Raw genomic sequence first — 288,358 nt, 5'->3', positions numbered from 1 at the left:
CAGACTGACTGAACGGTCGAGACCCGAAACGTCACCTATTCCTTCGCTCTGTAGATGCGGCCTCACCCGCTGAGTTTTCTCCAGCACTTTTGTCTACCTTCGATTTTTCCAGCATCTGCAGTTCTTTCTTGGCCAAAGAAAACTTGCTTTTTACAGAGTTGGATACAATCAGCCAATGGGAACATGAGGAGAACACAAAGGGCTGGAGACATTCAACGGGTCAGGCAGCACCTCCAGCGAACATGGATGAGTGACTGATTCAGAGAATCTGTCTGAAGAAAGATCCCGATCTGAATGTTTTCCAAAGATGCTGCCTGACCCGCTGAGGCACTGTGTGCCTTTTCTTGTCTACCAGTATCTGCAGGTTCTTGTATCTACTAATGGAAACATAATGTTCCATAATCCACATCAAGTCCCTTCCGCCCTTTACTGCTGTACTTGCTGCCTACACTGGGTCCTGTGTGTGTGTGTGTGTGTGTGTGTGCGCGCGCGCTTGTGTGTGTGTTCATAAGTTATAGGAGCAGAATTAGGCCATTCGGCCCATCAAGTCTATTCCGCCATTCAATCATGACTGATCTATCTTTCCCTCTCAACCTCATTCTCCTCCCCATAACCTCTGACACCCTTACTAATCAAGAATCTGTCAATCTTCTCATCTCCTTTCTAGAGGTGCGTCATTTTACTCTGATGCTGTGGCCTCTGGTCCTAGACTCCCACTGGTGGAAGCATCCTCTCCTCATTCACTTTATCCAGGTGTGTGTGTGTGTGTGTGTGTGTGTGATGCCTCAATCTTTAAAAATCATCCTCATTGTTCCTCTTTGGTCTTGCTTCCCACCCCATTGCTATTGCCTGTAAAATCATCATGTTCCAAGCCTACCATCTTTCTCTGCCAATTGACAGGCCTGCCTACAGTCCTGGAGACGCTTGGATCTGGAATTCGCCCTGTCCTTTCCTACTTTGAGCTGCTCCTTGCAAGCTGACCTAACTACAAGTCACCCTCCCCAATTCTTCCTTCCAGGTGGTTTAGCATCACATCTTTTTTTGATGGTTGTCGGTGAAGCCCTTTGGGATATGTAAAGGCACTTTATGAACGAAAGTTGTTGTTGTTGTCGAAAGGTTCATGAGCGTTGAGAATCCATTCATGTGCTGAAGGATGTGGTGAGAGCTGCAGAGATTCCCAGTGTCTCAGCAACTTCTCCGCAATGCTTCAGGTTCATTGATGTGTGTGACTAGCAACGGCTTTGGAGGTCTTTATTTATGAGTCGTCTTGAGAGAGATAGAGAGAGAGAGAGAATTGAGAGTCCTGCCTCTGTTTGTATGACTTACTCCTTTTAACCTTGTTCCTGCTTCCTTTAAGAATTACATTGTTTCACTTTGGGACATATGACAAAAAAAAACCCTCTTGACTCTTGATGAATTATAGAGCTTTTTAAAAAATCAAAAAAAATCATTACTCTAAATACATTTTTGGAGTTCTCTATTTTTAATGTCCAAAATGACATTTTTATTTCAGATGCATCCACCACTTCAAACAAAAAAAGGGCACTTTCTAAACATGTCCACAGGAGTATAAAACCCACTGCTACATGCTTACACATACATGTACACACGCAGTTAGCAGGCACACGTACACAGGTGCACGCTTAAATGCACAGCGTAAGTAGATGACATCCAAGTCGAAGGATGTGGGTAAAGTGGATGACCTGTGCACCTTGCAGTCACAGTGGGGCCGTTTTGGTGCACTAGGGGATGTTAAGAATTGTTAAATATAATTCTAGAAATGCTAATATATAGATTTGGTTACTCTGCAAGGAGGAACAGTAACTGTGAGTGTAGGAGATTTGCTTTTGTGACCCTGTGCGGTGGGAGGCACAGTTGGCTGTTGGAGTTGTCATTGTTTTGTTTTTAAATTTGCGGTGGAGTACTCTTGGATTAAATTTGCCGTTATCTCCTTATTGGCAAATAGTTTTGTTGTGGCCTGAATGGCATTGTGGCCTGTGACTTGCTCAAGTGAAGATTAGCCAGGGGAATACATATGTGCCTGAATCAAGGAGTTCTGTATCCTTCAAACCTAAAGTAGCCTTTCATTTTGTTTCCTCTGTCTGCAAGTACCTTCTGCATAAACAAATGTTTATTTTTGTGTGTGTCAGCTCACATTTATAAAATAACTCATTGAATTTAACGTGCTTATTTTCTGTGTTGTAATGTGTATGAAATGGTATTGTGGCTTTAATTGATTTAAACAATGCTCAGTGATTAGTTTTGATATCACCTACAGCTGGCAAATTTGATAGAAATTTCTTTTTTTCCCCCCTTTATCGCTTTATCTCATGTTCCCTGAAAAATAGTGAGTTGTTGCTGTTACTGTCAAAACTTTACACGCCATTGCCCCAGCCAACATTTTGTATCCCTGAATCACGTTTCTCTAAAAGAGACATAATCTGGTCAATCTTGTGTTGCTGCCTGTGTGCATACTGGCTTCCGTGCGGCATTACAAAAGTGACAGCCCTTCATTGGCCTTAAAGTACCTTGGAATAAACTGAAAGGGACGTGAAAGATGCTATAGAAATGCAAGCCACTTTAAAAACTTCCGCAAGGATGGGTTATTTTCAGTAACTAATCGCAGCACTGCCTTCAAATGTTTTGCAATCAGTGTTTTATCCTTTGTTCCTGAAACACTATTTTGCTCAAATCCAGCAAATGAGTTAGTCGTTTTTTTTAAACAAGCACTTGCCACGTACCTCCTTGCAAAGCACGTCCCTATCAATCTTTCAGAGTGACCCCAAGAAAACTTACAAAGAAGGAGATTATGCCAAACTTGCGAGCTGTATTATGTTTTGTATTGTTGTTAATGTGCAGGTACCGGTACCTTATTTTTGGTTATAACTGTTTAAAAAATGTTGGCTTTGATGTAAACTCATCTTTACTATGGATAGTTATATGAAATTTATAGGGTTTTGTGTGCAGAAAAATCTTTTACAGGTGCTTTGTATAAAGGATGTATCTTAGCTTTCTTGGTACCAATGTGTGATAACCTAATTATCCATGACAGTTAAAGTGCAATTATTTGATCATCACTAGGAAACACAACTTTGTGTGTCCTTTACAGCAAATGTTTGACACATTTTAAGGCCTTCCTAATTAAAGTGGTAGACATTTTGTAGCTTTCTAGAAACTTTGTATTTGTATTCATACAGTATAAATCAACAATAAAAAAAAAAAAGAAACTACCTTAATGCTCTGCCTTTTCTTGTCAAGGTGGGCTTGGATCTGCTGCAGAGTGGGTCGTTGCAGTCAGTGCTTTTCTTGTGATGTTACAGCGTATCGGTACCTAGGTAGACAAAAGTGCTGGAGAAACTCAGCGGGTGCAGCAGCATCTATTACCTACTATTACCTAGATTGTGCTTGGGTAATCGCTCAAACAGAGAACAGCACCGCACAGGAACAGGCTCTTCAGCACAAACTCTGTACCGAACATGATGTCGTGTTTAACTAATCTCTGCCTGCACGTGATCCATAGCCCTCCATTCCCTGCATTAAACGTCACTATCAGCCCTGCTTCCACCACCACACCTGGCAGCATATTCCAGGCACCTATTACCCCATCACCTGTCCCCTGCATAAGGTCATAGATGATAGTAGAATTAGGCCAGTCGGCCCATCAAGTCTACTCTGCCATTCAGTCATGACTGATCTATTTCTCCATCCTAACCCCATTCTTCCCATAATCTCTGACACCCGCACACCTCCTTTAAACTTTCCTCCGCTCACCTCAAAGCTTTGCCCTCTAAACTTGGACATTTCCACCCAGGAGCAAATACTCTATGACGGTCTACCCTATCTATGCCTCTCATAATTGTGTGTATATTTCTATCGGGTCTCCCTTCAACCTCTGGTGTTTCAGAGAAAACAATCCAAGTTTACTCAACCCCTTCTCATAGTTAGTACCCTCTAATCCAGACGGCATTGTGGTCAACCTCTCTGCACCCTCTCCAAAGCCTCCACACCCTTCCTGTAATGGGGCAACCGGAACTGCACGGGTAATGTAAGAGAATGAATTAGAACATTTATTTGTATAGGCTTAGAGTTCAGTTATTGTGATGCAAGTTAAAGTGCCCCTAACTTTGGGTAAATTGATGCAAAACATGGTTGCTTAATATTTCATTGATAAGCATACTGACACGTTTTGTCTACAAAAAAAAGCATTGGTTGGAATTTAATGTCTTCTGATCAATAATACTTTAACTTTGTATACAGCATAATAGTAGAACTGACTCATGAAACTTTATTTCAAAAATAAATTTTATTCATACTATAAATATAATAAGCTTGTCGGTACAATACATTCTTACAATCTGCCAACATCACCCCTATTATTTATCAGTTTATTATTGTCACATGTCATGAGGTGCAGTTAAAATCTTTATTTGTGTGCTACCCAGTCAAATCGTACTATGTACATCAGTACATCAAACCATACACAGGTACACCCAGTAGTGCTAAGTGTAAAATAATATAGTTATACAGCATTATAGTGTTACAGTTACAGAGAAAATGCAGATTAAAAAAAGTGCAAGGTCTACAATGAGGTAGGTAGGGCTGCACTCGCTTTCCCGTATTACATGTACTGCGCATGAAAGGCACAGAGAACTATGCCTACCCAAGAGATCGAGCTCTTAGTTAGGCATAATTCTCCCGTGCCTTTACCATTTATTTTTTAATAATTATCATTTTATAATTTTAGTCAAGGGTAGGCAGTGCGTTCCTTGCCTACCCTGATGGCACGTGCCTGGTACGCACTGCCCGAGAATGTCAGAGAGGAAGCACTCTCACAACATTTAAAAATAAGGATTTGAATCACATGCAGAGCTGGGTGCTGGGGAGATGGGAACAGGATCTCAGTGTTACTGTGCTGTGACTCTACGTCATGGCTGTACACAATCGGGATGAGTTCAGGGGGAGCTCCATGTTACGGGGTGAGGGGAGGAGAAACGCAGCCCCTGCAAGGCACGGTGGGGAAGGAGCACATGCCGCCACTGGACACCAAGATACTGAAGCCTGTGAGACAGCTTCATGGGTGTAAAGATTAAAGAGGAATACCAACCACATTGAAGCTACTGCAATAAAGCACACACACCTCTACATCTTCGGAAGACAAAGGAAGTTTGGCATGTCTCTAATCACTAGAGCCAGGATGTTTAGGCACTAAAAATCTCTGAAATAGGCAGGCAAAAAGGCATAATAACATTTTAAAAAGGCAATTTATTGACAAAAAAAGGCATAACGAGGTTTTTATTTCCACCACCAAAATATGGTTAAAAATAATAATATAAAGGTATACTACATTAAATGACCAAAGTTGCCTGGTTGCATAATTACTAGCATTCTTTTCAAATTATCTGGTGTTAAACTATGCCGTCTGACAGACACAATATGCTTCAGTTGTGATAAACTTATTTTTACCTCAGCTGAGGTCACTGGTGCATACCCGAAACAAGCTACAGACTCTATATTCATGTCGATATCTTGTGGCATTACAACTACCTTTGAGAACTCTAGCTATGTTTTCTATTTCTTCAAGATCTTTTTTAGCTAAAATCACACTCTCACAGTTTCCTTGTATGCCTTTACCTACATCGCCAGGAACTTTACGAATATCGTCAGTTACTTTGTTGAAAACCTGCAGGTTATTCACTAATGTTTCACCACATTTCTCAAGGGAAGTGATAGCTTGTGGGAAGTTTGCAAAATTGGAAGCAATAAACACAAGATCGCGGTGGGGGGACTTTTTCTGCATGATGTCACTGACGATCCTGACTGCAGCAGATTCTTCTTCAAAACAGTTGACAATTTCTTTTATCTTTTCAAAATTTGCAGCATAGTAGAGTACAGCAGAGAGCCATGTACCCCACCTAGTCAAAACGGGCTGAGGAGGTAGCAGAATCTCGGGTGCCATGTCCTTGAACAACTGCACACGTGACGGTGCTTTGAGGAAGATTTTCTTGACATTTGAAACTAGGCGATCGACATTTGGAAACAAGCTACGTATGTGCTTGGCAATTCTATGAAGTCCTTGAGCTAAGCATGTCAAATGCAACATTTTGGGGAATAAAACTTTAAGTCACAAATGACCAAGGAACGGTGGAGCCCATAATGGCCCATTGTTGGCTGGGGAAGAGGTGATAGCGAAGGGAGACAGGGATGTGAACAGTGGAACTAGTAGGATGACTAGCGTGGCTGAGGGGAAAAAGGGGGGGGGGGGGTGGTGGCTGTAGGGGTTACTTGAAAGTAGAGAAATCAGTGTTCATACAGCTGGGTTGTAAACTGCCCACACAAAAAAAGAATGTTTGCAATTCTGTCAATATCCACCTGAGGGCAGCAGAAGCTAGCAAATAGAATCCATTATGAATGAAGCTCTCACTAGGGTCTCCTCGATATCCCGCAGCTCCGCTCTTGTTCGCCCTACCCCCATTTGTAACTAGGAGCCCGAAGAAGGGTCTCGACCCGAAACGTTGCCCACTACTTCTATCCAGAGATGTTACCTGTCCCGCTGAGTTACTCCAGCATCTTGTGCCTATCTGTGGTTCGTATTGTGCAGGGTGGTTTGAGAGACTGATGGTTGATGGGCAAGGGGCTGTTCTTGAACCTGCTGGTCATGGTTCTCGGGCTCCTGTGCCCTTTACCTGATGGCAGCAGTGAGAAGCGAGGGTGACCAGGGTGGTATGGGTCTTTGATACTGGCTGTCTTGTTGAGGCAACACCTCCTGTAGATCCTGTATGTTGGAATCGAAGCTTCCTCACTGCTAGAGGACACTTCTGCCAATTCACCATTGTCATGGCATTTTCACACACAGGGCGATACCCATTGACTCCATCTACACTTCACCCTGCTCCGGCATAATCAAGGGTGAGTCTCGCCCCCAGCCCCTTCTCCCCTCTCCCATCAGGCAAGAGGTACACAAGTGTGAAAATGTACACCTCCAGATTCAGGGACAGTTTCTGATATCAGGCAACTAAACCACAACTGTAGCGCAGTCCTGAGCTGTCATCTGCCTCACTGGAGACTCACGGATCATCATTTAATCAGACTTTGCCGGACTTTATCTTGCACTAAACGTTATCCCCTCTATCGTGTACCTGTACACTGTGGACGGCTCGGTTGTAATCACGTACAGTATTCCCCCTGTGGTGAGCGCGCAACCTCGGTACACCTGGCAAAACATTAAAGTGAATTAAACTAATGGGCAGATGACAGAAACCACAACGGGCGAGCAACAGAACGCGTGTGAGATGCTGTAGAGGGCAGCCTTGTGGCGAGTGTTGTGTTGTGTGTGTGTGCGTGAGATACATAGAGAGGGAGAGGGAGGGAGATTCCAGCAGGGGAGTCCCAGTGATGCAGTCAGTCTCACAGCTGGGACTGTAACCATCTTCCTCTACTCTGGGTCTGGATGCTGCCAGAGTGCCGGGGATATTCTTGCTGCTAGTCTTCCTGTACTCACAGAGCCGCGGGCTGCCCCATGGGTGTGGGCACGGTGCCGGGAGATGCCGCTACCCTGGACCAGGGGTCGTGGGACGCTGATACAGAGGAGGGAGTGAGCGCCGGCGGCCGCAGCTCCCGGACAGTCGAGCGCGGCGAGAGAGAGGGGAAGGACTGGCGACTCCCCGAGGCCGGGATGGAGGGAGAGGTGTGCAAGATCAGCGTGTGGGTCTGTCAGGAGGAGAAGCTGGTCTCCGGCTTGTCCAGGCGCACCAGCTGCCAGGACGTGATCGCCGCTCTGCTGGAAGAGGCGAGGCTGAGCGACCTGTTGTCCGGTGCCCCGGACACCTACTGCCTGGTGGAGAAGTGGCGAGGCTTCGAGAGGACTTTGCCCAACAAGACCAAGATGCTGAGGCTGTGGACGGCGTGGGGAGAGGAGCGGGACAATGTCACCTTCGTGCTGGAGAAGACGCGAGTGGCGCTGGGCAGGACGGGGCCGAGGAGCGCTCAGGCCAAGGTGGTGAACAGCAAGGGCAACCCGTGCAGGGTGCGGGCAGCGGCGGGGAGCAGCATGGCCATGTCCCGGGACAAGCACAGGAGAGTGGTGAGGAAGGCGTTCAGGAAGCTGGCCAAGATGAAGCGGTGCCACAAGCAGGGGAGCGGGACGCAGGGGTGGAGGAGCGGGGAGCGCATGGAGACACTGGTTCACCTGGTCCTGTCTCAGGACCACACCATCCGCCAGCAGATGCAGCGGCTGCGGGAGCTGGAGCGGGACATCGAGCGCTGCGAGGCCAGGGTTCACCAGGACAGGATGAGGGAGCACGGAGCCAACTATGTGCAGGACACGTACCTGGAGGGAGGGAGCGGCGGGGCCCCGGGGCCGCGGGGGGAAGGGGAGGAAGGGGCCGAGTGGCCGGGGGACGAGGTCCCGCTAGAGGCCGGGGGGCTCCGGGATGAGCTGGACGCCAGTGTGGGCGCCGGGCGGCGTCTGGCCGGCGAGCTGGAGACGTGCGCCCTGGAGCTGGAGCGCAGCCGGGCTGACCGCGAACTCAGGCGGGGAGAGATGGAGAGGTTGTTGCGGGAACTGCGCCAAGCGCAGCGGACCGGCCAAGACCCCCAGACCCCGGGCCAGACCCCCGCAGGCTGCCCCGCCGCCACCACCACCACCGCCACCGCCGCCGCCACCGACGACTCCGACACCGGCCTCAGCTCCATGAACAGTCTGGACTCTGACCCGACCCCAGTCTCTGAATCCCTCGTCTAGTCTAGACCCCACTCACCAAACCCGGGGAGGGGGTGGGGAGGCGGACAGATTCCGTGTTTGTGGACTGTAAATTGTCGCTGTTGGTCGGGTCAATAGATGCTGGAAATATGAACTAAAAACAGAAAATGCTGGACACAAAAACCCAGCAGGTCAGGCAGCATCTGTGGAGAGAGAGAGAGAGAGAGAGAATGCGTTAACGTTGAAGTGGTAAAGAAGGTTTCCTTGCTTGCATCCGTCAGGGCATTGAGTTTAAGAGTCAGGAAGTCATGATGCAACAATGTGGGACATTAATGAGGCTGCTTCTGGAGTACAGCGTGTCGTTCTGGTCGTCCCATTACAGGAAGGCTGCGGAGAGAGAGGTTTACTAGAATTATGCCATAATTAGAGAATATTAGTTGGACAAACTTGGATTGTTGAACCTGGATGTTGGGGGGGGGGGGGGGGGGGGGGGGGGGGGAGAGATCTGATGTAAGTATTTACAATGATGAGAGACATGGATCGGGTAGACAGTCAGATCCATTTCCCCAGGGTCCAAATGTCAAAGGCTAGAGGGCATCGCTTTAAGTTGAGAGGGTCAAAGTACAAAGGAGATGTGCAGGGCAAATGTTTTACACAGAGAGTGGTGGGTGCCTGGAACGTGCTGCCAGGGGTGGTGGTGGTGGTGGCGGAGACAGAAGGGACAGTGGCATTGAAGAGGCTTTTAGATGGGCACAGGGATAAGCAGGGAATGGAAGGGACATGGATCACGTGCAGACAGAGGAGATTAGTTAAAACTTGGCATCATGTTCAGCACGGACATCGCGGGCCGAAGGGCCTGTACTATTCCATGTTCTACGCTTCTGGTGAGAGACACTCAGCGGGTCAGGCGGCTTCTGAGGAGAGGGAGAAACAGAGTCGAGGTGGAAGACCACTGTCAGAACGTTTCTCTGCAGGAGCAATGCGGGAGAGGAACAGAGAGAATGGAACGGAGTTCTTACAGGTAGCAGTGCGGGTGGATGTGGAGTCACGTGAGTGGATGGAGTCTGCAGGTTTGTGCCTAGACTGCGATGGAGAGAAAGGGAAGAGTCAGTGGGTGATGTGTGGGGGAGAGTCTGGGACCAGAGGGCACGGAATCAGAATAAAAGGGCGCGCCTTTAGAATGGAGATGAGGAGCAATTTCTTTAGTCACAGGGTGGTGAATCTGCAGAATTCATTGCCACAGAAGGCTGCGGAGGCCAAGTCAATGGATGTTTGATTAGTACCCGTGTCAGGGTTATGGGGAGAAGGCAGGAGAATGGGGTTGTGAGGGAAAGATAGATCAGCCATGATTGAATGGCAGAGTAGACTTGATGGGCCGAATGGCCTAATTTTACTCCTGTAACATGAACTTGCGATGGACATGTGACATTGAGGGCAGGATAGGTTAATCGGCTTTGGTAAAATTGTAAATTGTCCCGAGTGTGTAGGATAGTGCAAGTGTACGGGGTGATTTCTGGTCAGCACGGACTCGGTGGGCCGAAGGGCCTGTTCCCATGCTGTATATTTAAAGTCTACAGTCTATAAATTGGCAGCAACTGTGAGCACTCTGAGGTGTGTAGGAGTGCTGGAAGCAGTCTGTATGATGCAGGGCCATGGACTGGAATGTCAGCTCTGTTTCTCCCTCCACACCTGCTCCCCAAGCCGCTGCGTGCTGCCAGCATTCCCTGTATTTATTGCACTTTGTTGTGCTCCAGGTATTTCAGCCAGAGGGAGGTGTTTGGGGTTCAGTTTAACCCTACGCCTCCCCAAGTCCCCAAGTACCCAACTAGTGGGCAGCACTCCTAGCCGTGCCTGGAGCTTGTGGCTTTCAACCCCACTCTCTCCAGAACAGGGGCATTACACTCCAGGCTTGACAGGGGTGTGTAACACTGTCCAAGGCATTGACATCAGCCACGAGCCCTCCTGCCCTCACCCAGCGACTGTGACCTTGTCTGGAGGGGAAAACTCAAAACCTCTGGTCAACAGTTTGCCCACAGACCACATCTGGCGATGATCCCGATTGTTGTGGGATCTTGCTGTGCTGAAATTAGCAGCTGTGTCTCCATTGGCCACCCGTCAAATGTCTCTCGTGGGGTGCAGGGTCTCGGACTGCCTGGAGGTCAAGGAAAGGTTCCAACGAAAAGCAAGTGTCTAAATCCTGAGATTTCGTTGCCACAACTGAACCGTTCCCCTTGTTTGTTACAATTTCTATCCATCAGACATTTTAGTTTAGTCGAGAGAAACATCGCGGAAACAGGCCCTTCAGCCCATCGAGTCCACGCTGACCAACAATCACCCGCACACTAGTTCTATCCTGCACACTAGGGACAACTAACCTACAAACCCGTATGTCTTTGAGGTGTGGGAGGAAACCGGAGCACCCGGAGAAAAACCCACGCGGTCACCGGGAGAATGTATAAACTCTGTACAGAACAGCACCTGTGGTCAGGATCTACCCCGGGTCTCTGGCGCTGTAAGGCAGCAACTCTTCCACTGTGCCACCCCCAAACATTGCGATTACTATTGAAATATTTAGCTTCCTCTCCCCTTTACTCCTTCCTCTGATGTCTTTAAATCTCTGTCCCTTTTTTGACTGCTCCAGGCCCTCATAATTTTATGCACCTCAATTAAGTTGTAGGATTATAGAAGGACACAAAGTGCTGGAGTAACTCAGCGGGTCAGACAAAATCTCTGGATGCCTTAGGTTGGGAACCTTCCTCAGACTGAGGTTTTTACAGCAAGCGTGAAATCTTTCATCTTCTTTCTTTGTTAAGTCAGCATCTGCCATTCCTTGTTTCTACAGTAGTGTCATAGGCTGTACAGCACAGATACAGGCCCTTCGGCCCACCTTGTCCATGCCGACCAAGTTGGCATACTGGGCTAGTCCCATTGTCCCATAGCCCTCTAAACCATTCCTATCCATTTATTTATATGTTCAAATATCATTTAAAATTCTAAGACTCTCCACAGCCTTCTCTATTCCAAAGAAAACTACCTTAGCCTCCCCAATCTTTCAACAGAGTTTTCCAGCCCTGGCAATCTCCTTGTGAGGCTTCTCTGCACCCTCTCCAGTTCAGATCCAGTCATGACTGGGAGTGGGACTGTGCATGGTTTTCAAGCTGTGGTCTAGCTAGTGTTGTATACAAATCCAGTGTCCCCTCCCCCTTACATGCAGGCAATGCCTCAGCTAAACGAGGAAAGTGCCCCGTGTCTGTGTTCTCAATCACGTAATGCCAACCTGTACTCTGAATTAATTACCGATCACTTGCCAGGCCTTGTCTCGCCCCCACCTTTCTTGTCCAATTTCCTCCCCTATTCTATCAGTCTGAAGAAGGATCCTGACTCAAAAGCTGTCTATCCATGTTCTACAGAAATGATGCCTGACCCGCTGAGTTACTCCACCACTTGTGTCTTTATTTTGGAAACCACCATCTACAGTTCCTTGTACATCTGACAATATCCCCCTCTTTCCCCTTCCTCCGTCCCTTTCCACCCATAGTCCACCTTCGGGTTTATTATTTCACTCCTCCTCGTCTCCTTATGTGACACTCCTTTGTCTCTTTGTCACCTCGAGCCTTTGTCACTAACTCCACCACCCAGTGTATCAATGAAACCCCCATCGGCAGTATCCACCCATCACTCTCCAGGATTTGTTCCACTCCCACCTCTTTTCCAGGTTAGTGCCGTGCAGTGTTCAAGACCCTGGTAGTTGCTGGGAAGATGCTGTTCTTGAACCAGGAGGAGACGGTTTTCAGGCTCCTGTACCTTCTTCCTGATGGTAGCAGCGAGATGAGAGCGGTCTTTAGTGATGCCCAAATCCATTTGGACTACATCTAGGCCACAGCCCTCCAACCCTCACAGAAAGTACTCATGTCAGACAGAACATTGTAAAACCACGTTCACTTTCCCTGATTAACTTTGCCTTTTCCAAGTGAATGTTTACATGCTTCCACAGAATGGATTCCCTGCACCAGAGTTGAACTAGATGGCCTGTGTTACAGGGGCAGGGGAGGGGATGATGGCATTCGTTGTAAATGGTCTGAATCACGATCGTCTGTTCTACGAAGCAGTTCTATGTATACGCCAAGAAACGCAAGTGGAAACAAATAAATTGTACATTGACTTATTTACCTTTTGTCATACAAATTTCGCGACTGTATTCATTCCCTTTTTCATATTTCTGGGTGATTTGTGAATTCTGTGAGGGTAGATTTCTGGAACCTGAGCGACATCAGCGGTTTATTAAATCTGTGAGCCCAGGCACCTGGATGCTCGCCCAGGTACAGTACGCTGCTGCATTATGTAGGGCTTGTGTCCAAGAAAACTACATTGGGATTTTCAGTAACACAAAACCACAACAAGAATTGACAAAATCTAGTTACTTTCACATTTGTGTTTAGTTACCTTTTGGTCACATAAATTCCATAAGAGTGAATTTTTAGTCTTTACCTCATATATTTTGGAAGCGATTTTGTGAATTCCACATTTGCCAATTTGTGTTACTGAGCTGATGTTATTGAGGCCGCACTTAGTGCTGCGTTCAGCTTTGGTCACCCTGTTATAGGAAAGATGCCACTGAGCTGGAAAGGGTGCAGAGATTTATGAGGATGTTGCTAGGACTAAAGGGCCTGAGCTATAGGGAGATATTGGGCAGATTAGAACTATTTCTTGTAGGGCAGGTGGCTGAGGGGTGATCTTACACAGGTTATAGCGTCATACTGCGCAGAAACAGGCCCTTTAGCACAACTTTCCCAGGCCAAGCAAAATGCCCCATCTACACTAGTCCCACCTATCTGCATTTGGCCCATGTACCTCTAAACCAGGGGTTCCCAACCTTTTTCGTCCCGTTTACCCCTGGCAACTTTAATAGCACATAACAATGTTATTTCATTTATTTATGGACAACTAATGATGAACAGATACCGGTATACCAGAACCAAACACAGTCAGTCAATGAGCAAAAATATGTACAAATCCAGAATCAACAGATTTACCCCCTGAGTAGGTGAAATTTACCCCAGGTTGGGAACCCTAGCTCTAAACCTATCCTATTCGTATACATGTCCAAATGTCTTTTAAATGTTGTTATAGTCCCCGTCTCAACTACCTCCTCAGGCAGCTCGTTCCAAACACCCACCACCCTCTGTGTGAAAAAAAGGTGTATAAAATCAAGTGGAATCGACAAGGCAAATTTAAAAAGTCTTTTTTGTAATCATGAACTAGAGGGCGTAGATTCAAGGTGAGAGGGGAAAGATTTAATAGGAACCTGAGTGACTACTTTTTCACACAGAGGATGGTGAGTATATAGAACAGATTGCCTGTGGAAGTAATTGAGGCAGGTGCAATTACAGCTTTTGGACAGTTACATAGGTGGGAAAGGCATAGAGGGGGGTGGGCCAAATGCTAGCAAGTGGGGCTTACATGGGGCATCTTGGTTGGCTTGGATGACTTGGGCTGAAGAGGCTGTTTCCGTCGTCTATGACTCCATGACTCTCTGACTGAAGTTCGGAGTACACTGAAACGGGATATTTGCCCAGGCATCTAGGTACTAGGTAGACACAGAATGCTGGACAGAATCTCAGCAGAACAGGCAGCATATCTGGAGAGAAGGAATGGGTGACGTTTCGGGTCGAGACCCTTCTTCAGACTGACTAGCCCAAGCATCTGGATACTGGCCCAATAGCTAAACCACTCTGTGACCAATCTTTCATTTTGTTATTAATCTAATGAACCCATGACAAAATGTTTATAATGTAGGATGACTGGCCAGCTGAAGACCCAGGTATATCTAAGACACCTTTTTGATCCATTTTGTCACATAACCAAACGGTGATAGGATTTATTGAGTAATTCTGGCGATCAACGGGTCTACAATAGACGCAGGCAAGTAAAATATACCAGGCTTCACAATATGACTGATGGTTTGTAAACACACTTCATTGGAATACATAAAACCAACAAGCACCTCATTCTGATTGATTTGATTTCTTTAATGGGTAATGCAACGTTCTGGGAATAAGATGTCCTTGGATTTAGTGTTTGATAAGATTAGCCTGCAACAGCGAGATCAAAGGAAGCGGCTTGCTGTCAGAGAGTGAATGGTGAGAGTTCTCAAGAGAGCTGGAATGTTAAAGCCATGGATACCATCACTGTATCGCACTGTAACTTTCTCCCGACGCTACTAGCATGAGGAATGTGAAGGGTCTGGATTAACGTTGGCACGCCTCTGACTCTGGCCGTCTATCACCGAAGGATTTGAGGTGCTTATTAAAAGACACACACAAAAAAAACAAGTGGGCAGAACAGGTTGTGGAAAGTAATGCCCCTGTCCCACTTAGGAAACCTGAACGGAAACCTCTGGAGACTTTGCGCCCCACCCAAGGTTTTCGTGCGGTTCCCGGAGGTTGCAGGTGGTTGCCGGAGGTTGCAGGTAGTGGAAGCAGATTGGGAGACTGACAACAACCTCCGGGAACCGCACGGAAACCTTGGGTGGGGCACAAAGTCTCCAGAGGTTTCCATTCAGGTTTCCTAAGTGGGACAGGGGCATAAGCAAGCGAGAACAAAGGGAGGTGCTGTCGATGCAGAAATCTCCCAGTGCCTTGTAATAGAGAAGATCTCTTTAAAAAGATTTTTAGACAGATAATTGGATAGGAAGGGTTTAGAGGGGTACGGGCCAAATGCAGGCAACTGGGACTAGCCCAGTAGGGCAGTTTGGTCAGGATGGAAGCACATAGACTCGGCCAACACACACAAGCATAAATTGTACAGACATAAATTCTACAAGATTGAAAATAAAAAGTCTGTGCATAAAAACGAGACATTAGGAAACATATGCATGATAGTGCAAGAGGTGCATGATGGGAAAGTCGCTGTTCCTGAACCTGGTAGTGTGGGAGGACTTCAGGCTTCTGTATCTACTGCCCGATGGTAGCAGTGAGAAGAAGGCACAGCCCGGATGGTATGGATCCTTGATGACAGATGCCGCCTTCTTGAGGCAGCTCCTCATGTAGATGCATTGGATGATGATACTGGGTCTAATGCTGAGGTAGGATTCTGCAGATTGCTTTAAGAACCTATATTCTTCTTCTTTTCGTGTCCATCCTGTTACAAATGTTGACCTCGCTGTCATCGTCCATCCTGTAAAGGACGCAAGCTTCCAGCGGCCATCAGTGGGAGCCGTCACTTGTCGCAATAGATGATGGTGGCAGCAGAATTAGCTCGGGACACTTCCCAGTTTCCAGCCACACGACATGGACGCTTCTGCTATGGGGCCAGAACCTAAATATTATCTTATATCTCTAATATAAAAGTTGTTGTGATATTCTGCCATGTTGGACATATAAGATTCACCTGCAGAATATAGCGATTTGGTGGTGGGTCTTGGTCCCTTTGGCCTACTGGAGGGATGGGGCGAGGGGGTTTGAAGCCAGGGAGCACAGCAGCAAATGACAAGAAGGGCAATAGAATCTTCCCCCCCCCCCCTCTCACCCTTGTTCTGTTGTCAGCACAGTGATGCAGCAGTAGAGTTGCCGCTTTACAGCGCCAGAGACCTGGGTTCTATTCTGACTTCAGGTGCTGTCTGTACCGACTTTGTTTGTCCTCCCGTGACCCACGTGGGTTTTCCCCGGGTGCTCCGGATTCCTCTCACACTCCAAACACGTGTAGGTTTTTAGGATAATTTGGCTTTAGTAAAAATTGTAAGTTGTTCCTAGAATGTAGGACGGTGCTAGTGTACAGGGTGATCATTGGTCGGCGTGGACTAGGTGGGCTGAAGGGCCTGTCTCCATGCTATATCTCTAAATATAAACTAAACTAAACTAAATGTTATTACTGTGTGTGTGTGTGGGGGGGGGGGGGGGGGGGGATCTCTCTGTGTGCAAATTGACCACTGAGCTACTGTCACAAGTCTCTTGGCCACGTCTGTAAAACCACAAGTAGATTTTGCCCGTCAGTCATCACAAGCTCATTTGTTCCGCAGCCACCAGGTGCCGAAACCTCGACTGAGAGTTGGTCTCGTGCAGGATGTTGCAACAACTTGCTACCTGCTGCCCTGATCTCAGCACGGCGCTGTGGAGAGAGCGGTGACACAAACCATGGGGGCCTCCTGCGATAACAGCCAGCACCCAGTGCAATGCGGGCCACACAGTGGGATGTTTACTGGCAGCAACTTCATTCTGCACTACTGCCTTGCTAGCTATATCACTGGATTTGTTAGACTGCCTAATTAATCAGGCTGTGTGTGCTGCAAAAAATACTGCACTACAAAATACCTCACCACACTATGGTAGAGTTGCTGCCTTACAGCAAATGCAGTACCGGGGACCCGTGTTCGATCCTGACTACGGGTGCTGGCCGCGCTGGGGTTTTTTTCCAATATCTTCGGTTTCCTCCCACACTCCAAAGACGTACAGGTTTGTAGGTTCATTGGCTTGGTATAAATGTAAATTGTCCCCAGTGTGTGTCGGATAGTGTTAATGTGAAGGGGTCGCTGGTCGGTGCGGACTCGGTGGGCCGAAGGGCCTGTTTCTGCGCTGTATCTCTAAATTAAACTAAACTACAAAATACAAATAAAAAACAAAATACATTAAAAATATAATAAACAAATAAGGTACAAAATACAAACAATATACAATAAAAGTGATTTGTTAAACTGCCTAATTAATTCAGCTGTGGGCACTATTAAAAAATTCGGGAGCTTCCATATTTCCTGGGAATGTACAAGGAGGCCATTCGGCCCATTGATTTTATGCAGCTTACAGGCCCCATTCCCCATTAGTTCTCCCTTTAACCTTTGAGATTCCCATCAACTCACCGCTCACTTGGGGCATCTTACAGACGCTAACTAACTGACCAACAAGGTTACCAAGCTCATGTTCATCTAATAGGGCGGCACCATGTTCATCATGTTCATCTGGTTTAGAGTTGCTGCCTCTCAGCGCCAGGGACCCGGGTTCAATCATGACTACGGGCGCTGTCCGCGTGGAGTTTGTACGTTCTCACTGTGATCACGTGGGTTTTCTTCGGGAGCTCCAGTTTCCTCCCACACTCAAAAGACATGCAGGTTTGTCGGTTACTTGACTTCCGTAAATTGTCACCAGTGTGCAGGATAGAACTAGTGTACAGGGTGATCGCTGGTTGGCTTGGACTCGGTGGGCCTGGTTCCACACTGTATCTCTAAGCTAAACTACACTAAACTAAATTAAATAAACATGGAAATAAGATGAGGGTATCAGCAATAGTGACCATGAGACCGGTGGATCTAAAGCTATTTCAATGACCGAGGATGTGTTTGTGCTGAGGTTCGCCAGGGTGCTATCTGGATTAGAGGACTCTTGTTCTGTGGAGAGATTGGATAGCCTGGGATTGTTTTCCCTGGAATGACAGAGGCTGAGAGGAGACGTGATGGAAGTATATAAGAAAGTGAGAGGTGTAGGAAGGGCAAATAACATGAGGACGTAGGTTTAAGATGAGAGAAAGGCATTTTAAAGGGGACTTGCGGGGAGAGGTTTTTACACAGAGAGTTGTTGATATCTGGAACTTACCCTAGGAGAGGTGGTGGAATCAGATACAATCACTATGCTTTAAAAGGCATTTACAATACAAAGACACTTACTTAAATAGGCAAAGCGAAGAAGGATACAATGCAAATGGGATAGAAGGGCAAAATGGCTGGCAAGGGCGTGATGGGCCGAAGGGCCGGCTGCAGTGCCATGTTTCTCAATGACTGTGACCCAGCTGGTTACCTAATTTTCTTCAGGGAAGGAATTCTTCGAATACAGGTCAATATGGTCAATAATTGATGCCCCCATCCCAGGCATTAGGGCAACTAAACTGCCTATTCTGGCACATGAGGAGTTAACTCCTGATCAAATGAGGTCTCAGCATTAGAGAAAGAGCCAGGGGGTGGAAGAGGAAAGCGATGAGGGAGACACCTCTTTTTCAACCGAGGTAACGTGAGACCCGGCATAAGGAGTTAAAGTGTGAGCCGTTTGTAAGCTCTAGTGGCATACGTGTAATGGGAGTTAGTGAGCTGTGTAGGTGGACACGTTATACACTGTAACCTGCTCTTGCCCACCTGCTGCCTGGTTTACAATTGTTCCAACCATTAAGTACTTGCTATCAGTGTGGTTTTAGAGGCTCACATAGGGGAAACTAAGTGCCACAAAGAGACAGGTCACCAGTTAATACTGGCATAGACTAGTTTAGGGAGAATGCACTAGAACGAGCCCTTCGACCCACTGAGTCCACGCCGACCAGTAATCTACCGCTGTAAAGGGCATGTCCCACTGTACGAGGTAATTCAAGAGTTCCCGGAGAATGTCCGTAGCGGGTCCGTAGGAGTGTGGATGTCTCGTAGCGGCTCGTACAAGTAACGGTAGGTACTCGCGAAATCCAGTAAACTCGTGACGTTTCTTCAACACTGTGAAAAATATCCACGAGTAAAAAAATAATACTCGTGATGGAAAAATGTTTTACTTTTTACTCGTATGAGCCGCTACGAGACAGCGACGAACTCCTACGGACCCGCTACGGACATTTTCCGTGTTCGAATCAGGGGGAAACTCGGGAGAAGTTTCTTGAATTACCTCGTACAGTGGGACAGGCCCTTAAGGCAGCATCTCTACCGCCCCACCACCGTGCTGCCCTGAGTGAGCAGCTAGTCCGATACCAGCACTGTTGTAGGACAACTGCACACAAGGGGACTGGGGGCAGCCACAGTGCGGGGCTCCCTCAGTACTGGCCCTCCCACAGTGTGGGGCTCCCTCACTACTGGCCCTCCCACAGTGTGGGGCTCCCTCAGTACTGGCCCTCCCACAGTGCGGGGCTCTCCAGGGTTACGTCCGTGCCCGGGTGGTTTCCACGGGATTTCCGGGACCGTTGGGCAACGCGTGGGGTTGAAGTCATCCTCAATGGGGATTGTAACATAGCAGTTCATTTAATGTTTTTGTTTGACTCGTATTATGGTGGTGGGTTTTGCTTTGTTTTATACTGTACTGTAATTATTATTATAAATAATTGATTAAATAATTTTTGGTTAAATTTTTTAAAAATTAAAGTGCAGGGCTGACTCACTGCCCCTCTCACAGTGAGGCAGTGGAAGCTGATTCAATTTGCCAAAGTCACATGGATATAAGTGGAGGCACAGTGGTGCAGAAGCCTCACAGTGCCAGAGGCCCGGGTTCAATCCTGACTGAGGGTGCTGTCTGTGCAGAGTTTGTATGTTCTCCCTGTTTCCTCCGGTTTCCTCCCACATTCCAAAGAAACACGCAGGTTTGAAGGTTAATTGGCTTCTGTAAATTGCCTCTAGTGTGTGAATTGTGAAACTGGCGTAACAGAATTAGTGTACGGGTGGTCTGCATGGACTGGGTGTATCGCTAAACTATCCAAAGTGAATACATAGGAATATTAACAGGGATTAACAGTGGTGGGTGGCTGGGATGCACTGTTGGTGGAGGCAGATAGGATGGTGGCATTTAAGAGGCTTTTAGATAGTCACATGGACATGCAGGAAACAGAGGGATATTGCTCATGTGCAGGCAGAGGAGGTTAGGTGAACGGCAAGCTGTTTGGCATGGACACTGTGAGCTGAAGGGACTGTGCCTGTGCTGTGCTGTCCTCTGTTATATGATGTGCGATCTTGCTGTGCAGACTTTCAAAGGGGCAGCACAGCCACAATGGGCTGATTGGCCTCTGTCTGAACTGCACAGTCCCTACAAGGAAGCCCACGGAGCCTGGAATGATTCTGACCTCGGGGTGTATGAGTTTCGGTGTGTTGCACTCAGCAAGTAACACACAGGCAGCTGCTACTTGGCAGTGCCACTGAGCAGTTAAACAGCGATCTCTTGGCATTGCCACCGTGCCCACACACAGGTGCAGCGGCGATTCCTGCAGGTGGTACAGCTGGTGATGATATCTTGTGTGTGGGTGTATGTGTCTGTGTATGTGTGTGTGTGTGTGTGTGTGTGAGGGTCCGTGTGTGTGCCTGTGTGTGTGTGTGTGTGCGCACATGTGTGTGCACGTGTGTATGCGTATGCATGTGAGTGTGTGTACGTGCTTGTGAGAGAAAGAGTGTGTATGTGCATAAGTATGTGTGTGGGATGTGTGTGTATGCATGCACGAGTGAGTGGGTGCGTGTTGTGTGTGAGTATATGTGGTGTGCATGTGTATGAGCGTGTATGTGGTATGTATTTGTGTGTGTGAGAGTGTTTATTTGGTGTGTGTATGTATGGGTGTGTATATGTGGTGTGTGTGTTTATGAGTGTATGCATGTGTCTCTGAGAGAGTGTGTATGTGGTGCGTGTATGTGTGTGTATATGAGTGTGAGTGTGTATATGTAGCTTGTGTGTGTGTATGAGTGTGTGCGCGTGTCTGTGCTTGTGTGTGAGAGAGTGTGTATGTGGTGCGTGTGTGTGCATGTGTCTGCTTGTGTGTGTATATGAGTGTGTATGTGGGGTGTGTATATGTGTGCATGTGTCTGTGCTTGTGTGTGTGTATGAGTGTGTATGAGTGTGTATGTGGTGTGTGTATGTGTCTGCTTGTGTGTGTGTATGAGTGTGTATGTGGTGTGTGTGTATGAGTGTGTGAGAGAGAGAGTGTGTATGTGGGGTATGTATATGAGTGTGTGCGTGTGTCTGTGCTCGCGTGTGTATATGAGTGTGTGCGTGTGTCTGTGCTCGTGTATGTATATGAGTGTGTGCGTGTGTCTGTGCTCGTGTGTCTAGGTCGGGCAGTAGGCTTCACTTTAACTTCCTTCAGCCCCAGTGCCCAGAGCAGTGCGGTGGGGCTGCAGGCGAGGTCTACACCTGCTCTGTTTCGCAAGGGCTGGTTCGAACACAATGCCAGCGAGGCAAGCCTTTGTGGAGAATGAGAGAGGAGGGAGAGATGTCAGGAATATATCACCGAGAGGGCGGATCATGCATGCAGCACCCACCGGCTAATGTGCTACAGGCCCGACTTTGTTCAATGCATAGAACATAGAACACTACAGCACAGGAACAGGCCCTGCAGCCCACAATGTCTGTGCCGAACATGATGCCAGGTTAAACTAACCTCCTCTGCCTGCACGTGATCCATATCCCTCCATTCCCTGCCTATCCATGTGCCTATCCAAGAACCTCCTACAAGCCACTATCGTACCTGCCTCCACCACTACCCCTGGCAGGGCATTCCATGCACCCAAATGGTTCAATTGTACTTGATTGTCACACATACGTACCTAGGTGCTGTTAGGTTTATTGAAGCCAATTAACCTACAATTGTACGTCTTTAGAGTGTGGGAGAAAACCGGAGCACCCGGAAAAAACCCACCTGGTCACAGGGAGAATGTACAAACTCACCCACTCACTTCAGACAGCGCCCATAGTCAGGATGGAACCCTGGACTCTGGTGTGGTAAGGCAGTAACTCTACCGCTGAGACACTGTGCCACGCCATCCTTCTTCACTATCCTATCTGTCTGTGACGCTAGACTCACTCAGATTCTGGCACTCACCTACAATCCCGGGCAATTTACAGCAATCTACCAACCCGCAGTACATTGGATGTGGCAGGAGGCCGAAGCACCTTACATCGGAGGAAACCCGAGCAGATGAAAGGAAGTGTGGAGGAGGAGGTGGAGGGGAAAGATTCAATGGGAAACTGAGGGGAACTCTTTCACACGCAGGGCGGCGGGTATGTGGAATGTACTGCCTGAGGAGGTCGTTGAGGCAGATGCTGTAACAACATTTAAATGACATTTGCACAGGTACATGGATAGGATAGGATTTAGAGAGATATGGATCTAACGCAGGCAGGTGGGACCAGTGTAGATGGGGTATCTTGGTCAGCATGGCAAATTGGGCCGAAGGGCCTATTTCCGTACTGTATGAATCTATAAAAAGGTGCTACCAACCTGGAAAGAGTACAGAGAAGATTTATGAGGATATCGCCAGGACTCGAGGGCCTGAGCTACAGTGAAAGGTTGGGCAGGCTAGGTCTTTACTCCATGTAGTGTAAGAGGCTGCACAGTGATCTTATAGAGGTGTGTAAATCAGAAGGGAATAAATACGGAAAATGCACAGTCTTTTACCCTGGATATGGGAATGAAGGGTCATTAGGTCATAAATGATAGGAGTAGAATTAGGCCTTTCGGCCCATCAAGTTTACTCCACCATTCAATCATGGCTGATCTATCTCTCCCTCCTAACCCCATTCTCTTGCCTTCTCCCCATAACCTTTGACACCTATGCTAATCAAAAATGTATCTAACTCTGCCTTAAAAATATCCACTGACTTGGCAAATAATTCCACAGATTCATCACTCTCTGACTAAAGAAATGTCTCCTCATCTCCTTCCTAAAAGAAAGCGCATTAATTCTGAAAGGTAGGGGAATCATGAGGGGAATAGATTGGGTAAATGCACACCTTTTCCCAGGGTAGGTGAATCAAGAACTAGAGGGCATAGGTTTAGGAAGAGAGGGGAAAGATTTAATGGGAACCTGGCGAAAGGGGGTTCTTTTCCACACAGATTATATGGAATGAGCTGTCAGAAGATGTAGTTGAGGCAGGTACAATGACAATATTTAAAAGATATTCGGACAGATACGTGGATAGGGAAGGTTTGGAGTGATATGGGCCAAACGCAGGCAAATGGGACTAGCTTTGCTTGTTCGATACTTTATTATCACATGTGACATGTCACAGTGAAATTCTTTGTTTTGCACACCGTACACAAGGTATGCAAAGAGTGGCCACGTATAGGGCACCGACAAAGATACAAAGTATTAATTACAGTCCCCAATGGCCCATCTTTGTTCTCAGCACCCCCTTCCCCCCCGCCGGGACCCCCCTTTGTTCTGCGCACCGCAGTCACGGTGGCGCACCGGTAGAGTTGCAGAATGCAGCGCTGGAGACCAGGGTTCAATCCCGACTATGGGCGCTGTCTGTACGGAGTTTGTACGTTCTCGCCGGGACCTGCGTGGGTTTTGCCCGAGATCTTCGGTTTCCTCCCACATTCCAAAGATGTACAGGTTTGTAGGTTGATTGGCTTGGTAAATGTAAAAATTGTCCAGTATTACAAAAATGGTCCAACTTCCAGTATAGTCCCTGGTGGACTCTTCGGAAGGTACAAGGTTCTCTTAGATAGGGCATCTTGGTCAGTATTCGCAAATTGGAATGAAGGGCCTTTTTCTATGTTGTATGACTATTGCAATTTATGAAGTTTTACTCAACAAGATGGTTGTCAGGAACGCACCCTTACCGTGAAGCAACAATCAGCAGTGTGGGCTCGAGTTAACTGCAGAGTCTGCAGTTAGATTGATGCTTTTATTGAATGGTAGTACAGGTTGGAGGGGCCGAGTGGCCTCCTCCTGTTCCTGATATCTGATAGCAACTTCCAAGGGACAGAAAGCATGGACAACCCTATCCAACCGAACCTCAGAACAAAGGCTTGGCAATTTACTCATGCTCTGCTCTGCTTTTGTTCATGTTACATTTTTACCTTTATCTTGGTCTTTATTCCTCGCCGAGACCCCATCATTTCTCACTGCGATACAGCTATTGAAATGTGCTGGAGTGCCAAAGCCCTTTTACAGCAGGGTTACATAGCTCGCATACCTACACCACACAGTGCTAGGCTGTCAGGTGATATGCCCACCACATCATAAATCAGTGAGTAATCTATTGCAGGTGGAATAGTTTTAGCAGTTCAAGTCAAGTCCACTTGAAACCAAGTAGGGTTCATTGTCAGGTGCTCAAGTACAGGTACCATGAAAATATTTCTTGTAGCAGCATCACAGGCAAATAGACTCGGACAACACACAAACAAATAATACATAAATTGCACATAAATGCTACAAGACAGTGAAAATAAGAAGTGTGTAAAAAGCAAGAATGAGGTGAAAAGCTAGATCTACCATCCATGCTTCTTATATTTTACCATGGCATAAAAGGATTGTGTGCATCTCTGGTTGCCCCATTACAGGAAAGATGTGGATGCTTTGGAGAGGATACAGATCTAAGGGAGAAGGTATGAAAAGAACCTGAGGTCTGCCATTCAGCCCATCAGGTTCCTGCCAGCCCACAGGGAAATCCCATCAGTCCAGTTTCCCTCTCTCACTGGCACAATGGCACAGTTGCTAAAGCTGCCGCCTCATAGCTCCAGTGACCTGGGTTCAATCCTCGCCTCTGGTTCTGCCTGCCTGAAGTGTAAAGGTTTTCTCTGTGACTGCTCCGTAGCCAGGATCGAACCCAGGTCCCTGGCGCTGTGAGGCAGCGACTCTACCCGCAGTGCCACTGTGCCGCCCAGCTGATTAAAAAGTCATTAAATGGAAATAACCAAAGGTTTGAGGGCTCTGTGAGAGGAAACAGGGGTAGTCGGATATCAGTGGGGTAGCAGCAGTTGGTGGCACTGGCTTTCGAGACACAGATACAAAAGATGCAAAGGCTTGAAACAAACACAAAACAAAGCAACATGTCACAGCCAAACATGGCACTGAATCTTAATCCCTCCCTTTGTGTGACTGCTTCCCACACTAAAGCAAGTGTAAGTGTGTAGTTTACCCCTTCTACATCCCTGTATCTCTAAACTAAACCAGCGTGGAGACAGGCCCTTCGCCCCACCAAGTCTGCGCTGACCAACAATCACCAATTCGCTAGTTCTATCCTACACACTAAGGACAATTTACAGAAGCCATTTAATCTACAAACCTGCACGTCTTTTGAGCGTGGGAGGAAACCGGAGCACCTGGAGAAAACCCACGTGGTCACGGGGAGAATGGACAAATGTCAGCACCCGTAGTCAGGATTGAACCGGGATCTCTACCGCTGTAAGGCAGCAACTCCACCGCTGCGCCACTGTAATCTAGAACTCCCAGGAATGCTGGCAACTACCCCGAAGGTCTTGTTTTGTAGACATTCGGTAAAATGCAAAAAGGACTTTGACGGACTGAATGCACAAGTGGTTAGCTGACATAATCCTGCAATAACTCCACAGGGCCATTCAACTGAAGAGTCGGTGATTGTAAAATATTAAGCAACCCCAGCCAGCACAGCCTCAAATGTTTATTAAAAGAATAAAGAAATTAAACTTCCAAGGGAAAAATAATAAGGCACTTGGCAAAAGCAGCAGACTAATACTATGAATGAAAATAAAGCGAGCCTTTAGCATCCTGCACGCCCCCCTGCCCCGCCACTCTCAATGCACTTAACTCCACTGCATTCACACGATCATAAGAGAAAGACTTCTGAGAAACACAATATAGGCAGCGAAAGCGGAATTTAATTACAAATTAATTTAGATTTGGCCAATGCAGCCATGAAATGTAATACGCAGTTAGTTCCCCTACCAGGCAATCTTTTGGGCAAGATCGATTCACTCTCAGACTAAGGCGGAAGACCTGCTGTGGTCGGCATGAATTCACATCCAATTGTTCAACTTTAGAGAGATCTCAGAAGACGCCTCTCAAGTTGACAGTATTTTCTCGCACATCTGAGTCAGGATGACAGGGCTGCAAGCCACAATCCACCGGCTAGATCATGAAACACAGAGCAATAAGGAGCGAATCCCCTCTCTTCCGATCTCAGGATGTTTGCTTAGAGTGGCAGAGAAGATTTAAGAGGCTGTTGCCAGGAGCTGAGGACCTGAGCTACAGGAAGAGGCCGGGCAGTTTTAGGACATTATTCCTCAGAGCACAGGGGGACTTATGGAGATGTACAAAATCATGGGGAATAGATAGGGTGAGTGCCAGGAGCCTTTTTTTCCCAGGGTTGAGAAATCAAGAACTAGAAGGTGTAAGTTTAAGATGGGAGGGGAAACCTGAAATGAGGAGCAATTTTTCCATACAGAGGATGGTGGGTTTATGGAATGAACAGCCAGAGGAAGTAGTTGAGGCAGTTAAGATAATAGCATTTAAAACCCTTTTTGGACACGTACATAGATCGGAAAGGTTTAGAGAGAGAGAATTCTCGTTGGGTCTGAAGAAGGGTCTTGACCCGAAACGTCACCCATTTCTTCTATCCATAGATGCTGCCTGTCCCACAGTTACTCCAGCATTTTGTGTCTGACTCTAAGGTTTAGAGGGATAAGGGCCAAATGCAGGTAAATGCGACTGGCTTAGATGGGGCATCTTGGTCGGCTTGGATGAGTTTGACCAAAGGGCCTGTTTCCATGCTGTATGATTTTCTGACTGTCCCTGGGGATGGAGGGTGACTCTCCTCTCCTGTCCTGTCCTGTTGTTGAGCTGCCTAATGAAACCACTACAGAACAGCAGGAGCCACCACAGGATGGGGAGAACAGAGTCAGGCACTGGATGAAGTTCAAGTTCAAGTTCAAGTGAGTTTATTGTCATGTGTCCCTGTATAGGACAATGAAATTCTTGCTTTGCTTAAGCACACAGAAAAGAGTAGGCATTTACTACAAAACAGATAAATGTGTCCATATACCATGATATAAATATATACACACATGAATAAATAAACTGGTAAAGTGCAAATAACAGAAAGTGGTTGTTAATAATCAGAGTTTTGTCCGAGCCAGGTTTAATAGCCTGATGGCTGAGGGGAAGTAGCTATTCCTGAACCAGGTTGTTGCAGTCTTCAGGCTCCTGTACCTTCTACCTGAAGGTAGCAGGGAGATGAGTGTGTGGCCAGGATGGTGTGGGTCTTTGATGATACTGCCAGCCTTTTTGAGGCAGCGACTGCGATAAATCCCCTCGATGGAAGGAAGGTCAGAGCCGATGATGGACTGGGCAGTGTTTACTACTTTTTGTAGTCTTTTCCTCTCCAGGGTGCTCAAATTGCCGAACCAAGCCACGATGCAACTGGTCAGCATGCTCTCGACTGTGCACCTGTAGAAGTTAGAGAGAGTCTTCCTTGACAATCCGACTCTCCGTAATCTTCTCAGGAAGTAGAGGCGCTGATGAGCTTTTTTGATAATTGCGTTAGTGTTCTCGGACCAGGAAAGATCTTCAGAGATGTGCACGCCCAGGAATTTGAAGTTCTTGACCCTTTCAACCATCGACCCGTTGATATAAATGGGGCTGTGGGTCCCCCTCCTACTCCTTCCAAAGTCCACAATCAGTTCCTTGGTTTTGCTGGTGTTCAGGGCCAGGTTATTGCGCTGGCACCATATGGACAGTTGCTCGATCTCTCTTCTGTACTCTGACTCATCCCCATCAGTGATACGCCCCACAATATTGGTGTTGTCAGCGAACTTGATGATGGAGTTCGCACTGTGGTTCGCTACGCAGTCATGGGTATAGAGTGAGTACAGCAGGGGGCTGAGCACGCAGCCTTGAGGTGCTCCCATGCTGATTGTTATCGAGGCTGACACATTTCCACCAATACGAACAGACTGTGGTCTGTGGACGAGGAAGTCGAGGATCCAGTTGCAGAGGGATGCGCAGAGACCCAGTTCTGAGTGATGAACTGAGTGGAGCAAGCGAAGCCCGGCTTTTGACTCTGATTAAATTGATTAAAAGACACAGCATGACAACAGGCCCTTTGGCCCACCGAATCCACCTTGACCATCGACCAACCGTTCACACTAGTTCTATGTTGTCACGCTTTCACATCCACTCCCTAGTTTAGTTTAGGAAGGAACTGCAGATGCTGGTTTGCACCCAAGATAGACACAAAATGCTGGAGTAACTCAGCGGGTCAGACAGCAAATCTGGATAGAAGGAATGGGTGACATTTTGGGTTGAGACTCTTCTTCAAACAGACCCTAGTTTAGTTTAGTTTAGTTTATTTATTATTGTCACATGTGAAAAGCTTTTTCATAGCGTGCTATCCACTCAGCGAAAAGACTGTACATGTTTACAATCAAGTGGTCCATAGTGTACAGATACAGGGTAAAGGGAATAATATTTAGTGCCAGTAAAGATCGATGAAAGATATTTGAAGGTCTCCAATGTGGTAGAAAGTATGTGTAGGAAGGAACTGCAGATGTTAGTTTAAACCAAAGATACAAAATACAAAAACTAAAGATCTAAAACATACAAATAAAACGGACTAAGATCAACAAAGAAGAATGGGACAAGGCAGGCTGTTAGCGAGGCTGCCTCTCACAGCGTCACCCGCTTGTTCAACCCGAAACATCATCTATTCCTTTTCTCCAGAGGTAGATAGTATGTCAGGACCTCTCTCTCATTGGTGATAGGATGTTTCTGTTGCCTGAAAACAGCTGGGAAGAAACTGTCTCTGTGCGTTTTCAAACTTCTGTACGTCTTGCTTGATGGGGAAGTGGACAGGATGGGGTGACAGAGGTGAGACTGGTCCTTGATTATGCTGGTGGCCTTGCCGTGCCAGCGTGAAGTGTAGATGGAGTCTAGGGGCAATTTAGAGAGGTCAATTAACCTACAAACCCGTGCGCGCCTTTGGGATGTGGGAAGAAACCTTTGCACCCAGAGGAGACCCACACAGTCACAGGGAGAACGTGCAAACTCCACACAGACAGCACTCGAGGTCAGGATCGAACCCGGGTCAATGGCGTTGCGAGGCATCGGCTCTACCAGCAGCGCCAGCATACCACCAGTGAAGTAATTCCTGTAAGGTACCACTGCATACATGTGCCTGTCTTCGTTTTGTGAATGGGCCGACAGGGTTTGATGAGAAACAGATTGACATGCGCAGAGATTCAAGGGAATGAAAGGCTTTGGTCTGAGGTTGTGGCAGCTGAAAAACTGCAGCCTTTAGAATTCCTCCCATCTGGATTTGCAAATGAGTTTGAGTAAGTCCTAAGGCCTGAAAGAGGACAACGTTTCTTTGCATTCGTCCAGTGATTTACAAATGCGTACGTTTTGCTACAGCAAGCAAGTCAGTTGGAAATCCCTCCAGGAACAATCCTTCATGTAAAAGAGGAGCCCGGTGGGAGGGGAGGCAAGTCTTTGTCACGTCTCAGCTGCCGAGGGCTCAAGAAAGACTCCGAGTCACCCTACTGTTTTGGTTTCCGCTTCGTCTCCTGAGGATCATGTATCGGACCAACATAAAGCTGGGGGAATGTTTAATAAAGGCAAGGACAGCTCAGATTGTTTTCCCAGTGACTGCCCACTGCTGACAACTGGAATGGGCTTGATCATGCTGGGAGCTTCCACTGAGATCATGGATTCACTGGGGCATTAAAAATTAAAGGCTATTATATCATTATATTATATTATATTATATTAAAGGCGTTTAAGAGGCTCGTAGGTAGGTAGGCACGTGGCTATGCAAGGAATGGAACAATATGGATCACATGCAGGTAGAGAAGTTTATCACAACATATTCAGTATGGACATTGTGGGCTGAAGGGCCTGTTCCTGTACTGTACTGTTCTATGTAGGAAGGAACTGCAGATGCTGGTGTAAACTGAACTGTACTGTTCTATGCATGTTCTGTCTATTGATAGGCAGCTGGAGAGGTCGGTGGAAGTTCAGTACATCTTATGTCTCCCTCCTCTGATTCCAATAATGTTCGCTGTGGTTATCTGGAACATGAGGACATGGTGACTACACTGGGCTGTATCACCCTGGACGAGGTCCACACTGAGTTGAGTTTTCTCCCAATCCCCACTAACCTTCTACAAGTGCACCGCGCCCAGCCGATCTTAGTTCGATTGGATATGCTGTGCTCGTTTTCCCTGGAGTGAAGCAGGCTGATCTGATAGTAGCATATAAGGGCATGGGAGGACCAGAGAGGATATAGTCTGAACCTTATACCTCTGTGGGAATGTCAACTACTAGTGGGCATAAGTTTAATGGAGATGTGCGTGACAAGTTTTGTATTGAGTGATGGATGCCTGGAGTGCGCTGCTAGGGGTGGTGGAGGAAACAGATATAACAGTTAAGAAACATAGAAAATAGGTGCAGGAGGAGGCCATTCGGCCCTTCGAGCCACCACCGCCATTCCTTGTGATCATGGCTGATCGTCCCCAATCAATAACCTGTGCCTGCCTTCTCCCCATATCCCTTGATTCCACTAGCCCCTAGAGCTCTATCTAACTCTCTCTTAAATCCATCCAGTGATTTGGCCTCCACTGCCCTCTGTAGCAGGGAATTCCACAACTTCACAACTCACTGGGTGAAAAAGTTTTTTCTCACCAGTCCTAAATGGCCTCCCCTTTATTCTAAGACTGTGGCCCCTGGTTCTGGACTCGCCCAACATTGGGAACATTTTTCCTGCATCTAGCCTGTCCAGTCCTTTTATAATTTTATATGTTTCTATAAGGCCCCGTCATCCTTCTAAACTCCAGTGAATACAAGCCTAGCCTTTTCAATCTTTCCTCATATGACAGTCCCGCCATCCCAGGGATCAATCTCGTGAACCTACGCTGCACTGCCTCAATCACAAGGATGTCCTTCCTCAAATTAGGGTGTCCTTCCTCAAATTAGGTTTAAGAGGCTTTTAGATAGGCACATGGATATGCAGAAAATGGAGGGATATGTTTCATGTGCAGACAGAGGAGATTAGTTTTAAGTTGACATCATGTTTGGCATGGACATTATGGGCCGAAGGGCCTGTTTCTGTGCCATGCAGTTTTATGGTCTCTGTTTATTGATTTACATACAATTTATAATTTTGTATTCCACGCAGCGAAGCTTTATCCGTGAGCGTTGGTCACGGGGATTACAGCTGACGCTAAGAACTACAGCTACGGTCGGTTACAGCTACAGCTGAGAAATGAATGTGTGTCAGTGGGGCTTTTCAGGAATCTCAGACCATCACAGCCCCCAGCCACCATCAACATAGACTACATCGTTGGCTCCCAGCCCAGCAACCCAGCACTAGGCTACGCCAAAATGCTAATGCGTACCTCCTAACTTTGTTCAACAGAAGGGTATGAAAGGCCAGACAGGTGATGACAGTGCTTTGGACATTAAAACAATAAGCACTGTTCAATTAACACTGTTCAATTTTAGGGTGGCAGAGTTGCTGCCCGAGACCCGGGTTTGATCCTGACTCTGGGTGCTGTCCGTACGGAATTTTTACGTTCTCCCTGTGACTGCGTGGGTTTTCCCCGGGTGCTCCAGTTTCCTCCCACATTCCAAAGGCGTACAGGTTTGTAGGTTAATTGGGTTCGGTAAAATTGTAAATTGTCCTGATATAGTGTAGGATAGTGTTAGTGTGCGGGGATCGCTGACTTGGTAGACTGAAGGGCCAGTTTCTGCGCTGTATCTCTAAACTACGCAAAAGTAAACTAAACTAAACTAACACTCCATGGAGGGTTTCTAAAGCCACACCAGTGAACCTATGACACAATGGTGATAAATTGAAGTTATGGTTAAACTGTGAATGACTTGAAGGGTCACATGAAGACGAGCTGTACAAGAGGACATAGTCTCAAAGCCCTGTCCCACTGTACGAGTTCATTCAAGTGCCCACCTGAGTTTAAATAAAAACAAACTCGTGGTAAGCACGTTGAATGAACGTAGCGGGTACGTCGGAGCTCGGGGACGTCTCTTAGCGGCTCGTAATGCTAACGGCAGGTACTCTGGAAATGCGGTAAACTCGGGAAGATTCGTGAAGATTTTTTAACATGTTGAAAAATGTCCACGAGAGCCCTGAGTACTGACGAGCGGCCATTACCGTAAATCTCCGAGTTCGAATCAGGGCAAACTCGGGAGAACTCTTGGAATGAACTCATACAGTGGGACAGGGCCTTCACAATAATTGACAAAAGAATTAGAGGGGCGAAGAGAAAACATTTTTAACTTTTGGGGAGTTGAGATCTGGAACCTCAATGGATGGTGGATTTAGATTCAACCAGTATTCTTCCAAAACACTGTGGTAGAAGAATCTCCCTCTGGGGAAAGTGGAGGATTAAATAGAGAATCGTTCCAATGGCTGTCTGTCCTCCTCCCCCCTCTTTAGGATGTCATCAAATTGGAAAGGGTGCAGATGAGATGTTAATTGGGCTGTGGACTCCAGTTAAAGGATGAGGTTGGATAGGCTGGAACTTCTTACTTTGGAGCGTTGGAGGCTGAAGGTTGACCTTATTGAGGTGCACATGATCATGAGGAGCATGGAAAAAATCAACACTCATAGTCTTTTCCCCAGCCTAGAGGATTCCAAAACTAGAGGGCTTAGGCTTAAATTAAGAGTGGTGAGAGAGGGACCTGAGGGGAGACTTTTAACTCAGTGTAGTTCGTATAGGGAATAAGCTGGCACAAGAAGCTATTGAAGTGTATACAATTACAAATTTTACAAGACCTTCAGAGAGAAATGTGAATCCGATGGGTTTAGAGTGATATGGGCCAAATCCAGGTAAGTGGTACTAGCCCAATGTGCCAACTTAGTTGGCATGGACAAGGTGGGCCGAAGGGCCTGTTTCAATGCTATACACCTCATTGACTGTGTTGCATCGTTCTTGGATTGAAGGAATGTAAATGTAAATGTATATTAATTTCTGTTTGCAATTAGAATTTCCAGACAACATCTGTTCCACATGTTGGGTTCGTGCTGTGGGCGTGAGGGCTTTCTCTTCTGGGTTCTGGGTGGCCTGAGCCAGACATTGAATTACATTTTATTCCTGTCGCAGGGAGATGGTATTGTGTGAATCCAGCGGTGGAGCTACAGCCCAATTTCCAGAAGGGAAAGGGGCAGGATTTTGTATTTGCCATCTTTGTAAAAGTCGAGGTACACATTTCCTCCTTTCCGGTCACAGTGAGACAGTGGTAGAGTTGCTGCCTTACAGCGACTGCAGAGCCAGAGACCCGGGTTCGATCCTGACTACGGACCTGCGTGGGTTTTCTCCGAGATCTTCGGTTTCCTCCCGCACTCCAAAGACGTACAGGTTAGTAGGTTAATTGGCTTGGTAAATGTGAAATTGTCCCGAGTGTGTGTGGGATAATGCTAATGTGCGGGGATCGCTGGTCGGCGTGGACCCGCTGGGCCGAAGGGCCTATTTCCGCACTAAATCTCAAAACTAAACTAAACTAAACCTGGCGATGGTGTCCAAAGTCTAACTGAATACTAGAGGCCAGTGGGGGGAGGGGGAATGGGCGATGGGGGAGGGGTGATCGTTCCCCTGTTTGCAGATGCTGTTTAACACATATGCTGAGTAGAATGGAGGATTGCATGGGAAGAGGCGTAGTCATACAGTACAGAAACATGCCCTTCAGCCAACACGTCCATACCAGCCAAGGGGCGCTCCTGCACTAGCCCCATTTGCCTGGGTTTGGCTCATATCCCTACAAACCTTTCTCATTCCATGAACCTGTCCAAACTTATGAAAAATCCAACTACTTCCTCCGACAGCTCGTCCCACATACCGGACGCACAAGGAACTGCAGATGATGGTTTACAAAAAAAAAAGACACAAAGTGCTGGAGTAACTCAGCCGGTCAGGCAGCATCTATGTAGAAGATGGATAGGTGATGTTTCAGGTCAGGACCCTTCTGCAGACTGGAAACGACACCTATCCACGTTCTCTAGAGACGCTGCCTGACCCACTGGGTTACTACAGCACCCGCTGGGTGAAAAAGTTACTCCTCAGGTCCCCATTAAATCCTCCCACTCTCACCTTAAACCTGTGCCCTTTACATTGGACTCCCCTACCACAGGATAAGGACTGAGACCATCCATTTATCCTGTCTCTCATTCTAATTCAAGCCCAGTATTATACTCATTATAATTCAAGACCAACAGCATTCTTGTAAAACTTCTCAGCACCATCTCCAGCTTAATCACATCCCTCCTACAGGATGGTGAACAGAACTGCACACTATACTCCAGGTGCGGTCTCACCAACGTCTTGTACAGCTGTAAAATGACATTCCATCTCCTCTACTCAATGTTCTATTCAATAAAGGCAAGCATGCCAAAAGTCTTCTTCACCACCCAGTCTATTTGTGTTGCCATTTTGAGTAAACTTTGTATTTGTACTGGGATATATATAATTAGAGGTGGGACTGGCTCCAATTCCTCCTATGGTTGGCGGCAGGCTCAGTAATTCTCTCTAAGATGCTGCAAAATACAGGGTTATTCAAACCAGCCACAAGAGTAATTCATGAAATAAAGGCTTACAGAGAGGAATAGCATTCTTTTTACTGTGGCTTTCCCCACAAAGGCAGACAGACTCTCTGACAAGTTCCATGCCCGCCAATACCCGTACAACATTGAGCATGGTTGTTCACAGCGTTGTTTTTACATTGCACTAGTATTTTTGTTATTAATGGATTGAGTTTCTGTTTATTATATATTATTTATGTGTATTGTAAGTTAAGGTATGTAAACTTATGAATGTGCAAACTAAAGTAATCTAAACGTATTGTGTGCACAGACCTGTAATGCTGCAGCAATTAGGAATTTAATCGTTCCGTTGCTGGTACATATGACAATTGGACACTCTTGATTCTTGACATCGAATCATAGACTTCTATAACACAGAAAGATTCCTCTCTTGGCCTTTCGCCCAACTCATCCATATCGACCAAGATGCCTTATTGTCTCATTTGCCTGTGTTTGACTGAAATCCCTCTGGACCATGTATCAGTGTCTTTTAAATGTTGTAACTGTTCCTGCCTCTACCGCTTGTTTCATGCATGCACCAGCTAACATCTGTTATTTGGAAAATGCTGGAATCTTTTATTAAGGAGGGAGCAGCCCGAGCTTCAGAACTTTAAACTATAGACTTTAGAAATAGTACGCGGAGACAAGCCCTTCGACCCACAGAGTTCCTGCTGACCAGTGATCACCCCATACACTAGCACTATCCTCCACATTAAGGACAATTAACAATTTTACCAAAGCCAATTAACCTGCATACCTGTGTGTCTTTGGGGTGTGGGAGGAAACCAGAGCACCCATAGAAAATCCACGCAGTCGCAGGGAGAACGTAGAAACTCCATACAGACATCACCCAAAGTCAAGATCGACCTGGGTCCTTGGCACTGTAAGACAGCAAATCTACCGCTGCGCCTCTGTGCCGCTCGTGAGAAAACGATATTAAAATTAAACATCGTTTCACAAAAGTAAGTTTTATATTGCAAACACAAATTACATGGAGTAACAGGTTTTATGGCCCACAAAATCTGTGCAACCATTTTGACTGCAGAGTCTGAAGAGAGTGGTGAGCTCAGCCTGGTTCATCAAGGCCTTCCCCACCACCAAAAGCATCCACAAGAGCCGCTGTCTCAAGAAGATGGTATCTATCATCAAGGATCCCCACCATCCGAGCCGTACCCTCATCACCACTACAATCGGGCAGGAGGTACAGAAGCCTGAGGTCCCACACCATCAGGTTCAGGAACAGCTACTTTCCTACTATCCGGTTCTTGAACCAAAACCAAAACAGCCCTAATCCTACCCTGGCAACTGAACAGATGAGAGGGGCTAAATTTAAAGGAGATGAGCGGGGTATGTATTTATGCAGAGAGTGTTGGGTATCTGTAATATGCTGTCAGGGTTGGTGGTGGAAGCAAATACAATAATGGTGTTTAAGATGTTTTTAGCCCATGGACGTGCAGGGAATGGCGAGATATGAATCAAGTGTAGGCAGAGGAAATTAGTATAACCTGGCGGGACAGGCAGCATCTCTGGAGAGAAGGAACGGGTGACATTTTGGGTCGAGACCCTCTACAGACTGATGTCAGGGGAGGGGGCGGTACACAGATAAAATGTGGTCGTAGGCAGTAAGACTGGTGGGAGAACTGTGAAGGGGGAGGGAGAGAGAAAGCAAGGGCTACTTGATGTTAGAGATGTCAATGTTCATACCGCTGAGGTGGAATGTGGTTTTGTAGTACTTTGACCCCATTCAGATTCAGATTCAACTTTATTGTCATTGTGCAGTGTACAGTACAGAGACAACGAAATGCAGTTGCATAGGACCTATTGGCCCCAATGACATAGATTTTAACAAGCAAAAGCAAACTGCTAGCCTTGCCAGTTGAAAACGTGTCCACATATGAGAGAGTGATGGACGGTCAAGAGGCCAGAACTGCAGGATCGTGGAGACTGCGGGCCTGAAGGACATCAGAGAGAGGGAGAGGCGAGGCTGTGAACAGCTTTGAAAATGAGGGAGTGTTTTGGCTTCAAAAATGAATCCAGTGTGGGTCAATGAACATAGAGCATATGTGGGCTTGGTGTAAGTTAGTACTGGGTAACATTATGTTTATAAAGAGGGAATATTTTAAAAGAGGTGTGAGAATGTAACTTGTAAAAATTGTATTGACAAGGCAAAGAAAATATTTGAGATTTTTAGTGTCTTTCTGCCGGTTTTTATTTTCACGTTTGATGACATATTGTTCCCTTGTTCCCACCTGCGTTTTGCATCTGTCTTAATAGATGTTAACCTGCCCTATGTCAAGTCAGACTTGACTTTCAAACACAAAGCCCAAGGTCATGAGAGAATACTCCAGATAAGTGCTTATAGTTCAAATTTCACACAATCTAAGCTGAAAATTACAGCAGCAATTTTATTCCCCCCCTCCCTCTCCTCCTCCTCGCCCCATCTGAACACCTGTCACAACCTTGCACAAGAATAAACCATTGTGCGCTTTGAAATTAAACCGCATTTAAGAATTCATTATCACCATAAAGGAGCTTTACAATAATCAAGTTAAGAGCTTGGATGGAGTTTAGTTCTTGTGAAGGTCTATCTCCAGTTATTGTTGGGAAGTTAAAGCGATCCTTCAAACTGAACTGTGCTTTAAGTAAATCACTTGTCCTTTTCAATACTGCAGTGGTCCCAAGATGCAAATGACTAATTATTATCTGTACAGGTAACTTGAGCATCCAAACAAGGACACAAACCATTGGGTGTGGTGTACCGGTCATGTTACTCAATAGATGCACCAAAAGCTGGTAGTTCACATCGGACTGTAGAAGTTACTATCAAGCAGTGCACAAGAAGATCATCTGGCCCAACTCTGTATGATTTGTTTCCGGATGGAAATGTTCTTTGGATGTGTCTACCAACAAGTTTATCTTTGTGAGATAGATTCTCTTTAGAATGATCATACAACATAAAACATTGACATTACAGCACAGGAACGGCAGAGAAAGGAGACAGAGCTGGTGGTAGAGGGGAAAATACAGACTGCTGGAGAAACTCCACAGGCCAGGCAGCATCTGTGGAGGGAAACCGATCGACAACGTTTTGGGTTGGGACTATTTTTTAGGCCTGAAGAAGGTAGTTGAGTCTGAAGGGGGGTCGTGACCCGAAACGTCACCTCTTCCTTTTCTCCAGAAATGCTGCCTAACCCACTGAGTAACGCTTTGTGTCTATCTTGAGGGTGGTAGAAGGTTGTTTATCGGACTGGAAGCCTTTACAAGGGATGTGCCACTTGAATTGTTAATTGGTGCTAGGTTGTTGTATTTATTTATATTCACAATTTGGATATGAATATAGATGGCATGGTTGGTGCTCTGTTGGCGATCCTCGGCAAAGGATTGCCCGCTCCGTGATGGTATGTCCGCACTGCGCCACGCCCGCGGCTTGAAGCTTTGGGCCGCACCACTCCACATTGTAGGCCGCAGGAGGGGATGGAGATGCGACATGGAGAAAAATTGCATCTCCGTCGAGGTAAGTGACTGAAAACAGTTTCCCCCGATTCCCCCACCCCCCACATAAAACAAACCAAGAAACACTAAATCATACTTTCAAATCTAACTTACAATAATAAAAACAGAGAGGAGACTGCTATGGTGGACTGAAGAAGACTACCTGTGATGGCAAAGGGATTTTAATCAACTGGGCCAATGTGTCGAGGAATGGCAGATGCAGAGAAATGTGAGGTGTTGCATTTTGGCAGGACCTTATTGTGGTGTAGGACAGAAAGACGTAGGGGTGCAGGTGGACAAGAATGTCAACCTGCCTCACATACCTCCTTTAAACTTCGCCCCTCTCACCTTAAAGGTAAGGAAGGAGACGAGGAGTGAAATACTAAGTTGGGCGGAGGGATGAGGATGGAAGGAGACGGGGGTAGGGGGGGGGGGGGTGAGGGGAAGGGGGGGGTTTTATAGGGAAATGGGGGACTATGGAACGGGAAATGAGACTACGGAGGAAGGGGAAAGGAGCAGCGATGTTAGGGCGGAGGGAGATGCTCGAGGGGAGGCAGAGGGGGTTAACTCTGCAGGAGCAAATTCTTTCCCAAAGCAAAGCAATAATTTTCTGTTGATAAATCTGACTTCCGGAAGCGTTGCTATCTGCCTGCTTATGCACTCAGTCGAGGAAAATGATGCCATTCATGTCAAAATAAACCACAAGAGAGCTCTGCCCGGTAACAAAGAGAATTCATTCTTTCTTCCTGATACAAATCTTCCCAGGAGTTTGGTGCCGTTCCCTGATCTGTCTCCAGACAATGGTCCAGTGCATTTAACCTGACTCCCAGCAGCATCTCGGACAAACGCAACGCTTCATCCTTCAAAGCCCTGTCGCACGGTACGAGTTAATTCCAAGAATTCTCCTGAGTTTGCCCTGATTCGAACTCGGAGATTTACGGTAATGGCCACTCGCCGGTACTCGGGGCTCTCGTGGACACTTTTCAACATGTTGAAAAATCTTCACGAGTCTTCCCGTGCTTACCTGCCGTTAGCGAGTCTTCCCGAGTGCCTGCCGTTAGCGTTTCGAACCGCTAAGAGACGTCCCCGAGCACCGACGTATCCACTACGTTCATTCTCCGTGTTTACCACGAGTTTGATTTTTTTTAAACTCGGGAGAGCTCTTGGGATGAACTCGTACCGTGGGACAGGGCTATTATTCCCAATCCAAGTTCAAAATTCACAAAGTGTTGGAGTAACTCAGCGGGTCAGGCAGCATCACTGGAGGAAAAGGATGGGTGATGTTTTAAAATAGTTATGCAAAACTATAGGACCGGCTCACAAGTTGATGTTCGATTGGGGCAAGGCTCAATCTTGCCGATAGGCATCAAACGGGGACTTGCAGAGGTTGAGAGGGAGAGGCTGTTTGAGGGTGAAGGGATGTCTGGCGAGCGTGGGGTTTTTAAACTGTGAGACAGGGAGGTTTCAATGCCAGCATGTTTCTGTTGGTGTGAAGGGCAAGAGGCATATATCAGACATGGGGCAGCTGGGATCACGTGAGTCCCTTGAAGAGTTAATAGTTCAATAGTGGTTTATTTGTCACATATGTAACTGCACAGTGAAATTCATTTTGGATTTATTACACATGCAGGTGCCGCCATGTTTTGGCGCCATTAATCAAAGTCCGGTCGGGCCGCGCGCTCAATGTACGGGAGCTGTTCCCGTGAGCCGACGTCCCTCACCTCTCCTCGCCCGGCCATCTTTGTGCCCCGGGGGTGCTTCCAGCTGCCGACCTTGAAGGCGCTGGAGACATTACCCTGGTTAAGGGATGAAGGAGGAAATTAGTTGGGCAAAATGGGGACATGTAATAGCTTTGGCCGATAAGGTAGAGGAGAATCCTGAGAGATTCTGTAAGTATATTAAGAGCAATGGGGCAAGTAGGAAATAGTAGATTCCCCTCAGGATCAAAGAGATTGTTGATGTCGATGCATAAAGATGGATAAATCTCTGGGCCTGAATAGGCGTATCCAAGGACATTTTGGAAAGCAAGGAAGGATATTGCTGGGGCCTTGGCAGAGAGTTTTGAATCTTAGTTAGCAACGAGTGAGGTATTAGGAGGTTGACCAACATTGTGCCTTTGTTTTAAGAAGGGCTGTAAAAGCCCTGTCCCACGGTACGAGTTCATTCAAGAGCTCTCCCGAGTTAAAAAAAAAACAAACTTGTGGTAAGCACGTAGAATGTACGTAGCGGGTACGTCGGAGCTCGGGGACGTCTCTTAGCGGCTCGTAACGCTAACGGCAGGTACTCGGGAAACGCGGTAAGCTCGGGAAGACTCGTGAAGATTTTTCAACATGTTGAAAATGTCCACGAGAGCCCCGAGTACCTGCGAGCGGCCATTACCGTAAATCTCCGAGTTTGAATCAGGGCAAACTCAGGAGAACTCTTGAATGAACTCGTACGGTGGGACAGGGCTAGGAACAAGCCAAGGAACTACAGACCTGTGAGCCTAACATCAGTTGTGGGAAAGTTACTGGAGGGGATTCAGATAGACAGCACTTATTTATATTTGAAATGTTAAGGATTAGAGATAATCAGCATGGGTAGAGTCCAAATATAATTGAAAATTTTGATGAGGTGAACCGTCTCATGGTGTGGCGCTCCCTCAGTGCTGCCCCTCCCACAGTGTGGCACTCCCTCAGTCCCCCCCCCCCCCCCCCCCCCCCCTCCTGCACAGCCATGTTCCTACTGAACTACAACAAAGTTTAAGCCCAATAACTTGTACTCATCATGTGTAGGAAAGAACTGCAGATGCTGGTTTAAATCGAAGGTAGACACAAAATGTTGGAGAAAGGGTCTGAAGTCCAAAGAAGGGTCTCGACCCGAAACATCACCCGTTCCTTCTCTCCAGAGATGCTGCCTGTCCCGTTGAGTTGCTCCAGTATTTTGTGTCTAACTTGTACTCATCACCTTGACATTGCATTCATGGCAACAGAGGAAGTAAACTATCTTTACTTTAATGTTTGTGAACAATGTAAATCTCCCTGAACACATCAGATGCTCGGTGCTAAGGTCATAATACAGGCTCCGCATTGTGCTTGTTTACACATACCTGGGCTCACCGCCTCCAGTGAATCACGCATGAGTGAGATACTACTTTTCTTAACTGTTTTACATGTGAACCGTATCCAAAACCTCTCTGCTTTATCATGCTGCAAGTGTCCTGGTGAAATCTCCTTCCGATGCTTGAGCCCAACAATCACAATGGTGAATACATTCCATCTGGCTTAAGTCCTCTGATTACAGAGTCATAAAATTGTACAACACGGAATCAGGCCCTTCAGCCCTCCTTGTCCATGCTGACCAGGTTTGTGAGGCAGCAACTCTATCAGCTAAAGCACTGTGCCATTTCCTTCTATCTCGTCATGGGTAGAATATTAACTTACAATGGCTTTTCTTACAGTGTTTAGTTTAGTATAGTTTAGAGATACAGCGCGGAAACAGGCCCTTTGGCCCACCGGGTCCGCGCTGACCAGCGATCCCCGCACATCAACATTCCCTACACACACTAAGGACAATTTTTACATTTATACCAAGCCAATTAGACTACAAACCTGTACTTCTTTGGAATGTGGGTAGAAACCGAAGATCTCGGAGAAAACCCACGCAGGTCACGGGGAGAACGTGCAAACTCCGTACAGACAGCACATTGAACTCGGGTCTCCGGCGCTGCAAGTGCTGTGAGGCAGTAACTCCACTGTGACTGCCCGAGCTGTCCCTCCTGTTACTCATCTACACACTGTCTCTTAATAATATCTCCAAAATGCCCAGCAATATCCAGCTGTTTATTAACACCTGACTCCACCGTTCTTTCCCATATCTCTACATTTAACTGCAGTTATACTCGCTATGGAGTCGTCTTATCACCAATTAGAGAGTGGTCTTGTGCTACCACCTTATTGGAGTCCCTCGGATTATCTTTAATCCGACTTTATCTTGCACTAAATGTTATTCCCTTAATCCTGTATCTGAACACTGTGGACAGCGTGATTGAAATCATGTATAGTCTTTCCGCTGACCGGATAGCACTCAACAAAAAAACTTTTCACTGTACCTCGGTACAAGTGACAATAAACTAAACTGAATTCATCGCCACTGATGGATGTGGTTGCCAAGTCAATTGATATTTTTAAGGCAGAGATTGACAGAATATTTATTAGTAAGGGTGTCGAGGGTTATTGGGAGAAGGCAGGAGAATGGGGTTGCGAGGGAAAGATAGATCACCCATGATGGAATGGTGGAGTAGACAAGATGGGCTGAATGGCCTAATTCTGCTCCTAGAACTCATGAACTTATAAAGGGTCAGGTAAAACTAGAAGTTTACAAAGTTCAACCATGGCTGACGTTCTAATTGCAGGCCCACGTTTTTCCCCAATCCTTTGAAAGATGTGGATTCACTGACCAAGAGTGCATTTATTGTGCTCCCCCAGTTGCCTCCTGAATTGTGAAAACAAGATAAGTGTCATTGATATATCTGGAGTCACATACAGAACAGAGCGGTACATACAGCCTGGCCGATGGTAGCTGATCTGATAGGTCTTTATGAGGGGTATGGGAGAAGTGAACGCTTACAATCTTAAGATGATGAGGGGTATGGGTGAAGTGAACATTCACAATCTTTCTCTCCAGAGTAGAGGATCATAAAACTGGATGGCATAAGCTTAAGGCAAGAGAGGAGAGATTTACGAGGAACCTTAGCGGCAACCTTTTCACTTAGAGGGTAGTCCGTATCTGTCAGATGAAGCTATAGAAGAGGATGCAATCGTGACATTTGGATAGGTAGTAAAGTTTGAGAAGGTTATGGGCCAAATGCAGGCAAATGGGACTAGTTCAGCATTACAACTTTGTCAGCATGGATAAGATGGGCCAAATGGCCTGTTTCCGTGCTGTACAACTCTATGACATCAGTAAATGCTAAATGCTTCTTTCAATACCGTGCTTTCCAAATTAGCCTTGCCAAATATGACAAGGAATCTTAGCTCAAAGTCGTTTGAAAGATGTGAGGTACATGGATTGGAAAGGTTAAGAGGAATATGGGTCAGGAACGGACAAACGGGATTAATTTAGATGGGGCATCTTGGATGGCATGGATGAGATGGGCTGAAGGGCCTGGCTCTATGAGTCTAAGAATTGCATTCTTATTTCCCTTGGTTCATCAGTGGGAGGTAGAGGCAGGTACGGAATGCAAGGCTCTGAAAGGTGCTGAGAACACTAAAAGGATTCCTGCAAGTGGAACAGATAACCTCCCGCACCTAGCGAGCACAATCCTGTTTATATTGGAGTTCTGCAACTGAGAAACGATAATAGCTTTAACAAGCTCAAGGTACGTGTCTGTGATCTTCAGCAGACGTTCAGCTTCTCTGCTTGAATCCATGTTGAAGGTTCATACGACTCTGCCCCGTAGCCCTTGAACAAAAGCAGAAATGATGGAAGAACTCGCAGTTAAACTTCAGGAAGCATGAGTCTTGAGTCTTGTAGATGGCTAGGTGGGGCATTTGGGGATGAGTTGCTTGCCCCAGGATTCCAGGCCCCTAATTTGCTCGTAGCCACATTGTGTACAGTATATGGCTATTCTAGATCAATTTCTGGTCAATGGTAACTCCCAGGATATTGGGGGATTCTGTGATGGCAATGCCATTGAATGTCAGTGTGAGATAGCAGCATTTTCTCTTGTTGGATATCGTCATTGCCTGACTTCAGTGGTGCCTATGATACTTGTCCCCCGTCAGCCCTGGCCTGGATATTGCCTAGGCCTTGCTGCATTTGCTTGCAAGCTGCTTCACTATCCGAGGAGTTGGGGACAATACTGAACATTGTGTAATCATCAGTGATTTTTTCTACTTCGAGCCTTACAATTGATGGAAGGTTTTTGATGAAATAGTTAAAAATGGTTGGGTTTGGGACACTACCGAGAAGAACTTTGCAGAGATGTCCTGTGGCTGAGATGATTGATGTCCATCCATCACAACCATCTCCCTTTGTGCTGGAGATAGACACAAAAAGCTGGAGTAACTCAGCATGACAGGCAGCATCTCTGGAGAGAAGGAAAGGGTGACGTTTTGGGTCGAGACCCTTCTTCAGACTGGTTAGGGATAAGGGAAACGAGAGATATCAACGGTGATGTGGAGAGATAAAGAATAATGAATGAAAGATATGCAAAAGAGTAACACTGATAAAGGAAACAGGCCATTGTAAGCTGTTTGTAGGGTGAAAATGAGAAGCTAGTGTGACTTGGGTGGGGGAGGGATAGAGAGAGAGGGAATGCTGAGGCTGCTTGAAGTGAGAGAAACTGGGCTGTAAAGCTGCACAAGCGAAATATGAGATGCTGTTTCTCCAATCCTTTGTGCTGGGTTTGATCCTAACCATCGGAGTTTTCCTCTTGATTCCCTTTGACTCCAGTTCAGCCTGGAATCCCTGATGCCTGATGAGCAAATGTTGCTCTGATATCAAGGGCAGTTCCTTTCACTTCACCTCTGGAGTTCAGCTCTTTTGTCCACAGGTGTAGCGAGGTCAGGAGCTGAGTGACTTTGGCAGAAGCCAAACTGAGCTTCTGTGAGTAGGTTGTAGTTGAGTAAGTGCTGCTTGATAGCACTGTTGATTGTCACTTCCATACCGTTGCCGATGATGGAGGAGATGGGGTAGGAATTGGCCTGTTTGGATTTTTCCAGGATATACATGAGCAATTTTCAACAATATCGGGTAAATTCCCGTGTTGTAGCTGTACTCGAACAGCCTGGCTAGGGCATGCCAAGTTCTGGAGCACAAGACTTCAGTACTAATCCACTTTTATTTCTTCAGTTCCCTCCGCAGATGCGTTGTGACCTGTTCATTTTCCTCCAACATCTGTAGTCTTTGTGTCTTCCATACCACTGCTGGCTCAGCACTTATGCAGTCAGGCGGGAAGCAGGCCCTTCAGCCCACCCAGCCTGTGTTGACTTTCAACCACACACTAAAAACACATGAATCCTATACTAATCTAATTGAATTTAGAAAAAAAGGCAGCCCTGACTTGTATACAGTATGTGGTGTGCAAGTCCCAATTGGCAAATATATTTAGAGGACCCAGAGGCTAAATCCATAATATACTACAGCACGTTCATGCGATTTAATTTGAATGCCAAAAGCTAGTTAAGTGAATTGGCCATGGGTTTGCACAGAAACACTTTGATCTGGTGCACGTTCTTTCAGTTCATCTGTCAGTGAGGATAGAAGACGCCACCTTAATTAACACTCTCTTCAATTGACTTCTACATCTTTACCTTGGCAACACAACTCGTGCATTATCACGATTAAATTAATTTCCCACTTTTGTGAAAGATTGCTGGTGCCATCTAATTGTGATTAAGAAATGGAGATAAAACAATCACTTGGCAATCAATGTGTTACATTGCACTGTATAACAAAACCTATTAGCAGCAGAATTAGGCGATTCAGCGTCTCTAGTCTGCTCTGCTATTTATTAAACTGCAGATGCTGGTTTACACCGAGGATAGACACAAATGCTGGAGTAACTCTGCGTGCAGGCAGCATCTCTGGATAGAAGGAATTGATGACGTTTTGGATCGAGACCCTTCTGAAGCGTCACCCATTCCTTCTCTCCAGAGATGCTGCCTGTCCCGCTGAGTTACTCCAGCATTTTGTGTCTATCCTGCACTATTTCAAGTCGAGACCCTTCTTCAGACTCAGGGGAGAGGGAGACGCAGAGTTATAGAAAGGTAAGGTGTGAAAATGAGACATCAAATGGAACGAAGTTTAAGGAAAATGTAGGAGACATCATTGTTAGCTAGGGGAAGTTGACAACAAAGCATACTAAAATACTATTTAATCAGGAGGTCTGGTCAGAGAACCAGGATGGGGGAGGGATGGAGAGAGAAGGAAAGCAAGGGTTACTTGAAGTTAGAGAAGTCAATATTCATACTGCTGGTTTGTAAGCTGCCCAAGCAAAATATGCTGTACCTTCAATTTGCATTGGGCCTCACTGACATCGCGGAGGCCTAGGACAGAAAGGCCACTGTGGGAATGGGAGGGGGAGTTAAAGTGTTTAACAACCGGGAGATCATGTATGTTTAGGCGGACAGAGCGGAGGTGTTCTGCGAAAACGATCGCCGGGCCTGTGCTTGGTCTCGCCGATGTATCGGAGTCCACACCTGGAACAGCGGATATAGTAGATGAGATTGGAGGAGGTGCAAGTAAACTTCTGCCTCACCTGAAAGGACTGTCAGGGTCCTTGGAGGAAGTCGAAGAAGGAGGTTTATGGACAGGTATTGCACCTGCTCCGGTTGCAGGGGAAAATACCTTGGCAGGTGGTGGGAAGGGTGGGAAGGGATGAGTTAACCAGGGAGTTGCAGAGGGAACGGTCTCTGCGGAAAGCGGAAAGGGGTGGAGATGGGAAGATATGGCTAGTGGTGGGATCCCGTTGGAAGTGGCGCAAATGTCGGATTATGTGCTGATGGGGTGAAAGTTGAGAACTAGGGAGACTCTGCCCCTGTTGCGACTGCTCTTGCTCCCCCTTGGGAACGGGGTACCTGGAGAAGAGAAGGTGAGAGCGATATGGGCCAAATATGGGTAAATGGGACCAGTTTAGATGGGGCACCTTGGTCGGCATGAACAAGTTGGGCTGAAGGGCCTGTTTCTGTGTTGTGTGACTTTATGACTCTAATCATTTAGTAACTGTAAATGAATGTACTCAGGTTTCCACCCTACTGTAACTGCTGCTGAACTGTTCATAATTAATGATGATTGCAAAATCAGCCCTCAGCGTCAAGCTTCAACAATTCTGGTGGAATATATTCACCCCAGGAATCCCATAGTCTCAATGGAAACATGGCATGTGGGGTGATGGGGGGGGGCTGTGTGAAACCTCTGTCTGCCTGCACTGCATGTCAACTCAGGTCTCACGGGATCCTTTCAACACCATTGGTTTGTGCTCCTGGAACTCACTACCCAGCAGCAATATTGGAGCCGTCTCGGCAGAAGGTCTGTGCTTTCACCTATCTTCACAGGAGCAAAGGGAGTTATGCAGTAAACACTGGCCTTGCCAATAACACCGTATAAAATCTAATAGTTTCCATTCTAGGTCCTCGCTCATTCTGAGATATTCATCCCCTCCCCCCCACCCCCACCCCCCTCCCCTCCCCCCATGTCTGCTTTTGTGGAGATTGAGGACCTTGAGAGGTTTTCTTGTGAGAAAAAAACCCCACAAAGTACTGAGTAATACAGTGAGTCAGGCAGCATCTGTGAAGGGAATGGATAGGAGACGTTTTGGGTCAGGACCCATCTTCAGATCCTCCACGGATGTTGCTGAGCCACTGAGTTCCTCCAGCATTTTGTGTTTTGCTCAAGATTCCAGCATCTGCCGTCTCTTGGTTTTCTTGTAATCTGTGTTGATGAGGCACCGTGCTCCTGGATTAAAAGAAGAGGTCAGAGCCCATTGAAAGGAAGTTAAATCCTTTTCTTTTTATAAATCCTGACAGTACATTTCAGTCGATGCCAGCAAGCCAGCTACAAAACAGGGTGCCTTTTACAAAATACGTCTAAAAGAGAACGTTATTTTAGGTAAGAAAGTATACAAACAAATAACAAACAAGGTCACCTAATGGAGGATTCAACATTTTTCACTTCAAGAAATTTTCTTTACTAAACTAGATGCAATTGTCCTTTATGTTCTGCAACTTACTGAAGGCCAACATGCTCAGAGGTTTGTTCTCTCAGTCCTGCCTCTCCTGCTGTTCACCCTTCGTGCCTCCCCTTTGCTGCCGTGGTACTTTGTGTGACCACGGGCACTCGGCGATCTGTCCTGCGACGGACTCGTTGCCAGGTCTTTGGGCAATTGGCCCAAGTCCTGCAGGTAACATCGGGCTATCTTTAGCATCTTGGTGAGCGTATTCTTCAACGTCTCTTGTCGTCCTGATCCGGGAAGGAAGGAAAAGAAAAGATAAGGCATTTGGTAATAGCTGTATACATTATACAGAATTTATTTCTCAGGAGCAGGCCACTCGGCCCAACTAATCCATACTAGATGTGTAGGACGGAACTGCACGTGTTGGTTTAAACCAAAGATAGACACAAAAAGCTGGAGTAACTCAGCGGGTCAGACAGCATCTCTGGAGAAAAGGAATAGGTGACATTTCAGGTCGAGACCCTTCTTCAGACTGAGTCGGTGCAGATTTCGGTGCACGTGACCACGCAGGAATAATGTTGCCGATGTTGGCGGAGTCCAGAACCAGGGGTCACAGTTTAAGAATAAGGGGTACTTCATTTAGGACTGGGATGAGGAAAAATCTTTTTCACCCAGAGTTGTGTATCTGTGGAATTCTCTGCCACAAAAGGCAGTGAAGGCCAATTCACTGGATGTGTTCAAGAGAGAGTTAGATTTAGCTCTTAGGGCTAACGCAATTAAGGGACCTGGGGAAAAAGCAGAAACAGGGTTCTGATTTTGGATGATCAGCCATGATCATATTGAATGGCGGTGCTGGCTCGAAGGCCTACGCCTGCACCAATTTTCTATGATTCTATGAAACGTCACATATTCCTTTTCTTCAGAGATGCTGCCTGCCCCGCTATGTTACTCCAGTGTCTATCTTCTTTAATGTATACTGGTGTTTACCCACTGCACAATCCTCCTCCCTTTTGGCATATCCTATTTTTTACTCCCTCCTGTCCCTCCTGAATGGTCCTTCCATAAGCCTGGACACAGTCCCGATTTTCCAACCTGCCTCATTGCGGACATTGGACTTTTTCTCTGGAACTGGTAGCTACATTGGTGAGAAACTATATTCTGCACACTGTGTACTTTTTCTCTTCGCCCAACCTATTCTACTTACGTTTGGCTTGTTTGTACTCATGCGTAGAATTATTTGATTTGGTTGGACAGCTTGCAAACAAAAACTTTTCACTGTAATGAAACTTTTCAATGCACGTGACAATAATAAACCTAAACCAAAACCATTCGTTGCCGTTGGAAGATTGAGGAAATACTATATAAACTAACTGGTATAATACGAGTGCAGAATGCAGAGTAATGGATTGAAAGACACTTATCCACAAGTCCAACCTCCGCAGTTTTGGGGACAGAGCCTTCTCCAGGGCAGCTCCCAGGCTCTGGAACTCCCTCCCCCAACTGATCCGCAATTCCGTGTCCCTCACCATCTTCCAGCCCCGCCTCAAGACCCATCTCTTCACCTCTGCCTATCCTTAGCCCCACGTCCCCCCCCCTTTTCATCTGTGCTTGAATTGCCTCATATTATGTTTTGAATTGAATTCTGTCTTTAATTTATGTACTAGTCATGTCTCTACTATTTATTTCATTCCGCTTGAATGTTTCTCTTCTACTTGCTAAATTTTTGTAATGTGTCCTTGAGACTCTTGAAAGGCGCCCATAAATAAAATCTATTATTATTATTATTAAAGGCACTCAACACTGGCATGATAGGTTGAGGGGGCATTTTAAAGTAGCATATAGGACAGTTGAATGAATAAGTAGAGGAACAGAAGTCAAAAATAAGGATGGACACAAAGTGCTGGAGTAACTCAGCGGGTCAGGCAGCATCTCAAGAGATAAGGCATAGGTGAAGTTTTGGGTCGGAACCCTTCTTCAGACTGGAAGTAAGTGGGAGAAAGACCAAGTCAACTCAGGGCCAGAAACATATAGCCTCCAGCAGAATGGTTCCCTGGTAGGACAATTGTAGGCTCAGAAAAGTGGGATCTCAAGAGGACTGTGGAACTGTTTAAAAGACTAGGGTGGAGGAAAGGGGCAAAAATGGAGAGGGGAGTGTTTGTAGAAGTTATTTAAAATGAGCGAATTCAACGTTTATTTTGCTGGGTTGTAAGTTACCCAAGTGAAAGATGAGGTGCTGTTCCTTCAATTTGTGTGTGACCTCATTCTGACAGTGGAGGAGCCCCAGGACAGAAACGTCAGTGTGGGAATGGGAAGGGAAGTTAAAATGGTTGGCAACCGGGATATTCAGTAGGCCCCGGTGAAATCCTGTACATCGTTGAGACCAAAGATTATAGTTCCTCTATAATCTTTGGTTGAGACCTAATGTGTCCATTTCGGTGACTATTTTACTGAACATTTACGAATGATCCGCTGAGGTCTACGGGTTCGCCCGTTTGCTTCACTCCCGACCTGAAACGTCACCTATCCTTTATCTCCTTTATCTGCCTGAGTTACTCCAACACTTTGTGTCTATCTTTGATATAAACCAGCATCTGAGGTTGTTTGTTTCTTCAAAAATAAGGACGCTCATCAGTTTTCCTTGTCATACGGCAGCATTCATTTGGATCCAATGACTCCAGACCAACTCACACAGCAATCCCAGTCCAGAAGAATTTTCCTAGTGAGCCTAATCTCCCACCTTTCCTTCAACTCCCCTAGACCCTACCACTCACCTACAAACCAGGAGAAATTCATGAAGACCAATTAACCTGCATGTCTGAGGGACAAAAACGGAGAACAAGGGGGGGGAAACCTCACAAAGGGAACGTGCAAACTTCATACAGGCAGAACCCTATGTTGGGATTGAGCCTGGGTTACTGGAGCTGAGAGGCAGCGGCTCTACCAGCTACACCATTGCTCTATTTGGCTTTTAAAAGCCTGATAAACAACGGATACTTTTGAGATTACTGGCTACAGCAGAGGTACAACAACTGGACTAGTTATTAGTAACATGGAGCACAGTGGATCCTTCTAGTTCATTGATTTTCCTCAGCAGAGGATACTAGCAATCCTTAGCTAGTCTAGATCTGAGCTGTGTCAAAATACGCAGGATTTGACTGAATTATTTGAGAAGGAGACTAAGGTGATTGATGAAGGTAGGACAGTGGATGATGTCTCTCTTGACCTCTCTGTCCTGTGGGAATTTGATTAACAGTAATATCTGAATACATTAGTTAAATGCCTTGGTTTAACTGCATGTTGCCCTTGTCTTTATTTAATTATATTGCCCGGCAGATAAATTTCCAACTTTGGATCCTCAGACATGCAACCCTGCTGTAACCTGGGGTAGACCTCCATACATCAGCAGGTAACATCACAGTAAATACCCATGAACAAAGAGAGACAAGGCAGAGTATTAATTACTTCTAATCCTGCATAATTGAATAATCATTTTGTTTGATGTCACCAGTGAGCTATGCTATGGCAGGAAAGTTCAGGTGAAGGCATACCAAGCATAATTCCCACACGAGCACTGAATTCCAGCCTGCAATGCTTATTGTGCCAATGACTATAATGCAGACGGAGCATTTGCTGGATGATTTGGCTCTGAGTGTTTAATCCTATAAACTGTTTCTTAGTCGTCATTACGAATGATTCGTCTGGTAACCGCTGCTAATGTTACAGAGGTAGGATTTGACACTGACTTGGTGATTGCATCTCGGACCCAGAGGATCATCATTTCAGTTTGCTTCCAAACCAAATGGGCAGCAGCTATGTTATTCATTCTGAAGGCATAAGTTCTGAATAACCCGAGTCTGAAGAAAGGTCCAGACCAGAAATGTTGTTTATGCATTCCCTCCACAGATGTACCTGACCTGCTGACTTCATAAGTTCATAATTCATAAGTGATAGGAGCAGAATTAGGCCAGTCGGCCCATCATGTCTGCTCTGCCATTCACTCATGGCTGATCTATCTCTCCCTCCTAACCCCATTCTCCTGCCTTCTCCCCATAACCCCTGACACCCTTCAACGTTTTGAGTTTTGCTCAAAACTCGGAAGTGAAACAAACTAAACTGCTCATCATTGCACAGAAATGAGGGACAAACACTATTTGGGAATTCAGATATATTGCATCAAGAAGGTGACATCTATCATCAACGATCCCCACCATCTGGGCCATGCTTTCTTCTTCTTGTTAATGTCAGGCAGGAGATATAGGAACCATTCCAGCGTCTACAGTTCCTTGTGTCTCTTTGTTATTCATTTGTTGGGCATGGGCAGCATCTATTGCCCATATTGAGGTGAGAGGAGTTTTATAAGGAACCTGAGGGGAAGGTTTTCTACACGGAGAGCGGATAATATCTGGAACACACTGCCAGGGGATGAGTCATGTACAATCGTTATGCTTAAGAGGTATTTAGACAGACACTTAAGGTCATAAGTCATGTCAGAAGTGATAGGAGCAGTATTAGACCATTTGGCCCATCAAGTCTACTCTGCCAATCAATATTGGCTGATCTATCTCTCCCTCCTAACCACATTCTCTCGCCTTCTCCCCATAACCCCCGACACCCATACTAATCAAGAATCTATCTATCTCCAGCTTAAAAATATCCATTGACTTGGCCCCCACAGCCTTTTGTGGCAAATAATTCAACACCCTCTGACTAAATAAATTATCTATATAACTAAAAGTCTTATCTTGACCACTTCCTGTCTGCGCTGTATATTGATTTTAGAAAAAACGCTACCATATATCACTATGATTTTTGGCCATTTTACTCACGGCCTCCTCCGCTGAGGCAGCCCCGAGGATTTTTCCGATCGATGAAAATTAAAAAAGTTATGAATGTTTAAAAAATCTTGAGATCAGCTGATTGGTCCTCTCGCCTGTCAATCACCATTATGAAGGTAACGCCCCTTCCGGGGGGGGGTCAGGACTATAAAACCCTGGATGCCTGGACATGAGTCAGTCACTCTGGAAGATCGCGAGGGAGAGGTGACAACTATGATTCTGCTGTGAGTCTACTGAACAGTGAGTCTACCCTTTATGTGCTTTATGTGGTTAACCCTTTATGTGGTTAACCCTTTATGTGCTTGCAATGAATGATTTGTTAGCCAGCAATGAGCTTGCAATGAATGATTAGTTAACCCTTAACGTGCTTGCAATAAATGATTTGTTAGCCCTTAATGAAATGAAATGAGTTGTTTGGCCTGCCCTGTGCTTGTGCTTTTGATTTGCCTTTGCTTTGCTTGACCTCACCTGAAATGAAAGCAAATGGATTGTATTATTGGCTGGCCCCGCCTGCCCTGTGCTTTTGCTTTGCCTTTGCTTTGCTTGAGCTCTCCTGAAATGAAAACAAATGGATTGTATTGTTGGCTGACCCCGCCTGCCCTGTGTTTTTGCTTTGCCTTTGCTTGACCTCACCTGAAATGAAAGCAAATGGTTGTATTGTTGGCTGGCCCCGCCTGCCTGTGCTTGACTTGACATGAAATGGATTGGAATGGATTGTTGGCCCTGCACTCACTGGGCTTGACTTGACCCACAACACCCATGCTAGCACTCCAGACCCCCCCCACTGGCCACCAATATTGGAATTGGTGGAGGTGGAATATTGCGTTGGGGGACCAGCCCTCCCGTGTGAACCTGGGACTCAACGGGTCCCACTTAGTCTAGTATCTAATTAAATGTATAAAGAAAATAAGGATATTGGTGCAGTGTGGATGGGGAAAAAAGTGAGCATGGATGGTGAGCTGATTGCACAATTGTGATGTGATTGCACAAGATTGCACAACCTTCACTTGATTTTGTTTTAAAACTCTGCACAAAATATTCTAATTTAAGTACAATTGAGATAATATACAGAGAAGTGTACTACCTCTTCCTGTCGATGCACTTGACCTCGAAGATCTTTTCCCAGCATCGTCTTTCAGGTTAGGTGCATTTTTCTTATCCACGTTTGTTGCCTTCTGCATAGTGGATGACTGAATAGATTGTCTGCCTGTTGATTTATCACAGGAAAACAAATATCAGCTATGGTTCAGTTGGCAGCAATCTCTTGTTTCTGAGCCAGGAGACTGCAGGTTCAAATCCCACTCCTGCAAAATATAGGTATTCGCAGTGTCTTGTTTTGCAGAGAAGATGTCAGTATGCACATAAATTAAAAATTAAGCTACATTGATCAAAATGTTTTCCCATCAACCTATCCAACATTGGGAACACTTTAAGTTGTCATACAATAACTGAGTTCTAACTTTAACAGACATGTTCTAATTCATCCACTTATGTTTTTCATTACCTAAGCATGATTAATAAAGGTATATGTCACGTTGCTGTAACACAAAATAATGACAACTTTTTTGATTTGCTGTCACGCCATACCACATACTGTCACTGAAAAAGTACTGGCATTTGGTATTGATATTGGTTTATTATTGTCATGTGTACTGAGATACAGCGAAAAACACTGCATATTATCCAGGTAAATCATATTATACATGAGTACAATCAAACCATTCAGAATATAGTGTTCTACTCTGGAATTTGTGTTTGTATTTGGAATCAGAATTTGTATACTCTGGAATTTAGAAGGATGAGAGGGGATCTTATTGAAACGTATAAGATTATTAAGGGATTGGACTGGAGCGAGTGCAGAGGGAGTGCGTATACTTCTATCATTTTCCCCTGGAGGGTATCAAAAATGGAGACATAGAGGAAGGGGTTTTTAAACAAATTTAAAGGGAACATTTTTTACTCAGAGTGGTTGATACCTGGAAGACATGCCAGAGGAGGTGGTGGAAACAGAAATATTTACCATTTTAAGAGGCATTAAGGCAGGCAAGAATACAGTTCAAATGTGGGCAAATCATATTAGTGTGAGATGGGCAAAAAGGTCAGTGTGGACCCATGCTGGGACGAAGAGCCCGTTACTGTGAATATGCCTCTGCAACATTCTACATGGTCACCACTGCAGAGACGAGTTTGCAGATACATAGGAGATTCTTCACAACACAGGCAACAACTCACGAGGAGCTGTGCTGATGCGACACACAGACAGTGCATGTGCATCAACAAGATGGTGGGGCAAACGAGCAGCTCTATGCAGGTGCAGGCTAGAAATGCATCCCCTGGTGCCTCCAAGCTGTATTCTGTACCAAGGTCAGCTGCAAGAGATGCCAGTTGGGTGGGACACTGCCATATTACCTGAGGCCCTGGATCACGGTGAGAGGTGGATCAATCAACACTTGCCGGCCTGGCCACTGCTCACAAGGTGCAGAGATGAACCCTTGGGCTTTGTACTGTGCTATTCTGTACTGTACTCTCATGTATAGTGGAGAGATATATGAATTTGGTAGCTAGAAACCAGAACGTGTTGGAAAGAGGCGCAGGAAATGCTGGAAACTCTCGAAGGGCTAGGTAGCCTCCGTGGAGAGAAAAATCAGAGTTTTCTGGACTGCGAAAGTCTGGTAAAACAGCATGTGCCAACTTGCAGAGAGCGGGTAGAGGTGGAAGGAACAAGAATTTTCTGTGAAAATACAATGAATTAACACTATAAATTAATAACTGCAATACTAGGTAATCATAATAGAGCTAAATCCAAAGTCCGTATTGTCTATGAAGTTAACTGCTCACTTAGTGTGCAGGTGTTGTTTACAGGAAAGTCAACAATGGGATGAGTGTTTCTTTTACTACTCCGCACTCAGGTAAAGGTGGGCTGCAAAGTAAACTCCTGGGAAATATGGCTCTCTTAACAGCCTTGGGGAGTGAAATGTTGAAGGTAAAAGGACATGATACTCAATGACTTCCAGAACAAAGCAACCATTATTACCAACTTACTACTGCCATCATGAAGAAGGTGCAGGAGCCTGAAAACCGTGACTTTGTGCTCACTGGTTTGGCAATATGTTTGCGATATGATTCCCATTCTTATTTTCAAATTCTTCCATGCACAACCCTCATAACCTCCTCCATTCATTCAGTCGTGAGCTGTACAGCATAGAAACAGACCTTTAGGCCCTCTTTGGCCATGCCAACCAAGTTGGTATATTGGGCTATTCCCATTTTCCTGCATTTGGCCCATTGTTCTCTAAGCCCTTCCTATCCATATGTATGTCCAAATGTCTTCCAAAAGTCATAATTGTAGTCTTCTGGGGTTGGAATGGTTCGATTACCATCGTTCCTCTGAACCTGCCCTGCACCACAGGACATTTCGCTATATTAAAGGCAACCTGCAAATTGGTGTTGTGGCACAATTAGCAGAGCCGCTGCCTCACAGGTCCAGCAAACCTGGTTCAATCCCAACCCCCGGCGCTGTCTGTTTGAAGATTGCATGTTCTCCCTGTGATCAGGTGGGCTTCCCCTAGGTGCTCCAGTTTCCATCCACAAACTAAAGATTAGGGTAGGATAATGAAAAAACGGGTAATGAAAAAAAATTGGTAGGTTAATTGGCAGCTGTAAATTCCTCCTAGCATGTGGGTTAGTGGTAGAACCTGGGGGTTGTTGAAGGGAATGTGCGGAGAATGAAATTGGATTACAGTAGGCTTAGTGGCAATGGATGGTTGATGATCAACACTGACTTGGTGGGCCAAAGGACCTGATTCCGAGTCGTATCTCTCAATGACTACATGGAATGCCAATCATTCTCCAATGCCCATTCCTCCTACAGAACATTACCAAGCCCTTCCTATTAACTGTTTATGCATGAGAATAAAATGGAGACACAAGAGACTCTAAATTACAATTAAATTGCAGATTCTGGAATTTTGACCAAAAATACAAAATGCTGGAGCAGAGTGCTGAGAATCAAACAGATTAGGCTAAGGTTACTGCACAAGTTCACTGTCTAGTTTTATCATGGATATGATCATGGAAGCTAGGGAATTCAGAAAAGAGAAAGGCGGTTTTAAAACATATCCACATTACAAAAGAGGAGTTGCGGGAGGTCGTAAAGCACATAGGGATGGATAAATCTGTGGCCTGACCAAGTGTATCCTCGGATATTGTGGGAAGCAAGGGAATAAATTACTAGGGACTTGGCAGAGATTTTTGTATCATCGTTAGCCATGGATGAGATTCTGGAAGAGTGGAAGGTGGCTAATTTTGTGCTTTTAACACAGAAACATAGAAAATAGGTGCAGTAGGCCATTCGGCCCTTCGAGCCAGCACCGTCATTCAATATAAACATGGCTAATCATCCAGAATTCAGAACAGAAACAACAGGCCCTTTGGCCTGGCAAGTCTATACTAACCTCCAAACCCCCATTTTTTTCACTATCCTACCCTAATCCATTTTATTCTCTCTAAATGTTAATGGGTTCTTTTTCTAAAGAAGCTGGCTAAATAATTCCAGCATTTTCTATTTTTTATATCACATTTTCATGTCTAAAGTTTTTTTGATAATTCTATAACTGTCTGATATTAGAGTGGAAATGTCTGCTTCCAATTTCGAAGTGTTCAGATCTGTTAATTAATTTTAAAATGCAGTGACAGGTGAATGACAAATACACGCTACTCTATACAAAAAGGCAAGAGAAGTTTCAGTTAAGATCTTTCTGTTCATTTTTTATAAAAGTACTTTGAGCAAAAAAAAAACAATGGACTCCTTTCAAGCCTTCCTTTACTAAAAATATCTGGGCCAGGGGTTAAGAGGAGGGAGTGTAGAGTCAGCAACAGCTCTCACAGGACAGGACACGTTTGGAACTTTAACACTGTCAACGTCCATTGAAATAAAAACTCTTTGAGTTTCACTTGTCCAATTCAGCATGACGGTCCTTTGTACTTTCTTATCTCCGTGTCCATGGAGTGTGGGCGTGCAGACGTTTGTGTGGTGAGGTTTTCAGAAGTGCAGACTAAACCATGGCAAGAACCTTGCGGTGGATTATGATATGAAAGAAGCGCGCATCCGCTCCCAATGTGGGCGAGTGTCAGCGATAGCGCATTACACTAACTGCCCCTCTCCTGATAAAAGCGCTACTGCCGAATGACTTCTGCTGGCTGAGAATTAGACATAGTACAGGATGGCCTGGTGTTTTGGAAACAATTCTCACTTCAAGACAATGGTGAAGGGATGTTGAGACAACTGTGACTGCCTCCAAATATTTCTATGTGGCAAGCTGAATTTTAATTCCCCGCATAATTTACTCTCAAAATAAACTGATCACAACACAAGTAATGTTTTGACAAATGTTTTGACAAATCAATCTTTACTGCTTAAAGAATTATAGGAGATACGGTTAAACTACAGGATCACTAATTCATTAGATACCATCAATCCTGCCCAATAGAAGCTGATCTCAAGGTCATTTAAAAGTGGCAGAAAATGTTTTCATACATTTGTAACCAGGATTTGGGTGTCCAAGTAAGGTTAAGTCTATCTTTTAGGTACATAGTCAAGTTCATATCTCTGGATTCGTCTGACAATGTCCGTTCTGAGCATTATGCCAAGTTAAACTTATTTCTGCCTTCATGTTATCCATATCCATCCTATTCCTGCATATCCATGATCCATGGTCTTGAATCCTATCTTTAGTCCACTTGATAATCCTTTCCAATGGATTAGTGTGGAATAGAGTACCTGTCTTGGGAATGTAGTGTTGGGTAATCAGTGTGGGCAACCAAGTGCAATTAGGGCTCACTGCTGGTGATGTTGTTCGGGAACATGAGGAAACATGTTCCTGATGTTGGGGGAAATCCAGAACTAGGGGGCCACAGTTTAAGAATTAGGGGTAGGCCATTTAGAACGGAGATGAGGAAAAACTTTTTCACCCAGAGAGTTGTGGATCTGTGGAATTCTCTTCCTCAGAAGGCCGTGGAGGCCAATTCTCTGGATGCTTTCAAGAGAGAGTTAGAAAGAGCTCTTAAAAATAGTGGAGTCAGGGGATATGGCGAGAAGGCAGGAACGGGGTACTGAAAAAAAAAAAGAAAAAAAAAGGAAATAAACAGAATAAGAGGCGGGGGGTTTCTTAAATGTGCATATTTTAATGCTAGGAGCATTGTAAGAAAGGTGGATGAGCTTAGAGTCTGGATAGACACCTGGAAGTATGATGTTGTGGCGATCAGTGAAACATGGTTGCAGAAGGGCTGTGATTGGAAACTAAATATTCCAGGATTTCGTTGCTTCAGGTGTGATAGAATTGGAGGGGCAAGAGGTGGAGGTGTTGCATTACTAGTCAGGGAAGATATTACAGCAGTGCTTTGGCAGGATGGATTGGAGGGCTCATCTAGGGAGGCTATTTGGGTGGAACTGAGAAGTGGGAAAGGGGTAGCAACACTTATAGGGGTATATTATAGACCGCCAAATGGGGATCGGGAATTGGAAGAGCAAATATGTAAGGAGATAGCAGATATTAGTAGTAAGCACAAAGTAGTGATTGTGGGAGATTTCAACTTTCCACACATAGACTGGGAAACGCATTCGGTAAATGGGCTGGATGGTTTGGAGTTTGTAAAATGTGTGCAGGATAGTTTTTTGCAGCAATACATAGAGGTACCTACTAGAGGAGGGGCAGTGTTGGACCTCCTGTTAGGAAATGAGACGGGACAGATGGCGGAGGTATGCGTTGGGGAGCACTTCGGGTCCAGTGATCACAATACCATTAGTTTCAATATAATTATGGAGAGGGTCAGAACTGGACCTAGGGTTGAGATTTTTGATTGGAGAAAGGCTAACTTTGATGAGATGCGAAATGATTTAAAAGGAGTGAACTGGGACATTTTGTTTTATGGGAAGGATGTAGAAGAGAAATGGAGGTCATTTAAAGGGGAAATTTTAAGAGTACAGAATCTTTATGTTCCTGTTCGGTTGAAAGGAAACAGTAAAAAGTGGAAAGAGCCCTGGTTTTCAAGGGAAATTGGACATCTTGTTCGGAAAAAGAGGGAGATCTACAATAATTATAGGCAACATGAAGTAAATGACGTGCTTGAGGAGTATAAGGAATGTAAAAAGAATCTTAAGAAAGAAATTAGAAAAGCTAAAAGAAGACTTGCTTTGGCAAGTAAGGTGAAAGTAAATCCAAAGGGTTTCTACAGCTATATTAATAGCAAAAAGATAACGAGGGATAAAATTGGTCCATTGGAGAGACGGAGTGGACAGCTATCTGCAGAGCCAAAAGAGATGGGGGAGATATTGAACAATTTCTTTTCTTCGGTATTCACCAAGGAGAAGGATATTGAATTATGTGAGGTAAGGGAAACTAGTAGAGTAGCTATGGATACTATGAGTTTCAAAGTAAAAGAAGTACTGACACTTTTGAAAAATATAAAAGTGGATAAGTCTCCAGGTCCTGACAGGATATTCCCTAGGACATTAGTGTAGAAATAGCCGGGGCTATGACAGAAACATTTCAAATGTCATTAGAAACGGGAATAGTCCCCGAGGATTGGCGTACTGCGCATGTTGTTCCATTGTTTAAAAAGGGTTCTAAGAGTAAACCTAGCAATTATAGGCCTGTTAGTTTGACTTCAGTGGTGGGCAAATTAATGGAAAAGATACTTAGAGATAATATATATAAGCATCTGGATAAACAGGGTCTGATTAGGAACAGTCAGCATGGATTTGTGCCTGGAAGGTCATGTTTGACTAATCTTCTTGAATTTTTTGAAGAGGTTACTAGGGAAATTGACGAGGGTAAAGCAGTGGATGTTGTCTATATGGACTTTAGTAAGGCCTTTGACAAGGTTCTCATGGAAGGTTGGTTAAGAAGGTTCAACTGTTGGGTATAAATGCAGGAGTAGCAAGATGGATTCGACAGTGGCTGAATGGGAGAAGTCAGAGGGTAATGGTGGATGGTTGTTTGTCGTGTTGGAGGCAGGTGACTAGTGGGGTGCCTCAGGGATCGGTGTTGGGTCCTTTGTTGTTTGTCATGTACATCAATGATCTGGATGAAGGTGTGGTAAATTGGATTAGTAAGTATGCAGATGATACCAAGATAGGGGGTGTTGTGGATAATGAAGAGGATTTCCAAAGTCTACAGAGTGATTTAGGCCATTTGGAAGAATGGGCTGAAAGATGGCAGATGGAGGTTAATGCTGATAAATGTGAGGTGCTACACCTTGGCAGGACAAATCAAAATAGGACGTACATGGTAAATGGTAGGGAATTGAAGAACACAGTTGAACAGAGGGATCTGGGAATAACCGTGCATAGTTCCTTGAAGGTGGAATCTCATATAGATAGGGTGGTAAAGAAAGCTTTTGGTATGCTAGCCTTTATAAATCAGAGCAGAGTATAGAAGCTGGGATGTAATGTTAACATTGTACAAGGCATTGGTGAGACCAAATCTGGAGTATGGTGTACAATTTTGGTCGCCCAATTATAGGAAGGATGTCAACAAAATAGAGAGAGTACAGAGGAGATTTACTAGAATGTTGCCTGGGTTTCAACAACTAAGTTACAGAGAAAGGTTGAATAAGTTAGGTCTTTATTCTCTGGAGCGCAGAAGGTTAAGGGGGGACATGATAGAGGTCTTTAAAATGATGAGAGGGATAGACAAAGTTGATGTGGATCAGCTTTTCCCTTTGAGAAAAGGGAAGATTCAAACAAGAGGACATGACTTCAGAATTAAGGGACAGAAGTTTAGGGGTAACATGAGGGGGAACTTCTTTACTCAGAGAGTGGTAGCGGTGTGGAATGAGCTTCCAGTGGAAGTGGTGGAGGCAGGTTCGTTGGTATCATTTAAAAATAAATTGGATAGGCATATGGATGAGAAGGGAATGGAGGGTTATGGTATGAGTGCAGGCAGGTGGGACTAAGGGAAAAAAGTTGTTCGGCACGGACTTGTAGGGCCGAGATGGCCTGTTTCCGTGCTGTAATTGTTATATGGTTATATGATTGTGGATGATCAGCCATGATCACAGTGAATGGCAGTGCTGGCTCGAAGGGCCGAATAGCCTACTCTCCTGCATCTATTGTCTATTGTCCTGGGAAAAGTCACATGTTAATCCACTTATCCTTACAATGAACAAGCAGAGGCATCACTGGTGAAAACTGGAGAAGTAGAACTGAAGAAGTTCTCAATGTGCTTTCTGAAAGATTAAATGCCTGTCTTTCAGAGGGCACATCCAGAACTTCCTCAGTAATTAGGAAATACCACTGTAGGGCTTACAAAGAACATAGAAAAGCACAGCACAGCAACAGACCCTTCGGCCCACAATGTCTGTGCTGAACTTGATGTCAAGATAAGCTAATCCCATCTGTCTGCACGTGATCCATATTCCTCCATTCCCTGCATATCCATGTGCCTATCTAAAAGCCTCTTAAACGCCACTCTCGTATCAGCCTCTGCCATCGCATTGCAGGCACCCACCACTCTGTGCCGCACACATTTCCTTTCAACTTTGCCCCGCTCACCTTAAAACAACGCTCTCTATTCTTTGACATTTCCACCCTGGGGAAAAAGGTGCTGACTGTCTACCCCTGAAACAGACTTTGTACAAATCAGCAACCATCTTTCTTATATCAAATACTTGAAAAAGTACTTCATTGGCAGCACAGCACTTTTTAACTTCCTCAGGTTGAGGAAGGAGCTGTATACATGAAAGACGACCATCGGGTTTTTTCTGACTCTGTCCCCCACAAGTCCAATGAGAGACTGGGGGAAACCACACAGCTCCCAGCTAATGTGAAATACTATAGCATCGGGAGAATGATACAGCATCGTGTTCTTGAGAAACAATAACATAACATGTACATGATTACAACAAATATAATTACTTTGGTGAAATATTATATTCTCTCAGCGTATTAACCACTGTGTTTTAGAAAGGTTCTTTTCTCATTATCCCTTGAACAAGGCATGATATCTCGCCAGCACTGAGCATGAATGCTGTTTGAATATACTTCTGTTACTACCTTACGTTGGAGTGGATGGCTTGCAGCCAAGCCCATTCATCAAAAGCACATCAAACACAGGAACAGTCATCAAATAGTTACTTTTAAGTTCCTTAGAGGAATATGTAAAGTTATTTTCATGTCTGAACCACAATTACCTGTGCCTGAGTAAGTATTGGAGGCAGAAACCTTCTTCACATTTCAAAAATACTTAGATAACTACTTGATGGGCTGCAATAAAATTGGAATTTGATTTGAATATCAAGAGGGTCTAGTCAAGAGTTTTTAATTGTCATAGGTACTGACAACAGAACAGTGAAATTCTTCTAGCTGCAGCTTAACTGAATAACAGACAGATAATATACGATAAATAATAATATTTTAAGTTAGTAATAGTAATACTGGATCTGGATGTTGTACGATGAAAAGCTCTAGGTAGAGCAACACTCAGCACTATGGTGGACGTGCTAGTCGAGATGGAGATTCTTATGGAGTCAGTGCATCTTTGTATGCGTTGATGTTTTGGAGATCTCTGATGCTGGCTGGTAGGGTATTCCAATACTGGGTTAACCATGATAGTGTAAAACTGAAATCCATAGTGCAACTAAGACACTGTCGATAGAAGATCATAGTTGCTGTGGTTTGTGTTGTGCAATATTCAAGTGCCTGGTGGTTGCTGTGAAGAAGCTGCTCGTGAACCTGAGGGTCATGGTTTTCAAGCTCCCTCTTCCCGATGGCAGCAGCGAGGTGAGAGCTTGGCCAGTGTGGTGTGGGTCTTTGGTGATATTGGCTGCCCTTTTGAGGCGTTGGCTGCTGTAGATTCCTTTGACGGTGGGGAGGTCAGTACCTGTGATGGACCAGGCAGTGTCTACCACTCTCCGTAGTCTCTTGGGCATTTGAGCTGCTGAACCAGGCTGCGATTCAGCCATTATGCTCTCTACGGTACACCTATAGAAGTTCGATAGAGTATTCGGTGAGAAACCAAATTTCCTCAATCTTCTAATATATTGACAATAGCAAATTCTCCAAAATTAAGTGACTCACTCTTTCTTTCTATCAGTATCAGAATTGGCATCATTTTGGCTCCGTTTGCATTTTTCTACTGGAAAAGTGTGCTGATTATATGACAGAGCCCTGCTACCAACATTGCATAATGTCCTTCTGACTGTCACATGAACTTATTTGGTCTCACCCTAATACAGATATTTCCTTCCTCTGTCTGAAAACTCACTTTTCTCTCTTTCCCAGTTCTAAAATATATATTGGAAATGAAATATTAACTGTTTCTTTATCTCTACGGATACTGTCCGACCTGCTGAGCTTTTCCAGCATTTTCTGTTTTCATTTCTGTTTTCCGGTATTTACAGATATTTTTTTGGTTTCCACTTGATCTACCATATAACCATATAACAATTACAGCACGGAAACAGGCCATCTCGGCCCTACAAGTCCGTGCCGAACAACTTTTTTCCCTTAGTCCCACCTGCCTGCACTCATACCATAACCCTCCATTCCCTTCTCATCCATATGCCTATCCAATTTATTTTTAAATGATACCAACGAACCTGCCGCCACCACTTCCACTGGAAGCTCATTCCACACCGCTACCACTCTCTGAGTAAAGAAGTTCCCCCTCATGTTACCCCTAAACTTCTGTCCCTTAATTCTGAAGTCATGTCCTCTTGTTTGAATCTTCCCTATTCTCAAAGGGAAAAGCTTGATCACATCAACTCTGTCTATCCCTCTCATCATTTTAAATACCTCTATCAAGTCCCCCCTTAACCTTCTGCGCTCCAGAGAATAAAGACCTAACTTATTCAACCTATCTCTGTAACTTAGTTGTTGAAACCCAGGCAACATTCTAGTAAATCTCCTCTGTACTCTCTCTATTTTCCACTATTTTCCATAATCCACATGTCAACAGACCAAAGATTGAAGGAGTTTGTGTTCCAGAGATGATGCCTGAGTTACTCCAGCACTTTGTGGGAAGAATGATCCTGACTCAAAACATCACGTATCCATGTTCTCCAGAGATGCTGCCTGACCCCGCTGGGCTACTCCGGCACTTTGTGGGAAGAAAGGTACCTAGTATCACTGGAGCTGAGACAGTGGTTCCACTAGCTGCCCCACTGTTAAATTGCCTTTTGTAGGAGTTTGCAGTATGCAGTATGCAAACTGACTGCGATGTTTCACATGAATTCATCACAGTGAAGAAGGCTGTGGTGGATGTTTATGTTAAATTCTATCGTGTGTTGTGTTTTTTTTTAATTGTATGGCTGCATGGTAACTCTTTTCACTGTACCTTAATTGGTGCATGTGACAAATAAATGTGAACCTTGGATGATGATACTGGCTGCACATCAAAATGTTTCAATATCTTTGATGAGTACTCAGGCATTTTGTGCCTGTGAAAACCAAAATCTTTTCTACTGATGTACAAGATGCATGGTTGAAAATATTTCAATGGGGGAAAAGAGAATATTATCAAAGTGATCAAAATATCAAAGAGAATATTAGATTATATTTCTTGTTCATGTTCAGTTCACAGAGTAAACAGTATACATATAGAAATAATAAATACAACAAGTGCAGAATGTTGGTAAGATTGTAGAACAGAATCCAAAGCTTCCAAAAAAATATTAAAGTACAATAACGGAATGAGGTTGAGTTAAGGGTATGTGGCAATAACTTCACAAAGGGAGTGTGACAGGGATGGATGGTCGGTTCGGGAGTCTGATTGCAGTGAGGAACAAGTTGTTCTTAGGTCTAAACGTTTGAGCTTTCAAGCTCCTGTATCATCCAGAAGGTAGAAGAAATCTGCAGGGTGGCAGACATCCTTGATGATACTTCCAGCCTTGGTAGCGCAACACACTATGAAAATGGACTGGATTGAAGGAAGTGAAGCATTTACTACTTGTGCTGCATTTACTACTTGGTGCAAGTTCAGGTTAAGTGCAGGGTAGTTGCCATACCAGGCTGCTTCCCGTCAGAATACAGCTATAGATGTTTAGGAGAATCCTCATGGACATGCCAAATCTTTTCAGACATCTAAGAAAGTAATATAATAGTGCGCTCTCTAGGATCACCGCATGAGTGTGAAGATACCAAGTTCGGTTGCTGGTTATAAGGATGTCCAAGAACTTGAAACTGTTGACCATGTCTACCATAGCTCGTGACCAGGTCAGAGTTGCGTTGGCCCCTCGTTTCCATAGGTCAATAAACAGCATTTTCAGTTAAGGATTAGGCTGTCCTGATGACATCATGACACTAGTTTTCGATATCTTTCCTTAACTTCATCTTGTCATTGTTGTTGATCCGACTGACAACAGTGGTATCATCGGAGGTAATGTTATGACCAATTCTAACTGACAGAAGCTAGTTACAGATGGAGGCTCCAAGCCCAAGGTCCCAGATCTTTTGGGATGAGCTTATTCTGTATTATGAAGTTGAAGGCTGAGCTGTTGTCAATGGATATCATTTTGACCTAGATTATGTTATAGTCAAAGTGATCCAGGGCTGAATACAGAAATGACGTCCTTTGTAGACTTAAACTTAACATGAAGTAGAAGGTGTCTAGCTGGTCTGGAATCTATCTTACCTCATCAGCCAGAAATGGCTGTGATCATAACCTTTTAAACAATTGCAGATTTCCCCTCACTCTTTTATAATACCTAAGCTGGGTACCTACAGGGGACACTCTCTCAGAAATTGGCCTGCAGGTAATTACAGTAATTTTCTTTGGAGATCTGATAAAGAGGATACATTACTATGGGCCCAAGTAAGCACTCATATTATACCTGTTCATTGGGCTTTCTACAATTCCCTACAATACCTTAAAGAAAGTAGTCACAAGGAGATAAGGTTTCAAGTACTTTATCAGAACCTGGGGGTGTAGGATCCCAGTTGCAAAGTTTATAGAATATTTAAAGTGAGAATGAAAAACCATGGCAGGTCTTTAAACGATAAAGAATAAAATGAAAATTTAAAGTTTAGTACATGAGTGCTTTCTCTTCATATTTTCTTACGATAAGCATCTTGCAAGTAAATGAGACAGTCATTAAACCTGTATTAATTTTTGAACGTAGGCTCTGCATTACATCACAAGGAACACTCTTGTTCCCCAAGCTTGAAGGTTATGAGTTTAAGTCATAAGGGCATAAGGAATAGTAGAATTAGGCCATTCGGCCCATCAAGTCTACTCCGCCTTCAATCATGGCTGATCTATCTCTCCCTCCTAACCCCATTCTCCTGCCTTCTCCCCATAACCTCTGATACCTGTACTAATCAAGAATCTATCTAACTCTATTAAAAATATCCACTGACTTGGCCGCCACAACCATGTGTGGCAAAGAATTCCACAGATTCACCACCCTCTGACTAAATACATTTCTCCTCATCTCCTTCTTAAAAGAACCTCCTTTAATTCTGAAGCTATGACCTCTAGTCCTAGACTCTCCCATAAATGGAAACATCCTCTATTCCTCTGTGTGGAATGTCCGACATTTCCAAAGTCAATACATTAAACTGTTCAAATCAGTTCCATCAACCCTTTGTTTTTTACTCAAGATTCCAACATCTGCAGTTTCTTGTGTAATAATCTAGTGTGGAATACTGTGTGGAACCAGCTTCCGTTTGGCCAACCTGCTGACCATCATTTATCTCCAGACTACCGTCCCCGCAACATATCATTGCTTTGTATTGGTATATTATTGTTACCTGTACTGAGATACAGTGAAAGACCTTGATTTCCATGCTATCAGGGCAAATCATATTATACATGAGTACAATAGGTAGAGAAAGGCAACAGAGTGCAAAATGAAGTGTTACTGCTACAGAGAAAGTGCAGTTTAAAAAAGTGCAAGGGTTGCAACGATTGGAAGATAAGGAAGACATCCTCAGCATATTAGATGTCTGTTCAAGAGTCTGATAAAAGTGGTAAACAAGCGACTCTTGAATCTGGCGATCATTCTAGGAGCTTGCCGTGTTTCCTTTGATGACACAATGATTGCACTTCCAAGATAATTCAATGTCTTTGAAGCTTGCTTTAAAATCCTAAAGCAGGTAAAGTCACCATTAAAATGCCCAACCCTTTCTTGGCAACAACGTGATTGTGGGAGTGCTGCACTGGTAGAGCTGCTGCCTTTAAGGTGAGCACAGAAAAGTCAATGAGAAATTTGGAAGGGCGGGAGAGTTTCCCTGCTGTTCTGGCCATTATCCACGCCTTAATCAAAATCAGGCGATCCATTTTTAAATCAGTGATTTCTTCAGTCAGCCATTTTGAACCCAACGTAGACAAAAGCTTCCATAGACTTTGTGAAAATTTGGCCATGATTTAAATGTATCAACATACAGTGATGATGCAGTCTTGACATTAAAACAAATTGCAAAAAATTCAGTATTTTGATCAGATCAACTGAAATTTGCAATTTTATTCAATTTTTTTTATCAATTGCTACATTAATTCCTCAGATTATAACAAAATGTAATGTGCTTTTATCAATGTCATTACATTTATCATATTATTATTAGGGCTGTGTCAAGTGATTAAAAATAATCTTTGTTAATTATGCAATTAAAATCCTTGAGTTAATTGCAGCTTTAATCACAATGGAATGCTACTATTTTGATTTGTGGTAAGGGAAAATGATTTGTCCTTCAGAGGGAGAGTGAGGGAAGCAAATGAAAACTGAAGAAGAGAATGCAGGGGCAGGAGTAGGAGCGGACAAATGGGAGTAGAAAGAGAGGAGAGGGAAGGGTAGATGGAGAGGGAAAGCGGGACAGAGGGAGGGGTAGTGAGGGAGACGCGGGATAATGGGGAAAGCTGAGGGAAGGGAAGTGGATCAGAGGCAGCGATGGGGTGCGTAACAAAGGGGTGTTGGGTGTGACAGAGGAAGGGGGTAGTCAGCGGATTACCATTCCTACACACATCCCCAAAGTACAGAAATAGCCTAATGATCCCGTGTGCAAGAGGCACCATGGTTTGGTGCAATTGTCAAAGTCCAGTCCACTCTCTAGGTATTATGAGCAATGCCCGCTCCAGGCAAGCGCCAAGCTACTGCGGGCCTCTAGCCTTCCCTTGGCCGTGCAGATCAACCTGCGAACCGACATCCCTCTCCTCGCCCGTCCACCTTTGTACATCAGAAAATCTAACATTGATGGTGACGATTGGTCCTAAAACTAACACTCCAGCCTTGATCTGATCCCTCCGCTCTGATCCAGCCTTCTGGATAAAATTGACTAATAAAATTGACTTTGACTTTCTGTGGCAAAGAATTCCACAGATTCACCATCCTATGACACCAGCCTCTATGAAATCTCATTGATCATACTTTCACAAGACATTTATGTCAGCAGCAGGTTTAGGTGTAAATAAGATTCAGTAGAACAAAGCAATATATTAGAATACATTACGATTTTAAAATAACCAGAGGAGTTTACATGGTCTGCACAATTCAATCAGGAAAGTCCAAAGGAAAGAGGAGTGATAACTTCAAAGAAGCCTGCCACTGACCTTTTATCTTCTGTTCACACTAATTCTATCTCATCCCACTTTCACACCCACTCCTTACACAATTTACAGATGACAATTAATTTATATAGCAGCGCAATTTTAGGACGTTGGAAGAAACTGGAGCACCTGGAGGAAACTCACCCAGCCACAGTGAGAACATGCAAATTGCAAACCAGCAGCACCCAAGGTCAACATGAAACCCACATCTCTGGCACTGTGAGGCAACAGCTTTACCAGATGCGCCATTGCACCGCCCCAGTTTTGAACAGTTATGGAATTGGAGGAGACCATTAAAAGAAATGAATGGACAGTCCCCCATAGGATTTTAAACCAAGATCGATAGTTTTCAAGTCAGGAACTTTCTTAATGAAACACTGTATAGATCAATGAGAGCTGAGCTAATGACTGAAGAAGATTTATCGGGAATCATGCAACATACAATGCAATGAGCTTATTGAGGGTAGGCTCAGGGAGTGTGAGCAGGAGTCCAGTGAATTAATTATGTCTGGGTTGGCAGAGGCAGAATCAGGTGATTTTATGGAAGGTGAATAGGCAATTTTAGTGATGGGATGAAAATGTGCCCTAACACTCATCTCGGGGTCAAACACCACAGCAAGTTTGTGAAAAGACTTGTTCACATTCAGAAAGTTATCAGAGAAAGGACTAAAAGCAGAAAATGCTGGTAGTGGCATCTAATGACCAGTGGCACATGCTATCATCTTGAGTAAAAAACAAACTGCTGGAAAACTCAGCTGGCCAGGCAGCACCTGGAAGGGGAAATAGAAAGATGAGGTTTACGTTTGGGATACTTCTTCATACTGACACAAAATGTCTTCTATCCATTTCTTGCTGTTAATGGGTCCCTGTCATGGACCTAACATGAAACATGAACTCTTTCTCTCTTCATAGATTCTACCCGAGCTCTTCGTTAGGTGTTTCTCGCATTTATTTCGGATTTCCAGCATTTGCCATTTAAAAAGGAATCTCTCAGAGGAATGTATTTGGTGACTAGGGAAGAGAGTTTGTGTACAGTTATGGCACCAAATCTCTGCATACATAGGATTTAATAGATATATAAAACAATTTTTGATACTGGGATAGACTGGACCAAATGGCCCCTTTCTATGCCGTAAACATCTATAATTCAAATTAAATATGCACGGAAATAGATTCTTCAACTCAACTCATCTAACCAATCAAGATACCCCAACAAAGCTATTTGCATTTGTCCAAATTTGGCCATTATCCCTCCAAATCTGTCCTATCCATATACCAGTCCAATTGTCTTGTAATTGTTGTTATTGTATCTTGGCCAGCTACTTTCTCTAGAAGCTCATTTTATATACCCACCTCCATCTGGGTGAAAACGTTGCCCCTTAGATTCCTATTAAATCTTCCCCTCACCATAAACCTATGCCCTCTAGTTCTTGATTCCCCTACCCTGGGAAAGTGACTCTGTGCATTCAATCTTTCTATTCCCTTCATGATTTTATACACCTCTATAAGATAATCTCTCAGCCTCCTGTGCTTCAACGAATAAAGGTCTAGCCTGACCAACCTCTCCCTATAGCTCAGGCCTTGTAGTTGTGGCAAAATCTTCGTAAATCTACTCTGCACCCTTTCCGTCTTAAGTATTGTGTAAGTCCATGCTGAAAGAGAGATTTAGTTAAATATTTGAAACGTAATCTTGAGATTGAAAACTTGCTGAATTTCAAAGCTGTGTCTAAGTGTCTGCATATGTTTATATAATCCATTAAAGCCTAATATTTAGTACTTGTCAATCACAGGAAGCAGATTCAAAGAGACACCAAATCATTTGCTATGACTAAGCATCAATTGGTTTGATCACAAAGTAAACACTAAAAAATGGTGAAAGTGGTAAAAAGAAGCTAATCTACTCAGGAACAGAGGAAGGTTGTTCAATTTGATCATCATCGACCTGAATCTCAACTCCATCAGTTTTACACTGACTGCCACAAAGCTGGAGAGACAGGATCCAAAGCACAGTAGACACAATGATAGTTTTTACTAAATAAAAGGTAGACAGTGCCGGAGTAACTCGGCAGGTCAGGCATCATCTTACAGGATGCAATTAGAGATGCTGCCTGAATTGCTGAGTTACTCCAGCACTTAGTGTCCCAAGCATAGTATATATGTGTAGCATTCCTTTCCCCTTTTCCTGAATAGATATTATCCCAATTCTTCTGTCAGAAAAACATAACTGCTGGCAATCCGACCAGAAGAATGAAGGAGAGTTGTATACATTGCCCGGACCATCACAAGTACTGACGTTCCACCATCAAAGAGATCTATAGGAGGCGCAGCCAATATCATAAAAAACCCACACCACACTGGCCACACACTCATTTCGATGTTACCTTTGAGAAGAAGGTACAGGATCCTGACAACCATGACCATCAGGAATAGCTTCTTCCCAGCAACCATCCACAACTGTGATCTTCTATGGACTGTCTTTGGTTATATTGCAGACTTCGGTTTGCACTATTATGGTAACTTTGTATTATTGATTATTGTATATTTATCTCTTGTGTCATAGCGTTTACGGCCTGTTATACTGCATTAATAAGAATTGCATTGTTCCATTGCTGGTACATACGGCAGTCAAACACCCTGGACTCTCTTATCTCTTGAAATCACACAGAATGATGTGAAGCGGATGGAGAAACCATTTTCAAGCCAAGGTTTGGAATTCTCTGCTTGGATGGGTGGCGCAAGCACATTTAATTGCCATCTTCAAAATGGAATTGGAAAGATATTTGTTGGAAAGAGAAAAGTAAGGCTCCAAATGAAGAACTGGAGAACAGGACTGACTAGGTTGCTTTTGCATGGGTCTAATGGGCTGAATGGTTCCCTTCCATTCTGCAACAATACTATCTGGGCAGCCCCTAAATCCCACATGATTTGGGTGAACACATCCAGCCCTACATCTGGGTTTGTTTAAATGGGCTGACAACCCAGTGTCGAACTGAATGAGAGGAGCAATGTTGGAGGTGTTGACTTTCAGATGGGTCATTTTGCCGGTGATGCTGCTGCAAGTAAGATTTTTTTAAGTCTTGGGTGGACTTTAAATATTCCACGCCGACTATTGGAAGAATTTGCCCAGTTTCCTGGGGCGAACAATCATCCCTCAACCAAAACAACCAAAGATGACCTGATTTTTCTATACAAAATTAGTGACCCATGGCGAGGTATCTAAAATAGAGGGCACGAATTTGGAGTAAGGGGTTTATAGGGTATCAACTAAATAACTTATTTGCCTCCAGAGCGAGATTGGAATCTGGAACACGCTGCCTGAAGGGGGTGGTGGATGCTGAGACCACCTCTTGCACTATCATGGCTTTGTTTCTTTTTTCTAATTTTGGTTTGCACTAATGTCTAGTTTGTGGTCTCTTCTTCTCATGACCTTGCAGAATTTTACGTGTAATTTATGCATGATTTGTTTTTGTGTTTGTCTGAGTCCATGTGCCGGTGATGCTACTGCAAGTAACATTTTTCATTGTACCCGATGAAGGGACACATGCCATACACCTTCTTCACCACCCTGTGTATATGTGTCACCACTTTCACGGAACTGTGCATTCATACCCTCAGTCACTCTGTTCAACATCACTCTCCAGGGGCTTGCCATTCAGCTTCTGTACCTCCTGCTCATTGGAGCAGTGAGAAGAGGGCATGTCCCAGAAAGTGTGGAGGCTTGATGACATATGTCACCATTTTGAGGCAGCACCGCATGTCGATGTTTTTGATAGGGAGGGCTGTGCCTGTGGTGAGTTAGCCTCAGCTGAGTTAGGGTTCAGAACTTTATTAGTAGCATTAGCCTGGATTATTTCTTTGGGATTCAGAAAGATGCACAGAATCAGTTGTCCAGGGCAGGGGAATCGAGGACCAGAGGACATAGCTTCAAGGTGAAGGGGAAAAGATTTAATAGGAATCTGAGTGGTAACTTTTTCACACAAAGGGTGGTGGGTGTATGGAACAAGCTGCCAGGGGAGGTAGATGAGGACTATCCCATCGTTTAAGAAACAGTTAGACACGTACATGGATAGGACAGGTTTAGAGGGATATGGACCAAACGCAGGCAAGTGGGAGTAGTGTAGCTGGGACATTGTTGGCCGGTGTGGGCAAGTTGGGCCGAAGGGCCTGTTTCCACACTGTATCACTCTATGACTAGTCCAGTCTAGTCTAGGTCTTCTGATTGAGATTGATACACCTCGTCACAGGACATACTGAATGTTGCTCAGGGAACAGTGGCCTAACTAACAGATTCTAAGTCTTGATTAAGGAGTTCTCTTCCCTCTCTCTCTGAATTTCTTTCATTTATTACAGTGAGAAAATTAACAGATGGTTTGAAGTGAAAGTATTTGCACCATAAATTAACATTCTATCTTAAAGAATTTAGGGTCAGTAGTGGGCTTCATAGCAATTATTAAGTGATCACAACTGAGGTCACTTAGAGTTTAACTGCTGCAGGGAATTTTGTAGATTAGATGCTTGCAACTACACAAAAAATGTTTTAAGAAAAACATTACAATATCTGCCTTTTCGTCTCCAGCAACATCACAAACACATACACTCAGACCACATACAACACCATAAATACACATAAGATTCATATTAGATTATAAGATCATGAGATAGGAGCAGAATTAGGCCATTAGGCCCATCAAGTCTATTCTGCCATTCAATCATGGCTGATCTATCTCTCCCTCCTCATAACCTCTCACACCAGTACCAATCAAGAATCTATCCATCTCTGCCTTAACTATATCCACTGACTTTGCTTTCACAGATTTCTGTGGCAAAGAATTCCACAGATTCACCACCATCTGATTAAAGAAATTCCTCCTCATCTTCTACCTAAAAGAACGCCCTTTAATTCTGAGGCTATGACCTAGACTCTCCCACTAATGGAAACATCCTCTCCACATCCATTCTATCCAAGCCTTTCACTATTCTGTACGTTTCAATGAGGTCCCCCCTCATTCTTCTAAACTCCGGCTAGAAGAGGACCAGTGCCGTCAAACGCTCATCATATGTTAACCTACGTATTATACATGCATTTTTGCTTAAAATTCTTAAAAAGAATGTTCCAAAAACAGGACACGCAATTACAAAACAAGTCCATGGTAGTGTAAGAGGTGATCCATGGTGTTCCGTTGCTGAGGTTGGTTTAAGATCCTGCGGGTTGCTTACCAGCACCAATCTGAAATCCCGGCATCCTTACTTATTAAATAATTATCTGCTTCCTTGACAAATATAATGCTCATCAATCAAATAGTGCAGCTGCCCCCCAGCACCAGTGACCCAGGTTCGATCTTGACCTTGGGTGTTGTCTGTGTAGAGGTTGTATGTTCACCCCGTGACCGAGTGGGTTTCCTCTGGGTGTTCCGGTTTCCCCCACATCCCAAAAGACATGTGTGTCGGTAGGTAAATTGGCCTCTGTCCATTGCCCCTAATGTTTGAGTTTAGTATGAGCTTAGTTTATTGTCAAGTGTACAGTGAAAAGCTTTTGTTGCGTGTAAGGAGTGGATGAGAAAGTGGAATAATGAATTGGTGTGACTTAGTGGGCTAAAGGGCCTGCGTCCATGTTCCTGTTTCGATTGATCGATCGATCAATCAATCAATCGATCAAACAATCAATCAATCAATAAATCAATCTACCAACCAACCAATCAACTGGGTTGAAATTAAGTGGGGCAACTTTTTACAAAGAGCCACTTTGTCCGTTGGTATCCTGGAACCTTGTTTATGACGAGATCTGGAAGAAAGGGGGGGGGGGGGGAGGAGGTGGATGGGAATGGGTTGGGTCTCCAAAGTACGAGAACTAGACGATGGAGAAATGGTGGAAGCTAAAGGAAAAGATTGGGTTTCTATCTGATGCAAAAGATAATAGTGTGGAGTTTTGGTTAGGAGAGTAAAACCATTCAGAAGTAAATTAAAAGGACAACATTTTCACTCTGTATCTGAAATGAGCTGCCAGAGGAAGCTAGAGAAGTGGATACAATCATGGCTTTCATTATGGTGGATAAATCCCCAGGGCCTGATTAGATCTATCCCAGGATATTAAGGGAAGCAAGGGGGACAATTGCTAGGCACCTGACAGAACTTTTTGCATCTTTGTTAGCCTCAAGTGACATACCGTAGTGGATACGGCAGTGAAAAGGCATTTGGTGTCCTTGCCTTCATGGATAAGTATACAAATTACGATATCATGTTGCAGCTGTACAAAGCAATGGGTAAGCCACATGTGGAGGATTGTATATGGTTCCAGTCGACATACCACAGGAATGATTTGGTAGATTGAGTATATGAGAGGGAGAGAGAGCACAAAAGAGATTTATCAGCTTTGCCTAAAACTAAGGCCTTTATTTATAAGGAGAAATTGGATAGTCTGGGTTTGTTCTCAATGGACTGTAGCAGGTTGAGGTGACCGTACAGAGGTTTATAAGATTGTGAGGGGCATAGGTACAGTAGATTCCTGGAGTCGTATTCTCATGGTCTGGGATTCTAAAACTTGAGTGCAATAATTTAAGGTGAGAAATTTAAAGGAGATCTTAGGGACAATACTTTCATGCAGAGAGTGGTGCTTATCTGGAATGATCTGTAAGAGGAGGTGGTGGAGGCAGATACGATGACAATGTTTAGAAAACATTTGAACTGGACTAGGGTGGGAATGGATAGAATATAGACCTATTGCATCCTAAATGGGGTTAGTGCAGGTAACCATCACGGTTGGCATGGACATGTTGGGCAAAGTGCCCGTTTCTGTGCTGTACGGCTCTATATGACTCGATTTTAGTTTAGTTTAGAGATACAGAGCTGAAACAGGCCCTTCGGCCCACTGAGTCCGCAACGACCAACAATCCCTGCACATTAACACTACTCTACACACACTGAGGACAGTTTTACACTTATACCAAGCCAATTAACCTAAAAACCTGTATGTCTTTTGAATGTGGGAGGAAACTGAAGATCTCGGAGAAAACCCACGCAGGTCACGGGAGAATGTACAAACTCCGTACAGACAACACCCGTAGTCGGGATCAAACCCGGGTCTCTGGCGCTGCAAGCACTGTAAGGCAGCAACTCTACTGCTGTGCCACCATGCTGCCCATGCCGTGCCACCGTGCCGACTCTATTTTGTAGGATGAATGTTTTTAGAGAAAGAGGAAGGGGAAAGAGTCATGCAATGATAGGAACAATGAGTTAGTGGGTGTGCCAAGAGAGTCCAACAGCAAATACACTAAATATATTTGAAATGCTCCACACATCAGTGGAAACATTGCAGAGTATTAATTTCAAAAGAGTTTTGAAACTCATGAGTACACCTACATTCTTAGTCACTATTTATGACAGTGAGCACAGACTGTTGATCTGATGTAGCAATCATCACTGACTACAGGAAATGACAATCCACCTCCACTTTCTCCCTCACACAAAAAGGAGCTTAGTAATATGGTGTCAAGCCACAACCTCTCCCTCAAAGTCAGCAAGTCAAAGGAGTTAGTTATTGATTCAAGAAACAAAATGGTCTACATGCCCCAGTCAGCATCACTGGTGTCGAAGTGGAAATAGTTGAAAACTTAAAGGTATAGTGACAGATTATTATATCATTCAAGGAATCTAAAAATCACCAAGAACCACACTGAAGTTACGGCCTCTACCGCCTCAGGAGATGAAGGAGTTTTGGCATGTCTCCAACGACTCTTCCCAACTTCTGCAGATGCATCGGGATGCAAAAACCTGGTTTGGCAACAACCTACCAAGAACACTAGAAAATGCAGAGAGTTGTGTAGAGTTGTAGCCCAGTCCATTACACAAATGAGCCTACACATCTACACTTCACGCTGCCTCAGGAAAGCAGCGACATAATTAAGGATTAGTTACACGTCAGTTACTCCTTTTTTTCTCCCTTCCCAATGAGCAATGGATACAATAGCTTGAAAGCATGTGTCACCAAATTCGGGGACAGATTTGTGGGGATATCTGACAAAACCTGAGCATCCTGAAGAAGCTCATGTGGTCACTGGGAGAACATGCAAACTCCACACAGACAACATGCAAACTCCACACAGACAGCACCCAAGGTCAGGGTTGAACCTGGGCTTCTCGCATTGTGAGGCAGCAGCTCTACTAGCTATGCCATCTGGGAGGAACCACTACCACTGATCCCCCTCTGTGATTCACGCCTCTCCTCTGCTCTACGACCATGTTCTATAGCAAGGTCCTGACTCAAAACATCACCTGCCCATTTCCCTCTGCAGATGCTGCCTGACTTGCTAAGTTGCTCCAGCACTTTGTTTTTTCACCTTCGTTACATGTTCTGTGGCTTGCTAGAAGGCACCCACCCAGGGGGCAGTTAATATTGGGCAATAAATAATGGCCATGCCAACGACACACACACATTAAGTAAATGAGTAAAAAATCCCAGTGGCAGTCTCACAGTTCAGAGCAAGAACCTTGGAACGAGGCCGAACCATTTCTTTATCATTTCAAATACCTCTACTGACTCACTCATTAATCACCTCTGTCCTAACAGAAATAGTCTTCATTTCTCATCCAAATCTGTTAAAATAATTTCAAATACATTCTGATTTACAGTTTTCAGGTATGTCTCTTGGGGCTATTTGAGTGGTTGGGGGTTTACCTGATTGACTTCTCAATGCTCGGGAATCCTGCCCAAGTTTCAACAAACAGAAACACGCTTCTCAAAAACCTACAGTAACTTCAGTTCCTCATTTCCTTTCAGACTCATTAGGGTAGATCTGGACTTTGTCCAATGAAATAAAATGGCAGAGATTAACCCCTTTGAGGACTCATTTAGAAGCTGTTCATTTTCAAGCTGTTAAAGGCAAGTGTTCCGAGGGTTGAAAGTTCAGAAACTAGAGGGCATAGGGTTAAGGTGAGAGGGGAGAGGTTTGAGAGGCAACTTTCTTTACTCAGAGGGTGGTCCGAATCTGGAATGAACTACAAGAGGAAACTGTAGAAGCGGATACAATTAGCATAATATAAAAACATTTGGACAGATATATGGATAGGAAGGGTTTAGATGGATGTGGGCCAAATGCAGGCAGATGGGACTAGTCCAAAATGCCAACTCGAATGGGCATGGGCAAGATGGGCTTATTTTTGTGCTGCACTGCTCTGTCTAGTCCAGATTTGTAGGGATGGGATGAAAATTCACTGGTTTTAGTGGGATTAACTTAAATAACTCTTTTATCAGCCAACATTGGCATAGTAGAAATATAGAAACATAGCAAATAGGTGCAGGAGTAGGCCATTCGGCCCTTCGAACCAACACCTCCATTCAATATGATCATGGCTGATTATCCAAGCCATAATAGCCTGGAATGGCCATCTTCTCTGTTTTAAATTTCCATAATGTTCTCTGTCCAATTTTATTTCCATTGTTCCCCACCATCCAATCAATGAGCCAAATGCGGGCAAAAGGGACTAGCTTAGATAGGGCATCTTGGCTGGCATTGACGAGTTGGGCCGAAGGGCCTGTTTACGTGCTTATGACTCAAACAATTTTAAAGGGAATTGAATAGCTTCTTCAGGGAGAAAAATATAGTGTAACAGGGAAAATGTTAAGCAAGAAATCATGCTAGATTCTTTACATCCTGAAATCATATATCTGGGAGGCACAATGGTGCAGCTCGTAGAGCTGCTGCCTCACAATACCAGAGACCTGAGTTTGATCCTGACCCCTAGTGCTGTTTGTGTGGAGTTCTCCGTGATTGTGTTTGTTTCTTCCAGGTGCTCCGGTTTCCACCCATGTTCCAAAGATGTATGTGTTTGTGGAATAATTGGCCTCTGCAAAATTGTGGGTCGAAGGGCCTGTCTCCACTCTGTATCTCTGAACTATCTGTATCTCCACAGATTGCTCCTGTGGGGAGCTGGCACAGGCTCGATGGGCTGAATGGACCCCTTCTGTGGTGTAAAGATTCTGTAATGCTATAGTGCAATTGGACGGGGTTATAGTGAGATTGAAACTTGGATTTTAGTCTCCCTTTCTAAGCAAAGATATATTTACCTCCAAGGTTAAATCAAAAACAGAATATTGTTGATGCTAGAAATCTGAAATAGTATCTGTAAATCAGATTTAATGTTTCAGGTTCCAATGGCTGTTCCAGTTGTTGGGTTGGATGGTGCTTGCAGCTCCAGATGTGACGTACAACAGGCTTTTAGATAGGCACATGGATATGCAGGGAATGGAGGGATAATGATCACATGTGGGCAGAGGAGATTATTTAACTTGACATCATGTTTGGCACAGACATTGTGGACCGAAGGACCTGTTCCTGTGATATGTTTCTATGCTTCATGTTACTGCAGGAGGAACTTTCTGTTCATTCAGTAATATATGTAAAGCAAGCAGTACAATCTCTCGGAGACAGTGAACAGGATGAGAATGGGTGTTGATGTTCCCATTACACATGGAAAATGAAGCTACTTTTCCCAATGATTTACCAAGGGTCAGCGTACGGATAAGAGATATGGGAGGGCCATGGTTAGAGTGTCGGGAAATACTTGAAGTACAAGAAAAGCCAATGCCTTTAAGATCACGCAGACCTTTTGGTCCTTGGCTTCCTCCATTGCCAGAGTCAGGCTACATGCAACTGGACGAACAGCACCTCATAGTCTACTTACAACCCAAAGGTATGAATATTGAATTCTACATAGAGTAATACCCCTCCCTACCCCCTTCTCTTTCCTACCACCCCCCACCAATGCACACAAATTTCTCCCACCATCTTCTCCCACCGTCCAGACCACAAACCTCGTCCATTTCTCTCTGCAGTTGCTACGTGGCCCACTGCCTACCTCCAATATTTTGTGGTTTGTTCCAGATTCCAGCATCTTCAGTTTTTCGCATCTGCCTTTACGATCTTTCTCTACCATACCCTAGCTGAAGCATCCATCCAGCATAAGAAACATTTATTATGGCTAAGATAGACACAAAATGCTGGGGTAACTCAACGGGACAGGCAGTATCTCGGGAGAGAAGGAATGGATGACATTTCCTACACATTTATTATGGCTATCTCATTTCTGGTTTTCAAACTAACTACCCATCCAGCTGCACAAATTCATAACCCTTCCCCCAAGAACACATTGTATGCCTTACCTCATCCTTTAATTGAAGGCATGGCACCATGCCAACAGAGCTCTGAAGATCAACATTGCTTCGCCCACATGTCCCTTATTCATCTGGTCATTAGCATCTTTGAGAAACTCCTGCAGGTTAAGTCATGTATCATCCCCGCTTCGCCTCTTCTTGCTGACTGGGCGTTTGGCAAGATCAACTTCACACACACACACATTATGATACAACACTTCCAATTAAAATGACTTCATTGATTTTCCTATTGTTCCAATTACAGACCTAAAAGAAAACTAGAATTTCCGGTGTCTTTCGTTGCCTCACTCTGACCCAATGTGTTTCACAGCCAGTGGACCGCGTTTTGTATGAGGTTATACAGCATGAAATCAGGCCCTTCGCCCCAGCTTGTCCATGCTGAGCAAGATGCCCCCATTTACCCTAGTCCTAGTTGCCGCTGTTTGGTCCATATCCCTCTAAACCTTTCCTGCCCATGTTCCTGTCAAAATGTGTTTTAAATGTTGTCACTGTACCTGCCTCAACCACTTACTCTGCAGCTTATTCCATATACCCACCATCCCATATGTGTGGATAAAGTTGCCCCTTACTTCACTATTAAATATATTCCCTCTAGTTCTTGATTCCCCTGCCCTTGGAAAAAGAAGACCATGCATTCCCCTCTATACACCATGAATTTATACACCTCTATAAGATCACCCCTCAGCTCCAAGGAATAAATTCCTAGACCGCCCAACCTCTCCGTATATCTCAGGCGCTTGAGTGCTGGCAACATCCTCGTGAATCTTCTCTGCACCCTTTCCAGCAAAACGTCACCGTGTACTGGTACAGAATTTATCTCTCATGCAACAACAACTTTTCACTGTACCTCGGTACACATGACAATAAACTAAACTAGATTGAACTGAACTAGGAGCAGAACTTAGAATTGCTGAAGCAACCGATCTCATGAGGGCATGGTAGCCCACAGTGATGTTACTTGGTAATAATTCATTTGCATACACCACTGATCTAGAGTGTGCGTTGAAATCCCATCATGGCAACTGGAAACATTCAATTAATTAAAATACAGTTATAGAGCTATTCAGCATGGAAAGAGGGCCTTCGGTTCAACTCGTCCAAGCTGATGGGCATCTGATTGCCTGAGCTTATCCCATTCGTCCGCAATGACCCTCTAAACCGTACCTTTCCTTTCCATGTGCTTGTTTAAATGGCTTTTAAAAGCTGTAGTTGTACTTGCCTCTATCACTTTATGTGGCATCTCATTACACATGCCCACAATCATCTGTGTGGAAAAACAAGCCCCTCAGGCCCTCTTTCGAAAAAATCTTTCCCTTTTCACCTTCAACCAATGCCGCATTATTATAGACTCCTCTACCTGGGAAAAAGACTCTGCCCCTCATGATTTTATAGTCCTCTGTCAGGTCATGAAGAAGGGTCTCGACCCAAAACGTCATCCATTCCTTCTCTCCAGAGATGCTGCCTGTCCCGCTGAGTTACTCCAGCTATTTGTGACTATCTTCGGTTTAAACCAGCATCTGCAGTTCCTTCTTACACATCCCTCAGACTCCTTCGCTCCATCCAGAGAAAACAGTCACAGTCTGTCCAATCTCCCCTGTTAACTCAAGTCCTTCTGCACTGACAATATCCTTGCAAACATTTTCAACATTCTCTCTTGGCTGACTGGGCTCTACCCTGTATCTGACCAGGCTTACACCTCATTCTCTGTATTGTCCAGGAACGACAATATTATATGGATAATAAACCTCCAAATTTCCCGCAATGCTAAGATACCGTGAATGGATCAAAAAAGTAATCACATCACAAGCCACGGAAATGTTCAAAGGTTCTTTATTAGTAACATACACCAATTGGTGTAGCGAAATGTGTATTGCCATTGCAGCACATAAAAAAGAAAACAACATAACAAGAATAAAGAAATGTAACATAAAACATAAAAACATCCCCCCACAATGGTTCCCATTATGAGGGAAGGCACAAAGTCCAGTCCCCATCACCATGTCCACCCATAGTCGGGCCTATTCAGGCCTCCGCAGTCGGGCCTTTACGGAGGCCCGATGTTCCAGGTCGTTCTCGGCGGATGGTGGTGCTCCGGCGTCGGGAGAATCCTCACAGCGACTTGGGAAACCTGGAACGGCCGCTTCCTTACCGGAGACCGCGGCTTCCGAAGCCAACAGGCCGCGCTGGATGGAGCTCCACCACTGGCGATCTCGGTAAGAGATCCCAGGCTCCCGATGTAAAGTTCAGCGCCACCGCTCGCGGCTGGCCGCTCCACAGTCCCGCAGCTCCACGATGTTCATTGGCGGTCTTCAGCTCACCGGAGTTCCAGCGCGGCGACCCGGACAAGGCATCGCCCGCTCCACTCCGCGCTGCTGCTGAAGCCGAGGTTCTGGGCGGTCCCCTCAGGAAACGCCGCTCCAGGCCCGCTGGTAGGCCGCGAGGACGGGTCGAAGGTGCAGCCCGGAGAAAAGTCGCCTCTCCGACCAGGTAGGGACCCTGAAAAGCAGTTTCCCCCCCCCTTACCCCCCCCCCCCCCACCCCACCCCCATATAAAAAAAGACTAGAACTCCGAAAAAAAACAACTCAACTAACTAAAAATAAAAGAAAGAGATGAAAAAACGGACAGCTGCAGGCTGGGCAGCCAAACCCGTACAGGACGGCGCCCCCTATGTTCCGTATATGTTGCCACATTGTCAACAATGCAAATGTTATTACACTCCAAATATAACTTAATTGGGTGCAAAGGGGGCACAAGAAACTGTGAATTCTGGAATCTTGAGCAAAACACAGTGCTGGAAGAACTCAGCAGGTCAGGCAGCATTTGTGGTGGGAATAGATAGATGGCGTTTCCGATTGGGACCCTTCTTCAGACCCACGTCCAATTTGTTGCAAAATACCACTGGTTATGAATGGTGCAAGTTCTTTCAATATTGGAAGGCGCACCATTTGAGCGCCGCACCACGTGACCACCCGGGTATAAAGCGCACATAGTTTTGAACATTTTTCACCTTGTTATCTTTGATTTTCACTGGGAAAATCCTTGCCACGGAGATTAGACTAGGTACGAATTACATCGCAAATGGCTCCCAAAGGGGGCAGGGTCCTCAGGGGCACTTGGCGCGTGACTGTCGTATTGCTAGATGATTTTCGTGCGACTGTCGCATGTCAGTCACTACCGGCCTGTCGCGTAAGGCTCTATGAAGCCAGGCAGAGATGCCTCTGGCAGGCACCAGTTTAAAGAATATAAGTGGAGGTAAGGTGATGAGGAATCCCAGGTTTGAAAGGTTAACTGTTCTCTCTCCACCGATGCTGCCTGGCTGTTGAGTGCTTCCAGCCATTTCTACCTTTGTTAAAGAGCAGAAGCGTCATCTGGTACCTGAGGACATCATCTCTTCCTCCTCTTCCTCCAACACAACACTTTGCATGCAGTCCAGCTCCCACTTATGCACCTTGGTCATCCAGAGGGCCGGGACCAGGATACTGTACCTGGAGCTGTGAGAGAAACAAAATAAAAGTGGGAGTGAATAAAGATATTGAATGAGACTTTACAATTTCTTAAAATACTGCACATGCTAGAAATAAGAAATAAAGACACAAAATTCTCTAAACACTCAATAGTCGGGCAGCATCTGCAGAGAGAGAAAATTAAAGTTAACAGTTCTGACTAACTTTCTCCATTTGAAACGTCAATCGTGTTTCTGTCTGCACAGATACTACCCGATCTTTGGTGTATTTCATGCAATTTCTTTTTTTTGTAATTGTCAAAATATAAAGGGTGCATAGAGAGGAAAGGTACAGAGGTATGGTTACCAAACGCGAGAACATGGGACTGTCTTAGATGGGGCTCCTTAGTCAATGTGGACGAGTTAGGTTGAAGGGCCTGTTTCCGTGCTGACTCTGATTCCAGAATTCTTTAACTTGCTTGCCCTATTTTTGGCCACATTTTTGATATTTTTCTCTGGAGCAATCTAGAACACAGGCCCACTATAGATAAGATTAAAGATGAGCCCCTTGAGCTGAAACCAAGAAACAATATTTTGTCTAACTGTGGAAATCTGGAGCACTTTCACAAAAGACTGCGCGGTGAAGAGAGTCAGTGCCCCTGGGTAGAGAGAAAGAGCTAACCCTTAGATCTGAAATGTTAACTCTTTCTGCAGATGCTGCCTGAACAGCTCAGGAAAACAAGAGACTGCAGAGAGTGATGAAGTCAGCTTAGTCCATCGTGGGCACAGCTCTCCCCACCATCAAGAGCATCTACATGAGGTGTTGCCTCATGAATGTAGCATCTATCATCAAAGATCTCCACCATCCTGGCCATGCCCTCTTCTCCCTTGTGGCAGGAGGTACAGAAGCCATACCACCAGGTTCAGGAACAGTTCTTTTCCTGCAACCATCTTGAACCTTCCCACACAACCCTAATCTTATCTCAGCAAAGCTGAGTAGGCTTGACTCTGTTATCTTGAACTGGAAGTGGCTAAGGGGGTGAAATTATGAAGGGCATGAATAGGGTAGATAATAGGAAGCAATTATCGAAAATGATGAGAGAATCTAGAACCAGACGACACAAGTTTAAGGTGAGAGAGTCCTGAAGCATGTTTATCATACAGAGGGTAGTAGTTGTCTGGAATGAGTTGCCAGAGAAGTGCTGGAGGCAGGTGCAATTACAACATTTAAAGGAACTTGGACAGGTACTTAGATAGGAAAGGCATAGAGGGATTCGGGCCTGTTGTGGGCAAATGGAATTAGTGCGGATAGGCAACATGGTCGGCATGGACAAAATGGGTCAAAATAGGGCTGTTTCTGTGCTGCCCCGATTCTAAGGTCAAATTGCATTCCTGAAGTTGGAAACGTGGTGGGGAACATGCCCCAATCTGCATCAATGGTGCTGAATTGGAAATTGGTTGTGGGCTTCAAGTTCAAGGTGTAAATATTATCAATAATCTGCCCTGGTCCAACCATTATGAAGCTACAATAATAAAAGCAAACCAAAACCTCTACTTCCTTTGGCATGTCTCCAATAACTCTTACCAACTTCTACATACGTAGAAAGCCGACTGTCAGGTTACATTAAACCTTGGTTTGGGAACAGCGCTGCCTAAGACGACAAAAAGAGCTGTGGACATAACCCAGTCCCTCACACAGACCAGATTCCCCACCATTAACTTCATCTGCACTGAACACTGCCTCGGGAAAGCAGCCAACGTAATCAAGGGCCTTTCTCACCCTGGTCATTCTTTCTTCTGCACCCTCTGGTGAGGCAGCAGACACAGAGCTGGAAACCCCACACCACCAGACTCAGGAACACCTTCCCCTCTGTTATCAGGCTTCTACACGGTCCTTCTATAAGCTAGGTTACTGTTCGATTCGCCACTACCCCATTGCTGGCATTGGACCTTGTCTCTGGAACTGGTGCATCAAAATGTAGACAACTATATTTTGTACTCTGTATCTTTCTCTTTGCTCCACTAGAGTTTGGCTTGATTGTAATTATGTAAAGTATTATCTGATTTAATTGGATAGCATGCAAAACAAGGCTTTTCACTGTACTCCAGTACATGTGGCAATGATACACCTAAACCTAAACATTTGATAGTACATATGTGAAACATCTTGAAATACGTTGGAAGATACTGCAGTTATGCAAGTTGGTATTGCTGACAGACATTCAGGTCATACTGATTCCAGTGAGGCAGTTATGAACGGCACAGTGTGACACCCATTAAGTAAGAAAGTCCCAACATTGTTGTGATTCACACTGAATGGTTTCCACTTCCCTCGTCAGACAATAATCGCAGCAAGGGTCAATTTAAGCTGGAACACTGGCAGAGACAAGAGGTGAGGCCATGTAAATTGTTCCTTCGACAGAACAAAGCAAGAGATGCTTGTTATTCAGATATGTGCAAGTCTCGAGTGACCTGCTGATTGCTATCGACTTGAGAAAGATGTACCCCTCGTCTCCAATTCTCTTGCTATCAAAATCCTGCTCCATTGAAAGCTTTGTGCTTGTACAGAACACGTAACAAATCTCCACCTGAGTATTATCTCCTCAAAGTGGCACAGAGTCCACTTTGTTCCGTTCGATGAAAGGTATTTTTATACATAAACCTTGAGAAAGGCCACATCAGCAGCAGTTCAGCTCTCCCACAGCAACTCATAAAATTAAAAGAGGTCGCGGCACAGGTATTCAACTGCCTTGAAAAGAAGGTGGGTTTTGCGGGTGGAATTGATGCCAGCCATACTAATCAACTGAAAATGTGGAAGACCAAGAGATCACGAAGCTGCTGTTACTAATAGATAGACAAGTCTTGGGGACTCAAGGAACTGCAGATGCTGGAATGTTGATCAGAAACGCCTTGTAGATATTACCACCTAATCCATGCAGCATTCTGGTAACCTGGTTCTGCACCTTTTCCACAGCCTTCAGATTCTTCCTGCAGTAGTGTGACCAGAACAGCATACAAAATTGCAAGTGCCAGTCAAACCAAAGTCTTAGGTAGACAAAAGTGCTGGAGAAACTCAGCGGGTGCGGCAGCATCTATGGAGCGAAGAAAATAGGCAACGTTTCGGGCCGAAACGTTGCCTATTTCCTTCGCTCCATAGATGCTGCCGCACCCGCTGAGTTTCTCCAGCACTTTTGTCTACCTTCGATTTTCCAGCATCTGCAGTTCCTTCTTAAACCAAAGTCTTATATAGCTTCATCATGACTTCCTGACTCTTATATTTAATGCTCCAACCAATGAAGGTGGGCATACCACAAGATTGGATCAATATTTCTGCCTCACTCATGATCATTAAAATTGGTGGCCTCATCATTTATTCCATTGCAGTCTGTTGATCTATCTGCCTGCAATTTCTCTGCATTGCAACAGAAACACAGGAATTGTCAGGGTCATCATTTAGATAACACTGCCATCTTAAAATTGTCGCCCGCCTATTGCGAGAAAAATATTTGTTGTCTAAGTGATTTGTAACAAACTGATATCAAGAAAGCTCCTTTACAAATGCAAATTAAATCCAGTAATAGATTTAATATTCTAATTTCCTCTTCACTTGCTGGCTGGCAGTTTAGTATTCCAATGGAAGTCATGCCAACGGAGCTATAAATTAATTCAGCCAGGGTGACACGGTTCATCTCAAGTCATCTTTCATTTCCACACGTTTTGTCCTCCGCATTTCCTGAGGAACTGGAAACATTAGAGCTATTTACAAAAAACTACCCTCATCCCGTGAGGTATGTTGGTAGCCGTTGGGGATGGCCTGACAAACCGGCGAAGAAACAATAACACCTTCCTGTCACAAAGAAATAAAACACAGACAGCTACAATTTGCTGTATCATCAAAGGACCTCAACCCGATCACTTCTGTCATGTCCTTTTCCAAGGGACCCTTTTCTGGTTCGCCTATGTACATAACTTCCTGTGTGCCGTGGGGTCGCTGGGGTGAGTGTTGGTGAAGGAGGGGGGGGGGGGAAGGGAGTAAGGGGGGTGTTGATTTGTGGGTAAGAGCTCAAACTATTGAGCTGTTATGACAATAGTTAAAGAGACACCTGGCAGCAGTGGACGCTTGCTCTGCCCCCGTCAACTCTATTGAGGGGATGATCTAATTACAGTGTTTCAGATGATTAAAGGGTTAGCTGACGCACAGCCGGGCAGATAAGACCCTTGTTATAACCCACCTGGTGTAAGTGTGTTCATTCCTGAGCACTGCATTACACAAGGTAAGCGTTAAAGGCAAGGTGTGGGTAACATGGTCTCAGATGTCCTTCTGTTAAATACAGATGAAGTGGTTACCTAATAGAGGTATTTAAGATGATTAAAAAGGAAGATAGAGTGAAACTATTTCCTCAGCAGGAGAATTTAGGAGATGCAGGTTGACCTTTAAATTAGACCTAGTTGTCCAGGAAGGGATTCTTCATAGAAAGAATAATGTAAATCACTCCCCCCACTTCCTTAACCAGGGGTGAAAATTAGGGTTATCAGTATTTTGCAGGACATGGGCACTAAAGGTTATTGGGACCAAGGAAGATAACTTCTGCCAGACACAATAACATGTTGCACTCTAATAATGACTATCTTTGGTGGCTGGTGTTCAGCTATATAGACCCATAGCTCTGGAATTTGTTTCCGAATGCCCCTGTCCTACTTAGGAAACCTGAACGGAAACCTCTGGAGACTTTGCGCCCCACCCAAGGTTTCCGCGCGGTTCCCGGAGGTTGCAGGTGGTTGCCGGAGGTTGTAAGTAGTGGAAGCAGGTAGGGAGACTGACAAAAACCTCCGGGAACCGCACGGAAACCTTGGGTGGGGCGCAAAGTCTCCAGTGGTTTCCGTTCAGGTTTCCTAAGTGTGACAGGGGCATAACCCTGTCCCCACGTTCCATCCCAATTGTCTACATACCCCTAAGATTTCCCAAAGCCTACTGTTGTGCAAATATTGTCCTGCTTGCACCTGTGAAACAGCATGAGATGTTTTAACCACGGGAAAAAGTATTGTATCAATGCAAGTCATGAAACGGTGCATGGGATAAGTGAGATAAAAATTCGGAAACAGTAAAGACACAGCCAGATGGTCACAAATCAACTCTGGAGTTTACCATTGCTATTTTTTTGCCAGTTTTCTTTAGTTTGATTAAACTCCTGAACACTTTGCATTGTAAAGATTTATAACGGTCTTAGCAGATTCCTTCACAACTGTATGTGCCCATCAGTTCTTCAATACTTTGCCGACTTCTCTCTCCATATTCCATCGTGTGCGGACGTGGCGTAGAAGGACGAGAAGCCGAAGCGGAAGCCAAATAACCGTTCGATTACTTGGCTTCCACTTCTTTGCTTCGGCTTCTCATCCTTCGACGCCACGTCCGGGTACCATATTCCATAGTCATAGAGTTGCATAGCAGAGAAACAGGTCCTTCGGGCCACCATGTCCACACTGTCCATCGTGCCAATCTACATTAATGCAGCTTTCCTGCATTTTGGATGTCCGTTGCCTATCCGACCATGGAGCAGGTAGCACGGGATTACATGGTACCCGTGGCAGGAGGGGGGGGGGGGGAACTCCCTCCGACCTGACCTGTCAAAGGGCGGATGAGCTTCTAGCGAGCCCACGGCCATGCACACTTCAGTAGAAGTTGCGATCACTGTCTAACATAGCATTGCAAGGAACGATGATATAGCACACACACCAAAATCCTATACTTCTAGCGGCGGAAGTCCGCAGGAACTGGAGGACAGAGATGTGTGGTGCGTCCGTCACCGTTCCCGTTGGAAACCAGCACCACTGTGTCGCTAATGTTTTCAATGATGATGATGATGATGATTTCCTGCATTATTCATGCCTCTCATAATTTGATAAACTTTTATAAGGTCTCCCCTCAGTCTTTGACGTTCCAGAGAAAACAATCCAAGTTTGTCCAACCTCTTCTTGTAACGACCACCCCATAATCCAGGCAATAATCCATTCTGGCAAACCTCCTGCACCCTCTCCAAAGTTGTTTTACCACTCTGTCTACTGTGTTGCTACTTTCACCCCAAGATCCCTCTGCATATCAATGGTGTTAAGATTCTTGCTATTAACTGTATACCTTCCCCTTACATTCGCATTCCCAAAGCGCAACATCGCTTACTAGCTTGGTTTAAACTCCATCTGTCGTTTCTCTGTTCATGTCTGAAGCTGATTTATATCTGGATGTACACTTTCCACAGCCTTCCTCACTGTCTGCTACTCCAGCACCTTGGTGCCATCATCTGTGGATATCCCAACATCAAACCTTATGATGGAAGGAAGTTATTGAAGAAGCAGTGGAAGATGATTGGGCCTAGGAACTGTTCCACCTCAGCATGTTGATCATTGCATAGATCATCAATGATCATTCACTGATCTTGTGAATCAATGCTGATCAACGAACCTCCAACGAAGCTAAGGTAAATCAAGAACCAACCCTCCCCCATCCCCACTTCTACTATAGTGGAGAGTTTTGAGATTCAGGCGTTCAAATCAGCAGCATATTGGCACAAATATTAGAGCCACTGCCTCACAGCAGCAGAGACCAGGATTTAATCCTGACCTCGGATGCTAATGACCTTTGTACATTTTCCATGTGACTCCATTGGTTTCCTCCAGGTATTCCAGTTTCCCCCCCCACATCCCAAATACATATGTGTTGGTATGTTAATTGACGCCCCTAGTGAACAGGTGAATGATACATTTGTTAGTAGATGAGAATATGCAAAAAAAAGAAAATAGGTTACGGTGGGATTAGTCTAACTGGGTGTTTGAGTGTCAGTGTGGATTGATTGGCCAAAGGGTCTGTTTCCATGCTATTTGTTTCTATAACTTTAACTATGATCTCAGAAATCCAAATTCCTTCTTTCTTTTGCAGAGCTGGAGGAATGACTGAACATGAATGAGAAGTGGAAACAGTGAAGAGGGAAAAGATTAAAAGCATAAGGTGCATAGATAAGGGAATACTCATGGTCTTTTTGTCAGGGAAGGGGTATCAAAAACTAGAGATGTGTTTCAGGTGAGAGGAGAAAGATTTAATAGGAATCTGTTCTTTACACAGATCACGGTGTGTATGTGGAACAAGCTGCTAGAGAAAGTTGTTAAAGCAGGCACAATAACATTTAAGCTGCATTTGGAAAGGTACATAGATGGGAAAGGTTTAGAAGGATATGCACCAGGCGTGGGCAAATGGGAATAGCTTAGATGGGCATCTTTGCTGGCATGGATAAGTTGCACTGAAAAGAGCTTGCTTCCGACTGTGTATGACCGTATGGCAGCATGACTCTTGACTTAAATAAAGAAAGCCTTGGTCAGGAAAGGGGGTTAAAATTGCAAAACACCATCCAGCTCACAAATGTTTTCCTTTTTCAGCATTGCAGGAAAGCGGCTAGCCCAGATCCGGTTGATCTTTCAGAACTGCCTCAGGCACAAAAAAAAAGAAGACTCTTAATTAATTCGTATTTTGGGCACCAAAGTTCAAATTTCCAGTGTTAGTGGGCTGTAACTATCAATACTATGACTGGACAGTTTAACCACATACTACGTCTTTGAAACTCAAGGTCACCCCCGTTGTTCTAAAGTCATACAGTCTTTGCTGACGTCAAGCACCCATTTACGTTAACCCCACACAGATGTGATTTTACTCACCAAACATGTAGTCAAGAGTGTTTAATTGTGATATGTACTGACAACAGAACAATGTTACTTGCAACAACTTAACTGGCCCGTTATACATAGATAATGTATAATAATCATTAATACAATAAATTAATAACTGTAATATTAGTGCAAAAGTCCAAACTCCTTAGTACAACCAAAGACACAGTTCATAGAAGTTCATAGTTGCTGAGGTTAGTGTTGTGTAGTGTTCAAGAGCCTGATGGATGTTTTTCTATAGATGCAGCATGGAAACAGACCCTTCAGCCTACCGAGTCTACATCAACCATTGATCACATGTTCACACTAGTTCTATGTTATCCCACTTTCTGATCCACTTCCTTCACATTAAGGGCAATTCTGAAAAAAGGTCATGACCCAAAATGTCACCTATCTATGTTTCCAGAGATGCTGCCTGACCCGCTCAGTTACTCCAGCACTTTGTGTCTTTTGTGGATCAGGATGTAGTTGGAATGGTTAGTAAATTTGAAAAAGGACACCAAAATTGGTGGAGTCATGGACAATGGTTATCTCAGATTACAACAGGATCTAGATGAACTGGGAAAGTGAATCAAGAAATTGCGAATCGAATGTAACTTAGACAAGTGTGAGGTGTTGTATTTGGTAAGTTAAACCAGGGCAGGACTTAAAACAGTAAATGGTAGAGCCTTGAAGAGTGACGGAAATTGGTGCGAGACTTTGGATTTGGAACCAGAGCTACTGCATTTGCCAATATTCCAGCTCTCTTGCCAAACGTAGTCTAGCACTCACAACTCATTAAATGATTTAGTACCATGTTAATTAAAGAGTGTTGTCTACTGGCACACTGGGAAATCTGTGTAACTATCTGTGAGATTGTTTCCTGCTGGACCAATCTTTGGTGAATTATGGGTTGATGTTTGCAATTAGTCCTATTTCAAACTGAGGCTTCATCTCCCTCTCAGGTGATCTGGGTGTCCCATGAACACCGTGTTGAAAAAGAGCAGAGAAGTTAAAGTCCTTTGGCCCAAGATCCCCATCTACGCTAGTGCTATTTGCTTGTGTTTGGCCCATATCCCTCTAAACCTGTCTTGTCTATGTACCTGTCCAAACATTTCTTAAATATTGTTGCTGTACCTGCCTCAACTATTTCCTCTGGCAACTCATGACATGTACTCACAGCCCTCGGCGTGAAAACCTTGCTCCGCCAGGTTCCTATTAAATCTTTTAATAGGAGACTCTATGCATCCACCCTTTCTAATCACCTCATGATTTTATGCAACTCTATAAGATCATCCCTCAGCCTCCTCAGCTCCAAGGTATAAAGTCCTAACCCAACCAACCTCTACCTGTCGTTCAGCCCTCGAGTCCTGGCAACCTTAGAATTCTTCTCTGCATTTTTCCCCGTTTAATAGAATTTTTTTTGTTCTCTCTAGTGTTCTAGCCAATTTGTACGCATCAACCAACATCACCGAAGAAAACACACATTATCTGCCTTTTATCTCACTGCTGTTTCCAAAAGCCCGCTGTGCACAAATTGACAGCTGTATTTTCTACATTTTAAGTGTCTTTGCTTCAAAATGATTTTGTCCTGAGGTCATAAATGATACTATAGGAATTTGTGTCTTTTCGTTAATGACCAGCCTTAATGACTGCTATTACAGATCACTCAGACCATCATTTAATGACAAATCTAGAGAAGGGTGTTTTTGACACAGTGCGATCGAGGCTCGGATTTTGAACAAGACCATATCGCACTCCCTTTCTCTGGCTGTCAGGAGCCTTAGGTGGTTCGGTTTGAAAGCTCCAACCTCATAAAAACCTGTGTCTAAACCTGTGCCCTCAGGGATCTCAAAGAAACTGAGAAGATGTAAAAAGAGGAGAGTTTGAAAGAGAGGGGTCACAAAGTAAGTCAGAACCATTCTACAGGAACAGTCACTTAAATTTGTGTTTAAACAATTGATGGCGAAATGGCTTTGTATAGGGCGCTTAATTCCTGGGCAATGAAGTTATTAAGTGATGCTCACCGGGGCAGAAAGGTGAAAGATGGAGCCAATCTGTGAAAGCACTGGGGCCTCCTTACATTGTAGGATGCCTCAAGGCACATCCCAATGTACAGGAGTATTGGCACTGTTCCCATAGCGATCTCTCCACCACTCCCCCATTAAGTAAAACCAAGAGTATATCAAGCTCCCTAATGCAAACATCCCTGAACCCTCTTGACAGCTAAGTGCAAACACCGTCCGCTATTCAATTTAATCTTTCAAAAGGCCGTGGTGTGAGATTAATGGCAGAAGGTCGTGTGGCTGCAGATGAGAAGGATGATGACTGATTGGGAGACTTCTGCAGCTTGCTCAAAAATACTGCTCCATTCAAAGAGAATCATTCGAGTTTAGTTTTAGTGCAAAACAGAATCCATTTGGATTTGGACTCACACCTTCTAAGCACCTGGTAAATCTTGGCACCTTTCCAGTGCACATGAGCAATGTAGGAGATTGAGGATGTGGCTGTGACAGTCATTAACTATCGGATTATATGCAATATTGTTAATCTTTTGCAAAATTTATATTTAAGAGGGAGTTAGATGTGGCCCTTGTTGCTAAAGGGATCAGGGGGTATGGAGAGAAGGCAGGTACAGGATACTGAGTTGGATGATCAGCCATGATCATATTGAATGGTGGTGCAGGCTCGAAGGGCAGAATGGCCTACTCCTGCACCTATTTTCTATGTTTCTAAATGTTTTAACCTGAACCAATTTCTTCTATAAACTACTACACTATAATCTTGGAAAGTGAAAGCTCAGTTCAAAACTCCCTCATGTTTAAACTGAAGAAGGGTCCTGACCCAAAACGTTATCAGTCCATTCACTCCGCAGATGCTGCCTGACCCACTGAGCACTGTGTTTCTCCTAGTGCTTCACGCAGGCAAACAGACCTGAAAATGCAAAAGGCACGCCATACTTGGGGCCAGTGGAATTGCTTAAGATTCAAAGTCTGAGATCTATCAGGTTCACTGTCGACCGTCTTAGTAGATGCATCATCCAAAAACCTCCGAGCAACTCATCTCCCTCCATCAACGTTCTACCACACACTCAGACAACAGGAGAGAAAACCAGAGTTAGAAAACACTCTGGAAACTGGAGGTTTAAAATATTGTTATACCTTCTTTCAAATAAATACCTACGCCTGAGAAACCTCACGTTATTCTATGGGAAATAATATTGCAATCTTTCCTGTAAATCCAGATATCCGGGGATTCAACCTTATTGTTTTTTTGTAACATAATTCAGGCATCAGGTTGCATATTTGATCTTCATTCATTCATAGCTATAGCGTCATAGACATAGAGTCGTATGGCGTGGAAACAGGCCCTTCGTCCAAACTCGTCTATGCCGACCATGATGCCCCATCTAAGCTAGTCACATTTGCCCAGGTTTGGACCATGTCACCTCTAAACCTATCCTATCAATGTATGACTGTTCCAGTGCCTTTTAAATGCTGTCATAACTGCATCAACTCCCTCCTCTGGAAACTCATTCCATATACCCACCATCCTCTGACTGAAAAATTTGCCTCCCACTTTAAACCTAACTCCTCTGGCTCTTGATTCCTCCAGCCTGGGGAAAAAACTGTGCATTCACTCTATCTATTCCCCTCGAGATTTTATACATCTCTATGAGATTACCTCTGAGCCTCCTGCGCTCTAAGGAATAAAGTCCTATCCTGTTCCACTGTTCTCTATAGTTCAAGCCTTTGACTCTTGACAATGTCCTTGTAAATCTTCTCCGCACTCCTTATTGCTTAATGACATGATAAAGTCGCAACATGCAAGAACATAGATGGAAATTAGAACATCGGAAACATTCTCAGAAACACTTTGCAGATCTCAGTCCCAGCAGAGCAGGTTACGTTCAACGTAGAACTGTATGGCACAGAAACAGTCCTTCCAGCCCGTGATTTCTATGCCAACCCTATGCCAAGGTCCCTCCATTTTCTGCATGTTCATGTGCCTGTTGTATTTGCCTCCACCACCACCCCTGGCAGTGATTTGCAGGCATCCATTAGTCTGTGTGTAAAAAAACTAGCCCTGCACATCTCCTTTAAACTTTCCGCTCTTACAGCTATGCCCTCTGGTGTTTGATATTTCCACCCTGGGGAAAAGGTTCTGACTGTCTACCCTATCTTTGGCTCTTATAACTTTATAACTTCTATCTGATCTCCCCCCCAACCTCTCATTATTCTCATTAGATAAATACTGAAAGTGACTTCAGGCAAGGGGTAGATATACACTTAATCATGGAATCCAAAACGTTGGTAAATAATCAACTGCTGGAGATGCTCAACAGATCAGGCAATATCTGTGGAGGAAATGGACAGAAGACATTTTGGGTCAGAACCCTTTATTAGATTGATCCAAAGCTTTAGGTTGAAATATATTACTGTCATGTGTACTGAGGTACAGTGAAACGTTTTGTCTTGCATGCTATCCAATCAAACCAGCTAATACTATGCATGAATACAATCAACCAAAACTCAAATACAACAGGTAGAGGAGCTAAGACAAAGATACGGAGTGCAGAATATAGCTCCCAGTGTTGCAGCAGAACTGTTTCAGCGACAAAGTCCATGATGACAAAATCCAATATCTACACTGAGGGAGAACAAAGAGGATTGAACTTTATTGCCTTCCATCACAGTAAGGAATGTGTAATCCACTGTGATGGATGTTTACGTCAACTTTTATGTGGTTGTGTGTCTTGTTGCTTTTCACTTAGTATGGCTGTATGGTAACTCAAATTTCACTGTACCTTAATTGGTACATGTGACAATAAACTGACCTTGAAACTTTGAGGTAGATTGGAGAATCAGACTAAACACTAGTTTATGGAAGATACACAAAAAAGCTGGAGAAACTCAGCGGGTGCAGCAGCATCTATGGAGCGAAGGAAATAGGCAACGTTTCGTGCCGAAACGTTGCCTATTTCCTTCGCTCCATAGATGCTGCTGCACCCGCTGAGTTTCTCCAGCTTTTTTGTGTACCTTCGATTTTCCAGCATCTGCAGTTCCTTCTTAAACACCTAGTTTATGGAAGGTCTATTCAGAAGCCTAATAATAGAGGGGAAGAAGCTGCTCCTGAGCTTCTGTATCTGCTGCCCGAAGGGAGCAGGGAAAGGATGGAATGACCGGGGTGGAAAAGGTCTTTGATTATGTTGGCTGCTTTCCTGAGGCAGCGTGAAGTGTAGACGGAATCAATGCTTGGGAATCTGTGTGGTGGACTAGTCCACATCCACAACTCTCTGCAATCACTGTCTGACCTGTGGTGCAGTGAGCCTTGTGCGGCAGAAGGTCCCGACGAGCCGTGGCCATACTCTGACAGCAGGCCTGGCTCGCCTGCCGCGGAACCAAGGGAGGGAAGCCGCCGACCCCTGCTCGCCCCCGAACACTGGCAACTGCGGAGAAGGTGGAGGGAGTCAGTGACTGCGGGGGACGTTGGACAAAGGGCTGGTAAGAAGGACCGGGCTACTGGAGGTGACCCCGGGGCACAAAGGTTGAAGATGGTCCAGCGAGGACAGTTCGTGGGATAACCAGATGCAACGGGCCTTCATGGCCAGCTGCAGTTGAGACTGTGAAATGGCACCAAAACGTGGTTACTATTACATATAGACTCAGTGGGCTGTTTCTATATATTATGTACTTATTAATGGCAATAATCTTCTGATCTGTATGCAAAAAAAGAATTTCACTATACCTTGGTACACATGATAATAAAGGAACCATTGAAACATTGACAGAAACGGTCTGATTAGCTGCATGGTTCCAATGTTCACTGTTTGGATTTCAGACAGCTCTGCCCCCCGTTACATATTTCGGTTCCCTTTCTTTAACAAAAAGCAAGTGACGTCTTAATAACTGCCTCTATTGAAAATTAATTACTAACATAGATGTAGAGTTGCTGCTTTGCAGCGCCAGAAACCCAAGTTCAATTCTGATGTAGGGTGTTGTCTGCATAGAGTTTGTATGTTCTTCCCATGAACAGCATTGGTTTTCTCCAGGAGCTCCGGTTTCCTCCCACACTTCATAGAAGTACAGATATGCAGATTAATTGGCTTGGTAAAATTGTAAATTGGCCTCAGTGTCAAGGGCCTATTTCCGTGCTGTATCTTTAAATTAAACTAAGCTAAACAGCCAGGAGTTAGTTTAATGAGACAACGTGTTTGGCAAAGGCATCATGGGGCAAATATTATGATACTGCAACATACAGTTCGAAGTTCTATGTACATTTTATACCCTTTAGGGAATAAATACAAAAATGACAAATTTTAAACAAAAACAGAAGAACTCAGCCAGTTCAGCAGCATCTGTGGACAGAAATCACAGTGGTGCTGCTGGTAGAGTTGCCGCTCAAAGTGCCAAAGACCTGGCTGCGATCCTGGCCTCAGTGGAGTTTGCACGTTCTTCCTATGACCCCATGTGCTTCCTCCAGGTGCTCCAGTTTCCTCCCACATACAAAAGACATGGTGGTTTGTAAGTTAATTAGCATCTGTAAATTGCTCTTAATGTGTAGGAAGTGAATGAGAAAGTGGGATAACATAGAACAAGTATGAACTGATGATTGATGGTTGGTGTGGGCTTGTTGGGTCAATTGACTGTTTCCATGCTGCACCTTTCATCAGTCAATCAAAACAATCAGTGCTTCAGGTCGAAGACCCTTCGACAGAACTGACAAAAAGTGAAAGCTAGTTGGTGTTAGTAGCAGAGAAGATGGGGGAAGGAACAAAGGGACTGTTAATAATAGGTTGAAATGGTATAAACTATTGAGTATTCATTCAAGCCCCTTTGTTGGTGGAGTCACAAGAGACTGCAGATGCTAGAATCTGGACCCAAAACAAACATCTGGAGGAACTCAGTGGGCTGAACAACATCAATGGGAAGAAACTGAATTGCCAACATTTTGGGTTAAGATGTCTTGATACAGAATCTTGATGCAAAATGTTGACAATTCATTACCACCCCCTCCCCACCCCCACAGATGCTGCTCGACCCACTGAGTTCCTCCAACAGTTTGCTTTTTTTTGCTCCTTTGTATGCGCAATGTGTTACTAATATTGTGAAGTCTGGGAAATGTTGCATCGTCTGGCTTTCTATCATTGATAAATTTTAGATGCGTTTTCTTCCTTATCCTCTCTACCCCTCCGTACAATCTGATATTAATTCACATCCCCGTTAACTTCTTGTGCTATTCATTCAATCCCTTGGTAGAATTGGAGGAGATACCCTGCTACTTGCTCCACTTTCACAGGTCGGAGATACCCTGATTCTTACCCCACCCCCCCGGCACTACACCATTATCAGCTCGCACATTCAGTAACTCAGCAAGTACCCATTTACCCTGAGCTGCAGGGGTCCGTCCAACCAACAACAGAAACCAATAGATGCCGTGCTATACAAATTGTGGCCCATTATCTTCAACTCCACTTGGGACAAAAGGGAATCCAATGCAGTCCATTAACTTCCTGTGAAATGAGTTCATTGTTCTTCACTCTTTAACCTATTAACTATCCAAAGATCCCTTTTCAGATTTTAAATCACTGGAACCATTTTGTTTTAGACTGCACAGCTAAAAGTCGATGTTCTTTGACTCCACTGCTGTAACTTGTAAGGAGAGGGCTCAAGATATCAATAAAAGTAACTTGTATTGTATTACCGACCAGCCTTTAGGGGTATTGTACACAGTCAATGCCCAGTGTAACCATTTGGTGAGAGATGGAGCAAAGAAAATAGGAACATAAAAGAACTTGTTCGATGACCTGTCCAATTGATTGATTTGATGTGAGAGTGAAGTGTAATTATGGTCGCTTTAGAAACTTAGAAATAAACCCCTGCACCCATTTTCCATTTGGTTAGTGAACTCCCCATAATGACTGATTCCCCTTCAGTTCTGATTTTTTTTTAAATTCATTCCTTTCCAATGGCCTTCATGAGTTTTTTTATTGGTGATGAGAAATGAAGAAAATTCCTAATTTCCACTACAATTCACCCCAGAATTTCACCCCAATTATATTGTTATACCCTCTTGAAAACCTTCCCATGTAGAATTGGTTGTAAGTGGAGATCTCTGTGATACAGGTTGGGATACAGATATTGGAGAGTGAACATCCATCTGCCAGTGGTAGGAGGCTGTAAGTGGAGCACTCCAACATTTTCTTCTTCTTTCACACAAAGGGTGGTGGGTGTATGGAACAAGCTACCAGAGGAGGTAGTTGAGGCAGGGATTATTCCAGCTACAGGAATGATGTTGTTATTTTGGAAAGGGTACAAATGATATTCATCGGGATGTTCGCTGGACATTTGGGCTTGAGTTATAGGGAGGGGTTGGATAGGCTGTCTTTTTTCTTTGCACATTGGAGGCTGAGGGTTGAGTAATGAGGTGTATAAGATTATTAAACAAGGATAAAGTGAATGTTCACAGTCATTTCCCAAAGGTAGAGGATTCTAAAACTAGAAGATATAGACTTAAGGTGAGAGGGGAGAGATTTAAGAGGGATTACCCAACCTCTCCCATTTAAAAGATATTCTGTTTGTCCATTGTGTACAGTAAAGTGGATGAACTCCCATTTTACCTATATGAAGACTAAAGGATTAGAGGGATATAGGCCGAACGTAAGTAAATAGCTTATATGGGGCATCTTGGCCGGCATGGACGAGTTGGGCCAAAGGGCCTGTTTCTATGGAGGAAGGTCTGCAGAAGGGTTCCAACCCAAAAGGTCAAGCATCCTTTTTCTCCAGAGATACTGCCTGATCCGTTGAGCTACTCCAGCACTTTGTGTCTATCTTTCAGTCTGTTTCTATGCTGTATGACTCAAAGATCTTCTAATCGAGCCATGTTCACATCTACTCATTCAGCAGGTCCGTATCCCACGAAGCTTCTTTACACTCGCTCTGTGTCTAGAATCCCACCAAGTTGCACATCAACAAACTTGAAAATGTCACGTTTTGTCCTCTCAGGCAAATTGTTGATACAGGTTGTGAATAGCCGGGGCCTATCCACTGATCCCTCTGGTGCCCCCCTTGAGTTCACAGCCCGAGAAGGATCTGTTTCTTCCCACTCTTTGCGATCTGTCTAATCTATGTCAGCATCCTACTCTCACCTTGACAACCTCCTGACCAGGAGCTTATTGAAATTCATCCTACGATCCCAGCTATCCACTACACAGTAATTTCCTCAAAAAACTCAAACTGATTAGTAAAGGATGATTTTCCCTTCATTAATCAATGCTGAATGCTCAACTCATTTCTAGGTGTTCTACGATTATATTCTCGATATTATATTCCAGCATTTTTCTTCTTCAGATATAGGCTGGCAGGTCAGCAACTTCAAACTTTCTCTCTCCCTCATTTTTTAAGCAGTGTGATCACACTTGCAATTGTTTAATTCCTCTGACATTTCCTTTATTCCTTATTGTAAATTCCCCTTCCACTGTCTATAGGGTATCCACATTACTAGTCTTTTCCTAGCTTACATACTTATAAAATCCCTTTTTCTTATCTGAAATATGGCATCTCTGTGAGTGTAATGGTCCCTTCGTACAGGCACCAGAAACATTGGATCTTAATTCCTCCCTTTATGTGACAATTTCCCACACTAAAGCACATCTCACTTATAAGTGTGTGGTCTCCCCATCCACATCTGTTTAACTGCTTGTTTTGAGGATGTACGAAGAACAGAGTGTGGTGGGTTCCTGGAAGCAGATAGGAGGCTTTTAAATAGGCATACGAATGTGCAGGGAATGGAGGGATATGGATCACATGCAGACAGAGGAGTTATGTTTAGCTTGGCACATGTTCAGCACAGACATTGTGGGCCAGATGTCCACATCTGTTTTATGTTTGAAATGGAAGCCTCTGGAGAAAACCCAGGCGGTTATAGAGAGAACATGCAAACTCCACACAGACAGCACCGATCCAGAAATAAACCCTGCGGCTGGAGTCATTAGCAGCAGCTCTACTTACTGCACTGATGTGCCAAAGTAAAACAATGGTAAAGCTCCATTTATTGCCCATTTCCAGGTAGCCTGACAAGTGTTTCTACTTCTCAGGACATAAAAGATCACCTAGGCAGCATGACACCAGAATCATTTATCATCCAGATTAGGCTGGACTCAGACGTTTCTTCCCTTCTGTGAGATCTTAGTGGGTTAAGTTAAAAATGGACAGGATTTATTAAATTCATTTTGCCGCTCAACTCAAGATTACTGGTCAGCAGCCAACAAACACTGCTCTCTGTGTCTGCACCTGTATTGATTCATAAAGTCAACAGCACAGAGAGAGATCCTTCGGCCCAACGTGTTCATGCCGACCAAGATGCCCCATCTAAGCTAGTCCCATTTGGTTGTTTATGGTCTCTATTCCTCTAAACTTGTTGTATCCATGTAACTGTCTGTATATCTTTTAAATGTTCATGTACCTGTCTCAGCCATTTTCTCTGACAGCTTGTTCCATGTACATACCACAGTGTTTACTGATAAGAATCAGCCCAGGTAATCTAAATCTAAAGTGTTGTACGTACACTTCAACAGGAATCCGTAGCAGAGTGGGAAGAAGGTGGGAGACATCAGACATGGCGAGAAGTCGGGGTTCCAGCAGCTGTAGAATGCACAGGCCCGTACTGAATATTGTATTGATGCCTAGGGAACCAAGAAGAACAAGGACCTTTCATTAGTAAAAATCTGAATCAGAGTCAATCAGCACCGTAGTCATACATCATAGAAACAGGCCCTTTGGTCCAACTCATCTATGCTGTCAGTGATGCCCCATCTCAGCTAGTCCTGTTTGCCCTGTCCCCTTCTATCTAAATGGATTCAAATTCCACCCATCCTTTGTCCCTCCCTACACTCTTTTGTCTTCTTTTCATGTTTCCCCTCCCCTCCCCACTCCACTCCAATCAATCTGGAGAATGGTCCTGACCCGAAAAGTCGCCTTTCTGTTCCCTCCATAGATGCTGTCTGATCCACTGAGTTACTCCAGCACATTCTGCTTAGCTCATATTTATGACCCATGGTTCTGGACTTGAACATACGTGAAAACATATTATCTGTATTTTCTCCATCATTCTGTAGAATCAGATACAGCTGCTATGTAGAAGAGATATTTAAACAGATTCTGAAATAGGCCAGAATACGATTCTAATGTGGGCAAATGGGATTAATACAATTCTAATGTGGGCAAAATTATGAGCATCAACAGTGGGTTGAAGGGCCTGTTTCTGTACAACTCAAAACCCTTTCAAGAATCTAAATGCTCTATCATATTACCCTTCAGTCTTTTCTAAGGAACTGCAACCCATTCAATTTCCTGACAGGATAACGTCTTAGTTTTGTTAACCTTGTGCATTACAACTGAAGTCAGAGCAATATCAGCAGTATCTAGCATTGATATTGGCTGTTCTCCAGCTAGTTCTTCCCCTGATGCGGCTTCACATTCTCTTTAGGAAGTGCTTTATTTTGACAACTGTTGATGCGCTGCCCTTTCCAAATCCTCAGCATGTAGGTGTCAACATTGTTTTTAGAGTTTTACTTGTAGCTCAGATCGACAGATACATTTCTTCAGCTGCAGAACTTCCTCTGCAAGAGCATGGGGTCAAGGGTAGCGGAAACAGCCTTGTTGTTTAATCTGAGGGAAATGAGGGATGATGGCTTGAATCTTCCATGTGTGTCAACAAAACCTTGAAACAGTATCCACTGTTGAGTAATAAGCACCGGTGGATGATCATGTATCTAAACTCGTGGCTTATCAAAATAAGGTTGTCACTAACACATCAAATAAAGGATTCTTTACTTGGAGAGCAGTCAAAATGTGGAATTCGCTCCCAAAATGGAATGATGGAGCATAGTTGTACTCAAAAGCACCCACTGCAATAACAGTGTGAAGTAATGTGTTTTCATGGACATTAGAAATGTCATACTTTGGTGTGTTTTGTGCAGTTTTTTTTTTAATCGACAAAAAGGTTTCTGCACAACTAGCCCCATATATTGCACTTTCAAATAATGGAAAGAGTGAAGAAGATGCTGGGAAGAGGGAGTCACTTGTTGCAAAGAGGCAGAAGGGTCAGGAGAAGCTTTCAAAAAAGAAAGCTGGATAGATTCTTGAAGGGAAAAAAAAGTTTCAAAACCACACAGTATGGAAGAAGTAATGGGATAAAATAGTTCTCTGAAAAGTCAGCAGTTTCACAGTGGGCGAAACAAGAGGAGACCAAAGTAACTGAGAACCTTTTCAGTAGATTAAAGGTTGCTGGGGAAGAACAGAGTTCCATATCAATAAAATCCATTCCAACTTGGAAGGTAACATATTAAGATCATTAGCAAGAAAACTGGCAATGGAGGTAATTATTTTTGCACAGAGTGTTCCTAGAATAAAGAATGTCTACACAGAACCTATGATGGAATCAAAACTTCCAAGTACACGGATAAACATCTGAAAAGAGAAAGTGTGAAAAACTAATTTTCAAGAAGTGGGACATTAGATAGCCCACTCAGAAAACCCACACAAGCACCGTACTTTTTCTGTGCTGTACAATACAGGGGTTTTATAGATGAAGCACAACTGCGAAGCATGGAAGATTGAACATCTAAAATGAGCCAGTCTGTGCCTTTGCCCGCCAACAATGAGCTTTTCAAATAACGTTTGTCACACTCACTCCAAGGTGTTGCACTTACCGTACAGAATGATCAAGTCCCAGATGGCCAACACCGTGTCCCAGCAGGGCAATGATGTGAAAAGAGTCAGAAACCAAGTGGTGATGAACAATAATGGAGCCACTTTCAGGTTCTCCTGCCAGAATTTTAACAGAATATGTCAGTTAATAATGGCCCCAAACCTGGCACAAAGGTACATTTGAGAATTACCACAGGAGTTTGCGCTTCCGTGTAGCAAAATTCCACAAGTAGTACGCTGCAATGAAGTACAATTCAAAATCCCTACACCAGAAGTTAGTCCATCCCCACCCCTTCCCCCTTTGCATCTCACTATCTAAATGTGGCCTTCTTTTCATTCCCTCTCCATCTTTACTACTTGACTCCTATGGGAACAAGTTCCAATTCTCACCAATTTCTGGGTAAAGATATTTACCCTCAATTAATTTTTGGATTGGCAGTGATTGTTTCACATTTGTAATCATCCCAGAAATAGATGCATATGCTGCCTAGAACAGTAAAGAGGTTACATTACAACGATATATTTTACAGATTACACTTGCCTTCCTTGAGAATAGAAGGGGAATGGAAAATCTTGTTGAATAATTGATTTTTCCGAATGGAGAGGAACTATTTTCTCTGGCTTGTCCAGAATGAGCATAGCATAACTGTGAAATTGGAATAACGTTTCTCATGATGATGATGTTGGGAAGCATTTCCTCCCACAGAAGAGAGTAGAAATCGAACCCGGGTGTCTAGCGCAGTGAGGCTGCAGCTCTATTAGCTGCACCATTGCACCACACAGCCAATACAAGGTCATGTGCCGTCAGAGGAGGTGGGGAAACATGGAATAGCACAGCAAATAGGCATTTAGCCCATGAGAGATTCCATAGATTCCCCCAAATTACAGACAATTTCCATGTGAAGGTATATCAGTGCTCAAGAAAGTTATGCAAGGTGAACTATTTGAGCGAAAGTTGGTTGCAATGAAAACTATGTTTATCAAAGTAATGTTACCATATGTTGCCAGAGACAGGGCATTCGATGTTTCAGCAGCTGTTGAAAGATTTTGGCATGCCTTTGGATTCTGCAAAGTGAACAGTTATATTTCAATGTGCACATGAAACAGCAAGACAGAGAGATTTAAGAGCACACCAACTTGCATTTGAAGAGAACATTTAGCATAGCAAAACATCCCGAGGGGCTTCACCCAGGTACAATTATCAAACAAAAACTGACATCAAACCAGTGATTTTTTTTGTGACGGCAACATATCGGCAACTCTAAAAAGTTAACTACATTTTCATAACTTTACTACCTGAATTTTAACTTTTAGGTTCGTCAATTTTAAAAGATCAGTTTTATTACAAAATGTACTAAAGTTAAAAAAGTGAAATTTATTAATTAAATCATGCCCCGAAACAGCTTAAGCAGGTTATAGGATGAGGATCCACCATAGATACTAAGAGCAAGAAATTCATTCATTGGACAAAGTCAGCATGGATTTATGAAAGGTAAATCATGTCTGACAAATCTTATAGAATTTTTCGAGGATGTAACTAGTAGAGTGGATAAGGGAGAACCAGTGGATGTGTTATATCTGGACTTTCAGAAGGCTTTCGACAAGGTCCCACATAAGAGATTAGTATACAAACTTAAAGCACATGGTATTGGGGGTTCAGTATTGATGTGGATAGAGAACTGGCTGGCAGACAGGAAGCAAAGAGTAGGAGTAAACGTGTCCTTTTCAGAATGGCAGGCAGTGACTAGTGGGGTACCGCAAGGCTCAGTGCTGGGACCCCAGCTATTTACAATATATATTAATGATCTGGATGAGGGAATTGAATGCAACATCTCCAAGTTTGCGGATGACACGAAGCTGGGGGGCAGTGTTAGCTGTGAGGAGGATGTTAGGAGGCTGCAAGGTGACTTGGATAGGTTGGGTGAGTGGGCAAATGCATGGCAGATGCAGTATAATGTGGATAAATGTGAGGTTATCCACTTTGGTGGCAAAAACAGGAAAGTAGACTTGTATCTGAATGGTGGCCGATTAGGAAAAGGGGAGATGCAACGAGACCTGGGTGTCATGGTACACCAGTCATTGAAAGTAGGAATGCAGGTGCAGCAGGCAGTGAAGAAAGCAAATGGTATGTTAGCATTCATAGCAAAAGGATTTGAGTATAAGAGCAGGGAGGTTCTACTGCAGTTGTACAGGGTCTTGGTGAGACCACACCTGGAGTATTGCATACAGTTTTGGTCTAATCTGAGGAAAGACATTCTTGCCATAGAGGGAGTACAGAGAAGGTTCACCAGACTGATTCCTGGGATGGCAGGACTTTCATATGAAGAAAGACTGGATAGACTCGGCTTGTACACGCTAGAATTCAGCAGATTGAGGGGGGATCTTATAGAAACTTACAAAATTCTTAAGGGGTTGGACAGGCTAGATGCAGGAAGATTATTCCCGATGTTGGGGAAGTCCAGAACTAGGGGGTCACAGTTTAAGGATAAGAGGGAAGTCTTTTAGGACCGAGATGAGAAAATCATTTTTTACACAGAGAGTGGTGAATCTGTGGAATTCTCTGCCACAGAAGGTAGTTGAGGCCAGTTCATTGGCTATATTTAAGAGGGAGTTAGATGTGGCCCTTGTGGCTAAAGGGATCAGGGGGTATGGAGAGAAGGCAGGGATAGGATACTGAGTTGGATGATCAGCCATGATCATATCGAATGGCGGTGCAGGCTCGAAGGGCCGAATGGCCTACTCCTGCACCTATTTTCTATGTTTCTATGTTTCTATGAACGAAGCTGGGAAGCAAGGATGAGCAAGAACCCAGAGTCACCAGGGTGAAACATCACTTTGACTGATTTGTTTTTTCGTAACTCTCGGAAACTCCCTCACTATTTGCAATGAGATCTTTTGCATTCATCAGACCAGAAACCTGAAAGTGCAGTTTGACATCCCATCCCAAATGCACCTTTAAAAAAAAAACTTGCAGAAAAACAATAATAATGTACTACAGGGATTTTTCAGCGTTTTGCTTCGAATACCAGGGCCATGAGAAAGAAACCCTGCACACAAAGGTTATAAGCTTCAATAGAGCACTGGAACTCAGCAGGTCTGGCGGTAACTGTGACAATGGACATTCTCTACTATTTATTTCATTCCCCTTACATGTTTTTCCTCTACCTGCTAAATTTTTGTAAGGTGTCCTTGAGACTCTTGAAAGGTGCCCATAAATAAAATGTATTATTATTATTATTAATGGACAGACGACGTTTCAAGTCAGGGCCCTTCTTCAAAATCTTGACCAGAAACGTTGCCGGTCCTTTCCCTCTCTAGATGCTGTCTGACTGCTGAGTTCCTCCAGCACTTTGTGTTTTGCTCAAGATTCCAGGAGCTGCAGCTTCTTGTGTCTCTCTAGTTTCTGTAGATCTGGGTCAAGCTATTTCTCCAAGCCAAGTGACCACTCCATTAAATTATGCGATCTGTGTCTCAAAGAAGCACATTTAATTACATTGTGGAGCATTTCCCCCTGATGAATGATCGAAAAGTGGCCAAACACCCTAGGCTTTGAAAAGGATATTTTTCATTTAAATTTATTCTTGGGATTTGAACATTGAAAGCACGCATTTACAGCCCATTCCTTGTTGTACTGAAAATGTGAGAGTATTTCTTTTTAAAACACCACTAACAACTTGATGCAACCAAGTGCAATTAAAATTCAAAGATGGGTGTAAGAAATTGGAGTCCCATAAATGACTGGACCAGTTAAAGACTAAATTTTGTTAACTAAAGGTATATTACTAAAACAATTTTACATAATGATAATCCAAACAGTTTTATGGCTACCATTACTGATACCTATTTGTAGATTTCTGGAATAAAAAATTTAACCAGATTACGGTCATTTTTCTCAGCTTAATATGGATTGTAGATGCACAAAAACTACAGATATAAGAATCTTGAGCAAAACACAACATTTTGGTGGAACACAGTGGGTTGGGTGGCATCTGTGGAGAGGATAGGACAGGCACAGTTTCGGGTCGGAACCCTTATTCAGGACTTATGTAGAGGGGAGATAGCTCCTCTTTCTACTAACTTTCTCCCCTCTTGAAGAAAGGTCCCGATCCAAAACATTGCCTGACCATTTCCCTCCACAGATGCTGCCTGACCCACTGAGTTCCTCCAGCACTTTGTATTTTCATGCAATGCATTTTCTTTATTAAGTATACCATAAAAATGCTGTGATAGAAAATCATCTAGTGGGATTCTTAACTCAAGCTTAAAAGCTCCACGTTCTATTAACATCATTTCATTCTTTATTTTAAGTATTCTTACGGTAATATTGAACAATATAACATTAATACAAGTCTATGCATTTTAATATTGTATATTACTTCTGAGACTTTAATAAACAAAGTTTCAATTATTGGGTAAAATGATTGAGACAAAATTAAAGGCATTAAAAAAAGCATTTGTTTTATTGCTTTCAGTACTTATATTTACCTTCTTCCACATAATGAAACTCCAACCTACAACATTACCAACAGCCTATGGGACGCCTAAAGTTCTCTTTTTAGTTCAATAGCTTGGGCAACAACTAACTCTAAACTTTAACAAGTGCATGGAGGGACCATTCTTTTTACTCAATGGTATAAGGTTAATGGCATCACTGACAACCTGAGAACTTCATCTGTTCCATGAGGTAAAGATTTATCTGGCCCTGTCTCAAGTAAACAGTTCTGCTTGGTTTTTCAGCCAATGTTGTCAAGAAAACATTGTTATGATAGTGAAAAGATGATCTGCTCACTGTCTGATTGTTGTATGTGAAAGTTTGCTGTGCATCGAATGACTCCTGCATGTTCCTGCATTACAACAATAGCTCCACTTCTAAGTTGGCATAATGGCTGCAAAGCATTTCCGTATGCTATGTAAGGCATGTGGGAAATGCAAGTCAGGAACAGGCAGAGTAGTAGACCGACAGGTAAAAATGCACAAAAACACACGCGCGTACAAACACTCTCTTAATTCACTGCCAAGAAACATACGTATCCAGAGAATGCTCGTAAAATCCTGCCAGGTACTTGGGTTTTTCTAGTAGGACAACCAAAGCCCAGAAGGCATCCTGCTCCTGCATGTTCATTAGGAGCATGGCTGCTATGTATGACATTCCTAGCAAAAAGAAGTTACAGATAAGTTGATTGAAAAAATTCATTAAAATAAATTGCATGCACTGCTAATGAATAACTAATTTAATAATAATAAGGAGCCACCTTCTCCTTCTCAATTGGGAGCAACACAAGGTTGAATTTACGTTATGCCTGCACGGCTTGTAAACCATGGATCTTTGCACCATTCTGATGTTTTGCATTCGTTGTAGTAATTATTATTTTATCCACCATTATCAAGTGTGATGTGTACTCACCCGAACAGGGAATTTCATTGTATCGATATGACGATAAACGAATCTGAATCTAAATGGTTATATTCTATTTTTGCTGCATGCTTCTAACTAATGGTTCCTCCAAGGTCCAAATCCCAATGCACACTGACACATTGTTAACTCAACCATCTTCTCAATCTTCCTCACTACAATCTGCAGCCCATCTCCAGCAAGTTTACCAGGAGTGCAAAGAGCAACCTGCTGGAGAAACTCAGCAGATGAGACAGCATGTGTGGGAGGAAAAATGGCAGGTTATGCTTTGGATCAAAACCTTTCTTTAGACTGACCATTTCCCTCCATAGATGCTGCCTGACTTGCTGAGATACTCCAGCAGTTTGTTTTTGGCTCAAGATTCCATCTGCAGTCTCTTGCTTTAACAATGGAGAGGAGTCAATCTATTGGACGTTAGGGAACATCACCACTTCAAAATGAAAATCGCTCTAATTCCTGTCATCCAATTACAGTATCCCACTGATACTTTACAATCAGAGATTGAGGTCCAAATGATGGGCCATATACTAAACACCCTGAAGAAAATAAATCAACTGTTTGAAGAACTCTGATTTTATAGACGTGTACAAAATCATGAGAGGAATAGATTGGGTAGACGCACAAAGTCTCTTGCCCAGATTAGGGGGTTCAAGAATCAGAGGACATAGGTTTAAGGTGAGCGGGGGAAGATTTAGTAGGAACCCAAGGGGTAACATTTTCATGCAAAGGATGGTAGGTGTATGGAGCTAGCTGTTGGAGGAAGTAGTTGAGGCAGGTACAATTGCAACTTTAAGATCTAACTTGCCACAATTGAGGTTTCTCAGCCAGAGGTGTTAGGGAAAAACACAAAGTACTGGATGAACTCAACGGATCAGGAAGCATCTGTGGAGGGGAATGGACAGACAATGTTTTGGTTTGGGATCTATCTTCAGGCTGAGTGGAGTAAGGGGAAGGAGCAAGAAAAGAGAGGTGGGTGTGGGTCAAAACCTAGCGAGTGATGGGTAGATATAGGTGGGAGGGTTATTGGCAGATGGGTGGACTAAACAACAAAGGCCGGAGATGAAAAGGAGACAAATGTGTGTAAGATAAGGGGAGAGGAAGAGGAGTGAAATGTAAAGCTGGATGGGAGATGTAGTTGTAAAGGGACAGTGGGAGGAGAAAGAGAGGGGATAAAAGGGAAATGGGCGACTCGGGAATGGTAATGGTTGTACAAAATAAAAGATAAAAGGCAGGGTGACCGTGGGTGTTGGAGAAATGTATGTGCACCAAAGTGTTGGTGGTGGGAGGGTTTTATTTGAAATTGGAGAATTCAAATTTCACACTGTTGGGTTGTAAGCTACGAAGCAGAGTATATGTGTTGAGGAATTCAGCAAGTTTATGCACCAACAGTGACCTCCATAACGAGAGCAAATGCCAACAATTCCACGTGGAACTGCTGATGTTTCCCATTAGGTTTTGGCCGTTGTAATTTGGCTGCTCACTCAGCTTATCGGCTTAATATATTTTTTTTAATTTCAAAAATAAACTTTATTCACAATTTAAAAAAACATATAGAAACAATCCCATTGAGACTAGCATAGAAAGATATCAAGATAGGCAGGGATAAGGTGGGTTGGGGTGTCCATTTCTGTGCTGCACGATTCTATGAGCACATGTATCTATGCCCCTCAGTTTTAAATGACCGGGCCCTTTTCTTGTAATTATGCATCTTTGCTGAGACTCGCCCACTGCTGAAAGCTTCTCAACATTGACCCTGACAAGTCCCCTTAAGATCTTATGTGTTTGAAGAAATATAAATGTAACCAATTTAGCCTTTTTTAATAGGACAACACACTAATCCCAGCTCTAATTAGCCAGGTGAATTTCCTTTGGACTGCCTTCAATCTTTTAGATAAGGGGGCAAAACTGTGAGCAATAGAGTTGACTATCAAGGCAACAGTCCTGCAATTGTACTCTGTCCCCTGCTCCATCTCATTGGCACTCCTCCATTCTTTCCTCCCAAAATGAGATTGTGCTTAACTTTCCCATGTACATGAACCTTTGACAGTGAAGATAGACACAAATTGCTGGTATAACTCAGCGGGTCAGGCAGCATCTCTGGGAAAAAGGAATAGGTAACTTTTCGGTCGAGACCCTTCCGATGATTCCAGGAATGCGTGGGTTAGCATATGATGAGCGCTTGAGTTGAGAAGGTTAAGGGGGGACCTCATTGAAACTTACAGAATAATGAAAGGCATAGATAAAGTGGATGTGGAAAGTATGTTTCCGCTGGTGGGAGAGTCTAGGACCAGAGGTCATAGCCTCATAATTAAAGGGCACTCTTTTGGAAAGGAGGAACTTCTTTAGTCAGAGGGTAGTTAATCTGTGGAACTCATTTCCAAGTCAGTGGATATTTTTAAGGCAGAGATAGACAAATTCTTGATTAGAACGGGTGTCAAGGGATATGGGGAGAAGGCAGGAAGGGATTAGGAGGCAGAGATCAGCCGTGATTGAATGGCGTAGACGCCATGGGCCAAATGGCTTAATTCTACTCCTATAACTTGTGAAACATCACCTATTCCTTTTCTCCAGAGGTGCTGCCTGACCCGTTGAGTTACTCCTGCATTTCGTGTCTATCTTTGGGGTAAACCAGCATCTGCAGTCCCTTCCTGCAAAGTTTGACAGTGAATCTCCTCATTTTCACCAAGGATGGAGGAACTCACTACCTGCTTACATTCTACTCTTACAACCTAAAAAATACAAGAGTAGGTGTAAATCCATATGGCATGAATTAAAAATAACTGCTAGACTTAATTTTGAAACTAAGGACTAGACTTAATTTTGAAACTTCTAAGCTGAAAAAATAAACAATTATCTACAAAGTGAAAGCCCATTAATCTCCACTTTGATCATATACAACATGCGCAGGTTACATACAAGACCAAGGGAACAATTTCATTAGCCGGAACACAAGTGCCCCCTGGTGTCCACCACGTTTAACACACTCAACTGCGAGGTTAAATGCCTTCAGTCGAATTCTCTCAGCCAAACTAGGTTTGATGTCAAAGAGGAACTGTGATGGTGTTAAATATTCGTTGTGATAATGCACAACTTGCATTAATTAAAGCAATTAAATCGTGCTGCTGCTCGCAGTGCCAGAGACCTGGGTTTGATCCTGACCTCGGGTACTGCCTGTGTGGAGTTTGCACATTCTCCCTGTGACTGAAGAAGGGTCTCTACCCAAAACGTCACCTATTCCTTTTTCCAGAGATGCTGCCTGACCCGCTGAGTTACTCCAGCTTTTTGTGTCTATCTCCCTGTGACTGCGTTGGTTTCCTCTGGGTGCTCTGGTTTCCTTCCATATCCCAAGATGTGCGGGTTTATAGGTTAATTGGCCACAAAGCGGGAGAACCAGTGTGGATGGGTGATCAATAGTCACAGAGACTCGGTGGGTCAAAGGGCCTGTTTCCATGCAGTATCTTTAAATTAAACTAAACAATTAGATCTGTAATGGTCACAAATTCACACGTTTGAAAGGTTGTGGTGTGAAACCCAAAACTTTCCAGGTATTTACCACCCTCTGAGTAAAAACCTCAAATATCTCCTTTAAAAATTTCCCTCTCTCACCCGAAAGCTATGTCCTCTAGTATCTGACATTTCCATATATTTTTTGCAATTAAATAAAAGGAAAAGCCTGCCTATATATAGACCATGCATTCTATAACTTCCAAAGCATCTTACAGTTAATATAAAATATTTCAGAAGTGTAGTCACTGGTTTACTGGAGGAAATGAGGCAGCAAAATGGAGACACAAGTAACTGCAGATAGTAGTATCTTAAGAAAAACATGAAGTACTGGAGGAATTCAATGGGTCAGGCAGCATCTGTGGAGCAAATGGACAGATAGATGACTTTTCAGGTTTGAACCCTTCTTTAGACTTTTAGAAGTTTATGGAGGAAAGCTGGAAAAAAGAGGTGGGGATGGGACAAAGCCTGGAAAGTGAAAGCCTAGAGGTGAGAGTGGTGATGATTGGCAGATGGGTGGAGATAGTAACAAAGGCTCGAGGTGAAAAGGAGACAAAAGAATGTCAGATAAGGAGTGAAGAGAATGAGTGAAATGTAAAGATGGAGGAAGAGATATGGGTGGAAGGGAATGAGGCTAGTGGTAAAAGGGAAATGTAGGTCTTGGAGAACAAAGAAGGGCGGAGGAGGGGATGAGAGCAGGGTGACTGGTGGGGGGAGGTGAGGAGAGAGATGTGCCACATTAGCGTGGGGGAGGGGGGGGGGTGTGCGGGGATGGGAGCTATTACATGAAATTGAAGAATTCAATATCAACATTGATGAGTTGTAAGCCACCCAAGTGGAACATGAGGTGCTGTTCCTCCAGTTTACATGCAGCCTCGCTCTGGTAATGGAGGAGGCTAAAGGGCCTGTCCCGCAGCGATTTTTTTCAGCGACTACCGGCGTCATTGACTGACGTATCAGGTTCGCCGAAAGATTTGAACATTTCAAAATCCAGCGGCGACAAAAAAAATGTTGCGACACTTGAGGAAAAACCATGCGTCAATACGTCATCACGCCACGTCACGCCGTGACTTTGTCGGTGACCTGATACCTCAGTCAATGATGCCGACAGTTGCCGAAAAAAATCGGCTAGTGGGACAGGCCCTTTAAGGCAGAAGGGTCGGTATAGGAATGGGCAGTGAAGTAAAATGGTTAGCAAGTGGAAGGCAGCAAGTTTACCCCAGAAACAGCAAAAAGATAATAATCAGAGAAATGTATTACACTCACACTCATTTTTTTGAAATAGAGGTTTTGATGTCCAACTAAGAAGCATAGGAAAGAGATAAAAAGCACTGAAGTTTTCTGTTAATGATCGCAAATAATTTTTTGCACTGTTCCCAATGATAGTAGGGCAACTGTATTTGAACTGCCTGAGATCTCTTCCTTGCATCAAAAAGTGTAGGGTAAAAGCAAGCAATGACTTTGTCTTCACCTTACCTTGACAGTAGCCTATTTGAGGATTATATTCAGCATATGCAGAGAGGATACGGAAAAGCTTTGCTTGTCCTTCTTTAGCTTCTGCACTCCTACCCATCAGGGAACAGTGAGTGGGGAAAGATCTCTCTGTGCAAAATAAAATCACAAGTCAAATTCTGCTTCAGACATTTTTTTTTTTTTACATACTAAGAAATGCATAAATTTATAAACAATTGGCCCATAATTTCCTGGCAGGGAAGAAACTTGTCACACTTACCGACCCGCTAGATCCACACTAACCTCTGGCAGAGCTTCCAGCAGCAATGTCCTCACTGAAGCCACCACCAGCCAGGTTGATGGATTCCTGAGCTGTGCGGGGCCTTTTGGCTGTGAATGTTATCTCGTGAGTGATACTAGAGGTGGGGGTGGGTGGAAAAGATCCTTGCCCACGGCAAAGAATATTTTGGAAGCAGCCAAGAATTAGCCGACCTAGTCAGCTGCCAAAACTGTTAAGAGAAATACCTCCGACTTCAGAAACTTTGAAAGATTACTTTAAATCAATCACAGTAGTAAATCTGTTCATAAAAAAACAATCCCGAAAACAAAATGTAAAAATTACCTTTACATCTTCTCCTCACAACTGTTCCTCTCCGGTGAAACTGAGAGCTCTAACCTGGTGGGTTGCAGTCTCATCACATAATCTAGGGGAAAGCAGGGTTGGCTGTCCTTTCTTGAGGAGAACAGAGGTAGTACAGATCTAAAACCTCAGCAAGTCTCCATCAGTTTGGGAGTTGGAACTTCCCTAGTGTTTGTTTTGGAGCTCCAAGCTTCCCAATGCTGGCAGACACAGAGACATGGAAAAGCTGAGGGAATGACCTCATAGAGAGAGATCTCCAAACTCATGAAAAAGTTGGGTATAAGAACATTTGTGGAGGCATATCAAAAATAGTCCTCACTCTGATCTAGATACCAATAAATTCAATAGGGAGTTCAGGAGAAAGGTCTTTGCCCAGACACAGATGAGAAAGTAGAATTCATTCTCACAAGAAGTAGTTGCAGAGATTATAACTGGTGTGCTTATATGAGGGATCAAGGAATAGAAGAAAAAAAACCCTATCTCAAATCCAAACTAATGGCAGTCCCATTACCTTCCCATGGGGGGGGTATAAATACAAAACAAATCATGCAGAGCCACACTCTTGCCATTACTGTGGATCACTCCGACTACTTCACACTGTCCTCAGAAACGAATCCCACTGCCTTACACTCTCCAGATACGACTTGTCTGCCTTTTAAAGCAATCATGGTTGATCTATGCTGGCCTCCTCATTTCCATATTTCCATAGCCCTCAGATGCCTCAAATCTTCAAAGGTTTATCTACATCCACTTTAAGCACTACTGCTGAGCCAGACTCCATAAACTTCTGTGGTAGAGAAGTCCACAGATCACCACCATCTACTCACTACCATCTGCAAGAAGAAACTTCTACATAGCTCAGTTTTAAACGAACGGCGACTAATCTTGCAACTATGTCCCTTTGCTTGCGACTCTCCCACTAGTGGAAGCTTCTCTACCCTGTCAAGCCCCCTTAAGATCTTATTTTTCCATCAGATAACCTCTCGTTCTTTTTAAATACAAATAATTCACTTCCAAATTGTTTCCTCTCTCTTGATAGGGAAATCCCTGGATCCCATCTATTAGCTCGGTGAATTTCCTTTAGACTGCCTCCAATTACTTTAGGCTTTAGAGAGCGTGGAAACAGGCCCTGCAGCCCACTAAGTCCACATTGACCAGCGATCACCCCGTACACTAACACTATCCTACACACTAGGAACAATTTACAGCCATTTAACCTACAAACCAGTACGTCTGGATTGTGGGAGGAAATCAGAGCACCCAAACTCCGTACAGACAGCACCCGTAGTCAGGATCGAACCTGGTTCTCTGGCGTTGTAAGACAGCATCTCTACCACAGCACCACAGTGCCGCCCCTAATGCTACTCTATCCTTTGGGAAGGAGACTCAAACAGTACACAGTACTCCAGGTGTGGCCTTACTAACACCCTGTGCAATTAGAATAACTATCTCGAATTGGTAAATAACGAAAGAAATATGTCACATAACTTTCTAATAGAAGCTATCAGCTATCCCAAACCTCCACAATCCATTCATATTCGGGGCCAACCCATCACCGTTGACTCAGCTCCACTTTAGCAAGCACTCAGCTGTGCAACTCACTATCCACGCATCCCTTGAGCTTTGTTACTCAATTAACAAGGCCATCACTTCCGCACAATTCATCATCTCACCTACGTCCAACACGATCTGTCTCAAGGTTTCAATCTTGACTTCTGGCTCTCGAGCAGGCGCTAGATTCCTGGTTCCACCTGCCATTCCAGCCCTCACCTTGTGTGCACCGTCCAATGTGGATACAGCCATCTGCACTCCGTATTCATTCACACCAAGTGTGGATAGCTGGCTGCGGAGCTCTTGCACGTAATCCTGGGAGAAATGTTGGTAGTGTTAAGATAACCAGTTTATTCCATTAGTCAAGGAATCAATTACATTTATAACACAGAAGGCCTTGTGGCCTATTGCAATTGACCCTAACGTGCAGTCCAGTTTAATCCAACCACCCACACTTGCTTGACACGATAAATGCTGGGGCAAAATCGTCAATCCACCAACCACTGGGTGAAAGAAATTCTGAAAAACTCACTAATTCTTCCATCAATTAGTTTAGGATGGTAAATATATATTTTTTAGTTCAGTTTTCACCACGTAGATGTCACAGGGTGGCACAGCGATAGAGTTGCTGCCTTACAGTGCTTGCAGCGCCTGAGACCTGTACGGAGTTTGTACGTTCTACCCGTTTGCGTGTGTTTTTTTTCTGAGATCTTGGGTTTCCTTCCACACTCCAACGACATACAGGTTTGTCGGTTAATTGGCTTGGTATAAATGTCAATTGTCCCTAGTGTGTGTGGAATAGTGTTAATGCGCTGGGATCGCTGGTCGGGCGGACTCGGTGGACCGAAGGGCCTGTTTCTGCGCTGTATCTCTAAACTAAACCAAACTGGCAAGACCAGCATTTATTGTCCATCCTTTGAGAACTCCTTCTGGCAAAGGTGCTCCCAAAGTTGTGTTGGGAAGGGAGTTCCAGGATTTTAACGAAGTGATGAAGAACGACCGATGATATATCACAGGTAAGTCAGGATGATGTGTGACTTAGAGGGGAAGCAACAAGTGGTGATGTTCCCATACACCTGTAACCATTTCATTCTTGTTGTTAGAAGTGATGAATTTATAAGATGCTGCTGGAGTAGACTAGATGAGTAACTGTAGTGCATTTTGTAGAGGGTCCACACGGCAGCTACTGTGCAGTGGTGGAGGGAAAACATGTTTGCTGTGGTCGGTGGAGTACCAGTCAAATTGCCTGCTTTGTCTTTAATGGTGTCAAGCTTCATCTCATCCTTGGCTTGTGTCTGGTTGATGTTGGAAAAGCTTTGGGTCACTCACCAGAAGATATCCAGCCTCTGGCCACAGTTTTTTTGGGGTAGATTGGTAAATTGAGAAAAATTGAGTAAATTAAGAAATTTCTTAGCATATAAAAGTTTGATTAAAAATCTGGAAAGTAGCTTTTCTGAATCCGGTAAATCTTCAAGCTTCTGTATCTCCTGTCCAACAGGAGAGGGGAGGAGAGAGAATGATTTGGGTGTGAGTGGTATCTGATTTTGTGAAGCAGCATGAAGTGGAGATCAAGTCAACAGTATGGAGGCTGGTTTATGTGATGGTCAGGGCTGCGTACACAGCTCAGATTTTATTTTATGGTCTTGGTAGAGCAGTTACCATTCCAGGCTGTGATACTTTCTGTAGAAATTGGTAAGAATCATTGGGGACATGCTGAATTTCGTTTGTCTTCTGAGGAAGTGGAGCCATTGGAGTACTTTCTTGGCCGTAGATTCAATGTGGTTGGTCCAGGACAAATTTGGGAAGTGGGATGGAGAGTAGTGTTGGTGAGAGATGTGAAGAGAGTCAGGAAGAAGTGACAACGCCGTTTGAAACCAGAATGAAGACATAATTCTCATTGTTAATTCCTTATAGAGTCATACAGCGTCGAAACAGGCCCTTCGGCCCAACGTGTCCACAACGACCAACGTGTCCCATCAATGCTGGTCCTATCCTTGAAGCTGTCAATGTTTTTATGAAATGTTGCAAAAGTACGTGCCTCAACTACCTCTTCCGGCAGTTCGCCCCATACACCACAACCCTTAGTGTAAAAATGTTATCCCTCAGGTTCCTATTAAATCTTTCCCCCCTCACTTTAAACCAATGTCCTCTGGTTCTCGATTCCCCAACACTGGGCAAGAGATTCTGTGCATTGACCCGATCTATTCCTCTCACGATTTTGTACACCACTATGAGATCATCCTTCATCCTCCTGTGCTCCAAGGAATGGAGTCCTAACCTGCTCAAACTCTTTCTAGAGCTCAGCCCCTTGAGTCCTGGCAACCTCCACGTAAATCTTCTCTAAACCCTTTCCAGCTCGACAACATTTTTGCTATAACATGGTTCCCAAAACTGAACACAATACAGCTGCTCCTCGACCTACAATGGGGTTACAGTTCGATAAACCCATCGTAAATCGAAAATATCGTAAGTCGAAAACGCACAATTTGATCACTGGACCGGAAGTGAGCTGCGGCTCGCTGCCATTGCTGAGCATTTGCACCATCGTAAAGTCGAAATATCGTAAGTCGCAGCATCGTACATCGGGGAGCATCTGTACTATCCAGCCTATCTACCTGTGATACCACTTTCAAGGAACTATGTACCTGCACTCACAGATCCCTCTGCTCTACAACATTCCCCAGAGCCCTACAATTCATTGTGCAGGTCTTGCCCATGCTTCCCAAAAGGTAACACCTCACATTTCTCTGTATTAAATTCCATCAACCATTCCTCAGCCCACCTGCCCAACCGATCAAGATCCTGCTGCAATTTTGATAACAATCTTCGCTATTTACAATACCACTCACTTTTGTGTCATCTGCAAACTTGCTAATCATGCCATGTGCGTTCTCATGTCCTTATGTGCCAACTGTTGATAGAGACTAATTACTTTTACGTTCATAACTCCTGCAGGACTTTCAATTATTCAGATTATTTTTCTGGAGAAAATGCTGTAGTCTCTGCTCTTTAAATAGTGTTGTGGTTTCTGAATGAATTGGCCTTGTTTATCACTGAACAACAACGGCAGTATTGTCAACCACAGCCCAGGACACAGCTCACTGGCTGACACAATTGATGCTCTATTATAGTAAATTGATGCCCCAATTTGATGAACTTACTTTCCAGTGAAGTCATCTCAATTTTCTCATTATTCTCTCTAAGACAGTATAACAATTGCTGTTCAAATTCAAAACCTTGCAGATCTGAAATGAAACAAGATCTTTGAAAATACTCAATAGGTTGAGCAGTGACTACGGAGGTAATATTTCACCTTTTTTCAGAATCTGCAACATTAAACTATCTCTATCATTTCCATGTTTTGATTAAAAAAAGGGTCATTGATATGAAAAGTTAATTATGTTTCTCTCTCCACAAAAACACTGCCTGACCTGCGATACAGCATAGAAGCAGGCTCTTCCTCCTCCCTGTCCATGCTAATCAAGTTGCTTAACTAAGCTAGTTCCATTAGTCTGCGTCTGGCCCATATTCCTCCAAATCTTTCCTATCCAGGTACTAGTTGCCCTTCAGGTCCCTCTCAAGTCTTTGCCCTCTCACCTTAATCCTATGTCTGCTAGTTATAGACTCCCCTACTCTAGGGGAAAGACTATGGCTATTCAACTTATCAATGCCCCTCATGATTGTATAAATCTCTATGAGGTCACCCCCCAGCCTCACATCCTCCAGAAAAAAAGTCCCAGCCTATCCCAGGTCTCGTTGCAACCCAGGTCACATTCTCATGAATGTTTCTGGTCACTGATCCCAATGTGCTACCAATTGATACTTCAGTTACTTGTCCTGCCTCATTTACTAATGGGAGATCCCTCTCTAGTTGGGCCATCAACGCATCCTTTGAGAAAATTTCCTTGGACACATTTAACCAATTCCAGTCCGCCCAAATATTTACTGCTAAGGCAGTCCTAGAGAGGTTGAAATCCCATATTATTACAACTTTATTATTTCTACATCTTAATTCCAACGTCCACATACATACACTCACTGGATGATCCACCGGGAATATCCTGCCTAAGTCCTGCCATGATGTCTCTCCTCGATTAAAAATACAACTTCCCCTCATCTCTTATATATTTCTTTATCATGCCTGGAACATCTGTACCACAGAACATTGAACTGCCGGTCTTGTCCCTCCCTCAACCTTATTTCTGTAATAATCCAGTCCTATGTACCAATCCATGCCCTGAGCTCTTCTGCCTTACCTGTCAGGCCTCTTGCATTAAAATAAATGTAGATTAGTCTATCAGACCTTCCTTGTACCCTATGTAACCCCTGCCTGTCCTGTCTACTGAACCTGCTCCCCTTTGCTCACTATAACATTTATATTTGCCTCGTCTTTAACACATGCAACACTACTGCTTTAGGTACCTCACCTTCCCCCATGTTGCCTGACTGACTAAAACCCTACCAAGTCGTGGTAGCAAATCACCACGCCAGGATATTAGTTCCCCTCCAGTTCAGATGCAACCCATCCACTTGTATGAATCCCACCTGCCTTGGAAGAGAACCCAATGATCCATTTACCCGAAGCCTTCCCTCCTGCGCCATCTTCTTAGCCATACATTTAACTGTACTATCCTCCTATTCCCTGCCTTGCTAGCTCATGGCCTGGGGAGCAATCCTGAGATACAATGTGATGAATTTTGACCACAAACTGGGAGAGATGCTTTCATTACAAGATGGATCAATGACTAAAGAGCAGAATTAAAACTGTCAAATGGATCAGTGGAGAAATGACCAAGTTGCTGTGATCTAGAAAATACAGTTCCTGCGATGCCACTTTTAAGGAGCCATGTACCTGCACTCCTAGATCCCTATGTTCTACAACATTCCCCAAGGCCCCACCATTTCACCGTGAAGGTCCTGCCTTTGTTTGGCTTCCTAAAATGCAATAACTCGCACTTATCTGTATTAAACTCCATTGACAATTCCTCAGCCCAATTGCCCAGCTGATCATGATCATGTGGTAATTTTTGATAACCATCTTCACTGTCTACAATACCACTCATCTGCAAACGTACTAATAATGCCTTGTTCATTCTCAACCCAATCGTTGATATAAACCACAAACAGCAATGGGCACGGCACCAATCCCTGAGGCACACGACTAGTCACATGCATCCATGAAGCCAATTCTCTATCCTGTCCGCTAGCTTTCCCTAGATCCCATGTGATCTAACCTCCCGGAGCAACTTCTCCATACCAAATGCTGTTATTTCACTTCTCTACATTTGAAAGTTCTGATGTAGCAAGTCATAAAAATAAAATAAAGGTGATTGCTCGGTCAAGTTATTTAAATTTGAATGTTATTATTAGCTTCTATCTGATTTGCATGACAAACTGCTCTGTTTTCTCGAGATGAATTATGCAGCCACTGCTCACAGTCACAATGCATTTTGTGTCTTTCAGAGGCATCAACCTCAGGTATCCTGACCAGTAATTATTCCTCAAACAATAACATGAAAAAAATAATTGTTTATTATTGTTATTCTTTATGGGATTTTCACTGTTGTGTTAGCAATATTTCATAGATTCATTTTCTTTTTTTTTGTTTTTGTTTTTGTTTATTTTATTAGAAGTTAATACAGTACAAAACAGTACAGTGGAACCTAATTTTAGGTGCCAACTATGTCATACCGTAATCCATTCTATGTACAACCTCTAATTTTATGTTTTGAGAAGGAAGTAAGCAAGACAAGAAAAAGAAAACAATAGAAAGGGGAAAAAGAGGAAAAATAGATGGTAGAGAATAGAAAAACGTGAAGTGTGTATATAAAAAAAAAAGAAAAAGTGGAAAGTAGAAATAGGAGAGAAGGCCCCTTAAAAGAGAAATTTTCAAATCTTTATTCGGAGATGTAGATCTATCCGCGGCATGAACTGAAATCAGCAATCCTTATGGTACCGCTGCATCACATGATTCCAAAAAGTCGATGAAAGGAGACCAACTCCTTAAGAGTTGGTCATATTTATCTATTAGTCGGAGTCTCATTTCTTCAAGGAGTGCTATGTCCATCATATTCCTAATCCACATTTTAACAATTGGTATGGTTGTATTTTTCCAAAATTTAAGTATCAATTTCTTTCCAATTATCAACCCATAATTTAAAAAAAGTTTTGGTCTTTATTTAAATTGATATCTTCTACTATTATTCCAAATATAATCCATTCCGTTTTAGGTTCTATTGTGGACTTGAAAAGCTTTGTAAATATATCAAATATATCGCTCCAAAATGTATTCAACTTTGTACATCCTACAAATGAATGTGTTATATTAGCGTTTTGAAACAAACATTTATCGCATCTGGGAGAGACGTTTGGATAAAATTTATTCAACCTCGTTTTTGAATAATATAGTCTATGTAATTTGGGACGACAGATGGCACAATGGGCTAAGTGTTCGGCTGGCGACCGAAAGGTAGCCGGTTCGAATCCCGCTTGGAGTGCATACTGTCGTTGTGTCCTTGGGCAAGACACTTCACCCACCTTTGCCTGTGTGTGAATGTGTGTGAGTGATTGGTGGTGGTCGGAGGGGCCGTAGGCGCAGAATGGCAGCCACGCTTCCGTCAGTCTGCCCCAGGGCAGCTGTGGCTACAGAAGTAGCTTACCACCACCGAGTGTGACTGAGGAGTGAATGAATAATGCGATGTAAAGCGCCTTGAGTATTAGAAAGGCGCTATATAAATCTCATCCGTTATTATTATTATGTAATAATTTGAATTGAATTAAATTATGTCTTGCATTAATAGAACAATTATGTGTGTTCATCAGATACTTTTCCCATCTGTCCTTCGAGATCTTTATCATTAGCTCATGTTCCCAATCTTCTCTTAGTGCTTCTGTTGAGGGTAATTCTCTATTTAATATATTATTATAAAAGTATGATATTAGTTTTTGTGAATCAGCCTTAATATTCATTGCTTCTTCTAAAGGGTCTAAAAATATAGTTTGAAATCTATGTATATATTCTTCATAAAGTCACATATCTGTATACATTTAAAATTAATTTTCAAAGTACTTCTTTGGTTGCATTGTGAAATTGGGAATCATGAATATTGATTCAAGTCTATCTTCTTCTTCAACATAATTTCTGCCTTGGTGTTCAGAATATTACTGGTATATTTTAAAAACTTTAAAATAAAGGTCAAAAATAGATTTCCTTACCTGGTAGGTGTGAATGCTACTCTCTTTCACTCGCTCACTGCCCAAAAGGCATTTCCACAGTTGGCCACGTAGTGCAGTGGGAACTCCTGATTCTAGGAAGCTATGTATCTGAAATAAGTTTTGCAATGAAAAATATATGTAAATATATTCTCTGAATGCCGTGCACTGGTACTCTGCTTAGCAATACCCACAGGGTGGTGACTCATTACAATGCTTATCTGAACACTTGCAGGTATGCGTGTAACTGTTCAGGAGTGCTGGAGTAACTCAGTGGGTCAGGCAGCATCTTTGGAGAAAAAGGGTGGGTGACGTTTTAGGCTGGGACACTTCTTCAGACCCTTTTGTAACTGCACCTAGCCTTACCAGGAATTTGGTGCAAACCCCAGCTCTCCCCTCTTTTGTGCCAGGAATCTGGTGCAATCCACTGTCTTTCCTTTCAAGTCCAGTCAAGTTTATTGCCAGATGCACAAGTACTGTGAAGTACAGGTACAAAGAAAATCTTGCTTGCAGCAGCACCACAGACCACATAGACTCAAACAACAGGATCAGAATCAGGAGGAAAGAAACCATTTTGCAAAAGGTAAGCACATCCCTTTATTCCACAGACACTCAATTATTTTTCATAGGACCATGAAATTTTAGTTACCTTGTTTGTGCAGGATCCATCGGTCTCATTCCAGTTTCTGAACATCTCCTGCCATAATTCTATCTTGAAAGTGCTGACACTTGGGTAACTGAGAATAATGGTACCAAAGGCAAATATGTTAAAACAGAAAATAAGAACAGAATTCAATAGAGCCTTTCACAAACTCAGAATATCCCAAAGCAATTTACAAACAATTAGGCACTTTTAAAATGTAATTTAAGAAACTTTGCAAGCAGCCAACTCCCAAAGACAGCAATGTGATGAACAACCAGCTAATCTTGTGAGATCATGTGTGCAAAGATCTGGACTTTAGTATTGGTATTGGGTTTTTGTTATCACAAGTAGCGGGATACAGTGAAAACCTGTGTTAGTTTCCGTTAAAATCATACTCATCATGAGGGCAATCAAGTGATACTCAAGCACAGCAGGTTGTGCAAAGAGAAAAATACCAGAGTGCATTACAGCTCCCGAGAAAATGTAGATAACAAAAGTGCAAGGACCACAGTGAGCTAGGTTAGGAGATCATGACTAAATCCTCAGCATATGAGAGGTTCATTCAGAAGTCCCATAACATCATGGAAGAAGCTGGTGGTGCAGGCTTTTGAGCTTTTGTGTGTTCTTCCTGACGGGAGAGGGGAGAAGAGGGATGTTAGTGATCCTTGATTGTGTCGCCGCTTTCCCGAGGCAACATGAATGGAGATGGAGTCAATGGTGTTGTATGAAACATCCACAACCCTCTACAATTTCTTACAACCTTGGGTAGTGCTGTTGCCAAACCAAATCCCAACAGGATGCTTTCTATTATGCACCTGCAGAAGTTGGTAAGAGTCGTTGGAGACATGACCAGCTTCATTCGTCTTATGAGAAAGTAGAGGCATCGGTGTACTTTCTTGGGCGTAGATTCAATGTGGTTGCTCCAGGTCACATTGTTGGTGATATTTACAGCGTGGACCTTCAAGCTCTCAAACATCTCATCCCGGCCCGTGTGGGCCGGGACGCTCCCGGAAAGTTAGCCCAACTAGCCCACCGTGGACCGACCTCGGAGAACGCGCCCGGTAGGCCCGGTTTGCCAGCTAGTCTCCGGCAGGATCGGGAACCCACCTAAAGGCTCGACGGAGTCCACCAGAAGGCTCGCGTATAACCATATAACAATTACAGCACGGAAACAGGCCATCTCGGCCCTTCTAGTCCATGCCGAACACTTACTCTCACCTAGTCCCATCTACCTGCACTCAGACCATAACCCTCCATTCCTTTCCCGTCCATGTACCTATCCAATTTATTTTTAAATGATAAAAATGAACCTGCCTTCACCACTTCCACTGGAAGCTCATTCCACACAGCTACTACTCTTGGAGTAAAGAAGTTCCCCCTCATGTTGCCCCTAAACCTTTGTCCCTTAATTCTTAAATCATGTCCTCTTGTTTGAATCTTCCCTACTCTCAATGAATCTTCCCTACTCTCAATAAGTTCCCTACTCTCAATAAGTTGAAGGCTTACAGTCAGCGGGACCTCGCCCAAAGGTTCGGCGGTCGACGGGACCGGGAACCCGCCCGAAGGCTCGCCTGCTGGCGTAACCAGGAGGGAGCTGGAGAGGTCAGACGTGAGGAGCAAGGACTAGTAGGAGGGTAAACCAGGGTAATGCCTCCAGCGCCTTCAGGTAGGCTGCAGAAGGCACCCCCAGGACACAAAGATGGCTGGGCGACAGTAGGAGAGGGATGTCAGTTTTGCGGGAACTGCTCCAGTATATCGAGCAAGCAGGCCGACCGGACTTTGAATGTTGCGCCAATAATGGCGGCACCCGCATGTGTAATATATGCAAAAATAATTTCACTGTGGTGTTGCATATGTGACAAATAAAGCACTATTGACTTTTGATCTCCACATCACCAATGATGCCGATTGGGGCGTGTACACCCCTTTTCATGAAGACAATAACTAGCCCCTTCATCTTGCTGACATTAAGGGAGTGGTTACTGTCTTGGCACCATGTTTTTAAGTTCTCTACCTCCTTTCTGTACTCTGTTTTGTCATTATTCGAGATCATGCCCACTATGGTGGTATCATCTGTTGAGTTATTCTATTTGGATGTAAATATAGATGGGTTAGTTAGTGGGTTTGCAGATGACACCAAGATTACCAGATTTGCAAACAGCGAGCAACGTATACAGAAGTATATAGATAGACTACAGAAATGGGTGATGAAATGACAGATGGAATTTAATCCAAGCATGTGTGAAGTTGCACTTTGGGAGATTGAATGCAAGGGGAAAATATACAATTAATGGCAAAACTTGAACTGCATTGATGTAGAGGGATTTATTACTCACCCACACCCCAGGGACAATTTCCATGGATAATTAACCCATGCAGTGACAGGGTGAATGTGCAAACTCCGCATAGTCAACACTGGAAGTCAGGATCAAACCTAGGCCACTGGACCTGTGTGGCAACAACTCTTCTAACTATGCCACTGTCCCATTTGTACGCTTCTTCATGCTCTATAATGGCCGAGGTGGACTGAGGGAGTTTTCAAAACCATTTTGAAATGATGGACAGTTAAAATGGAGAAGGCGCATTCAGTATAATAATGTTTAAAAGGCATTAGGACAGGTATTTGGATGGGAAAGTAGTGTTCAGGCTTAATGAAGGCAAATAGGAATGGAGTAGATAGACATCACGGTCAACATGGATAGTTGAGCTGAAGGACCCATTTTTGTGCTATACGTTATAAAAAACTCTTCATCAGGAGCATGCAGGAGCTCAACGTGAATGGCAGAACTTTCAAGCTACCCAGCCTGCTTCTTGCCTACCCAATTAGTTGCAGAGCCCGTGAGTACCACGTTAACCTCATCGCTCCCCCGCTCCCTCCCTCCTCCTCCTCCCCCTCCTCTCTCAAAACGCAAACAGAACTGAAGCAAAATAAAGCATTCTAAGTCCAGAGGGACTAACTAAGAAGATTTTAACTGCTTTTGTTGAATATGTTCACTCTGGCATCTGGACAGTGAAGCTTATTCAGTTGATTTGATCTGATGTATTGGTGGCTGTTTTTTTAAAATTAGTTCACTTTTGAATATTATGCAGGTTTCATTTTGCCCTGTTGATAACGGTGTATTGATTGGGGTTGGTCTTGTTCATTGAAAGTGCCTTATTGAGTCAATGAATCGAGTTTATTTATAGTATTTCGTATTGTCTCTTCATCTCTAGCCTTTGTCCACCCATCTGCCAATCATTTGGCAGGCCTTGTCCTGCCCCCACCACTATTCCAGCTTTCTCTCTCCCACCCACCTCACCTATTCCAGCTTTCTCTCCCCCCTCCGACTACAATCAGTCTGAAGAAGGGTCACAGCTGCCTGACCCACTGAGCACTTCATGTTTTATTCATTGATAGTTTTTTTTGTTGGTTTGCTTCTGGTTTACTAATGTGGTTTGTTCAGTGGTTTTGATGTGGTATATCGATAGCATGACTTGCTGAATGAATTTTTTCTGATTAATTAATGGTCCGTTTTATTGATGGTCTGGCTAGGTGAATGGTTTCGATCTGGGTTATTAATAGTCTGACTTGTTAAGTGGACTTCTCTGGTTTATTGATGAATTTGTCTTTTGAGGTTTTGGTCCCGTTTATCAATAGTCTGGTTTGGTGCGCACATTTTCTCTAGTTTACTAACGGTGTAATTTTACTTTATTTGCCTTATTGACCGTCTGCTTTGTTGGGCGGGCTTGTTCTATTGACTAGTTCTTTGAGCAGGGTTGGTCTGGTTTATTGAGTATGTGGGTTCAGCAGGTCACTTGCCTGTACTCATGGCTGCGATGTTGTTGCTTCCACCTGTCACAATGTCTCCGGAACACGGCGAACCCGAACTCATCGAAGCCAAGCACACATTGCTTCTCGGACGGGCAGCAATTCATGTTCTGTTGACGACTGTGTTTATAAAACTCCAGCCGCAGCAACGGGTAAACTTCACTGAACCGCTTTCTCGGTCAATAATAAAAGGCAAATTCGAATCTAGCGCCTCCTCCGCAGATGTCCCGCTCCCCTCCGATTGGACAGGACGCGCGATTGTCAAGCCGGGCCCCGACCAATGGCTGCTCTCGCGTCTGTCGATTGGGCGACGCTTGTACCAATCAGAGGTCACCCAGGCCTTGAACTCCGCGTTTGAAAAACATTTGGAAGTTTTCGCCCCTTTTATCCGAAGTTTTTCATAGTGATGTTCTTCCAGTGATCTCCAATTTCTAGTCGTAGATCCCTCCAGAGGCTGACAACTAGGTGGGTGTTCCTGTTGATCAGAAAAGTCAACAAAGCCATGCACGCAATCTGAATTACAAGCAGCATTAAGTGTCCGTAGACATTGATTAAATACTATGTAAGGGGAAGAAATCTCGATAATAATCTATTAATGTAAAATTATATTTTCACTGTCGTGACATCACAATCGTAAAATAAAATCATCCTTAATTTTCTTTAATTATAGGTTTTGAAGTAAATATTTAAAATATCTAAAAATAAAATAATATTTTATGGCTTAAAAATTAAACTGTGGTTCATGAAATACATCTTGCCCAGCAATGGCGTATGATTTAGCTATAGTTGGAATGAATGAATGAATGAATGGGTTTATTGGCCAAGTATTCACTTACAAGGAATTTGCCTTGGTGCTCCGCCCGCAAGTGACAATATGGCATACAGTGACAGTTAGGAATGACACATAAAACATTAAACATTAACAATAAAACATTATCGGTTAAACATGTGAAATAAATAAAATACCAGAGCAAATATAGGGCCGTTCATAATAGGGCTGTTCTTCCTGCTTGTATATCTGGTGAGTGTTGCATTTAATTTTAGTTGGGTACCTCCATTCACAGGTAGTGACTACCTGCAGCGTTAGTCACCAGTTGGTATTTCAACTATTTTTCAAGAGTTGGCCTTTGGGTGTATTAGTGAACCATCACTTGGCATCTTGCAGAAATGTCAGAGTTGCTTCGAGAGTGCACAGAGTGGTGAAGGTGCCCCCACTGTGCTATCAGGGAATTCTAGCAACAATGTTTTTGACTTTTTTAAATGATTTTTAAAAGACATTTGGACAAAGATGAATAGGAGGATTTAGCAGTATGAGCCAAATGCAGGCAAATGGAACAAGCCCAATATGCTGATTTGATTGGCATGGACATGTTGGGCCAAAGGGCCTGTTTCCATTACTCTATGACTATTTTCCTGCATCCCTTCTCTAATATCCAGTCATATCAATTTGTGTTTTGAATGCTATCATTAATTGAATTTCAAAGATCCTCTAGGATACAGAATACCAAAAATTCACTATCACCGAGTGAAGAAATTTCAACTTGTGTCAGCCCCAAATGCTGTGGTAATATACAGTCACATTGGGCTTATGTGTGACGTGGAGAAGAACTCTCAGTTTCCATATTCTGAGGTTGCAAAAGAGAGGTGTAGCTTCGCAACGTGTTGCAGAGCTGGCTAAATATTATGCATTCTGTTGGTAATTGCGGGAATGGATATTCTATTCATTGTACAAATCAATTCTGTAAAACATTTCTCTCCATTGATTTAGAGAAGATATAATCCTTCTTCAGATAATGACTAAATAAAAGTCATGAAAAAAGATTTAATTTAGTTCATAAAGAAATAGAAGACATTTTGCAGTAATTGACATAAATCCTTTTTGTATTTATTTACATACCTGTATTTTTTAAATATATAGGTGAGAATAATTGCAAATGGGGAAAAATACAAAAACCTTTATTTAAGCAACAATCTTTTACATTTCATAAGGCAAGGTAAAACACCATGTGCTCAATGAATTAATCTGATCCAGACTTTACACACATGATCTCACAAGATTAATGACCACCAACAACTTGTATTCATATAGCACCTTTAATGTAGTAAAGCATTCCAACCTAGATCCAGTCTGAAGAAGGGTCGTGAGGCGAAATGTTTTTGGTCTATTTCCTCCATAAATGCTGCCTGACCCGCTGAGTTACTCCAGCACTTTGTGTTTTGCTCAAGATTCAACATCTGCAGTTTCTTGTACATCCACAGTATGATGTACGAGAAGATAATCCAGACGCTGTCAGATGTGGATTTAAAAAAAATTCTTTACTTCTCACAATATGAGGTAATTCAGCACATTGCTTCTATGCCAGTTCTGAGCATTCCCTCAGTTCCATTCTCCTATTTATTTATCATTAGCCTATTCGCTCCCATATGGCCATCAAGGACCCTTCCTGTCCTGATGTGGGAGAAAAACAGAACACCAGTTGGAAATATTTGCAGTCATAGCGAGAATGTGCACCCCAATCGGGATGGAACCCAAATTCCTGGAGATGTGTGGCAAACAAATGGACTTGCAGAGCTTGGGATTTGGTTACTGAAGGCATGTGAAAAAGATTAAAAGAGAAATTCAACTGTAGGAGTCTTGACATCTCGGAGTGTTATAAAACTGGAAGGATTACAGAGATAGGAAGACCTGAAATGGATGGATTTGAAAACGGATGCACATATTTTGAATTGTATTGTTCAACTGGAAGTAATGTAGATTAACAAGCACAGGAGTGATGAGTGAACAGAGCCTGAGGAAAATTTGAACATGGGTGGCAGTATTCAAACGATCTCAAGCTTAATGAGGCCAGAATAAGAGACGCTGGCTAGAAGTATTATAGAACAGTCAATCTAGATAGAAATGCATGAATCACCAGTTAGTGGTTGGTGATTGACGAATGAAGTAATTGATGAAGGTAATTGGTAGAGTTGCTGCCTTATAGCGCTTACAGCGTCAGAGCCGGGTTCGATCCTGACTATGGTGCAGAGTCTATATGTTCTCCCTGTGACCTGCTTGGGTTTTCTCCGATCTTTGGTTTCCTCCCGCATTCCAAAGACGTACAGGTTTGTAGGTTAATTAATATTGGCTTGGTATAAATGTAAATTGTCCCTAGTGTGAGTAGGATAGTGTTAATGTGCGGGGATCGCTGGTTGGTGCAGACTCAGTGGGCCGAAGGGCCTGTTTCCTCGCTGTATCTCTAAACTAAAAAAATGAATAGTGCCCACATCATTAGAGAAACTCCCATTCATACATGAGCAGTCAAGAGATCTTTATGTACAGATAGTATGGTTTCTGATGTGAAGAATCTATATATTGTGATTTAAAAAAAAAATGTTAATAGTGTACAAGATACTAGAATGAAAAATTATCTTCCCTCTCTTTAGATAGTGAATTGATGCACATACATAGTGTGCATTTTGCACTAAAAGATTATTATTTCTCATACAACAGTATCTTTGAGGAAGGCAGGTTAAGTTTTCAGATGCAGCATTTCTGCAGATAGACTGGAGAAGTTGGATCATTGGCCTTGGAGCAGAGAAGATTAAGCTGCGGTTTGATGCAAGCCCTTCGACCGACCAGCGATCACCCATACACCCTAGTGTGTTGTTCTATCCTACACACTAGGGACAATTTACAGAAGCCAATAAACCTACAAATCTGCACGTCTTTGGAATGTGGGAGGAAACCGGAATATCTGGCGTAAACCCACATGGCCACAGGGAGAACATACAAACTCCACACAGGCAACACCTGTAGTCGGATCGAACCTGGGTTCCTGGTACTGTAAGGCAGCAACTCTACTGGCACTGGGCCTTCACAGTGGTGAAAGCAGATTTAAAGATAGCTTTCTGTAGTTAATTGAATAAATAATTAAGGAAGGAAAATTTGCAGGGCAAAGGGAATGATCTAGCAAATGGGTCTGCCTTCTTGCACACAGAGATACGTTGCAGACTCGATGGGCCAAATTATCTCTTTCTGAGCTGTAATGAAACTATACAATAATATGTTTACATATGTGTGTATACATATTTGGCTAATAAAATGTATTCAAAATTGTATTCAATTCAATTAAAAGCCGAGTGTGTAACTGAGTAGAGCACTTTTGCCACCAGATTGAGAATTTACCCTGTCAAACCTGTGTAATAGGTTGATGTGCAATGGTTACTCCCCATTAAAAGGCAGGTAACTTCCACTCCACCATATGAAGTTTGGCCTCTGGAATTTCAGAACTCTCATTGACATAATGGCAGATTTGCATGCTGTTTCCCCATTGTAGATCAGGAAATCAGACACTTTGATACTGGCATTGCCACACTATGTTGGACACAACAAGCAGAAGGTGGTCAATTTAAAGGACTTGAGTGGCTGTTCTTTCTTTTGGAGGCTTAAACTGGAAGAGGAGCACCGTTTTCAAGAAGTGAAATTCACCATGAAGAATGAGTTAGTTTGTCTTCCCCGTAACTCACCTGTCAAATTAGCGAATGCTGTACGAGTCTTCAGCTCACACTAACTTGGTACCAATACACCTTGTTCATCGTGCATATGTCCCAATCCTTCAAACTTCAGATAAAGCCATGGAGACCTTCTGTTCTGACTTTTTTTTTAAACTTGATCACGACAAACTAGCCTACTTCCACACCAGGGTGGGAAAGGACATAATCTTCTGTCATGGCATGATCTGCAAAGAAAGAGAAATTTGGCTCCAAAGGGTTCTTCCTTTGATAATTGGAGGGCAACCTCATTATAACCAATATACTGTTTCAAACAAGGCTCTGTCACCTTGACAATCTTCTCAGTCTTTTATGCCAGATGGTTGCATTTCACTTTCAACAAACTTCCCAGGGGAGGGAAGCTAATCTTCAGAATGAATAGGAAGCTATTCAATGTGCGTAAGTGACTGCACTGCAGAACCAAGGTTGTCTAAATTTCAATGAATCGGGTGCATGCTCAGATGGCATCATCAAAGGGGAGGGAATGCCGAGGGGAGATTACTATTTTACTCAATTTTTCAGCTTGTAAATATCACAGTCAAAAGACAGAATGTTGTTCAAATTAATCTATGGCAGCAATTTTTCCTACAAACAGATCAATACTCAAGATCATCTCAGGCAAGTAACGGCAGAAATACTGTAATTAAATTCAGATCAGATTAATTTATTGTCATATTCACCAGGGTGCAATTAAATTATTAGTTTGCATGATGCTCAGAGTAAACAATAAACATAATAAGTACACAATAAATACAACAATGAATGCAGGAACGGCAGAATGATTCAAAGATAGTAGTACAAAAAACATGACAAAGTGCCATTACAATAACCGAATGAGGTAGAGTTAAGCATAAGGATAATAAAAAAGAACTGCAGATGCTGGTTTATACCAAAGATAGACACAAAGTGCAGGAGTAACTCAGTAGTAAAGTCAGGTCTGAAGAATGGTACGGACCGGAAACATAACCTATCTATTTTCTCCAGAGAATGCTGCCTGGACGTACTGAGTTACTCCAGCACTTTGTGTCTATCCCAGAGTAAGGTTACTTGGTAGCATCACCGGGAACGGAGCATGAAAGAGATGATTGGTTCATGAGTCTGATAGCCATGGGGAACAAGCTGTTCTTATCTCTGGATGTCCTTGCTTTTAGGCTCCTACAACTCCCAGATAACAGGGAATGGCAGGGCGCAGGCACCCGTCGTGATACTTCCAGCCTTCAATGCACCATGAAGATAGACTGTATGGCAGGAAATTATGAGCCTGTGATGATGTGGCAATATTCACCACTCTCTGCAGGTTCAGGTGGTCAGGAACAGAGCAGTTATACCAGGCTGAGAGACCCTTCTGAAGAAGGGTCATAGCCCGAAACGTCACCCATTTCCTTTCTCCAGAGATGCTGCCTGACCCGCTGAGTTACTGCAGCTTGTTGTGTCTATCTTAGGCTGAGAGGCATTCTGTCATAATGCTTTCAAAAAGCCTATCTGTTGAAGTTCAAAAGAATCCTCATGGACACATTGAACCCTCTTGGATAACTAAGAAAGTAATTACGCTGATGCACTTCCCTGATCACTGCATTAGTGTGAAAGGACCAGGTCAGATTGCTGGTGATCTGGAAGGCAAAACATTTGAAGCTATTCATCATCTCTACAGCAGCACCATTGATGAGGACAGTGTTGTGTTCAACTTCCACTTCCCTAAGTCAACAACTAACTCTTTCATCTTTCAGATGTTACGGGTAAAGTTGTTATACTGACACTGTGACACATGTTCCCAATCTCTTTCCTGTCCGTTACATTGCTGATGTTGATCCAGCTGATACGGTGGTATCATCAGTGAACTTAAAGATCAAGTTGGTGCTGTACTTGGCCCACACAGTCATGGGTGTACAGAACGTAGAGACCGAGACTTGGCACATAATCCTGAACGATAGGAGAACAAGCACTCACATAGTGTCCTTCACAATCTTGGCATCCAAACTCCTTTAACAAATGTAACACAGGCCATATGCTTTTACTTCAACATAATCATGTGTAATATTAGAGGGGGACAAACAATCAAACCAAGTTTTGATCTTCCTATAAATGGAGTTCTTAATGAATCTGTGTTGAGATTACTTACAGAGCTCTGGAGTTTATGTTTGTACTCATGAATCTTCACTCAAACAATCTTTCAGGTTATGCTTCACACCTTCGTTTTGTACACCTGAATGTGTTAAATATTTACAGCACTGTAAACAAGTAATTCCAGGAAGTCCAGGGGCGGCACGCACACCCCCATCCACATTAACGGGACGGAGGTGGAACGTGTTTCTAGCTTCAGGTTCCTGGGAGTCAACATCTCCGATGACCTCTCTTGGATCCACAATACCTCAACTCTGATCAAGAAGGCTCACCAGCGTCTCTTCTTCCTGAGGAGACTGAAGAAGGTCCATCTGTCTCCTCAGATCCTGGTGAACTTCTACCGCTGCACCATCGAGAGCATCCTTACCAACTGCATCACAGTATGGTATGGCAACTGCTCTGTCTCCGACCGGAAGGCATTGCAGAGGGTGGTGAAAATTGCCCAACGCATCACCGGTTCCTCGCTCCCCTCCATTGAGTCTGTCCAAAGCAAGCGTTGTCTGCGGAGGGCGCTCAGCATCGCCAAGGACTGCTCTCACCCCAACCATGGACTGTTTACCCTCCTACCATCCGGGAGGCGCTACAGGTCTCTCCGTTGCCGAACCAGCAGGTCCAGGAACAGCTTCTTCCCGGTGGCTGTCACTCTACTCAACAACGTACCTCGGTGACTGCCAATCGCCCCCCCCCCCCCCGGACACTTATTATCACTTATTATTATTTATTCAAATCATTTGCTATGTCGCTCTTCCAGGGAGATGCTAAATGCATTTCGTTGTCTCTGTACTGTACACTGACAATGACAATTAAAATTGAATCTGAATCTGAATCTAATTTGACTCAATATTCCAAGCTGCATAAAAGCTTCTCCTCATGCCTCTTCATCAGTGTAATTGTCTTTTCCTTTCACTTCCCCATAAATGTATCTTTGCTTGTCATCTCAACTGTTTGTGAAAATCATTCTTATATTATCCTCTGGATAAAGATGTTTCTCATATATAATTACCGGATTTATTACTGGGCCCCATTCTACAAGTTTGAACAGCTTTGTTGTAACTGTAGTGAACAGCTTCTACTCTCGCAAATCCTATCAAGCATAAAGATCCCCATCACATTCCGCACTTCCTTGTGGAACACCACTAGTCTCTGGCAGCCAACCAAAAAAAGCCTCCTTTATTCCCACTCTTTGCCTTCTGCCATTCAACCAATTTTCTATCAGTTGGTGTCTCCCCTGAAATGCCTTACTGGATGTTTAGTTATATTTTTATATTAATGAACTCCAGTTATGTTATTCCCCACAAGAGAAAACATTCTCTTTCTATCCATTCTGTCAATGCCTTTCTTTAAAGAGCTCATGTTTTTCCCTCACATTTCTGGTCCCATGCTTCTATACCCGTTGTGTAATATCGGCACAAAAACTGCATTCTAGTTCTGCTAAACCATGGTTAGTCTAGTGTAGTCTAACCATGGCTAGAATGACTTCCTTACTTTTCTAATTTTCTGTGAAAATAAACTCAATCGTTAGTTCCACCTACCTGTGCTGCATCTTTTAATTTATAACAAACTAGTTCTCGTAAATTAATCATTAACGCTATTATTTTTTTCAAACACCTTTGTTCTTCTCTTAAGTACCTCACATTATTCTGCATCTTTTGCCCCTCTTTTAAAACTCTCACTTTCTTGTGTATACCAGAAACCACCAACCAGACATGTCCAATCTCAGCATTGCAGAGTGCGTTCAAAACCATTGAGCTTCTATTCACTGATCCAATTGTATTAAACGCAGACACCCCTCTCAGTCTATTCTTCTTTCTGGCGAGTTTAAATGCAACAGATTCAGTACAAACGGACCAGGTGGAAAATCACCGAGCTTAAAGTAGTTCAGGTTCTTATGCCCTTTAGTGCAAAGATGGTAGCGGGTAATTAAATGTATTTTAATAGCTACAATTTCCAGTATTTTAAGTGTGGACAAATGGTTCCATACATTTACAAAGGGAACATATCTTAACTGAAAAGACTAGGATAAGGTCATTTACAAAGATATTCTGAAAGTTACTTAAAATCAGATATCCACAACATCCTTCTTTTACCACAGTATTGTGCGGGATGGCTCTTTCAAAAAACACAAACAGCGAGTATTGTCTTAAAGGAACAAATCTGACTATGACCGTGTTTGAAGTGGTAAGTAGCAAAATAGCAACTTTCTTATCTGTTCATGATCTATTTTGGGGTTAGAGACATGAGTAGGTTCGAGCAGGCTAGATCTATATTCATTTGAGATTAGAAGAATGAAGAGAGATCTTATTGAAACTTAAATTATTCTTATTTAATGATTCTTAGTCGACAAAAATGCTGGAGAAACTCAGCGGGTGAGGCAGCATCTATGGAGCAAAGGAAATAGGCGACGTATTGGGTCGAGAGCCTTCTTCAGACTGATGTGAGGGTGGGGGGGGGGGGCGGGAAGAAGAAAGGAAGAGGCGGAGACAGTGCGCTGTGGGAGAGCTGGGAAGGGGAGGGGAGGGGAAAGAGGGAGAAAGCAGGGACTACCTGAAATTGGAGAAGTCAATGTTCATACCGCTGGGGTGTAAACTACCCAAGCGAAATATGAGGTGCTGCTCCTCCAATTTACAGTGGGCCTCACTCTCGTTGATTCTTAGTAATTTTCCTAAGTCCCTATACAGTACTGCTCAATGATCAATTACAACTATTTCCAGGATTACTGCCAGGACCTACAGTGAAAACTGATGTAAACTGGCCATCCATGGGGTAGTGCCCCAGGGTCAGAGAAACAGTACTGAGAGAGCGTCACACTGTAGGAGGGGTAGTATTGAGGGAGTACCGCACAGTGGGTAGTACTCAGGGAGCGCCACACTTTTTAAAACATTTTTTGTTTATTATACAAATACTTTTATTCAATAAATAAAAATAAACATAGTATTAACACAATCAAAGACTGCCTATGTTGACAGTTTACAAACAAACTATCATCCAATTAATATAACGTCAACTTTATCAACAAAACACTCGACGTCCCACGGTGACCAGCATTCACGGCAGGCCTCCAAAGTCCCCATGAACATCGCGTGTTCCCTCTCCAGGGGCACGCGGGCACGGACGTAAGCCAGGAAAAGGGGCAGCAGTCAACCCCTGTGCTGCCGTCGACCACCCGCTGCCTGGACCCACAAATGGCCATCTTGGCCAGGCCCAGGAGCAGACAGACAGAGAGATCCCCCTCCCTCCCGACCTTCCCCCCTCTGTACCGGATGCCCAAATATCAGGAGTGTGGGGCTTAAAATGTAACCAAAACTTGAGGAACAGTCCCTTCAGATAGTCAAAAAAAGGAGCTGCAACCTCTCACACTACATGTACAAGTGGAACACGGTCTCTTCCTCGTGCAGAAGTGACAGGTGCTGTTGAGTCCGTGAACCGGCTCAAGTACCTGTTGCAGGCCACAGCCATGTGCAACACTCTCCATCCCAGGTCCCGAGGAAGTGGAGAGTGTGCAGGAACAGCCTGTACTGTACGCGCCTCTCAGCGGTACTGAACGGCAGGCTGGGCGCTGCACTGTGGGAGGGGCAATGCTGAGGGAGCGCCGCACTGTGGGAGGGGCAATGCTGAGGGAGCGCCGCACTGTGGGAGGGGCGATGCTGAGGGGGAGCGCCTCGGCTGCCTTACCCTCACACCCGCCGGCTCCACAACTCCCGACACGACGAGAGGCCGGGACGGCAGCCCGTTGCCATGGTAACCAGCGCCCATGCGCCCACCGCTCGGTCTCGGCCCACCGGCGTATCAGAGGACGGCATCCCCCCCATCGCGCTCTGATAGGTGGGCGGGGTCCCGCCCAGCAGAAGCTGGCCTGTGATTGGTGCGCTTCGGACGGGGTGGGGGCTGCGATTGGCCGCTGAGCCGCTCGGTGATTGGTTGGCGGTCAGGGCGGGCCGTGATTGGCCCCGGGGCGTGGCGCGCGCAGAACCAGGTCAGCGGTTACGTCAGCAGTGGAAAGTAGGTGAGGGGAACCCTGCGCGGTGGCGGGTGGCAGAGATAGCGCCAGTGACAGGGGCAGCGACGGGCGGGCGAGCGGACGGCGGGGAACAGCGACAACGACAGAGCAAGGTGCAGCGGGGGGGCAGGAGGGAGGGAGGCAGGCAGGCAGGCAGCGAGCCCCCGCCACGACAAGCGCTGAGAGCCGGGTGGGGTCAGCGGCAGCGCGGCCGATCGCCCTTAGCCCGCGGCGACCGGCACCCGCGCGGCTCCGACCACCGGGCTGTCACTGCCCCTCCACCACAGGACTGTCACCCCCCTCCACCGGGCTGTCATCCCCAACGCCGGGCTGTCACTCTCTCCACCACAGGACTGTCACCCCCTCCACCACACGACTGTCACTGCCCCTCCACCAGCCTGTCATCCCTCCACCGGGCTCTTCTTAACTCCCCCCACCCCTCTCCCACCAAACGTTGGCTGTCGTCGTCATCTTACCCGACCCCCAGCACTATCGTCCGCACTACCGGGCTGTCATCTTTCCACCCTCCACCTACCCCTGGGCTATCCCCTCCAGCCCCGCCTTCCACAACGTTGGCACTGCCATCGGTACCCTCAACCCACCCCTCGAGCTGTCATCCTTTACCCACCGCAACCCAGCCTCCTGGCAGTCCTCCTCCCCACCCTTTGATTGTCATCCGTCCCTTCCCGTAACGCAGTCATCCGCACCCTGTTCAGCATCTTCCGAAAAGGCTAGTTGTTGACCCCCCTCCACCCCTCGCCGCTGCAAGGGGCTGGTTGCTGACTTTGCCTTCTTCCCATTCCCTCCGTGCACCCTGCCTGACTCCTCTCATTACAGCACAGATGGACATGCCCTAGTGGTGATCCAAATCACAGATATTGTGTTTTTTCGCTCTCTCTCTCCCCCCCTCTCTCTCTCCCCCTTTCTCTCCCTCTCCCTCCTCCCTCCCTCTCCCGCTCCCTCTCCCCCTCTCTCACCCCCCCCCTCTCTCTCTTCCCTTTGTGGCATTTTGAAGTGTAATCCCTTAATATCCTTGATCCTTGTCATTTGTATATCCTTGATTGTTATCACGCCACGATTGGTGGTTAGACTTTTAGCTGTTGAAGCTCTAAGCTTACTCATGTAAGCTTTTCTACTGTCTTGAGATGTCATTTGAAATCATGACCTTTAAGCAAAGTTTTGTCTACCTGTACTCGTATTGCTTTGTGTTTTCAATATCAACTAGTCGATAGTTACTTCTATGAAACTAGCATTTAATGTTAGATGTTCAGGAAGCATGTAAACACACATTGCTATTGTTGCAGATCTGAATCTTGGTTGGGCAGATGTGATTTTCTGAAATGTATGATGTTTGACAGGTTTGAATTTAAAACAACATACTGCTCGATGGTATTTTTGAAATATTGTGCCTTTGACCTTTTGAGTGTCAACCCTCTGTAGCTTGCTTAGGCAGCAGGTATATTTCACTTAAAAGTAATTTACGTCTAATTGATTATGAATGGTAATTTTGTAAAAAAGTTGGAGTTTATGAATAGTTGGTATCACAGTAATGCAGCTACTAGAGTAACTGTATCTCAGTATTTATTCATGTGTGTATATATTTATATTATGGTATATGGACACACTTATCTGTTTTGTAGTAAATGCCTACTATGTTCTGTGTGCTGAAGCAAAGCAAGAATGTCATTGTCCTATACAGGGACACATGACAATGACAATAAATTCATTTGAATTCATACCAGAGACCTGATTCAAATCTGATTTTTGTGCGCTGCCTGTGTGGAGTTTGCACGTTCTCTCTATGATCATATGGGTTTCTCCAGGGTGCTCCAGTTCCGCATTGCAAACATGTGCGAATTGGTAGTTTAATTGGCCTCTGTAAATAAGCCCCGGTGTATCAATGAATGGTAATAACCAAGGGGGGGGGGGGGGTCCATGTTTTTTGTCCAGCTTTATGCACGACTTGTAATCTCAGTGGTTATTACTCTAGAGGAACCAGGTCTTCGGTCTTATATGTTAAAATTCCCTATTTGCACCTACTCACTTATTATACCAGAGGTTATTCTGCCATACCGACTCCTCCCTACCGCTGAATCCATCTGCACTTCACTCTGCCATCTCACACTTCAAGTCGTGCATAAAGCATCATAATCCAAGACCTTTCCTAGGCCGCAGTCATTCCTCTTTCTCCCCACTCCTGTTGGGCAGAAGATACAGAGGCTTGAAAGTGTGCACCAGCAGACTCAGGAATATCTTTTCCCCTTCTGTTATCAGACTTCTGAATGGCCCTTCTGCAACGCAGGGTACAATCCGATTCTCCAACCTGCCTCATTGCTGACATTGGACTTTGCCTCTGGAACTGTTGTGGTCTAATGCTGAGACTTATATTCTGCATTTTGTGTTTTCCCCTTCGCTCTACTTATTGTACTTGAATTGTTGACTGTATTTAAGCACAGTATTATCTAACTTGATTAATTAGCATGCAAGACAAAGTTTTTAACTGTAACTGGGTACATGTGACAAGAATAAACCTACATTTAGACCAACTAGAGCAATCCCAATCCCCTCTCATTATTTCTCTGTACCTTGCAAATATCGTCTCGCATTCCCTTCAATTGCCTTGTTATTGTTTTGCCACCTTGCTGTAGTTTAGTTTGTTTAGAGATACCGTGTGGAAACAGGCCCTTCAGCCCACCGAGTTCACACTGACCAATGATCATCCGTACATTAGTTCTATCCCACACTAGGGACAATTTATAGAAGTTGATTAATCTACAACACTGCATGTCTTTGGAATGTGGGAGGAAACTGGAGCATCCGGAGGAAACCCACGCGATCACAGGGGGAACGTATAAATTCCGTACACGCAGCACCTGCAGTCGGGATCGAACCAGGGTCTCTAGCACTATAAGGCTGCAACTCTACCGCTGTGCCACTGTGCCTTCCCTGTACTGTAGGGTGGGATAAGGTCACCTCTCCGCCCCCTATGCTCCAGGAAGCCCCCGCTTATCTAATATCTCCTTGTAATTCAAGATCTCCAGTCCTCGTGACACCCTTGCGAATGTGGTTTGTCCATTTTGCAGTGAAAATCAGTTGAATAACTGTTTCAAATTAATTCTCATTGCATACAGGGTGCACTGCTAATATCTGCCTTAGCATTTGGGTATATGCAATTAATTGACCATGTGAACTCTGAACAGCATGGCTTAATTTTGTTTGAATTCATTTTAAAGCTAAGCTGTAAGGAAGTGTGGCAGAAGATTTGTGCACAATAGGATCTCTCAGTTCTAGGTACACTACCTGATCTTTTTTTTTGCTGTTAGTGGAGGGAAACATGTTACCAAAGACCCGAGGAGAGACCCCATTTCTGCCATGAGACCATTTAAATTAATCAGAGAGGACCCTAGATAGACAGCTTGTGAAATAATGGCACTTCCTTGGTACTGTACTGGTTATTCATGCCTGGCTTAATTGTTCAAATAGGTTGTCTGGAGTTAAACCCAGACCCTTATGATCAGAAGAAGAATGCTTTCCTCTGAACCAAGGCTGACACCTACTGCCAAGTTTATGAAATGTGAGTGAAATCTCAGGACACCAAATACAAATCGATATCTGTGATTGATAAATCATAATCTAACACTAAATTCTAAACATTACGGGCTGTTTGTATTCCCTGATTCTTGGCTTGCAGAGGTTTTACCTTTCAGTTCTGGTTCTAATGTTACAGTAATATATCCATGGTTATAAAGGCTTTCCCTCGCAGCAACATAAATATAAGGCAATATCGTTGCTTTGTTGTAACTCGAATGAGACAATTTATTTTGGTTACTGTTTCTGACATTGTAAGCAAAGGGAAATTTACCTTTTAGTTAATAAATGTCAGGCAAAAATGGAAATGAATTGAGATGGAGAAGGGCATGGGTTCTGTAGGCTGTGATTAATCTGTCCTTCATTGGTGAAGGCTGCGAAAAGCAGTACTGTGATGCTTACCTTCCTGAGAAACCAACTGAATTGTAGCAGCTTATCACCTCTTCCACCATCCAACAGTCTATATAAACTGGAGGGAATGGACAGATGACCTCTTGAGTCGAGACCTTTCTTCAGACTGATATCAGTTGTCTGACCTGCTGAGTTTCTCCAGCACTTTGTGTTTTGATCAAGACTTCAACATCTGCAGTTTCTTGTGGCACCAGTCAATACCAACAATATATCAACGTACATAGGACACTCGGCCCATCAAGCCTGCCCTGCCATTTATATCATGACTTATTGTAACCTCAACTCCACATGTTTTGAGGGGGTGGTTCCTCGTTTTTAAACTGAGCTCCAATTTTAGATTCTCCCACGAGGAAATATAGTCTTCACTTCTACCCTGTCAAGACCACTTTTCTAATCTCCCATCAATGCAGGTAAAGCCTGTCCAAACTTGCCTCGTAGGATAAAATGTCTCTTTTAGGTATTAGCTTAGTAAACAATTTTTCAACTAAAACTACTTAAATTAATGAACAAAATACAAACTACTGGTGAAACTCAATGGGCCAGGGAATGAACAGATGACATTTTGAGTCGGGAACCTCCTGCAGAATAACCTGAAGAAGGGTCCCGACCCAAAACAAAAAATTTCCTTTCTCTCCACATATGCTGCCTGACCCACTGACTTCCTCCAACAATTTGCTTTTTGCTCAAGTTTGAAGCAGCTGCATTTTCTGGTAACTCCTAAATTCATTTACATCCTTCCTTAAGCAATGAGACCAACACTGTGCACAATACTCCAGGTGTGGTTTCATCCACACCCCATATAACTGAAGCACAGCTAACCTACCTTTGTATTCATTTCACCTAGCCCAATAATGTTTCTGTTAGTTTTCCTAATTGCTTGCTAAACCTGCGTACTTGTCTTTTGATAATTGGGCATAAGGACACCCGATCTTTCTGCCCTTTAGATGCTTGCTTGCTTATTTAGAATGGCACAGAGTGAGGCTGTATGACCCATCAGTTGCATGCTAGATCCCAGCAGGGCAATCCCATCAGTCCCATTCCGATGCCCATCAACTCCTTTCCTTTCCGCCTAGATATGAAGGGTAATGCACGGTAACCAGTTAACCTATCAATACAATTATGACATAAAAGACATTTAGACACATATATATATATACAGGGAAGGTTTAGAGGGCTCTCGGACAAATTCAGGCAAATAGGACTAGCCCAATATTCGAACTTGGCCGGCATGGACAAGGTGGGCCAAAGGACCTATTTCCCTGCTGTGTAGCTCAATGACTCATTTCACCTAGCAACCATACTTACACCGCCTGGAGAGAAATGCCTCAATCTGAAGACTCTCTTCTGTGTTTTATAATTCTTCCATGACCTTGCCCCTCAATCTTCAGCCTTTAACGTTGTCTTTCTGTCCCTTCTCTTTTTAAGAAACTAAAATCCATCTCTATCAATGGGTTTAATCACACCATACACTTCTGCAGGCAAATATGTTGTTAATGCTTCTGGGAACTGCCTGTGGGCTGTTTCACCTTATTAAAGGTGCCACATGAAATGCAAGTAGTTGCTTGTCTGGACTGTGTAAGCTCAGTTCCATGTTCTTTAAGTGTGTCAATCTGAGACACTATGTGGAAAAATGGGATTCAGTTGCTGAGAACCTACATTATAGAAAGTCTTTTCATTCATCAGGTCTCGACAATGTTTGTGCTTCATTAGTGTTGCAGCCCACATAATTTCCTCTTAGGTTCTCAGCATATACAGTAAAATGTACAACACATGAACAGGCCCTTCAGCCCACAATGTCCCTGCTGAGCATGACGCCAAGTTAAACTAATCTCCCTTGCCTGCACACGATCCATATCCCTCCACTTCCCGTAACATACAAAGGGGCTGCTGAACATGCCAGCCTTTGGTTTCATCTGAAGTCTCTGCTTTATTTCCAATTTCCTGAGAAAATGTACTTGGATAATGATATCAGAAGTAAGCCATCACTTAAAATGTCCGCAAGTTCTATTAGATTTATTAGTCATATGCAGAGAAGCAGGCCCTGACCCTTGAGTACTACTTTGCAATGATCCAATTTTATTCTCCACACATTCCCATCAACATCCCTCAGATTCAAAACTGGCTGTACTATGAAGTGGAGGACAGTTATGTCTCAGTAGTTGAAGAGATGGAATAAAAGCTGCAAAGTCAAGCTTAAAAATATATATTTTTCAAATCCGGAAGTTCTCCCAACTTAGATTGTCGCTTGAAATGTGCTGTGTGATGTTAAGAATCACACTTTCGGGTTGGAAGATTGAGATTTCAAGCAGCACTCCAAAGGCTTATGAACATTTATCCAGATTGTCAGTTCCAGTGCAGTACCAAGAGAATACTGCACTATAGGTTGCTATCTTACGGATGAGAGTTGGAAATGGAGGCTTCCTATAAAGAAGACTTTCATGTTGTCCATGCCTGCATTGTTAAAGCTGTTTGTGGAAGCTTGTTAGGCAGAATTGACTACTGCACTTCCTACTGTACATCATAAAGTGACTAACTTCAAAAACATGTAAGTGGCTGCAAAAGACTTTGAGATGTTCTGATATCACTAATGAAAGTGAAGAGTTCTACAAGTAGGGAAATGGTAGTAACTGGTTTATCATGTTCTAGACGCCCTGTATCGTGCAGGCCAACTTGAGGTGCTCCATGGCTCCTATTTAAGATGATGCTGCTCAGTTTTTATTAAATATTTAATTTACTGTACCAATCTATGGATTCTGATATGGATCTAATAGATTCTGCTATTTACCCAGTAGTACTTTTAGATGAAGTTCACAGAAGGTAGAACAGAGGATACCAGTCAGGCACCCATTGGAATAGTTAATTCTGATGGAAACAAAGTCAGCTATGAGAGTCCTGGCTGCAGTGGTGCAGAGGTGGAGTTGAGTGATGCGCATGGGTGGATATAGGCAGTCTCGATGAAGGTGCACACAAGAGGTCTGAAACAGTTCTATCTCCAAAAGGCAGTAAGATGCGAAAAGTCGGGGATGGAGTCTCTTTTGGGGAAGAAACTTTGTGACATACAATATTTTACCAAACGATTGTCACACTGTTGTTTGCGTGAGCTAACAATGAGCTAATTTGCTTCTGAATTTGTAAGTAAAATAGATTTTATCATTGCTTGTAAAGTTCTTTGGCCAATATTGAACAGTTGTTTAAGACGGAACTGCAGATACTGGAAAAATCGAAGGTAGACAAATATGCCGGAGAAACTCAGCGGGTGAGGCAGCATCTATGGAGCGAAGGAATAGGTCACATTTCGGGTCGAGACCCTTCTTCAGACTGATGAGGAGGTGGGGGGGGGGGGGGGCAGGGAGAAGAAAGGAAGCGGAGACGGCGAGTTGATCTCTACAAGACTGAGGCCAGGCGCCAACTCTCAGACACCTCTTCCTACTTATCCTTGAACCATGACCCCACAGACGAGCACTAGGCCATTATCTCAAACTTCATCACTTCCGGCTCCCTGTCCTCCCAAGCCTCCAACCTCATCGTTTCCCAGCCCCGCACATCCCGATTTTACCTTCTCCCCAACATCCACAAACCTGACTGTCCTGGCAGACCCATTGTTTCTGCTTGTTCGTGTCCCACTGAACTTATTTCTACATACCTCGACTCCATCCTATCCCCCTTCTGGTTAAATTCCTCCCTACCTATGTCCAAGACACCTCACATGCTCTTCATCTCCTCCATCTTCCGTTTTCCAGGCCCCCATTCCCTCATCTTCACCATGGATGTCCAGTCACTCTACACCTCCATCCCCCACCAGGAGGGTCTTAAAGCCCTCTGTTTCTTCCTCGACTGCAGAACCAACCAATCCCCGTCTACCGATACTCTCCTCCACCTTGCGGAGCTGGTCCTTACCCTCAACAACTTTTTATTTGACTCCTCCCATTTCCTCCAAATCCAAGGCATAGCTACGGGCACGCGCATGGGCCCCAGCTATGCCTGCCTCTTTGTAGGGTACGTCGAACAATCCTTGTTCGAGGTGTACCGTGGCCCTATCCCCGAACTCTACCTCCGCTACATCGATGACTGCGTTGGGGCTACCTCTTGCACCCATGCAGAACTCACTGACTTCATCCATTTCACCACTAACTTCCATCTGGCACTCAAATTCACCTGGACCATCTCCCTACCAACATCTCCCTACCGTTTCTAGCACTCACTATCTCCATCGCATGTAACATCTGGACCTCATTATCTCCATCGCAGGTGACTACTGACCGACATCGACCATAAACCCACTGACTCCCATGGCTATCTGGACTACACTTCTTCCCATCCTGCTTCCTCTATCCCCTACTCCCAATTCCTCCGTCTATGCCGCATCTGCACCCAGGATGAGGTGTTCCAAACCAGGGCATCGGAGATGTCCTCATTCTTTAGGGAACGGGGTTCCCCTTTTCTACTATAGATGAGGCTCTCACCAGGGTCTCTTCTATACCCCATGACTGCTCTCACTCCCCATCCCCCCACTCGTAACAAGGGCCTCACCTTCCACCAGGAATGAACTGATCCTGCACCTTCTGTATTATTCCTAGAAATACCTGCCATTTTGTTTCACTGTTATATCTCTGCCAGTCAACTTTGGCCAGCTCCTCCCTCATGGCCCCATAGTCCCCTTTATTCAACTGTTACACTGACACCTCCGATCTACTCTTCTCCCTCTCCAATTGTAGATTAAACCTGACCATGTTATGGTCACTACCTCCTAATGGCTCATTAACCTCGAGGTCCTTAATCAAATCCAGTTCATTACATAACACTAACCAGAATTGCCTTCTCCCTGGTTTGCTCCAATACAAGCTGTTCCAAGAATCCATCACAAAGGCATCCTACAAAGTCCCTTTCTTGGGGTCCAGTACCAACCTGATTTTCCCAGTCTACCTGCATGTTGAAATCTCCCATAACAACCACAGCATTACTTTTGCTACATGACAATTTGAACTCCTGGTTCAACTTGCGCCCTATGTCCAGGCTACTGTTTGGGGGCCTGTAGATTAGTCCCATTGGGTCTTTTTACTCTTAAAATTCCTTAGTTCTATCCATACTAACTCCACACCTCCTGTTTCAATGTCATCCCTTGCAAGGGACTGAATTTCATTCCTCACCAACAGAGCAACCCCACCCCCTCTGCCCACCTGTCTGTCTTTTCGATAGGAAGTATATCCTTGAATATTCAGTTCCCAACCCTGGCCCTCTTGCAGCCAAGTCTCAGTAATTCCCACAACATCGTACTTGCCAGTTTCTAACTGAGCCTCAGGCTTGTCCACTTTATTCCTTATACGTTGGTTATACTTCGCGCATTCATATACAACACTTTGACCTCCGTATTCACTTCCCCCCTCGAACCGCTCGCATTTGGCCCTGACCTTACTCTGTTGTCCCTTCTCGAGCTTTCCTTTCCATTAATTCGAGAATCTTTTGTAATTTTTCCTGTAGCCACTTTCCTTTCAACTCCATCTTTATACTCCCAATTTGTCAATCCCTCCCCCCCCCCCACTATTTAGTTTAAACCCACACGTGTAGCCCTAGCAAACCTGCCTGCCAGAATGTCGGTCCCCCTCCAGTTAAGGTGTAACCCGTCCCTTTTGTATATAGTGCAAATAACAAATAATAATAATAGTCTATTGCTGTTCAGAGCTCATAGCTTATTTGTTGTGTTTAATAGCCTGATGGCTGTGGGGAAGAAGCTGAACACAAGCTTGTCTGTTAAAAGCTATTGCCTTATCAAGAGTTAACTCAGCAGTGGCTGTGTGGTGATACCACTTCCTTCCTGCGAAGCTGATTCATCTGACCTACTTTATGGTTTGACCCTGATTTGTGTTTTTGGCAAAGACTCTCGTTCAATTATCTAAGGCTATATCTGACTGTGGAGAGATGCAAAAACAAGATTTGCTATGTGAATTCTCATTGGCACATTTCAAATCGACAGAAGAGTTTTGTTGCTTTGCAGACTGGTTGAGTTGCTGACCTGGAAGGTGAGTGACATTTAACATAAACTGCAGTGTTTCCAAGCAGTGCACATGGCAAATGCTCAGATTTCACAAGGGAAGTTAATGAGGAAGTGGCCTAGATGGCATTTGTTCAAATGGCCCCAAATGTATCTTGGCAACAGGTTTGGCTGTGACAACTGGCTAATTTTTTATTCTTTCCTTGATTCTTCCTAAATATGTTGTGAAATAAGCAGTGTCTATTTTAGATGCAAGCAGCTTAAGTTGGAGCTTTTAATAGATACGCTACAGCCGTACTTAAAGCTACCAAAGCTGTCTCCGCAAAATCTTCTAAGTTCACAGGAATGATAAGCGAGCTGACGACAGTATCTTCTCTCGGGCCAACATCTCCATGTTGAGGCCCTTTATATACTCGTTTGGCTACATTGGGCAAACCAAGTCATTTGCATGCCCAACACCACCTTTAAATCGATTTCTTCTAAGCTTTGCAAGTCATGGGAAGTAATTCCAGGTGGACAGAGGAAATGATTCAAGGATGTGCTCATGCTGCCTTGAGGAAATGCAAATCATCACTGATAAAAGACAACAATTACTGGAGTAGCATGGTCAGACAACATGTGTAGGAAGGAACTGCAAAAGCTAGTTTCACCGAAGCTAGGCACAAAAAGCTGGAGTAAGCAGGATCTCTAGAGAAAAGGAATGTTTTTGGTTGAGACCCTTCAGAAGACATCTCTGGAAAATATGGATGGGTGACATTTCGGGTCTGGGCCCTTCTTCAGACTAGGATTGTCGCCTATGGTTGCTTGGTGCTATAAGAAGGTTTTGTCCTTCAATCACATATAGATTGGTCTTGAGGTTTATTGTCACTAGACCAGTAATCCATTGGTGTACGCAAATAGTCCTGATGTCCAAGCATGGTAGTTTGGGAATACAAGTTCTGTTGTAAAAAATCACTGAAACCCTATCATATCGTTGTTGAAAGTGGAAGAGCTATTTCATGGATGCTCTTTTGGAAAGAAACCTGGCTTCCTTTAATAAAAAATAGAAAAGATTGGAAATCCTCAACCGGTCAGGCTGCATCTGTAGAGAGAGAGAAATGAGGTTGATGTTTTGGGGCAATTCTTTTTTTAAATCCATACAGTGTAAAGTTAGAAAACTGGCATGTTTTATATTGAAGAGGAGGGGCAGTGAAAACAAACAGAATGTTGTCTTGCAGCAGCTTGCTATGCAACTGCAGCAAATGCAACCCTTGTCCCATATCTAGGAGCCCAAATGCACCTTCAAAGTGAAGCAGCAATTCACTTGCACTTCCAATGCAAGATTCCAGCATCTGTAGTTCCAACATCTGTGGTAATGCAGATGTCACTGTTTAATGTATTGCCTGTATCACTTGCCTTGATTAAATACAAATAAACTGAAGAAGTAAACAAACCTTGCTGTTAGAAATCAAACACCTTTGCTAGACCTCGCTGAGTATACATTTGCAGCCACATTTCAACAAAAACATTTTTTTTTCATGAAATGGTTTCATTGGCTTCAGAATACTTTGAGAGATGCTGAGCTTGTGTAAGATGCTATAGGAAAGCAAATGTGTCATTCCACCCTCTAAGGCGGGCAGAGAAGGAAGGGAAGAAACGATGATAATAGCTTCATGCTGATTAATTGGAATTTTATTTTCTGTAAACTAGCTGAACACCAGAATCATGGAGCAACAAGAAACTGCAGGTGCTGGAATCTTGAGTAAAATACAAGATGCTGGAGAAACTTAATAGGTCTTTGGAGGCAAAGGAAAGACAATTTTGTGGGTCGGGCCCCTCCTTCAGTCTTCAGTCAACCTGAAGCAATGTCTGTCCACTTCCTCCAAAGATGATACCTAACTAGAATCATACTATTTAACCAGTGCCGAGCTAACCATTCAGCCCATTGTTCCATAGTTTGTCTGGGTTTTTGTTTGTGTGTGCTTTTAGATACATAGATAATAGGTGCAGGAGTAGGCCATTCGGCCCTTCGAGCCTGCACCGCCATTCAATATGATCATGGCTGTTCATCCAACTCAGTATCCCGTACCTGCCTTCTCTCCATACCCCCTGATCCCTTTAGCCACAAGGGTCACATCTAACTCCCTCTTAAATATAGCCAATGAACTGGCCTCAACTACCCTCTGTGGCAGAGAGTTCCAGAGATTCACCACTCTCTGTGTGAAAAATATTTTTCTCATCTCGGTCTTAAAGGATTTCCCCCTTATCCTTAAGCTGTGACCCCTTGTCCTGGACTTCCCCAACATCGGGAACAATCTTCCTGCATCTAGCCTGTCCAACCCCTTAAGAATTTTGTAAGTTTCTATAAGATCCCCCCTCAATCTCCTAAATTCTAGCGAGTATAAGCCGAGTCTATCCAGTCTTTCTTCATATGAAAGTCCTGACATCCCAGGAATCAGTCTGGTGAACCTTCTCTGCACTCGCTCTATGGCAATAATGTCCTTCCTTAGATTTGGAGACCAAAACTGTACGCAATACTCCAGGTGTGGTCTCACCAAGACCCTGTACAACTGCAGTAGAACCTCCCTGCTCCTATACTCAAATCCTTTTGCTATGAATGCGAACATACCATTCGCTTTCTTCACTGCCTGCTGCACCTGCATGCCTACTTTCAATTACTGGTGTACCATGACACCCAGGTCTCGTTGCATCTCCCCTTTTCCTAATCGGCCACCATTTAGATAATAGTCTGCTTTCCTGTTTTTGCCACCAAAGTGGATAACCTCACATTTATCCACATTATACTGCATCTGCCATACATTTGCCCACTCACCCAGCCTATCCAAGTCACCTTGCAGCCTCCTAGCATCCTCCTCACAGCTAACACTGCCCCCCCAGCTTAGTGTCATCCGCAAACTTGGAGATGTTGCATTCAATTCCCTCGTCCAAATCATTAATATATATTGTAAATAGCTGGGGTCCCAGCACTGAGCCTTGCGGTACCCCACTAGTCACTGCCTGCCATTCTGAAAAGGACCCGTTTACTCCAAAGGACCCGTTTGCCAGACAGTTCTCTATCCACATCAATACTGAACCCCCAATACCGTGTGCTTTAAGTTTGTATACTAATCTCTTATGTGGGACCTTGTCGAAAGCCTTCTGAAAGTCCAGAAACAACACATCCACTGGTTCTCCCCTATCCACTCTACTAGTTACATCCTCGAAAAATTCTATAAGATTCGTCAGACATGATTTACCTTTCGTAAATCCATGCTGACTTTGTCCAATGATTTCACCACTTTCCAAATGTGCTGCTATCCCATCTTTAATAACTGACTCTAGCAGTTTCCCCACTACCGATGTTAGACTAACTGGTCTGTAATTCCCCGTTTTCTCTCTCCCTCCCTTTTTAAAAAGTGGGGTTACATTAGCTACCCTCCAATCCTCAGGAACTACTCCAGAATCTAAAGAGTTTTGAAAAATTATCACTAATGCATCCACTATTTCTGGAACTACTTCCTTAAGTACTCTGGGATGCAGCCTATCTGGCCCTGGGGATTTATCGGCCTTTATTCCATTCAATTTACCCAACACCACTTCCCGACTAACCTGGATTTCACTCAGTTCCTCCATCTCCTTTGACCCGCGGTCCCCTGCTATTTCCGGCAGATTATTTATGTCTTCCTTAGTGAAGACGGAACCAAAGTAGTTATTCAATTGGTCCGTCATATCCTTGTTCCCCATGATCAATTCACCTGTTCGTTTTACATCTTCTCTGAAGCATTGTCGGAAATGCACATTTCGCACCACATTTCAGCAAGTTAGGCAGCTTCTCTGTATGCTGCCTGACGCACCGAGTTACTCCAGAGCTTTGTGCCCTTTTGTGTAAATCAGCATCCGCAGTCCCTTGTTTCTGCAGTTAGGTATTGCCTGGAGATGGCTTTGGACTATGAGTTTGTGCTGAACCGATTTTCATCATTCACCTTTGCAGGAGATGGAACAGATGGAACCTGCTTGATTGTTGTAAGCGAGGTTGGGTATCAGGAGTGTGTTTGTGTGCAGTCTATTGGTAGAGGTTGGGGTAGAAATCAATACATAAATGTGATCAGATTAATTAAACATTAATTATACTTGGAAATGTTTCAGATTATCCAATGGCAGACCAAAATATGGACATATCCTCAACAATAAATGATTTTATCTCGACCGATCCAACAGGATTGATATCATGCTCCTTGGGCACAGGAGGGATGGACTTCAACAGGAAAAGGAAAGGAAGTTCCACAGATTATCAGTAAGTTTAAAGAGCGCTTTGTCTTTTTGGTTGCTATATGAGGAGGGCTATGGGCAAAATGCAGACAAATGGGACTAGCCAATATGTCAACTTGATCGGCATGCTGTACAATCCTATAGCTCTATTTCCCTATCCAGAAAAATTTGGGATGAACTTCTCTCTTGATCTATTTTTTTTCTCAAGTAAACATGACCATCTGCTTTTTTAGCCACCTTTGTTAATTACTTCATGAAGGATAGGCAGGCGTGAAGGGATGGGGTGGAATCTCTGCCAATGGTATCAAGATCTTGTGGGTTTGCTTTAATCATGATGAGTGAATACAAATCCCACCCAAATGATGCAAGCACAAAAGCAGGGTGTTGCATGATTTTTGCAGGATCCTGGGACTTTCGTCATAGAGCTGTATGACTCTTCTACAGCTCTTGTAGAGCTGCATTACATCGAAACAGGTCTTACGGCCCACCTTGTCCATGCCGACCAAGTTAGCTTTCTGGGCAAGATCCACATGGCCTATATCACTCTAAACTCTTCATATCCATATGTCAGGCTGAATGTCTTCTAAAAGTCATAGTTGTAACCACTTCTTTAGCTTCCTATGGCAACCCTTTCCAGAAACAGACTACCCTCTGAATGAAGAGATTGCCCCTGAGGTCCTTCTTAAATCTTTGCCCTCTCACCTCAAGCCAATGCCCCCTAGTCTTGGAATCCTCTACGCTGGGAAAAAGACTGTGAGAGCTCAATTTATACAAGCCCTCACGAGGAGGATCAAGCATAAACCCTGTCCTTAAATCCTGTCTTCCAGTCTCTTAGATGAATATAATATATCATAAAAGATCTTGGAAGAAAGCAGGAGGTTTACCTGGAAACCAATGTGAACATAGTGGACAAGATAGTATTTATTTTTAATCTCAGTGGAGCTAGCTTTGCATCAATCAATTACAATAATAACCACACTTCAGAACATGCCTTTTTGTGTGAAATGCTTTGAGGTCATGAAAGGGGCTTTGGAAATAAAATTATTCTTTCAATTTTTTTTGAGTTTTGCCTTTATTTGCATTGTGGAAGAATAGTTTAAGGTCTACTCCACAGTGATGCATTCATTTAGGGAACAGCTAAATTAGTGTGAGGTCAGCATGCATTTAACCAAGGTAAAACCTGCCATTTAAGCTGAATATGAAAAAAATATAGAGCAGAGAAATAGTTGTAATTCAATTGTAACCAGCTAGAGTACGTTGTCAACATTGCTGCTTTTTATCAACTTTTTATTATATAAGCTTTAGGTTTGAAATGTTCAATATTAACCATTTGGCAACAACATTTTGCAGATTCCACACAGAAAGCAGTCCTGCTGCAGTATTTCACTTTCTCTGTAAATCTGCTCTCGTCCTAAATACTGGTCAAACATCCTATCCCATTTTTAATATTGTGAATAATAAATGGAAATGATCAAAGTACATATACCTTACGGTAGAGATAAATGGCCTTTAACCCACAATGTCCATGCTGAAGGTGAAGCCATGTTAACTAATCTCCCCTGCCTGCATTTGATCCATATCCCTCCATTCTCTACACATGCCTATCTTAAAGCTTGTTAAACGTCGCTATCATATCTGCCTCCGCCATTAACCCTGACAGCGGGTGCAGGTAGGGTTGCCAACTGTCCCGTATTAGCCAGGACATCCCGTATATTGGGCTAAATTGGTTTGTCCCACACGGGACCGCCCATGTCCCACATTAGACTGCTGCTACTCGGGACGAGGGGACTTGTATTGGAGCCTATCAGGGAGAAGGCAATTCTGGATTTAGTGTTATGTAATGAATCGGATTTGATAAAGAAACTTGAGGGTAAGGAGCTATTAGGAGGTAGTGACCATAATATGGTCAGGTTTAATCTACAATTGGAGAGGGAGATGGGTAAATTGGAGGTGTCCGTGTTACAGTTGAATAAAGGGGACTATGGAGCCATGAGGGAGGAGCTGGCCAAAGTTGACTGGAAAGATACCCTAGCAGGGATGACAGTGGAACAACAATGGCAGATATTTCTGGGAATAAGTAGGTGCAGGATCAATTCATTCCAAAGAGGAAGAAAGATTCTAAGGGGAGTAAGGGGCAACCATGACTGACAAGGGGCATCAGGGACAGTATAAAAATAAAAGAGAAGCTGTACAACGTAGCAAAGATGAGTGGGAAGCAAGAGGATTGGGTAATGTTTAAAGAGCAACAGAAGATAACTAAAAAGGCAATACAGAGAGAAAAGATGAGGTACGAAGGTAAGTTAGCCAAGAATATAAAGGACGATAGTAAAAGCTTCTTTAGGTATGTGAAAAATAAAAATATTAGTTAAGACCAAAAATAGATAAGACCAAAGTTGGACCCTTGAAGAATGAAAAAGGTGAATTTGTTATGGGGACCAAGGAAATGGCAGATGAGTTGAACAGGTACTTTGGATCCGCCTTCACTAAGGAGGACACAAACAATCTTCCTGATGTACTAGTGGCCAAAGGATCTGGGGTGACAGAGGAACTGAAGGAAATCCACATTAGGCAGGAAATGGTGTTGGATAGACTGATGGGACTGAAGGCTGATAAATCCCCAGGGCCTGAAGGTCTGCATCCCAGGGTACTTAAGGAAGTAGCTCGAGAAATTGTGGACGCATTGGTGATAATTTTCCAATGTTCTGTAGATTCAGGATCAGTTCCTGTGGATTGGAGGGAAGCTAATGTTATCCCACTTTTTAAGAAAGGCGAGAGAGAGAAAACAGGGAATTATAGACCAGTGAGCCTGACATTGGTGATGGGGAAGATGCTGGAGTCAATCATAAAAGATGAAATAGCGGCACATTTGGATAGCAGTAACAGGATCGGTCCGAGTCAGCATGGATTTACGAAGGGGAAATCATGCTTGACTAATCTTTTGGAATTTTTTGAGGATGTAACTAGGAAAATGGACAAGGGAGAGCCAGTGGATGTAGTGTACCTGGACTTTCAGAAAGCATTTGATAAGGTCCCACATAGGAGATTAGTGGGCACAATTAGGGCACATGCTATTGGGGGTAGAGTGCTGACATGGATAGAAAATTGGTTGGCAGACAGGAAACAAAGAGTAGGGATTAACGGGTCTCTTTCAGAATGGCAGGCAGTGACTAGTGGGGTACCGCAAGGCTCGGTGCTGGGACCGCAGCTATTTACAATATACATCAATGATTTAGATGAAGGGATTCAAAGTAACAATAGCAAATTTGCAGATGACACAAAGCTGGGTGGCAGTGTGAACTGTGAGGAGGATGCTATGAGAATACAAGGTGACTTGGACAGGTTGGGTGAGTGGGCAGATGCATGGCAGATGCAGTTTAATGTGGATAAATGTGAGGTTATCCACTTTGGTAGCAAAAACAGAAAGGCAGATTATTATCTAAATGTTGTCAAGTTGGGTAAAGAGGAAGTACAACGGGATCTGGGGGTCCTGTTCATTAGTCAATTAAAGTAAGCAATGTAATGTAATGAAAGTAAGCATGCAGGTACAGCAGGCAGTGAAGAAAGCGAGTGGCATGTTGGCCTTCATAACAAGAGGAGTTGAGTATAGGAGCAAAGAGGTCCCTCTGCAGTTGTTTCGGGCCTTAGTGAGACCACACCTGGAGTATTGTATGTAGTTTTGGTCCCCTAATTTGAGGAAGGACATTATTGCATTGAGGGAGTGCAGCGTAGGTTCACAAGGTTAATTCCCGGGATGGCGGGACTGTCATATGCTGAGAGAATGGAGCGGTTGGGCTTGTATACTGAAGTTTAGAAGGTTGAGAGGGCATCTTATTGAAACATATAAGATTATTAAGGGTTTGGACACACTAGAGGCAGGAAACATGTTCCTGATGTTGGGGGAGTCCAGAACCAGGGGCCACTGTTTAAGAATAAGGGGTAAGCCATTTAGAACGGAGATGAGGAAACACTTTTTCACACAGAGAGTTGTGAGTCTGTGGAATTCTTTGCCTCTGTGGTGTGGTGTGGTGGAGGCCGGTTCTCTGGCTAATTTCAAGAGAGAGCTAGATAGGGCTCTTAAAGATAGCGGAGTCGGGGGATATGGGGAGAGGGTAGGAACGGGGTATTGATTGGGGGTGATCAACCATGATCACATTGAATGGCTAGAAGGGCCGAATGGCATCCTCCACCTATTGTCTATTGTCTATTGACTGTCGGGTTGGAGCGCTGCGTTCAGCTCCGCCTCATTCATCCCTACATAGTGCAGCCCATGGAGTGCAGCAGCAGTGACTCGCCCATGGCCCCGTCGGTTGGCACCAACACCGACCTTCGCCTACCGCCGACACCACCACCCCACCTTCTCATGGCCGATCATCGGTTCATAAGTTGGATGGGATGCTGGACTTTACGCACACATTGCGCGCAAAAACCAGCACCTGGGCCAAAACTCCTCAGCTGGCCCGCTAGCTGGGCTTTGTGTGCAGTCTAGCACCCAGGCCAACTCATCATTCACCCAGCCACGGCCGAGTTGGTCAACGAATTGCCGTCAGGAAATTGTCCCGTATTTTGACCTTTTGTCCCTTATTTGGGAGTGAGAAAGTTGGCAACCCTAGTTGCAGGCTCCCCGCACATCTCTTTTTAAACTTTGCCCCCCTCACCTTAAACCTGTGCCGTCTAGTCATTGACATTTACATCCTGAGGGAAAGGTTCTGACTGTCTACTCTACCCTATCTATGCCTACCTAAAAGTAAAGGTGCAATTACTTTAAAACCCGGATACTGATATCTTTCCCAAGCAAAAATCAAATGCTGGAGGCATTTAACATCTGAGGGGAGAGAAACGGTTGATGTTTCACGTTAAGGATCTTTGTTTCAGAACAGCAATGTTTTGGAACATCTCCATTCTGTCTGGAACGGCAACCCTGAGTTTCGTCTTTAGTCTTCCTTATAGTTCTTCTGTTTCCATTGTGAACTCCTTGTTTTTGGCCTGTGTTTCTTTAAATATGTCCAGTCTTAAGCTTGAGGAGCAGCTTCTCAACATCCATCTGGGAATGTAGCAACCCTTAAAATGTTATACTGAATTTAACAATATCTAGTAACTTCATCTTTTTTTTACACTGCAGATTTGTAAAGTACTTGTTACCTCAACCGCTTTGGTCTATACTCTATTTTTTCTATCCCTTAACATCATTGTTTTCTCAGTTTAACATCGTAAAGAAATGTCCTTGATCTGAAACATTGACTATTTCATTCCTACAAATGACCTACTGAGTACTGTGTTCAAAAGGGAACTGCAGATGCTGGAATATCGAAGGTACACAAAATTGCTGGGGGAACTCAGCGGGTGCAGCAGCATCTATGGAGCGAAGTTCCTTCGCTCCATAGATGCTGCTGCACCCGCTGAGTTCCCCCAGCAATTTTGTGTACCTACTGAGTACTTCCAGCTTTGTCTGTTTTGTTTCAGATTTCCAGTATCTGCAGGTTTTTTTAGCTCCGTTGTTTCTCTGCTTAGATATGCATAGTAGGATTCTTTGTGTTTAGCCCCTAGGGCTATACAACATAGAACTTATATGAATGGGCGATCGATGGTCAGCATGGACTCATCGGGCCAAAGGGCCTGTGTCCATGCTGAATCTCTAAACTAAACTAAACTGCAGCTTGTGGAATCTTGAACAAAGTGCTGGCGGAACTCAGCTGTTCAAGCAACATCTTGAGAGAAAAAAAAAGACAAAGTGTAGGAGTAACTCAGTGGGCCAGCACTTTGTGCCTTTTTGTTGTTGTAACCCAGCATCTGCAGTTCTTTGTTTCTACATTCTATATTCTGTGGAGGAAATCCACAGAAGCTGCCTGACCCACTGAGATCCTCCAGCACTTTGTGTTTTGGACAATATAGCAGTAATGCTCTCCGTGAAACAACTGGATTTTTGCCAATGTGGAAACATTGGGGGTCGGCCATTTAACTTCTCCTATCTGTTCTTCCAGTCAGTGAGAACATGTCTGACTTTCACCTCATCTCCTCTTCTGCACTATTCCCACATCCCTTGGTGCCCTGAACATCTAAAAGTCTTTTGAGGGACCCTCTGAATCACCATTATCTTTTAAGAATGGAAATCTCTCACCTCTCCAATATGGCAGTGGTTGATTCTTAAATTATTTTCTGAAGTAGGTCAGGAAATAACTTGGTAGAACTAATTAACTGTAAGCCTTGAGCGAAGCACACTGCCAGGAATAAGTCAAAAGAAAATATTTTTAATTATCCATCTTGCTATCATTGTAATGAAGAGTTTCAGGACCTGTTCTGCAAACCTAGCGCTGAAGGCTGAGAATTCACCAGGATTCTCAATTAGCAATAAGCATGTGAATCTAGGTCAAATTGCTGACTCACTCTTGGCAATATCAAACTGCCAATAAATCTTGCTCCTGTGCTGAATGTGTCCATTCCCTCCTCAGTCCTACTGAATCCAGCACTTTGTGTTCTGCTCAAGATTCTAGCATCTGCAGTCTTTTGTGTCTCTAGATGGTTTTCATTTTGTTTAACATTTCCCTGTCCTTCTCCCCCAACTCCAAAATCTGAGCAGGTCAAGTTTGGGCCACTGTGCCTGCCCCTTCCTACCTAGTTCTCTGATAGATGTCTAGTGAGTTCCCACTTCTTCTGAGTTTTGCAAATTTTTTTTTTTTAAATGAATTCCCATTTGAAATTTACTGTAAAACCTGCTTCCACATTTGGGATGTTTCAGAATTCCTGATTACACCATCTACCTGTGAAGATAAAAATGTCTTCATAACCTATCCCCTCCTCCATTATACTCTTATTTTCCTTTGTCTTTACCAAAATCACAATGACTAATTTGACTCTGTTTTTTCAATGACAGGGTTTTCCTGCCCCGTGAACTAACTACATCCTTGTTTAGTGAAACGTGTAGTCATGTTGTTTTAAACTGGTCTCTCTGGACATGACATTACACTGCAATAAAGAATGGAGAGTAGCCATTGCATTTCTTTCCACCCAAGTCATTTTGGTGCTTTCACTCATTTGATATGATTGTCAAGAGTTCTATAGCACAAAATTGATAATTCGGAATCCTAAATCATTTCTAAAACTATTTAAAGAGATAGTACAATATAAAACTATTTAATGGAGTTCTATATCTAAATTGGGTTGAGACTCAGTTGGGTCTAAAACTTTGCTTATTTCCTCCTTCCTATCTCTCTTTGTCTTCTGTTTGCCTTGCATTGATCTTGCATTTAATATAAAAAGGTTTTGATGCACTCGTAAATCAAGCTTAAAATGAGAGAGGGTCAATTATTTCCTGAATTGTAATTGCGAACAGTGATGAGAAATCAGGGTTTTGTATGTAAGAGACAGTAGAAAGCTTTTATTTTTCAGCATACTGTAGATTGAGGCTGTGCCAAGTGTAAAGAAACAATCCAGCTCAGTCTTACTTCCCAGCTCTCAAGCTTAGTCTGACCATATAGGTTGAGGAATACCAAGCATCAAGGGTGTTTATCATATGTACCACCTATGGAATCATGAAATTTGTATTTGCTGCAGCTTATCTGAGTCATAAATGTAATAACACATAGATAATTTTAAAAAATGACACATAATAAAAAATACCATAGATTTGGGCAGCACAGTGGCACAGTGGCACCTCAAGTGCTGTCTGTGTGGAGTTTGCACGTTCTCTCAGTGGTCGTGTGGGTTTTGTCCAGGCGCTCCAGTTTCTTCCCACATCCTGAAGATGTATGGGTTTGTAGGTTAATTGGCTGCTGTAAATTGCTCTGGGAGTGGATGCAAAAGTGGAATAACATAGAACTAATGTGGGTGATCGATGGTCGATGTGGACCTGGAGTGTCGAGCGCTGTTTCCATGCTGTATCTTTCAATTAATCAATCAACTAAAAATTGAAATACGTTCTAATCTGGGTATATTTTCAATGCTACACTGGGTTTCCATCTCCAGTGCCTTGTGCGCTGAATTCTGAACTCTAGAACAGTGTTTCTAATGCTACTACCAGGTACCTTAAGTTTATTCCTCTGCTTATTTACCCCAACCTCTGACAGTAGAGACATGGATGCTATAGTTATTCTGCGCACACCAAGGATAGCAAAAAAAAATATTGGAGGAAGTGAAGAGGAGAATTGTTTACATCTACATAGGCGATGGTGTGATCTGGAATTGACTTCCACTTAGCCTCAGGATGCGCTGGATACTGTATAAACATTTGTTCTCTCCAACAACAGAATGTGTATGCACATGCATACAAAAATAAAAGATTGATTTCTGATGGAATGGTCAGAATTCATAATCCAACTTGCAGACATTATGAGACGGAAACATATTCCGAGAAATTTTCTTATGAAAATGATGCAATAAAATGAAGTCTCTATTCGGGTAAAGAAAACCTGCATTTCTATAGCACATTTTAAAGTATCCCGAATCCTTCAGAGAAGTAATTTTCAAATGTGGTCAAGGTTGCAACACAGCAGATTTACCCACAGGCAAATTCCACAAGCAAGAATCCAATCACTAGGTAACATTTTTTCATGTGGTTTGAAGGGTAAATATGCATTAGAACTTGAGTGTTTTTTCAAACTAATACCTCAGGACAGACAGCTCTTTTAGTTAATCTCTCTCATGAAGTGTCCTCTCCAACTGGGCAATATCACTCGGCACGGGAATATCAGCATGGATTACGGCTCGCCTTTGGAGTGGAACTAGAGCCCACAGCATTCTACAGCATGAAGGATAACATTAATCGAAGTTGGTCAAGATCTATTGTCTTGAAAAGAATGAGGCTGGATGAAACAGTTTAGTTGCGTAAATAGTGTTTGTGAATCTACAATTGTGATAGAGCATAAACATTTACGATCTAACTATGTCTGTGACTGAATCGTCTTTGTCATCTTCTTTCCCCCACCCCCTCCCCTCTCCCTCACAGGCTTGATGGCTTCTCATTTGAGTAAGTATTAAATCTCTCGAGTTGGCTTCCTGAAATGTGTTTGGGGTTTGGAAATGTTTGAGGGAGGTTCAAATGTTCTAGTAAGTGACATCCAGAATAGAAGTCCCATTACACTGGTGAAACGAGTTTTTTGTCCCCAGGCTTTATCGAGGAATTGATTCTGAACACAAACAATTAAACACTTCAAAGGATAATAATATTTGTGTTCCAGGGAGTAGTCAAGAACCATCCGTTTGGAAACTTTTGTAGTATTCTGGGAATATGGGTGTTACTGCTATGACAGGCATTTATTGCCCATCCCTTGTTAACATTGAAAACATTGTACAAAACCTTGAGAGGAATCGATTGGGTCAGGCACGTGCCGTTAGGGTAGGCTAGGTAGGCAGTGGCTATCCTGACTAAAATTATAAAATGGTAATTATTAAATATAAATAGTAAAGGCACGGGAGAATTATGCCTACCTAAGAGATCGATCTCTTGGGTAGGCATAATTCTCCTGTGCCTTACATCCGCTGTACATGTAATACGCGAAAGTATGTGCAGCTCACGTGCCGTCGACGCTGCTTCAAGCCTTCATTGACAAGGGGAGCTGAAGGCAGCTGAAATTCTGCCTTTGCACCATGGACTGTGTGCATGTGCTGTGCAGCAGCCTACTACACACGTGCAGCGCAAGTTTCTTGGTAGATTTTCCAAACATGGATTGTCATTATCTTAAGAGTATCTTCAGAAACAAAGAGAGAAGAATGGAGTTCGTGTACAAATAATGTGGTAAGTAAATTTATTTGAGCTATATGGTTTTAAACACCGTATTTCCCGGCAATAAAGACGCTATTTTTTGCCCAAAAATAAGGCGCGAAAATTTACCTGCGTCTAGGAGGCCGAAGGTTAGGTTGTTAGCCAAGAAAGATAAACTTGGATATCCCTCAGTACAGCAACATCAAGAACGATGTTGCTGTACTGAGGTATAGCCAAGTCTATCCCTCATTGCTGGCAGCTGATGGGAAGCAGCTATGAAGTGGGAAGCGGCTGTAAAAGGCCGTTGGGGGGGAGGAGATCCTTTCAAAGCGTGTGGGGAGTCTGGCCTGGGTCAGCATGGGCAGGAGCGTTGTGAAGGAGGGGGTCTGGGATCATGCCAGCAACTCACTCATCCACTGCTGCCACGGCGCTCCGGGCGCAGAGCCACCGCATTGTGGCCAGGGAGGGAAGTAGCTCGGGTGGCTGCGAGTGGCTGCCGGGACCTCAGTGCCTTCTGCCGGCCCGCTCACCTCTGGCCCGTACACCTCTGGCGTACGGTACAGATCCGCATCTCCTCCCTTCACTGAGTGAGTTGCTGGCATGATCTCCGACCCCCTGCTTCTCAATGCTCCTGCCCGCACTGAACTGGGCCAGACTCCCCACATGCTGTGAAAGGATCTCTCCCCCCAATTGGCCCCTTGAACTAGTATTGTCATTCAATAAGATCACAACTGATTCAACTTGTCCCGGCGTGCTCCCGTTTTTCCCACCATCTCTCCACCTGCCGTCACCCCCCACCCATTCAGTAATTCAGAATGGAGGAGATTTGGAAGCCTTGGGCAAATTGAATTGTTACTTTCTTTTTTTTTTGAGCGTGAGAAATTCTATATCCCGCCAGTTTTCTTTCAAAATTAAGCAGCTCAAAATGGGGGTGCATCTTCGACACAGGTGCATCTTCATTGCCAGGAAATATGGTACTTAATGGCTTCAAATATGGCTTTTGAAGACAAATTACTTTACAAAAGTCGACTGACAGCTTATGGAGAAGAGAACGATCTGCGCATGCGCGGTTTAAGATTTTTTAAAAGCCGACTGACTGCCTACCCTGAACAATTATTCACGGCACGTGCCTGGATTGGGTCGATGAACAGAGTCTCTTGCCCAGGGTTGGGGAATCGAGGACCAGAGGACATAAGGTCAAGGTGAAGGGCAAAAGATTTAATAGGAATCCGAGGGGTATCCTGGTGGGTGTATGAAACAAGCTGCCAGAGGAGGTCGTTGAGGCTGGGACTATCCCATCGTTTAAGAAACAGTTAGACAGGTACATGGATAAGACAGGTTTGCTACGATGTGGACCAAGCGCAGATAGGTGCGACTAGTGTAGCAGGGACATTGTTGGCCGCTGTAGGTAAGTTGGGCCGAAGGGCCTGACTCTATGCAAAGAACTAGTTGTCAGTTTAAATTTGGTTGTGGAAATGGCGTCACCAAGTTTTTTTAAATCTCACAAGGCATTCATTTAGTTGAGGTTTAGTTGAAGTGTACTGACCCATTTTACTTACTCTCGCCCTTCTACTTGCAATCTATTGCAATAAATGCCTTTACACTGGTTCTCCCCATATCTCCTGCTTCGAGCTTGCATTCATTAGTCTTTCGCTGGTTACTCATTGCCTTCTGGAGGATGCTTCACCTTGCTACTCCACTTGTGCATCCATTTGGATGATTATTAATGGATTAAACATATGTCCATCTAAATTGCAAAAGCTCGCTTGAGCACAACCCCTTTTTACAATGTGATGTTCCAATTATTCTTTAGCAGTTTTGAGGCGTTATCAGCATTTCGTGGCCAAGCGACGAAAGGGTGATAATCGGATTGATCAGTGTGAGTCCTTAACCTGGGATATTGTAACTCTTAAGATAGACACAAAGCGCTGGAGTAACTCATTGTGCCAAGCAGCCTCTCTGGAGAAAACAAATAGATGATGTTTCGGGTTGGGACCCTTCAGATTGATTGTAGTGGGGGGAATGGGGGACTGGAAGCGAGGATAAAAGCTTTGTCCTTTAGTATCATAGGATTGTGTGCATGCATGTGAGAGTGCAAGTTGGGAATCTGTTCCATGTCTTATCATAGTGTCATAGCTCTAATAGTGCAGAGTACACTGGAGTGTCTGATTAATGTCTTCTTCTCACCTATCGGATGTGGGCCTCAAATCCACAGCCTTTTGACTCGTAGACAGCTAATTGTTCTCTGGGACATATAGTGGAGGATTATGATTTTAGATAGAGTTCAAGGTTAGGTGGCTCCTGAGGTTAGAACCCCCAACAGGAGATGGAGCAGATTTCATTAGATGTCTAAATTGTTCCAGAATTTATTATTTGCCGTCTCAAACAAAGAAAAGCCTAGAAATTGTTTTTATTTTTGTTTTCAGGGACAGTATGGACACAGACAAAGAAGACCAGCATAGCAGGTAAAATCAAATACCTTATATTTTAATTTATGACATTTATTTTCTGGACTGATATGAACACAGAATAGTACAGCACAGGGAAAGGCCCTGCGGCCCACGATATCTGTGCCGACCTCGATGCCAATCTAAATGATGCCACTTGCTTACAGTCTGTATATCTCTATTCCATGCCTGTTCATGTATCTATCTAAATGTCTCTTTGGAGATGAAGATAGATTTTCTCCAGGTGCTCCGATTTCCTCCCATATCCCAACGATGTGCAAGTTGTAGGCTAATTGGCTTCTGTAAATTGCTCCTAGTGTGTGGAACACGAAACTGGGAAAATATAGTCCAGCACACTCCGAGGTGAATATGTTGTAGAAGATATATAGAAATGGAATCGGTGACCACCAACCTTCCAAACCCACAGGGCACCTCGTTCCTTTTTGTGTAGACATCCTGGAGTTCAAAAAGTGTTACTTTCATAGGCAATAATAAACTAATCTATAGGTGATCTTTTCTCAGTGCGGACTCGTGGGCCAAAGGGCCTGTTTTCACGCTGTATCTCGAAACATCACTAGCTTGTCAAATAAACAAGCCTGTTTTTAGAGCTTTATTTCAATTGCCTTTAAGTGCTGTAAATATAAATATTTAAGTTGAATTAGAGCTATCTTTGTGCAATATACATTTTATTTTGCAGTTTAAATAATCCAATTTCATGATTGTTGCATCTCCATGGCTTTTGTTCGTATTGCACTCAACGAATGAAATGGTTTTACAACATTTGTTTCCTTCCTTATCTAGGATGGAATGCACAGACCAACACGGGAGAGTAAAACATGCCAGGTAGACCCTCCACTAGTGCCTCTATCCCTAAAGCCTGTGATCTTAACTGTAATTCCTTCAGCTGCAAAGATTGTGAGGATGGTAATATTGAAAGTCTCGTGGTTTGCATTGGAATAATTTTAAATTAACCCTTTTCATGGATCCGAGGTTCTATAATCAAAAAGCACCAAAGGAAGCGATTTAGTGTGTTATGTCTGTATTGGGTTATAGACAATAGGTGCAGGAGTAGGCCATTCGGCCCTTCGAGCCAGCACCACCATTCAATGTGATCATGACTGATCATCCCCAATCAGTACCCCGTTCCTGCCTTCTTCCCATATCCCCTGAGTCCGTTATCTTTAAGAGCCCTATCTAGCTCTCTCTTGAAAATATCCAGAGAACCGACCTCCACTGCCCCCTGTTTCCTCATCTCGGTTCTAAATGGTTTACCCCTTATTCTTAAACTGTGGCCCTTGGTTCTGGATTCCCCCAACATCGGGAACATGTTTCCTGCCTCTATCAAACCCTTAATAATCTTTAATGTTTCAATAAGATCTCCTCTCCTCCTTCTAAATTCCAGAGTATACAAGCCCAGCCGCTCCATTCTCTCAGCATATGACAGTCCCGCCATCCTGGGAATTAACCTTGTAAACCTACGCTGCACTCCATCAATAGCAATAATGTCCTTCCTCAAATTAGGGGACCAAAACTGCACACAATATTCCAGGTGTGGTCTCACTAGTACAACTGCAGAAGGACCTCTTTGCTCCTATTCTCAACTCCTCTTGTTATGATGGCCAACATGCCATTTGCTTTCTTCACTGCCTGCTGTACCTGCATGCTTACTTTCATTGACTGATGAACAAGGACCCCCAGATCCCGTTATACTTCCCCTTTTCCCAACTTGACACCATTTAGATAATAATCTGCCTTCCTGTTTTTGCTACCAAAGTGCATAACCTCACATTTATCCACATTAAACTGCATCTGCCCACTCACCCGACCTGTCCAAGTTACCCTGCATCCTCTTAGCATCCTCCTCACAGTTCACACTGCCACCCAGCTTTGTGGCATCTGCAAATTTGCTAATGTTACTTTGAATCCCTTCCTCTAAATCATTGATGTATATTGTAACTAGCTGCGGACCCAGCACCGAGCCTTGTGGTACCCCACTAGTCACTGCCTGCCATTCTGAAAGGGACCCGTTAATCCCTACTCTTTGTTTCCTGTCTGCCAACCAATTTTCTATCCATGTCAGCACTCTACCCCCAATACCATGTGCCCTAATTTTGCCCACTAATTTCCTATGTGGGACCTTATCAAATGCTTTATCCACTTGCTCTCCCTTATCCATTTCCCTAGTTACATCCTCAAAAAATTCCAGAAGCTTAGTCCAGCATGTTTTCCCTTCGTAAATCCATGCTGACTCGGACCGATCCTGTTACTGCTATCCAAATGTGCCGCTATTCATCTTTTATGATTGACTCCAGCATCTTCCCCACCACCGATGTCAGGCTAATGGACTATAATTCCCTGTTTTCTCTCTCCCGCCTTTCTTAAATAGTGGGATAACATTTGCTACCCTCCAATCCACTGAAGCTATAGAATATTGGAAAATGATCACCAATGCATCCACGATTTCTAGAGCCACTTCCTTAAGTACCCTGGGATGCAGACCATCAGGGCCTAGGGATTTATCAGCCTTTAGTCCCATCAGTCTACCCAACACCATTTCCTGCTTAATGTGGATTTCCTTCAGTTCCTCCATCACCCCAGATCCTCTGGCCACTAGTACATCAGGAAGATCGTGTCCTCCTTAGTGAAGACGGATCCAAAGTACCTGTTCAACTCCTCTGCAATTTCCTTGTTCCCCATAATAAATTCACCTTTTTCAGTCTTCAAGGGTCCAACTTTGGTCTTAACTAATTTTCTTATTTTTCACATACCTAAAGAAGCTTTTACTATCGTCCTTTATATTATTGGCTGGCTTACCTTCGTACCTCATCTTTTCTCCCTGCATTGCCTTTTTAGTTATCTTCAGTTGCTCTTTAAATATTACCTAATCCTCTTGCTTCCCGCTCATCTTTGCTACGTTGCACTTTTATTTTTATACTGTCCTTGACACCCCTTGTCAGCCATATTATGGTCACTACCTCCTAAAGGACCTATTCAACCCATCCCATTTTCCAGCTCTGCCTATAGTTTTTTTACCAAGGTTTAGGTTTTTTTTGTCACATGTACCAAGGTACAGTAAAAAGCTTTGTTTTGCATACTATCCAATCAAATCATTTAAGTCGATACCTAAATACACTCTAGCCAAACTCAAATATAATAGATAGAGCAAAGGGATAGATATACAGTTATACGCAGAATATGGTCCTCAGCATTGTAGTGCACTAGTACCAGAGACAAAGTCCAATGACCGCTATGGGGTATGGATGAATTGGAAAGTACCCTAGCTTATGGAACGACCATCCAGAAGCCTGATACCAAATCTCTGTCCGCTAGCTCTTGACCCCTCTCCTAAGAAAAAGCGATTCTTCCAATCACCAAATATAGACCACTCATAATGGCCCTTAATGCCCTGAAGAATTTTACAGGGTAATGTCCTTTAGCATGCGATTGCAGTTCATTGTGTAGGCACCCATCACCACCTTTGCTGGAGAGGTGATGATTGCACATTTAGCCAGCAATGTCCATGCTGAGGAAATTAACTGTTAGGTAACGAATAACAAGAAACCAATGTATCTCATTCAACAATGTGACCTTTCATTGAGCTAAATCCATGAGCAGTTTTGCATCCTGTTAATTGATTATTTTTTTTCCTTCAGAGAGGCCCACAGCCAGATTGAAAAGCGGCGGCGGGATAAGATGAACAGCTTCATTGATGAGTTAGCGTCGATGGTTCCAACATGCAATGCCATATCCAGGAAACTGGATAAGCTTACTGTGCTTCGGATGGCCGTGCAGCACATGAAGACACTCCGAGGTGAATATGTTGTAGAAGATATATAGAAATGGAATCGGTGACCACCAACCTTCCAAACCACAGGGCACCTTGTTCCTTTTTGTGTATATATTCTGAAGTTCAAAAAGTGTTAATTTCATAGACAATAATAAATCAAGATCTACATTATTTGTGCATCCTGGTCCTCATAGAATCCAAAAATGTTAGTATTGGTTGATTATTGATTGATCGATCATCTGTTCATACTATTATTCTATCCTATTCCACTTGCTCATCCACTCCCTACACACTTTGGGACAATTTACTAAGGCCAATTAACCTACACATCTTTGGGATGTGGTAGAAAATCAGAGCGCCTGGAGAAAACACTTGGTCACATTTGGAATGTGCAAGCTCCACGTTGACAGCACCCGAGGTCAGGATTGAACCTGGGTCGCTGGTAGAACGGCTGCCTCACAATGCCAGAGACCCAGAACAACCTGTACTTGTTGCATTTATTGTAAAGTAAAATATTTTGATTGTTAATAATGGGATATTATATTGCATATTTATTGAGTCTCGACTACAATTTTTTTTGTTGATTTCTGATTTCTGTATTATAGGACCTACCAATGCTTACACAGAAGCTAACTACAAACCTGCCTTTCTGTCAGATGATGAGCTGAAACATCTTATTCTCAGGGTGTGTATATTTTTAAAATAGTACTGTGATTTTTTTTTTTTTGTTCATAATCTCCCAAGATGCAGCTGCTTTCTGACTGTGACACTCCTTGAAAATTCTTCTTTTAACACTCCAGGCAGCAGGTTATTAGTTGTGGTTTATTAATTACCGCATGTTACCACATCGCCGATGAAACACTTTGTTTTGTGTGCAATCCAAACTAATTGTACAATGCACCAGTACATCAGCAAAAGTGAAAACAGAGTGCAGAATATAGTGTTGCATGAACAGAGAATGTACAGAAAAAAACTTCAAGGGCCTCTGCGAGTTAGATTGGAAGATTTGGAATTCTTCCTCGGCAGATGAGAGATCCGTTCAAGAATGTGATCATAGCGTGAAATATAATGCCCTTGAATCTGGTGTTACATGCTTTCAAGCTTGAGTCCTCTGCCTGATGGGAGAAGGGAAAGGAGAGAATGACAGAGGTGTGGGTGGATCTTGGTTATCATCCTCTTGAACGGACCTTGTAATCTAGGGAATGTAGACATAAAATGCAGGAGTAACTCAGCGGGACAGGCAGCATCTCTGGAGAGAAGGAATGGGTGACGTTCAGGTCGAGACCCTTTTTAAACCAGTGTTCCTTCCTATACACAGTCTGAGGAAATGTCTTTGTGGTTTTCTTCCTGAGGCGTTGTCACCGGACTGAACTAGGGATGTATTTATTCACAATCTCTCAATCCACATAATTGTGCCCCTTGCACTTTTAATCTGCACTTTCTCCGTAGCTATAACATTATATTCCACACTTTGCTTCCTTTCTCTTTTTGCTCTAGCTGCTGTACTTGTAGATGGTTTGATTGTAATCATGTATGGATGATTCACCTAGATAGCATGAGAAACACTTTTTCATTGTATCTCAGTATGTGCAGCAATAACATGGCAATACCAGAATGGTGGAGAGGTATTAAAGGGTCTGTCCCACTATCACGACCTAATTCACGACCTTTTTTACTCGTGGACATTTTTCATCATGTTGAAAAAACGCCCCGACATACTTGATGCCACAAGTACCTCTGACTAGCATCACGACCTGCTACGACTTCCTAAGACCTCGTGACGACCATGCTGCGAATATGAGTCAAGGGCAAACTCGGCCGAGGTCGTGAATTAGGTCGTGAAAGTGGGACAGACCCTTAACTCGTGGAATTAGCAGCATAGTCTGGATGGACCAAGGCTACCTTTGATGCTGGAAACTCATGATCTTTGTTTTCGTCCGAATTAACACCTCCAACATAGCTATTCCAACCTTGTTGAATATCTAACTAGATTAATTAAAGGGGCTTTGGTGTTAATTGCTGGTCTGCTTTGAAGTAACTGGCTTTGGGTATTGGTGGGACAATTGGTTTGTTGATCTGGAAGGTGATTACTCACCAATCTATTTGCTTTTCCTGCAGGCAGCTGATGGATTTCTTTTTGTTGTGGGGTGCGACAGAGGAAAGATACTTTTTGTGTCTGAATCAGTCTTCAAAATCCTCAATTACAGTCAGGTAAAGGATCATGTAGAATCATGGAACTGTACAGCATGGAAATGGGTCTCTCCTCTCACCTTGTTCATTCCAACCAAGTCCTATTTGCCTGCATTTAGCCCAGGGCTTTCTAAACACATCCCAATGTCTATCCAAATATCGTTTGAAATTCGCAACTGTATCTGCTTCTATAGCCACCTCTGACAACTCATGCCAGATGCAGACTACCCTCTGAGTGAAAAAAGTTGCCCCTGAGGTCCCGCTTAAATCTTTCCCCTGTCAACTTAAGACTATGCACTCTAGTTTTAGAATCCTCTATCCTAGGTAAAAGTCTGTGAGCATTCACTTTATCCATGCCCCTCACAATCTTGTATGCCTCAATCAGATCATCCTTCAGCCTCTTGTGCTCCGAAGAACCCCCCCCCCCATTCAACCTCTCCTATAACTCAATGGGTCTCATCTTTTAATGTTTGCAGTATGCTGCGGGTGGCAGCTATGGCTCTAACAGCCTCGAATCAGAAGGTTAAGTCCCTAGATTTGAGCAATAAAGCTGGTCTGATAGTCCTGCGCAATGCTGAAGGAGTGCAGTCTGGTACCAAGGGAAGCCTGTACTATCTGTAATTTAATTTAGTTCCCATTAACTGTAATTTAGTTCCCATTAATCGATTCTACAAGTTCTCATAATGCAACTTCGAAGACACTCCAACATCTTGGCCATCATTTACCCTTCAGTGAGCATTGCTATAAGGGGCATTTTCGGGGCTGCACAGCGGTGGAGTTGCTGCCTCGCAGCACCAGAGACCCGGGTTCAATCCTGACTACGGGTGCTGTTTTTACGGAGTTTGTACGTTCTCCCTGGGATCACGTGGATTTTCTCTGGGTGCTCCGGTTTCCATCCACACTCCAAAGACATGCAAGGTTGTAGTTTAATTGTTTTCTGTAAATTGTAAATTGTCCCTAGTGTGTAGGATAGTGTTAGTGTAAGCAATGATCGCTGGACGGTGCAGACTCGGTGGGTCGAAGAACCTATCTTCACACGGTGTCTCTAAAGTCTAAAGACTATTAAGGTATTGTTTTTTGGAGCACCCTGGGTATAAAAATTATTCAGTAGATTGGATTGAACCTAAAGACTGTTAACCAATTCTGAAGCACTTTGGCTGTTCTTTGAGATAAAAATTAAATTCTAGACCACAAATTTCTTCATGTGATCATTTTTGCTCTTATTATTTTGCAGACTGATCTGATTGGTCAGAGCTTGTTTGATTACCTTCATCCAAAGGACATCGCCAAAGTGAAAGAGCAGCTCTCCTCGTTCGACAGTGCGCCAAGGGAAAGGCTAATAGATGCCAAAAGTAAGACCCTACTCTTCGTCCAGAGAATTGGTGAACAGTAAGATAGACGACAAAGTTGATGAAAGCAGTCTTTGCAAGTTGCACTTTATTTGGTCTCAACTATTGCGACCCTTAATATAAACAAAAATGCACGCAGTTTCATTAACGGCACATTTATTCAATTGATCTCGTTCATATCAGAAATATTTTGTTATACCCATCCCCTCCTCCATCTTCTCTGTCACTGAAACCCGTTTTCTATCCTCCCTGGTTGTTAGAAGGGTCCTGGACCTGAACCGTTCACTGCTTCTATTTTCACACGTACTGCCTGACTGTCTGCACGTGATCCATATCTTTCCTGTACATCCATGTGCCTTTCCAAATACCTCTCAAATATCGTATCTGTCTCCACCATCACCCATGATAACACTTTCCAGATGTCCATGTGTGCAGGCACGGAAATCGCAATCAAAACATGGGGGGGGACACAATTTATTAACGGCCGCACGCTTACATGCGCGCACACACACACGCGCGCGCAAGGCTTCGGCTGTGGGCCCTGTGGATGGTAACATCAGAAGCTGACCTGGTTGGTGACCGACTCCAAACTCCAGCACCAGCAGCTTCGTCCGCCCTGAATCGTGGGGCTTGAATCGGCCCGTTCACGGGGTGTTTCATCGGCCGGCGTGGGCTTCAACATCGGGATCCTCGATCGCCTTGATGCAGCTATTTGATTTTAAGCTGCGCCGGGCACTGAAAGGCCCCGCGAACGGTCCGATTCAGCCCTTAGAAAGTGTCTGATAAAGTCTGGATTACAAAACATAGGAGGGATTGTCCCCCACCTCTCAAATCATGGGGGGACGTGTCCCCCTCGTGCCCCGCCCCCAGGAGTTCCGCCCATGCATGTGTGAAATATATGTTTAAAAATATAACTTGCTCTATACATCTTTAAACTTTGTCCCTCTTACCTTAAAGCTATGCCCGCTAGTCTTTGACATTTCCACCTGGGGAAAAGGTTCTGACTGTCTATCCTATTGTCTGCCTCTTACAAATTTATATATTTAGAAATTTAGTCTTTGGACATTGAGAGTTTGAAGCATTTTATTTATTTCCAGATTACGACCAGGATGGTCTTTTGATTTTCCCTCAATATCTTGCTCACTTTTGATTTTATTTGCATGTAAAGTGCATTGTCTTCATGAAGTTATCAGGTACCGGTGGATTATTGTGTCATGTTTTCCATCCTAAATAGTTAAAGTTGCATTTATTTTGCATTTGTTTTGTTTTTCCTGCCGTGTTTGTCATGATCAGCTGGCTTGCCGGTGAAGACTGACATAACTCCTGGACCCACCCGACTGTGTTCAGGAGCAAGGCGCTCCTTCTTCTGCCGGATGAAGTGCAACAAACCATCAGTCAAGGTGGAGGACAAGGACTTCTCTTCAAACTGCTCCAAGAAGAAAGGTAACATTGTTTGTAGATTCAGCTCAGGCCCAACTCTGACCAAGAAAATAAAGGGATTAATGTAAGATTAGGGTGAATGGATAGGTGTTTAAGAAGGAACTGCAGATGCTGGAAAATCGAAGGTACACAAAAATGCTGGAGAAACTCAGCGGGTGCAGCAGCATCTATGGAGCGAAGGAAATAGGCAACGTTTCGGCCCGAAACGTTGCCTATTTCCTTCACTCCATAGATGCTGCTGCACCTGCTGAGTTTCTCCAGCATTTTTGTGAATGGATAGGTGATGGTCAGCAAAGACTTAAACTGAAGGGCCTACTTCTTTGCTTATGTCTGTAGCTAGAGATTTAGGGTAAGAATTCCAGGGCACATACTCAGTTCTGGTGCAAATTAGGGGTAACCTTATTGAAGTATACAACATCATGAAGGGCATGGATAAAGTGAATGCTCGCAGCCTTTTTCCCCAGTGCAGAAGAGTCTAAAACTAGAGGGCATAGGCTTTGAGGAGATGGGCTTAAGGAGTGAGGGGAACGATTTAAGACAGACCTCAGGCAATGTTTTCACTTGGTAAGTAGCCTGTATCTGAAATGAGCTGCCAGAAGAAGCAACAGAAGCGATGCAGTTATAATTTTCAAAAGACATTTGGGCAGATATATGGATAGGAAAGGTTCAGAGGATTATGGGCCAAATGTAGGTAAATGGAACGAGCCCCAAATGTCAACTTGTTCGTAATGGACGTGGGGCCGAAGGGCCTGTTACTGTGCCTCTGTGAATGTACACTTCACACGCCAGCTCACTCTGGTGTTTTGAAAACACGACTCCGGCTGAACCATCCGCCCTTGTGCCTTGCAGCCGACCGCAAAAGCTTCTGCACCATCCACAGCAGTGGCTACTTGAAGAGTTGGCCCCCCACAAAGATGGGATTGGATGAAGACAACGAAGCTGACAACGAGGGCTGCAACCTGAGCTGCCTTGTGGCCATTGGCCGTCTACACCCTCACATCACCCCGCAGCCAGTCAGCAGTGATATCACAGTCAAATCAACAGAGTACGTTTCCCGGCACGCGATAGATGGGAAGTTTGTCTTTGTGGATCAAAGGTGAGAGAATGTAATGACTCGAGTTTATTAATTTTCTTATTTGAAATTCCACGTTTTTTAATACAAGGAAAGAGAAAGCGTTGTTGCCATTGAAGGTCTTTTAAAAAAAATTATATATATTCCATACCATTGTGTGAAATTTTATTTGTTGTAAATCAGTATTAATATAAAATCAGGCAAACTTTGTTGACGATGGACACAAAATGCCGGAGTAACTCAGCGGGTCAGGCAGCATCTCTGGAGAAACGGAATAGGTGATGTTTCGGGTCAAGGCCTTTCTTCAGACTCCAGTTGAACTCCAGTCTGAAGAAGGGTCTCGACCCAAAATGTCACTAAATGTCCTTCTCCAGAGATGTTGTCTGACCCGCTGAGTTACTCCAGCATTTTGTGTCTATCTTCGGTGTAAATCAGCATCTGCAGTTTCTTCCAACAAACTTTGTTGATATTAGCGTTGATCATAAGATGATGTTTATTAATGTCAAGGTGTAACACGGCAGTGTAGCTTTTGACAGAAAACCATCAAGGTAACAGAGGGAATAATTAACAACAATTGCAGCAGACAGATGATATAAAGGTCATCTGTCTCCCCTCAGCCATGGAACTCAACTATTACTCTCTTCGGAACAGTGTGGTTCTCAACATTTCACACATATATTAAATGATCTGTTAGCGGAAGTAGTTGCGACAGGTACATTAATAACATTTAATTGGCATTTGGACAAATATAACACTAGGAAAGGTTTAGCTATAGGGAAAAACACAGACAAATAGGACTAACTGGGATTGGGGATCTTGGTTGGCATGAACGAGTTGGACCAAATGGTCTGTTTCCATGTTGTACGACTATGATTAGGCTTGAAATCCATTGGGGTTATAATTGAGTAAATTTGGAGCAACCATTCTTGATGGGCAGCCCAGTAGTATAACTAGTAGAGCTGCAGCCTCATTGTTCTAGTCACCACGGGGTTAATGTAGGATAAGTGTAAATATGTGCTTACCGTACAATACGATAAAACTTTATTCATCCCCAGAAGGGAAATTGGTCCGCTGTCACAACACATAAGGTACACAAAAACTTGAAATTAGAAGTGAAAAAAAGAAAATGACAAGCGACTGTTGGCTGGCTGTCTTGTGTACAGAGCCTGCACCGGAACAAATGAACAAATAAACCAACAAGCAATCACAGACTTATCCCCTGGGCAGAGGATTCTAAACTGGAGTGGCCCCCATACTGGGTCCCTCTTTGTTCTACCACCGTTCCTCACAGCGCTCCCCCCACGCTGGATCCCCATTGTTCTTCACGGCGGCCCCCCCACGCCGGGTCCCCATTGTCATCCTCTCCCCCCTCATGCTCATCGACCGCAAAGCCCCACCCCGACCGAGACGCCAGCTGCCACCGATGCTCCTGTTGCCGCTGAGGCCCCAATGCTGCTGTGGCTCCTGCTACCGCCGCCGCCGAGGCTCCCATCAACACCACCGCTGAGGCTACCTCGGCCCAGACAGGCCTCGCCGCCCGGCTTCACCGCAGTCCCCTGGGAGGCCTGTGGGGCGAGTCGGGCCTATCGGGACACGTTCCGTTCTTCGGTTGTCGGCGACGCGGTTGTCCAGTGGGTGGCTCCCTGGGGCACTCCTGCCGCACGCGCGGCTCGCCTGGACACTCCCGCCGTTTGATGGTTGATACAGATTTTATGAGTTGAAAGACGTGTTCCCATGCTAAGGGGCATGGATGAAATTAACATTCCCACTCTTTCTCCCAAGGTAGAGGATTCTAAAACTAGAGGGCATAAGCTCAAGGAGAGAGAGAGGAGATATTTAAGAACGTACTCAGGGGTAACCTTTTCACTCGGGGTGGTCAGTATCTGAAATGAACTGCTAGAGGAGGCCAGAGAAGCAGATACAATTACATTTTTTCATAGACATTTGAACAGGTATATGGATAGGGTTTAGAGGGCTATGGGCCAAATGCAGGAAATGGCACTAGCCCAAAATGCCAACTTTGTTAGCGTTGCCAAGGCAAGCCAAAGGGCCAGTTTCTGCTGTGCTGCTCTATGCCTCAGCAGAGGTTCATAGACCATGAAGGTTCAAGCCGATTGGAAAATGACCATGAAGGGAGAGAATTGGTTTACACACGGTTGTTGTGATCTGGAGTGGATGGCTTGAAAGGACGATGGAAGTGGATTCAGCAGAAACCTTTGAAGTACGAAATGGATTTATTTAAATGAAAATGTTGAGAACTTTGGGGAAAAGCTGTGGGATCATTGGGATGTTAAAAGAGTCCTGGAAGCCACTTTGGTTTCTTGTTCTGTGTGTTTTGAGCGTTTTGCCTTTGCACAGGCTGCAATGTAATTCATGCAGTTAAAGTGTATCGCTTCATTGTCTCCAGGGCAACGGTGATTCTAGGATATTTGCCGCAAGAGTTGCTAGGAACCTCGTGTTACGAGTACTTCCACCAAGATGATATCGTGCATCTTGCAGAGTGCCATCGACAAGGTAAAACAAAGGCAGACACATTCCAGTACAAAATATTACCGATGTTGGAAATCTGAAATGAAAGCAGAAACATTCTGGAAATGCTTTAGAGACCGAGCAGTATCTGTGGAGAGGGAAACACAGTAAAAACTTTTTTCAGGTTTAGAGATACAGCTTGGAAATAGCTCTTGCCGTACACCGAGACCACACCACCCATCAATCACCCGTTGACACTAGTTCTATGATATCCCACTTTCTCATCCACTCCCGACACAAAAGGAGCAATTTACAGAAGCCAATTAACCTACAAACCTGCACGTCTTTGGGATGTGAGAGGAAACGGAGCACCCAGAAGAAACCCACGCGATCACAGGGAGAATGTGCAAATTCCAGACAGACAGCAGCAAACTGACTCCAGTCAAAACCAGAACACCCAAAGGAAACTCATCCAGTCCGAGGGAGAATCACTATACTTCTTCTAAGATAGTCCTTTTGCCTTTTTCTCTGGGTTTCATGCAAAAAAGAAATCCACTGCCGAATGAAGGGAAGTTTGGAGAAGCAAACATTTTTTTTACTTACAGTATGATATGGCACATCAAAAAAAATCAGTGGAAGTCAAAATCTATGGTACATTACTGTAATCTCAAGCACATTGCCTATTTTTTTAAATTATTAAATTGTTCCTTACAATGTACTTTAAAAAAAAAAAAAATTTCTAGGACACCTGTGTTAATGAGCCATGCATTGTATTTTGTGAGGTGCATTCGCGTGAAGATGCCTTTCTCGGTTTGTACACAGGAACCGTCCACCAGCAGCAATGATATTTTTTAATTGGGGTGTAGGTATTGGACCCTGACATTGGAAACCCCTGTGCTTTTCTTCCGTCTAATGCGGTGTGATCTTAATCATCAGCCAGAATGTTCACAGGGCCTCCGCTAACGTCTCGTTCAAAAGGCAGTGCAGCCCTCCCTCGGTACTGTTCCAAACAGGATTTCTGCAAACACCTGGACTATTATTCCACCCTCTACCTTCTGAAAGTGCTTGAAAATCCCCAAAGCTGTAGATGCTGCAAAGATGAATTAAAAACAAGAGTGAACCAGTTATGATTTGGAAGAAGGCCCTTCGTCTATGGACGCTGCCTGAGTTGTTGAGTGTTTCCAGGATTTCCTGTTATTTTGGAGAATTGGGATTCCTCCCAGATGCCAAAGACACGGGATTGGATGTCGAATTGGTACGGTAAATTGCCCTTCACGTGTCGATGCGTGGGAGAATCTAGGGGGAGTTGACGGGAATATGGGGAGAATAAAGAAGGCTAGTACAAACGGGTGGTTGATGGTCAGAGTGGACTTTGTGGGCTGAAGGGCTGGTTCCCACGCTCGTCTAACGCTCAACTTTATCATGAGTCCAAAACATTACGTGGATCCGAGCTTTCTCTTTGTAACATTGGAAATGAAAGGCATTTTGTCTGTTTAATGTGTTAGAAGATGGACTGTTAGACCTACAGAAAATGTGTATCGATCAACAACATCACCAAAACTATTTCAGTCCTTGCTTTAAATATCTTCGAGAACCTAGCTCCAGTCTTAAGATGTGTTTATGAAGTTGGAGTATGTGTTGTTATTCCAGGCACGTGTCTGAGTGTGTTCTGTTTGTTTACAGTATTACAGAGCAGAGACAAGTTCACCACCAGCTGCTATAAGTTCAGGATAAAGGAAGGTTCCTTCATCACACTGCGCAGTCACTGGTTCAGTTTCCTGAATCCATGGACCAAGGAAGTCGAATATATTGTTTCCAGGAACACAGTTGTCTTGTAAGTTGAGAGACTGGAGAGAGAGAAAGTAGAGAAGGGAAAAGTAGATTTCTTAATCTGTCAATGTTGATATTGCTCTCCTCACCTGCTTCCCATCCTCAACTTTCTGTGAACACGGATTCTTGATAACCTCCAGTCCTACTACGCACAGACTACTATTCCCAGGAAAATACCTAAGACTGCTGGGCAACTAATTGTGTTTCAGTTGGTGACCTCTCCTGTACCTACTTTTAGGGTCTTCCCTCGCTGTTAATTCTCGGCACTCCTCCAATTCTTGATCTTCCCCAGTTTCCTGCATTTTAGCATTGACATCCATCCTTTTTGTTGGCCAACAGTTTGTTCACAAACAATATCTATACGACGTGGGTCAGGAGATCCTTAGTGGGGAAGAGTTTTGGGAAGCTCAGGATTACCGCCACCCCCCCCCCCCCACCCCACCCACCCCAATCACCCAGGCATTCCCATCTTCCTAGCTCCGATTAATTTTCTGGATGACATGGATCCTAAAGCACTGTCACTCCCCAGTAATCAAGGAATCTCCAGGGACCCAGTTCTGCTCTCATCATGTAAATGGTCTAGGTGCCATTGCATGTACAACCTACAGGAAGTTTGGGTTAAAGTGAGGTGGTAGGAATGTGCAGAGGGAAGCACTTCACCCCATAATACCTGCCCCATTTTGAAGAAAGCAAAAGCTTACTGGACATCACAACTTTAGCTCCGCGGCCCCTTTAACTTCCTCATCCTCACGACCCTGTCCCACCACCTTATCAGGGGGAATGTCCAAGTTCTCAATAATTCTGAGTTTACTTTTTATCCTCGTTTGCAAAGAAGGCACAAGAACATTGGAGCGAAACCTACTCCACTCTCAGTAAGGTCATTGATGGGTCTCTATGTCAACCGTATTTGTTGTCCAAAATCCTATTAATTCCATTCACCTATGTTCTCTGGTTGATCTCTTTACTTCTATTAAGTATCCTATTTGCCGAACTAGTTTCAAGCAATATAAAATCTCAGATCACCAACCCCAAAAAGGAATTGACTCATTGTAGATCACTGTTGTCTGATTTCAGTGCCAGCTCTCTGGACAGAGGGGACTCTGCCAATCTACCGCTCGCCAACACTCCGCCCAGCGTGGACAGCGTGCTGCAGTCTGGAGAAGGTACAGGATAGATTTTGATGAAGCAGTGCATGGACGTCTTGCAAAAGGAATTATTCCGTTTATTTATATTCCCTTGTACAGAGACACAGTGAAATACTTGTTCTGCATGCCATCCATTCAAATCGTACCATACACAAGTATAAGAATAGGAAATCTCCAGAGATGCTGCCTGTCTCGCTGAGTTACTCCAATATTTTGTATATACATGTATAATATGTCCTATTCTGATGCAACACCCAGAGAGCTGCTGCATTACTCCTGCAATTGCTGAATCTCTGAAAAATCTGATCATAGCCCAAAGGGGCATGTAATTTCTTATTTCCTCACTTTAAGTCGTAATGGAGAACTTCAACTTGTGCTCGGTCTACCAAGGCCTGTAGGATCTCTCGATTGCTATTCCCATTCCAATACCGGCCTTTCTGTCCTGGGCCTCCTCCATTGCCAGAGTGAGGACATAGACAAACTGGAGGAATAATAGTTCATATTCTGCTTGGGCAGCTGACAATCCAGCTCTATGAACATTGAATTCTCCAATTTTAATTAATGACATAACCCTCCTCTCTCCCTTCTCCCATCCATCCCCCATGCCCCACCTGGACCTGTACCTATTTCTCCCCTCCACATGGCCAATGTGAACATAGAACGATACAGCATAGGAATAGGCCACAATGTCCATGCCGAACATGAAGCCATGTTAAATTAATTCCTACTGCAAGTTATCCAGGGTGCCTGTCTAAGAGCCTCTTAAATGGGAGTAGATATGAAGACCATAACTTGGCCACTCGAGTAATGATGCACAGAACGATGACATGCTTCTCCCTCTTTCTTTTGTCCGCAGCTAGTTCAAAGCATGTTGTCACTGCTGTTCCCGGCATTCCCGGGGGAACCCGTGCCGGAGCAGGGAAGATCGGGCGGATGATAGCTGAAGAGGTTTTGGAACAACAAAGGTAACTTTCTTATTAACCAGTTCCCTCTGAAAGACACAGGTGAATCGATTCACATGGCCCTGTCTTGTCAAAGGATTGTGGTCTAATTGGTCGTCCAGTTGAATTGGTGACTGTCCAGGTTTTCCAAAACCTACGCACCATCAATCAGCTCCTCATATTCCGCTTGGGAAGTTTTCAGCACGACGGTATGAACATTGAATTCTCCAATTTCAAGTATCCACTCTTGTTCCTACCAAGGCGCAGACACATCTCTCCCACTTGCCCCAGACACCCTCGTCCATGCGCTCATTTCCCATCTCGAAGTCCCGCATCTCCATCCACCCATCTCCATCCTTCCAGCTTTCCAATTCGTTCTTTTTCTGACCTCCGTTTGTCTCCTTTTCACCTATAGCCTCTGTCACTTACTCCACCCATCTACTGATTCCCCCCACCTGTATCCACCTAGCACTTGCCAGGCCTTGTCCCACCCCCATCTCTTGTTTTTCCAAGCTTTCTTCCCGCCACTCCATCATTCTGAAGAATGGCCAAATAGACAATAGACAATAGGTGCAGGAGTAGGCCATTCGGCCCTTCGAGCCAGCACCGCCATTCAATGTGATCATGGCTGATCATCCACAATCAGTACACCATTCCTGCCTTCTCCCCATATCCCCTGACTCCGCCATTTTTAAGAGCCCTATCTAGCTCTCTCTTGAAAGCATCCAGAGAACCCGCCTCCACCACCCTCTGAGGCAGAGAATTCCACAGACTCACCACTCCGTGAGAAAAGGTGTTTCCTCGTCTCCGTTCCAAATGGCTTACTCCTTATTCTTAAATTGTGGCCCCTGGTTCTGGACTCCCCCAACATCGGAAACATGTTTCCTGCCTCTAGCGTGTCCAAACCCTTAACAATCTTATATGTTTCAATGAGAGTCCCTCTCATCCTTCTAAATTCCAGAGTATACAAGCCCAACTGCTCCATTCTCTCAGCATATGACAGTCCCGCCATCCCGGGAATTAACCTTGTAAACCTACGCTGCACTCCCTCAATAGCAAGAATGTCCTTCCTCAAATTAGGGGACCAATACTCCAGGTGTGGTCTCACTAGAGCTCAGTACAACTACAGAAGGACCTCTTTGCTCCTATATTCGATTCCTCTTGTTATAAAGGCCAACATGCCATTTGCTTTCTTCACTGCCTGCTGTACCTGCATGATTACTTTCATAGACTGATGTACAAGGACCCCCAGATCCCATTGTACTTCCCCTTTTCCCAACTTGACGCCAACTTGGTCCCGACCTGAAAGATTGTCTGCCCGACCCTCGGAGTTCCTTCAGCACTGTTTTTTCCTCCCTCCCTCATGTGGTTGTTTCAGTATTTATTTGATCCCTTTCACAGTCTTAAGGCATCCCAAAGTTAAAGCACTGTGGCCCAGATTCAGTGGGGAACACTCTCTCAGGACTGAAGCGTTGCTGGATTGTGGCGGTGTCTCGGGATGAGATGTTGAGCTGAGACCTAATCATTCCCCTTTGTTAGATATTTCAATGAATAGAATTCTTGCTGGTGTTCAGGGTCAATATTTATCCCCGAATATTACAAAAAGCGAATTATTTGATTGCTATATGAAAGGTGTGATTAAGCCAGAGAGGGTGCGGAAAAGATTCACAGGAATGTTGGTTGGACTTGGGCTTGAGTTATGAGGGAGGGACTGGTCAGACTGGGACTGTATTCCCTGCAGCAAAGGAGGTTGAGGTATGACCTTATAAAGGGTTCTAAAATCGAGATGCATAGATGGTCGCAACATTTTTACCAAGGTAGGGGAGTCTAAAACTATAGGATGAGGTGGGAACAATTTAAAGGAATGTGAGGAGCAAATTGTTCACACAGAGGGTGATGGGTATCTAAGCGCAGACCAACCTCCCTTCCATAGACTCCAATTGCACAGCAATTATGCCACCAGCATAATTAAGGATGAATACTTTGAGAAGAATTCCTCTTGCACAGTGGATTGCAATCTGGAATGTACAGCCTAAAGTGTTTTGGAAGTCGATTTACCAGGAATTTTCAAAGGGAAATTGGGTAAGTACACAAAGGGATTGAATCTGCAGGGTTGTGCGAGTGAGCAGGGGAGTGGGACAAACAAGAGTTCTTCAGGAAGATTGGTATGTTTATTATGGTTATGTATATCTGAGATAAAGTGAAAAGCTTTGTTTGCCTGATATCCAGCCAAATCATACATGTATAATCAAGTCATACACAGGTACAACAGGAAGTACAAAGAGAAATATAACAGAGTGCAGGATATAGCTTTACAGCGTTGTAGTGTTGCAGTTACAGAGAAAAAGTCCAACATCTGCAAGGAGGTAGGTTGGAAGATTGAAACTACCCTTAAGAGAGAATGAACGGGATGAGAGAGGTCCTTGATTATGTTGGCTGCAGGTTTTATGGTTACCTCCTGTACATGTTGGGTTACAGAGCGTGTTTCCATGCTGTCTGGCTTGTGATGCTGTGATTTGATTCATTTGTAAAGTTATTTTGCCATTTATTGAACTCTACTCCTTGTTTCTCACAGGATGAGAGGATCGTCCTCTTCGAGCTGCAGTTCCAGTCCCCTGAACGTCACCAGCACACCGCCCCCTGACGCAACTTCTCCAATCGGCAAGAAGGTAGGTACTTGGCCATCACGTATTGCCCAAACCTGTTCCACTAATGCTCCCACTCCAGTGAATCAGTTGGCAGGATTTTGCATCCTCTGCCCTTCCCCACTGGCAGACTAACCCAGTCCACAGGTAGACACAAAATGCTGGAGTAGCTCAGCGGGACAGGCAGCATCTCTGGATAGGAATGGGTGACGTTTCGGGTTGAAACCTTTCTTCAGACGCAGTCAGACCCAGTTCATGTGCAGGCTCTCTGCACTGGGCCACACCATCCTAGACTTGGAAAGCACGGCCATGCTTCACTTGTCTATGGTCAACCTGAGATTTAGATACATGTAGGAAGGAACTGCAGATGCTGGTTTACACCAAAGATAGACACAGAATACTGGAGCAACTCAGCGGCTCAGGCAGCATCTCTGGACTTACTGTATAGGGACATTTAAAAACTCTTAAGCACCCAGAGGAAATGCATAGTCACAGGGAGAACGCGCAAACTCCACACAGACAGCACCTGAGATCAGGTTCAAACCTGTGTCTCTGACGCTGTGAGGCAGCAACTTTATCAGCTGCCCCACTGTGCCGATATATCTGTTTAAGGAGAGTAATCTGCTGCACTGTTGTAGAGGAGACTTTCCCAGTGTGCCTGAAGTTCCAGTGGTGTCTAGCCACGAGGCATAGTGGCAGATATTAGAACATGCTTATATGACAGGAGAAATTACATTTGTGTTTAATCACTTTTTGGATAAAATTGCTGGTTAGATGGCAAATCACTAATTACTTCAAATTGTTCATTTGAACAAAAGGTTTGTTTCCAACTATTTGATCTTCTGAAATCTTATTTATTCCTGCTGACTGTTTAATCCAATCCTACCCTAACCATAGCACATTGTTCTAGTTTTGTAGTGATAATAGTTTATTATTGTCATTTTTGTTACCAAGATACAGTGGAAAAACATTGTTTGCATACTATCCTGTCGAATCATACTAGCCAACCTTCCCTGAGCTCTGCTAAGTGCTGGGAAATTCCCACCAGAACAGCTCAGAGAGTAATGTAGACATGTAGAAGAACCAACGAGAGAGCAGGCTATTCTAGACTGGGTATTGAGTAATGAGGAAGGGTTAGTTAGCAGTCTTGTTGTGCGTGGCCCCTTGGGCAAGAGTGACCATAATATGGTTGAGTTCTTCATTAGGATGGATTGACATTGTTAATTCAAAAACAAGGGTCCTGAACTTAAAGAAAGGTGACTTTGAGGGTATGAGGCGTGAACTGGCCAAGATAGACTGGCAAATTATTCTTTAAGGGTTGACGGTGGATATGCAATGGAAGGCATTTAAAAACTGCATGGATGAACTACAACAAGTGTTCATCCCAGTTTGGCAAAAGAATAAATCAGGGAAGGTAGTGCATCTGTGGATAACAAGGGAAATCAGGGATAGTATCAAAACAAAAGATGAGGTGTACAAATTAACCAGAACAAGCAGCCTACCAGAGGACTGGGAGAAATTCAGAGTCCAGCAGAGGAGGACAAAAGGCTTAATTAGGAAAGGGAAAATAGATTATGAAAGAAAACTGGCAGGGAACATAAAAACTGACTGCAAAAGTTTTTATAGATATGTGATGAGGAAAAGATTAGTTAAAACAAATGTAGGTCCCTTGCAGTCAGAAACAGGCGAATTGATCATGGGGAACAAGGACATGGCAGACCAATTAAATAACTACTTTGGTTCTGTCTTCACTAAGGAAGACATAAACAATCTGCCGGAAATAGCAAGGGACCGGGGGTTAAATGAGATGGAGGAACTGAGTGAAACCCAGGTTAGCCGGGAAGTGGTGTTAGGTAAATTGAATGAATTAAAGGCCGATAAATCCCCAGGGCCAGATAGGCTGCATCCCAGAGTACTTAAGGAAGTAGCCGCAGAAATAGTGGATGTATTAGTGATAATTTTTCAAAACTCTTTAGATTCTGGAGTAGTTCCTGAGGACTGGAGGGTAGCTAATGTAACCCCACTTTTTAAAAAGGGAGGGAGAGAGAAAACGGGGAATTACAGACCAGTTAGTCTAACATCGGTGGTGGGGTAAATTCTGGAGTCAGTTATCAAAGATGGGATAGCAGCACATTTGGAAAGTGGTGAATTCATTGGACAAAGTCAGCATGGATTTATGAAAAGTAAATCATGTCTGACGAATCTTATAGAATTTTTCGAGGATGTAACTAGTAGCGTGGATAAGGGAGAACCAGTGGATCTGTTATATCTGGACTTTCAGAAGGCTTTCGACAAGGTCCCACATAAGAGATTAGTATACAAACTTAAAGCACATGGTATTGGGGGTTCAGTATTGATGTGGATAGAGAACTGGCTGGCAGACAGGAAGCAAAGAGTGGGAGTAAACGGGTCCTTTTCAGAATGGCAGGCAGTGACTAGTGGGGTACCGCAAGGCTCAGTGCTGGGACCCCAGCTATTTACAATATATATTAATGATCTGGATGAGGGAATTGAATGCAAGATCTCCAAGTTTGCAGATGACACAAAGCTGGGGGGGCAGTGTTAGCTGTGAGGAGGATGCTAGAAGGCTGCAAGGTGACTTGGATAGGCTGGGTGAGTGGGCAAATGCATGGCAGATGCAGTATAATGTGGATAAATGTGAGGTTATCCACTTTGGTGGCAAAAACAGGAAAGTAGACTATTATCTGAATGGTGGCCGATTAGGAAAAGGGGAGATGCAACGAGACCTGGGTGTCATGGTACATCAGTCATTGAAAGTAGGAATGCAGGTGCAGCAGGCAGTGAAGAAAGCAAATGGTATGTTAGCATTCATAGCAAAAGGATTTGAGTATAAGAGCAGGGAGGTTCTACTTCAGTTGTACAGGGTCTTGGTGTGACCACACCTGGAGTATTGCGTACAGTTTTGTTCTCCTAATCTGAGGAAAGACATTCTTGCCATAGAGGGAGTACAGAGAAGGTTCACCAGACTGATTCCTGGGATGGCAGGACTTTCATATGAAGAAAGACTGGATAGACTCGGCTTGTACACGCTGGAATTCAGAAGATTGAGGGGGGATCTTATAGAAACTTACAAAATTCTTAAGGGGTTGGACAGGCTAGATGCAGGAAGATTATTCCCGATGTTGGGGAAGTCTAGAACTAGGGGTCACAGTTTAAGGATAAGAGGGAAGTCTTTTAGGACTGAGATGAGAAAATCATTTTTTACACAGAGAGTGGCGAATCTGTGGAATTCTCTGCCACAGAAGGTAGTTGAGGCCAGTTCATTGGCTATATTTAAGAGGGAGTTAGATGTGGCCCTTGTGGCTAAAGGGATCAGGGGGTATGGAGAGAAGGCAGGGATGGGATACTGAGTTGAATGATCAGCCATGATCATATTGAATGGCGGTGCAGGCTCGAAGGGCCGAATGGTCTACTCCTGCACCTATTTTCTATGTATCTATCTAATCTAATGAGTGCCAGTGACTTCTGCTGTTCTTGCCTTTGCCATGAGGTGGAGCTGCTGCCTGTGTTAACGAGTGCTTGTACCTACTGACGGGCCTGATAATCATGAATTACAAGACGTCCCTCAACCTCAATAATGAGCAGTTCTTTAAGGTGACCCAGTGGACATAGGACACCTACTGTGTTAACATCAAAGATCCTAGATCTTTGGTTAACATCACCCTGCTCCCTGTTACATTGCCCTGTCACACTGATAAGGTGATATTAGCACCACAGGGAGCCATTGCCTACAGCACCTGTGCTAACTATAAGGAGGACCTGAAATTACTCTCTCCCTCGTGCTCTTTCCCCAAAGCCCTGCATCTATTTTCTCTTTATATTTATTCAGCAGAACCTTTCACTGTAAGCCACACCATGGAGGATTTGTCTGTGTATTTGAAAAGTTGTTAAGTAATTTGTCACTGTTCAGCAGTTGCACTCCAATGACTTGCCCTCTGTGAAAAGAGTTGCCCATCATGTTCCTATTAAATCTTTCCCCTCTCACCTCAAACCTCACCCTATCTATTCCCCCCCCCCATGATTTTATGCACGTCTATAAAATCACCGCACAATCTCCTTATACTCAATATCACCCAGAATATGGTTGAATATCAAACCAAACACAGTGCTGGAGGTACTCAGCAGGTCAGGCAGCATCTGTGGAGGGAATGGCCAGATGACGTTTTACGTCAGGCCCCTTCTTAAAACTGATGGAGAAAGGTTGGTCTGAAGAAGAGCCCTGACCCAAGACATAGTGTGCCCATTCCCTCCGCAGATGCTGCCTGACCTGCTGAGTTCCTCCAGCGCTGTGTTTTGCTTAAGATTCCAGTGTTTGCAGATTCTTGTGACTGCATAATTTTGAATATCTTTTAAACTCTCCTGCTTCAAAGAAACTAACTCAGCTTCTCCTGTCTTTCTACATATCACTGATGAATCGACAAGACCTTAAACAAGGCTGTATCTGATTTCTCCATCATATCTGATGGGTATTTTATTCTCTCTCTAGATTATGAATGGCACATCAGACATGCCTACTACAGGAGGACAGCCTGGGCAAATGACAGAAGGAACAGGATATCTATACACTGACAACTCTCTACTCAGTAAGTGCTGCAGCTTTTGCCATTGCCAGAGCCAAGAAACTCTGTGCCCTTTTGCAAGTTCTCAGTACTTAAAGTGACAAATTACAGGAAAGAGGTGGCATCTGGCTGGTTGTTCCTGCTTATGTTTCTTGTCAACTAGAATTACCCAGTCTAATTTACTGTCCTTGTATGCACTTCCTGCCATAGTACATTGAAGATGGAATGGTTTTAAGTGTCTAGTTTTCTCCTGGGCTTGACTTTTAACTGTTCACCAAACAGTAATCTTCAGGTCTAATGGACCCCCATGGCAATCAGAGCTAAAAGGCCCTTCAGCCCAACTTGTCCATGCGGAGCAAGTTGGCATTCTGGGCTAGTCCATCAGCCTGCACTTGGCCTGTATCTGTCCAATCATTTCCAATCCATATCTGGCCAAATGTCTTTTAAAACTCATAATTACATCCGCTTCTATAGCCTCCCCTGGCAGCTGATTCCAGAAACTAACCACTGTCTGAATGATACAGCTTCCCCCCATGTCCCTCTTACTTCACTCCCTTCTCATTTAAGCCTCTGCCCTCTAGTTTTGGAATCCTCTATCCAGGGAACCAAACTGTGAGCATTCACATTTTACATGACCATGAACATCTCAATAAGGCCACCACTCATCCTCCTCTGCTCTAAATAGAAATGTTCCATCCTGTGCAAAAACTCGCAAATTCAGGTATCATACTGGTGAATCTCTTCTGCACCCACTCCAAATTAATGTCATCCATCCTAGAGCTGGGCAACCAGAACTGGGCACAATCCTTGAGATTTGAGGACTCTTTTTGGTCAACCTCAGACCTGAGGTAAATGGTTCAAGTAATGAGAGAGGTTGATAAAGATAACCTAGTCAGCCTCTGCTGCATCTCAATGTTTAATCTCCACTTCCATTAGAGTTGGAGCACTGTGTGCCATTCTACTCGCCCAGTTGTGGGAAGAATGCCATTAAGTTGGGACAGTGGCGCAGTGGTAGAGTTGCTGCCTTACAGCGAATGCAGCGCCGGAGACCCGGGTTCGATCCCGACTACGGGTGTTGTCTGTATGGAGTCTGTACGTTCTTCCCGTGACCTGCGTGGGTTTTCTCCGACATCTTTGGTTTCCTCCCATACTCCAAAGATGTACAGGTTTGTAGGTTAATTGGCTTGGTAAATGTCAAAATTGTCCCTAGTGGGTGTAGGATAGTGTTAATGTGCGGGGATCGCTGGTCGGCGTGGACCCGGGTAGAGGAAGATAAGAGAAGTGGATACAATTACCACTTTCAAGACATGGATAGGGTTTAGAGGGATTTGGGCCACATGCAGGCAAATGGGACAAGCCCTGAATGTCAACTTGGTCTGCTTGGCCGAGTCGGGCTGAAGGGCCTGTTTCTGTGCTCGACAGCTCTGACTCAAAAGGGCAAGCTTGTGGTGAATGACATTCACATTCCTACTCTGAAACTGTATTAAGGCTTGCAGGTAGAGCAGAGAGAAATACCATTGTGTAGAATGTAGTTTTATCAGCCATGATCACATTGAATGGTGGTGCTGGCTCGAAGGGACGAATGGCCTACTCCTGCACCTATTGTCTATTATGGAAACCTTTTTATTTCACGGCTCCCAGTTTGGCAATGAATCAATGTTCAGCACATTAACCTGTTTTTTAAATGTCCCAATTTATATTCCGCCATTTAAAAACAATGATCATGTTTTCCTCCCCTCTCCAACGAGAGTTCAGCAACATCCTCTCTTGCTGCTCTCCAAGTATCTTCATTCCCTTTGTCCTGTTTTCACACCTTACACTTCCTTGTCTGTGTATCTCCCTCCCCCCTGACATCAGTCTGAAGAAGGGTCTCGACCTGAAACCTCACCCATTCCTTCTCGAGATACTGCCTGTCCCGCTGAGTTACTCCAGCATTTTGTGTCTGTCTTCAGTTTAAACCAGCATCTGCAGTTCCTTCCTACACATCAAATATTTATTAGCAGGTCAGATATTGACAGCCCAAAAGGCCACTTGAATGGTAGGAGTAGAGTTCTGATGTGTGGGGCTTGACAGCTGCTCCAGGTGATTCATAATTTAGAGGAAGCAGTTGTAGCCCAAATAGCTGATAGTTAATAATGAAGGCTTTAATTGGCTTTCAATTTGAGGCACTCACCGGTGACCCAGCAGGCTGTCTGTACACAGCTGCAACATTGTCAACAAGATCTATTGACAGATTTTATTTTTAAAGGAATATTCCCAAGCCTGTTTGTAGCTTTTGTGTGTCTGGCGCCAGTGTTTGCCAGCGAGACTTTTGCTGGATTATTGGTTGGTTTGTGAGTGTCAGGTGCACCAACCTAGTAAAAAGCTTTGTTGGCATGCTATCCAGTCAAATTATATTGAGTACAATCAAGCTATACACAAGTACAACAGGTAGAGCAGAGCAAAATACCAGTGTAGAATATAGTTTTACAGCATTATAGTGTTACAGTTCCAAGATCTGCAATGACGAAGGTTTTAAGATCGGGACTATGTCCTAGTTTATGGGAAGACCATTCAATAGGGGTCAATTACAGTGGGGAAGTAGCTGTTCCTGTGTCTGCTGGCACGTACTTTCAAGCTTTTGTATCTTTTACCTAGTGTGAGAAGGGAGAAGTGACGGGGTTAAAAATTGTGTCCAATTTCAGGCTTCGCATTTGACGATGTCGAGATATTGAAGAAAAGGAATTTACTAGGGTCAGGAATGTGGAAATTTGGATGTGTTGGAGCACCTGGGATTCTCCTTGGTGCAGATTTAATAGGTGTTAAAAGGAGAAGTTATTGCCGCTGGGTGAACAGTCAATAACCAGAGGACACCGAGGTAAACGACAAAGGAAACAGAGATGACTTGGAAAGTGCAGCATTGTAAAGTCAGCTGTACAGCATGGCCTCAGATTAAATGGACGTACCTTTAGAAAGGAAATGAGGAATTTCTTTAGTCAGAGGGTGATGAATCTGTGGAATTCATTGCCACAGACGCTGTGGAGGCCGTCATTGGGTATTTTTAAGGCGGAGATTGATAGATTCTTGATTAGTACCGGTTATGGGGAGAGGGCAGGAGAATGGGGTTGAGAGGGAAGAATAGTTCAGCTATGATTGAATGGTGGAGTAAACATGATGGGCGATATGGCCTAATTCTGTTCCTATGACTTATGAACCAGACACTTTGGCGTACCTTGGCTATACTGAACAAGTTAGCATTCTGAGCTACTTGCATTTTTCCCATATCCCTCCAAACCCTTCTTATCCATATCTGTCCCCAAATGTCTTTTTTAAGTCTTAATTGCAACTGCTTCTGCAGTTTCCTCTAGCAGCTCACTCCAGATACAGATGACTCAGAGTGAAAAATGTTGCCTTTGAGGTTCTTCTTAAATCTCTCCCCTATCATCTTATGCCTATGCCTTCTAGTTTTAGTATTCTCTACCCTTGGAGAAAGGCTGTGAGTGTTCACTTTATCCATGCCCTTCATCATCTTATACTCCTCAATAAAGTCACCCCTCAGCCTCCAACACTCTATAAAGCAAAGATCCCAGCCTAATCACCCTCTCCCTACAACTCCAGCCCAGGTAACATTCTGGTAAATCTCTTCTGCACTCGTTCCAACTACGACACTCTATATCTGGGCGTCCAGAACTGCGCACAAACGTTGATTTGTAGAACATTCCTTTAAGTGGACAATCAGCCACCCTCAAAGCTGGAAAATAAAAATTCTATAAAGCCCAAGACTCAACAGAGCTTTAGAGTAGTAATCAAATATGTTGTCAAGCCTACCTACCCTTTAATAGATGTTTAGATAAAACAATGATTCTCAACATCTATGGCATTTCCATTGGTGAGATTTTTGGCTGCAAATTTATCTATGCTCTCTTATCTCTACCTTTCCACAGGTGGCAGCTCTCACCTGGGTATCGGTGAGGAGGATCGCTCGGTGAGCAGTCCCAGTAACGACGAGGCAGCCATGGCGGTGATCATGAGTCTCCTGGAGGCCGATGCTGGGCTTGGCGGTCCGGTTGATTTCAGCGACTTACCTTGGCCCCTCTGATCATCCCCATGCCGACAGCTTGCGGAGCTCGACTTGGACTGATTCGCAGAACACTGAATGTGGATGGAGCTGCTCTTGGCTGCTAAGTGTGCGTGTTGTGTTTGCCTACATGTTGCACAGAGCTGAAACTGTTGTATCTGGATCCCACAGGACACATACCCTGTCTTTGCATCATCCTCGATAAAACTGGCATTGAACTTGCTCAGTTATCAGCTACTGATGTGTACGGAGGACATTTTAAGCTTTGCACAATTATATTTTTGTGGCTTTCTGAAATCTAATTCAAAGAGTGTTCTTCTGCAAAACTAAATGTTAAAGTAGGGGTTTATTTTTGCTTCATGTTCTATTTCAGACACATGTACAGATATTTATCATCTTAGCTGTGAAATGTTGCTTTAAAGCTACAGAGTTTAGTCTGTTTGTACAGTATTTTATAGAGGAATCATGTATAAAAGAGATCGTCATCTTTTAAACTTAAACTATTTGTATATATTGTGTAAACAGAATTTGTACCGATACTTCTCTAACCTCTTGCCCCATCCCAGGTGAGTTTGCTTCAACAGGGATGTGCTGCTTTCTTTCTGTACATACAAAACATTTAATTTATTCTCCAATCTCTTCTTTGCTCGAACATTGGTCTGCTGTTAACAGATTTAACATTTTACCTGGAAATTCACCACTTCTTGTAAGTTGTTTCAATGTTCTTTATTGCATATTTTTTAAGAAAAGCAGGATATATAATAAAGCAAACAGAAGCTATTATCAGCATGCTGTGTTTCAACAAAGAACGGGGGATTAAACAGCCGAGACATTTGTGCCAGGTTGTTGCATACGGCAAGAACATGCAGAGGAAACTCAACATTACACACCAGCCATTTTGGAGTAGTGGGTGCAGTACTGGCCACTGTGTTACAGGAAGGATGGGGAGGCTTTGGAGAGGGTACAGAACTGGTTCACCAGGATGGAAACTGGTTCAGAAGGTATTGGTTATAAGGAAGGGAGACACAATAGAAGTTTATAAAATTAAAAGGGAGTCTGTCAGAATCTTTTTCCCAGGATGGAAATGCCAGATTAGAGGGCAGAGTTTGTCTGGGGGGGAAAAAGTTTAAAGATGTGTGGGACAAATTTTCTTTAAACAGAAAGGTGGGTGCCTGGAATGCACTGCCAGGGGTGGTGGCGGTGGAGGCAGATCCGATAGTGGTGTTTAGATAGCCACATAGATATGCAGTGAATCATAACTCTACACAGTACTTCTTCACAGACTGTAAAAGGAGCAATAAATCCACCACCTCCTTCACCCATCTTGCAATCTCACCCTGCTGTGATGCACTGCAGGATAAACATGTTAAATGCATTGATAGTGGGTGATTGTTCAGCAAGTTCATTTATGGAGTTATGAATTGATTTATGGAATGGCAAGTTTCTGTTGCATAAGTATTTAAAAAAATTAGACTTCAACCTTTTCATGGGGGGATGAATGGATTGTCCTGCATTATAACAGTACTTCTTTAGCTCTTTGGTAGAACAGCCAAAGTGTTGACAGCTGCCATGAATGGAGACTGCTTTGACGTAGTGACCCTCAGGCAACTTGATCCTTTGCTTGCTACAAATTTCCCGCAGGATATAGCAGTGTTAGGATTATTTTGACAAGCATATGGAACTGACAATTGCTGACAGACAAGCGGATACTTTGGGACCCGCGTGATGGATTTGCGGTTGCGGTGGGACTCCGGGCACCTTCTGCGGGGTGGAATAGACACAAAGTGCTGGAGTAACTCAGCGGGTAGGCAGTATCTCTGGAGAAAAAGGATGGATCAGGTCTCGACCCTCAACGTTACCCATCCTTTTTTCCCCCAGAGATGCCGCATGATCCGCTGAATTACTCCAGCACTCTGTCTATCTTCCGTTCCACGCATTCTGCTGGGTGGGAACTGTTTTGTTAGCAATGCCCGACTGGTTGAGCGAAATGCCTTGATTTAACCACACGTTGCCCTTGGCCTATAACGCCAGGAATCCACATTTTTGACTTGTAAATGATGTGGCAAACTGTCAGGTTGCATCAAGCTTGGTTTGGGAATAGCTCTGTCCAAGCCCGCAAGAAATTGCAGAGAGTTGTGGATGTACCCGAGTACATCACACAGACCCGACTTGCGACTATCGACTCCATCTACACTTTACACTGCCTCAGAAAAACAGCCACGATAAAGACTTGTTCCACCCTGATCATTCCTCTTCCTCCCTGCTCCCGTCTGCCAGATGGTAAGGAAGCATATGCCACCGACTCAGGAACAACTTGTACCCCTCCATTATCAGGCAACATTATCTAGATGTGGCCCTTGTGGCTAAAGGGATCAGGGGGTATGGAGAGAAGGCAGGTACAGGATACCGAGTTGGATGATCAGCCATGATCATATTGAATGGCCTACTCCTGTACCTATTTTCTATGTTTCTGAATGATCCTTCCATAATCTAGGGTGCTGTTCGATTCACCTCTGCCCTATTGAGGACATTGGACTTTGTCTAAGGAACTGTTTAACCACAATACTGAACACTATAATCTGCCTTCTACCCCATTGCTCTATCTATTGTACTTGAGTTTGGTGTGATTGTACCTATGTATGGTATACACAATCTGTCTGGAGAGCAAAAAAGCTTTTCACTGTACCTCGATACATTCAACAATAATAAACCTAAGCCCTTATAAATGGTTCTCAAGAGCTTTTCCACAATTCTTCAACCACTTCAATCCCTGTCTCCCACTTGCATATCTCCAAGGAAACTAGGTTCTTCCTTTGTGTTGTGTAGACCCACTCAATTCTGCACGCCAGTTGCATCTTTCCTTTCTGAAGAGGCCCTGGCTTTGCCGATTTTTCTGCTCAATGCAAATTAGCAGGTCCTGGCACTACACACCCACGTGACCAGTTAGGAGCCTAACTAATGTTTCAAATCGTTCTACAGTGACAAACCTCTGACTGCAAACTATCCAGCAACCTTCAGGGATCTGAACAAATGCCAAGATGCCTTCGATCCTATACCCGTGGTACATTGCCACAGATTGTGTGCGCCTTTGACTTGTTTGTCAACATCAGCGCTAGTACGTATTTGTGAGCATGAATATCTTTTCTGCTTGCATGTTATCTCTTCATGCCTTACCCATTCTTTTGTATTTCTCTTTATGTATTAAATATCTTAGGATTTCCTGTGATCTTAAGTTTCGTGTGTAGTTCAACTCCCACTTCAGACACTTATTAACGCTCTGAGGGAATGCAACAGTGTCCAAGGTACACATCTGAAAGATTGCAAAACTTTAGACTTTAGAGATACAGTGCGGAAACAGGTCCTTCGGCCCACCGAGTCCACACCGACCAGTGATCACCCCGTACACTAGCACTATCCTACACAACAGGGATAATTTACAAATTTTACCAATAACAATTAACCTACAAACTGTCCATGTTTAGAGTGTGGGAGGAAACCCACCTGCTCACGGGGAGAACGTACAAACTCTGTACAGACAGCACCTGTAGTTAGGATCGAACTGGGGTCTCTGGAGCTGTAAGGCCGCGACTCTACTGCTGTGCAGCCCTAAACTGACGTCCATCTGTACCCTATCCACACTAAAATACGAAGTCCCTCCAAAACAATTACCGTACACAGCTACAATGGTGTTCAGAACCAATATTTAACCTTCTGGTCAATTGCGCTGGGAATGATATCTTGCCGCACAACAGAACGGGAGGCAAAATGAAGAGATGCATTGACACATTCAGAATAGCCAGCTCGGAAAAAGGTGATAAGAAAACAACATCCAAAGAGACAGAAATGCTTGTGATGTTTATTTATATAATCATTCCTCAGCTGTTAGAAATACTTAGAACACTGCTGCAACATTTACATATAGTTCAGGAAATTAAAATAAACGTAACGATTTCACGGGACAGCACTTGCCTCCTCCGCACCTCCATAGATCATTTACCCCATGCACCACCACTCCTGATAAATTTGCTGGATGTACAAACGCTTCAAACCTCCTGGGCAAATTTGGTGCACAGAACTTGGAGACCTCCCTTGTCCCGTGTTTCACCCTGTGCTGTGTCAACCATGCTGAATCTGCACGAACTTAATGCATTTCACGGTACAGGTGGCTTTTTGAAACAAAAAAATTGCAGATCAAAGCCATTCCCGGTACATAGCACCCAGGCTGCAATCGCCTTTAAGTAACATTGTGCATTAAAAAATAAGAATGTGGAAGGATGAAAGACATTCCTCTCTCACCCTTCCTCCCAGAACCAAAAGCAATCGGCTGTTGGCCTTGTTGCTTGTGAAACACAAGTGGCGACTTAATACGAGGAGCGGGTCACTTGGTTACGGCTAGGGTTGGTTCAGATTAGTGTACAACGCTGACACTATTTTCTCTTGCACAGATAAATGCATCATGACAACGTCAATCATCAGCAGCATGCGCGAGGGTTTCCCACGGCCCTCCCCCCTCTCTCCCCACCCTCCCCACTCACGCGAGCCGTCAGACGGCCGGGGGTGGGGGTTCCAGGTCGGGCTCGTTGCTGTTGGGGAGGATGTCGAGCTCGTCCACCTGTGGCGTGGTGTGCATGACCACCAGCTGGTCCTGTGGGAAGTCAGCCGCAGCCGCCACCAGGTTGGTGATGGACTTGCTCTTCACACACTGGAAGTCCACGTGGCGGCTCTTCCCTTCCTCCTTCTCCCAGGACATCCTGATGAATGGCCGCTGCACATAGTTGTAGATGACCTCGGGACGTCCCCCTGGCCTTTTCTTCACCTTTTCCTTGTACGTGGGGTAACCTAAACACAGAGGGACACACATGATGCTGCAGCCTTTCTCCTGGGGTAGAAACCTGACCTGAGCCCATAGACCTGAGCCCATAGCTTCTAGCTTGTCAAACTCCCTACAGACTGCACTCTAGCAAGTTTAAAGGAGATGTGCAGGGAAAGGAATATTTTTTTAATACACACACACAGTGGAAGTTTTTTTTTTAATGCACACACACACACACAGTGGTGGGTGCCTGGAACGTGCTGCTAGAAGTGGCAGTGGAAGCAGATACAATGGTAGCGCTTAATAGGCTTTTAGATTGGCTGAAGAGAATGAAGGGATGTGGGCCACAAGCAGGCAGACATGATATCATGCTCAGTAGACATAGTGGGCCAAAAGAGCCCATTTCTGTGCTATATTCTGTGCCAGAATATAGCACAGAATAGACACAATGATAGCTGTATTGTATGGATGTGATTGTTCTGGAGATGGTGCATAAGGTGTGCAGATGGGGTGATTGCACAGAGGCTTTCCCCCCCATGGGTGAGAGAATCAAGAACTAGAAGGTGTGAGAGGAAAGGTTTAATAGGAACTTGGGCAAATTTTCCACACTGAAGATAGTGGGTATGTGGCACGAGCTGCCAGAGGAAGGAGTTGAGACAAGAACAACATTAGTACGGGTGTTAAAGGTTACGTAGAGAAGGGTGGCGAATGGGGTTGAGAGGGAAAGAGATCAGCCATGATAGAATGGCGGAGCAGACTCGATGGGCCCAATGGCCTAATTCTGCTCCTATGACGTAAGACCATTTGAAAAGACATTTGGACAGGTACATGGATAGGAAACTTTTAGATATAGGCCAAACACGGGCAAGTGGGACTATCGTAGATGGAGCATCTTTGTCAGCATGGACAAGTTGGGTCTGCTGCAGGTTACAATATTTCACTTTACAACTTAGTTCACTCCCAGGTTTATGTAGAAGGTTTACCTACTCCAGTCAGCGAAAACCTTCACGTACCTTCAATTCCCAGTCTGATCTTCTTCAATCCTCTCTCCTTCAGGACAGTCTTGGCCACATCTCTGTTCTCAATATATTTGAAGAATCGATATAACTTGGTACTGTAAATAACTGGACAAATAAGACGTACATTACTATGGCTGCATTTCATGTTATAGCAATATAACTATTATAGTTTTTTTTTAGTAATTATAGTATTTTAGTAATAGTAATTTTTTTTGCCATATACACGCAAGTATGGTGAGATACAATGAAAATCTTGCTTGCAGTAGCATCAAAGATACATAGACTTAAAAAACATGGGGCGGCATGGTGCCGCAGTGGTACAGTTGCTGTCTTACACCTCCAAAGACCCGGGTTCAATTCTGACTTATGGGTGCAGTCTGTACGGAATTTGAACGTTCTCCCAAAGACCCGCGTGGGTTTGCTCTGCGTGCTCCGGTTTCCTCCCACACTCCAAAGACGTACAGGTTTGTAGGTTAATTTGCTTTGGTAAATTATAAATTGTCCCTAGTGTATGTAGGCTAGTGTTAGTGTGCGGGGAACGTTGGTCGGCGTGGACCCGGTGGCTCAAAGGACCTGTTTCCGCGCTGTATCTCTAAACTAAACTCAATATACAAGTAAATAAATTATACATAAATGACACAGTATTCTGAAAGAAAGAACATTGCCAAAAAAAAGTTTGTGCAAAAGACATAATTAGAAAAGAAAAAACAAGTATATGATGGTGCACAGGGTATTCTGTTGCGAAGGTGGGATTAGGGATGTGGAGGATGGTTCAAGAGGCTGACGACTATAGGAAAGTAGCTGTTTCTGAACCTGGTGATGTCGGACTTCAGGCCCCTCCCTGTACCTCTTGCCCGATAGCAGTGAGACGAGCACATCGCACAGATGGTGGGGATTCTTGATGATAGGTGCTGTCATATTGAGGCTGCGCTATTTGTGGATGCTTTCAATGGAAGGCAGGTCGCATTCCTCCTCTTTCTATCAATGCTGTAAGATTATAATTTCCATGGTTCATAAGCAAGTTCCAACATTTATGGTTGCAAATGTTAATCGGTTCAGGAAGAAAGAGAAAAAAAGCTGTACATCTTGGATCTTTTCTGAATTTTTAACAGAATTTGACATTAATACTTCAGATGAAAAGCCATAATGCTGAAATATTATTTATTTCCCACTCCACAGATGATGCCTTACTTGATGTGTTTCCTGCATTTGCTTTCTTTTCACGCTTCCAGAATTGGTGCGTTTTTTAGCCGCTTTTAGACTTGAGATACAGTGTGGAAACAGACCATTCAGCCCACTAAGCCCTCCCCCACCAGCGATCACCTGTACACTAACCTATACATACTTGGGACAATTTGTATAACTTACTGAAGCCAATTAACTTACAAACCTGTACATTTATGGAATGTGGGAGGAAACCTGAGCACCTGGAGAAAACCCACGCAGTCACAGGGAGAACGTACAAACTCTGCACAGACAGCACCCGTGGTCAGGATTGAACCCAGGTCTCTAGCGCTGTAAGGTAGCAACTCTACCGTTGCGCCACCTTGCCGCCCCTGTGGCTTCGGATTCGGCAACAGGAAAGGTCCAAGTAGCAAAACCAGGCACTGGCTCAAATGGAGAACGGGGAGAAAGGTGTAGGGAGTAAAATAAAATTTTCTGCTGAAGTCAAGACATGCAAGCGCGATCGAGACAGTGCGAGAGAGAGCGAGTGGGTGAGTGTACACTTTCATACACATGTTACAACTGAATACACATGCTAGCTCGACACTCCAATGTGCTTTGCCAACCTCAGCACTCTTTTGTTAAATAAACACTGCCCTTGCAATGGGCAACACATTCCAAACAAAACCCCATCTGGTCCACGGACAAACTAATATGGAAAATTAATCTTCTGTAATTATCTACTATGTTGCCCCTAGCATCCCTCAGAGTAGCTTCTCCCAGCTGCTGCCAAACATGCAAAGACCCGCGCAATTTAGTAAAATGGATGTAGTACACGGATCCTCTCTAAATCATAAGTATCATCTCATCGTCGAATCATAGACTAGTACAGGAAACCTTTGTCCTGCGATTTCCCCTGGTACAGTTTCCCAATTAATCTTAGTGCCCTGGTCTTTATCCAGAGATTGGCAATTGCTTTCCTTCAGTTAATTATCCAACTCTCCTTGCAAATAAATTTGTTTCCTCTACCTTTTCAGGCAGTTTCATTCCTCTCCTTTGGCGTTTCTGTGTATCTCTGTGATTGTCCCTTCTTTCCTTGGAGCGCAGGAGGCTGAGGGGTGATCTTACAGAGGTGCGTCAAATCACGAGGGGAATACATAGTGATTGCACAGTCTTTTCCCCAGGGTAGGTATCAAAAACTAGATACCATTGGTTTATGGCGAGAGGGGAAAGGTTTAATAGGAACCCGAGGGACAACATTTTGGCATGGAGGGTGGTGAGTAAATTAAACTAGCTAATCTTATAGCTTGACAGTAGAACAGGAGGCTATTGAGACCCTGAAGCCCCTTACATCACTCAATGTGCGACGGATATGTAACCACATTCAGATGTCTGATTGTCATATGTAGCGACAACGGAACAATTAAATTCATACTTGCTGCAGCTTAACAGGCCCGTAGATTCAATAATACAAATAATCATAATATAATCACTAATGCAATAAATTAATATCCTTAATTCTAAGTAGCCATAATAGACACCGTCCATAGAAAATCATAGTGGCTGATATTAGTGTTGTGTAGCAAACAGTCAGATGGAGACACAAGGAACAGCAGATGCTGGGTTCTTTGGTAAAACACAAAGTGCTGGAGTAACTCATTGGGTTAGGCAACATCTGTCGAGTGAATGGATAGGTGTTATTTCAGGTCGGGGCCCTTCTTCTGGCTTCTTCTTCAGAAGGATCACAATCCGAAACATTATCTATCCATTCCACAGATGCTGCCTGATTTACTGAATACAGCTCGTTGTGTTTAGTTCAGTTAACACAGGTTGTTAGTCTCAAGTGTCACACAAGTGAGACTGGATAAGGATGGCAAATTTCCCTCCCTTGAGGACATTAACAAACATTTATTGAAAACTGGTAGTTTCAAGTCTACTTAGACTTGCTTTAATTCGAGATTAAGCTATGGTACACAATCATCTTTGTTTAAAGTTTCGAAATAAATTTAAGGAGACCAACAAGTCTTAAGAATTGTAAGACTTCAAACAAATTTCAATACCAGAATGAGATCGGTGATCTTAGTCCTAGGACAGAACTGCAAACAAAATTAGATTAATAAAAACATGTTAAAAAAGACAAGTGTACAGTGTACAATAGTGTACAAAAAAAGACACTGTATTGTACACTGACAATGACAATTAAAGTTGATTCTGAATCTGAAAAGTGCTGGAGTAACCCAACGGGTCAGGCAGCATCGCTGGAGAACATGGATAGATGACGGATCTGAAGAAGGCTCCCAACATTGAAACATCACCTGTGCATGTTCTCTAGAGATGCTGCCTGACCCTTTAAGTTACTTCAGCACATTGTGTCTTTTTTTGTAAACCAGCATCTGCAGTTCCTTGTATCCAAAGATAAACATGTGTCTGACAGCGAGTTCTTAAAGACGATTTGAACAATTAAAACTAAATAGCTACAAGTTTAAACCCTTACAATTAAAGGCGAACCTGCATTACGGAGAGGAGGGTTGCATTCATAGAAAACGGGTTATGTCTTAATTTCCCATTACACTGCAGCATTCCATTACATTGCATGCATCAAGAAAGACAAATAGCAAAAAAGAAAGAGTATTCATTTATTTACTTATTGTTCTCTCAATTTGCACGATGGGTGGATTTTATTCCGTGTCTCAAATTTATGATTTGAGAATCTTGTAAGGGCCAATTTCCGTAACGCAAACAACCGTAATGCAGGGGGTCGCCTGTATACAGGATCCAGTCACCAGCTTACTTTGTGAATATTCTTCTCCCATCTGCGGTGGGTACTCCTCGTCCCAGTCGACCACATCGTCATCCGTCAACACGACAATGTGACATTCCCGGTCGCCGCTCTGAGCACTGGCTACCATCAGCGGAACAATCATTTCTTCCAGGTAAGATTCAAACTGCTTGCGTGCACCATCATTGGAGAGCTCATGCATGAGGGCACCTTGAAAGCGCAAAACCCAATTGGTAAGAACCTCAGGAGGTGCGCAAAACTACAAAATACAGAGAGAAAGTAAAATCCAGATAGTCACAGCTCAAACCAGTCCATTTGGCCCACCTTGTCCATGCTTACCAAATTGGCATCCTGGGCTAGTCGCATTGGCCTGATATGTCCCACATCTTTCTAAACCCTTCCTATCCATATCTCCGTCCAAAAGTCTTTTAAAGTCATAATGGTTTCTGTTTCTGAATAAATTCACACGTTTTAGGAGCAGAATTAGGTCATTCGGCCCTATAGTATAATCCACTATTCAATCATGGCTGATCAACAGTGCCCTCCATAATGTTTGGGACAAAGACCCATCATTTATTCATTTTCCTCTTTACTCCACAATTTGAGATTAGTAAGAGAAAAAAATCCCATGGTTAAAGTGCATTGTCAGATTTTAATAAAGGCTATTTTTATACATTTTGGTTTCACCATGTAGAAATTACAGCAGTGTTTATACATAGGCCCCCATTTCAGGGCACCATAATGTTTGGGACACAACAGTGTCATGTAAATGAAAGTAGTCATGTTTAGTATTTTGTTGCATATCCTTTGCATGCAGTGACTGCTTGAAGTCTGCGATTCATGGACATCACCAGTTGCTGGGTGTCTTCTCTGGTGATGCTCTGCCAAGCCAGTAATGCAGCCATCTTTAGCTTATGCTTGTTTTGGGGGCTAGTCTCCTTCAGTTTTCTCTTCAGCATATAAAAGGCATGCTCAATTGGGTTCAGATCGGGTGATTGACTTGGCCACTCAAGAATTGACTATTTTTTAGGTTTGAAAAAAGTCTTTTGCAGCTTTCGCAGTATGTTTGGGATCAATGTCTTGCTGTAGAATGATCTGCCAGCTAATGAGTTTTGACGCACATGTGATTTTTTTTCTATTACAATTCTCAAATTGTGGAGTACAGAGGCAAATAAATAAATGGCGGGTCTTTGTCCCAAACATTATGGAGGGCACTGTATGTTTCTATCTCAACCCCATTAGTCCGTTATTCTCCCCATAACCCCTGACTCCCATACTAATCAAGAATTACAGGTGTCCCTTACAATCGCAGCTTTAAACATATTCATCGACTTGGCCTTCACAGCCATTTGTGACCATGAATTCCACAGATTCACCACCCACCAATTAAAATAATTCCTCCTCATCTCCTTTGTAAAGGTACGTCCTTTTATTCTGAGGTTATGGCCTCTTGTCCTAGACTCTCCCACTAGTGGAAACATCCTCTCTGCATTCTTCATATCTTCCTCTGGTAGCTCATTCCAGATGCAGACTATCCTTCAAGTGAAAAAGGTGTCCCTTAGATCCATCTTAAGTCTCTCCCCTCTTACCTAATGCCTAAGCCCTCTAGTTTTAGAATACCCATACCATATGAAAAAGAATGTCAGTGTTCACTTTATCCATGCCCCTCATGTTCTTGTGCATCTCCAAACGGTCGTGACTCAGCATCCTATAGTTTAAAGAGGAAAATGTCCAAGCCTATCCTACGTCTCCTTATAATCCAAGATGCAAGCCCAAGTAACATGCTGGTGAATCTTGAAGCCAATTACCAATGAAGTAGGCAACCCTTACACTCAATCCGCAATTCAATTTGACTGGAAACTCTATTACACTTTACTTGCCCATGATTTTCCCTTTGAAAGACAGAAGACTGCTCGAGTGAGACCTGATCGAGTGAGACCTCTTCAGAATACAGGTTGGTTGCTCAGAGTATGGCATGAGTGGAGCACAACATGCAGCAGTTTGCCAAGCAGGTGAAATAAGGTTGAACAACAGCTTGGGAAGCTTTACCTCCCTCTCATGAGCTCAGGTGGTTCCTACTTGATACCATGAAAGTAAATCCGCTCCACAGATCTTGAATGCCTCAACACCCTTCATAAAGAGCAGCGCTACAATATTGTTTCCAATCCTAGGCAAAGATCTAATCTGTTCTCTATAAAGTCAAGGAAGCAATGTTTTTTTTTTCTTTCCACAGAAAATTTCCGTAACATTCCCTGACCCTTCCATGATTTCCACATGCCACAGTACAGCTCTTCCCCCCTTCCCCCCCCCTCTTCAAAATTGCATCAGATTGTACTACTCTCATCATGCTGAAACTGCTTTTAGTGCAAGCCTGCAAAGTACACAGGTGACTAAATACTTCACTAGGACACAGAAACTTTGGAGACTGTGCAGAAGAGGTTCACCAAAATGCTGCCTGGAAAGGAGAGTAGTAGCTATAAGGTAGTGTGGACAAACATGGATTATTTGTCTGGAATGTCAGAGGCCGAGGCGAGACCTGATAGAAGTACAGGTGCACAACCTTTTATCCGAAGATCCAAATAACGAAAACCTCCGAATAGCGGACATTTTTTCGGTCCTTGAAGAAAGGTCCTTGAAAACGTTCACCGAGGGCGGCCCGCAGAGGTGACAGCGGAACTTCCGGTCGGTCCTCGAAGAAAGGGGAACTAAATCCCCATTCATAAAAGAGAAGGTGAGGGTATATTACGCGGGAGGGTTAATAATTGACAATATGCTGCTGCCTGCCGAGTTAAAAAGTTCCCACGGTAGCACGATACACAGTGTTTCGTGAGTCTTGCGTGGGAACTTTTTAACTCAGCAGGCAGGCAGCAGCAGCAGATTGTCGCTGCCTTCAGTCACCCCACCTACACCCCTCTGCTTCCCGGCCATGTGTGTGACCCCTTCCCTCCCCTCTCCAGCTCCCCGCCCATTGCACCGCCTCGGGGGCTATGCACTGTCTTCACGTCGGCGATGCTAGCAGGTCAGTGCCAGACACCGGAGACGTCAGGACCAACAGGACACCGACCCCCAGGCCCACTGCAAGCACGGAGATCCCAGAGACCCACAGCCAGCAGCAGCCCAGCCCCGTTCCAACTCCAGAGGAAAGCTGCAAACTGGCCGGAGACATCAGGACCACCAGAAGCCGCTCCCCAATGGGCCGCTACGGCGACAAGTGGCAGTTCGCCCACAGCCCCCTCATCGGGACACCGACCCCCAGGCCCATTGCAAGCACGGAGATCCCAGATCAGCAACTCCAGCCCAGCCCCGCTCCAACTCCAGAGGAACACGCTCCCCGTATGGGCAGAAGCTGATGGTGTGCAAGGTACGTCTTGTTCTTGGCGTAGCTCGGGCTGTGGGCGAACTGCCACTTTTCGCCATAGCGGCCCATCGGGGAGCGGATTCCTCTGGAGTTGGAGGGGGAGGGGGGTATTGTGCTGTTTGATCGCCCCCTGCTATCCCAGGGACAGGGAGACAGGACGTTCACCGAGGGCGGCCCGCAGAGGTGACAGCGGAACCTCCGGTCGGTCCTCGAAGAAAGGGGAACTAAATCCCCATTCATAAAAGAGAAGGTGAGGGTACATTGCGCGGGAGAGTAGGAATCCCAAGACAAAGTTGAGTGAGCGTTCACCGAGGGTGGCCCGCAGAGGTGACAGCGGAACCTCCGGTCGGTCCTGGAAGAAAGGGGAACTAAATCCCCTTCATAAAAGAGAAGTGGAGGGTATATTGCCCGGGAGGGTATATCTCCTACCTGGAAGAAACCGGACATTTTTTCCAGGGTGTCGTCTGCACACCAAAGCTCACCAAAGCTCACGTTTGGCGCCAAACGCACGTCGCCTCTACTGCACACGGATATAAGAGTGTGAAAATGTCGCCTTAGGCCACCTAAGGGCATGTAGCCCCGCTAGGGTGACATGAGTGCGAGAGGTGATTCAATGCTGCGGGCACATTTACAAATTCTGGAATTCATTCAACACACTGCATTTCATACAGACATTTATTCTGCAAGAAAAAACTACATTGAAGACTCAAACTCGCGACCGAGGAACTGCCGGGATCAAGGCGCAAATTCGCGACCTTGCGGATATGAGCCGAGCACTCTACCACTGAGCCAGCCATTAAAATCTACGCTAAAAAAATTCCATTCCGAAGACCGACAAATTCCGAATTACGAAAAGTGTCTGGTCCCAAGGCTTTCGGATAAAAGGTTGTGCACCTGTATATAAAACTATGATGAGCATTAGATGGAGTAGACAGTCAAACGCTTTACCCAGGGTGGAAATATCAAAGGCGAGAGGCCATCATTTTAAGGTCAGAGGGGGAAAGTTTAAAGGAGATGTGCAGGGCCAGTTCTCTTTTGCACAGAGTGGCACGTGCCTGGAACACACTGCTATGGGTGGTGGTAGAAAAAGATATGATAGTGGCGGTTAAGAGGTTTTTATATAGGCACATGGATATGTATGGAATGGAGGATTATGGATCACATGCAATCAAAGGAGATTAACAGGGCATGATGTTCGGTACAGACAATGTGGAGGGCCTGTTCCTGTGCTGTACTGTTCCACATTCTATACGCATTTGGAAAAAGCCAAGTTTGCCGGAGAGACAGCACTCACTGAGATCTCTGCATTTGATGGTACTGTAGTCAAAGGAGATGCAGAGGTAGTCACAGGCTTCCCTCAATTCAGGAATTGAGATCCCATCTGGACATCTGATTGCACCAGTCTTGTAATAATCCTGCAAAACATGAAACATTTAATAGCTTTACAAGGGAAACTGAATCAGAAAAGCAATAAAAATACAAGTAACAAGATTTTGCTAATGGAACCCACGCAGCAGAAGGAATGACTTTAAACTGCACCACACAAAGCCTAGGTGCTGACACTTAGATGTAAAGCTGCTAATCCTAGCAGTTCATCTCAAAAGCTAATCTCAAAAAGATGTGCACAGAAAGTGGAGACCAACTATGGTTTTCAGATGGGAGATAACCAGTCTGAAATGAGTTCCCACAAGTTATCCTTACTTCTGCATGATAAATTCCACTCACTATATCAAAAATAGAAACGGCCTTTGTAAATAACATACAGTGACAACACTCAGCAGGTGAAGGTGCAAGGGGAAGGCAATTTATAAATACAAAAAACAAAGCGCTGGAGGAACTCAATGGTTCGGGGCAGCATGTGTGGAGAGAATGGACAGTAAGTTTTGGGTTGGGCCTTTTCTTTTCTTTAGACTTAAAACTGTGAGTAGAAATTAATCCATAAAATAGTCTCGTTAATCTGATTTCTTCACAAAATGATTCAGAAAGTCCTACTCCATAATAATAATAGATGATGAATCTGTGGCATTCATTGCCAGTTAGCTGTGGAGGCCAAGACATTGGGTATTTTTAAGGCAGAGATTGAGATTCTTGATTATAAAGGTGTCAAAAGTTACAGGGAGAAGGAAAAGAATGGGGTTGAGAGGGAACAATAGATTAGCTATAGAATGGAGGAGTTGACAGAATGAATGAGATGCAGAATAAAATTCACACTCGTGGAATTTGAGCGAATGGCCTAATCTGCTCCTGTGTCTTATGGTCTTATAATTGACTATTTTTCCCAACTTTATTTTGGGCTGTGGGCGGGCCCAGCATGTCTATTGATTGGCCAGTCTTAGTTACCTCAACAACAGTGGGCTTAGCCACGCAAGTCATCATGTGGAGAACACGTCCACTGTGAAGTGTAGGGCAGCATCAATATACGCTGAGTGATTGGCTTACTTTGTAAATCTGTATGGTTCTTAGACAACTCAGCAATGTTCACAGCTCTTCCCTCAACATCAGGTCACTTGAAATTGTATGTTTGAGATGCGATTTGTGTTCCTGACTTACTAGCTTTTTTCATACAATGTCAGTTGCAGTTAATGTGAGTTGTAGCTGGCAAATCGTTCCTGATTTAATTACCTGACAACTAAACATTCCTGACTAATGCAAAAGTTTGAAGGGGAAGCATATTTGTATTCCTTATTTAGGAAGTAGGTGTTATTAATTAATATTAATTATATTATCAACCAATGTCCATTAATCGGTAAGAAAATTAGTATGTTATATAACGAGCTATATGTTCATTTTGCAGATAGAAGCATTGCCGTATTTATTGCCTCCACCACTTGTCCTTAAGAAGGCAATGGTGAGCCACCTTTATGAACTTCAATCACAGCTTCTCCCAGGCTACAAAGTAATGAGTGCCAAAGATAAATCTAATGAACATGAAGAAACGCTGATATTTTTCTAAGTCAGAAAGGTGAGTGACTTGGAGGGTCGTCCACGTGGTGTCGTTCCAGTCTCCTGCCCCCCTTGTTCACCAAGTGGTAGACTTTGAGTTTTGCTATGAAGATAAGCTCAATAGAGTTGAAGAGTTATACATCATGGAAACATGCCCGTCTGCCGAACTCCTCTCTGCTAACCAAGACGTCTATCGTGGTTGGCCCTATTTTCCTGTACTGGGTCCATACTCTTCTCAACCTTTTTTATCTACGTACCTCTCTAAATGTATTTTGAACACTAATTATATCCGCCACTATTTTCCTCTGACAGCTTGCTCTGTATACCACCACTGTGCATAAAATTTGCTCCACAGGTCCCTTTTAAATCTTTCCCCTCCCATCTTAAATCTATGCCCTCCCCTACACTGGGAAAAAGACTGGGACCACCCACCTTATCTATGCCTTTATATATCTCTATATGGTCACCCCTTAATATTTTTCGCTCCAGGGAACAAAAAACTACCTGCCTATCCCGCCTCTCCTTAAAACATAAGCCCTCCAGTCCCGCCAACATCCTCATGATTCGTTTCTTCATCCTTTCAGGTTTAATGATATCCTTCTTACAGCTGGTGGACCAGAACTGTGCTCAATATTCCACTATTTATAAACATCCTTACAGCTTGATATTTTTCTATCTCGGGTCACCTCATCCTTGGGTTATTTAACCTCTCCAGCTCCACCACCATGCAGATAGATCATCAGCAAACAGACCCACCTCAGACTGTATGATAGACAAAATGCTATTGATGAAGCAGCTGAAGACAAGTGGAAGTGGTCCTTGCAAGGAGGCACACCTACAGCGATGTTCTAACAGCGGGGTGACAGTGCTCAACTCCACAGAACTTTCCTTTGTCCAAGGTAAAACATTGAACTCTATTCCCCATATGCCAAATGCAGTCTGACCCACGTATATTCATCGTTTTCTGTTTTCATTGCAGATATCTCACTGCTGCAATTTTTAAATTTTCATTTGCCATTATTGAGTCATAGAGCTGTACAGCACAGAAATAGCCTTGTTGGCCCAACTTTCCCATGCCAACCAAGTTGGCATATCTGGGCCTGCATTTGGCCCAGAGCCCTCCAAATCCTTCCTTCCCATATACCTATCCAAATACATTTTCAGTTTAGTATGTTAATTTAATTTATTATTTAAACTATACCATGCTTAGTCTCCTATACTTCAGGAAAAAGTAAATAGCTTTGCCTTTTGCAATATTTTACTATGTTGCAAAATATGAATAAATTTCTCCACAGGAAGGGAAAACAAAGCAGATTAACAAGTCAGGGCTAATTTCCATACGACAGGATGAATACCTGCATCTAATGTCATAGTGAACAGATGGAGTTGCATTATTTAACATTCCAAACCCAACAATGTGGCTGGCATAAACCCCTCTGAGTGCAGAAGGGTTTAAATGCAGCAGCAAAAGACAATTATGCAAGGGCATTGCATCACAACCAATGGACGATCTCAGTAAAGGACATTGAGGGAAGTTAGTGTAGAAATAGCAGGGGCTATGGCAGAAATATTTCAAATGTCATTAGAAACGGGAATAGTGCCGGAGGATTGGCGTACTGCGCATGTTGTTCCATTGTTTAAAAAGGGGTCTAAGAGTAAACCTAGCAATTATAGACCTGTTAGTTTGACGTCAGTGGTGGGCAAATTAATGGAAAGAATACTTAGAGATAATATATATAAGCATCTGGATAAACAGGGTCTGATTAGGAACAGTCAACATGGATTTGTGCCTGGAAGGTCATGTTTAACTAATCTTCTTGAATTTTTTGAAGATGTTACTCGGGAAATTGATGAGGGTAAAGCAGTGGATGTTGTGTATATGGACTTCAGTAAGGCCTTTGACAAGGTTCCTCATGGAAGGTTGGTTAAGAAGGTTCAATGGTTGGGTATTAATGGTGGAGTAGCAAGATGGATTCAACAGTGGCTGAATGGGAGATGGCAGAGAGTAATGGTGGATGGTTGTTTGTCAGGTTGGAGGCCAGTGACGAGTGGGGTGCCACAGGGATCTGTGTTGGGTCCACTGTTGTTTGTCATGTACATCAATGATCTGGACGATGGTGTGGTAAATTGGATTAGTAAGTATGCAGATGATACTAAGATAGGTGGGGTTGCGGGTAATGAAGTAGAGTTTCAAAGTCTACAGAGAGATTTATGCCAGTTGGAAGAGTAGGCTGAAAGATTGCAGATGGAGTTTAATGCTGATAAGTGTGAGGTGCTACATCTTGGCAGGACAAATCAAAATAGGACGTACATGGTAAATGGTAGGGAATTGAAGAATGTAGGTGAACAGAGGGATCTGGGAATAACTGTGCACAGTTCCCTGAAAGTGGAATCTCATGTAGATAGGGTGGTAAAGAAAGCTTTTGGTGTGCTGGCCTTTATAAATCAGAGCATTGAGTATAGAAGTTGGGATGTAATGTTAAAATTGCACAAGGCATTGGTGAGGCCAATTCTGGAGTATGGTGTACAATTTTGGTCGCCTAATTATAGGAAGGATGTCAACAAAATTGAGAGAGTACAGAGGAGATTTACTAGAATGTTGCCTGGGTTTCAGCAACTAAGTTACAGAGAAAGGTTGAACAAGTTAGGGCTTTATTCTTTGGAGCGCAGAAGGTTAAGGGGGGACTTGATAGAGGTTTTTAAAATGATGAGAGGGATAGACAGAGTTGACGTGGAAAAGCTTTTCCCACTGAGAGTAGGGAAGATTCAAACAAGGGGACATGACTTGAGAATTAAGGGACTGAAGTTTAGGGGTAACATGAGGGGGAACTTCTTTACTCAGAGAGTGGTAGCTGTGTGGAATGAGCTTCCAGTGAAGGTGGTGGAGGCTGGTTCGTTTTTATCATTTAAAAATAAATTGGATAGTTATATGGATGGGAAAGGAATGGAGGGTTATGGTCTGAGCGCAGGTATATGGGACTAGGGGAGATTATGTGTTCGGCACGGACTAGAAGGGTCGAGATGGCCTGTTTCCGTGCTGTAATTGTTATATGGTTATTATATGGTTAAAGCCTTTCAGATCTGTTTTAGATCAGCATATTGCTCTGCTTCTGACAGCATGCTATTTTAAAATTTTGTAAGAGTCAACTCTGATGCATATTAATATCCGCTCACGTCCATCAGCGGCAGGGATTTTGTTTGCCCTCATTGTTTCAAATGGTTCAAGTAATTAACTATTATTTCCTGTCATTTTAAAAGCATTTACTCAAATAAAAACAGCCCATCCATATGACAGAAGCAAATGTTTGCTTTTAAACTCTCACAAGCTCAGTACCGCAGCAACACTGCAAATCTTCAATGCTACAAATTTACCAAAATAGCTCGAAACACCGTGGAGCTGATTCCTTCAGCCACCTCGTACTCTCCTTTTTCATTTGGACGTGTGAAATTGTGCTCTCTTCCCGATCCAAACATCCTGTGGGGACACAGAGTGGTTAGAAACACATCGGTAAATTTGTATTGACTACTTCACTCGTCGAGGGAAAAGGCCTATTTAATGTTCAGTTGAAGCTGTGATCACACACTCAAAGCCCAGAGAATTAATTAACTATCAGAACTGAAACTGAAGGGCGTCCTAACCGCTCAACCTTGAACAACTCCAGGCTTCGAAGGAGGGTGGGATACGAGTGTGGTATATAAAGACAGCACAACATTTATTTTAAATGGCATCCAAGTCAAGAAAATCATTCCAAATTCGCACATCCCTTCCAAAAATTTCAAATGTTTCCTCTTAAATTCAACACATCATAATAGTGATGAATAGTAGTTTTAATATTCTTTTCAATAACATCTTTCAATGTGGCTGATATTATGTCCACAAAATATTATTTTTGATTTTAGTCGAGAAACAATGTAAAGTGAAATGTTTGTAACATACAACATTGCAGCTTCAATGCAGAGGAATACCTTAAAGGTTTTAAACAAAGGACTTTAAAGGGTAATTGAGTGTTTAGTGAAGAAGTTGAAATGAGGCAGGTGAAGGCGTGGCTGCCATTAATGGGCAAGAGTGGGTTATCGTAAAATCTTCTTATTTTGTAACATCACCCAATTCCACAGCGAGCCTTGGTTGACATCACATACGAAAACCCTCATTCGTATGCACCCCTGACCAACCTGCATCATTCTCCCTACATAAGCTTGAGCTCATCCGAAACAGTGCTTCACAATCCTAATACGTGCTGCACTGTTCACTCACCAGCCCATGCAGTTAACTGCAACAACTTCCAATCTGGCAATGACCTGCTCTTAAACATTCTCCAGAGAAAATAATCCAAGTCTTGTCTTAACCTCTCTTTATTGCTGATACCATCTAAACCAAGCAACACTCTGGTAAACTTCTTCTGCATCCTGTCCAGCCTTCCTATAATGGGGTGACAACTGCAAATGTATACACAGGATCAGTGTGAAGGGGTTTGATTTGGTAGGCGAGGGGAAAGAAGGGAAATTATCAGAGAAAACGATAGTCCCCATCTTGATAACAAACTCATAAGATTTCACATTTGTCCACAGAGGAATGAGAGATAGATTTATGGAGTCGTTGTCTCGTGCAGTTAGTGCCTCATAGGTGCGTGTGGGGGCTGTTTCTGCAACCCAGAATGATCCTATCATATTATACATTAGCACTGTCAGCAAGACAAAGGAGCCAGTTATCGACCTCGGGGGGGGGGGCTGTTGGAGAATTTGGCCTAATCACCATCAATGGTGCCGGTGGAAGTGTTTGAGAGCTTCAAGTTCCCTGGCGTAAATATTACCAATGATCTGTCGTGGACCAACCGCATTGGAGCCAATAAGGCACACCAATGCTTCCACTTCTTCAGGAAACTGAGGAAATTCCACTCATAAATAGCTTCTTCCCCTCTGTTATCAGGCTTCTGAATGGTCCTTCCATGAGCTAGTGGACTGCCTGATTCACCTCAACCCCATTGTGGATATTGGATTTTGTCTATGGAACCGATGGGTTACAATGCTGAGAACTATATTCTGCACTCTATATCTTTCCCTTTGCTCTGCCTATTGTACTTGATAATGGTCTGATTGTATTTATGCACAGTAATATCTGATTTTATTGGACAACAGGCAAAACAAACCTTTTCACTGTACCTCGATACACTCGACAATAATGAATCTAAACCTCATCTATTCCTATAGAATTGTTGCAGCCGTGAGGCAGAAATAGAGCACAATGCTACATTCCACACCCTCAATCACTACATCTAAAAAAATAGGCCCAGAGACACAATGGGATTTAGTTTACAAAGTGAGATACAAAATGCTGTCTAAAAATACAGTGGAAACAGAAGACATTTTTAAAAAAGGGAATGGAAAATTGAAATATAAAAATCTGCAGAATACAAGGGGGGATTGGAGGGATGTGCATCATGTGCAGGAAGGTAGGGTTGGTTTAATTTGGCATTTAAGTTTGTGGTTTGAAGGGCTTGTTCCTACGCTGTGCTGTTCTCTGATCTAAATAGGTGGAAAGAGCAGAGATAATACTAATGTGTCCCCCTGTGTGCCTCTGCTTTATTTCTTGAGTTATTTATGAAAATGTTCACAAATCTGAAATATCTTTGAAAATAAACTAATATGACCTGCCATCAACAAAAGGGGCTGAATCCATCACTACAGAGTTATGCAATCCAATGATTCCAAGTACAATGCAAGCATATGGTTTTGGTTTCAATGGCTGGGTAACCATAACACGGCTCCATCACTCATTTGAGAGGATGCATTAAACGTGAACCTTAGGTTTCTTGTCCTTTATGGAGTAGGGAAATTTTGTGGACACTGCTTACCTGCCCAGCATTGTGTTGGGTTGTGCAGTGAAAATGGAAGGATCCACTACAAATCTGGTGTTGTCCACAATGAGTGTCACTCGTTCTGACGTGCGGACGCTTCGAGTTCCGTCCTTCGCGTTCTCGTAGACAAAAACCATCTCCCCACCTGACTTGCACGTCCCATCAGCAGTGGACTGGCTACAATTCCGGCTGAGGTTGCCAATGCTGCTGGAGCCATTTGGGGAAATCTTTTGAAGGCGCGGGCTGCTGGGCCGTGAAGTCGAGATGTGATCCTTTTCTCGGTCTAAAGGCAAATACGTCACATTAAAAACCTACCATCATTTGCAAACACTTTCTGTGCAACAGCAGACCTAGATCCTGCCCAATCACGGTCCTGCCCTGCCATTACCACATGCAAGTCGTCCTATTACTTCCTAAAAAAGAGGATCTCTGACTATCGAGAGTCTATTTGACTTGTACTTGGAACGTTTCAGCCAAAATGTAATTGGGTTTGGTAAAATAAAGAGATGATACTACCTTACCTCTGCTCTACATTGGTGGAAGAATTAAGGTCAAATCGCTGAGTGTCAAATTATTAGGGGAGGAAAAAGGGATATTACATACATGGATTACATACTTTACTGGACTTTATCTTGTACGAAACGTTATTAACGTTATTCCCCTTCTCATGTATCCGGGCACTATGGATGGCTCGATTGTAGTCATGTATTGTCTTTCCGCTGACTGGTTAGCACGTAACAAAAGCACCTCCAGACACAACCGTTCCCCTGGCCGACTTTGCGGCCTGGTATCTCGCCCACCCAACGACCTAGGTAGACCTTTCAGTATCGTTTGAATCCATTCAGAAGCGTGACCTTTGTTGGTCTGGTAAAATGGATAATCCAGCAAGGCTCTGGAACCAAGGTTGGCGAAAAATCAGTGATAGACCTGGACCAGCCAAAATCATATTGAAAAAGTTGAGAACATAAACCTTGAGGCAACTGGTTATTTACACTATTACCTTGATCTAATAGTGGATACCAGTTATCAATTGTTTAATTTTGTCATAACTGAAGTCAGACTGAACTGCTCATATCTTCTTTGCTAAGAGGAGCTGCATCATTTCTTAATGAGACATTTTAGCTGCACTAAAACTGGATCTTGTGCTCCACTTTCCAAGACTAACCTCTAAAGCTGGTTGTATACATTACAAGTGCAAATTTTTTCTGTGCTCTATGACTCCATGTTGTGGATCTGATGAAAGTTGTAAGCAGAAACCAAGTTCTTAATAGGCTGCTCAGAAATCTAGGAAGTATATTTCAGTTACAATTTGGCATGGATTATGCAGCAACCACAATACTGGGCATCAAGTAACTGGGGTCTGGTGTCAGCTAGGCAGAGGACTAGCTGAAAATAAGATGTGGGTTTCTACAGAAGAATTAAACGTAACAGATAGCCTTGCTTTGACTTCAAAAATTCTCTTTGCAAATCTTATGGGTGAAATAGAAACCCATGGACCGTACTATCCTTTATTACATAAAAGCCAAAAGATATCAGTTGTTTTGATTCAGTCAAAGACACATATTCTAAATCCTAAGACTTTTCTCTGGTTTAACACTCCTTTCGGTCTTTTTGAGCATTATAAGGTATACTTTGAAGCATACCATTAGTAGAGAGGGAGATAAGATGGTACATGTGGTAAAATAACTTCCTGAAGTTCGATACTGAAGTTCGATACTGAAGTTCGAACAAGCATCAGATCAATTTTCAGTCCAATTACTGCTGCTTTTCTGCTGAGTCCACTCCTCAAATTGGAACTTTTATAAAGTTGGTTACGTAAGGTGAATACGCAAATGTGAGATTGGATTGTGGATTTGAGAATATAGTTAGCCAAGTTTACTCGTGTTCACAAAATTCCACATATATTAGGCAACTTATTACGAACAAGGGGACTCTCTGGTTTGAAAATGTATAGAAATATTTGAATGCCTCGCCATAAAAGAGTCAGAGAGTCTTAGAGCTGTACAGCATGGAAACATGCTCTTCATCCCACCTTGTCCATGCCGATCAAGCTGGCATATTGGGCTAATCCCATTTGCCTGCATTTGACATGTAGTCCTCTAAACCCAGCCTATCCAAATATCTGTTCAAATGTCTTTTAAAAGACGTGATTGTATCAACTCATATAGCTTCCTCTGGCAGCTCATTCCTCCGAGTGAAAAAGAAGATAGACACAAAAAGCTGGAGTAACTCAGCGGGACAGGCAGCATCTCTGGAGAGACGTTTTGGGTCAAGACCCTTCTTCAGAGTGAAAAGGTTGTCCCTGAGGTCTCTCCTAAATCTCTCCCCTCAAGTCTATGCCCTCCAGTTTCAGAATCCTCTACCCAGGGAAAAAGACTGTGTCCACTTTATTCATACCCCTCAATGAGGCCAGCCCTCAGCCTTTTATGTTCCAAAGAATAATTCCCAGTCCATCCAAACTCTCCCTAAAATTTAAGCCCACAATGCTGAGGACAGGGCTCGAATGGGAGAACTAGTATTTGCTCAGATCATAGATCAGCGCCATACTCTCAGCACCCTGCACTCTGTTGGCATATTCTCACCTCTGCCAGTGATGTCTGAACTTAACCCACTTAAAACAACGACTACCAGTTTTGTAATAAACTGCTTTCCAAAGATTCTACAAATTTTATTTATTTTTACCAATTGCCCACATTGCACAGAATTATCAGCTCCGTTTAAATCCTTGGGCATTGGAGAAAGGCTTGAATTAATGTTGATGCAAGATCAATAAATCTTTAGCAAACAATTATTTTAAAATATGTACCGTAGCCTTTATGTACTGAATCGGATTAGCAGAATAACACTGGACTTAAACTCCCACCACAGCAGTTTGCAGTTTGGCCTTGCATGACATTCCATTATCGATATACTTCTACAATATACATTATGTTGTGTACCCCTGTATTTATTAAAATGCAAACAATTGCTGACACTGCTAAAATGCAGGTATGATAAAAAGCACTTGAGTTTTATCCATAGACAAACTACAAATTTAGCAAAATAAGATACCAGGCTTCAGTTTTTCACCTTTGAAGATATTTGAATTTACTGACAATATGAAGTATTATTTTCATAGTGTAATTTGTAGCACCAGCATTGTGAATGAGTCATATCTATTTAAAAGCCAAAGGACCCAAGACCCAAGAATAACTACAGGCGCCAAAGCACAAAAAAAATCCCAGTTCCTAAACTGTGTTGTTTGTTGTACTTTACTTTTATTACCTATCCACCCATCAGGGTAGCACAGTGGGACCGCTGGTAGAGCCGCTGTGTTGCAGCACCGGAGACCCGTTTTCAATCCGGACCTCGAATGCTGTCTATGTGCAGTTTGCATGTTCTCCCTGCGACCGTGTGGGTTTCTTTCGGATGCATCGGCTTCCTCCCACATTCCAAAGACATAATTGGCCTCTGTAAATTGCCACTTGTTTGAAGGGAGTGGAAGTGAAAATGGGATAACATAGAACTAATGTGAATGGGTAATCAATGGTCAGTGTGCTGCATCTTTCAATCAATCATCATTCTCCACCTCAATTTTACCACTAACTCCTTCAACTAACGGTGACTTGTTCATTTGGATTCAGTGGCTGCTTTGCCAATAGTCTGTCTGTCCTTTCTTTTTGTTATTTTTAGTATGTGTTAAAAAGTATGTTTTAGTGTTCCTTGGTTTGTTTTATGCGGGGGGTGGGGGATTTTTTTTTTCAATCTCTTACCTCGACGGAGATGAGATTTTTTCCCGTATCGTAACACCGTCCCCACTGCGGCCTAACATCGTGGAGTTGGCGGCATTTTCTGGAGACCGACGGATGCTCCAAGCCGCAGGAGTCTGCGGGACTTTAACATCGCGGAGCTTGCGATCCCTTTGCCGGGGATCGAAGCTCCAACCGCGGGGCCAGTGGACTTTAACATTGTGAAGCCCGTGGTCTCTGGTAAGAAGAGGCCGACTCGGGAGCTCCATGCTACGGAGAGAGTTTCAACCGCCCGATGCGGGAGTTTCGATCACCCCAACTCTTCGATCGCCGACTGCGGGGGCTTTGATCTCCCTGACCGCGGATGGGTTGACTGCCCCGACCGCGGGAGAACAAAGAGGAAGATGATTGAACATTATTGCCTTCCATCACAGTGAGGAATGTGGAATCAACTGTGGTGGATGTATATGTTAACTTTTATGTGGTTGTGTGTCTTGTTGCTTTTCACTTAGTATGGCTGCATGGTAACTCAAATTTCACTGTACCTTAATTGGTAAATGTGACAATAAACTGACCTTGAAACCATGAGAACTGGCATACCCATGGAAGACAGAGTTGTAGTGGAAGGGCGTTATTCTGGGTGGAGATCTGTGACCAGTGAAGTTCCGCAGGGATCTGTGCTGGGATCTCTCTTGTTTGTGATATGTCTTAACAGCTTGGACATAAATGTAGATGGGTTGGTTAGCATGTTTGCAGCAAAATTGCACAAACATTGGTGCAGTTGCGGACAGTGAGGAAGGTTGTCAAATTATACAGCAGGATATAGATCAGCTGCAGAAATGGGCAGATGGACTTATAACCATATAACAATTACAGCACGGAAACAGGCCATCTCGGCCCTACAAGTCCGTGCCGAACAATTATTTTCCCTTAGTCCCACCTGCCTGCACTCATACCATAACCCTCCATTCCCTTCTCATCCATATGCCTATCCAATTTATTTTTAAATGATACCAACGAACCTGCCTCCACCACTTCCACTGGAAGCTCATTCCACACCGCTACCACTCTCTGAGTAAAGAAGTTCCCCCTCATGTTACTCCTAAACTTCTGTCCTTTAATTCTGAAGTCATGTCCTCTTGTTTGAATCTTCCCTATTCTCAAAGGGAAAAGCTTGTCCACATCAACTCTGTCTATCCCTCTCATCATTTTAAAGACCTCTATCAAGTCCCCCCTTAACCTTCTGCGCTCCAGAGAATAAAGACCAAACTTATTCAACCTTTCTCTGTAACTTAGTTGTTGAAACCCAGGCAACATTCTAATAAATCTCCTCTGTACTCTCTCTATTTTGTTGACACCCTTCCTATAATTGGGCGACCAAAATTGTACACCATACTCCAGATTTGGTCTCACCAATGCTTTGTACAATTTTAACATTACATCCCAGCTTCTATACTCAATGCTCTGATTTATAAAGGCTAGCATACCAAAAGCTTTCTTTACCACCCTATATGAGATTCCACCTTCAAGGAACTATGCACGGTTATTCCCAGATCCCTCTGTTCAACTGCATTCTTCAATTCCCTACCATTTACCATGTACGTCCTATTTTGATTTGTCCTGCCAAGGTGTAGCACCTCACATTTATCAGCATTAAACTCCATCTGCCATCTTTCAGCCCATTCTTCCAAATGGCCTAAGTCACTCTGTAGACTTTGGAAATCCTCTTCATTATCCACAGCACCCCCTATCTTGGTATCATCTGCATACTTACTAATCCAATTTCCCACACCTTCATCCAGATCATTGATGTACATGACAAACAACAAAGGACCCAACACAGATCCCCGAGGCACCCCACTAGTCACCTGCCTCCAACCCGACAAACAGCCATCCACCATTACCCTCTGGCGTCTCCCATTCAGCCACTGTTGAATCCATCTTGCTACTCCTGCATTTATACCCAACAGTTGAACCTTCTTAACCAACCTTCCATGAGGAACCTTGTCAAAGGCCTTACTAAAGTCCATATAGACAACATCCACTGCTTTACCCTCGTCAATTTCCCTAGTAACCTCTTCAAAAAATTCAAGAAGATTAGTCAAACATGACCTTCCAGGCACAAATCCATGTTGACTGTTCCTAATCAGACCCTGTTTATCCAGATGCTTATATATATTATCTCTAAGTATCTTTTCCATTCATTTGCCCACCACTGAAGTCAAACTAACAGGTCTATAATTGCTAGGTTTACTCTTAGAACCCTTTTTAAACAATGGAACAACATGCGCAGTACGCCAATCCTCGGAGACTATTCCCGTTTGTAATGACATTTGAAATATTTCTGTCATAGCCCCGGCTATTTCTACACTAACTTCCCTCAATGTCCTAGGGAATATCCTGTCAGGACCTGGAGACTTATCCACTTTTATATTTTTCAAAAGTGTCAGTACTTCTTTTACTTTGAAACTCATAGTATCCATAGCTACTCTACTAGTTTCCCTTACCTCACATAATTTAATATCCTTCTCCTTGGTGAATACCGAAGAAAAGAAATTGTTCAATGTCTCCCCCATCTCTTTTGGCTCTGCAGATAGCTGTCCACTCTGTCTCTCCAATGGACCAATTTTATCCCTCGTTATTCTTTTGCTATTAAAATAGCTGTAGAAACCCTTTGGATTTACTTTCACCTTACTTGCCAAAGCAACCTCATGTCTTCTTTTAGCTTTTCTAATTTCTTTCTTAAGATTCTTTTTACATTCCTTATACTCCTCAAGCACCTCATTTACTTCATGCTGCCTATAATTATTGTAGATCTCCCTCTTTTTCCGAACAAATGTCCAATTTCCCTTGAAAACCAGGGCTCTTTCCAATTTTTACTGTTTCCTTTCAACCGAACAGGAACATAAAGATTCTGTACTCTTAAAATTTCCCCTTTAAATGTCCTCCATTTCTCTTCTACATCCTTCCCATAAAACAAAATGTCCCAGTTCACTCCTTGTAAATCATTTCTCATCTCATCAAAGTTAGCCTTTCTCCAATCAAAAATCTCAACCCTAGGTCCAGTTCTGACCCTCTCCATAATTATATTGAAACTAATGGTATTGTGATCACTGGACCCGAAGTGCTCCCCAACGCATACCTCCGCCACCTGTCCCGTCTCATTTCCTAACAGGAGGTCCAGCACTGCCCCTCCTCTAGTAGGTACCTCTATGTATTGCTGCAAAAAACTATCCTGCACACATTTTACAAATTCCAAACCATCCAGCCCATTTACAGAATGTGTTTCCCAGTCTATGTGTGGAAAGTTGAAATCTCCCACAATCACTACCTTGTGCTTACTACTAATATCTGCTATCTCCTTATATATTTGCTCTTCCAATTCTCGATCCCCATTTGGCAGTCTATAATACACCCCTATAAGTGTTGCTACACCTTTCCCACTTCTCAGTTCCACCCAAATAGCCTCCCTAGATGAGCCCTCCAATCTATCCTGCCAAAGCACTGCTGTAATATCTTCCCTGACTAGCAATGCAACACCTCCACCTCTTGCCCCTCCAATTCTATCACACCTGAAGCTACGAAATCCTGGAATATTTAGTTTCCAATCACAGCCCTCCTGCAACCATGTTTCACTGATCGCCACAACATCATACTTCCAGGTGTCTATCGAGACTCTAAGCTCATCCACCTTTCTTACAATGCTCCTAGCATTAAAATATGCACATTTAAGAAACCCCCCGCCTCTTATTCTCTGTTTATTTACTTTTTCTTCTTTCTCCTCTTGTGTCCGACTTTAATGGGGATCTTGGGGTCCAAGTCAATAGCTCCCTAAAAGTGGCAACACAAGTAGGGAGAATGGAAGAGAAGGAGCATAGTATGCTTGCTTTCTTCGATCAAGGCATTAAATATGTCAGATCATGATGCAGCTTTATAAAATTTTAGTTAGGCCATATTGTGTATTGTGTGCAGTTCTGGTTAGCCCAATACAAGAAAAATGTGATGTTTTGGAGAGATGTGGAAGAGGTTTGCCTGGAATAGATGGTATTAGCTACGAGGAGAGGTTGGACAAACTTGGACTGTTTTCTTTGGAGTATTGAAGGTTGAGAGGTGATCTGATAGAAGTTTATAAAATTAGGAGAGTCAATGACAGATATGGAAGGCAGTCAAAACCATCCCCCCCCCTTGCCCCTCCAGAGTGGAAATGTCAAAGACTAGAGGGCATAGACTTAAGATTAGAGTGACAAAGTTTAAAGGAGACGTGCAAGGCAAGTTATTTTTTTTACGTGGTGTGGCCCCCGATGAGTGCTGCTAGGAATGGTGGTGAACGCTGATAGAAGAATACAAGTGACTTTTAGATGAGCACCTGGATATGCAGGGAATGGATCACCTGCAGGCAGACTTGGCATCCTGCTTGGCATGGTCATTGCAGGTCGAAGGACCTGCTCCTGTGCTGTATAGTTTTATGTTCTATGTTCGAGTGTGAATGGTGTTTATACCTCTCTGTGAAGACTTCAATTGAAGTCATACCACAGAGAATTGACATTCATTGAAACCTCAATGTGTGATTCTCGAATAAATCAAAAATAAACTTTTAATAAAACATTGAAGCTGTAGCTTTGATCATCATCTTTGCTGGAAGGCAGTAGATGTCAGTCAACCGCTAGGCATCTTTCCACTCAATTCTCCTGAGGAGTATTAGCCTTTTTAAGTGATTGATTTTTATACTTATCAAGGTTGAGGCTGGCAAGGCTGTCAAATACAACATTTTGTTTCACAACTGGCAAGGAATGCCAGAATCCCATCACGACGCCACCAGGTAAATGAGTTGGGCGCAGAATAATCTTTTTTTTTTTTTAAATTAGTGCAGCTCTCTACCCTCCATTAGACAAGCAAGGGACAAGAAAGTCACCAATTACTGCCTCTTCCAAGTTGAAAGGAAAACTCACTTGAAAAAAAAAAGGCAAAGAACTATATATTTTGCCTTGCTGCTCATTAATAACGAGAAATACGGTATCTGCAATAGAATTAGGGCTTTGTGAAATCCAGCTCACCACCGTGATGTTGTCGAGTTGGCGAAGTAACGTTCCTGATGCAGGGGGTGAGCTGCCCTTCTGTCCTTTCGTGCGATGAGTCACGAGAGCGATCGCTTGACCTGCGCCGATCTCGCGAGCGTTCATACCCGGTGGCTGCATGGAGGCTCATTTTGTTAATTCGGGCCGCTCCAAACTTCGGTGTGCGCGGAGGAGCACTGCAAAACAAAACCATCTGGTCAGGAGCAAATAAAAAAATGTGAGTGTTTAATGCATTACCGATACTTCCATGAAAGTTGTAATCATTAAATCTTAGTTCAGGTGCTTCACAAGAACATTTAATGCTGGCCCCAAATAGTTGATTTTGGTAAGCCTAAGGTTTGGCTGATGTCTCTAACAGTTTTATTCTTGTTTCTCAGTCTCATAATGGCTCCTTTGACTTTCATTGGCGCAACTTTGCTCCTCATGTTGATAAACAGCAATAAAAGTTTCCAAAGGCGATGGAAAGACTGGAGGAAAGACTAGGTGCTGAGAGCTCTCTTATACCTGCATTGAAGAGGCATTTAAACACACCTGAGCAACACCTGTGAAGCGATGTGTCCCAAACATTATGGTGCCCTGAAATTGAGGGACTATGTATAAACATGCAGCTGTAATTTCTACATGGTGAAACCAAAATGTATAAAAATGGCCTTTAATAAAATCTGACAATGTGCACTTTAACCACATGTGATTTTTTTCTATTACAAATCTCAAATTGTGGAGTATCAAGGCAAATAAATAAATGATGGGTCTTTGTCCCAAACATTATGGAGGGCACAGTAGCTGAAGTGCTTACACTGTTTTTCCCCCTCTTTTTGACTTAAAAGAGAACAACCAGTGGCAATGTTTCCTTTCAAGCAACCTGCAGGCATCTCGTGTCTCTTTTACTGTGGAAAGTATGGAGTCCTGGTTAAGAATCAATCATTTCACTTTTGCTGACTTCTAATTGCAAGTGCAATCTGTTCAAATTCAAAGAGGAGATATTTATATCCTATTAATTACACCACTTCTGGGATTATGTCAGCTTCAAAGAAAGTCTTAAGGCAATAAATTAGCAATCATCTACATTACATTGCATACCCAACAAGAGTATGGTATTTTGATGCTGAATCAACAATCTTTGAAACTGCAGTTCAGGTATTTTTTGTGTTGATAGACCTTTGGTACTCAGCAATGTCAGAAACAGGCCAAGATGGCAAATTATACGCTGTCTGTCCACAAAAAGTGAAGCCTCACTATAATAATGACTTGGAATCAAATGTAGGCATCATAATCAAATATTTGCAGATGAGACCAAGAATAGCAGTAGGGCTGAACATGAAGATCTGAAGAATAGTCCTGACCCAAAACGTTCAGAACTTGGGAATAGACAACAACAGAATTGCTGACTAGTAGATCAATGAAAAATGAAGAAAACCATTGTCAGAAATGTGCAAACCTCTTGACATGACTTTCAGATCTGGAGCCCTTGGCCTGAAAATCTGTCAAAGGTTACAAGGTTCCAGTAAACACATTTTAAAAACAAAGCAATATAATTTAAAGGACCATAGGAAATCTGAGTTTCTGTTATGGCACCATTTCGAGGCTTAGAAAAAAGAAACACCAATAATATCCTCTGAAATGACCTGCTCAACATTTATCTTTAAAATGTGGAGTATATGTATATTTAGAGATTACACCACATACAGATCACCTCCACATTATCACTTTACTATGGAACTGAGTAATGAAACAGGACTAACAAGGCAGAGTTAACGCGTTTGAATCCCACGACACCAAGCAGTGAAATTGGTAATTTGTGGAAGACTACCAAATATCCTTTGGGGAAATAACCAGTCAAACCAATCAAGCTCTGGCAAGCATATTAAACTACACATGAAAATTGATGTAATGTCCCAGCTATCCACTTGCGCAAAATAAATGCACAAAAAATGTCCACTTTATCACCAATACCGCAGCACAATCATTAACGATCAAAGGTGATGTATTGTTAATGTTTGCTTAAGCCCAGGACATAAACATCGAAGGAAAGCATGATGTCCAGCATCAAAATGGTATGAACACAAATATAGCACTAGTTATAAACCTTAGTTTATGGCTCTAGTGGCTGATGCAGCCAAATTATAAAGGTCATCCAAAAAGCATTTAACAAGAAGGCCTACATTAACACTAAAGAATTCAAGACTCCTCGAAAAAATGAATTATTTACAAGTGTAAATGACGGATTCACCCATAGCTGGCCACATGCAATCATTAAAAAGAGGGTTTGTTTTTTTTTAAACATGCCTTTTTTTCCCCCTTTTCTCTCCCTATTAAATTAGATTTTGATATGAGCTGCTGGCAGGTTTCTATTGGGGAACATGGGAAGTTAGAAAAATGGCTAATGCCCGCAAGAAAAAATTAATTTGCCACTGAAACTCACTTTCAGGATGTGCAGGTTTAAAGTTGCACGTTCTTTCATTTTGACAGCAGGGAGAATCAATAAAAATTGGCCTCATTTAATAGTACGGAAATTAAAACAAAACAATTATTAATATTCAATACAAACATGCAAGGGACAGCTCGTTAACTCAAGGGATTTGCAACCTCTTCCTGCCGCTTAAGCTGTCTCCTCTTAAGTGTGCATTAGACAAAAATAGAACAGGTATTGAGGTCAATAAAATCATGATTATATTTTTGCAATGAAAACTGTATCCCACTGAAAGAACATCTCAAACAAAACAATAATATGTGTTAAATGATCATTTGGATGCTAACAAAGGCTAAAAAAAGTTATTTAGATTAATAAAGCTTACCATTATGTTCAGGAAAAATTAACTAACCACAATAATCTCAGCCTCCCAAGTGCATTACCAGGCTAAAGGAGAAACTACACAAAGGTTTAAATATAGGTAAAAAGTGGGCAATTTCCTTGAAAAGGATGAAAATTGCAGGTTCAATCTTTATTTCATAAGGCTCATCACCTTAGTGACACTATTGCAGGGAAGGGCTATGCTGTTGCTGTGCGTAGCAAAGGAAAAACGAATGCTGGACAATTAACATGCATGTCTAGATGCCTGCCTGGGGCATCTTGTCTCTGCAACAGGGAAGATACAAAAGGGAAGCAGACCACACACTACCACGGTCCAGGTATGTTTATTCTTAGATGGGTGACGTGAAATGTCCACCTCATTCACCTAGGATTATATTCAGGCAGTGAATCAGTGGTCAGGAGAGAAAACAGAACAGTCTTTGGATGAAGGTACACAAAATTGCTGGGGAAACTCAGCGGGTGCAGCAGCATCTATGGAGCGAAGGAAATAGGCGACGTTTCGGGCCGAAACCCTTCTTCAGTCTTTGGATGAACACTGGTGGAACTGAAAAATTCTGATTGTTTCATTAAAAAATATAATTCTGGTTTGCAACTCTCCCATTATATCTATATCACCTACTTTAAATTCCAGCACTTTTCCACTCCACTATGGCAAAGAAATGGCAGACTCTTGAATCATAGATTGGTCACAGCATAGAAAGAGGACACTCAGTCTATCAATATGACCCAATCCCAGATGGTCCCACCGTCCACAGCCCTGCAAGTTCTTTCTTTTCAGTCACACACCACATTCCCTTTTGAATGCTACAATTGCATCTTCCTATACTACTACCCCAGGCAGTGACCAAAAATAAACACTCCTTTATTGGAACAAAAAGTCACTTTTAGTTATTTTGACAGTTACTTCAATACCATTGAGTTCTTAGCTCATGGACCTCCTCCATCGCTAGTCTTCGTGATTTTATAGACACAGTATCTATCCATACTCCTGCTGTGTCTAAACCACAATTTTAGAAAGGTTTGTTATGATTTTCTTGCTTTTCTACTCAAAATATAGTCAGATTCTTTATGTTTTAACTGCTTTCTCAAACTGCCCCTCCACTTTCATAAAGTGATGCAAATATACTTCCACACCAGTTATCATACCTCCAGTTTATATTGCCTCCTCTCAGTCTTCCCTTTCTAATAATTCACAACTCTCGACAATAAATTTTAATTGCTATGCAACAACCTATTCCACCACTCTATTCGTATTTGTATCAACTGCAAATATGGAAAATGTACCATGTGCATTTAGGTCATTTATATGTAATATGAGCAGTGGTCCTAGCAAGACTGAAAAACAACCTTCCATCACCGCTCAAACCAAAACAAAAACCTATAAACTGAATTAGAACAGAAAACTCTGGAAATGGTCAGCCAGCATCTGTGAATATTTCAGTTCATGACCACCCATTCACATTTTTCAAGTTCTCGAGCATCGCCTGTGGATTGATAGATGTTTGCTCTGACAGCTACAAGACACAAGTCAGATTTCTTGGAGAATATTTTCATTTTTGGATTAATTCAGCTCCAACATGTGCAACATACAGGACAAAACAGGCCAACTGAATGACGCCCCCCCCATCTACTCCCTCTATCACCACTATCTAATGCAATGGTGTGACTCGGCCCTCTAATACCAAGGGGAGTATCCACCACATTGTGTGACATTACCATCATGTCTAATGAGATGAACTTGGAATCAAATTGGAGGACCAAAATTGGTCATCTGCGAGGCACTGTGGATCAATAGTTCCAGAACTGTATTCAATAAGAGAACCTAACCATCAATTTTGAGATTCAATGGCATCATTATGACAACATCCAAATGTCACACTGACCAGAATCCAACTGGCCCAGCTCCATAGCGTGTCAGAATTTAAATATCATGTGGGAAGTGACTCATCTCCGATCCTCCAAAGCCGACCCACTTCCTCCACTGAGTCACTGAGGGATTAATGACGCATTAAACTTAACCCATCCAAGATAGAAGCGATCAGCACTTTTGTATGATTCTAAGCACTCATTACTTCCACCATTGGAACACGATAGTTGGAGTGTGGACAGCACTGAATACATTATCATTTCCGTGTCAAGGCTTCTTCAACAGCACCACTCAATTCATAACTTCTGTCACATGGAAGAACAAGGCTTGAGGGAATGTCATCTTTAAGTCACCATTCCTTCATTCATTAATCTGAACACTGGAATTCCATGTCCCTCAACAGTGGAGGTGTAGCTTCACTGTAAAAACGACATCAGCTCAGGATTCCTTATTATCACCACTTCTCCAAGACAAATATGGAGGAGCAATAAATTCTTGCCTTGCATTAACTTCACACAAAGTCAATGTATAAAATATTTAATGCATAGGAAGGAACTGCAGATGCTGGTTTACACCGAAGATAGACATGATAATGGTGGAATAACTCAGCGGGACAGGCAGCATCTCTGGAGAGAAGGAATGGTGATGTTTTGGGTTGAGACCCTTCTTCAGAATGCTTTCTTTGAGATGCAATATTAATCAAAACCTCCGATTTGCAGATTACACTATCCTACTAAGCTGGATCTCAAACAATGATGAGACATACAGGAAGGATATAAGAGAATTTAGTAGCATGGTGTCAGGGCAACAACCTCTCCCTCAATGTCAATAAAACAAAGGGGCTGGTCACTTGCTTCAGGATGTGGGGTGGAGTACACACACCCCAGTCTGTATCAATGATGCTAACCTGGAGATGGTCGAGAGCTTCAAGTTCCATGGTGTAAATATCACCAACAATTAGTATGGTCCAGCCACACTGACACTACTACACCCAAGAAAACATACCAACGCCTCTACTTCCTCAGACTTAGGAAAGTTAGCATGTCTCCAATAACACCAACTTCAACAGAAGAACCATTAAATGCATATTAACCAGATGCATCACAACTTGGCACAGCAATTGCCCCTTGCAAGAGCACAACTAATTGCAGAGTTCTGAACGCAGTACAGTCCATCCCGCAAACCAGCACCCCCCACCCCCAATTAACTCTATTTATATTTCACACTGTCTTGAGAAAGCAGTTAACATAATAAAGGATCACATCCCAATCATTCTCTCTTTTTCCCCTCTCCAGAAGATATTAAAGCAATGTTCCACCAGATTCAACCACAGCATTTTGTTCTTATCAGACTCTTGAATGGTCCTCTCTTGTGCAAAAGATAATTTCCTAGTCTCCCAATCTACTTCATTGCGATGCATCACTTTTTAAAAATCTGCACTTTCTGCGAAACATTATATTCTGCATTCCTTTTCTTTTTCTCTCTTACATTACCTGGATGTACTTACACATGGTAAGATTTGCTTGGATAGCATGCAAACAAAATGTTTCAATATATCTCAGTACACGTGACAATAATAAACCAAAGAACACAAAAGAATTGCCTGTGGTATGAATGAGACAGGTTTATCCAGGTGACACAACTTCAAACATGCTTGTTTTCTTACTATGAATTCAAATGAAGGATGGTTGCCTTGAGATTATAGTTTGTGTCTCTCAACAATGCTCCCTGAGCTGCTGAGCATATTCAGCACCTGCAGTTTTTTTGTTTTTCAATTCTTGACTCAGAAATTTGTGAAAATGCAGAACTTAATTTAAGACAGTACTAAAGAAGCTCGTGAAAAAGCAACATAATGTTTTTGCCAGGTTCTCCCCCACCCCCCCCCCTTCTCCTTCTCCAATCAGTGCCGACCCAAAACGTTGTCTGACTCGCTGAGTTCCTCCAACATGTCACATTTTGCAACACAATGCTATGCTGATGAAAGCAGAAAAGGTGAGGGGTCATTCCTGCAGTGCACAAATACTGAGATAAGGACTAATTTATGTGCACTAGTTTCTATACCACTCTGTATGTCCTTCCTTGTGCTGTGCCTTGCCAGATGCCCAAAAAACAGTATTGCAAATTCAGCAGTCTGTTCATGCTGTATCGATGTGTTTGCCGCATAATCGGGTCAGTAAGAATTCTGAGGACAGTGTCCAACTCTACTATAGGGAAAGGCATGTTGGTAATCACATACAGGCCTATAATGAGCAAGTGTCAGCCTGAAAAACCATTTCATGTACTGAAGAAAAAGAGAAAAGTTCTGGCATTGTGCAAATATAAAAGAAAAGAAAATCCAGTAAGGCTCTGGAAGCAAGGTTGCCGGAAAATCAGTGGTGGACCTGGACCAGCCAAAATCATATTGAAAAAGTTGAGAACATAAACCTTGAGGCAACTGGTTATTTACACTATTACCTTGATTTAATAATGGAAACCAGTTATAAATGGTTTAATTTTATCATAACTGAAGTCAGACTGAACCTTCATAATGAGGCATTTTAGCTGCACTAAAACTGGATCTTGTGCCTCCATCTCCACTTTCCAAGACTAAACTCTAAACCTGGTTTTATACATTACAGGTACAAACATTTTTCTGGGCCTTATGACTCCATGAGTTGTGGATCTGATGAAAGTTGTAAGCAAAAACCAAGTCTTGAATCGAATTGAATCAATTTTATCAGCCAAGTATGTATACATACAAGGAATTTGCTTTTGCTTTGCTCGCAAGTAACAACACGATATACACAATGACAAATAAAACATTATAATTTAAACATGTGAAGAATGAATTAAAATACCAGACTTTTGGCTGCTGAACAGAGCTACTGCTGGTGGAAAAAAGCTGTTTTCATGTCTGGCTGTGGCGGCTTTGACAGTCCATAGTCGCCTTCCAGAGGGAAGTGCTACAAAGAATTTGTGGCCAGGGTGAGAGGGGTCAGAGATGATCTTACCTACTCGCTTCCAGGCCCTTGCTATGTACAGTTCGTTGATGGGGATGGGGGGGGGGGGGGGGATTGCAGCGAACAACCTTCGCGGCTAATTGAACGATGCGCTGCAGCCTCCGGATGTCATGCTTGGTTGCTGAGCCGAACCAGACCATGATGGAGAAGGTGAGGACAGACTCTATGATGGCAGAATAGAACTGGACCATCATTGCCTGTGGCAGATTGTGTTTCCTCAACTGCCGCAGGAAGTATATCCTCGGTTGGGCCTTTTTGACTATGTAGTTGATGGTGGCCCCCCATTTAAGGTCCCTGGAGATGATGCTTCCTTGGAAATTTAATGACTCCACAGATGTGACTGTGGTGTTGTTGATAGTGAGTGGGGGGAGGGGAGAGGGAGCTCTCCTAAAGTCTACAATCAATTCCACCGTCTTAAGAGCATTGAGCTCCTGGTTGTTGCGATGGCACCAGGACGCCCAGCTGTGTCACTTTCTGTCTGTAGGCAGATTCCTCCCCATCCTGGAACAGTCCAATCACGGTTGTCTCGCCCGCAAACTTGGGAAGCTTGACAGAGGAGTCTGTGGAGGTGCATTTGTTGGTGTAGAGAGGGTAAAGGAGGGGAGAGAGTACGCAGCCTTGCAGTGCTCCTATGCTGAGGGTCAGCGGGTCTGAGATGTGCTTTCCCAGCCTCACATGCTGCTTCCTATTTGTCAGGAAGTTGGTGATCCACTGACAGAAGGGTTCAGGCACAGTCAACTGGGAGAGTTAGGAGTGTAGTATCCCTGTGGCACAAAGGTGTTAATAGGCTGCTCAGAAATCTTGGAAGTACAGTGCCCTCCATAATGTTTGGGACATAGACCCATCATTTATTTATTTGCCTCTGTACTTCACAATTTGAGATTCGTAATAGAAAAACAAAAATCACATGTGGATAAAGTGCACATTGTCGGATTTTAATAAAGGCCATTTTTATATGTTTTGGTTTAACCTTGCAGAAATTTCAGCAGTGTTTATACATAGTCCCCCCCATTTCAGGGCACCATAATTGTTGGGACACAGCAGTGTCATGTAAATGAAAGTAGTCATGTTTAGTATTTTGTTGCATATCCTTTGAATCCAATGACTGCTTGAAGTCCGCGATTCATGGACATCACCAGTTCTCTGGTGATACTGGGCATGCTCTCTGGTGATACTCTGCCAGGCATGTATTGCAGCATCTTTAGGTTATGCTTGTTTTGGGGGCCTAGTCCCCTTCAGTTTTCTCTTCAGCATATAAAAGGCATGCTCAATTGGGTTCAGATCAGGTGATTGACCTAGCCACTCAAGAATTGACCATTTTTTAGCTTTCAAAAACTCCTCTGTTGCTTTAGCAGTATGTTTGGGATCATTGTCTTGCTGTAGAATGAACCGCCGGCCAATAGGTTTTGAGGTATTTGTTTGACCTTGAGCAGATAGGATGTGTAAATACACTTCAGAATTCATTGTGCTATTACCATCAGCAGTTGTATCATCATCAATGAAGATAAGCGAGTCAGTACCTTCAACAGCCATACATGCCCAGGCAATAACACCCCCACCACCATGTTTCACAGATGAGGTGGTATGTTTTGGATCTTGAGCAGTTCTTCCCTCCTCCTTAAGGGCCTGTCCCAGGATGCGACTATGAGCTCTCCCAAGAGCTCTCCCGAGATTTTAAAAAAAAATCAAACTCGTGGTACCTCATCACGAGTATTTTTTTACTCTTGGAAATTTTTCACTGTTGAAAAAATTGCATGAGATTCCCCGTTTCCCCGAATACCTGCCGTTAGCATTACGTGCTGCTACGAGACATCCACAAGCTCCGAAGTACCCGCTACGTACATTCTACGTACTTACCACGGGTTTGATTTTTTTTTTAAACTCGGGAGAGCTCTTGGGTGAACTCGCATCGTGGGACAGGCCCTTTACTTTGCTCTTGCCATCACTCTGATATAAGTTAATCTTTGTCTCATCTGTCTACAAGACCATTTTCCAGAACTGTGGTTGCTCTTTTAAACACTTCTTGGCAACTTGTAACCTGGCCATCTTATTTTTGCGGCTAATCAGTGGTTTACATCTTGCAGTGTACCCTCTGTATTTCTGTTCATGAAGTCTTCTGCGGACAGTGGTCATTGACAAATCCACACCTGACTCCTGAAGAGTATTTCTGATCTGTCGGACAGGTGTTTGGGAATTTTTCTTTATTATAGAGAGAATTCAGTTGTGGAGGTCTTCCTTGGCCTGCCTGTCCCTTTGCGATTAGTAAGCTCACCAGTGCTCTCGTTCTACTTAAAGATGTTCCAAACAGTTGATTTTGGTAAGCCTAAGGTTTGGCTGATGTCTCTTAACAGTTTTATTCTTGTTTCCCGGTCTCATAATGGCTTCTTTGACTTTCATTGGCACAACTTTGGTCCTCGTGTTGATAAACAGCAATAAAAGTTTCCAAAGGTGAAGGAAAGACTGGAGGAAAGACTAGGTGCTGAGAACTCTCTTATACCTGCATTAAGGAGGCATTTAAACACACCTGAGCAATTATAAAGACCTGTGAAGCCATCGGTCCCAAACATTATGGTGCCCTGAAATGGGGGGACTATGTCTAAACACAGCTGTAACTTCTACATGGTGAAACCAAAATGTATAAAAATACCCTTTAATAAAATCTAACAATGTGCACTTTAACCACATGTGATTTTTGTTCTATTACAAATCTCAAATTGTGGAGTACGGGGCAAATAAATAAATGATGGATCTTTGTCCCAAACATTATGGAGGGCATTATGGTCCAGGGAAGGTTCAGAAAGTTAACACATTTGAAATGTAAATGGTGCAGCTAGCTGCTACATTTCACGAGGCTGCCAAGCATTAAATAAATAGGCTAGCTAAATGCTATTTGCCAAACAAACTGATTAATGACTGCTGTGTCAGATAATAGTTCAGAACAAACAGTAAGGAGCAAACTAAACAAAATTATTATTTTGTTTTCCTAATAGTACAATCTTAAATTAATATCAAATAAAATTCAATTCTCTACAAAAATATTATACCATAAATTTGAAGGGTGTTAACAGTCATTTGAAGGGTGTTAGCACTCCCTTATTAGCCAAAACAAGCATCACTTGAGCCACGTTTGGGCAGTCAGACCTACAAATGCAATCTTCTTCTACCAGATGATATTATAGTGGACATCTGCTGAAAATAAAACAAAACCTAGCTTCCGCCTGGAAGTATACCAGCATACAAGCGCAGATCAGCAGAGGAAAAGAGAAGCAATTGGCCCCAAAACTACTTGCTTCAAGATGCACTGCTTGTTAAAGGTGATCAAATCAGACCACTGAAACCAATAGAATATGACCTGGGAGGTTGAGTCTTCAGACTAGCATTCTAATTAAACGAAGGATTTAGGATTCTCCATTCATAATACAGCAATCCAGTCAATGCCTGAATAACTGATTAAGCTGTCCCCGTTTCATGTAAACAAGTTTACTGAATCCTCTTAATAATCCGCCACATACAGTAATTAGTGCTCAAGTTTTATTTCCTATTCCAGATCAATATTAGACAATATTCCCTTCCACAAATAATTACACATACCTCGATGCCACTGGAACAAAACAGCAGGAGAAGAATTTCTGAATGCAAGACCAATGTAAAACCCAGTACAGTCGCACTTGTGGAAAGAATGCAGCACTTGCAGTATCCTTGGGCATCACTTTTGAATCTCAGCATCTCCGCGATCATACTCATTATTTCACTGCCTTATTTATGAGCTTCAGGAGCCCTGCAGCAAACCACTGCATCGTTTAGCCGCCTTCAGAGCTTTCAGTTCCCGAGCTGCCTAACCTCTCCGTTCAGACACTAAAATCACAGGCAGGCTTAGCGACAAATTTCAATCACCTCTCCGGCAGTTGCTGACTCGCAAGTGAGCTACTGTGTAGGTCATGACGTCTGGAACAGCCGGCCACCACCACCGGCCTCCTTGGTTCTGCATTTGTGACTGCAATTACTCCAGCAGAGGGGAAGGTGGTGTAATCTAACATCAGATGCATCTAGCATTTCCTTTTCCCTTTTCTCTCCCTCCCCAGAAAGCTACCAGCTGCTCCTATAGCCATCTGTCAAGCATTTCTTCTTTGTGCCATTAGCAGCCCAGATGGAACTGGAAATGAAATATTCAAAATGGTCCCATCTACTGTTCCACCCACTAAGAAAATTCAAGAGATGCACAATTTGCCCACAAGCACAGATCAAAGAAAATTCTTACAAGTATTGACATTCCTAGAAACATCAATAAAGATGAGTCAAAAAAAAAAAAGAATCATTAAAGACAAAGATTATGAAGCAACTGGAATATTAACAGTACAGCACAAAAGATAGTCTTTCATTGCATTCTGGTGGGATCTTTCATTTCAAGCTTCCCATTTGCCCATATTGCCCCTCTCTAACCCCATTTGACAGTTGTAAAATATCATGTATGTAGAAGATAGCATTCAGGTTTTACAATGGCACCACAAGCACTTTCTTTTACATTTGTGTCACGAGCATACGGCACACAGCATGACATTGAAAAATGTGATTCATATTAAATTATCGAGCTAAAATGGTCGCGATACAAACAGGAAGATACTGTTTATTCTTTTCAGTTATTTAAACTACTAACTCCTTCCAATATTTCTAAATAGTCCAGGCTTGGTTGTCAGTAGTTGTACATGGCAAAAGCTGGCAAAGTAGTTCACAGTGCGGAAGTTCAGTCATGGGCTTCAGAATGACAGACCGTAGGCTCAAATGGACATAATTCAGAGCTTTCAGACGTACATCACTTCAATTCTGTGAAGTGATGTACATCTGGTCGAAGTAGTGTAGGTACAGTTCATTGCAAATGAGATCGTACTGGAAAGCATGAATGAGGATGGAGACCCGAATGATCAGAAACACAAAATCTATGAAATAGGACATCAAGCTGACAAAGAAATATGTAAGTTACTTCAGATTATAAACACAGGCAAGGCATATAAAAACTAGACCTTGCAGAAGTATTGGGAATGACTGTACAACACACTAAGGAAAGATGTAAAGGTAGTTTAGAATGAAGAATGCCCAGAAGGGTTGGATTGTTCTCCTGGTGGGGGCGCGGGAAGGGAAGGAGACCAGGGAGAAGGGTAACACCAGATTGAAATGAGAGGAGCAGATATGCAAGAGGTGGCAGCAAAGGGTTACATTTATACTGGCGCTGCTCAAATGTCAATAGTGCATCTTTTGAAGTTGTCTAGCTGCTATAAATTATAAAATGCAACAACCAATTTTGAGAGATTAGACCACTACAGTAATAAGCAGATCAGTAGCCCATGTACTTGGGTCTGGCGAGAACTTCAAAACTTGCCATGGGTTCTCCTTTACACTACATCTGATACATAGTACTCCCAACGGTGCAGCATCCCATAGAACATTTTTATAGTTTGGTTTTTCTGAGCTTTACCGACCATAATTATAGATGGACTCAATAAAATTTCCAAGACAATAGTTGAAACCCTAGAAACCCAGGCAACAGAATTTCACATTTATCTCTATACTTATAAAACTCTCATCTTGTATGTGGATTTGTGTGTACAAGCACATCTTCTCGAAAAAACGACGGGATAACGGTAAGATTTTTACATATTCCGGTAGACATTTTTCCCGTGGCGTTCAAAATCACCTTATCTGAAAATTTCATGCTTCATTTCTCGAGTTATTCATGAAAATGTTCAAAAATCTGACAAAACTTTGAATTTAAAAACGAGTCTTTCGCTGATGTTGTCACAATGGGTCTGCGTGCCTTTTACCTCACGCTGCAAGTGACGTAATTCCCCCCCAACCCTCCCTTCTCACCCCCATTATTCAAAAGATGCAGCCGGAGATAAAGTCAGGCCCTGGACTGAAGACCAAAGATCATTGCTGAAGACTGCGGCGCCCAACTCGCGGTTCTTTGGTCGGCACTCGCCCGCCCGCCCACCGTCTTCCTCGAGATCCTCGTGTCGGTGCATGGTGGGGAGGTTGCTGTCGCTCTCTGCCTCTGTCCCCTGCCCTCTGTCTCTGCCCCCGACCCCTGCCTCTACCTGCCCCTGCCCTCTCTACCCCCTCTCCCTCTCTAGCCGCTCCTGCGAGTTGGGGGCTATACGTGAGTGGGTAGGGCGGGGGATGGGGTAAAAGGAGCGAATAAGATTAATATAATATCAAGGGGGGTGGTTAGTGTGTGTGTGTGTGTGTGTGGGGGGTGGTCAGTGTGTCTGTGACGCAACAGGCCGCCCCCATCCCTCGCAACCGTGCATTGAGGGGACGGGACCCGACGGGTCCCACTTGGTCTAGTTCCTTTTAAATTTGTAGGGATAATCGTCTGTCAACTGCTAGAAGTAAAAATCAGCAGCAATTGGGAAGGATTACAATGTGTTAAAAGCAATGAATTTTGAAATAAATGGAGAAATTGGTCAATTGGTGTTAGCCATTGTTTAATGCCCAAAGTAAGTACTTGAAAATCTGAACACTCTCAACAAGAACATGCTTTGTCCCAAATGAAGGACACAGCATGGAAGCAGGCCCTTCAGCTCAACTTGCCCACGCAGATCAAGATGCCCCATTTACATTAGTCCCACTTTCCCGTGTTTGGCCCCATATACCTCCATACCTTTCCTATCCACTCAGTTATTCTTTCAAATATTACATTGGTAGTCACCAAAAACTCCGGATGAGGAAATTGGCTGACACAGTAAAAGATCATAATTTAACACATAGGACAGTACATTCTGAATGATGTACAGGATTATTCCAGTTTAAGTACTTTGTAATCATGGCTCCTAAAATGCAAAAAGAGGTGTGTTTTTAAAAAATTGGTTCAAACCCCCATTTACTTTTGTGCAGAAGGCATCCAAAGAAGAATATCCCAATCAGTCATACATTTTTCTTTAAAACAGTGATAAAAATGTAATAAAATGTAATATGCCCCTTCAACAGTCAGAATCTGGCTTTGATCCACAATTGGAGATATTTGGACAGATGACCAAATGTTTGGTCGAGAACAGTTGGCAAGCAGCATGTCAGCCAACTGTGTTACAACAGTGGTTTCACTTCTGATGCAGACATTAGCCCAAACTTCATTTTCTTTCTTTCCCCACAGATGTTGAGTATTTCTAGCATTTTCATTTCAGGTTTGCAGGATCTGCAAACACTTGCTTTTAGTGACAACTTCAAAAAATACAGTACAACAATTTACGACATCTCAACAACTAAATTTACAACAACTGGGCTTTTTGACTTTCATCACAGCTCCAAACTAATCATATTTCAGACTGTAAGCACCATCACATCATCTTGTGAAATGTCACACACACCACTCTTCTGTACAGTGGACAGCTTTGTGTCATATAAAACGTCACCATTCATTGGACAAATGTGCATTCACTCACCACCATGTGTCAAATACATGTCACTATGGCAACCCTCTCTTCCAAACCCACCAACACCCTCCTTCAGAATCCTTTGTTACAGACACCAGCATTTTCCCCAGCAAACTTTTTCAGCTGTTGCACACAGTATTCACTGATCCTCAGATGATCAGAGTAACATAATGAAAAACATACCTACGTAACAATCTACCGAACAAGATTCTGAAGAAGGTTCTCGACCCGAAACGCCACACATTCCTTCTCTCCAGAGATGCTGCCTGTTCCGCCGAGTTACTTCAGACTTTTGTGTCTACCTTCGATTTAAACCAGCATCTGCAGTTCTTTCCTACGCAATCTACCAAACAATCTCTGCGTGCTAAAGTCTTCCAGTATCAATGTGGTATTCTCAACAACACAAATGTAATGACACCAGCTGATCTACAGACAATATTTGAGCAAGTTAAATTTACAGAATGTAATGAGGCATCTCATGGTACTTCACAGATGAATCACATGCTGAGGTATTACAGACAACAAGTAACTTGGCCAATGAGTCTGATTTTAACTTGCATCTTGTTGGTATTGTCACCTGCACCAAGATACTGTAAAAACCTTTATTTGCTTGCTATCCAGTCAAATCACACTGTACATGGGTGCAATCAAGCCATACACAAGTACAGCAGGTAGTGCAAAGAACAAAATATCCGAGTGCAGAATATAGTGTTAAAGCGTTGCAGCATTACAGTTGTAGAGAAAGTACAGATACAAAATTGCAATGGACGTTATAAGCTAGGTCGGAAGATCAGGACTACACCCCGAGTTTATGGGGGGGACCATTTAGTAGTCTGATAACAACCTGAAAGAAGCTGTTCCTGAATCTGGAGATGTGTGCTTTCAAGCTTTTGTATCTTCAGCCCAATGGGATGGGAGAAGAGGGAATGACCAGGTGAAAATAGTCCTTGATTATGTTGTTAAAAGATAAAATCGTGATGGAGAAGCTTATAAAGGGTTCCAGACATAACACCTGCACAGCTGAAGATATGGTGGGCATGTAATCAGCACCAAATAGTTAATTAATTGAAGTGATTAAAATGTCATAGAGTGATACAGTGTGGAAACAGGTCCTTCAGCCCAACTTGCCCACACCGGCCAACAATGTCCCAGCTACACTAGTCCTACTTACCTGCGCTTGGTCCATATCCATCCAAACCTGTCCTGTCCAAATGTATGAGAATAGAATTGAGACTCAGCTGTCAGGAAATTGTAGGAGATCACAGAGGTAATGAGATAGTTGACATTACAGGTAATAGTTGGATATGAGTGTACCGCAAGGCTCAGTGCTGGGACCCCAGCTATTTACAATATATATTAATGATCTGGATGAGGGAATTGAAGGCAATATCTCCAAGTTTGCGGATGACACGAAGCTGGGGGGCAGTGTTAACTGTGAGGAGGATGCTAGGAGACTGCAAGGTGACTTGGATAGGCTGGGTGAGTGGGCAAATGTTTGGCAGATGCAGTATAATGTGGATAAATGTGAGGTTATCCATTTTGGTGGCAAAAACAGGAAAGCAGACTATTATCTAAATGGTGGCCGACTAGGAAAAGGGGAGATGCAGCGAGACCTGGGTGTCATGGTACACCAGTCATTGAAAGTGGGCATGCAGGTGCAGCAGGCAGTGAAGAAAGCGAATGGTATGTTAGCTTTCATAGCAAAAGGATTTGAGTATAGGAGCAGGGAGGTTCTACTGCAGTTGTACAGGGTCTTGGTGAGACCACACCTGGAGTATTGCGTACAGTTTTGGTCTCCAAATCTGAGGAAGGACATTATTGCCATAGAGGGAGTGCAGAGAAGGTTCACCAGACTGATTCCTGGGATGTCAGGACTGTCTTATGAAGAAAGACTGGATAGACTTGGTTTATACTCTCTAGAATTTAGGAGATTGAGAGGGGATCTTATAGAAACTTACAAAATTCTTAAGGGGTTGGACAGGCTAGATGCAGGAAGATTGCTCCCGATGTTGGGGAAGTCCAGGACAAGGGGTCACAGCTTAAGGATAAGGGGGAAATCCTTTAAAACCGAGATGAGAAGAACTTTTTTCACACAGAGAGTGGTGAATCTCTGGAACTCCCTGCCACAGAGGGTAGTCGAGGCCAGTTCATTGGCTATATTTAAGAGGGAGTTAAATGTGGCCCTTGTGGCTAAGGGGATCAGAGGGTATGGAGAGAAGGCAGGTACGGGATACTGAGTTGGATGATCAGCCATGATCATATTGAATGGCGGTGCAGGCTCGAAGGGCCGAATGGCCTACTCCTGCACCTAATTTCTATGTTTCTATGTTTCTATGAGCACGTTGGAGAATTTGTTCAGATATTAGTCATTTAAATTATTGTCTTGTGTACAAAGAGACAGCGAAAAGCTTATTCTATGTGGTGTCCAGTCAAATCATACAATACATGAGTACAAAAGATCCTCTTCTGGAAAAGCTTGTAGAGGTTGCCACGTTCCAGGGAGCAGTGCAGCAGTGCAATCACAGGGTTATGGGTGACGGGTTGATTCTAGTTTGGACACAAGCAGCAGATAAACACATTTTCAGATCATGGAAGGCAGGGCATGATTCTATTGAAAAAGCCCAAACTGAAGATAAAGATATGAATGAGAGTCCCTGGAGATTATGGCATAAGGCAGAAACAAGGCGAGGAGGCTGAGGCAAGGAGGCTACACTTGAATCGGTTCTGCATGTGTCCGATATTTAAACTTGTGACATATTGCAGTGCAGAAGGAGGCTATCGGCAGCAGAGAAGGGAATAGATTTCACTCAACTCTGAGTGTGTCTCATTTGTAATTCGTGATTTTGCCCACTGAAGTAATGACAGGCAAGTTGTTAGTATCTCTCTTGCAAGATGTGGAAAGTCAGGGACACTGCTGGTGCCTCTGACAACTACACCTGCAGAAATTGTATCCAGGTGCAGCTCCTGAAGGACTGTGTTAGGGAACTGGAGCAGCAGCTAGATGACCTCAGGACCATCCGGGAAACCGAGAGTTTCCTAGACAGGACCTACAGTGAGGTTGTCACACCGAGGCTACAAGAAGAGCGAAGGTGGATGGCAACGAGGAAGAGAAGTAGTTTAGTGAAGAGATACAGCACGGAAACAGGCCCTTCGGCCCACCAGGTCCGCGCCGACCAGCGATCTCCGCTCATTAACATTATCCTACACCCACTAGGGACAATATTTACATTTACCAAGCCAATTAACCTACAAACCTGTACATCTTTGGAGTGTGGGAGGAAACCGAAGATCTCGGAGAAAACCCACGCGGCAAATGTACAAACTCCGTACAGACATCTCCCATACTCAGGCTCGAACCCGGGTCTCCGGCGCTGCATTCGCTGTCAGGCAGCAACTCTACAGCTGCGCCACCGTGACCGCAGTAAACCTGGAGTGCAGGAGCCCCCAGTGGCTGTACCTATTGAAAACAGGTACACCCTCTTGGGAGCTGTTGGAGCGGACGACACAATTTTGAGTCTGTGGCTGTGATCCTAACTCTGGTGCTGAGGCTCACCGGGGAAGAGTGACGCCAGGCAGAGCCATAGTGGTGGGAGGCTCGATAGTCAGAGGTGCGGACAGGAGATTCTGTGGCAGTAGGCGAGACTCCAGGATGGTGTGTTGCCTCCCTGGTGCCAGGGTCCAGGATGTCTCGGAGCAGCTGCAGGGCATCTTCAAGTATGAGGGGGAGCAGCCGGAGGTTGTTGTGCATGCTGGCACAAACGATACAGGTGGGAACAGGAAGGAGGTTCTGCAACACACGAGTTTACGGAATTGTGTAAAAGACTGAAAAGCAAGACTTCTCAGGATTGCTTCCAGTACCTCGTGCTAGGTAAGGTAAGAACAGGAAGATAGAGGATCAGGGATTGGTATGGAGAAATTGGTATGGAGGGTGATGTGGGAAAGGTTAGTGGAAACAATAGGCAGGTGAAAGGCGGAGAGCAAGGAAGGACGGTTGGTTTAAACTGCACTTAGTTTAATGCAAGGGACCTGACGGGTAAGGCAGATGTGCTTCGGGCATGGATAGGTACGGGTGACTGGGATGTTGTAGCCATGACTGAAACCTGGTTATAGGATGGGCAGGACTGGCAACTCAATGTTTTGTGGTACAGGTGCTTCAGGAGAGACAGGTGCTCGGAAGGCCCAAACCACGGATGAACATCTGGGAAGATCGGAGGGGAGGCTGGCTGGACTATGGTGCCTTCCTCACCTTGGTGCCACTGTGTTATGTTGTGTCGTGGACTTTCTGTGTTTGTGCTTTTCTTTTTTTTAATTCAATTTTATTTTTAATATGTTTTATTATTTATTATTTATTTATTTTTATGATACTGCCTGTAAGGAAAATTCATTTCGTTGTCTCTAATTGAGACAATGACAATAAATTTGAATACGAATACGAAAAAGAGGAGGGCGGGGTTGCATTGTTGGTTGAGGAGGATGCCACAGCAGTGATCAGAGGTGACATTACAGAAGGTGCGGCTACTGAGGCTATATGGGTGGAGCTGAGGAACAAGAAAGGGATGATCACCTTGTTGGCAGTGTACTACAGACCCCCGAATAGTCAACGGGAATTAGAAGAACAAATATGCCAGGAGATTGCAGACAGCCAGTTAAATAAAGTTGTAGTAGTAGGGGATTTTAACTTTCCCAATATAGACTGGGAAAATCAGAATGTGGTTTAAATGGGGTGCAATTCCTCAAAGTGTTCAGGAGAGTTTTCTTAAGCAGTATGCAGAGGCCCCCACATGTGAGAGGGCAATGCTGGATCTAGTATTGGGAAATTGGGAAGGGAACGTTAATGAAGTGTTTGTGGAGGACCAGTGGCCACAGTTCGATTAGGTTCAAGATAGTTATGGATTGGGACAGAGAGGGTCCACGTATAAAATGCTCAACTGGGGTAAGGCCAACATTGAGGATATGAGAGACGGTCTCCCTCAAGTTGACTGGAGCAGGTTATTTGAGGGGAAAGGTACATCGGCCAAGTGGGATGATTTTGAAAGTGTGCTGACAAAAGCTCAGGATGTGTTAGAGTGAAGGGCAAAGCAGGCAAACGTAAGGAAGCTTGACTGACGAGGGAAATTGAGGCGTTGGTCAAAAGCAAGAAGAATGCATGGTAGAGGCAGCTGGGATCAAGTGCAACACTGGAGTAATTTCAGGAACTAAGGAGTAAACTGAAAAAAGAGATCAGAAGGGCAAAAAGGGGCCAGGAGATAGCTCTGGCAAGTACCATTAAGGACAATCCCAAAATGTTCTAAATACACTAGACCAACCCGTAGGATCCCTGTCATACAGGGAGGCCTGGTCTCCCAACGCAACCCGTTACCCAACGCAATATTGCACCATTAACCCGTAGCCCCCAACTCAACCTGTTGGTTGAACATGGTCCCCCAACTCAATCCGTTGCCAAACATAAGATTCCAGCACTCCTCTGCCTGGGACTTAAAAACAATTGCAATTGCACTTCCCCAATTGCAATACATATTCACCCTCCCCCTCCTGTCCTGCAAGGAGCTGGAGTAAGTGTTGTATGATGGCAACATTGTTGCAAATGTCGGGTGGAGGACTGTGATATCCCATTCAGGTGAAAGGTTGATGGAAGCAGAGTGTTCCTGTATTGCAACTTTGTATGAGCCTCAGGGCTGGGAGTTGCCCGTTTTCGAGATCAAGTCAGTGGGCCCGGCTCGGGGTCAGACAGAGAGCGCAGCAAAGCCGTCCCTGACCAACAGCCGAGCTCAGTTTGCTGTGCGCTTTTACTTTAAGTTGTGCGCCGGTGACTTTGCTCTTGCATCTCCCTTCTTGTTCGCTGGATAAGCCAACATGTCGAGCTAGGACAACAACCAACATTATTATTATGATGTTTAAGAAGGAACTGCAGATGCTGGAAAATCGAAGGTAGACAAAAATGCTGGAGTAACTCAGCAGTTGAGGCAGCATCTATGGAGTGAAGGAAATAAGCAACGTTTCGGGCTGAAACCCTTCTTCAGACCCTTCTTCATTATTATGAATTATTATTATGTGAGCTCTGGTCTGGCAAAAACAGATAATCCGGCAAGGTTCTGGAACCAAGATTGCCGGATAATCGGTGGTGTACCTGTACTTGCATTGTGCTATTTCAAAGAATGCTGTTTATTTCTGGAATCAATGGTTTGCCTTACAAAACAGCAGATGAAACCTATATTTGAAATTCAGAGCTGTGATCTCTTTAACTGCAAGATAAAGGGGGAACTTGACAAGGAATGATCTGGGAATGATTCTCCTGATGGACGAGTCTTGAACTAGCGGGAATAGTTTCAGAATAATAGGACACTCAAATAAGATAGGGATATCGGATAATTTTATCTGTCAGAGTATGGTGAATCTTTGGAATTAACCTATCTGGAGAGCTGTGGAGCCAAGAGTGTTTATTTGGCATATGCACCAAATATAAACTGGAACAATGAAATCCTCACATGCTGCAGCTTTACAGGAGTCATTGAATATAGTCAAGTCTAATATCAACATATTTATGATTGTACGGAAAACAAACATTCTGGGGAATAGGCAGAAATAGTAGAGGAAGTCAGATCAGTCACTGATCGCCATTTGTCCTACTCTCCCCATTTTCCATCTATCAGTGGAAATGTGCACATTCAATCAGGTTAATGTACTCAACAACATCCCTGGTGTCTCGTAGATGGTGCAAATCATTTGAGGCGTTAAAATGTGAATCTATTGCTGCAAATACCTAGCCTCCATCCTGCACAGAAATTAAGTGGTTGGTTCAATTTGTGATTTTGGTCAAAACTAATCTCCAAAATATTGATGGTGAAGGAGGATTCATTGGCTGCAATGTCACACAAGGTTACACAGAGGTGGTTAGATTCACTCTTGTTGGAGATGGTACGTGTCATTTGCCACTTATCAGCCCATGCCCCATCACGGACCCGGTTTTGTGATGTATACATGGACTGCGTTATCTTTGAAGTAGCAGCAAGTAAATTGAACATGGTCTAATCAACAGTGAACATCTCCACGTCTGACCTTAAACAACTGAAGATGGATGGTTGACCTCCAACAACCATCACGTGGTCTGTTCATACCGCACACAAAAGGGTAAGTTTAGGAAACTAAATGCTGCCCAATGAACTCCAGCAGGGAGCTGTGGGTACAACCAGGAACACAAATTGTACATGATTAGAGGAAACAAATGGTAAAATTAAAAATGCATTTATTTACCCTGCTCCGTTAACGTAAAACTGTCCACAACATGCCAGTGACGTAATCAAATATAACTGAGCCAAAGCAGAAGATATTCAGATATACAGCCTTAAAAGGTGGAGGGACTAATAAAGAATCCAGACATGGGAAGACCATGTTGCTGAAGATATTCTATTAGTGGAGGGACAAGAGACAAAGTCATTCACTTAAGCAACAATCAGAGGAGGGGGTGAGGTTTAAGGCCAAAATAAGGACTGATACCGTGAAGAAGTTTCGTACACAAGGTAATTGTATAAAACACTGTGGTATTAGGAGACAAAACTGCTGCAGATTAGGAAAGATTGTGGTAAGAAGCAAACATGGAAAATTAATTCAGTGCAGTTCTCAACCAGGTCCATATGCTGGGAAGCAAGGGTGGGAGGGCAACAGTCTTGTGGTCCAGTAATGTCCAACACTGGACAGACTAAAAACGTCAAGACACAAAAACCTGTAAACATGAGTAAAGATGGAACCACGCCAAGGTAATGACTGCTGTAACTTGGATTCTCTGACAACAGCACCCATAAATTCTAATAACTAGAAGAACATGGACATCAGCAGCATAGAATGCCGCACCCCTAACCTTCACCCTGCCGGTACCACTGCCACCTACACCACCTCCCAGCTTGTCGAAGGGCAATGTCACGGAGTCAAATTCCTGGAACGGCCTACCTATCAGCTTAAGGGGCATCTCAGAGCGCCCGAGACCTAGTTTGATCATGACCTCAGGTGCTGCCTGTGAAACATAGAACAATTAGGTGCAGGAGTAGGCCATTCGGCCCTTCGAGCCAGCATCGCCATTCAATATGATCATGGCTGATCATCTAAAATCAGTCCTTCGATTCTGCTTTTCCCCCCCATATCCCTTGATTCCTTTAGCCCTGAGCTAAATCTAGCTCTCTCTTGAAAACATGCAATGAATTGGCCTCCACTGCCTGTGTGGAGTTTGCATGTTCTCCCCGTGACCATGTAGGTTTTCTCCGACCTCCCATATCCCAAAGACATGTGACTTTCAGCACTTTCCTCCAATACCCCTATATCCTCCCATATCGCAAAGAGACGCAGGTTTTTAGATTAATTGCCCCTAATTGGACGAGAAAATGGGATAACATAGAATTAGTGTCAATGGGTGATCAATTGGCACATACACAGTGGTCAGAAGGGCTTGTTTCCATGCTGTATCTTTAAACTAAACTTCAACTGTTCGAGAGGCTAGCTATATCACTTCATCAAGCACAACAAAAACCACCAGTGGCAGTGTTACCAACATCCTTCAAATGAAAACAAATACCAAAAGAATACCGTAGAAGAAAGTGAGGGTCCTGTTGAAGGACAAAGTCAATGAAATTCATGGACAGGTGAATCCCGAGCTAATTAACAGCAGCTAAACTATAGTAGGGAATGAAGTGTTAGCAGTTGGGCAGATGCAAGTTGCAAAGTTTATGGAGCCTAATTGATTGATTGAGCTGCAAGATTTTGAAATGAACTCAAGAGTCATGTCGTGAAGGAAGCAAACTGCAAATTAAAAGTCCTCCCCATAAAATACAAAAATTATCCTATGATGAATTTTTACTTTAATGAGGGGTACCTTATCCAGATAGAGGTGAAGAATGGTAAAAGCTTACATTATTAGAGAACAACAACAAGAATGCCACACATTAAAATCCAGGACCTCCAGGATGACTGAGAATTATTTAGACTTTGCCATTGAAGAAACTGAGTATTTTTTATTGATTCTGAGAAGTTAACCAATTTTAAGAAATGTTGCACAGACTTCCTGGAATGCTGAATTAGTAAAAGTGACATCAAGGTCTCTGGATAGCACTCGGCTAAACTAAAACATACACCACTGGACACACGCTTATAAAAGCACGCCGAGGCCTTGGAGAATATAGTGAGATTCATCAGGATGATATCAGTGTTGCATTAGAAAAGGGCAAAGCTAGACTTTCCCCTCTTTTGAACAATGTTACTGGAAGTCAAAATTATGAGTAATCTTGACAAAGTAGAAAGAAAAGGTTTGTTCTGAGGAGTAGATCACTAACCAGAAGATATACACTTAAAGTCAATGGAAAGAAAAAAGAAAATGGGGATTTGTTTTCCTTTGTAATGTCATTAATATCTGGTATTCGCTAGCAAAATGTGTAGTGCAATCATATCTCTGAGGAAAATTCAAAAGATAATTGAAAATATTGTTAAAGATGATTGATTTGCAGGTTTCTGGAGTTACTGCGGTGCTACATGAGTAAATTGGGTAGCTATTTTGAAGAATCAGTGCAGGCATGATTGATGAGGTGTATTGTGCAGAATGTTACAGCGACAAGGTAGCTTTAATGCCTTCTCTGGCATTAAGAACTCAGATGCAGGTTCCTCTACTCAGGCAATAACGTGGACAGAACGGACAGATGACCTTTCATGTAGGGACCCTTCTTCAGATGGATAGTAGTAGGGTGGAGAGGCCTGGAAAACAGAGGGCAGGACAAAGCATGGAAAGTGATAGGTGGATACAGGAGAAAGTTTGATTGTCAGATGGGTGGAGTAAGTTACATGGGCTCTAGATGGAAAATGAGAAAAAATGATAACTGGGATCCAGCCCATTAGAGAAAAAAAAATCAAAACTGATTGGATACATCCTGATTACAATTACAGGTTAATAGACAAATAATTTAGAATAAAATTGGAATATTTTTCACCCTCTCCAACAGCAAACATTCTTGAGCAAAACTCCCATAATGAGAGAGTTGAAGCACACAATTACAAAAACTTTGCTGAACACTCAGCCAGGCTGTAAACCCATTGCAAAATCAATAAGTCACACAAATGCTGCATTGCAAACAAATCAGATGTTAGTAAATAGCAAATAGCACAGCACTTGCTTAATAGGCAAGTGGTCTTTTCGACTTCTGGAGTGAATATTAATTGATAAAGTTCTTTCAAAATAGTACAAAAAGGGCTATAAATTCTCATTTGCACTCAGACTATGAAATATCATTCTCCCAGAGCAATTCATCAAGATCAAAACACAAAGGGTGATGGGTATGAGGAACAAGCTACCAGAGGAAGAAGTTGAGGTAGGTACAATAACAACATTGAAAAGACATTTGGACAGTAACATGGATACGAAAGGATTAGAAGATGAGGCCAGATGTGGCCTAATAGGACTAACTTAGATGAGGCATCTTGAACGGCATGGATGAGTTCAGTGGGCCGAAGGGCCTGTTTCTGTGCTGTTTGACTACGACCACATTACAACAATGCCCATGACTCCATTAAACAAGCATGCAAATTCTGAAGGAACATGCCAAACTCCAAAAGCATAGCATTTAGAATCAGTCACTGACCTGGAGTGCTTATAGAGTCTGCGAGGTCTGTTGTAAGATCGACGATCCCAATTTTCCGGGTCACTAGAATTACTATCATAAGGGTATGGCCGTGCAGCCATCCCACACTAAGGGTCTCCGCTCAAATCTTATATACACTCATAACCTGCAAAAAAATGAGTTACTCTATTACTGCAAATATTTCCAGTCTTGAGCACTTTCATCATTCAAACAAAGAGATGAACAAAGATAGACACAAAATGCAGAAGTAACTCAGTGGGACTCTCTGGACAGAAGGAATGGGTGACGTTTCGGGGCGAGACCATTCTTCAGACTCTCATTGAGTAACTTCAAAGTTACTCAATGAGAGCTTCAATGATCATGGTGTGACAAAGACAATTCCTCTAGTCCCGACCAGAAATGTCACCTATCCATGTTCTCCAGAGATACTGCCTGACCCGCTGAGTTACTCCAGCACTATGTGTCTTTTTGTCAATTCCATAAACTTTTGTTTATCCTCATAAAACTTCACCATGCGCACATGAAAAAAGGGTTACTCTATTACTGGAAGACAACTTCAACTCTTGAGCATAGAAAAAAAAATTCTGTCTCTAGCAGATGATTTTCTTTTGATGATCGAGACAGCAGCTTCTAATTCAATCTTTACTCATCTCTCTCTCTCTCTCCCCCACCTCTCTCTGTCCCCCTTCTCTCTCTCTCTCTCTCTCTCTCTCTCTCTCTCTCTCTCTCTCTCTCCTCCCCCCCTCTCTTTTCCTTGTGATGGCTGTCTTTTCCACCCATGAACAGGAGAAATGAAAGAATGTTTTCATTCAGGAGTGGAAAAATGGGAGAGAAAAATTATACAGTGGCCACACCTTTAAGAATTTGTTGATTTTCATCATGATGATTTATTGTAACCCATTTGTTCCATAAAATGGTAGTAATATTTTTACACATACTCTCATATAAAAACCATATGCAAATGCAACACCATATGTTTGTCACATATTTTTCTCCGCAAAAATCATCTTCATAAAAGGGTATGGCGGAAAGCTTAAATTTTTTAAGGAGAGCCAAATATCTAACACTCTTTCACAACTGCATTACGCACCCGATAGATACCGAACTTTTACTGATACTAGGTTTAAATTCCAATGCCGAATTCTCACATGTATTAGAGAGAAACTACTGACGACAGGTGAAAAGTATATGGAGCTTTATTCAAACTCTAAAATTGTGAAGACAATGTACTAGCACGTACACTTGGTATTGGTTTCTTATTCTCGGGTGTACCAACAGTGAAAAAATGTTTTGTGCTATCCAAACTAATCATAACATAAAAGAGTACAATAGTTAATTCAAAGGAGAAAATAAAAAGTGCAGAATATCATGCTGCAGTTACAGAGAAAGTGCAGATTCAAAAAAGTGCAAGTCACAACAGGTTAGACTGGAAGATCGGAAATTCATCCCCAGCATATGAAAAGTTTGTTAACTGCGTGATAGCACAAGATAGCTCTCTGTGATAGTATAGGGAACCACCCAGTCAACAATTATTAAACAAATGAATTAAATAACATGAGCTTTCTTGGGTTAACGGAATAGAAGATATTCTACCAGCATTTCCCTCTAGGATTTGATGAGTGCATTAAAATAAATGGTTACTATTTGCAAATGTGGGAAAGGAAACTGTTCAAGCATATTAAGAACAAACCACTAAAAATGTTCAATTGATGTAATTTCTCATGAATTAGGTTAATCAAGATAACTCCCAAGGGCAAACAGTAATCAGCTCTGAGCAAGTTAGCATAGCGAGGTCACGTGAGCACTATGATTTACATCTCCCTTCACATATCATCAGAGTTGACAAGAGAAAGCACGATTCTGGAATTAGAGGGAATGGCGTTTTGTCTTAAAATAAAATCAGGGACAGAAGTGATGTTCAATGCACTGGACCTACGAGGACCGGTCTAGATTTACTCTTCCAAATAATTTCTGAAACACACCTGCAATAAAACTAATTTAACCTTTGACAATTACATCAATTAAAAAAAATGTAATTAAACCTCATCCCATTTTACACAAATCCAGTCATGAAATGCTTTGAGAGACAGGTGATGGCACATGTTAACTCCAGCCTCCCAGAGGCCCTGATCCACAGCAGTTTGCCTACTGTCGCAACATGTCCACAGCAGATGCCATCTCTCTAGCACTAAACTTGTGATGTAGTCAAGAGAGAGTTAGATATAGCTCTTGGGACTAACAGAATCAATGGACATGGGGAGAAAGCAGGAACGGGGTATTGATTTTCGATGATCAGCCATGATCATATTCAATGGCGGTGCCGGCTCCATGGGCCGAATGGCCTACTCCTGCACCTATTTTCTATGTAAACTCATCTCTGGAACAACTAGACAACAAGGATACCTACACTGGACTCCTATTTTTTTTTTTTACTACAATTCCACCTTAAATCCCATAATCCCATCCAGAATTACACATTTAGAGAGGTAAGAACACAACCTCCGCAACATTTTTCAACACTGATTGCCCGCAAGGATGCGTTCTCAGTCCCTTACTATACTCTGTATACACTCATAAGAGTGTGGCCAAATCTGACTCTAACTTCATCTGCAAGTTTGCATATGATACGACTGCGGTGGGCCGGATCACGAACAACGATGAGATGGAGTAAATAAAGAGCTTAGTAACATCATACCAGGACAACAATCTCTCCCTCAACATCAACATGACGACAAAACTAGTTATTGACTTCAGGAAACATGGTGTGGTGTACATGCCCCAATCAGCATCAATGGTGTCAAAGTGGAAATGGTTGAGTTTCAAGTTCCTTGACGTAAATATCACCAACAATTTGTCATGGACCAACCAAAATGAAGCAACAGCTAAGGCGACACACCAGTACGTCTACTTCTTCAGGGGACAGAGAAAATACAGCATATCTCCAATGACTCAGGCGGCACGGTGGAATAGCTGTAGATTTACTGCCTTAGGTCCCACATAAGAGATTAGTTTACAAACTTAAAGCACACGGCATTGGGGGTTCAGTATTGATGTGGATAGAGAACTGGCTGGCAAACAGGAAGCAAAGAGTAGGAGTAAACGGGTCCTTTTCACAATGGCAGGCAGTGACTAGTGGGGTACCGCAAGGCTCAGTGCTGGGACCCCAGCTATTTACAATATATATTAATGATCTGGATGAGGGAATTGAAGGCAATATCTCCAAGTTTGCGGATGACACTAAGCTGGGGGGCAGTGTTAGCTGTGAGGAGGATGCTAGGAGACTGCAAGGTGACTTGGATAGGCTGGGTGAGTGGGCAAATGTTTGGCAGATGCAGTATAATGTGGATAAATGTGAGGTTATCCATTTTGGTGGCAAAAACAGGAAAGCAGACTATTATCTAAATGGTGGCCGACTAGGAAAAGGGGAGATGCAGCGAGACCTGGGTGTCATGGTACACCAGTCATTGAAAGTGGGCATGCAGGTGCAGCAGGCAGTGAAGAAAGCGAATGGTATGTTAGCTTTCATAGCAAAAGGATTTGAGTATAGGAGCAGGGAGGTTCTACTGCAGTTGTACAGGGTCTTGGTGAGACCACACCTGGAGTATTGCGTTCAGTTTTGGTCTCCAAATCTGAGGAAGGACATTATTGCCATAGAGGGAGTGCAGAGAAGGTTCACCAGACTGATTCCTGGGATGTCAGGACTGTCTTATGAAGAAAGACTGGATAGACTTGGTTTATACTCTCTAGAATTTAGGAGATTGAGAGGGGATCTTATAGAAACGTACAAAATTCTTAAGGGGTTGGACAGGCTAGATGCAGGAAGATTGCTCCCGATGTTGGGGAAGTCCAGGACAAGGGGTCACAGCTTAAGGGTAAGGGGGAAATCCTTTAAAACCGAGATGAGAAGAACTTTTTTCACACAGAGAGTGGTGAATCTCTGGAACTCCCTGCCACAGAGGGTAGTCGAGGCCAGTTCATTGGCTATATTTAAGAGGGAGTTAGATGTGGCCCTTGTGGCTAAGGGGATCAGAGGGTATGGAGAGAAGGCAGGTACGGGATACTGAGTTGGATGATCAGCCATGATCATATTGAATGGCGGTGCAGGCTCGAAGGGCCGAATGGCCTACTCCTGCACCTAATTTCTATGTTTCTATGTTTACAGCGCCAGAGACCTGGGTTTGATCCTGGTGCTTGTCTGGACAGAAATTGTACGTTCTCCCCTTGACCTGCGTGGGTTTTTCCCGAGATCTTCCGTCCCGTTGATGTGGATGGGGGTGTGCGTGCCGCCCCTAGACTTCCTGAAGTCTACAATGAGCTCCTTGGTCTTCTTGGAGTTAAGGACCAGGTTGTTGTCAGCGCACCATGCTGCTAGGAGCTGGACCTCCTCCCTATAGGCCGACTCATCGTTGTTGCTGATGAGGCCAATCACCGTTGTATCATCTGCATACTTGATGATGGTGTTAGTATCATGTACAGGTGTACAGTCGTAGGTGAAGAGGGAGTAGAGGAGGGGGCTCAGCACACAGCCCCGTGGGACGCCGGTGTTCAGGGTGAGGGTTGAAGAGGTGTGCTTGTCTAACCTAACAGACTGGGGTCTGTTGGTTAGAAAGTCCAGTATCCAGTTGCAGAGGGAGGGGTCGATGCCCAGGTTACCGAGTTTGGTGATCAGTTTAGAGGGTATAATGGTGTTGAATGCTGAGCTGTAATCGATGAACAGCATTCTTACGTAAGTGTTTCTGTTGTCGAGGTGGGAGAAGGCGGAGTGAAGTGCCGTTGAGATGGCATCCTCCGTACTCCTGTTCTTGCGGTAGGCAAACTGATAGTAAAGAATAACTTTTGTAAAGAATAACTTATAACTGTGCTTTGGACAACGTACCTTAGAATATTAGTCACTCATATATGACAGCAACATACTTAAGATTATTTATGGAACTGTTCTTTCACTGAAATAGATAGGAAAGCTGGCTGATAGCCTTTCTGGAAAATAGAGGATAACCAAATAACACATTTCCAATACGACAACCATCTCAGAAGTGACTAAAAAGTATTTTGGGACACCCTGATGTCAAATTATCAAAACGATCAAATTATCAAAAAAGTCAAATTAGCAAGATAAATCGTTTTTTTAATTCCTATTTAAGAGAAAAGAATGATTTGAAGGATCATATTTCTGACTCGAGGTGTAACTACTTATGCGGGGTCAACAATATTTGTTTTGGAAAAAGAAGTTTGTAATATGGGTGGCTTTCCTTGCTAAGCAATCGCACAGGCATACAAATATCAGCAGCCTGTGCCAATGAAAGGTGCCACTTGAAATGCAACTGCTCACCTTACTTTAAAACCAACTTCCCACCAGGAACCACAACTATTTAATTATGCCATTCTGACTGGGCATACTGGCTTTAATGGTCAATGGAAGGTCAGAATCCCGGGGCACTTAATATCGCAGAGCATCATGACCACAAGGAATACAACATCTCCTGGAAAAAAATGCACCGCCAACTACTCAAATTGCGAAGGATAAGCAACAAATCTGGCTTTTACAGCATTACTCTCATCCCAAGGGCAATTAATAAACACTGCATGCAACATGAGAAAGTGTGGTTGGAGTAAGGATGTGATAGCAGCTCGGGAACACAAATGCGTAGATCTCAGGCTAGTTTTCTGCAGCTTTATGAGAACTTAGGGGTGTTAGCTATAAGGAGAGGTTCGACAAACTTAGATTGTTTTCTCTGTTGGAGGTTGAGGGGAGACCCGATAGAAGTATATACAATTATGAGAGACATGGATAGGGTAGACAGTCAGAACCCCTTTCCCAGGATGGATATGTCAAAGACTAAAGGGTACAGGTTTAAGGTGAGGGGGGGCAAAATTTAAAGGAGATGTGTGGGGCAAGTTTTTTTTTTAAAACACAGTTGTGGGTGCCAGGAAATGTTGAGAGGAATGGTGGCGGACGCAGATTTAGTAATTGCATTTATGAGGCTTTTAGATAATAATAATAATAATAAATTTTATTTAATGGGCGCCTTTCAGACATCTCAAGGACACCTTACATAGTAATCGGAATAACATATAATCGGAATATAACAAGTAATAGAGACACAAATTAAAAACAGAATTCAATCCAAAAACAGAAAATCAAAAACACAGTGTGAAGAGAGAGCAGCGGCAGCCAAAGCGCGCCAGCGTCCACTCTCTCTTCACGGCAGCCATCTTGGACACAGACCCACAGGACTACAATTAGACATAGATAAGCACATAGATATGTAGGGAATGGAGGGACGTGCTTCTTATGTAAGCAGATGAGATTAGTTTAACTTGACATCATGTTCGGCACGGACATCGTGGGCAGGAGGGCCTGTTCCTGGCTGTACTGCTCTATGTTTTCTCTAAATTAAGTTGCCGTTAAAATGGTTCCAAGCTGTACTGTTGGCAGCATTAAAAATACTTCCCATTATGTATGTGCACAACGATTCAGCGTGAGATATTGAACAGAACTCAGAAATCCACCCACACCACCCTATAAATCGTGATGACATCAATATAGCGCGTGCTATGTTCAATTAAGAATGAGTAATAATTTCTCTAATGCAAAAGAGGCTCAGTGCAGCAAATCGTTTACTTTTTTTTAATATTGTGTATGATTGTTTCTAATTCACGTCAAAGATGGTCTTTAGGTATTACATTTCAGGTAAAATTGTCAGCTTATGGTACAGTTGTTCAAAACACTGATTTTTATAACAGAAAACTACATCGCAGGAACAGGTCCTTCAGCCACAATGTCTGCGCCTTCACTGATGCGAATCTAAACTAATCCCATTGTTCTACAATTGTCTGTATTCCTGTGTCCAGCCTGTTCATTTTCATGTCAGTTAAACACCATGATTGCATCTGCTTGCATCACCATCACTGGCAGCTCATTCCAAGCACGTACCACTTTGTGTGTGGTGGGGGGGGAGATTAAAAAAACAAACTTGCCTCACACATCTCCTTAGCCCCTCTCACCTTAAACTATGCCCTCTAGCATATGATATTTCCACCCTGGGGAGATAGGTTCTAAGTAGCATCTCAATGTGCACAAGACCATTTCAGATCTAAAAAACCCCAACATATTTAAGAACGTTAAGAACATGAAATTCAGACATAGGAAATGTTCATCTTCATTGTTTAAACACTGAACAAGCAGCTTCAACATGTCATCCTCTCTGGCACCCTTGCCACCAAGTTTTCCCACAATCCCCAACATTCCCTACACCCCCTCACAACATCTTACTGGCTCATCACAACTTACTGGCTCCTTCAATAAGAGAACGGATAATACTTCTACCTCTATACAAGCAGGTTCGCCAAACAAAATGGGGATATCACATCATACAAGATCATTGGGTCTTAGCATTTTGGATTGGGGCGACATCTAACAATAAGCCATTGTACACACGATTGCATGAGGACATGTTTTTGTACAAGTCATTATTATTAAGTTGCATTTACCATAGATTTTTTTATTGACCACTGCAGACGGCAATCGAACTCAGGCAGTTTCTAAAGGCGGTCAACACATAAGGCGAAAACAGCATGTGTAGAAAGGAACTGCAGATGCTGGTTTAAACCGAAGATAGACACAAAATGCTGAAGTAACACAGCAGGACAGACAGCTTCTCTGGATAGAAGGAATGGGTGACGTTTTGGGTCGAGACTCTTCTTCAGACTGATTTCCATTTCATTCCTTCTATCCAGAGATGCTGCCTGTCCCCGCTGAATTACTCCAACATTTTGTGTCTATCTTAGGTGCAAAGAACAAGCCCATTCATGTCATCTGATATCTAAGCAAAGAAATACCACCCTCTGAAGTGAATATCAGTCTTTCAGTGCAAAATAAAAAGCCTCATCCCATATAAAGTCTACTCATGCTTTGGGATAGACACAAAATGCTGGAGTGACTCAGTGGGACAGGCAGCATCTCTGGAGCAAAGGAATGGGTGACGTTTCCGGTCGAGACCCTTCTTCAGACTGATGTCAGGGGAGTGGTGGTACAGAAATAAAATGTAGTTGGAGACAATAAGACTGGTCGGAGAACTGGGAAGGGGGCGGGGATGGAGAGAGAAGGGAAGCAAGGGCAGCTTGAAGTTAAAGAAGTCAATGTTCATATCGCTGGGGTGTAAGCTGCCAAGCGAAATATGAAGTCCAGGACAGAAAGGTCAGTGTGGGAATGGGAGGGGGAGTTAAAATGTTGAGCAACATGGAGATCAGGTAGGTTTAGGCGGACTGAGTGGAGGTGTTCAGCGAAACGATCACCGAGCCTGCACTTGGTCTCGCCGACATACAGGAGTTCAAACCTGGAATAGCAGATACAGTAGATGAGGTTGGAGGGGGTGCAGGTGATTCACCTGAAAACTGTCAGGGTCCAAATGAGGGGAGGGGGAGCAAAATCGGAGCTGCGGGATATCGGGGAGACCTCAGTGAGGTCCTCATCGATATAGAGGGGAATCCCCGTTCTCAAAGAATGAGATCTCCGATGACCTGATATGGAACACCTCATCTTCGGCACAGATGCGGCGTAGACAGAGGAATTGGGAGTAGGAGAAGCAGGGTGGGAAGAAGTGTAGTCCAGAATAAAGTCTTCTCATACTTTATATTTCCTGAAACCAAAATCTGCACCAATTGGGCCATCACGAGCACCAATTCCCTCTATTCTCTTTCACATGGTCATCAACCACTGAGCTATCTACATGAGGGATAATTTATAGCGGACAATTAGCCTAACAACTAGCACATCTTTGGGATGTCAGAGGAATTTGGAGCATCTGGGGAAAGCCAGCAGGTCATGACAAACTCTGCACAGACAGCACAAGAGATCAGGATCAAACGCAGATCACTGGAGCAGTGTGGCAGCTGTCCACCAGCAGCACACTGTGCTTTCCTTGATTTCAACAACTTAAAAATTATGTGTAAAATTTCCCATGTGGCTATTATGCTTCGTCTTGTAAACTGTTTCCAAAAGCAACAAGCATTTCTATTTGGGAATTGCAGATGCTGTTTACACCGAAGATAGACACAAAATGCTGGAGAAATGGTGGAGATGCGGCACAGGCAGCACCTCTGGGTAGAAGGAATGAGTGACGTTTCGGGCCGAGACCCCTATTCCTTCCTCACACAGAAACTTATAACGCATTTGATACTTTTGTACAACTTACAAGAATGCCACCTCAAAAAATAGCTTTATAATTCAGTGATTAACTTCACACCAATTCGGTGTGTTATTTCAAAGAGTAAATTTTAAATAATATGTAAGTTCATATGCTTTTAACCAGGAGCATCATGGTTTATCAGTTGAAAATATTTGAGTATTACTTTCTTATTTGAGTTAAAAATAAAATGTAGAAAAATCTGATTTAATTATATGATATAGCAGTTTAAATTTATTTTGGTTTAAATGTATTATTTATCCACTACCCTCTTAAAGGATATAATGAATTCTGCTTTCCCTGCTGTTTCTTATAGATTTCATGTCCAAACAATTCACTGCATTAATTTGGCAGTCCCCACTTTACATTTGCTGCCAAATTAATTATTCAGAGGTGATCAACTGCACTCAGGATTTACCATAGATGAAAAGAAAATCTGTGGAGTCAAACTGAGACCTCAACCTGAAACTCCAACCCCAAAACATCATTACAATCTTTATTGGGGGGCATGACAGAGGCAGACTCTCCTTCCTATCAACACTGGGGGTGTTTTTTCCAATTACTGGAGATGCTAGAAATCTGAAAAAATACAGAAAATGCCAGAACTACTCAGTAGACTCAATAAGCAGTTTTGAAAAAATTGTATGTAGGTGGTAATAATACATATTGCGGCAGACGGAAGAGAAAATCATTGGCAGGGTGTGGGCTTGTCCCTCTCATGCCCTCAGAGACTTTCTGGGGATGCTGTGGTGTGCTGCAGGAGGTGCCCTGCCACACCTGTCGGAGTGGTGGCTGTGGGAGTTGAGGGACATCACGTCCATGGGTGAATGTGTCCGTGGAGTGGGCAGCAGTCGGGGGAAATCGCATGGATCAGGCTCCACTGAAGACCTCAGAGAGGTCAGACGGTCACGTTGTTCAGACGCAGGTTACAAGTGACACAGAGTGACAGATCAGTCGTGTAGAACACAGGCATCATTGCCAGACCAGGCCAACACCTGCAACTCTGACACAATACTGCTGTCAGGACAACAGGCCCAAAAGGCCAAGTTAAAACTTTACATTTTTAAGAACTTTGAAACTTGAAGGATATAAGACGGTGCCAGAAATATGGCGACGTTTACTACCTCAGTGTAATCTACTATTCGTACACGCCTGTACTTGGTTATAATTGTGCTTTTGTACAGTGAGATTTTACCAAATTTTATGCAAACAAAATCTCACTGCATCTAGGCACATGACAAAAAAGTACCATTAAACTGCTCATGTTAACAGTTTCCCTCTCCACTTCCTGTTTTATTTCAAGGATTTAACAGATTTTTAATACGAGTAAAATTTATTTAAAATTGCTGTTTATAAAAACAATTAAAAAGCATTAAATTGAAACCAAAATAAAACTTATCATTCCACCCCCATTGTTAGTTTTAGAATTTTCATTCAAATGAAATGAAAATCGATACCATGTTTGGTTTGTATAAGATCACAAAGGTGGGACTTGCCGGAGTAATACTGGGAAATCCCATGCATTTGGGCTCCAAGCACAATAGCACAGCTGTAAATGCATACATCAGACATGCAGCACTGGTCTAACTGGCAAGTAGCTGGATGCATGCCATGCTGCTCAACCTCTAAAATACTTTCAAATCCAAATAAATACTTTATAAGGAAATGGGCCAAAAGAGAAAAGCAAAGAATTGGAAATGTCAGAGCTGGCACAAATACAATAGATCAAATGCATTACTAGATAACACAAACTGCTGGATGAACTCAGTCTGTCAGGTTGCATCTGTGCATCTGAGGAAAATGGACAGATGAAAAAGGGTCCCAACCCAAAATATCGTCCGCCCATTTCCCTCCACAAGTGTTGCCTGACCTGCTGAGTTCCTCCAGCACTTTGTATTTTGCTCAAAACTCCAGCATTGGCTGTCTTGTGTGTCGAAATAATAATAATAATAATAATAAATGTTATTTAATGGGCGCCTTTCAGACATCTCAAGGACACCTTACATAGTAATCGGAATAAAAACATATAATCGGAATATAACAAGTAATAAAGACATCACAGAGACACAAATTAAAAACAGAATTCAATCCAAAAACAGAAAATCAAAAACACAGTGTGAAGAGAGAGCAGCGGCAGCCAAAGTGCGCCAGTGACCACTCTCTCTTCACGGCAGCCATCTTGGACACAGACCTACAGGACTACAATTAGACAAAAAAATCATCCCCCCACAGTGGGTAGCACTGTGGAGGAAGGCACAATGTCCAGTCCCCACCCCATGTTCACCCCAAAGTCAGGCCTATTGAGGCCACCGCAATTGCCTCTACGGAGGCCCGATGTCCCTGGCCGTTCTCACCGTTCTCACTATAATTTCATTTCATTATTTCAGAAATATTTGCCAAACACCAAACATCAACAACAGATTTTTTTTTTTAAATCACTTTCCACATGAAAACAGTTACATATTTTTTAATGAAAAGAGTCAAAATGTTGACATAAATTAGGAATTGTTTATTTGATATGTAATGATCCAGGACTTGTGCAAGAAAACAAATGTGTCCACACTATCAATGTATCATTTCCTAGCCCTACAATATGCACTTCTTGTGCCAAACATTAAGTGTAGGAAGAACTCAGAAGTTAGGCATCATCTGGGAAGGGATTGGGCAGGTGACATTCTGAGGAATGAAAGGTGACATGCCAGGTCATGGCCTTTCTTCAGACTGATGCAGTCTCTGCACATCTGGATTCTCTGTACCGTACATCTCCACTTCTGACCTCTTGATCACTTATGAATTGATCACTCTGTTACTGACAGCTATGCCTTAGCTGCCAAGTCTGCAAGCTCCAGATACTCTCAACACTTTCAGAGGCTGGTGGGTGTATGCAACCGGGTGCCTGAGGAGGTAGTTACTATGACAATATTTTAACGACATTTGGACAGGTACATGGATAGGAAAGGTTTAAGGGGATATGGGCCAAACGCAGGCAGTTGGGACTGGAGTAGATGGGGCATCTTGATCAGCATGGGCAAGTTGATCCGAAGGGCCTGTCTCCATACTGAAATAGTGTCTGTGACAATACCTCTTCCTTTTGAGTTGTTGGTCAACTGCTGAAGTGTTTCCTTCATGCAGTCAAAAGCCACATTTTGATTTAACAAGCTGCTGGGATGTTTTGATCCATCACAGGTAGACAAAACAATAAAGTCAGCTTTTGGTACAATGGCCTTGGCACAATCAGTCAGAAAAGTGAGTATAGAAATTAGAACATTAAGCAACAGTTATACAAAATGTCAGTGCAGTCATACTTGGGAGTATTGTGTTCAGTTGTGGTCACCCTGCTATAGGAAAGATTCCATTAAAATGGAGAGTGCAGAGATGTACGAGGATGTTCCTAGATCTCAAGGGCCTGAGCTACAGGGGGGAGGTTGGGCAGACTAAGACTTTATTCTTTGGAATACAGGAAACCGAGGGGTGATCTTTTAGAGGTATACAAAATAATCAGGGGAATAGACAGAGTGAGTGCACAGATTCGTTTAAGTGGGGTTGGGTTATCAAGAACTAGAAGGCATTAAGGTGAGAGGGAACTCGTTTAATAGGAGTGTTTAAGAAGGAACTGCAGATGCTGGAAAATCGAAGGTACACAAAAAAGCTGGAGAAACTCAGCGGGTGCAGCAGCATCTACGGAGCGAAGGAAATAGGCAACTGAAGAAGGGTTTCGGCTCGAAACGTTGCCTATTTCCTTCGCTCCATAGTTGCTGCTGCACCCGCTGAGTTTCTCCAGCTTTTTTGTGTACCTTCGTTTAATAGGAACCTCGGGGAACCTTTTCGCTCATTGGATGGCGGGTTAGGGAACGAGAATGGGCTGCCAGAGGAGGTAATTGAGACAGGTCCAATAACAATATTTAAAAGACATTTGGACAGGGATATGGATAGGAAGGGCTCAGAGGGATGTGGGCCAAACGGGGATAAACGGGACCAGTGTTGATGGGACATGTTGGACGGTGTGGACCGAAGGGCCTAATCCCAGACCCCGGCCGTCGCCACCTCGGACGTCCCCAATCCTGGAACCTGCCCTCCACGCCCACTGTAAGCACCAACAAGCCACCTACCCGCGATAGCCAGCGCTGCCGCTCGTAGCTCGGCGCCGCCACCCGTCTGATTCACAACTTCAGGCCGCGGTTGCGCGTCGCGCGGAATCCGCATAGGCCCAGACCGCGGGATCTCGCGAGAGGATAGCGCGCCTACGCATATTCATCACATTGTGCCGGCTGATGCCTCTCGCTACCGCGCAGACTCCGCTGCCGACTGCCGGCGCTTGCGCCCGCGCACTCTCCACTGGCGGCTGCCTGCACGCACGCATGCGCACTCTCCTTAATCGGCGGCCGGTTACCGGCACTCACGCCTGCGCACTTTCCTCTATCGGCTGCCGGCTGCCAGCACTTACGCCTGCGCACTCTGCGCTGCCGGCTGCTTCCAGTGCCATCTATTGTCTGTTGCCGTCACTGAGTCTGAATGTTGAATTCAGCAATCTATGTGTCAAGAGTATTTAATTATCAGATGTACTGAATCGGAACAATGACATTCTTAGACAAAAGGACAGAAAGTGCTGGAGTAACTCAGCTGAGCGGACAGCATATCTGCAGGACATGAACAGGTGACATTTCGGGTCGAGAACCTTCTTCAGACACTACTTGGCCACTCATACTTGCAGCAGCACAACAACAGGTTTGTGAACACAGAACTCAATAGATAACATAATAAACAAAAACACTTCAGTAAATATAAAACATCCAATATCGTGCAGAACCAAAACAAAAGCTTGAAGCAGTTGTGATATAAGGCTGTAACTGCAATATTAAAAAATTCTCTCTCCATCGATACGGACTTGTTAAAGGTCTGTTTAATTGAAGACTTCCAGAACCTGCCATTGATCTCCAGTCTGGAATAAAATTAAATTCACTGTCATGTTTACCAGTCCGGTGAGGTGCGGGTACAACTGAAATCATCAGCAATATCACAGGCACATGGACTCAGACAACACACAGCAACAAATTATACAATATTTAGGCCTAACATTTCTGAATGAAACAAGACTGTGTAAAGATACAAGACAGTGCAAAATACAAGAGGAAAAATTAGGCCGTGGTAGTGCAAGGTGGTGTTCCGTTGTCACGGTATGATTAGGATTGCGTGGATCGGTTCACGAACCTGATGGTTATCAGAAAGTAGCTGTTCCTGAACCTGGTGGTGTGGGACTTCAGACTTCTGTACCTCCTGCCCAAGGGTAGCAGTGAGAAGAGGGCAAGAGTTCAAGAGACATTTATTATCACATGCACCAATTGGTACAGTGAGATTTGAATTACCATACAGACATACGAATAAAAAGAATACAATACACGATAGAATTTAACATGAAGATGCCCACACAGCAGAATCAACGTTTCCCCACTGTGAGGAAAGGCAATAAAGTTCAGTCCTCTTCCTCTTTGTTCGGGGCCTTCAGGCCCTCTCGCCGGGCTGACCGGAGCACCGGCGTCAGAACGGAGAACACTCTCAGCGGTTTAGAGAATCAGCCACTCCATTTTGAAGATGAAAGCCCATATTGGGTTTCATCACTGAACAATAATAAAGCTGAAAATAATAGACCTTGCTTACGAAAAGTTTTCCAGACGAGACACTAGGAACTACAGATGCTAGAATCTTGAGCAAAGCACCAAGTGCTGGAGGGACTCAGTCTGAAGAAGGGTCCTGACCCGAAACGTTGCCTATCAATGTCCTCCAAAGCCGCTGCCTGACCCACAGAGTTGCTTCAGCACTTTGGCAACTCAAAAAAATTGCCATGTTTTCAACAATGTCTTTTTGTGAATTTTGACTTCGGAACAGTATACCAGTATAATCATTTTTGTCTAGAACATGGGAACAGCTCACTCAAAGCATAGTCAGTTATTCAATTAGATCACAGTTGTGCATTAGTCCTGATTGAATTTGCAACTTTCAATAGCCATGCCAGACTAAAAATTTATGAACGTATGTTCAACATTGTTATTTGACACCACAGGTCAACTTCTTTTTGAGAAGAAAGCTTGAGATATTTAAGCTCTTTGTGAAGGGGTGCCTCTATCTCTACTACTACCATATCTCTTGTTCTGGACTCCCAATACCGGAGGAAATAATTTCTCCCTGGCCGGGACACTTTGGAACTGGCTGCTTCAAGTTCGATTCCAAGCATCACCAGAAGAGGTCACTGATAACACACAAACACCTTGTCTTGAACAGCAGATCTTTCCAAACCATCTCCCGTGTTTAACTACATTCATGGCCTCATGAACCTTAAAACACATAAATTGTAGATAGCCATATTTTGTTTGAATTGGATTGAAAGATACGGCATGGAAGCTGGCCCTTGGGCCCATCGAACCTATGCGGTCTAACAATCACCCGTTGACACTGGTTCCATGCTATCCCACTTTTGCATCCACTCCCTATGCACCAGGGGCAATTTGCAAAGAACAATTAACCCACTAACCCACACATCTTTGCGACGGGGAGGAAACCAGAGTACCCGGAGGAAACCCACGCGGTCACAGGGAGAACGTGCAAACTCCAAACAAACAGCACTCGAGGTCTAGATCAAAACTGGGTATCTGGTGCCGTGAGGCAGCAGCTTTATCAGCTGCGCCACTGTGCCACCGCGTAACAATTCATTTTCAGTCAGTGGGATATCAACTTTGTTTTATTTTCAGAGTTTCTTGAAAATTATGTTTTCAAAAACAAAAACTGTTGTAAGTTCTCAGCTGGTCAGGAGGCATCTGTGGAGAGACCAATCAGACCTAATCCAATCTTCCAGCACTGGGTCCATGGCCTCATTAACCTTAAAACACATAAACATGTTCCATTAAATGTGACTAGGGTTTTTGCCTCTTTTAGACAATGAGTTGCACTTATGGATGGAAAGGTTTATAGAAACAAGGAACTGCAGATGCCGGTTTACCAAGGATGGACAAAAAGTGCTGGAATAACTCAGCTGGTCAGACAGCATCCCTGGAAAAATTTGTCCTCATTTCCCCACTAATTCTGCTACATATTTATGCCCTTTGTTTTAGACCTTGTGCAAAGGGAAAAGTTTCATTCCTATTTAGTCTATCCATGTCCCAATGCGCACATTTAAAGTTGGTCTGCCACAGTGTTGCCATGTTGTGGTTGCTTAATAGGGTGAGTTACTACCCAAGCATTGTGTGATATGGGGATTAGATTGGTAATGTGGATGAGATGCAGGATTAGTTATGATCTTATTAGTACATATTATTTCCTTCTCATCAATATTCTGAATCAGAAAGTAATATAAGCAATCGTCAAGATTTTTATTTTTATTTTTTGATAGCATCAGGACTTGTGAACAATACACACATTTAAAAACAAATGAGAAATTGAATCTCAAAAATAAATTATATAAATAACAATAAATATATCTCAGCTAGTATTTATTTCAGGAAATATATATGTAAGATTGCCAATGTATGGTTAAAATATTATTAAATAGAGTAAGTAGTAACGTTAAGTACTTGGAGACATAAGAAAGTGCAGGTGCCGGCATCTTAAGCAAAACACAAAGTACTGGAGGAACTTTGTGGGTCGGACAACTTCTGTGGAGGGAATGGGAAGGCGACGTTTTGGGTCCGGACACTCTTGACGTAGTGGGGAGAAAGCTGGAAAAGAGAGATGGAGGCAGGACAAAGCTTGGTAAGTGATAGGTGGATACAGGTGAGGGAGGTTTGATTGGCTGATGGGTGGAGTAAGTGACAAAGGATAGAGGTAAAAAGGAGACAAAATGTGTCAGATAAGGAGAGATGAGGAGGAATAAAGCTGGAGGGAGGGATATGGATGGAAGAGGACAGGAGGGGGAGGAGAAGAAGAGGATAAAATGGAAATGTGTGACTCAAGTTCCCCATTAAATAAGTTGGTATATAAGAGGGAACAGTCGGTATTATTTGGGATCAGACAGTGTCAGGATCACTATACAACTCGTAGATCCTCAAAATTGATTGTACTGAATGTTAGTTAGATAGGAAAGGTTTAGAAGGGTATGGGTCAAACGCTGGCAAATGGAACGCTTGGATGGGGCATCTTGGTCTGCATGGAAGAGTTGGGCCGAAGAGCCTGTTTCTGTGCTGTATGACACTATGGTCAACTCTGAAGATCAGAAAGATCCACTCTCGCTGCCTTCTCAGCTTCCTCGAGGTCACCAGCAAGAACACCTCCTAGTTCGAGGTCTTGGTGGCTACTGGCGATTCCTTCCCTATATCCGGGGGTATGGGGAAGTGCAGATGGTTCCCTCTGTCCCGGTAGATTTTCTGCAGCTGCGTCATTAGGAAGGACTTCAACAGCCGTGTGCAAACTCTCCATGATCTTCTCAAGCCACTGCATCCTCTTCCAGTCTTGCAGAAAGCGACCCCTGTCATGCATCTCCTGATGTTCGCTCACCGTTCTCCTCCTGCAGAGAGAAGATGGTTAATTATACAAGCTCCGACCATTCTAATATCCTTGTAATATATTTGTATATCTGGTGAATTACCCTCTGGGATTCCCCTCACAGGGTAGCAGCCACGACATGCTGCAAAAGATGATGACAATTCCAACTTGTGCCAGGTTTAAGGAAACCATCCTCTGCAATTAACAAAGCAAAGAATTACCATTTAGTGACAGGTTACAGATCATACAATTATTACCGACTTTCAGCCCATCAAGCCCATGCCAGCTCTCTCTTAGACCTATCCAGTTTGTCTCAATTTCAGCATGTTGCTGGATACTCCATTAAGCTTCTACAGGTGTTTAATGGAGAACATACCATTTATATGTTCATAAGTCATTGGAGCAGAATTAAGCCATTCGGCCCATCGAGTCTACTCTGCTATTCCTTCATGGCTGATCTATTTTTCCCCCTCAACTACATTCTCTTGCCTGCTCCCTGTAACCTTTGACACCTTTGCTAATCAATAACCTGTCAATCTCCACTTTAAAAATACCCAATGACTTGGCCTCCACAGCCGCCTGTGGTAATGAATTCCACAAATTCATCACCCTCTGACTAAAGAAATTCCTCCTCATCTCCTTTCTAAAGGTACGTCCTTTTATTCTAATTGGTTGTATCATGGCCTAACCTAGTCACTCAAATGCCGAGAAATGAAGGAGGCTGCAGAAAGTGGTGGACATTGCACAGTTTATTATAGGATCTGACCTCCCCACCGTCGAAGGGATCTACAGGAAGTGCCACCTCAAACATTATCAATGACCCACACCACCCTGGCCGCGCTTTCGTCTCACTGCTACCATCCGGAAGAAGTAGAGGGGCCTGAAACCCTTGACCTCCAGGTATAAGAACAGTATCTTCACATCAACCGTCAGACTGTTGAACCACCCTGCACAACCCTAACCATAACCCTACCTCCGCAACGAGCTACTGTGGACTTTTGTTAGGTTGCACTACATCGGTTTGTACTGTTATGGTCTAGTTACCTAGTATTGCTGATAATTGATTGTGTTATTGAATAATGTATATTTATCTGTTGTGCTATTGCATTAAGGGGCCTGTAAAGCCGCAGCAAATAAGAATTTAATTGTCCCAGTTACAGTGCCGATGACAATTAAACATTCTTCACTCTTGAATCCCTGAAAACCCCATTCAAGTATTCATCCGCTAGACAGTCTGAAGAAGGGTCCCGGCCCAAAATGTCACTTATCCATGTTCTTAAGAGAAGCTGCCTGATCTGCTGAGTTACTCCAGCACTTTGGGTCCTTCCCTCAATAAACCTTGGCTGAATATGCTTTCTTTTACCCTTTCAGGCTTCACCTTCCAAATTGCAGCAACTTGTTATATTAATAGTTTCTTTTCATGTAGCGTAGAGCATAGAACAGTTAAGCACAGGAACTGTCCCTTCAGCCCACGATGTCCGTGCCGAACGTGATGGCAAATACTTTTAACTTCTATTGCTATTCACTTTGCATCAAGGACTTGCATTTCTGTTGAACCCCATCACAACTGCAAGATATACTAAATGGCTTTGTAACGCACATTATCTTACTGCTGTGATGACGAAACACAGGGATCCCATTTGTACACAGCAAGGTCCCAAAAGCTATGAGACAATGGCCAGAAAATGTGTTTCATAGACACAGAGTCATATAAGACAGAAGCAGGCCTTTTGGCCCAATTCGTCCATGCCGACTACAATGCCCCATTAAAGCTAGTCCCATTGTCCTGCATTTGGATCATATCTTTATAAACCATTCCTATGAATGTACTTGTCTAAATGTCTATTTATATGTTGGAATTATACCTACAAATAATTCTTCTGGCAGCTAGTTCTATCCTTTCATCTTCTGTGTGAAGAGTTGCCCTCAGGTTCTTATTAATTTTTTCCAATCCTACCTTCAACCCATGCCCTTTTGATTCCCCTCCCTCACGAATAAGACATCCTATTTATTCCACATGATTTTGTATACCTCTATATAATCTCCCCTCAACCTCCTGCAAATCAAGGAATAAAATCCTCACCTGCCCAACCTCTTCTTATAGCTCAGACCCTTGAGTTATGGCAATAACTTTGTAAATCTTCTCTTCAATTTCATTGATAGTAATTGAGGATTAATGACTATTTAGGGAAAATGAAGTATCCCCCTGCTCTTCATCAGTATATCTTCATTGTGGAGGGATCAATGCAGATATGTATTAGATAATCTTGCATCATGCAGTAATTACAAATGCTTCTTAATGCACATGTCAACTGTCCGCAGATAATGCGTGGTATTGGTTTCACATCTCATCAGAAAGACAGCATCTCCTGGAGTTTAGTTACTCTCAGTACCCTATCAATCTGCCCACCAGGTTTGGCAATATATATATCAACTGTGGGTATCGAACCCAGACCAGTTCAGAGGCTAGACCGCGGCATCACAAAGTATGAGCAAAACACAAAATGCTGGAGTAATGTAACGGGGTCAGACTGCGTCTGTGGGTGGAATGGGCAGGCGATGTTTTGAGGTGGGGAACCTTCTTCAGACTGATTAGAGTGAGGAACGAAATCTGGAAAAATGAGGTGGGAGCAGGACAAAGCCTGCAAGTGATAATGGATGCAAGTGTGGGGAGGGGGTTGGTTGGCAGATGGCTGAAGATAGTGACAAAGATAAAGAGGAGACAAAAAGTTGCCAGATGTGGAGGAAAGAGTAGTGAAATGTAAAAAGCCATACGGAGGGATACGTGGAAAGTGGACAGTGGAAGGGGGAAAAGGGGCGGAATAGTGGGGGAAATGGGTGCGTGCCATGGTGGAGGTGAGCAAAAGATAGAGAGAAGGGATGCGGAGGTATTACTTCAAATTGGAGAATTCAATCTTCATATCATTCGGTTGTGGGCTACCCAAACTGAAGATCAGTCTGAAGAAGGTTCCCGACCCGAAACGTTGCTAATCCGTTCCCACCACAGATACTGCCTGACCCACTGAGTTCCTCCAGCAGTTTGTGTTTTGCTCAGGGTTGCAGCATCTGCAGTTCGTTGTCTCTCCATCGCAAAGCATGCACTGGATAAAATGTCAGCTTCCAGCGATACCTTTGGTGCTCTTTCATCAATCAGTGACAGTGATCTCAAACGCCCAACTTTCCACCACATAAGTACAGTCACTTACCGATTCCTCAAAATTCGTTTTGCAGGCTTCAAGTCCAACTTCGGAAGAGCTCCTGCAGCTACTTTTCGATTTGCCCACTGCTGGCAATTGTGTTGGTGCATCTTGATGTGAAAACAGCTCCCTTATATAAGAGGTTTGGAATCCATGCATCAACATTCTTTTTGTTCGAGCTGATGTCAGAGTGATGTCTTCCCAAGAGGCAAGACGCAAAGTCCCTGAATATGGGACGGAGCAGAGGGAAGTAATTCCCAATTGCTCCGAGTTTCTGAACTAGAAGTGAAGCGATGACATCAGTCCTTTCACAATGTAGATTTACAACAATGACCCTTGACATTGACTTTTTAGTTTAAGGTTGTGGTATTGTTCAAAGATCGGTAGGTTTTTCGTTCCTTATTCCTTTGGCCGAAGTATAAGCTGTTGAGTGCATTACTTTTAACAGTTAACAAAAAGGTCGATTACATTGGAAACGTGTGTGGTTGGGATGTATCCCACAGAAAAAGAGCGTGCCTGATTTACAGAGGCCAGTTAGTTTCTCCAGGGTTACTGATGTACAAGAGTTCTCACAGTGCAGAGATGAAGTATTCAGCCAAATTGCAGTACCTCAGCGTGAGTCACAGCAGAGATTCAACTAAAGGTCCGTCAGTGAAAAAAGAATTCATGTTATTTATTTCAATTTGTACTGATATGTCCAAAGAGAACCTTGTAATTTAGGACCAATAGAACAGTACAGCACAGGAACAGGCCCTTCGGCCCACAATATCCATGCCAGGTTAAACTAATCTCCTTTGCTGCATGTGATCCCATTCCCTCCATTCTCTGCATATCCATGTGTCTATTCAAAAGCCTCCAAAATGACAGCATTATATCTGCCTCCACCGCCACCCATGGCAGCGCATTCCAGGCACCCACCTCTCTCTGTTTTAAAAACTTCCCCGCACATCTCCTTTAACTTTTGCACCTCTCACCTTAAAGCTATGTCTCCTCTAGTTCTTGATATTTTGACACTGGGAAACAAAGTCTATTTACCCTAGCTATGCTTCTCATCACTTTATTTTATTGTAGTTTTGTATGGTTTGTCCAACCTATCCTTACAGGTAATAACCCTCGAATTAAGGCAGCATTCTGGTAAACCTCTTCTTCGTCCTCTCCAAAGCCTATACATCCTTTCCATCCATAATGGGAGGACCAGAACCGCACACAATATTCCAAATGCAGCCCATCTGAAGTCCTATAAAGCTGCATTTTGACCTTCTTGACTGCCCGATAACAGGTCCTTCAGCCGACAATGTCTCTGCCGAACATGATACTAAAATAAACGAATCCCCTCTGCCTCCATGTGATCCATATCCCCCCATTCCCTGCATATCCAAGAACCTATCTAAAAGCCACTATCATATCTGCCTCCACCACCACCCCTGGCAGCAGGTTCCAGGTGCCCACCATTCTCTCTGTGAAAAAAGACTTGGCCTGCACATTTCTTTTAAACTTTTCCCCCTCTCACCTTAAACATATCCCTTTAAGTCTTTGACATTTCCACCCTGGGAAAAAGGTTCTGACTATCTGCCCTATATATACCACTATCATCATCAATAATTGTCCATGCCCACCAAGTTAGCGTTCTGAGCTAGTCCCATTTGCCTGCATTTGGCCCATAACCCCCTAGACTCTTCCTATCCATATACAGCACCTGTCCAAATGTATTTTGAAGAATGGAATTGTATCTGCTTCCATGGCGTCCTCTGGCAGCTCATTCCATGTAATTAGGGATGAACGATAAATATGACTTTTCCAATAATACTTGGATTCCCTGAGATTACTAAATAGATTCCCTTTTCAGAGAAAGAGCAATGGTGAGAAATCATGAGGGTTCAGAGATTTAGCAGGGAGCAGTGGTGACCTTCAATGCCCTGTGAAAGAAATAGAAGCAAAGCTTACTCTAAATAAATTGGCTGTTGACTTTCAACCCGGACTACTATGGATTTACAGTAATCTGAGGAAGTCGGAGATGTGTTACAAGTCCTCCCCAGGTTACAGAAGGCAGATTTTTGTACCTGGATATATAAGCAAGTGTTTGGGAGATGGACGGGAGGGATATTCCAGATGCTATGAGGCTGTAGACATCTTCAGCCAGGTGGGAACTTGGTTCATGACCACATTTCCGGGTTGTTAAGCGTTAGGGCAAAGGAAAGATGTCCATAACAGAACCCTATCATAACCTGAGAACAACCCTGATGTAGGAGCAAATGACAAGAGTGAGATTACTCAACTCAACTGTGGTTGACACATTTTCCTCCTGATATAGAAGGCCATTTGGCCCACTGACTATATGCTGGCTCACAGTGCAACCCCATTCCCCCATTTATTTCCCTCCACTATTTTCTCTACTCTTCTCCTAACACCCATCTACACAAAGGATGATTTATCATGGATACATAACTTACTGACGCACACGTCTTTGTGATGTACGAGGAAACTGCAGCACATGGGGGACATCCACGGTGCCTCAGGGAGAACATGCAAACTCCACACAGAGAGCACCGGAGGTCAGGATTGAAACCAAACTGCTGATTCTGTGAAGTATCAGTGCCACACGCTGCGCTAGTGTGCTGCAAAATGAAACTTGATGTGGAATGTCGATGGAAAAGGAAATGCTGGAAATACTCATCAGGTCAGGCAGCGTATGTGGAGAGAGAAATTGAGTTAATGTTTCAGGTCCAAAACCTTTTGGCAGGTGAGGGTTCTGATGAACGGTGACATGGGAGATGGCAGATGCTGGAATCTTGAGTAAAAGGTAAACAGTTGGAGGAATTCAGTGGGTCAGGCAGCTTCAGTGAAGGGAAAAGGAGAGATGATATTTCAGGTCAGGATCCTTCTTCAGACGGGTGATGTGTCCTGACCCAAAACGTCATCTGTCCTTTACCCTCCATAGATGTTGCCTGAACCACTGAGTTCCTCCAGTACCTTGTTTTCTGATGAAGGTTCTCGGACTGAAAATGGTGCAGGAAACAGGGTGACTCTTGTGTTCACCTCAGTGTTATCTATCATTCCCACACTTTTGTATTTATGTATGTGTAGTAAGATTCTTGCTGAACTGTATGCAAAGAATGTCACTGTACTTGGGTATATGTGATAATAAAGTACTATTGAACTATTTACTCTACCCCTCTCTCCATAGATGCTGCCTGACCACCCGAGTGTTTCCAGTTTTTTTTTCTGTTTCTCATTCAGACATTCAGCATATGCTGTTACGGTTGTTTGACGGCAACACTGACGTGTTGACTTGCAATAATGAAAAAGAAACATGTCATTTCGGAGACAAGAATCTTCCCAACTTTATTGAGCCAAAATAAATTTTACCAGCAATTAACTAATTCATGGAAGCATTGAAAAAATGCCAAGTTGTGCTATTTCAAATGTAACCCTGTAAAACCTTCTCCGCTCAATAACTTGGAAGATGTGAGTGAGAAAGATTTTGCTGAGCAATATAATGAGAGGAACACAGTCTTGTTCAACAGAGAGCATCATCTTGTAAAGGTTACAGTTCATGGAAAAGTAAATAACCTCTAAGTTTTAAAAACATCTCGGGCTATGCATTGGTATTTCTGGCAGGGAGTAATACTTTTGAATTGCCACATGAAAGGAAGGCTTTATGGCTTGGCAAACCCTAGCAAAGGCCATGGGGGCACTTGACAAGAAACTTGGCATCAGATGTCAACGTGTCCCCTGTGGGTTTTCTGCCCAGTAATGGTCGCACTGTGGATATTGGTCTCTGTGCCAGGGTTCCTGCTGACAAGGTCACATCATAAGATCTGTGACTCCAATTTACTGATGTCTCTACGGAGGTTATACCTCGGTCAAAGGAGACTCAGTCTCACATCACCCACAATTGGAGATGAATCTGTCGTTACAACGTATGTGGCCCCTGCGTGAGATTCAGCAGAGAATTGCGTAACAAGAGAATGTCTTAATCACACAAATAATCTTGGTGCAACCATATCATACGAAAAGTGCATTTTTACAAAGTTATAAATTATGCGAAACATAAATTACAAAGAATAAATATGCACCTTATACTAAAGGAAAATACATTACTTTTATTTTACAATAAAGATTCTATAAAGTGTCAACTCTAAAGCTGCATTCGCAACACACACAGAGAATTCTTCTTGTGTTTTGTACTTCAGTGCCACAGTAAGGCTATTGTTATTACACCACCTCCAGGTGCTGCTGGAAAAGAGGTGTCTTTTTGTAAATCATCCTTGAGTGGCTTGCTGGATCGAGTGAGGGAACAGATTCCTAATAGTCAGCTGCATCAGTGTGGAATGAGAAAGCACACAGATGGCTGACTGGATATCCTTCCCTTGAAGAACATCACTGAACCAATTGAACAAAAGATGTTCACTTGCAACAGTGCTTTCCTCCTCAAGATTCTCAAACACCCAATAGACAATGAAGCTCATTTTAAGTGAAGTCACTGGTTCAACATCTTCATGTATAGCAAGCTCTCATAAGCAGCAAATAATTTGAGATGTGATATTGTTTTGTAGATAGAGTCATATGATCATATTATCAAATGGGTCCTGTACCAGATATCAACCTACCACTCTGCATAACATTAACTGTCCCTTCAGGATCCCCTTTAAAACTTCTTCCTCTCATCTTAAACCTATGCCTTTTTGTTTCTGATACCACTGCCATGTAAAAATAGATTTAGACTACGAAAGACACAAAATGCTGGGGTAACATAGCAGGTCAGGCAGCATCCTTGGAGATCATAGATAGGTGATGTTTTGGGTCAGGACCCTTCTTCAGGACATTTTGAGTTGGGACCCTTCTTCAGTTCTTTACACTACCCTCTCGTAATCTTAAATACGACCATCAGGTCTCACCTCAGCCTCATTCACCTTGGGGAAAACAAGCCAAGTTTCTCTAATCTCTCCCCTGAATGAAAACCCTCTTCCATCTCTCCTCATGGACAACCAAAGAAGTTGTTCATTGAGGCTCCAATATTGGTCTAGAATGCTGGGGAAATCATCATTGGTCATCAACACTGTGCTGTGGGATCTTTTACATGACCCAAGATAGCTCTTCAGTTTAGCATTTTGGCCAAAAAACGGCATAGACTAATTATTGTAAGATCTGGTGATGAACACCTAGCGTGTAAAGGGCCTGTCCCACTTAGGAGACCTAAACAGCAACCTCTGGTGACCTTGCCCGCCACTCAAAAAAAATTCACGGTCGAGGTGACCTGCAACCTCCTACCACCTCCCACGCATATGTTGAAAACCTTCCTCGACTAAGTTTTTAGTCGAGGCCGGCTTTAATCATGATGAAAAAATAACAGCAACCTAGATGAAGTCTCGACCACGCGGAAACCACTTTCGACCATTAGGGAGAGTGACCAAAACCTCCGGTGACCTCATGGAAACCTTCGGTGGTGGGCAAGGTCACCAGAGGTTGCTGTTTAGGTCTTCTAAGTGAGACAGGCCCTTAAGTCTTGAAAGGCAGTGCAACTTATTAACGAATTAATGTGTTTAATGAAATTATGCTTGGCAAAATTTGATATTTGTTTTTGGAGGTGCTACTTGTTGACAATTGTATATTTGTTACTAAAATTGAAACAAAGAACTTAAATTAAAACATACTTAGTGTTATAACGTAACAACAAAGGAACTGCAGATACAGGTTTTAACCAAAGATAGACTCAAAATACTGGAGTAAATCAGCGGGTCAGGCTGCATCTCTGGAGAAAATGGACAGGTGACGTTTCAGGTCGGGACCCTTCTTCAGACTGAAACGTCACCTATCTATTTTCTCCAGAAATCCTGCCTGACCCACTGAGTTATGGGTCTGTCCCACTTACTCGACTTTTTCGTCAAATACCGACACCCGTCATAGGTCGTTGCAGGTCGCCGAAAATGTTAAACATGTTGAAAATCCAGCGGCGACCAGAACAAGGTACAACTCTTTGTGCGACTACTCACGACCATACAGGCTTCACCCCGCGACATGTCGCCAGGGTGTTGCCTGTATGGTCATGAGTAGTTTCCTCAGTCGCCCAAAGAGTCGTAGAGTCTTTCTGGTCGCCGCTGGATTTTCAACACGTTGAACATTTTCGTCGACCTGCAACGACCTATGATGGGTGCCAGCAGTCACAGAAAAAGTTGCGTAAGTGGGACAGGCCCATTACTCTAGCATTTTGTATCATATTTAATGTTAATGGCATAATAAGGGTTCATCTCCCCTTCATTTCTAACCCAATGCGTATAGAAGAAAAGCCAAATATATTTTAAAACTACACCAGTGTTTTACAAAATAATATATATCTACGATCTAACCACCAGATCTTACAGTAAACTGAAGGAGGCACCTTTGTGGCCAAAGGTAAGAGGTTCCCCCCCATTGAGTCATGGTTTTGCCACTCTTTGCTCTGTGCTTGGTGCAATGTCGATGCAGGTTGTTGTTGCATCTCATCTCACTGGGATAAGGTGATTTGCTTGCCATGTTCTGTGCAAAGAGTGGACGTGATGCCAAATTTGCGTGGCAACTTTAGTATCAACAGTTAAAAGAAGCTGACATTGGTTTTATAATATACCCTTCATGCAAAGTGAACACAAATCTTGAAATAAAAGGACACTCATTTGACTTATTCATTTTTAAGGATCTGGGCTTTGCTAGAAAGGTCAACATTTATTACCCAAATCAAATTGCCGTTGTCATTTTAGAGGGCTTTTTTTAGATTTAACCACATTGCTTCTCCATCCCTAATACTTTGGGCATTGATCGCTATTAGCTTACATTTAGTTTTCAAAGGAGTATTGAAATCAAAGGAATATAGCAGCAATCTAACTTGTTCAAATCAGGGAAATGATGAGCAAGTTCTTCAGGCAATATCGTCAGCAGTCTTTGGTAGACTGTCGAGATCTTGCGGTGTTCCCATGTCCGAGAAGTCGTCAGCACTCACGCTCTTGATTCCCTCTTTCTCGCTGTTCCTCGGCCTCCTGCTCTTTGCCCTGCTCTGTTGCCTTCTCACCGCGGGTGAGAGCTTGCACGAGCGAGGGTGTTTAGGGCTCAGAGACTCGGTGTAAGGGGTGATATGCTTCTCGCTGGCTGTGTGGACATCTCTTACCACATCTTTAATCAGCTCTTGTCTCTTACTATCGTACAGATGCCTCCCCATATCGTGCATCAGTTGCATCTCACTCACCGACCTCCTGGAGGAAAAACAAGATTGGAATAGCTCAATCGCACTGGAACTACATTAGAACATAGAACATAGCAAAATATAACACAGGAATACAATATCGGGGCTGAGCATGCTGCAAAGTTAAACTAATCCCATCTGCCCACACATGATCCAAATCCCTCCATTGATTAGTACGGGTGTCAGGAGTTATGGGGCAAAGGCAGGAGAATGGGGTTGAGAGAGAATCATGGATCAGCTGTGATTGAATAACGGAGTAGACTTGATCTTGCCGAATGGACTAATTCTGCTCCCATAACTTATGAACACCACTAGCTTTTCTGCTTCCACCATCGTGTTTCAGGCACCCACCAATCTCTGTGTACTAAAACGTGTCCCACCCATATCTTTAGACTTTTAGACTTTAGAGATACAGTGCGAAACAGTCCGCGCCAACGAGCGGTCACCCCGTAAACTAGCATTAACCTGCACCACAGGGACAATTTACAATTTTACCGAAGCCAATTAACCTACAAACCAGCACGTCTTTGGAATATCCTTTAACCTTTGCCCATTTTTCCTTAAATCTATGCACTTTAGTCTTTGACATCTTCACCCTGGGGAAAAAGGTTCTGACTGTCTACCCTATCTATGACTCTCAGAATTTTATATACGTCTATCAGGTCTTTCCTCAACCTCTGACGCTCTAGAGAAAACAATCCAGGTTTATCCAATGTCTCCTTGTAGTTAATATCCCCTAGTTCAGGCAGCATTCTGATAAACATCTTGCACCTTCTCCGAAGTCTCCACACCCTTCCTGTAATGGGGCGACCAGAACTGCAGGCAGTATTCCAAAGAAAACCTAACCAAAGTCCTGAAAAGCTGCATTATGACTTTGTGTCTCTTATACTCAATGTTCCACCCGATGAAGGCAAGCATACCATATGCCTTCTTTACCACTCTATCTGTGTTGCCACAAGCCCCTTTCTCTACCTCAGAGCTTCCCAATGTATTTCGTTTTTAGCTTGACAGTGTATTCTCTTTTCCAATACTAGAAGCGCACAGACAATTTGCAAACAAGAAACCCCACAGCGGCCATAAGCAATATTGACCAGATCACCTGATCTCAAGCAGACACGAGAGGCTGCAGATGCCGGAATCTTGAGCAAATTAAAAAAATGTTCTGAAGGAATTTCACGAGTCAGATAGCATTTGTCCCTATACCTCGTCCCTCACATCCACCCAAAGACCCCAGCAGCCCCTTCAGGTGAGACAGAGGTTCACATGCATCTCCTCCAATCTCTACATTTTATACACCAAATGTCGTTAAACACAGATTTGAAAGTAAGATGAATACAGAGATCTTCGGCACAACTAAAACAAATTTGAAAATCAGTGCATGTCTCAAACTAAGATAAATATAATCTTAGAAGTAATTCTGAAAATAAAGCAAATAGGCATCTTAAGCAAGGATATTGAAAGTGCACAAATATATTGAGACATATCTCAAAACAAGACAGATGGATATTATTCTGAAAATAAGTCAAATACTGCCTGCAGCCTGAACAAAGACATCAATATGACACAAACATATCTTACACATATCTCAAAACAAGACATTCTTGAACACACACAAAAACAAGACATTATGCAGATGATTGGCCGATCAGACTGACTGCGTAAACGAAACATTTCTAGTTCGACGATTTATCACCTTATTGGCCGACTCTCCGATAGCAAAGCAGTACAGAGGGCGCAGAGAACGAGCAACCCCTGAGATTGGGAGCGAATTCCGAGCGAGCCCATTGAGACTGTAAATAAAAATCGATTAAAATCAATCACTGTTTAAGAAAGAACTGCAGATGCTGGGGGGAAAAAAATCAAAGGTAGACAAAAATGCTGGAGAAACTCAGCGGCCGAGGCAGCATCTATAGAGAGAAGTCGGGTCGAGACCCTTCCTCACAGTTGAAGAACCCTGAGGAAGGGTTCCTCAACCCGAAACGTCGCCTATTCCTTCTCTTCATAGATGTTGCCTCACCCGCTGAGTTTCTCCAGCATTACCCACTTAATAGAGATTGGGGTATCTAATCAGAGGACACCGTGTCAAATCCAGTTAAGTCGAGTCCCAATGAAACGATCTGCTTGCACAAATTACACCGGGAAATAAAGACACAGAATTCTAGAGTAACTCAGCGGGTCAGGCAGCATCTCTGGAGAACATGGACAGGCGATGTTTCGGGTCGGGACCCTTCTTCAATTCATCGGCTTCGCTGAACGAGTTGACTTAACATTGCCACACAGAATTTAACTAAACGGGAGGTTTCATTTCTTAAGAACGGAGCCCAGAAGATTAAGGACAAATCTCGGTGTTCTACTCAAGACATCAAACGCCCTAGAATTTCTACATTGAGCCCAGACCCATTAAACGTGCGCGCCGTTACAACAATGTGAACAGCACTCACCCAGATCAAAGTGTTGAGAGAGTTGGCAAAACTCTTTGCTTGTGTTGGCTGCTGGAATAACTTGCTCGGTTTGCCCGAAGCACTTGTTTGGGGGGGTGAGGGATAGTGGGGTTTATATATGGGGCGTTGGGGGTGGTGTTGGTGTTGCTGGCGAGATTTTTAAAAGCACTGATCGCATCTAAAGTGTAGTGTGGGTGTCAGATTAGCCTGTCCGTCAACCTGACATATGTACCAGCTCCGTGGATTCAGAAATGCCTCTGCTGGCTTCTTAAACCCCTACTTCTGAAATGTGTCAGGGAGTGGCCCATCGTCCCAGTACTAGCCCACCGAAAGATAAGTACAATTAACCCACTGCCTTCTTCCTTACCCTGTATGCATCTAATTCTCTTTAGTAAATTCCTTTCGCATTTGTTTAGAGTGGGGTTGTGAGCAATGTTTCAGGACACATTCATCCTGTGATTGTGAGGGCCAAAAAACGTGGCGAGAATAAAGAAAAGAGCACACATGTAGGATCAGCGTAAATGGGTGGTCGTTGGTTGGCATGACCCCGGTGGGCCGAAGGGCCTGTTCCTCTGCTGCACTTTTTTTGTGACTCTATAACTACTTCACAATAAGTGGTACCCGGAACATGCAGTCCCTTGCTTTGTACTCTGCGTCTCCATTGACAGTTATTTTAATTATTACTATATTGATGCTGGGCATATATTTTAAAATCTGTTATTAAGTATGTTGGCACAATGATAAATTAATGAAATACTAATGTACCATGAAATACATTTTATTTATTTTCTGTTACTAAAATACTCAGGAAAGTGTTTATCGTGTTGTAATAACTCTGATGGAGGCAATTTGGCCCATTAGATCCATGCTGATTCTCTTCCTTATTTTCTTCCATTTCTGCAATTGAATCTTTAGACTTTAGAGATACAACATGGAAACAGGCCCTTCAGCCCACCGAGTCTGTGCCGACTAGCGACCATCCCATACACTAACACTATCTTACACACGAGAGACAATGTTGCAATTTACCAAAGCCAATTAACCTACAAACCTGTTTGTGTTTGGAGTGTGGGAGGAAACTGGAACACCCAGAGAAAACCCTGTGGTTACAGGGAAAACGCACAAACTCCGTACAGACAGACAGCAGGGGGTCATGATCAGCCCCCAGCCTCTGTGAGGCAGCAACTCTCTGTGCCACCGTGCCGCGCTCGTTCACACTTAGATCAAATCCCTTTGATTGCTTTACCATGAATTGAGTGGCAAATTAACCCACTAATCACTTTCAAATTGATCTTCAAAACGATAACGATTTTTATCTGGTGGTGTTTTTTTTTACTGTTGACACTTCCACGCGTGTGTGATGAGAACTAAGGGCACTATATAATAGTAATTAATTAAGGGTAATTATAAGTACTAGGGTAACTATAGTACTTGGTATAATGGCACAGCAGTAGCGTTGCTGCCTAAATACAGTGCCAGAGACCCGGGTTCAATCCTGAATATGCGTGTAATCTGTACAGATTGGGCTTTTTTCCGGGTGTTTGGGTTTTCTCCCACACTCCAAAGACAAGCAGGTTTGTAGGTTAATTGGCTTCGGTAACATTGTAAAATTGTCCCTGGCGTGTAAGTGTTACGGGGACCGCTGGCCAGCGCAGACTCGGTGGGACGAAGTTCCTGTTTCCGCGCTGCGTCTAAAGTGTAAAAGTACACGGCAGACATCAAATTCATGTGTGAACTCGGGAGACGTTCCTATCTCCGGAGAGCAGGGAGGAGAGTGTGGTCCCTGACCCACAGGGACGTGTTGTGGGAATCTGGATGAAGGAGTACAACGTTCTGGTGACGGGGGAGATGAAGAGGGCTGAACGCAGGCTGATGCGGGGGAATGGGATCCAGTATGGAGCTGTGGGGTTGAATGGTCTATGTTTGTGCTGCTTATATTTTATTATCGAATGCTGCAAGAAAGTTTGCAAACAAGGTAGCGGATGAGAAGGAAGAATGAGTGCAACCAATAAAAGAGACAATGTGCTGGCGTAACTCAGCTGGTCAGGAGGCATCTCCGAAGAACATGGATAGATGACGTTTTAGGTCGGAACCTATCTTCAGGCCATCTGAAGGAGGGTCCCAGCCTGAAATGTCACCTATCCACGTTCTTTAGAGATGCTGTCTGACTCGATGTGTTACTCCAGCACTTTGTGTCTATTTTTATAAACCAGCATCTGCAGTTGATTGCTTCTACTAATGAATGCAACCTTATGGCCTTCAGGGTGAATTCTCTGCTGGGACTCCTGATCTAGGCATGGATTTCCCCAGATCACTCTCTGTGTAATGTCTGCTCCAGATTTCCCTTGCCTCTGATTCAGCTTGTGGACTTAACCCTGTCCACAGATGCTGAACCATGACCAACCTTGTTGATGTTCCTGTGTGGTACTGAGGGGGTTGTCAGAAGGGCTAATGTTCAGAGCATAATTAAACTGAGGCCCCATCTGTTCTCAAGGTTGTGGAAGGGCCCGCAGTGTCATGGAGTCATAGGGTCATGCAGTGTGCAAACTGGCCCTTCGATCCAACTTGGCCACACCGACCACCATGTCCCATCTACCCAAGTCCCACCTGCCAATGTTTGGCCCATGTCCCTCTTAACCTATCTTATCTATGTACATGTCCAAGTGTTTCCTAAATATTGCAGTAGTACCTGCCTCAGCTACCTCCTCCTGCAGCTTGTTCCATGCACCCACTACTCTTTAAATGTTATCCCTCAGGTTCCAAGTAAATCTTTCCCCCCTCACCTTAAACCTGTGTCCTCTGGTTCTTGATTCCCCTACTCTGGGCAAGAGACTGTGTGTCTACTCAATTTATTCCTCTCATGATTTTGTACACTTCTCATGAAAAAGAAATGCAGATGTTGAGGTTCTGATATAAAACTGGAAAATGCTGGAAACTCTCAGTGAGTCAGGAAGCATCTGAAACATTTCAGCACATAGAGCTGTAAAGCACAGAAGCAGACCCATCTTCTCAACACATCCAGGCCAACCAAGATGCCCTATCTACACTAATCCCATTTGCCCGGATTTGATCCATATCTCGCTAAACCAGTCCGATGCATGCACCTGTCCAAATGTTTTTTAAATGTTGTGATTGGACCTGCCATTAGAACTTCTCTGGCAAATGTATGACATTTTATCAAAACATTTATAACCCTTGCTAGTCCTGGCAATGATCTTTACCTATGTTTCATTCACAGATGCTGCCTGACCAGCTGAGTGTTTCCAGCAATCTTTCTTAAGTATGTAATCTCCCTTGTTTTATCTATTCTACAATATTTGAACAAAAGCCCCATGTGCGTGTTGGTATTTGAAGTCGGCACTGATTATTTGGCTTTTGGTGGGAGATTCCTGTGTGCATGGGGAGCTCTGCCTTCGTCACTCTCTCATTGACTAACTTCACAAACGTCTCCATTTGTGGTGAGATGCTTTGGGCCATTGTGAAAAGGAGGAATAGAACAAATAAGTTAATGCAAGTTTGCATTTAACAAACTCGACATGCTCGGATTTAAATCCCAAGTCTGGTGTCCCACACATAAAGGCTTGAACTTTGTTAATATTATTCTGCTTCCCACTTACACCCACTCGTTAACTCCCATTGAGTTAAGAATGTCGACGACTCCATGGTCAAGCCTGACATGCTGAGGCTTCCACTTGGATGCTCATTTACAGAGTGCACTGACAGAGCAATCAAGTCACACAGCATGGAAACAGTCCCTTCGGCCCAATGCGTCTATGCTGACCAAGATCCATCTTCTAAGCTAGTCCCATTTGCCTGTGTTTTGCTCCAAATCCCCCCCAAACCTTCCCTATCCATTAGCTAGATTTTGGAAGACGAGGCAACAAAGAGATAGGGTGTGAAAATGGATCATCCTCATGATTTTGGTTTTAGAGAGATACAGCACAGAAACAGGCCCTTCGGCCCAACTCACCCACGCTGGAGGTTTGCTGGAGCTGGAGAAGGTTTAAACCTTCTCCCGGAGTTCAAGGGTGCAACATTGACACACATTGTGTGGGATTAAGCTAGAGAGAGTGCAGTAAAGATTCACAAGGATGTTGCCAGGATTGGAGGCTTTGTGCTACAAGGAGAGCTCTTTTCCTTTTATTACAAAATGCTGAGAGGTGACTGGATAAAGATTTAGAAAATTATCAGGGACATAAATAGGGGAGATAGTCACAGTATGGGAGTCTTAGCAAGAGGGGAACATGTTTAAGGCGAGAGGAGAAAGATTTAAAGGGAACCCGAGGGGCAAATTATTTATGCGGATCTTAGATTCGCAGAAAGAGCTGTGTAGCATCTGGAGCGTAGCGCACCAGTTCCAGAGACAAAGTCCAATGTCCGCAATGGGGTAGAGGTTAATTGGACAGTATCCAAGCTTATGGAAGGACCGTTCAGAAGCTGATGACAGTGGGGAGGTAACTGTTCTTAGATCTGGTGGTGCGCACTTTCAAGCTTCTATATCTGTCCAACGGGAGCAGGAAGAGTAGATGGAGCCAATTGTAAAGAGCATGGTCTGTGTGATGGACTGGGCTACATCCACAACTCTCTGCAATTTCTCATGGACCTGGGTAGAGATATTCCCAAACCAGGCTACGATACAACCCGACAGTATGGTTTCAATGGTGTATCTGTAGAAGTTTGTAAGTCATGAGAATCATTGGAGACTTGCCAAATTTCCCTCAATCTCCTGTGAAAGTAGAGGCATTGGTGTGCCTTCTTGGCACAATATTTAGGCCATGGACAATAGACAATAGGTGCAGGAGTAGGCCATTCAGCCCTTCGAGCCAGCACCGCCATTCAATGTAATCATGGCTGATCACCCCAATCCTGCCTTCTCCCCATATCCCCTGACTCCGCAATCTTTATGAGCCCTATCTAGCTCTCCCTTGAAAGTATCCAGAGAAAGGGCCTGAACCGCCCTCTGAGGCAGAGAATTCCGCAGACTCACAACTTTCTGTGAGAAAAAGTGTTTCCTCTTTTCCGTTCTAAATCGCTTACCCCTTATTCTTAAACTGTGGCCCCGTGGTTCTGGACTCCACCAACATCGGGAACATGTTTCCTGCCTCTATCGTGTTCAAACCCTTAATAATCTTATATGTCTCAATAAGATTGAAAGAACTTGAAGTTCTCAACTATCCCCACTGTGGTGCCTTTGATGCTGATCGGGGCTAGTTGATAACTAGCTGCATTGCCTTGCTGACATTGAGGGAGAGATTGTTGTCCTGGGACCATGTTACTAAATTACCTATCTCCATCCTGTACTCCAATTCAGGTCAATCACCCTTCATCAGACCTTATGAATACTTTTGGATACATGAGAGGGGAGCAATTTAATAGGGACCTCAGGATCATTTTCACTAGTTTGTATCTGGGATGAGCTGCCAGCAGAAGCTAGAGTTGCGGATACTATTATGACTTTTGGAAGACATATGGAAGATAGACACAAAGTGCTGGAATAACTCAGTTGGTCAGGCAGCATCGCTGGAGACAAAAGGAATGGGTGATGTTTTGGGTCGGAACCCTTCTTCAGACTGAAAGTAGAAGTTGGGGGGGGGGGGGGGGGGGTGGGGGGGGGGGGGAGCTGGAGATAGGAAAAGGCCAGAACAAATCAGGGTCGGCAACAGATGACCAAGGAAGGGAGGAGCCCACAACGGCCCATTGTTGGCTCGGGACAGGAATGGTTTACAGGGATTTGGGCAAAATGCAAGCATATGGGACCAGCCCTGTGTGCCAACTTGTTAGGCATGGACAGTGTGGGCCAAATGGCCTATTTCCATGCTGTACAGCTCTCTATGACTCGATGACTCTATGTGAATGTCCCGATTGCTCCATGGAACAATGATGACTGCCTTAGTGCATGAAGAGCTTTCATCCAGAGGATGCAGACAGAGATAATCAGGAAGGGAACAGGAGGGGAATGAGGAGATTTCAGCTTCGCTGATCAAAATGTTGTGTTCTGGGACACACTGACAGGAAAGAGAGTGGAAGCTGATTAAATAGGAACTTTCAAATAGGAATTAGAAATATCTTGATCAAAAATCAAGAGTGTTTAATTGCCAAAAGTACCGAACAATGGCATTGTTATTTGCTGCAGCTTAACAGGCCTATAAACATAATAACGCACAGATAATTAAATAACACACCAATTAAATTACAATAAATTAATCACTGGAATATTAATTAACCATAATAGTACAAAAACTGAACTCTGTAGTGCAACCAACGACACAGCTGATAGAAGATCATCGTTGCCGAGGCTAGTGTTGTGTGGTGTTGAAGGGCCTGGTGTTTGCAGGGAAGAACCTGGTGGTCACAGTGGCTCCTGTACCTTCTTGCTGATGGTAGCGGCGAGCTCAGAGTGTGGCCAGGGTGGTGTGGGTCTTTGATGATACTGGAAAGGGCTGTGGGATGACGTAGTTGACCTTTCTTTCACTTACGGCATCTTGCTGTGCACGAATTGGCTTCCATATTTCATACTTTATAAAATTGGGCAAAGGACCAGCATGAGCATGATGGACCAAATGGCCTCCGGCTGCATAGCAACATACAGTTACAGTGCTGAGCGCCTGAATGTTGAGCAAAGGCATCCTCTCTCTCTCTCATCATCCCCCTCTATCCCTTACCCCACACCCTCTGATGTTCCTCAACCCATCACCCTCTGTGTAAGGTGGTAAAGTCCCAGCATTATGGGCCCTTTGTGGATTCATCCATGCACTGTGCAATGGCCAACCCGTCATCTATTGCCCGAGAACTGAGTGGGTTGCTGGACTGTATCAGAGGCTCATTAATAGTCAACTATATTGCAATCGATATAGAGTCACTAGTTAGTCAGACACATCTGTGTTTCCCCCGGTTGATCAGTTTCCTAGTTGTCCTGTTGGTCAACTCCTCTCCCTTCTCATATTTAAATGTCCTGTAAGTATTGTATTGTTTATTATTTTCTACCTGTGCCGAAAAACACCAGAGTGCAGAATATGGTGTAATAGCATCATAGCGTTACAGTTGCAGAGAAAGTGTTGGTTAAAATAAAGTGCAGGGCCCACAATGAGGTAGGTTGGAAGATCGGGACTACACCATCAGCTTATGGGAGGACCGTTCAGCAGTCGGAGGAGGAGGAGATTCACTGTGATGGATGTTTGTGTGAATTGGATTGTTTGTGTGTCTTGTAGGAATTGGATTGTTTGTATGGCTGTAGAAACTGAGTTTCGTTTGAGCCTCACTGAGGTTCAATGACATGGAATAAATATTGAATTGAATTGAATTGGATAACAGTGCGGAAGAACCTGAATCTGGTGCTACGTGCTATCAAGCTTTTGTATCTTCTGATCCATGGGAGAGGGGAGAGGGGGGGAGGGGGGAATGACCGGGATGAAAGTAGTCCCTGATAATGTTGGCTGCTTTCCCAAGGCATGGAGTTGATGGTGGGTTGCTCCATTCTACATTTATTCCAAGATGTTCCAGACACCCACCGCTCACTGTGTAAAAACCTTGCCCCGCGTATCTCCTTTAAACTTTGCCTCCGTCTCCTAAAATCTATGCCCTCTAGCCTTTGACATTTCCATCCTGGGAAAAAAAGGTTCTGACTGTCTACCCAATCTATGCCTCCATAATTATATATTATTAGTACACACACACATGCATATATGTATATATACGCACATACTATATATGTATGCGCGCACACACACACATATATATACAGTGGCTTGCAAAAGTATTCATACCCCTTGAACTTTTCCACATTTTGTCATGTTACAACCACAAACGTAAATGTATTTTATTGGGATTTTATGTGATAGACCAACACAAAGTGGCGCATAATTGTGAAGTGGAAGGAAAATGATACATGGTTTTCAAATTTATTTTACAAATAAAAAACTGAAAAGTGTGGCGTGCAAAAGTATTCAGCCCCCTTTACTCTGATACCCCTAAATAAAATCCAGTGCAACCAATTGCCTTCAGAAGTCACCTAATTAGTAAATAGAGTCCACGTGTGTAATCTAATCTCAGTATAAATACAGCTGTTCTGTGAAGGCCTCAGAGGTTTGTTAGAGAACATTAGTGAACAAACAGCATCATGAAGCCCAAGGTACACACCAGACAGGTCAGGGATAAAGTTGTGGAGAAGTTTAAAGCAGGGTTAGGTTATAAAAAAATATCCCAAGCTTTGAGCATCTCACGGAGAACTGTTCAATCCATCATCCAAAATGTAAAGAGTATGGCACAACTGCAAATCTACCAAGACATGGCCGTCCACCTAAACTGACGGGCCGGGCAAGGAGAGCATTGATCAGAGAAGCAGCCAAGAGGCCCATGGTAACTCTGGAGGAGCTGCAGAGATCCACAGCTCAGGTGGGAGAATCTGTCCACAGGACAACT

At 43.6% G+C, this 288,358-nt stretch overlaps 6 protein-coding genes and 1 long non-coding RNA gene across 13 annotated transcripts; 2 read left to right on the top strand and 5 right to left on the bottom strand.

Annotated features, from left to right (window-relative positions):
• Positions 1-7,391: 7,391 nt before the first annotated feature.
• rassf10 (Ras association domain family member 10) lies at positions 7,392-9,149 on the top strand. Its single transcript, XM_033038550.1, has one exon. It carries the CDS (start codon positions 7,517-7,519, stop codon positions 8,738-8,740), a length of 1,224 nt encoding a protein of 407 aa, XP_032894441.1. The 5' UTR covers positions 7,392-7,516; the 3' UTR covers positions 8,741-9,149.
• A 38,510-nt stretch (positions 9,150-47,659) lies between these two features.
• On the bottom strand, positions 47,660-138,940 carry LOC116984600 (carabin-like). 4 transcript variants are annotated; one of them, XM_033038829.1, is made up of 14 exons: positions 138,780-138,881; positions 132,963-133,174; positions 128,448-128,931; positions 124,655-124,742; positions 124,009-124,116; positions 116,916-117,108; positions 114,627-114,752; positions 109,261-109,384; positions 105,229-105,298; positions 104,236-104,350; positions 102,090-102,207; positions 83,768-83,883; positions 53,768-53,890; positions 47,660-48,135 (listed from the first exon to the last, which is right to left on the bottom strand). In XM_033038829.1, exons 3-14 carry the CDS (start codon positions 128,561-128,563, stop codon positions 47,921-47,923), a joined length of 1,512 nt encoding a protein of 503 aa, XP_032894720.1. In that variant the 5' UTR covers positions 128,564-128,931; positions 132,963-133,174; positions 138,780-138,881; the 3' UTR covers positions 47,660-47,920. The 4 variants fall into 4 exon arrangements, with proteins under 4 accessions (XP_032894720.1, XP_032894721.1, XP_032894722.1 ...); XM_033038830.1 differs by lacking the exon at positions 132,963-133,174 and having other exon boundaries at positions 138,780-138,940; XM_033038831.1 differs by lacking the exon at positions 53,768-53,890.
• Positions 138,941-139,086: 146 nt separating this feature from the next.
• Positions 139,087-195,337, top strand: arntl (aryl hydrocarbon receptor nuclear translocator like). 2 transcript variants are annotated; one of them, XM_033038828.1, is made up of 18 exons: positions 139,087-139,217; positions 153,218-153,365; positions 162,279-162,299; positions 165,461-165,499; positions 166,283-166,324; positions 169,135-169,292; positions 169,874-169,953; positions 171,387-171,479; positions 172,693-172,810; positions 174,101-174,250; positions 175,097-175,343; positions 177,727-177,833; positions 179,472-179,622; positions 180,693-180,781; positions 181,620-181,728; positions 184,280-184,373; positions 188,857-188,953; positions 192,853-195,337. In XM_033038828.1, exons 2-18 carry the CDS (start codon positions 153,226-153,228, stop codon positions 193,005-193,007), a joined length of 1,890 nt encoding a protein of 629 aa, XP_032894719.1. In that variant the 5' UTR covers positions 139,087-139,217; positions 153,218-153,225; the 3' UTR covers positions 193,008-195,337. The 2 variants fall into 2 exon arrangements, with proteins under 2 accessions (XP_032894719.1, XP_032894718.1); XM_033038827.1 differs by lacking the exon at positions 139,087-139,217 and adding an exon at positions 142,201-142,678.
• Positions 190,264-191,349, bottom strand: LOC116984599. Its single transcript, XR_004415078.1, has 3 exons — positions 191,334-191,349; positions 190,743-190,752; positions 190,264-190,418 (listed from the first exon to the last, which is right to left on the bottom strand). It is a non-coding gene; the product is annotated as an uncharacterized LOC116984599 (long non-coding RNA).
• Positions 195,338-196,822: 1,485 nt separating the features above from the next.
• Positions 196,823-262,960, bottom strand: btbd10 (BTB domain containing 10). 3 transcript variants are annotated; one of them, XM_033038824.1, is made up of 9 exons: positions 262,730-262,876; positions 249,436-249,580; positions 223,700-223,896; positions 214,915-215,200; positions 212,435-212,537; positions 207,414-207,534; positions 202,774-202,971; positions 198,813-198,923; positions 196,823-197,825 (listed from the first exon to the last, which is right to left on the bottom strand). In XM_033038824.1, the coding sequence occupies exons 2-9, from the start codon at positions 249,534-249,536 to the stop codon at positions 197,530-197,532; spliced, it is 1,413 nt and encodes a 470-aa protein (XP_032894715.1). In that variant the 5' UTR covers positions 249,537-249,580; positions 262,730-262,876; the 3' UTR covers positions 196,823-197,529. The 3 variants fall into 3 exon arrangements, with proteins under 3 accessions (XP_032894715.1, XP_032894717.1, XP_032894714.1); XM_033038826.1 differs by lacking the exon at positions 249,436-249,580 and having other exon boundaries at positions 262,730-262,960; XM_033038823.1 differs by lacking the exons at positions 249,436-249,580; positions 262,730-262,876 and adding an exon at positions 234,990-235,283.
• Positions 262,961-266,467: 3,507 nt separating this feature from the next.
• On the bottom strand, positions 266,468-270,469 carry LOC116984444 (parathyroid hormone-like). Its single transcript, XM_033038585.1, has 3 exons — positions 270,296-270,469; positions 267,193-267,284; positions 266,468-267,111 (listed from the first exon to the last, which is right to left on the bottom strand). The coding sequence occupies exons 1-3, from the start codon at positions 270,449-270,451 to the stop codon at positions 266,805-266,807; spliced, it is 555 nt and encodes a 184-aa protein (XP_032894476.1). The 5' UTR covers positions 270,452-270,469; the 3' UTR covers positions 266,468-266,804.
• A 5,983-nt stretch (positions 270,470-276,452) lies between these two features.
• On the bottom strand, positions 276,453-280,014 carry pth (parathyroid hormone). Its single transcript, XM_033038584.1, has 3 exons — positions 279,941-280,014; positions 279,193-279,289; positions 276,453-277,509 (listed from the first exon to the last, which is right to left on the bottom strand). The coding sequence occupies exons 2-3, from the start codon at positions 279,282-279,284 to the stop codon at positions 277,179-277,181; spliced, it is 423 nt and encodes a 140-aa protein (XP_032894475.1). The 5' UTR covers positions 279,285-279,289; positions 279,941-280,014; the 3' UTR covers positions 276,453-277,178.
• Between the last annotated feature and the right edge of the window lie 8,344 nt (positions 280,015-288,358).

This window comes from Amblyraja radiata, chromosome 20 (genome assembly GCF_010909765.2).
Source record: "Amblyraja radiata isolate CabotCenter1 chromosome 20, sAmbRad1.1.pri, whole genome shotgun sequence".
NCBI classification, from domain to species: Eukaryota; Metazoa; Chordata; class Chondrichthyes; order Rajiformes; family Rajidae; genus Amblyraja; species Amblyraja radiata.
The sequence above is the reverse complement of the archived record's forward strand: the minus strand, read 5'-3'. Positions and strand labels throughout refer to the sequence as shown.

What these genes read in the sequence shown, in the direction of transcription:
- pth (XM_033038584.1), bottom strand. Translation starts at nt 279,284, where the DNA reads ATGGGCTCGCTCGGAATTCGCTCCCAATCTCAGGGGTTGCTCGTTCTC. An exon ending in TCGGAGAGTCGGCCAATAAG is followed by an intron (nt 277,510 to 279,192) that starts GTGATAAATCGT and finishes TTTTTCCTCCAG; the next exon opens with GAGGTCGGTGAGTGAGATGC.
- LOC116984600 (XM_033038830.1), bottom strand. Translation starts at nt 128,563, where the DNA reads ATGAATTGCTGCCCGTCCGAGAAGCAATGTGTGCTTGGCTTCGATGAG. An exon ending in CTACGGATTCCTGTTGAAGT is followed by an intron (nt 83,884 to 102,089) that starts GTACGTACAACA and finishes TTTCTCTCACAG; the next exon opens with CTCCAGGTACAGTATCCTGG. An exon ending in AAGTGCATCGACAGGAAGAG is followed by an intron (nt 48,136 to 53,767) that starts GTAGTACACTTC and finishes TTCCCGGATCAG; the next exon opens with GACGACAAGAGACGTTGAAG.
- btbd10 (XM_033038823.1), bottom strand. Translation starts at nt 235,105, where the DNA reads ATGCCCAAGGATACTGCAAGTGCTGCATTCTTTCCACAAGTGCGACTG. An exon ending in AACTCGACAACATCACGGTG is followed by an intron (nt 215,201 to 223,699) that starts GTGAGCTGGATT and finishes ATTTGCCTTTAG; the next exon opens with ACCGAGAAAAGGATCACATC. An exon ending in CGGTGTTTCGAGCTATTTTG is followed by an intron (nt 207,535 to 212,434) that starts GTAAATTTGTAG and finishes CATGTTTTGCAG; the next exon opens with GATTATTACAAGACTGGTGC.
- LOC116984444 (XM_033038585.1), bottom strand. Translation starts at nt 270,451, where the DNA reads ATGTTGATGCATGGATTCCAAACCTCTTATATAAGGGAGCTGTTTTCA. An exon ending in AAACGAATTTTGAGGAATCG is followed by an intron (nt 267,285 to 270,295) that starts GTAAGTGACTGT and finishes TGTTAATTGCAG; the next exon opens with AGGATGGTTTCCTTAAACCT. An exon ending in TGTGAGGGGAATCCCAGAGG is followed by an intron (nt 267,112 to 267,192) that starts GTAATTCACCAG and finishes TTCTCTCTGCAG; the next exon opens with GAGGAGAACGGTGAGCGAAC.
- arntl (XM_033038827.1), top strand. Translation starts at nt 142,615, where the DNA reads ATGATCAGAAGAAGAATGCTTTCCTCTGAACCAAGGCTGACACCTACT. An exon ending in TTTGTCTTTGTGGATCAAAG is followed by an intron (nt 175,344 to 177,726) that starts GTGAGAGAATGT and finishes CATTGTCTCCAG; the next exon opens with GGCAACGGTGATTCTAGGAT. An exon ending in CTTCTCCAATCGGCAAGAAG is followed by an intron (nt 184,374 to 188,856) that starts GTAGGTACTTGG and finishes TTCTCTCTCTAG; the next exon opens with ATTATGAATGGCACATCAGA.
- rassf10 (XM_033038550.1), top strand. Translation starts at nt 7,517, where the DNA reads ATGGGTGTGGGCACGGTGCCGGGAGATGCCGCTACCCTGGACCAGGGG.